The 284,812-nt window shown below is 40.4% G+C and overlaps 12 protein-coding genes and 1 long non-coding RNA gene across 20 annotated transcripts; 2 read left to right on the forward strand and 11 right to left on the reverse strand.

Annotated features, from left to right (window-relative positions):
• Positions 1–460: 460 nt before the first annotated feature.
• Positions 461–6,097, reverse strand: LOC117807089 (E3 ubiquitin-protein ligase TRIM21-like). Its single transcript, XM_034676145.1, has 7 exons — positions 5,974–6,097; positions 2,760–3,340; positions 2,568–2,663; positions 2,061–2,294; positions 1,733–1,880; positions 1,627–1,653; positions 461–1,545 (listed from the first exon to the last, which is right to left on the reverse strand). The coding sequence occupies exons 2-7, from the start codon at positions 3,336–3,338 to the stop codon at positions 962–964; spliced, it is 1,668 nt and encodes a 555-aa protein (XP_034532036.1). The 5' UTR covers positions 3,339–3,340; positions 5,974–6,097; the 3' UTR covers positions 461–961.
• A 1,142-nt stretch (positions 6,098–7,239) lies between these two features.
• On the reverse strand, positions 7,240–8,253 carry LOC117807091 (E3 ubiquitin-protein ligase TRIM47-like). Its single transcript, XM_034676146.1, has 3 exons — positions 7,726–8,253; positions 7,398–7,628; positions 7,240–7,304 (listed from the first exon to the last, which is right to left on the reverse strand). The coding sequence occupies exons 1-3, from the start codon at positions 8,251–8,253 to the stop codon at positions 7,281–7,283; spliced, it is 783 nt and encodes a 260-aa protein (XP_034532037.1). The 3' UTR covers positions 7,240–7,280.
• A 2,777-nt stretch (positions 8,254–11,030) lies between these two features.
• LOC117807088 (E3 ubiquitin-protein ligase TRIM38-like) lies at positions 11,031–17,078 on the reverse strand. Its single transcript, XM_034676144.1, has 7 exons — positions 16,966–17,078; positions 16,100–16,686; positions 15,901–15,996; positions 15,585–15,818; positions 13,500–13,647; positions 13,388–13,414; positions 11,031–13,307 (listed from the first exon to the last, which is right to left on the reverse strand). The coding sequence occupies exons 2-7, from the start codon at positions 16,676–16,678 to the stop codon at positions 12,718–12,720; spliced, it is 1,674 nt and encodes a 557-aa protein (XP_034532035.1). The 5' UTR covers positions 16,679–16,686; positions 16,966–17,078; the 3' UTR covers positions 11,031–12,717.
• A 2,289-nt stretch (positions 17,079–19,367) lies between these two features.
• Positions 19,368–25,609, reverse strand: si:dkey-46i9.6 (E3 ubiquitin-protein ligase TRIM58). Of its 2 annotated transcripts, XM_034676103.1 has the most exons (6): positions 24,578–25,609; positions 22,880–22,975; positions 22,533–22,763; positions 22,074–22,221; positions 21,913–21,939; positions 19,368–20,197 (listed from the first exon to the last, which is right to left on the reverse strand). In XM_034676103.1, exons 1-6 carry the CDS (start codon positions 25,535–25,537, stop codon positions 19,644–19,646), a joined length of 2,016 nt encoding a protein of 671 aa, XP_034531994.1. In that variant the 5' UTR covers positions 25,538–25,609; the 3' UTR covers positions 19,368–19,643. The 2 variants fall into 2 exon arrangements, 1 of the variants encoding a protein (XP_034531994.1); XR_004629900.1 differs by lacking the exons at positions 21,913–21,939; positions 22,074–22,221; positions 22,533–22,763; positions 22,880–22,975; positions 24,578–25,609 and adding an exon at positions 21,714–21,807 and having other exon boundaries at positions 20,086–20,197.
• Positions 25,610–32,626: 7,017 nt separating this feature from the next.
• LOC117807486 (nuclear factor 7, ovary-like) lies at positions 32,627–48,387 on the reverse strand. Its single transcript, XM_034676799.1, has 8 exons — positions 48,332–48,387; positions 44,836–45,344; positions 43,227–43,418; positions 42,952–43,047; positions 37,813–38,046; positions 35,843–35,990; positions 33,605–33,631; positions 32,627–33,323 (listed from the first exon to the last, which is right to left on the reverse strand). Exons 1-8 carry the CDS (start codon positions 48,336–48,338, stop codon positions 32,785–32,787), a joined length of 1,752 nt encoding a protein of 583 aa, XP_034532690.1. The 5' UTR covers positions 48,339–48,387; the 3' UTR covers positions 32,627–32,784.
• A 4,282-nt stretch (positions 48,388–52,669) lies between these two features.
• LOC117807341 lies at positions 52,670–170,539 on the forward strand. Of its 3 annotated transcripts, none has more exons than XR_004629951.1 (4): positions 52,670–53,197; positions 63,091–63,204; positions 139,156–139,208; positions 170,171–170,539. It is a non-coding gene; the product is annotated as an uncharacterized LOC117807341 (long non-coding RNA). The 3 variants fall into 3 exon arrangements; XR_004629952.1 differs by lacking the exon at positions 170,171–170,539 and adding an exon at positions 164,290–164,527; XR_004629953.1 differs by lacking the exons at positions 139,156–139,208; positions 170,171–170,539 and adding an exon at positions 65,364–72,193.
• Positions 117,420–138,511, reverse strand: znf219 (zinc finger protein 219). 2 transcript variants are annotated; one of them, XM_034676592.1, is made up of 5 exons: positions 138,210–138,511; positions 127,106–127,190; positions 124,527–126,843; positions 124,213–124,359; positions 117,420–122,168 (listed from the first exon to the last, which is right to left on the reverse strand). In XM_034676592.1, exons 3-5 carry the CDS (start codon positions 126,838–126,840, stop codon positions 120,994–120,996), a joined length of 3,636 nt encoding a protein of 1,211 aa, XP_034532483.1. In that variant the 5' UTR covers positions 126,841–126,843; positions 127,106–127,190; positions 138,210–138,511; the 3' UTR covers positions 117,420–120,993. The 2 variants fall into 2 exon arrangements, with proteins under 2 accessions (XP_034532483.1, XP_034532484.1); XM_034676593.1 differs by having other exon boundaries at positions 124,267–124,359; positions 138,210–138,272.
• On the reverse strand, positions 149,243–202,369 carry arhgef40 (Rho guanine nucleotide exchange factor (GEF) 40). The gene is made up of 27 exons (XM_034676591.1): positions 202,179–202,369; positions 190,070–190,159; positions 189,141–189,248; positions 185,642–185,927; positions 183,448–184,543; positions 182,968–183,206; positions 182,685–182,870; positions 181,450–181,564; positions 179,346–179,439; positions 179,134–179,223; positions 178,230–178,346; positions 175,077–175,175; positions 174,800–174,951; positions 173,718–173,856; positions 173,065–173,184; positions 170,791–170,982; positions 170,157–170,672; positions 169,554–169,957; positions 168,918–169,167; positions 166,825–166,914; positions 164,344–164,550; positions 160,889–161,068; positions 160,548–160,728; positions 158,447–158,557; positions 154,199–154,308; positions 153,459–153,502; positions 149,243–153,322 (listed from the first exon to the last, which is right to left on the reverse strand). The coding sequence occupies exons 1-26, from the start codon at positions 202,179–202,181 to the stop codon at positions 153,476–153,478; spliced, it is 5,202 nt and encodes a 1,733-aa protein (XP_034532482.1). The 5' UTR covers positions 202,182–202,369; the 3' UTR covers positions 149,243–153,322; positions 153,459–153,475.
• Positions 202,370–212,799: 10,430 nt separating this feature from the next.
• Positions 212,800–219,198, reverse strand: LOC117807778 (pentraxin fusion protein-like). Its single transcript, XM_034677183.1, has 7 exons — positions 218,842–219,198; positions 217,380–217,525; positions 216,994–217,291; positions 216,678–216,814; positions 215,556–215,823; positions 213,318–213,496; positions 212,800–213,234 (listed from the first exon to the last, which is right to left on the reverse strand). Exons 2-7 carry the CDS (start codon positions 217,459–217,461, stop codon positions 213,173–213,175), a joined length of 1,026 nt encoding a protein of 341 aa, XP_034533074.1. The 5' UTR covers positions 217,462–217,525; positions 218,842–219,198; the 3' UTR covers positions 212,800–213,172.
• A 2,722-nt stretch (positions 219,199–221,920) lies between these two features.
• LOC117807779 (fucolectin-like) lies at positions 221,921–224,619 on the reverse strand. The gene is made up of 4 exons (XM_034677184.1): positions 224,586–224,619; positions 222,567–222,602; positions 222,193–222,481; positions 221,921–222,101 (listed from the first exon to the last, which is right to left on the reverse strand). The coding sequence occupies exons 1-4, from the start codon at positions 224,617–224,619 to the stop codon at positions 221,921–221,923; spliced, it is 540 nt and encodes a 179-aa protein (XP_034533075.1).
• Positions 224,620–227,385: 2,766 nt separating this feature from the next.
• Positions 227,386–231,774, reverse strand: si:cabz01007794.1 (salivary glue protein Sgs-3). The gene is made up of 7 exons (XM_034676786.1): positions 231,633–231,774; positions 229,559–230,448; positions 229,257–229,445; positions 229,038–229,133; positions 228,773–228,905; positions 228,484–228,636; positions 227,386–228,364 (listed from the first exon to the last, which is right to left on the reverse strand). Exons 2-7 carry the CDS (start codon positions 230,444–230,446, stop codon positions 228,321–228,323), a joined length of 1,503 nt encoding a protein of 500 aa, XP_034532677.1. The 5' UTR covers positions 230,447–230,448; positions 231,633–231,774; the 3' UTR covers positions 227,386–228,320.
• Positions 231,775–251,834: 20,060 nt separating this feature from the next.
• On the forward strand, positions 251,835–253,702 carry LOC117807541 (zinc finger BED domain-containing protein 4-like). The gene is made up of 2 exons (XM_034676863.1): positions 251,835–252,459; positions 252,779–253,702. Exons 1-2 carry the CDS (start codon positions 251,872–251,874, stop codon positions 253,040–253,042), a joined length of 852 nt encoding a protein of 283 aa, XP_034532754.1. The 5' UTR covers positions 251,835–251,871; the 3' UTR covers positions 253,043–253,702.
• A 6,330-nt stretch (positions 253,703–260,032) lies between these two features.
• Positions 260,033–283,767, reverse strand: si:cabz01007802.1. 4 transcript variants are annotated; one of them, XM_034676707.1, is made up of 25 exons: positions 283,431–283,766; positions 280,439–280,511; positions 280,301–280,366; positions 280,182–280,226; positions 280,034–280,090; positions 279,837–279,896; positions 278,824–278,883; positions 278,658–278,732; positions 278,513–278,575; positions 277,595–277,672; positions 277,049–277,108; positions 276,882–276,959; positions 276,725–276,787; positions 276,507–276,584; positions 274,686–274,745; positions 274,450–274,515; positions 273,101–273,172; positions 272,453–272,551; positions 272,240–272,293; positions 270,975–271,007; positions 263,042–263,119; positions 262,907–262,946; positions 262,774–262,819; positions 262,193–262,607; positions 260,033–260,743 (listed from the first exon to the last, which is right to left on the reverse strand). In XM_034676707.1, exons 2-25 carry the CDS (start codon positions 280,508–280,510, stop codon positions 260,261–260,263), a joined length of 2,301 nt encoding a protein of 766 aa, XP_034532598.1. In that variant the 5' UTR covers position 280,511; positions 283,431–283,766; the 3' UTR covers positions 260,033–260,260. The 4 variants fall into 4 exon arrangements, with proteins under 4 accessions (XP_034532598.1, XP_034532599.1, XP_034532597.1 ...); XM_034676708.1 differs by having other exon boundaries at positions 276,882–276,956; positions 278,658–278,735; XM_034676706.1 differs by having other exon boundaries at positions 278,658–278,735.
• Positions 283,768–284,812: the final 1,045 nt, after the last annotated feature.

Here is a 284,812-nt window from a genome sequence, read left to right on the forward strand (position 1 = left end):
GGGAGTCAAGTCAGTCATGTCCTTATTTGGGCAAAAACTCGTAATCTTAATATCTTCTGAACTGTTGCGTGAGAAAAAAATTCACCCCCTGTACAGTGTGTGCCGATAGAAAAATTAGCTACGTAGAGCCAAGCTGTTTTTTGAACCAGGCTGTAAACATGTTTATTAATGCTGCAAAGATCGTCTTTCTTGAATTGTTGTGTATGTGGTTTCCGGTATTTCTGCAGCCAGCCTCAAGAGGATTCTCGATGAATTGCAGTTTATAACACTTCCGCATGGGCTTCATAGTTTGAGACCGGAGGTTGTCGCTTGGTCGTGAGATGTCTTCTTCTGTTGCTTTTTTTAAGTTATCTAAAAAAAATACTACATTTGACCCTTTATAGTAAAAAAAAATGACAAAAATAGTAGCTAAACTTGAAATAAAACCTTGAAAATAGAAAATGTAAAGAGTTTTCTGCCTTCCTTTGTTGTCAGATGACTCCTAAGTTTAGGGTCAGTGAACAGGTAATTATCAAAAGCATCAGTAGCAGCAGGTTAATTCATAACAGCATAGGAAACACAGATACATGCTCATATATGTCGGCTAATTTTCTCCAGACCTGCTAAATGAAGACACATTAAATCACTTTGAGGGACAGTGGGGGTCGCAAGTCTTTGGCACCTATATTTTGGGGGTTGCGGGCTGAAAAGTTTGGGAACCCCTGGTCTGTATGATAAACCATTTAACTGCATCAACATGCTAGTGCTGCTGGGTTCTTAAAACAGAATGAGATCAAGATGATATAGTTTGGATTATAAACCTAGTTTTGGTCGACCCAAGTATTTCCAGTGTTTACCATTAAGGACACATTTATAATTTGCGTACGTTTTTGACATACTTCTGTGCTTCATGTGGTCAGAAACTTCACACAAGACATGAACGTGTCTTTACAAAAAACGTTACCATATTTTTCATATTATCTTAGACTGCTCTGGGAGTCCACGACACATCCATCTCCTGCTCACATTTACTAAAAGAAGAAATAATCAAGGGATCCACATTTTTCTCATCTTTTTGTAAATGTGGGCTGAAATACGGGAAGATCTCGTCTTTGAATGAACACCCACTGAATGAGTAGATGTGGGTTTTGGTTGTCACATTGTAAAATGACACAAGACCTTCCTCGTAGTCCACAAACACTCCCACCTTCTGAGGTTTCTCCTTCAGGGAAAGAGCGACCGGTGGAACTGTCAGGGCTGCATACTTGTTATTATCATAATGAACAGCAACCCAGAACCCGTTATTAGGGGTCAACGAGAGTTTACCTCTACGGTTCGCCTTGCCTCTCACTACCCCCAGATCCCACCCGGACTTGTTCCTGACCTCCACCTCCCAGTAGGACCTCCCAGAGGTCAACTTGTTGATTCCGAGGACACTGCCAAACTTGTCAAACCTCTCTGGGGAATCGGGAACATCTTGGTTCTCTCCACTGTCTATGACTTCTTTACCATCGTCAGAGAGAAGGAGGCGTTGGTGCGCGGTGTTTGGATCCAGTGTTACATCCACTGTTAATTAGAAGTAGAGAATTATTTCATCTGAACCAAAAGTTGATGTTTTGAAGGCCAATATCAAAAAGGAACACACACCTGTATACTTTGGAATTCTTTGTAGTTCTGTAAAGGAAAGAAAAAATGTTAGATCAGTGAAGTCAACATTCAGGGTTCATATTTACCACCTTGATTTGACTCTCACCAATGGGGGTCAGCTTCTTCAGTTCCTGTTGAATCGATTCCAACATGGTGGTTGTGTTTTTTCTCAGGCTGCCAAATAACAGTGATGTGTCCAGCATGACCTCCAGGTAGTCTTTAATGTTGTCCAGGTCTGGCAGAGATGGGTAACTCTGAGACAAAGGAAGTGGGAAAGAAATTACAATGAAACCAACAAGTATTCAAATTGGAGAGAAAGATTGAGGGTCCCAAACTCGCCCAACCACTTGGGTCTACCCAAGCCTTCTTGATACCAATATTGATATCGGTCTTTGGTACAGGTAAGGATGAGTTCTCTAAAAGTGTCCTCTCACCTGTAGGAAAAGGATGTGATCCTCAAGTGCTGACATGTCCTCCAGCTCAGAGATGGTTTTCTGAAGCCCCTGGATCTCCGCTTCCAACTTCTCTTCGATGTCCTTGGCCTCTTTTACCACGACCTGCCTTCTGTCTTCAAGAGGCTGAACAGCTGTGGCATGGGCTTCCTTCACGATGGCAATCACAGTTGTGAACACAGTATCAATATCCCACTGCTCATCAATCAGCTGGTCCTGAAAATAGAAGCAACAAAATGCACATCACTTGAAAACCTCAAAAGCAATTCTTGGACAGGTGGTTTGGAAGGGTCACCTTATCCAGATCAATAAGCAAGTACTAGTCTGAGACTTTGGTCCAAGAGGAAGCTTTATCACTTTGACACGCCAAATGTACTGCCATGCTGTTTGGTCACTCGCTCAGCAAGTTTTAGTCGTAACATTCTGGTCTGATCAGCTTTTAACACAGACTGATCAAGGACCAGGAAGTTTTTGTTTATTGCACCTTACCTCACAGTCCTTTAAAGATGCATCGACCTCATCCAGCTGAGTTTTTCTCATCTCAATTTTCTCTCGTAACTCCATCTTGGTCTTTTCAAGCTTAGCCTGTAGAATACAAAAATACAGATCAGGATACAGATCACATGAAACAAGCCAAAGCTTTGATCATTAAATTACACGGCCATTCGAGTGGGGATTCACCTTCTTCCTGTTCCATTCGTCTTCAGTAGGAACCACCTCTTCCTGATGCTCCTCCATGCACAGCACACAGATGCATCTCCCCGCCTTCCTGCTGAACAGCTCCAGGGGGCGTCCATGCTGGAGACAGGCCCTCTCATCCAAGTTCTCCACAGGTTGCACCAACTTGTGGCCCTTCAGCCTTTTAGTCGAAAAATGATTCTCCAGGTGGGTTGAACAATACGAGGCGAGACACACAAGGCAGGACTTCTTAGCCTTCAGCTTCGGCTCCGTGCAAATGTCACAGGCCACTTCGCCGGGCGCCCCAGTGTACTCGTCATCTTCTTTTGTTGCGGTCTTCTTTTTCATATCTTCAATAATGTTTTTCAGGACAATGTTGACATTTTGGGTTCCTCTAAGAGGTTCCTTGCAAAGGGGGCACATCATGTCATTGTACCTGAAGTTGCGGCGCAGACATAGCTCACAAAAGGAGTGGCCACAAGTTGTCGTGACAGGATCCACAAATTGATCCATGCAGATGGTGCACATGAGGTGCTTCTCTAGTGATGTGGTCACACAGGGCGATGCCTGAGCGGAAGCCATATCTGTTGGAAAAGAGCACCATGAGGTTACTAAAGTTGAAAAGTTATACACCTAACATAACTATTTCCTTAATAGTTTTTATTGTACTCTGAAACACGGCTAAATAATAAAGTGTTCTGTTTTTAATGCCACTGCCACAAGGTAGGTGTCATACAAAGTATTTTTGGTTGCGTTTTCCACAGAACAAGTTCATAGAGAGCTGTGGGTTTCAGAGGAAGTATAGTACGTCATTTTTTTCTACCACAAAAAGGAAGCAGGGTGTGATTTCTCAACATAAAACAACACTGACATATAAGTACAGGATGAGCCAAGAGAGAAGAGGAATTGCTTTGGCGACAGGGCACCCCAAAGTCAACATAAACTGAAAGTTCCTCACAGGGGTTGTAACAGTCAGCAACTTTTTAATGTTCAGCTTTTGATTTGGATTTTGCTTTCTTCACATACCTTTAAAATATCATTACCCATGTGTGTTCAATACTTGACTCTGATTGGTTGAAACCCCTCACAAGCCCCTTAATTGCAGCAGTGCTGCCAGGGACAACCTGATCACACACGTCACATCAAAGCAATCCGTAGAAAGGAGTACGGCATCTTTATAAAGTTCATGATTTCACCACTTACTGTTGACACTGTTGCAAAAAAGGGGGGCCTAGTGGTCTAAGCACGCTCCATATACAGAGGCTACAGTCCTTGTCGCAGAGGTTGCTGGTTCAACTACCGGCCTTGACCATTTGCCATTTCCCTCACTCTGTACTCCCCACATTTCCTGTCTCTCTTCAGCTGTTTTATCAATAAAGGAGAAAATGTCAAAAAAACATAACTTAAGAGACTAAAAAGTTAGTTGCTATCAATTTATTTGAAGGGACCAAAACTTAAGATTGGTGGTTAATGGCTGACCAGTGAAAGAGCTGAGTGCTGAGTAAAAGAGACCTCGACCAAATTGAAGAAAACAGACACAGAGCGAACACAGTGGTGTAGTTTTCAGCAGTGTGACAGAAGTGGTTGAGTAAAAGTAATGTCAACCGAAAAACTGGGGCGCTGGTGGCCTTGTGGTCTCAGCGCCCCACATATCGAGGCTATAGTCCTCGTTGCAGAGGTCGCCGGCTCAACTCCTGGGCGGTCGACCATTTGCTGCATGTCCTCCCCCACTCTCTACTCCCCACAATTCCTGTTTCTCTTCTGCTGTCCTGTCAATAAAGGTGAAAAAGCCCCAAAAATAACATACAAAAAAAATAAAAATAAGCTATCCATAATCACATTATAAAAGTTATTGTGACCCAAGACAATGAAGTCAGATCCTACCTTAGTAAATATGTTGAAACAACCTTTACAAATTAAGTTGGACCCATGCATTGCAAACAAGTAATGGTAATGTCAATACTTTACGTTCATTTAACATATTTACAATTGGTGGGTTCAACAAATCCTGGACTCTGTTGCTCTGTTCTGTCCTGTAATGTTTAACTTGTCTTTGAAGTTTTTACCCTTGTGTTTGTTTTTATCATTACTGTTATCCCTGACCCTTTACCCCTCAAAAGACTGTGCCTTTGGAAATAAGAATTTGTTCTTAATCAGTGTGTGCATATGTGTCTGGTGTGTATATTTGTGGGATGCGGGGCACCATGCTGTGAGGCTGGGTGGATGGTTATGGTTATTGTGTTCATACATGTATTCCTGTACAGACGGTGGCAACAAATCTCCTTATTAAGGACAAATAAAGATCTATCTATCTATCTATCTATCTATCTATCTATCTATCTATCTATCTATCTATCTATCTATCTATCTATCTAATCACTTACCTGGTTAAATAAAGGTCAAATAAAATAAAAAAAATCATGTCTTGCTAAATGGAAGCATTTTAATCAGGTGGAAATTCTTTCCATAATTTTATTACGTTCACCCAGCAAATTATTTCTTGGAATGTAGGTCGGAGGAGTGTTTCTCAGGAATGCTGTAAACAGCAAGAACAGGTGCCGGGCAACTGGCTTGAAAAAAGGTACACCCTCTGCACTACACTAGTTTTTAATTCAATGAGTTCTTCACCAATTGCTGAGATTTTTAAGAAACAGAAGTTTTTTCAACCAGAAGTGTGGTCTGCAAGTGAGGAAAAACAATGAAACATCTAAAACAGCTACTTGTAAACGATAAGAAGTATCTGTGCATTCAAATCAGCACCTTTGCATCTCTTCAGGTGAATCCATATTGTAACACTGCTTAACTAGCTACTTATTTCTACGATGAATAAAGAATGATTGGACAGCAAGATGAAGCTTGTACAGTAATTAAAATATATATACTTTGTAGGTTTTTTTTTACCAGACAGTTGCCAACAACAAGGAAACATGAAGCCACTCTCTGATGTTACAGGTGTCACGCCTGCAGGATAACTCAGCCCTGAGTGTGTTATAGTGTGTGTTAAATCACATAAGCAGAAAGTTAACAACAGTAACATACAGGGGTTTGGCGTACTGTATTCACACTGTAAGGCCATCAGAGAGGATCCTCTGGTATCATGTGGTCACGAGGTAAATTGGTTTAAACTTTATGACCAAAAATCATCTCTTATTGGAAGTCAAAAGAAGCACATTTATCATTTGATACAGGAAAATCATAATTTGGAGTATATTATTACCTTTCAGCTACTTAGATGCTCCGTCTCTAAAAGCCTTCCTTCTATATCTCTGCCAGCCTCCAAAGAGAGTGTGTGTGTTAGTTTGTGTGTGTGTGCGCATCCTCTGGGCCTGCCCCTCTGTTAAGTTTCATTTCTGTTCAAATGCTCTGCCAAGTCTTCATGCAAACAAGCAACCAAATCCTTTTTTTTTTCTCCACCTCTTGCCTCAGGGTGTGTTACTTGTTAAGCTAGTTCTCACAGATCAAACATTGTCGATGCCAAAAGTCGCTGCCAGGATACTCCCAATAATTGTACTGTGTTGCTCAATGTTGATATCAAGTGGTAGAAAGTTATTCATAGTGTTCATTTTCAGTATTTGAAAGAAAGGTTAAAGTCCAAAATGACAATGCTACTTTTATTGGATTTGATCTTTACTGTTTTCCATAAACACAGTGGTTAGAGTTCACCAGTTCAGTCATTTTCAAAAAAAAAACTGAAAAAAACTGAATAAATAACTCAAAACATCTCAACAGTGAAATACTGAACAACATTTAAATACACCAAATCATCCACACAAGCATAAATTACATTCATACAATATATTCTCATTCTGCCATTTACAGCATCCTGGATCAAGTGGAGCTTTGTGTTTTTTAACAGACTGAGTCAATGCTGTTACAATCTCTAAAATATCACTTTTACATTTTTTGGAAAATAATTTTTCTTGTATATATCTTACTTGTGATAGTTTACTCTAATATATAAAACCTGCACATTAATTTGAAAAGGAGAAAGCTTTCTTATTGTGAGTTCGGATCAATATCTGGGGGGAGGAGGGTCTCCAGTTCGGGGAGCTCGGAATTTCATCTCTGCTTTTTGCAGGTGATGTGGTTCTGTTGGCTTCTTTGAGCGGGGACCTCCAGCGGGCATTGGGTTGGTTTGCAAGTGAGTGCGAGAGTCAGTACCTCCAAGTCTGAGGCCATGGTTCTCTGCTGGAAAACCGTGGATTGCTCTCTCTCGGAGGGGAGCGAGACTTTGCTCCAAGTGGGGGAGTTTAAGTATCTCGGGGTCTTGTTCGCGAGTGGGGGTAAAATGGAGCGTGAGATCCACAGGCGGATTGGTGCTGCGCCAGCAGTGATGCGGACATTGTATCGGACCATTGTGGTGAAGAGGGAGCTGAGCCGGAAGGTAGGGGAGAGGGATGTCTGGGTCAATTTGCTTGGACTGCTACCCCTACGACCCGACCCCGGAAAAGCAGAAGAAAATGGATGGATGGATGGATGGATGGATCAATATCTTGACAAGTCCTTGACACGTTTGCCCATTGATTATGTTGACGTGTGTAGAAATCTCTAGAAAGATAAAAGAGAGGTTTAGAGTTGAATGAAAACTATACATTCAGAGAAAACAGGTGCCATCTTTGGACTTTGGACCATGAAGCAGACCTGTAGGAAATGAAGATTGTCTTCAATCAATAAGAGCGACTCCAGTTCAGAGTTTCTCCTCTCCAGCTCTGAGATTTCTTCCTCCAGTTGTTTGATGAGCTCTGTGTTTTCTGCCCATGCTTCTCTCAGTTTCTCCTCACAGAGATCTGCAGAGGGCTTGGTGTTTTCAATTGTGCTTAGTCTATCTTGTATCCCTTGCTGAAGTTTGAGCTTTCTCCATTTTAGTTTGACCTGTAGGAACGTAGATAAATCAGGTTAGAAATATATTGTAGTCAATCAACACAAGATGACTGAATGCTAAAAAAGGGTGTCTCTTGTAAGCCTTTACCTTCTTGATTGCCGCTTCCTTGTTGATTGAAATAATGTGATGTCCCCTGTGATCTGTCTGGGCACACATGGCACAAATGCATGTTCGATCACTCCGACAGAACCTGTTCAACCGCTTCCCATGCATTTTACAAACAGAGTCCTCCATGTTCTTCACCACACTGAGCAGAAGATGGCGCCCAAGATCTTCGTCCTGGTAATGTGGCTCCAGATGAGTGGCACAATATGACGCCATGCACTCCAAGCATGATTTGACTGCTCTGTGCTTTGCTGGGCAGAAATCACACAGGACCTCTCCAGATTTTAAAGGCACAGTTTCTTCCTCAGTTTGGGAAACAAAATGTAGAGTGTGGTTTGTTTCAAGCTGTGGCCTGGTGGGGTAAAAGGCCTTGCAGAGGGGGCACTGACAGGACCCATGGACCCTCCAGAAGTCACCTATACAGCCAAGGCAGAAGCGGTGTCCACAGGGGAGGGATGCAGGTCTGGTGAAGTCATCCAGACAGATGCAGCACTGAGAAGGCTCTGACATTGGGTCCAACTTATCGTGCCGTCTTTGCATGTGGATGGTCTGGTTTGGTGTGGTATTCCTGTGGTTGTTGATTACAGTATATCTGCAAAGAAAACAAAGATGTGTGTTAGCAGTACTGCTGTAATTTGGATCGGATGTCAGGGTCCCAAAATAGCTGATCTAGGATGAACTCAACCTTATTTAGTCATTCTTTGTATTGCTAAATGACATCATCCACATTTACAGGAAAGTGTCCTGATAGGGGCCAAGCAGCCCTGTGGTGTGGTGGTTATAGGACCTCTGGCTTTAGTCAAAGAATTCTAAGTTCAAATCCCAAACGTGAGCTTGACAGTTAAGGCAGGGAGAGTGGAAAGGGAAGGATGGGAGGAAGGGAGGAGAGGGATAAAAAAACACAACCTTAAAAATCATTTAAAACCCTACACTGTAGAGTATGTCTAAGTACTGCTGAGGTTTTCCCGCGGTATCACTGCATTAATGAAAATCCGACTCCTCTACACATCCATGTTGTCTTTATCGTCCTCTGAAAAACTTTGTCCTGTTGACTCCAGGCCTGGCTCCGCTCACCAGATCCGGGTCCGGTCTGTCTCAAATTCATCACGGCACCGGATCTGATAAGTTTCTATTCTAGTCAATGTGTTAACTTCCACTGGATCTGCTCCATTGCGTTCCGGCTGCGTCTCTGATCCGGCAGGTCGGAGCCCGCTGGATCAGAGACGCAAGACTTCTATTTTTGCCAGATGCCGGAGCATGTTGCATCAATCTCAACAGAGCAGATTGAGCGGGACAGGAAGTCAGGCACCAACACAAAATGAAAACATCTGGATAATTTTCAGAATAAAACACTCTGTGTTATCACCAGATCATATTTCACTTAACTACAACAACAAACCATCATGATGAGCGGAGCCAGGCCTGGAGTCAACAGGTCAGATGTTTTCAGAGGACCGGAAAGACGACATGGATGAGGAGAGGAGGAGGAGAATCCTTGATTCAGTGATATCTGCAAGAAAACCTCGGTCAAGTGACTCTAGCTGTCCGGTGGTCCTGCTCTGTGCTGCGTTTCGAAAACGCAACCAGTGGGTGTTTACCATAGACTGTATAAATAATGGACATAGTATCTGTGGCGTCACCCATCTGTTTGAGCGGGGTTTGAGCCTCCTAGCCAATAGTTATGTGTTCCCGCCTGTCAATCAAGTCAGTCATGTCCTTATTTGTGCAAAATTGGTAATCTTAATATCTTCTGAGCCGTGGCATTAGAAAAAAATTCACCCCCCTGTACAGTGTGTGTCGATAGAGAAATTAGCGACGTCAACCGAAGCCGTTTTTGGAACCAGGCTGTAAACATGTTTATTTCTGCTGCAAAGATCGTCTTTTTTGAATTGGTGTGTATGTTGTTTCCCGTGTTTCTGCAGCCAGCCTCAAGTGGACACTCGAGAAACTGCAGTTTTTAACACTTCTGCATTGGCTTCAACTCTTGCGGCCAAAGGTTGCTGCTTGGACACTACAAGAAGCTACGGCATACAGTGGATGCAGAACCACGCTTTAGACCCACATCTTCCACAATGTTTACAGGCCTATAGTCAGTTGCCACCCATTTTTCCAAGCACTGTTGATAACTTCTTCAATTTAGTTTCAATCAGTTAAGTATGGTGATTTGCACACTTTTCAGTAATGCTGGTTATTGTGATGCAGTTTTTTGCTGAAATTAGCTGCACCTGTATGCTTAGCTCATAACTAAGCGGTACCTCAAACTCAAAGAATGTCGGTAATATTTTAATTCTGTTTGACACAAAGTGCATATCACTTTTGACTTGTCGAATGAGCTTTGTGAGAGTTTTTTAAAGTGACATGTACCGCTCAAAAGTGCTGTGATGACGTTATTTTCCATCAAGGGGGCAGCAGGGAGCAGGAAGACACTGCAGTGGCTCAACTACCATGTGGCAAATGCTAATTTTGGACCTCAATCGCATCGCAATGAACATGTCCACCTACTGTAGACATAATAACTCTTGTTGCTGATAATCTGGTTTACTTTTGAGAAACATCAGTAATCATTTCAGTCTGTTTAATGACCTGCAAAAACTCCTTACTGGAGCTTTAACAAGCAGAAGCCTCTGTATACTCTAACATGCATAACCCTACAGTCGTACTTGTCTGTCATAGATGAAGAGTGGTGAAGAAATTAGGTCAGAGCTATGTTGTTATTACAAAATATTGCCCAATCAGAGTCAAGTACTCTGTGATAGTGGTAAAAGATTGATAGAAGCTAGATTTTTTTATTGCTACGATATCCAGAAGCACATTCAGTAGAAGTCTGTAAAGTAAAAACACATTTCAGGTTGGGTGTTCATGTTCTGACATGTCACTCACAGCTAATATGAACTGTAAACAATGCACCAAAGTGTTTGTTTAGTGATCAGCAACAGCTTGTCATGTACGTTTACTCTGAAGGGTTTACTTTCAATTCACAAACACTAAATTTATCAAAGTTTAAAGATTTAAAAAAGCATACCTCTCATGTTCCCTCTGTACCCGCTCATCTTTCCTGAGGATCTATGAAGTTATGCTGTCATCAGCCGCTTACAGTACAGTGCAGGTAAGGACACACCTTAGACTCCTGGGAAAGAGGGCGGCCCTGTTGGACTCTGTCATTTCCTGGATCCTCATAAACCTACAAACACCTGATAGAGCAAGTGATAAAGTTTTCAGTACACAAAAACACCACACATAGATTCATTTATTTTTCTATTTTTTATTAACAAAGATTCAACCTCTGTTCTAGTAAGGGAAAGTCAATGAAAGCACATAAAATTACATTCAAATCAAAGCAAAACAACTTGCCATGACATCATTGTAAAGTCAATCACCTTATATGGAGTCATTTGCATTCATTTACTGTAAGCTGAATGAGAGATAAACTCCTCCTTCAACTTCTACAGTCCAAGTATGGACAGAGGTTTGTGTCTGTTCAACATTTTCTGACCCTCAGAAGTCCTGTAGTGCTTCTCCCCTTCTAAGTCAAAGCTCAGAAACAAAGGAGACTTCTGATTGGTTGTAGAAAGAAAGAAACACACGTGCGATAACTAGGATCACGGGGAAGTGCAATGCTAATTTACAAAGGATGAAACAATTTTACAGAGTTGGAAACAAATGTACATTTTGGGGAACATTTCATAAGACAAAGTGAAATTAGCAAAACACTTTCACAATGGCCAAAACAAATTTACATTTAAGAAAACAAATGTACAAAATCACAAACACTTTTGCCAGCAACGGAACAATTTTACCAGTCCTGAAACAAATTTACAAACAGTAGAATCTGACAGAAAAAGGAATGTACCATAGGCAGGAAGTGAATGAGTGAGCGGTTTGTTTTGGCAGAGAGAAACAGACTGCCCTGTCAATCACAGGTCATTCTGATGTTGTTGTGAATTGTTTGTTAATTGAGGTAACAAATACTGTGTTGACTTGTTACTTTGTTTAATGATTTATGAAAAAAAAACCTTAACATTGTTTACACCATTACATGTGGAAAAACCTGCACATTTATTAATGATTTCAGTTATATTGCCGCTGTTGACAGGAAGTGCTTTTATTTTGAAGGACAAAAGTAACACATCACTTTGCTAACTTGATTGATGTTTTAGACGTTACGGGGCAGAAGTCCGGGATGTACCTTCTTTGTTCTGTAAACTAGAATATATGAACAGTAAATGGTTCAGTTTGAAGCTTCCACTTCACAACACTTTGGTGCCGAAACCCTGGAAGTCAGGATTTATTGGACTTTAAAGCTGGGGAAGCGAACGTTAGCTTCAGAGATGATGGAGACTTTTGGAAAGAATGAGAACAATTCGTGCCTCAACAACAAGGCTGTTAACTAGGATAGAAGAGGAGGTGAGCCAAGACACACCCGACTGTGAGAAACTCTGTGAAATGATGTCAGTATTGTCAGTGAAAAAAGAAAGTTTAACGGACTTAGACAAAGGCATTGAGGATAAAAAGCTGTTGGATGATTTGGAGGAGGAGATTGAACTCAATCAGGTCTACCAGGGCCGCATTTTTACCAGTCCCGAAACAAATTTACAAACCGCAGATTCTGACGGAAAAAGGAATGTACCAAAGACAGGAAGTGCTCCGGAAGTGGATGAGTGAGCGGTTTGTTTTGGCGGTGAGAAACGAACCCTCCTGCCAATCACAGGTCATGCTGATGTGTCCTTTCAAAATAAAAGCCAAAGAAAATTTGAAAAAGGAGCAATAATTCTGGATATTTTCAACCAGAGGTTACGAACCAATCAGTGGACAACTTCAAAATATAATCCAGCCAATCACAGCTTGATTTGTTGTTCATATAAAATATAAGCCATTTGAAATCAGAGTTATGAACAAAATCCCAGTTTTCACTGAATAGTGTTACACTATTAGTCTGAATTAAAATGACTCCATACACCTTTGAACAACTTCATACTATTCCATTTTTGTCTCAGCCTGTTGGAGGGAAAGAATGCGAGCAAAGAGTGATGCTCGATCTTCCATAGAGGTAATAACCAACGGCTCTGATTTTTTGCCCTTGCCGTGCAGGTAGAAGAACGGGAAGAGTTTCTCTTTGAAAGATAGCTGTTTAAAAGAGTGGATTTGCATCTGTCTTTCCACGTCATAAAAAGAGACTCTGCCCTCATTGTAGTCCAGATACACACCTATGTTTCGTGGCCTGGGACTCAGGTAAAGTTCCCAGTTGCGAGCCTGATGAATTTCATAATCGAAACCCCGCTTTCCTATGGCGAAGAAGCCATTTTCCTCGCTAACCGCCGTCTTCCCTGTTCTGTCTGCTAATTCTGTGACAACACCGACGTCCCAGTTGTTTCTCAGTCCCACTCTGACTTCCCAGTAGTGACGCCCAGACGTGAAGCCCTTCTTCCCCAAAATCATGGGGCACTTGGACTTCTCTGAGTCCTCAGACGATGAGACTCTTGCATTGACAGAGTATTTCAAACGTTTTCCAAATTCAGACACGACAAGGCCGGATCCAGCAGTGTCAGGGTCAAAGGTCACCGACTCTGAGTAAATACAGTTCAGTTTAATTTTCACTCATACTCCAAATCGGACAGAAATGATGTTGAATGTATTCATACCGTACCTTTGTACTGCTTCATCCTGGTTAGTTCTGTAAGAATAAAAACACATCACAGTCATGAGAGACTCTTCAATGGATTTACTCACAGATAATAAAACATGTTAGAGAGTCGTACCTGTTTCCGTCAGAGTTTTCAGTTCTAATTGAAATTTGTGGACAAGATGGCTCATGGCTCTCCTCACCGTCTGCACACACAGATCTGAGTAAACACTGATCTGGGACCAGTTCTTGGTGACTGATGTGGTGCTCAGGGTCTGCAACGTCTGAAATGATTCACAGACGCATGATCATGAGTGGCACAGTGCTGGATTAAATCTGTTCACAGTCAACCGTCTGCTCTGTTCTTGTGGCCTGTGTTATGACACTCTCTGTCTCTTGAATGAGTCACAGTTTGAGGATATTTTGGGACATCAGGTGGCACAGAATACAGAATGTAAAGTTGTTGAGTCAAAGAAAACTGGATACACCCCCATTCTAAAAAGATTCTCAGAATAACTCATTTCTCTATCCCCAGAGACACAAGGTGTTAATTTTTCCATTAGTTTGATTTTAAGGTTAAAGCTTTGCATAATTAGGGGCGTGGCTAACATGACTGACAGGCAGGCACTCTGTAGTGTTGTAGAGTTGTGCTGTAACTCGGTGACTCACATGATTTACCTCTTATGTAGCTGCGTTAAGTACTAATTGGTATATTTGTTAGCCCACCCACCCAATATGACGACCAGCCAACAATGAATACTCTTAATAATAACTGGTATTTATATAGCGCCTTTCAAGAAACCCCAGGTCGCTTCACAGGGTCAGGTAGGGGGTCTGGGGGGTAGGTGGGGACAACAGTATCTAATGGGGAAAGGCCTTGAGGAAAAGGTGCGTTTTGACTGCTTTTTTAAAACTGTCCAGGGTTGGGGCGCTGCGGATGTCGGAAGGGAGAGAGATCCACAGAGTAGGGGCTGCCACACTGAAGGCTCTGTCTCCAAAAGTCCGTAGCTTAGTCTAGGGGATGGAGAGGAGACCCAGGTCTGAAGACCGTAAGGTTCCGGGATGGAGTGTGTTGGTGGAGGAGGTCAGCCAGGTATTGGGGGGCAAGGGCATGCAGGGAATTGTAAGCGAGGAGGAGGAGTTTATAGGAGATACAGTAGTTAACAGGGAGCCAGTGGAGGTGCATGAGAGTGGGGGTGATGTGCCGCCAGGGCTTGGTGTGCGTGAGAACCCCTCTTGAAAAAAAGTGCACGTTAGGTTGAGTCATCGCATCCCATGAAACACTTGGCACTGGCATGGAACCTCAATTTCTAAACAAATTACACTAGTATGATAAAATATGAGCCTTTAAATGATGGCAAGCTGATTCTAGACAGTGTCAGGTGTGATTCCAGTTTTATGCTAAGCTAGGCTAACCAGACCATAATCTTTACAATTACCAAACAAGCTCAAGTTTGGTGTCAATCTGCTCGTCTTACTCCTGGCAGACAAGATAATACGTGTATTTCACAAAATATTAAACAAATCATTCCATAAAAAAGAAAAACGTAATTTCTGGCTTTTTGGTTGACTTACACTACCAGTCAAAAGTTTGGACACACCTTCTCATTCAATGTTTTTTTAATTATTATTATTATTTTCAACATTGTAGATTCATACTGAAGACATCAAAACTATGAAATAATCTGGTTTTGCCATAATCTGGATTACAACAGTAGTCAAACAGGGCTATCCATTGTGTGCTAACCCTACCTCTGAACATCACAACTGATGGTCTCAAACACATTAAGAAGGCAAGTCATTCTACAAATGAACTCTTGACAAGGCTCATGTTAATTAGAAACCATTCCAGGAGACCACTTCATGAAGCAGACTGAGAGAAAACCAAGAGTGTGCAAAGCTGTCATGAAGGAAAAAGGGGGCTACTTTACAGAATCTAAAATATAAAACATATTCTGCTTTGTTTAACACTTTGTTGTGAATTAAATAATTCCATATATGTTCTTTCATAGTTTGATGTCTTTGGTATTAAACTACAGTGTTTCAAATAATTAAAATAAATACAAACCCTTGAATGAGAAGGTGTTTCCAAACTTTTGACTGGTAGTGTATATTTATGTACCATAACACGTGTCAACAACTTGTGACTGCATCCACCTGTTTTGTGCTTATGTATGATTACTGAGAAGGAAATTAAACAGGAAATTCAATTGCTTCCAACCTGTAGCAGTTGAAGGTGGTCCTCAGTTTGTGAAAGCTCCTCCAGCTCTGAGTGCTTCCTCTGCAGTTTGGCGATTTCCTCCTGAAGCTCTCTGATCACGGCGATATCTTTCTCTTGTGATTTTAGGAGCTTCTTTTGGATATTCAATGTTAATTTTGTTTTTGTTTCATGCACACACTCCATCAGCGTGTCGAAGAGTGTTTCGCTGGCAGCAATCTCACTGTTTGCTTTTTCCTAACAGAGATAAATACATTGTGTCATCAGGATAGTGATACTGAGGTGTGGTAGATGTGTAACTCCTCTCCAGAGTACTTACTCTGCTCACTTCAGACGCCTCTGCAAACTCTCTTATTTTTTCCATTCTGTCTTCAATCATAAGTTTGATCTTTGTCATTTGGAGGCCAAGCTTTTCCTGAAATATACAAATTCAAACAAATGAAAACAACCTTGTGGTGAAGCCTTCGTGTAAGTTTCGTGTTATGCTCTGAGTCATTTAACCAACTAGCTTCTCTCACTTTCTGCTGAGGCCCTGCTTCCTCAACTGGCACGGTCTTGTGGTCTTTGTGGTCGGTCTCACTGCACAGCAGACAGATGCAAACTTGCTCCTCTGTGCAGAAGAGCTCCAGAATCCTCTCATGCTTCTCGCACATCCTCTCCTCCAGGTTCTTCACCGGGTCGATCAGCTTGTGTCTCATCAGGGAGGGGACTCTCTGGTGAGGCTCCAGGTGGGCTTCGCAGTACGACGTCCAACAAACAAGGCAGGACTTGGAGGCCTTGAATTTTAAATCTGTGCACACGTCACATGTCACCTGCCATGGTGTATTAGCACTCTCAGGTGCCTCAACTCTCCTCCTCTTTATTTGGGCTGAAATCTCCTCGATGACCTGGTTCGTGGAGATCTCAGGTCGCCCATAGAATCTTTTGTTACACGTTGGGCAGTGGCATATTTCATTCTGGTCCCACTGGTCGCTGAGGCAGGCTTTGCAGAAGTTGTGACCACATGGGGTGGTGACCGGGTCGCTGAAGACGTCGTGACATATTGAACATTGGAAATGATCGCCTGCTAATGAATCAAGGACACTGAAGGATGACATTATGGAAGCTGTGGGGGGAAAAAATGTTTGTTTTTTCAATCTTTTTGCATCATGTGAAAACATCATCTGCATTTTACTGAATAAAGTACAAAAATTGGGAAAAGGAAAACAGTATTTCAAATCAAGTCTATTTAAGGCCACAAACAAAGCAACCCTGACCCGCCCTGTGACTCATGTTCACATGAATCAGCTTGCATGTTTCTTGCAGTTTGTACATGTTGTTTTCTTGCATAAAAGCAGAAAAAAAAACTATAAATGGTCAAAAGTATTTTCGAAAAAAGACTCACCTGAGTTTTCGAAGTTATTGCCACAAGTTCAAAAACTTAAACCGTTTCTTACACATGCAAAAATCGCATTTAAGTCTCTCAAATGATTCAGCACTCATCTCAAGAGGAGAGCTCTGAGCAGCTGAGACGGGTCCCTGCCTTTTGTGGGCGGAGTCACGTTACATCACTTCACTGAAATGAAACTTAAAAATGAAGTTTCAGAGGAGGCAGAAGTAGTGATATTCTGGAGAGCGTTTATTGTCATAAATCATAAACACACTCCTGTTTCCTTTTCACCATCAACCACATCTTTATAAACAAGCATGCAACCATGAAACCAGAGACCTAAAACTACGCTTCAGTTTGATTTTCTGTCATGTCATGCACACAAAGGAACACATTCTTCTTGTTGGTGAGACTTTCATAAGACAGTCACCACTGTCTTATATGCGTAATATGATGGGGCTGTTTTTTTTTTTTAACATTGCATTGTATAACATCTGGGAAAGAGGAAACAGCTAGACTGGCTCTGTACAGTGGTGAATCTGCCAGTTAGCATCTCTACAATTCACAAGATTACAAGTCATATTATGTTTGTTTAATTCAACATTCTTGAGCATAAATGAGTGACTGACTGAATTTTATAGGTTAGGTTGGTGGGTATTGTTTCTTCTCTTACATTTTTTAAGCTAATCTTAGCTAACTAATGCTGGCTTTTGCTATTTATTTACATTAACAATCAAAAGGTAGAATCAACCTTCATATCCTTTAGCAAGAGGAACAGAAGAAGTCAAAACACCTACAATATTTTCAAAAATGTCAAATCATTATTTTAATGAATGAACTCTTAATGTGCTGGCAGATAGCTGCAACAAAGCTAGGCTAACTCACAGTCTTTATGCTAAGCTAGGATAACTGTCTGACAGCAATAGCTTTATATGGAGTCTACACAAATGAGAGTGGTTTGGATCTTTTACGCTTATCTCCAAAAATACTTAAATATTAAATTAAAGCTCCTGTGAGGAACTTCCTGTTTGTGTTGATTTTGGCGCCCCCTGTGGACAAAGCAGTCTTTGCCAATTCTTTCTTGTTCATGTGAAAGTATTGTCATTTTTATGACAGAGAATTAGAGCTGAATGAAGGATGAAAACTTTTTTGAGTTTTCAAGAATACAGTTGCAATATTACGAGAATTAAGTCGTAATTTATGGGAATTACCTTGTAATTTTAAGACTTTTGTCTGACCTATTTCTTAAAATTAATCACAAAAAGCTGTATCACGATTTTTATTTTATTTTTTAGATTTAATTTATGAGAACTAATTCATAAATTGATGAGATTAAAGTCATAAATGTATGAGATTAAAGTCATTTTACCAGAATAAAGATCTAAAAAAAATTGTAATTACAGGCTTTGGCTAGTTTATATGCAAAATATCATGTAAGGGGATTGTCTTGTAGAGTTATATTCAACAGCTGAAGACATACAGTAATTGCAGAAGTGCCGGCTGCCTATTAGCCTTCCTTTCTTCAGAAAAACTCTGTTTATTGATTCTGTTTATAATCCTAATACTTAAAATATTGAATATTCAGTTATTTATTAAAGCTATTCTGAAGTTTAAATTCAGAAATCTTCCATGCTCCTCATGAAAGTGCAGGAGGCTGGGTGTCCTTTTTATCTTGCCATCAAATTAACCTGTAGGCTAAGTGTTGATGAAAATTATATCAACTCTTGTAACATTTTGCTTTTTGTGTCGTAAATTTACGATTTAACTGTCGCACATTTTCTACTTTATTCTCAAAATTTAAAAAAATTTCCCTTCTAAACATTGCCCTAACACTGGATCATAAATTTTTGACATTTTTTGAAAAGTATTTATTCAGTCTGGCATTTATGTAGGGTTTAACAATTGTATTGCATAATTTTTACTACTATATTTATTTTCAATGTTGTTTTTTATTTTATTAATTTTAACTGTTTGTTTTATTTTTATTTATTCATTTATTTTTTTGATATTTTTAGCCTTAATTTTTATTTTCAGCTCTTATCCTTACCCTTTTTAATGTACTTATTTTAACTATCTATATTCCTAGTATTAATGAGAATCTTTGACTTATTTTAATTATACATATTTTATTGTTGTTGGTGTGCATTAGTCTCTATTTTAAAATCCATTTTTGTTTCTTAATATGTCTTGCCATTATTTTATTCCTGCTTCTTTCTTGTGTTCGATCGCAGTAAAGCACTTTGGGTTGCATTTGGTGCTATATAAATAAAGCTTGATTGATTGATTGATTGAAGAATCCATGCCATGGAAAATGTGAAAAAAGAAGCTAGTAGCATGCAGCTATTCATATTGATTGACACCGACCCCACAGCAGAGGTTTCAAGCACTGATAGCAACAATATAGACACAGTCAGTGGTGTCGCTGAAGGTCACTTTGCTTTGTAGATCAAACAGAGATGTCCGTATGAGTTTCAGGCTGATTCACAACAAGATAAAAATCCCTTACTGCAGCTTTAAGGTTGGAGTTTCCGTGAGCTGATTACTTGTATAATGAATGCATTTGTAGATACATGAAGGTTAATAACAATACATGAAACATAACACTTGTAATAATATCCTGAAAGGCACATTCATCTCAATAACAGTCTCTCTTCACGTTGTGTTTTAGTGTTGTTTTTAACGTCAGTGTGTCATTAGCTTTGCTTGATCAGGCTTTTCTCATTCACAGGACAGATCACCATGGTGTCTGAGGCTTTGTCGCAGCAGTACAGGTAGAAGAAAGGTAAGATCTTCTCTCCGAACGTGTCTTTGAAAGTATAAATATGAGTCCGAGCCTTCACATCGTAAAAAGACACTTGCCCCTCCTCGTAGTCCACGTACACGCCCACTCGCTTTGGTTTGGGGTTGAGGGGGAGCAGGATTTGCGGGGTCGTCGACACGCGGTACCCCTGGCCTTTCTTCATGGCGAGAGCCCAGTAGCCCTGCGTGGTGCTCACAGAGATCCTGCCCTTCCTGTTGACTGTAGACCTAGCTACGCCAAGGTACCAGTCGTCTTTGTCCCCCACCTGGACCTCCCAGTAGTGCCTCCCTGAGGTGAAGCCCTCGCGGCCCAGGACGATGACCACAGTGTCGAAGCGCTCTGGGTGGTCTGGGAGGTCCTGCCATGCGCCCAGGTGTCTCACCTGATGTCTGTCCTGAGAGAGCTGTAACCAGGGGTTGGCTGAGTCCGGATCTAATGTGATGTCCACTGCAGAAACACAAGATGTGATGTAAAGCTATATTCTAGGCCAAGGTGTTCCAAAGTAATCTGATCTATCGGATTAAATCATGAAATCAGGTTGTTCATAGGAGATTACAAAACTGGATTATGATCAAACTTCCAGTTTGTGTTGTTCAAGACTTTTGAGGAGGATTGGATTAACTATTTTAGAAAAATTAGGATGATCCTGATCCCAGCAGAGGGTTTTATTCCGGCTGGATTACAAGAACAGATGTTACAATTTACAAAGTCCTATCAGTTATCATTATTATTATTAACAATCAGACTTTCATTTGGTAACCATGATTTTTTTCTAGTGTGTTATGTTAAATAAAAGTGTTTGGTGTTTGTTTGCAAGGAGATCCGAATCATGTCCACAGGTTGCCTCCCTCATCAGGCAGTATTGGGAGCACCTGTGATCTCCCTCAGCTGAGGGAGGCTATTTAAGGAGGGGGAGGTCTCTTTGTTCAGTTGAATTCTGCTCACGAGAGGGTCAACACCTTCAGTTGGCTTTCTTTGAACATGTTTAAATGACAGTGGATCAAATTTCTTACAGCATATTTCAGAAAACAGAAGGTTTCACTTTCATTGACTTTACTATGTTTTTAGTTAGTTACCGACACGGCGGCCCCTGTCCTTCAGGTTCTGTTTTAGGGGAAACGTATACAGACATGATCTAATTTTGTGATTTTTGGATTGTTCCTCCTCGTTGTATCCTTATTTATTAAATGTGTTTGTTTCTCCTTCTTAAATATAATAAGATTGGACCACTCCCCTCTCATGACCTCCCTTCTCCTTCCTCTTAATGTGGGGATGTATAAGTATCTAGGTAGGTAGGTAGGTGAGTGGGTAGGTTTTTTTTCTTTTTTAATTAATTAATTAATTAATTAATTAATCCTTTTTAATGTTTTATTTGTCTGTTTGTTTCCTACTGAAGAGGATTAGGGCCACCAGAGAAATTGTAATAAATTTGAATTTTTGAGAAAGAAAACTCAACATTTTCAAGTTTCTAAAGTTGTAAAATAGAGTTTTTAAAGACATAAATCTGTGAGAAATCAAACTTGAAATTTTCCCTTTGCCCATTTCACTGCATCGTGGTCCCACTTGACAGCCTTATCAAATTGTACTTCCTACTTGGACTCACTAATAAGGAGATTCTGCTGATTTTAGCCGAGAATGATCACATTATTATAAGCATCCGGACTTTGAAAAGACATTGCTGTATATTGGGGCTGTTCAGAAGAAAGCAGCGCACTGATCTGGAGGAGGTGATTGCAGTTATCCAACAACAAATTCACCTTAGTGGGCAGATGCAAGGATATACAGTAGATTCTATATCTGTTCTGTCTACTATCACTTGGTCACCCTTTTCTTGTAAAGCACATTTCTTGCACAATTAAAATAAAAATAAGAAGGTAGGTAGGAAGGTCTTTAAATTACTCCCTAGGGACCAATACAGTTTTTGTATTGACAACTAGTATATCTAATATGTAACATTTTTTACCTTGCTGTTTTGTGAGGAGTGAAGATTTAAAGGTTATCAAACATGAAGACTACTCGGATCCATTGATTGGATTCAGCTGCAGTCTCATTTAAAACACCTGCTGCATGATTGCTACGATCATCTGCACCATGTCATAAAGACTGACAGTTTCCTGCACAAGGCATCTATTTTTGTATGAATGAAAAGTATATATATTTACCTGTGTATTTAAGGATCTTTTTTATCTCTGTAGAAATAGAAGAGAAAAGTCAACTTAAGTACAGCGTCATGTTTCTTCTCTTCAGGCTCTCATTTTGTAATCAAAGTGAACAACAACACACAGAGATATAACTGTGGTGATAATGTTAAAGGACGTCCTACCATTGTCAGCCAGTTTGTCGATCATCTCATTTAACATCGCCTCCAGTTTGGACACGGATCTCCGGATCATCCCTACACAGGTGTCAGTGGGAACACTGGTCTCGGACCAGTCTTTGACAGCAGGAGGAGTGCAAAGAGCTGGGAAATTCTACAATGAGATTCAATTCAAGAGAAAAGTCAGCTATAGATTAAAGATTTTTTTAAAATGATAGACAGCGTCTGTTTTGCAGTGTGTTTTAGATTTAGTGCATTGGTGTTGCAGTACACTTCAGCACAGGTAGAGGGCAGTGTTGTAACAGAAGAATGAAAGTGAAAGAAGTCTGATTGTTTTTTTTTTTGTGAAAGCAGATGGAGGAAGAAAGCCAATGAAAATGTTTATTTGACCACATGTATTAGTTCTACAGTGGAAAGAAAAAATAAAAGTAAACATGTGCCTTATTTTTGCTCAATTTTCCTCACCTTTAAGAAGTGAATGTGGTCGGTCCGAGCCATGTTTTCCAGCTCTGTGTTCCTCTTCTTTAACTCAAAGATCTCCTGCTCCAGCTCAATCATGAGGCTCTCAGCCCACCTCTCCGCCTGCCTCTGCTTCTCCTCGATGGACAGAACCAGCTCAGCCTGAGCCTTCTGGATGGAGCGCACCAGCTCTGAGAAGACCTGCACACTTTCCTGAATCTCTCTCTGAGCACTGACCTAGAGCACCGACAAAAATACAAACATTTATTATTGAATATTAATCTTTGGTTTGGTGTATTGTGCTCGTACCAGTAAGCTCTGTGATAGTCTAAATTTCAGATCTGGTGACTCACTTTGTTATGCTCTACAGCGTGTTTGATGTCGTCCACCTTTTTCACTCTGTCCTGGATCATCTGCTGGACGTCTATTTCTGTCCTCTTCAACTGAGCCTGCACAACAACATAACACAAACAAAGATGAGGACAGATACAGAAAGAGAAACTCAAAGTTGTAGTTGCTTTCTCGATTTAAGGGGGAAAAAACGTGGCTGTACTCATGAACCATTTCCAGATCAGCAGGTTTTTTTAGGTTTGGCTACACCAATAAAGAAACTCTCAAAGAGGCACATTGCCACATCCTTAAGGTCAAACTAAATAATAACTTTATAGATATTTACAGCTAAGTCATAAAAGCAAATTGAGCATTTAGCTGATTCCTTGCTACCCATGGAGTTTTTTTTATGTATATCGCCTATCCTTTAGTAAGTTGTAACACCATTCAATGTTGATGATAGCCAAGAAGTGGATACAACAATAAAGACAATCTGAAGGGACACAGTGTCTAATTTTAACCCTCCTATTATCCTTGGGGTCAATGTTTGACATCTCTAAATTAATGACTGACATAATTTTTTTGGCTTTATATTTCATGACTTTTCCTAATTGAATGGGGACAACTGGGAAAACGTAAAATTAAAATGTTGATATGTTCCAATTTCTTGTAAAAAAAAATTACACATCGGTGTTCCATGGGGTCAATTTGACCCCAGGCTGTTTTAGCTGTATATACCATCAGAAAAATCAACATTTTACAAACATTTGTTTGGTTGTTTTGGATGATATTGAGGTCACTATAACCAAGGACACTTCTGCATGTGACTGCAGGAGCTGGGATCGAACCGCCAACCTTTAGATTGAGATATAATATTTCCAGCTACCATGTCTCTAAAGACATTCAATGATGAGTCCTGTGTCATACGTTTTGATAACATAGAAACAAGGCAGGGCCGACAAGAGCATGATAAACTCACAGCAGTTTGATGTTCTGTTTTACAAATAAAGTCCTTCTGAATGCTTTAAATTGTGTTTATGCTTAAAATATATTTTATTTAAAGGGCTATTTAGATAGTCAACAAAGAAACATAAAGTACCTGAAACATAATCCTGGGTAACAATCAGTTTCTGGAGGTTTAAATTGCTGGGGTCAAACTGACCCCAATGATAAAAGATGATAGCAAATGTGATGGTAACAGGAGGGTTAAGATAATAAATAACTGTGTAGAGGCAGCCAAGTGACAGAAACTAACTTCAGTATTTCGCCAATTTCTAGCTGGGTGCATTTAATGAAAATTACCATTTTCTCAGAGTTCATACCTATCCTTTATGTCTTGTAACTAAAAGTTAATGACAGCTAAGTACAGGATACTCCAATGATGATGATCTGGAGGGACCTAATGTTGTATTTCAAGACACTAAAACAACATTTTCAAAAGTAGTGGAAAGTTAAATTACAAAAGCTAACTATCGTGTTGAGCCAATTCCTAGCTTTAATTTTGGGGCCTACCCTTTAGTATTTTGTAACAATATTAGATGGTAATGTTAGCTAGTAAATGGCTAAATGTTTGTAGAGCTGCTGTATCTAATGTGTTATTCTTTTAAATAAGACCCTGTGCTTCCGTGTACTTTGACCGCTGACACATTAGGAACAGCAGTAAGATAGAATGTTAGCTTAACTCCGCTAATGAGTATTTTCAACCATGAAAGCGGCTTCACCTTCTTCTCTGTCCACTCCCTCTCCACAGGTACAGTGTAGTGAGCCCTGTGGTCCGTCTCAGTACACAGCACGCACACACACGTCTGATCCTTCTTGCAGAACAGCTCCAGGAGCCTCTCGTGCTTCGGACACATCCTGTCCTCCATGTTCGCAACCGGCTCTATCAGCTTGTGCTTGGTGAACCTGGTGGAGTGTGACTTCAGGTGCTCCTCGCAGTAAGACGTCAGACACACGAGGCAGGATTTGACCGCTTTGGGCCTTCCTTCCCCCAGACATACATCACAGAGGACCTCCTCCCAGGAAGAAGGTAGAGGTGAAGAGGAAGGAGGTGTAGGTACCTGTTGAGGAGCTGGTGGAGCAGAGATTAGAGGTGAGGGAGGAGGTGAGGTCTGGGGCAGCGGAGGAGGTGGCGGCCTTCGAGCTGCAGCTTGAGGTGTAGATGGAGGAGAGGTTGCGGGCGCTGCCACTGGCGGGATCAGCGGTGGTAACTCCTCATGTTGCTTCTCCTTCTTCTTCCTGTCCTCCTCTTGCTTCTGCTTGAGCTCCTCCAGCAACTCCTGCTTCTGATCCTTCTCTAAAAGCCTCTCCTCATCCTCCTTTTTCTTCCTCTCCATCACCCACTTCTTTCCTTTCCCCTCTTCTTCTTCTTCTTCCTCCTCCTCTTCGTTCAACTTCCCTTCAACAGTCCTCACCCTGATCTCCTTGAACTGCTCTGCGATCTCCCTCAGGACCGTGTTAATGCTAATATCAGGCCTCTTGTAGAAGGACTTCTTACACATAGGACACTGGTACAAAGGACTGGTCTTCCAGTATCCCAGGATGCAGCCCTGGCAGAAGTTGTGTCCGCAGGGGATGGATACGGGGTTAGTGAAGACGTCAAGACAGATGGAGCAGTGCACCTGCTCTTCTGAAAGGTTCCCAGTGGTGGCCATTCCTGCACGGCGGAGAGGCAGGGTCATTTTGAGCGCAAGCAACCAGGCTCTGAACGGGGCATCAAACCTGCTGTGATATTGAGGTTGCTGGGGTTAGGTGGCGGGACTTTATTTGGGGTTTCTTCCATGCAAATCAACAGAGCAAAGCATGATGGGACTCATTTATTAATAAATACAACCTGGAAAATTCAAAATATGGTTCAGTCAATGGTATTTATGGTCCTTTTTTTGTAATAAATGAGTCCATGTTCGTCTCTTGGGGAAGTGTTGTCTTGTCAAAAGCAGAATCTTTCTTTCTTTCTTTATTTAATCAGGTAAGAGACTCATTGATATTTAAAATATCTTTTCAAGAGAGACCTGGCCAAGACGGCAGCACAAAATAGGTTACAACACACAAAACAACACAAATAGAATATTGGACTACCTCATATATATGACCTATATTGAATCTCAATGTAAACCCATGGCACAAGTGAGCAAAATTAACACCAGATATTTACTAGGGTTGATATTCTAGAGCATAGGTCACTAACTGGCAGACCGGGGTCCGGGTCTGGACTGAGAAGCCGTCCCATATGGACCCGGACCTACCTACCTACCTAAATCTGACGGGCGCTTCTATTTTAACCGGCGCAGCTTTTTTACCCAACTCAGATCTGAAGTGAGTCCTGAATGATTGGGACCCCTGACTGCCACCGGTTTGTGATTTTAGTTTAACACCTCAGGGAGTGTTTATTGATTTAAGTGTGTCATCAGTTATTATGGCTATTTTTTTTTTTTTACCTCTGATTTAAATTGAGCTCCTTAGTTTTAAAGAGATCTCATGAAAAATAACTTCAAATTTTACTGGAATGTAAGCTTCTTTTAGGGATTTCAATTCATTTTTTTTGTTATTTATAGGCTATATCAATAATTTTGTGTTTCCTTTTTCATAATTTAATTTCCGGCACAAATGGCTAACATAATATTCACTAGAATGCAGGAATTCCTCAAAATGTCCTGGGGGAGGACCCTCAGACCCCCCTCTGCCTTAATATGTTTAAATGAATCCTTAATTTTGGGTATAAGGTCTGAAAGTGTGTGCTGTTCTATTTACCTCGTCCCTGCCCCTTGAGGCAGCCAGAGTACACCACTGATCATTTATTATGTTCAATACTGTGTGATCAAAATAAGTGCATGTGATTAAATGCAATTGTACTGAATTCATTGAAGTTGACAGTCAGGTATTGATTACATGCAGATACAGTATATCACACTAAATAGTTAGACATTATGATCTTTCAGACCTTTGCTTCAAGAATGTTTTCCTAACTGGACCTCTTGCAATTTTAGTTGTTTTAGAGTCATAATTCAGATCTAATAATGCCTGTTTTGTTCCAAAGTGATTACCACCGCGTCATTGTACTGTTGGATTGGCCTACATTGCGACCTCTTTAAACCTAGGGATGAAAATCTCCAACCAGAAATATCTGCCAAGATCTTCGGCTAATGCTTGCTCCCAAAAGTGATTCTGCACCTTGACATTTCAACACCAGACTTGAAATTCAAGCTAAATATATCACGCTTGATTGTATTAGCAAGCAAGGAATAGCTTGTAACTTGTAACACAAGAGCGTTCAGCTTGAGGCCTTGTTATTCAGACTAGAGGAGCAATTTTGCAGCACTACCTGTGACCCACAAGACCTGCCTTTAAGGGAGTCTCTGTAGCCTTGACATGGATTAAGATTGCTCCTGCAGGATACTTTTTTTGACTCTTAGTTTGAATGAAATGAAAGCTCAGGTCACAGCTCTTAAAAAGCCAAAATGTGCTCTACAAAATTAACAAAATACAAGCCAACACTGCCCCAAGAGAGTTCAAGAGAAGCAGATGTGATATTAAAAATGAAAATGCGTGAGAGAATGAGGAGCGACAGGAAAGGCAGAGATATAGGGGGGACTCACCAGAGAGCAGCTGCCTGAAGGCTCTGTGGTACACTGACACATGAGACAGGCTGTAACTACTGCCATCTCCAACTCCCCCCAGACCCAAAATACACCCCCCTCCCTCCCCTTTTACCCTAGATACAAATTTATACTCGCCGGTCGTGGCCCTTAGAGCGCCAGGAGGAAGGGATTTAACCCTTTAAATACAAGTGGAAACAACAGAACGCATTATTTCAGCAACCTTGCAGAAGAGTCCTCTTTGTAAAGCTTATTCTGTTGTTTCTTATTGGAGAGTTTGAGGTGAAATGTTAATATAGTTTGATTTCAGGCTTTATATACAGCTTTTATCATTTGATAATTAAATGTTAAAATAGTTTTAACTTATTTGTATCACTGAGTTAAAAAAGTTTTTTTAAAATATGTTAAAAGCTGTATAAAAATCTTTAGTATAATAATAACAGTATGTGTAAAAATAGAATAAATACATATTTAAAAAATGTTTAAAACAGTTTAAAAATATTTGGTATAGAATAACAGTATGTTTAGAAACAGTAAAAATACATCTTTAAAAAATGTTAAAAAACATTTTGAAATATTTGGTATAGAATAACAGTATGTGTAAAAACAGTATAAATACATCTTAAACATTTTTTTAAAAAGTTTAAAAATATTTGTTTGTAATATATGTTAAATTATTCCGCCAATGTTAAAATGTAAGTTTATATGGGTATACAATTGGTTTGACTGAACTTTGTTGGACAATTCTGGTTTTAGCCACTAGGGGGAGCATGTTGCTTGGGTCTACTCTGCACTGTGGAATGAAAGCCAGCAACATCATATCAATTTCCTTCTTTCCTTCCTTTTTTTTTGTGCATTATTTCAGCAACCTCGCATTACCACAGAGGAGTCCACTTTGTAAAGCTCATTCTGCTGTTTCTCATCGGACAGTCTGAAGTGAAATGTTAATATAGTTTGATTTCGGACATTATCATTTGCTAATTAAATGTTAAAGGCCCTGTGAGGAGTTTTGAACTGGATGAGAAACAGACTGAAAATGATACTGATGCCTCTTTATGACCTTCAATAGCAAACAAGACCATCAGCAGCAACACTGACACCTTCTCTGTTGTCAGTTTTAATGCCTGAAACCGCCCTGAGGGGGTAGGTGTCAGACCAGATGATGGACATCTCGCTTCAGAAACAGCCTTTATTTGACTGTTTTCATGGAAAATAATCACATTGCCTGATAAAGTTGACTGTTAAAAGACAACAGGATGAGGTTTTTGTTGAAAACACTAGTTTTGCATGTAAAGGACAAGAGATAAGAGGTATCACTTTGTCCACAAGGGGTCGCCAGAACCGATACAAAACAGAAGTTCCTCACAGCAGCTTTAAAATAGTTTTAACTTATTTGTATCACTGAGTTAAACGTTTTCAAAAAACATGTTAAAAACAGTATAAAAATATTTGGTATAGATTAACAGTTTGTGTAAAAACAGTATAAATACATCTTTAAAAAATGATAAATGTTAAATTGTTAAATTATTCCGCTAATGTTAAAATGTAAGTTGATAATGGTTATCAATTGGTTTGGTTGAACTTTGTTTATTATTGGACACTTCTGGTTTTAGCCACTAGGGGGAGCATGTTGCTTGCGTGTACTCTTTACACTGTGGAATGAAAGTTCTGATTAGACTCAGTTGAGTAAGTTTATTCAGTGTTTGTAATACAGAGGTGACTGAAGATGCGGAGTAGTTGCTGGCTTAAATCATACAGTCAGAGCGTGGCGTGAGAGACATACATCGTCGACTGCTGTTTATTTTGTATTGGTCAGTAAGGGAGGACTGGTGTCATGTATTTACACCTGTATGCTGTGCAGGGGTGTAACAGCTGCTTTTATGTACTGTATGGTTTTTGTGCTATTTTGTTCTCCTCCAGCAGGATGTGCAAATTATTCAGAATTCTGTCTTTTTGTTATTATTATAGAGTGTTGTACAAGTTACAAATGTGTGAAATAAAAATCATTACTACTCACAGACACTTGTACTGTGTGTAATGGATCACCTATGGGAACTTAGCACTCTCTATTCACCTGTTTTAGTTGTGATGGCAGCAAGCTAAACAAATCAACCCAGATGTCCCTCTCCCAGCAGCAATGTCTCCCAGCTCCTCCTGAGGGAGTTTCCACTTCCCAAGCCAGATGGTATATATAATCTCCCCAGCATGCTCAAGGTCTACCCCCGTTTCCCCTCGCAGTTGAGCGTGCCCTCAAAGGTGGGGGTCCAGGAGGCATCCTAATCAGATGCCCGAACCATCTTAATTGGCTCCTTTTGATGTGAAAGAGAAACGGCTCTACTTGGAGCTCGAAGCTTCTGGCTACATCGACAAATATAGAACATTGTCATAATGCTGTTAGCTTAGCGTAGCTTTACAAGAAGACAGAAACATGCTTAAGCTAAAAATTATGATTTCCACAAATACATTTTGTATTCATTCTACCAAAATAACTCATTTTAACTGGTAAGCTTTGGGTAGAATTAAGCTAGGCTACCTGTTTCTCCTAGCTTACTGGTGTTTCGCTCGGCTTAGCTAGCTGCTCACTAGCTGTACTAGCTGAGACAAAGACACGAAAGCAAAATTAAAGTTTAAAACTGCTTCCCCCAAATCATTGACTGCTCTGACTGTTAGAAAGAGCTGTTAGCAAACCTAGCATGTACATCCAACAGACACCAAGCAACATTAGCATTCATTTACTGTTGTTTTAAGGCTACCTGACAAACATCAGACCTTAACTCTGTCTTTAGGGCTTTTTTACCCTTAATCAATGGTCAAAAGGAGATCTACGTGTCTTAGCTGTGACATGATCCATTATGTTTCTTAGCTTGTTGCTTCAATTTCTGCAAGACAGGCAGCAAGTGCAGCTAGCTAGCTAGCTTTTGGTGGAAAACAGCCTCCTTGAAACAATATTGTTGAGTGTGAATAAAAACAGCACAGCAGTGGGGCCATAAAGCCAAAATACTAAGTTTACAAAATGCTTTAAAAAAGTTTACAAATTTGGTTTTATCACTTGAATTTTACATTAAGTCTTTAAAGCGAGTATATAAATATGATACATGTCTGTTTGTGAGGAACTATTTGAGTCAGAACCCCAACAGGACCATCTAAGACACAAAGTATCACATCTGTATCCAGAAACTGACATTATTTACTTACCTTGAAGACCAGCTGGAGACGGATAGTCATATGTTTGCCACAGTGTCAACAGGCAGAGCAAATGGAGTGGGCTGAAAGTCATGATTAGTTCAAATGAAAATAAAATGTAAAAAATAATACAAACATTTCTTCATTTTTTAATGACGTATTGCCTTTAATTAAAATGAAAAAAAGGTACAAAAGCAAACTTTTTATGCAAAAATACAGAATATACCTTGACAGTCCACAAGAATTCCAGCGCCCATATAAAGATATTAAAAGAATACCCATTGCATACGATGTCATAGTCTTTCAGTTTATATACAAAATGTCTAATTTCTCCTCATAAGCAAGCCCAACCCTTTAAACTGTGAATTGAACATGATTGGTTGAATCAGTTTAGTGTCCAAAGCCTTTTTAGCTACAGGTAAACAAAGACTTACACAGTAAGGAAAGTGCCAGAGATATAAAATATTTTAAACTCAACTTTATCCTGAACACATCTGACTGAACCACAGGCTACATTAGGCCTTTGGTATATTTCTCTTTCTATATATACACATATATATATTTACATAAGTCTAAACAATATACAAAAAACAACTTTTCCAACAACTTTTTTTTAGTTCAAAATTGCCACTGAGAAAATTTGCAGTTAAAATATATTTTTTTAAATGTTGAATATTGGTTTAAAAATGTTAACTTTTGGAATGTTAATGTTAGTTTAATTTTATTTTTCATTGATCCTTTGATTGTAAGAAACAGTTACAGTGTGATATTTTAGTAAACATTAGTTAACATGCTCATATTCTTACAGGTCTTTTAATGTTTATTTATTTTGCAAGAATTGAATTTGTGTGAGTTAAAGTGCTCCAAAAACAAGAAAACTGTTTTTCATTTGGCTTATTGAGTGATAAAAAAATATGTATTTTAAGACCAAATTGCTATGGAAGCCCGTTTCCGCCAGTTTAAAAAAAATTTAAAAATTAAAAGACTTTTTTTTTTTTTTAGGAAAAGTAAAAAAAAGAAATGTTTTAAGAAAAGTAAAAAAAAAAAAAAAAAAAGGGTTTTCTTTAAGAAAAGTAAAAAAAAAAATTTTTTTAGGAATAGTAAAAAACCTTTTTTTTAAGAAAAGTAAAACAAAAAAAATAAGTTTTTTTTTTTTTTTTAAGAAAAGTTAAAAAAAAAAAAAAAAGTTTTTTTTAGGAAAAGTAAAAAACAAAAAAAAAAAATTAGGCTTGTATGCTTCTAGCCATATAATTTTTCTTGAGAAACCATCAATGCAACCACTGATGCATATTCCATAGGGCTTCCATTTGTCATAGCCATCTATATGCCATACATAGTTTGGCCCATGACTGATATACACACGCTTGCTGTTGTGCGCACACAGTTCTATCCCCGCTACCATCCATCAGTCGCATCAATTGACACACAGTTTCTCTGTCTGTAATTATTCTGGCCCTCCAACATATTTGGTGCATCCAACTGTAGCTGTGTAGCTTGCCAAACGTTTGCAACTGATGGTCTAATAAGGCATTAAGGTCTGCAAAGCTTTGTCTCAGCCCCTTCAAACTGTAGCTGCGGCACAACACACATTGAAGCCCATTTAGACCTATCTCATAATTATGACTTAGTATCTCATAATTATGACTTAGTATCTCATAATTATGACTTAGTATCTCATTATTATGACTAAGTATGTCATAATGTCACAGCTTTTTTTTTTTTACTTTTACAACTGATGGTTTTAACAACTGATGGTTAAAAAACTGATGGTTTTTGTATCTTGCAGTGCAATGCATGATGCTAGGAAGAGCTTTGTTTGTAATTTTTTTTTTTTTTTACTTTTTAAAAAAAAATAATTTTTTTTACTTTTCCTAAAAATAATTTTTTCTTTTACTTTTCTTGAAAAAAAAAAAACTTTTTTTTTTTTTACTTTTCTTGAAAACAGTTTTTTTTTTACTTTTCCTTAAAAAAAAAATGTTTCTTTTAATTTTTAATTTTTTTTTTTAAACTGGCGGAAACGGGCTTCCATAAATAACAGACTAAACCACTTGATAATTTTTTTTTTTTTTTAACAGGGTCGTCACATCTTCATTTGTTCTAAACATTTTTTTAAATGGTTTTATGAGAAAGTTGAGGGAACACTGGCTAGCTCAGGTGTGTTTAACAGGTGTGATTACAAGTGGAGAAGAATTCTTCCCATCATGGATGAGGCAAGGGCTGAAGATGGGATACATGCTCTCGTTAAAGGTGTGGGTGAAGGTGTGAAGATGCAGACGTGCCTTCACATCATAGAAAGAAATATGGCCTCCTTCGTGATCCAGGAAGATTCCCACTTTACCGGGTTGGGACGGCAGCTGCAGAGGCAGGCGGGACGATTCCAGCGCCTTCACCTCCCCGTTTTTCAGCCACAGGCACCAGTACCCCCCCTCGGGATTCAGCTTGATCTCACCCTTGCGACGGGCCGAGGCGCTGACTACCCCGAGCGTCCAGGCGGTCTTGCGCGCCACGTCCACCTCCCAGTAGTGCCGACCGGAGCTGAGGCCTTCTCTGCCCAGGGCGAAGAGGGCGGGGCTGAAGCGCTTCGGGCCCTCCGAGTGGGAGATTTTGCGCTCTTCATACCTCACCTGGCGACCGTCTTCGGAAACAACAAGGTTCCTCTGAGCCGTGGCAGGATCCAGTATCACCTCACCTGGACGGGACAGAGCAGAGGAAGAGGCTTCATTGCTATCTATTAACATGTCGGATAAACTAAACTCCATCATCAAATAGTAATGTATCTCTTTGGTTTAGATCAAACTTGTACTTAATGATAGAGCTTGTCTCTGCTGTGGAGAAGTGGCCCCATCTTGTGGACAATTTGGAGAACTTCACTTCTTTCAGCTTTGTTTACAAATGTTCAAAAACCTTGCTCTCTTTTTAAAAGTAGTCACAACTAATGACTGCATATTAAAATCCAAGGGTCACACTCACTTGAATAGTTCTGCACCTTCCGGAGCTCTGCAAAAGAGAGAGCAATAGACAGATAGAGAGAAAGAGAGAGGGAGAGAGAACGTGTCAGCGAGTCATTCCGCTCAACAGTCAAAGTCAAAGCAGATGGCACGTGTGGGCGGTAAACAAGTAGATCTAAACTGGAGCTGTAAATGCTCCAGACATGTGCTGCTGTCACTCAGCTCTCCTCTGCTGCCTCTCTGTTGATTCCAAAAGCAAGAACTGCGGCATCAACACCATCTCCATCTGTCCCACCATCTTGTATGTGTGAATGTGTGAGAGGGGGGTTGCTTGGTGCATTGATGAGTCACATTTCTATTTCAAAGTGCTCATACAGTGGCCTACATATCCTTGTTTTGAACAGACAGTGTGGTTGCTATTTAACAAGGAAGAAAGGATTTAACTGTAACTTGACTCACACAGTTCACACAGGCAGCCCTTTGTTTTACACTGACAGAGAGGCAGCATACGCTGTTGGAACAAGTGTCCAGTCATTCCCCTGTTTACTACTCCTGACTTTAATTATGATACAACATGATATGCTGTGATAAGATACAATGCGATACCACATGATACGCTCCAATATGACACAAGACGTTACGTTCTGTATACGTCCCGCCACATAACGATGTGGTGCGATATGATAAGACATGATATGATGCACTGGACAAAAAAAAGATCTGATATGACACAAGTAGTTACGCTACAATACGTCAGGTCACGATAAGATGGGATTTGCTACAATACCTTAAGGCATGATATGATATGATACAACAGGACACACTCTGATTTTATACATTAAGTGACATTATGTCACGATAAATTACATAACGATAAGTTGCGTCACAATAATTTATGTCACTAATAGTTACGTCATGTTAAGTCACTTTAAGCTAAGTCACAATAAGTTATGTTACGCTATATTACGTCACTTTAAGTTATGTCATGATATATTGCGTTACGATAAATTACGTCACGATACGTTGCATCACCATACATTGTGTCACTATATGTTGCGTCACGACAAGTTACCTCACGATACGTTACGTCACAATATGTTTCGTCACGATACAGTAGGTTATGTCACAACAAGTTAGGTCACTTTAAGTTATGTCATGATATATTGCGTTATGATAGATTACGTCATGATTTGTTGCTTCACAATATATTGCGTCACGATATGTTGCGTCCTGACACATTACCTCGCGATATGTTACGTCTCGAAATGTTACCTCACAATACGTTAAGTCACTATATGTTACGTGACAATATGTTGCGTCACTATATAGCACGTTATGTCACGACAAGTTACGTCACGACAAGTTACGTCACGACAAGTTACGTCACGACAAGTTACGTCACAACAAGTTACGTCACGACAAGTTACGTCACGACAAGTTACGTCACGACAAGTTACGTCACGATAAATTGCGTCACAATATGTTGCGTCATGACACGTTACCTCACGATATGTTACGTCTTGAAATGTTAAGTCACTATATGTTACGTGACAATATGTTGCGTCACTATATAGCACGTTATGTCACGACAAATTACGTCACGATAAGTTACGTCACGATAAGTTACGTCACGATAAGTTACATCACGATAAGTTACATCACGATAAGTTGTCACAATATTTTACGTCACAATACGTTACATCACAATATGTTACGTCCCAATACATAACGATAAGTCACGATACGTTACTTCACGATATGTCACGTCATGATAAGATACTATGCTATGCGATATAATACATAAAAACAGGATACGATATGATACAACAGGATACACCCTGATTTGATACGTTACGTTACATTACGTTAAGTTGTTATGTCACGATACGTTACATTACGACTATTAATGGAACGACACAATGCAACGCGATACAATCCCACACAATATGATACAATACTACATGATAAAACTGGATACAATACTGAATGCTACTGTCTAGTATGATGCAGTACAACTAGATCAATATGAGAGAATACAACACGATGAGTTACAATAAAAAAGGAAACTATAAAGAGCGATGACATTACACTTTCATACATCGCTCTTGGCCTTTTTCTCGATTGCGCTTCATTGCATCATTGCGTTTCTTGTCTCTTACAGTGCAATGCATGATGCTAGGAAGAGCTTTGTTTCTTAACCATCAGTGGTTCAGTAATATCACACGAGAAAGAGAAGTTAGCTTCTTCCAGCTGCTCTCACCTTTTCCATACAGCCTCTTCAGCTCCTCCTGGAACTTTTCAACGAGGCTGGTGACAGAGGCACGGATGGTTCCCAAGTACAGGTCAGTGTTGATGCTCACCGCCGACCAATCAGCAGGCTCAGGAGAGGCTGACAGGGCCACTATGTTCTGCAGGAAATGAAAGCGTAGGGTTATACAGGGTGAGATTAAATTAAATTATAATGACGGCTCAGGGGAGATTAAGTCCTTAGAGGGAAACAAGAAAATATGTGGAGTCATATTTTATTGCTTCATACAGCTTTCGCCAATTATCTCTTAAAAAGGAAGCTGAGAAGTTATCATCGATGCACATTGTCCTGATGAGCAGATTAATCAGATTCAGAAGAGTGAGAGCTTTCGCCTGTTTGCTCTCGGTGCATTTGCATACATGCGCCTTCATTTCACACTAACTGGAGAAATCCTAAACTTCAAAGACCTCTTTCATGAGAACATCAACACTTTATCTACATAAACAGTCCGGGGTGAATACACAAGGGGGGGGAACTTCCGTGACAGCTGGCTCTGTTCAGAGACTCTTTTGATGTTGTGTCACAAATCTCACCGCAGCTACTGCTGCAACAACCACGAAGGTGCGCTGCAAAACTGGCAATTTAGACATTATTTTACTATGAAATAAAAAGATAGATATCTTTCAGAGTTACAGATGGTCCAAGCAGAGTGGGTAACTTTATTAATGGCTGCTTTTTAAAGGTAGATTTTGGTGTGTAAAACAGCAGCTAACACTGTGGTTTCTGTTAACTAATTAGCTCTCTTGCTGTGTCCTAAATGCATATCAAGTGTGTGTAGTGTTTGTAGGCTACATGCTGCAAAAATGACTAATTAAGTCTTGGTTCAAATGCCAGCATGCATTTTTAAAATGCACAGTTGGTGTGTGTCTTTTAATTAGAAATATAGCATTGGTAGTGATAAGAAAAAAAGGGAATGGAATGGGAAAATGGAAGAGTGTGAAGACAAAATGCATATTGAGGACTTAAAGCTTATTGCATCATGTCTTTGTGTAACAAAATGACAGCTGAGGACACAATAACAGTCACTGCTGAGAAAAATGACAACAACCCATAAGGACCCACGGTGACATGGGTGTCACATACACTTTAAATACCCTGAAATCTTCCTCATACAAATGTATGCTTCACTTTAACTCATTAAGTCCCTAAGTGACATATACTAAACATACTGGTGTGGTTGTCATGTGACAGTCCTGTCACTGGGACAGGGGATGTGACTTCCCAAAAATGGTGGTGTGACTTGTAAACAAAAGAGAAGGAACATTAAAATTTCATGAAAAATCTGATGTGACCTCTGTGTCATAATAACAAAACAAAGTAATAACCCACTTAATTAATTTAGCTGTTTTCATTATTTTTAATTTAAATATGTTCTGTCAAAATTGTATATATGTTATGGAAATTCAAATAAAGAGGCAAATTTGTGTAATTAAGCAAAAATATATAAAATTTTTACTTATTTTCAAATGCAGAATAAATATATAGTAAACGCCCAATTTGACATATATGTCACATTTCAGATCTTGGACATTAAAATGTAGTTTTTTTTAAAACCCATCAGAAATTTAATATATGTGGTCTTCGGTATATTTCCTATAATTTTCCTTTGAGAGGAAATGGGTCCGGGACTTTATGGGTTAAATAACAGCTGAATATGTAAAAAAAATTTGAAGGGCTGATGAGCAAAAAAAAAAAAAATTTTATTCTGAAAATAAAGTCGGAATTCTGAGGAAAAAAAGTCAAAATTCTGACTTTGGTATCAGAATTTGAAAAAAAATACACCTTTTAAAATGTTCTTTGCCCTCCAAACTATCATAACTAAAAAAATCTACTAATTGTATTTTGACACGTAAATATTTAGTTTCTCAGGAGCTTCACTTCAAACATGGCCGCCACAGGGTGTCACATAAAGCCTGTACTACCTGCAGGAAGACGACTCTGTCCTGCGTCTGTGCGAACGCGTCGAGCTCGCTGCTCCTCCTCCTCAGCTGGCTCAGCTCGTTCTCCAGACCCCGGGCCAATTCCTGAGCGTGCCGCTCGGCCTCCCGTTGCCTCGTGGCGATCTGCTCCACCAGCTCCGCCTGACTCTGCTCCACTATCCGCTGCAGCTCTGCGTACACCTGCCAGCTCTCCTCCAACTCTCTCTGAGAGCTGGCCTGCAAAAGAGGAGATTTTTATAGTGTGAGAAAAATCTGAAGGTGCTTTTAAAAGTCTGAGAAAATAGTCCTCATGATGGCGGAGTGATGTGTCCTCTTAAACTTGAATCTCAAGATGTGAAGTTTAACATTGTTATATGTGCTGTAGCTTTCTGGGTTAGCTAACTGTTAGCAGATACGACAAATTATTTATGTCACAATTGGTTAGCAAGAAACTGCTAATCATATTTAGTATTTAGCACCAATTAGTCTCTCATTAGCTCCTGATAGCTAAGTCATAGAAGCTAAAGTTAGCATTCAACAAATTCCTAACTAGCATTACTATTGGCTGGCTAACATGTTCGCAAGGATTTTCCTTTTTCCTGTTTTACCATTCAATGCCCAACGTAAGTAAAGTGAATTGTATTTAGTATGTAGTACATACTGTATGTTGTCACTAAATACTAACAGACAGCTAAGTCACTAATGCTAAGGTTAGCATTCAACCAATCCCTAGCTGGCACTACTATTAGCTAGCTAACATCTTAACTAGAAATTTCCCATTTTGTTATGTACTGTGCTAATGCTACAACACGTTTTAGCTAGGAAGCTCTTGAATAGAAATGTTAAACGTTTTTTAATGGAGACTAATGAGATAACTTAAGTGTTATATTTTGAAAATTGTCTGTATAACATTTGTTTTTTCACTATTAAAGGATTATCTTAGTGATTTCTTTTTGACTCAGAGACATTGAAATGATTTTTGTGTAACATGTTAGCTAGCTAACTAAGAATTGGTTGAATTAGCTTTTGTGACTTTGCTATCAGCAGCTAATGAGTGACTATAAATTATTAATCTACCTTCAGATTTTCAGAATACACTCCCAGTTTATAGAGTGACATGAGAATAACTTGTCTGACTCATAATGATTATTTGACTTGCTAACCTGAGGTCCAAAAATAACAGAATAGCGCAATTGGAAAATGGCCAACATGTGAATTTGGTGAATTAAATGTAAACTACTGTTTGCTTTCATTTAACTACATATAGTAGTGTTCTAATATAGCTTAAAATTGATGTCCAGACAACAGATTAAAGACTGTTTTGTTTGCACTTTGAAATATATTTGAAGGAAAACTACAATTAAAAAAAAAAGTTGTGGTCTTTTCCAACTCTGAATCCAAGCAGTGATGCTGCTGTGAGTCCCTCCTAGCTGCATTCAGAGCAGGAGGCGTTCATACCTCAGCATCAAGACTGCAAATGTATCACACGTGTACGAAGACACCGCTGGCTGATCCCGCCTGCTGTCTCTTTTTGGTCCATTTAGATCGTTAATGTAGATTTTATACAATAAAAATGTAGAAAATGTTATGGTTGAAAAATGTAATGTTTTACTTTAATTTGTTGTAGGCTCCTAAGTGTAGTTATAAACATATTTAGGGTGTTTTTTAACCTCTTTTTGTCTCTCCTTTAACTTTACACGTCTCTCTTATAGCGTCCATCACAATTTCTAGTATGCAAATTAAGTGATGATGTCATTTAGCGACTTCAAGGACAGCCAATAGCTACTTTCCTCACTGAGGAGTTAGCAACACTGCTCAGTGTGACGGTCATTAACCTGCCTCACCATTATTTTAACCATCTGTTGTCGGCATCGTTCCAAATCTGTCTCTCTTAATTGCTCTTGGTTACAGGCTTAGGTCTAAATAATAACAATAATAGTTCCTTATTAAACTCTGTTGTTTCAGTCATCACAGCTCTGTTTGTTTTGCTCTCTGAGGGTCTAACAGGTTGTCCTACTGGCTGCCACTTGTCCAACCAGACAAACAGGTTCCCCTACAGTACAGTGAATGAAACTAACACATAATTACCCTTACATAGACCCTGCATGGGTTTTAGGGTTTCTATACTCTTGCTGTTTTCTTCTGTCACTCCAGTTCTTAGATCCCTACACTGGCTTCCTGTCTGTCAGAGAATAGACTTTAAAATCCTGCTGATGGTTTATAAAGCACTGAATGGTTTAGGCCCAAAATACATTGCTGATCTGCTGCTACTTTATGAACCACCTCGACCTCTGAGGTCATCAGGTACTGGTCTGCTTTCAGTCCCAAGAGTCAGAACGAAACATGGTGAAGCAGCATTTAGTCATGCACCACATATCTGGAACACACCCCCTGAAAGCTGTAGGTCTGCTCCAACTTTCACCTCTTTCTTATTTGCCACTGCCTTCCTATCTTAGATTATTTTAACCCACTTTAAATTAAAATTTTAATGTAATTTTTAATATATTTCTAATTTTCCTTTTCCTTTCTGTTTTATCACATTTGTCATTTTAATTGTATTCTTTTATGCTTGTCTGAATGTCTCCAATGCTTTTAATGTTTTAATGTAAAGCACATTGAGTTGCCCTCGTGTATGAAATGCGCTATACAAATAAAGCTGCCTTGCCTTTAAAAAAAAAAAAAAAAAAAAAAATTCCAGAAAAAAAAAATCATCATTTGAAAAAGAGGTTGATTTTGTTCATTTATGCGTGATTCTTCAACAGCATCCAGTCAGTCACTGTCTTTATATGGAGTCGTGTGTTTGTACAGTACACACACACACACACACACACACACACACACACTGACATCCTGATATTCAACCCTGTGGTAACTGGATCTGTGTTGTTTTTAGAATAGTAGATAAAAATGTCAGCGAGCAGGAAACCAGATGCGGCTCTGAATCCTGGGAAAGTAAGAAATGTATTCAGTGTCTTCGGTTAAAAATGATCATTCAACGTTCAAAACCTCCTCTACATTTCAGTCATTGTTTCATTTCATCCTTGAGTGTTTTGTACTGTAAAAACAAAACAGGGTGTGGGACTGTAGAGGTAAATGTTTTAACACTGGTCCCACTGGTTTGACAGCCTCAGACAAGCTTTTATGTCTGTATGTATACGTAAGAGACAAACAAACCAGCCGCCCTCTGCACTTACACCGAGCATGCAAGGTATGAGAACATTGTAGGTAATGTTCTGTCTACACCCTGTCTCTAAAGGTGTCCAAAGTTTTCAAGCAGTAGTAAATCTTTATATGGTACTCTAACAACAAAGATCTAATCCCTGTGTCTCCCGCCATAGTGCCATCAAGCAAAGGTCTGCTTGCCTGGATCAGTGTTGCTGCTCGGAGTGCAAATAAAGCTTCAGAGCTTCAGCACATAAAGAGAGCGACGTCAGAGGAAACTTTGCAAATATTTAACTTGCAGATCGTGAGCAGAAGATCAACACACTGCTGGAGCAGCACTGACTTTTAAACTTGTGACTTACCTTACAGGTTTAAAAATCAGTTTTAACATTTAACACTCAGGATTTTAACATTTTTCAAGTGTAACTTACCCTAACCCATCCCATTGGATATCATAATCAGGGTTGATTTTAGCAGCTATTTTAGATTTAGTCTTTAGATGAAAATGGCTGTTAGTTTTAGTCACATTTGAGTCTTTGATTTTCAATAAGATATTTGTATCAGGGTCATACCAAGTGTTAAAATCATCAATATTTCACTCTTTGAAAACTTTTGCTTGTGTAACATCTTAAGTTAAATAATTGAGCATGCCCCTGCTAAAAAGTCAAAAGACAACATTCTTGCTAGAGGTGTGAAAAAATATTGATACAGCAATATATCGCAATACTTTGATCTCAGATATAATATCAATATTTCAACTCTTAATATATATTTTTTTGTAAAAATTTAAATTCATATTTTAGCCGAGTTAGAACTAAAATACGACTTCAGTATTTCAAAAACAATAAAGAGGAAAAGTTGTTTTCAATCAAATAGTTTTGACTTAATTTGTCCTTTCAATTTTGAGTGATATTGTGTGATTCACATTTACACCAGCTTTATTTTTGTCTTAGTTAACTGTGTAGAATATCCCAATATATCCCAATATATCCCAATATTGTGATATCGTGATATATCGTGATACTATCATATGGTGACCCAAGTATCATGAGGTTCTTGCCAATACTCACCCCTAATTCTTGCTGTGACCACTATGATAGTATTTTAATTATCTTCATTCAAATAAAAATGCCATGAACACAAAATACAGGGAAACCAAGCGGCAACTTCCGGTCTCAAAATATGAAGCCTATGCTGAAGTGCTAAAAACTGCAGTTCATCGAGCGACCACTAGAGGCTGGCTGCAGAAACACTGGAAACCACATACACACCCATTCTAAAAAGACGATCTATACAGCAATAATAAACACGTTTACAGCCTGGTTCAAAAAACGGTTTATGTCTGCATAGCTATTTTTTCTTTTGGCACACACTGAACAGGGGGTGAATATTTTTATTACGTTATTTTTTAAGACATTGAACTTATGAGTTTTGCTCAAATAAGGACATGGCTGACTTGATTGACAGGTGGGCACCCTGTAGCTGTTAGCAAAAAGGCTAAAGGCCCGCCTCTTTACCTCACACTAGTTTGACCAAAGTTTGGTTGAGTTCAACATTTCCAATATGGCTGCCGCCAACAATTGGCTTCGAAACAGATGGGTGACATCACGGATACTACGTCCATTTATTATACAGTCTATGATGGAGACATGAGGAGAAGGGACGAAAAAGACCATATGGAACTGCTTCTTTCAGGTTGTCCCACAGCTTTGTTAAAGCCTTGATTTTGATTGGTTGATTATACATAGCAAAAGTCTGCTATTTCTCAATAACAGACCTTTGCTTGGGATGCAGCTCTAATCTAATTTTCTGGAGTGTATTTATGTCAGGTTGTAATCGCATTAATCACTGTTACTTCCAGTAGACTTGTCTTCGTCATGAAAAAATTGGTCGTGAACGAACATTTATCGTCATATCACGTTAACGAAATTACCACTGATCATAATAATTTATATCATGTTTCATCTTTGGTTGACTCACCTTGATCACCTTGATGGATTGTTTGATTTCCTCCAGCTTCTTGGCTCTCTCCTTGATCAAATGTTTGACCTCTGACCTCTTCTTTCCAAGATTACTCTGCAACAAGAAAAGCACGAATCTGGCTTTCTTCAATCTGCATTGGTATACGTTATAAATTCAAAGCTAGCATGAAAGTCCTAGCTGCTGTCAGTGAGGCCTTCATGAGAGTGCAATGCCGTCTTGTAAGGCCGATCATTAAATATGTTGTAATGACTGCGTTTGTTTTTCCTCCTCACCATTTTCTTCTTCCACTCGTGCTCGGCCGGTACGATCTCGTGGGATTTGTGCGTGGCTTCAGCGCAGGCCGTGCAGATGCAGACGTGGTCCGTGCGGCAGTACACCTCCAGGAGACGCTCGTGTTTTTTGCAGATCTTGTCCTCCAGGTGGAAAGTTGGTTCGATGAGACGATGAGAAATCAGAGACTTCGACTGGAAACAAAAAGGGAGGGATGAGGAGAGGGGGCAAACGTAAGAATAACAACCACAGGGCTGTGAGTCAGTGGCTGTGGGTGAATTTACGAAGCAGCAGGCAGTTTGAAGTGGAGAGCTTTGAGGCTGTAAACTGCATCAGTGTTCAAGAAATGTTGCATGTTCAGCATCGCTTTGATAAAAATGATGAAAGGAAGAAATGCATGATGGAGTCGGTGATGAGAGTGACGAGTCAGCAGGAATTCAGACCTGCCCAAAGGTATATATATATTTGATGTTGCAATCATGCATACATCAGTCTCAGCAGATGTGTGTCTAACATGAGTCTGGTCCTGCTGGAGGTTTCTGCCTGTTAAAGGAAGTTTGTCCTTGCCACTGTAACTTGCTAAATGCTGCAAAGTGCTCTGCTCATGGTGGATTAAGATGAGATCAGACTGAGTCTTATCCTGTCTTGATGTTGGGTCTTTGTTAATAATAGAACATAGAGTATGGTCTAGACCTGCTCTGTTTGTAAAAGCGTCTTGAGGTAACATTTGTTGTGATTTGGCACTATACAAATAAAGATTGATTGATTGGCACAGTCAATCATGCAGGATATGATATCTGAAGTCATGTTGGGGATTGGAATCCTATCTCGCCCTTCTTTCTGCCTATCACTTTAACTCTTCCTGTCCCCTTCTGGAGTCCCTGAGCTCCCTTGTCTCGTAGGTTTCCTCTGGATCTCTGCCGTAGACTTCCTGCTGCTACAACTACTACTATCTGTCTCACCACTGTCATCTCTCTCTCTCTTTTCATCTCCTCTATCCCTCTCTCCAACCCCAACACGGTCTCAGCAGATGTGTGTCTAACATGAGTCTGGTCCTTCTGGAGGTTTCTGCCTGTTAAAGGAAGTTTGTCCTTGCCACTGTAACTTGCTAAATTCTGCAAAGTGCTCTGCTCATGGTGGATTAAGATGATATCAGACTGAATCCTGTCTGTAATAGGGGACTGGATCTTATCCTGTCTTGATGTTGGGTCTTTGTTAATAATATATTGTTATATATCATATAATTTGGCGCTATATAAATAAAAATTGTTTGATTGATATTCTGCAATAAGTCAGATGCTTTTAAAGCCTTTTGATTCTGCTCTGAATGACTGGTTCTCCAATTTATTTTCTGTTTCTGTTCATGTGAAATCAATCAAGAATCATGTTGATGTTGCAGAAATGATCAAATCTTGACTTGTTAAAGCTTTGTAAGAGGATATGCAGAGTATAAACTGTATTTGATGTTGCCATTGTGTGCTAAAAAAGAGGTTTAACTTACATTGAAGCTCAAAATAATGATACAAAAATAATTGGAGGCAAAATAAAATGCCTAAAAACACATGAGAAAGTCTCTTCACCTCATAATAACCTTTATAAATGTGAGCTGACCTTCTTGTGATGTCTGAGATGAGCCTCACAGAAAGAACCCGGGCAGTTCACGCAGGACTTGTGCGCCTTCAACTTCCTCCCAATGCAGGCGTCACAGGGGACCTCCCCAGCCTGGGCAAACTCCCCAGTGTCAATCCCATGGGAGCCTGCATGGCCTGAATTTGAGCTCAAACTCAATGTGGATCCTTTTAAGGCAGCCCCAGTTCCTCCAACTCCCCCAGCTCCCCCAGCTCCTCCAACTCCTCCAGCTCCCCCGGCCGTCATCAGCCCCTGGAACTGGGTGGAGATTTCCGCCAGGACCCTGTTGACGCTCATCTCGGGCCTCTTGCTGTAGCTCTTCTTGCACATGGGGCACAGGAACTTCTTGCTGTGGTTCCAGTAGCCCTGCAGGCAGGCCTTGCAGAAGCTGTGGCCGCAGGGGGTGGAGACTGGCTCCACGAACACTTCCAGACAGATGGAGCAGCTGAACTGGTCCTCGGAGAGGAGGCGGCCTCCTGGAGAGCTGAAGCCTGGAAGAAAAAGAGACGTGATATAGTTAGAGTGATACATTTTTAGAATCTTTCCTGATGAGCAAAGTGCTCCACATGTACGAAAACTTAGATATAGATGTCTGCTGGATTTATTTGGCCTCAAAGAAGTCTCACCGACCTTTAGAGGGAGTCTTTTTCCAGCTGAGGTCATGAATAAGTCTTTTACTAAAGTGTGAATTGATGTGAAACTACCCGAGAACAGGGGTCTGTCCAGAATTTTCCAACTGGGGTTGCCTAACTGTGCTACTTACTCATTTTTCTTTTTAATTTGGAAAGAAACAACAAAGTCTACATGTAAGATTTCATCCTTTATTCTCCAATGACTCAAAAATAAGATCTTTAAAGTCACATTAAAAATCAAACGAGGGGCGCTGGTGGCCTAGCGGTCGAAGCGCCCCACATAGAGAGGCTTTAGTCCTTGTTGCAGATGTTGCCGGTTCCAGTCCCGGCAGCAACCATATACTGCATGTCTACCCCCATTCTCTACTCCCCATGTTTCCTGTCTCTCTTCAGCTGTCCTATCATAAATGCAAAAAGTCCAAAAACATAAATACAAAAATAAAAAATAAAAAAACGAAACAAACAAAAAGAAATTGGACTACATTTAAATAATAATAATAATAATAATAATAATAATAATAATAATAATAATGGTTATTTTTATATCACTTTTCAAAACAGGGTTAAAAATGCTTTAAAAATAAGAAAGAAACTAAAAGACAATAAAAGAGAAATAAAAGGAAATAAAACCATTTTTGACAAATAAAAACAACAAAAGATAAAAGATTAAAACAATCAAAAATCTGAAATATAAAATACAAAATTCTAAAATTATAAAGACATAAATCACAATGATAAATGCTTTAATATTGTCCAATAAGTTGTTTTGAGCAGTCTGAACTAAGTAGCCTATCATAGATTAAGTGGTAGCAATAAAATCCAGGCTGGCCAAGAAGATATTCTGGGTTTGTGCCACCTGAGGCAAATCTTAGAGACACCCCTGCCTGTGTGTGTTTTATCAACTGATATATGTTTGTAGTTTGTTGAGTAACAGTCGCACATTATGTCAGACTCTCTGTGCTGTTTTTGGACGAACACCAACCCCTCAAGCTGAACTAAAAACGGTGTCATTGTGTCACTTAAAAATCAACACACCCTCAAAATAACATTCCATTTCAAGATTATCTAATGACGTACTTGATAACTCAAAGAAAGCCTACTTTGGTGATCCTTAAAGGGACAGAGCAGAATTTAGCAGAGCAGACGTGGTAGAAATGGAATGTAATATATGTTTAAATGAGTGTTAAATCACCTGATTATGACAATCTGTTTGTTTTTGTTAACTTAGAATGAGACTAAGAGAGGGTCTCCTTCCATAGAGGCTGCCATCATGCGCCGCCATGTTTCTACAGCAGCACAGGATGGACAAACTTAGTAACATGCATGTTTTTGAGTTATTGAGTGGCCTTGCAAAATGCATGATTTGGAAGTCAAAGAAGAAGTATTAAAAGATGTTTCTGAAAAAATGTGACAAGTTTTTTGTCCTCAAAGGCCACCGTCGCTCCTCCCACATGAGGGGTGAGCAAGGGAGCGTTTCAATATTACTCAAAAACATGTATGTTACTACGTTATTGAATGAGCGTGCAAAATGTATCGTTTTGAAGTCAAAGAAGAAGTGTTTAAAGACGTTTTTGATCGTAAAAATGTGACAAGCTTTTTGTCCTCAAAGGCCACCGTCCCTTCTCTCACATCAGGGGTGAACAAGGGAGCATTTCAATATCTGATGGCAAGAAATGGCTAAAGATTCCCCTCTCTGGGCACTGTACCTTTAAGTAGAATATAAATGTTTTCTCTCTCTCTCTTATTGAACATGCTACACACACACATACACAATGAGGCCAGAAATACACACACAATGAGGCCAGAAATACACACACATGCACAAACAGGACCCTGTGAGCATGCATTAATGCAGCGATATCAACATGATGAGGAGGAGGAGGAGGAGGAGGAGGAGGAGGCTGTTCAAGAATAAGCGCTGAGTGAGTTCACAGGGGGACAAACTCTTTTACACATGATATCATGTAGAGATCATTAACAGTGAGAAATTGACTAAGGTTGAGTTGACTTATGTACTGCATGCCCTTAGTCTTGACTGCAGGGTCAAAGGTCAGTGTGTGCACTCTTACATTAGATCATAAAGAGAGAGAAAACTGTAAAATCTACATGTTTGTCTTGAATATAAAAGACAGTTTTTCTTTATTTTGATGTCCTCTCTTTGGGAAAACATTAAAAATATGTCTTCAAAAATGACACACTGACAGAGCCGCTGTTTCCACGTCTTTGTGTTCTGATTTTCAGCACCAGAGAACACAAAGCCTCTCTTCACACAACCAGGAAGTGTGTGAGAGATCATCTGAGGAATGCAGAAACTCCAGACCGTCCACCTCGCAGCTCCTGCTTCAGGTTTTAAAGCAAACAATAACTCCCTCTGAGGTAACACTTTCCTATTTATGACGGATGGTATTTTTTAATCACAGGCTGCAGCAGCTTGTTGTAAGTTTGACGCCAATGAACCAGATTTTTTTAAACCATTATTTGTACTTTTTATGGTTTAGCGTCACATGATCTCACTGTATTGTGTATTTTAAGGGATTTGTTCATGTAACATGCAAAACAAGATTTGAATGTTTGAACCAGAGGTGTGTTAATTCAGCTCCATGAATCAGCAAAGTTAGCATGAGCAGATTTAAAAGTATCCACTTTTTTGTTGTTTTTTTAAGCTGTCTGAGAAAACATGTGCTCAAGTGTAAGATTTAAAAAATACATGACAAGGAAAAAGTTTTCTACACATCCAAAACTTCAATTTGTAGCTCCTGTTTTTAAAGAACCAAACTAAAGACTCACTAAACTTCCAAAGAGAGGATAGTTAAAGAAAGAAAAGTGTGAAATAAAGCTAAACTTACTCTGCATGTTTCCTCTGACGTGGAGTGGTGCAGTCCTTCACTTTGTGTACTTTGTTATGAACCACACACCGACAGGTGTTCAACTCTTCCTGAAACCTGAAGAGGCTCCTCCCACTCTGAGTGTGACACACCCAGAGCTCTGCACACACCCTCCTCCTGGTTTCACATTCAGACCTCTGTGTGAAACTCTTCACTTAAAGACATGTTGTGTTTACACGTTTGAAAAGGACTGTGATATCAGTGAGATTGAATAGGTGTTTGAGATCATCTTCCCATGATACTGATGATTCTGCATTGTGTGCTCGGGTCTTAATTAACCCCTGTAAAGTTTCTACGGACAAAGAAATGGGCGTTTCTTGTACCAGGCTGTAAAATAATTTAATCCTGTGAAAATTAACATTTTATAATGGACATCATTTAGAGCCAGCGTCAAGTGGACACTCCGCCATTTCTGTATATGACCCGAAACTGTGGAAATCTCTGACCCTGGTCATCAGAGTGGCGAGTTCTCCAGGAGTGAACTTAAGACTTACCTTTTTAATCTGGCTTTTGATTTGGAGTAATTCATTTTTTGCCCTCAATTGCATTATTATAATTTTTTCTTTTCTTTTCTTTTTATTATTATTTTTTAATTTTGTATCATTATTTGTATTATTGTTTTAACAGCATTCATGTATCATATTTATTTATTCATCTATTTATTTCTTGTATATATCTGATCTTTTTATTTTGCTGATTTTATTTTATTTAATTTTAAGTATTTTTTATGATATGTTGTTTTCTGTCAAAAATAATTAAATAATAAATAAATAAATGAAGGAATAAAAATTGTTAAATAATAAACAAATGAATGGAGGAATAAAAAATGATTAAAAATAAACAAATAAATGAAGGAATACAAAATAATTAAATAATAAATACACAAATGAAGGAATAAAAAATATTAAAAAAATAAAAAAATAAATGAAGGGTTGGAGGAATAGAAAATAATTAAATAATAAATAAATAAATAAATGGAGGAATAAAAAATAACTGGATAGGAATTAATAAGAAACGTTTAGAAAATAAAAAATAATGAATGAATAAAACATAAAACATAAAAAAAATAATGAATAAGCAGAAATAAAATAATTGTAAAACATACCACATATTTAAAAAAATAGAGTTAGAAAATAGTTAGCACCCAGCATGACTTATTTTCATCAAATTCACCCTCTTTTTTTATAAAGTCATCAGGCATAAGCTGAAGAAGATGCAAAAAATGATGTCCTGCATCACATTTGTACAGGCAAAACTGTACTTCTGCTCACAATGTGCAGTGTTATAAAGCTGAATGCACTTCTCTGGTATATGCATCAATGCAGGAAGCAGCATTACACATGCTGCAAGCCCTTATGTCCTCCACCAGTGGGCACCCTTGCACTAAAACTGCAGCAGCACCATCTCCTGCCAACAGGCTCTTTACATTCATGTTGCATCGTTATGCTATACTGTAGCTGACTATGTAATCCAGTGAAATGAGCACAATCAAAGCACAGGGGGGGGGACAGAAACGTGTGATTGTTTCTGCTACAAGCCTTCAAGGAAATGCAGCTGCTGCATCCCTGCAAACCCTGCAGTCAGTGTTAATCGACTCTAAGGAATCAGAGTCAAACGTAACTTCATGTAAATGTGACAAACTGGTCCTCAGCTTTGAGTTATGACTCTTTAAGTCGCATCCAAACAGGATCTGTGGAGATTGATTCCTTTGCACTGCAGCGTATTGACAGCACTGGTGTCGATAAAGCAGTCAAGAGGGGGATCCGTTCCAGAACTGAGCGCATATGCAGGTCTCTGAGATGCTATTGATCCCTCTCACTTCCTGCAATCGTCTCTCCATCCCTGATTATTTGTTGCATACTATTGATTATGTTATGTCTTCATTTCCCTTCCCTCTCCCCCCCGAGTGACTGTATCCGCTGGTGTTGTCATACTCTCATTTCTCCAGCTGCAGCTCAACATTTTGACTTCTTCTCACTATTTGAATGAGTCTGATCACTTTCATATATTTGGTCGCAGCTGTGTGAGCATGTGCGTCTCAGCGTAGCCCCCACAGCACTGCAGAGATTGTGTCGCATGATGTTATAGAGCTACAATTTCTTGGAGTGGGGGATTCTGCTTTCTCTCCCTGTCGCAGTGTCAGTCAAGGTAAATGTATTCCTCCTCCCCCCTTTTTCTCCCCCCTGTCTCTTCCTCTTTTTTTTTTCTTCCCTCTCTGGCAGCTACACTTATCATCTGCTTGTCTGTTCTTCTTTCTTCCCCCCTTTTTGTTCTGGCTTTATTTTCCACAACTAAATCCAAAGATTCTCCTTCTCCGGGTTTATAAATAGCAGCTTTACTCTCCTCCTTTACTGTCTCTTTTATTCTCTCAGTTACTTGCTGTTTTTCCCTTCCCTGCAAATCCCAGTCCCTGTGTTTTTTTCCTTTTTTCTCTCCACACATCTTGCTCCTCACACATCATTCCTCTCTCTTGCATATCAAAATTAAAAGAACCACGGAAAAACCCCTGCCTGCAAATAAACACAGGTCTTCCCACTCGTCTTTTCCCTCCCCTGCCTCTGCATCTTTGGCTCTCCCTTCTTTTAGGTTTCTCTCAGCTCAGCATGTTGCTTCCTGCAGCTCACGCTTCCTCTGCGCTATCTTTCGCCTTCCTCCTGATGCTCTTTGGTTTCTCAGAGTGGGTATCAGCGGATACGGTAGCGCTCGTGAGTCAGTGCGGATAGTGTCACACTCTCTATGTTACTGATAACCTGAATGTGCCCCCGCAACCTGAGCATAAACACCATAGCTGAAATGATTCCTCCTGGGTCTGCTCATGTGGCGTTCTTTAATGGAATAATAGTGATGTGCTGGGGAAAAAAATGCATCTTTTTTTTTGTTGTTGCAGCAGGAAATGCAGGGGAATGCAGAAAGCTGCAATGCAAAACTATTAAAGCAGCTGAGATGTTTTAAAGTTAAGTCATATCTGTGCGTTAAAGCATGAAAAATAGCAATTTTTGAAGGAGGAGCAGATTGAAGATGTAAGAGGCAGACAAATAAGGAAACATACTAAAGGTATATTTTTGTATAAGCACAAATGTTGCATTTTTGATATAAACCGAGTTGGATGTTTAGTAACAGTTCAATTATTAGTTCTAAAAGCAGTTTTTGGTCAGTCTAAGGTTTTGTTCTGCTATCAGGTAGTTCTGCCCACCTACCTAGGCTGTGCCCAGCCTCTCAACCAATGGCAGCCAGGATCACTTCCAGCATCCAAAGACCCCACATTAGATAAGCGGTCAACATAATGAATGGATAAATGCATATCTTACAGTATTTCAATTGTTTTACACATATCAGTTAAAATTAAATCTAACATATTAATCAAGTTTTATTTATATAGCACCTATGAACAAATCCAATGTAATTCAATGTGCTTTACAACTATTCAAAACAATAAATAAAGAAATGAAGAAATAAATAAGTAAATGAATGAATGAATAAAAAATATATATATATTAAATGAAAAATAAAACATGAAAATTAAAAGTTTAAAAATAAAAAAAATCAATGATTAATAAATAAATACATAAATAAGAAAATGAATGAATGTATTAAAAAATAATACTTAAATGAAAAAAATATATATTATGAATGAATAAAAAATAATAATTACGAATTAAAAACATTACAAAATGAATGAATGAATAAATAAAAAAATACACATTACTTACTTAATTAATGAATAAATGAATAAAATATTAGAGAAAATAATGGTAAAACACACTACATATTAAAAAGCAAAAAAAACTTTTGAAGTAAGGATTATTGTTCACCAACGATAACAAAATATATGAAAAAATAAGTTAAAAAAAACAAAATAACAATAAGAATATTAATAGTTAAAATACATACATTTAAAAAAGGGGTAAGGATAAAAGTTGAAGATAAGATAAATGGTCACTATGGTGGACATTGAGTAGCAGGTCAGTAAAGTGTAACCAGGTTAAAAATCACCATACTGTGTTTAACTTGGTGGTACGGTGACATTAGGTGGTTTGGTTAAAACAGACAGAAATAATATAAAGTTATGTTGAGTTCAAAATGGTTCAAAATTTGTTATAATACAGTTTAAAAAGCTGTTTTGTGTTTTGACTTAATAGAGTAAATTATAACATAAGTTTTAAAAGATCCAGACATTGTTGTAAATATTGTGGTTTATTTTGAAAAGCTCACGGTCATAAAAGGAAGTGATATGTGCGAATACGAGAGATGCTGCTCTTTGATTAGTTGAGGTGATGACTTGACAGGTGTGCACAAACAGGAAGTGGTAACCTCAGCTGTGCATTTGCTTGATGTTAAAAAAAGTCTGTGAAAGTTTGTGCAAACAAGTGTGAAGCTGATGTTGTGGACTTCCTACTCACAAGTCGGTAACAAGAAAGTCATACTTCTCATTTCTGAGCAGCTGCAGACATCTCTACATGATTTATGTCTCACATTTGTTCATGTGTGTGCCTTTCCTGTACCTGTTCATGCACACCAAGCATGTCTGTAGCATTCATTAGCCAAGTGAATGGAGATTAGCCAGCAAGCTAGTGGCTTTAGTTCATTGCTGCTGATGTGGAAACCATGAAGATTTAACAGACACTACAGTGAGCTAACAATACATTCAATCATGACTGTGAGTTCACTGCAGCAAGCTGGAGACTTGGCCTGTCAGCCATGTGCCTCACCTGCACCTCAGACTGTTTAAAGCTGCAGACACCATTGAAGCTGGAACACCTACCTGCCACCTTCTTTTTCTCCTGAGGCCTAGAGACCCTGCAGATTGGATTCAAACTCTGGAATAAGGTACCACTGTTTCATTTTCTGCTCACCTGAGTGAAGCGGCCTTAAGGTCTGAGTGTCCCCACTCACAAACCTGGCATTGGGGCCTGCAGCAGAGGCTTTTAATGTGGTTTAAAGCTGCTGTGTGTGTTAACAGAGTGAGCACAATAAGGTTAAGTTTGATTTGGGGTTGATATGTGTCTATTGTGTGATTAAATTGTGAGAAAAAGGCTAAAGGGGAAAAAAAACAACAATTATTTTATATACTTTTAAAAAAGTAAATAAGAAGTTCTTCATTTTTGAAAACAAATTCCAGTCTGGTATGTTGTTATTGATTATTAAAAGTGACCCAAGACATTAAAAGTGTGTATTTACGCAGAAGAAATACAACTTTTGAACAATCCTTTTATCAGTTGTTGTTTAAAAGTTAAGAGATTTAGAGAACCCGTGGTCCTTCCCTGAATAAAATGGGGTTAATGGGCTACAAAGGTGTTTCCAGTGAGTCAATGAAATAACCCTGTGTGATCAAGAGAGTATAATTTGATACATGTTGAACTAATGATTATAATATTAATAACTATATTTGTATAGCACCTTTAAAAACAAGCAGCTATAGTCCTCATCGCAGAGGTCCCAGGTTCGACTCCCGGCCGAGACCATTTGCTGCATGCAGTCCCATAGACTGTATAAATAATGGACCAATCGGTGGCTGAATTTTCGGTGAATCCCTATTGGAAATGCTGAACTCAACCAAACTGCTGTCGATCAAGTGAGGTAAAGAGGCGGGCTTTGAGCCTCCTCGCCAACAGCTACAGTGTTCCCGCCTGTCAATCAAGTCAGCTGTGCCTCTCATTGGAAAACTAATAATCTCAATATCTTTGAAATTGCTGCGTCATGAAAAAATTCACCCCTGCACAGTGTGTGCTGATCGAGAAATGAGCTATCCAGACTACACTTGTTTTTTCTACCAGGATGTAAACATGTTTATTTCTGCTGTAAAGATCGGCTTTTTTGAATTGGTGTGTATGTGGTTTTTGGTACTTCCAGAGCCAGCCTCAAGCGGACACTCGAGAAACTGCAGTTTTTAACACTTCCACATTGGCTTCATATTTTGAGACTGGAGGTTGCCTCTTGGTCTTCCCCCTCTCTCTACTCCCCACATTTCCTGTCCCTCTACAGCTGCCCTATCAATAAAGGTAGAAATGCCCCGAAAATATAAAAACACTAACAACGAAAAAAACAACAATAAATGTTTGCAAAGTGCAAGCATGGCAGGATTTGGAAGACAAAATCAACCTTTGAAAGACAGAGAGGAGTGTAGGAATTCTAACAATGCAAAAAAAAACACAACGTAAAAATTAACATGAATAAATGTAAATTAATCAGAATAATGTGAGTTTTTAAATGAATAAACAAAAATAAATAATTAAATAAATTAGAAAAAAGATAAATAAATAAAAATAAGTAAATAAAAGCATTAAGGGACAATAAAACGATTTTAAAAATGGGTAGAATTAAGTCCTCAAAGTACAGATAAATGTCTGTGTGGATCAATATTGAGAAGACTGTTATTGATGCTTGTACATTAAAGAAGAATCAATGATTGAATAGCATGAAGCAAGCTTACTGAGTGATCAATAGTGTTACAAAAGGAGGAACTGTTAATGTTAAATTAAGAATATGTTTAAAAAAGTTAGTATTTTTTTATTATTTAGACTTTTCCTCTTCATTCTAACGCATGTTATCTGAACATGGATTGTGATTTGTTGAATCTGTTGAAATCAGAGGGTTGAGTGGCGCCTGTATCATCTTAGATCACAGATTGAGTTAAAATAAGTAAGTTATTCAAGCAGATAAAATTGTACTGTGAAGGCCACAAATCACCATAAAATGTTAAAACCAGTGTGTTGAGTTTCTTTATCAGCAGCTCTGATAGCTTTGTTGTATTCTCCCTTTGTGTCTGAGTTACCTGTCTGCTCTGCTCTGCCTCCTGCTTTGGCAAAAGATGGCGCTGAAGGCGAGGCAGAGCCTTGATTTATTGAGGAGACTAAGCAAAGAACTATACGAGTCCTCGTTGACCTCGGTGTGCTTCCCTGTTTGCTCAGCTGTTCTGAAAAAAATTCTCCAAGGTCTCATTGTTTTTGGTTTGTTGAGTTTATGTCTTTTTCTGATGGTTTCACATTTCACTGATTTACTTGCTATATATGTCAAACCTTTTTTTTTAACCCTAAAAATCCCTCAGCTTAGAAGTCCTTAAATAATAAATGACATGTGCCACAGCTGAATAGTTATGTAAGAGTGTTGTTACAGATAGGTCAATTGATTTTTCCAAAGGACTGTAGCAGCACAGCTGATTTGTTGATCAGTGACATAATATGTCCATTACAGCTGCACCATTACCATTAAGCAGTGATCCACAAGTAAATGATGGTGGATGGAAAGCAGTTAAGTCTGCTGACTGAGGAGTCTATAATGATATTAATAAACATATGAATGTAGTTTTAATATGTCAAGGAAACTGTGCAGGTGACATTTTAATATGTTTTCTTCATCGATGAAGTGATAAAAGATGGATAATTATCTTTATACATAGTCAAGGCATCACATCCAACAATGAACATAAAAACATTTAAGCACATAGAGAGAAGATAAAGAAATACTAAGGTGCATACAAATAATAAATCAAAGATGTGGCTCTAAGGCTGAAAATGTATGCCCCTCATCGTGATCAAAACTGTGTCTGAAATTGACCGCTTTATTTTGAAATGCACTTTATTTTGAAGTGCACTTTATTTTAAAATGTACTTTATTTTCGTGCCGGCTCACCCACTCGCTCAGCAAGCTGCGCAAGTGGGAGGTATTTTCTGATTCAGTGCTCGTCTCCCTGTAGGTCGCCGGTGGGTGGGTAATCGCCGCACCTGGGAGTACTCCGCCATTCTCCCAGGTGTATATATGATCTGTCAGTCAACTCGCTCTCCCTCTCTCTCATCCTCTCTAGGGCTGTTTTTGAAACGGCCTGCTTCATACTTCCTACAAATGTAGTAATCAGTACGACATCCGGGTAGTTTAGGCATACTGCAGATTTTGCTCTTTTTCACATACTGCATAATGCTGAACTTTGGCCAAATCAGTAGGCACTGCTAGTATAGTAGGTGGTTTCAAAACACATAAAAACTCTGTATTTTCAAAGGTATTAAACTTAAGTTGTTTTGCCCAAATAAGGACATGGCTGACTTGATAGACAACAGGCACCCCGTAGCTGTTAGCGTAAAGGCCCGCCTCTTTACCTCATACTAGCTTGGAAGAAGTTAGGTTGTGTTCAGCAATTCCAATATGGCACCCGCTGACGATTGGCTTCAAAACAGCGCTTCAGAAACAGATGGGTGGCGTCACGGATACTACGTCCATTTTTTATACAGTCTGTGGTTCTCACCCCAAACCAAGGAGGGTTACCTCCAATAATTATATCTACTTTAACTTGTATAACATATATGTAAAAAATGTTGTATTGTTGTAGATTGCCAATGCTAAAAGGGAACTCAAAGGAGTGGCAACATTTAAATCCGCTGAGCTCTTTAAGGACTCAAAATGAAGACGATTGTCCAAAGTCACCATTTAAAGCTTCAACAAAAGAAATATTAAAATGCAAAGGAGCTACTGTCTCTGCAGCTTGTTGAAACACAACCCAAAAACGCTGATTTCAATATGAGGAATGCATCTGACAAGGCAAATAGTCAATCATGGTTAAGAATTTCAGGAGGGGGGCACCGTTGGCCTAGTGGTATAAGCATGCGCCCCATATACAGAGGCTATAGATACGACTCCCAGGCCTTGACCATTTGCTGCCTGTCATCCCCCACTCTCTACTCTCCACATTTCCCGTCTCTCTTCAGCTGGCATATCCATTAAAGGTGAAAATACCTAAAAATATAACTTATTAAAAAAAAAGTTAGGGTTGCCATTGGGGTGGCCATTCAGATTTCAGGGGTTCAATCTATCAATCAATCAATCTTTATTTGTATAGCGCCAAATCACAACAAACGTTATCTCAGGACGCTTTTACAAACATAGGAGGTCTAGACCACTCTATGTCAAATTATGAACAGAGACCCAACTTCAAGACAGGGTAAGACTCAGTCTGACCCCACCTTAATCCATCATGAGCATTGCACATCGCAGTATTTAGCTAGTTACAGTGGTGAGGAAAAACTTCCTTTTAACAGGCAGAAACCTCCAGCAGGACCAGACTCATGTTAGACAGCCATCATGCCTCGACTGAGTTGGGTCTAGAAAGACAGATAGAGGGGAGTAAGAGAGAGAGGTGATAGTGATGAGAATGGGAATGGCCACCCCCTGGCTCCGCCTCTGCTACAAACGCCAAAGAATTCCCATTAGAACTGATTTACTTCTACATTAAGAAATTTCAAAACCATCTTTGGACTCTATAGCTCATTGTGGTAATGGCAGTAATTGTCCTTTGGTTACATTAAGGCTGAGAGTGATGCGCAGTTACTCATGTGGAGCTGTGTGGCTGATTTGGCAGACGTGGGCAGGTCGTACGTGTTAGCAAGGCAGCTACGGCCTCTTGCTAGTTTCTATATACATGAACTTACTTGGAGTCAGCATTTCCAATATGGGGACTACCATTTGGGCTTCATAACACCCCTTCAGATATCAGTGAGTGACATCACTACGTCTGTGTTTTATACATCTATTTTTCTGCCTCCTTTATTTAAACATATATCTCAATACTTGTTACTTTAATAGAAGTTTATGGTACAGTCACTGTAATATAGCTCAGCTTTTCTTCAACACTTCAGCACAGGAAAAGGTTCTGCCTGTGTTATTTGGTCTTCGTCATCACTGTGTTGTTTTGTAAGCATTGAAATTGCTCCATAAAAGTAATAAATAAGACTCTATGCAAAGTGCACAGTCTTAAATTCCCTCCTCAATTTGAGTTCGTCCTCACACCGCCTCTCTCTTTGCAATGCATCATCTCTTGTGCATGGGAGGATTTTCCAGACGGCAAAGACAAACATCCATACAGTACACATCGGCAGAGTCTGCCTCGCAAGGATTGTTGCATCACGCAGGAGTGCTTCTCTGCAGCTGTGTGGATGTGAAACAAAAACCACCATTTCTACACTGCTCCAGAAGGTGTTTTATTTCAGGCTTTAGAATCTGAAAGACGTAATACTTTTCTTTTTTTTTCTGTCTCCTCTGTCTCTCATATCTTCACCGCACAGACTGGAGCAGCTGAAGGAAAGCTACGACACTGCAGAGCATCATTCATATGCAGCACTCAGTTTAAGGACTGCTCTGTTCTCCCTGCTCGCGCCTATTGCCGGGTGTATTGTGTGTTTATGTATCTATCAGGCCAGGGCTACAGCATAACATTTGAATTGCAGTATGTGGCTCCTGGTGGTCTTAAAGATCAAGGTTTAAGTCAGGGATTTATTTATGCTCTGGCATGCCAGATTCTCTGCTAAAAAACCCAAAGAGATCTTAAAACTCTGTTTCGTGCTAGAAGTGGCCGAAGGGAAATTTGACAAGCTAATAACACAGATTTGACATATGTAGCTTATTAACTTGAGAACAGTAGCAGTTAGCTCTTTCCTTTAGGTGTTAAAAAATCCTGATCTGTAAAATTTGACAAAGCTAATGAAAAAATATCAAATTTGATGAAGGCAATTAAGCTAGCTTTAAATATGACCCTTTATAACTTTAACACCACCAGACATCAAGGAATCTCTTGAAATTTAGTTCTACATTCATTTTCAAACTGACAAATTTTACAAAGCTATAAGCTTGAAAAAAAAAAACTACATTTGTTTTTCAACAGTATTGAATCCAAGACTTGATCCATAAGGCAACTGGACTGGTAGAAATTCTTGAAGACGTTTCACCTCTCCTCTGAAAGGCTTCTTCAGTTCTGACAAAACTGGGTCCAAAGTTTTTAAGGCAATTCAGCTAGCTTTAAATATGACCCTTTATAACCTTAACACCACCAGGTATCAAGGAATCCCTTGAAATTTTGTTGTACATTCATTTTCAAACTGACAAATTTTACAAAGCTTTAAGTATTGAATCCAAAGCTTGATCCATAAGGCAACTGGACTAGTAGAAATTCTTGAAGATGTTTCACCTCTCCTCCGAAAGGCTTCTTCAGTTCTGACAAAACTGGGTCCAAAGTTTTGGTCAGAACTGAAGACGCCTTTCGGAGGAGAGGTGAAACGTCTTCAAGAATTTCTACCAGTCCAGTTGCCTTACGGATCAAGCTTTGGATTACCATGACCTGGATGACTGAGAACCTTCAAAAACAACAGTATTGAATAGGGATGTGCGTGTTTAGTCATCCAAACGATTCCACGTTGTCACCCCCGTCAGTTGGTACCAGAATTACCAGTCGAAAAATAATTGGAATTTTTCTTTCAAATGCCGGTCATAAGCATAGACTGTATAAAAAATGGACGCAGTATCTGCAAAGTCACCCATCTGTTCCTGAAGCACTGCTTTGAAGCCAGTCGTTGGTGGGTGCCATATTGGAAATGCTGAACTCAACTTAATTTTGTCCGAGCTAGCGTGAGGTAACAGGTAACTTTTCGCTAACAGCTACAGGGTGCCCGCATGTCCTTATTTGGGCAAAACTCGTAAGTTTATTATCTTCAAAAATAACGAGTCATAAAAAAATTCTCCCCCTGTACAGTGTGTGCTGATAGAGAAATTAGCTACTCAGACTGCAAAGATTGTCTCTTTTGAATTGGTGTGTATGTGGTTTCCTGTATTCCTGCAGCCAGTCTCAAGTGGTCGGGTGATGAACTGCAGTTTTTAGCACTTCTGCATGGGCTTTGTACTTTCAGACCTGAGGTTGCCGCTTGGTCATATGTTGTGTCTAAGCTGTAGAGCAGCCACCTGTTACAAGTCAGGGTTGAAGCTCCATTAATGGCCACCGCCAAATACTTTAATGCTTCCTGGATGTAAACAAGCACAGACTACAGGTAGCATTTGTAGCACTATTTTTGTCTAGAGACTGGAGATATAGTTGTATGTTGGTCATATCTGGTTAAACTGGCCTATAACCACTTGACTGGAAAAATGTGTAGCCAGCACAGGCATGTGGACATCAGCCTAACAAGGTAGACCAGAGGCTGGTGGTGCTAGCTCTGCTAGTGTTAGTCACACTCAGCAGACCAAATTGACACCGGTTATCTCCAGACTCTGTGATCTTACATTTTTGGGGAGATTGGTCCCTTGGGAACATCTTTTTTTAAGTGGGGGAGGGAATTTTTGCCTTTAATGGACAGGACAGCTGAACAGAGACAGGAAATGCGGGGAGCAGAGAGTGGGGGAAGGCATGCACCACATCTTCAAGGCCGGGAGCCAAACCAACAACCACAGTGACGAGGACCTCTGCCTCCATACATGGGGCAAGTGCATAGACTGCTAGGCCAGTTGCACCCCTCCCTCGGAACATCATTAATATCAAACTCACCAAGGATCACAAATCGTCCCTCCTGTTGGAGGTTGAAATATCCTAAACCTTAGATAAAGCTAATTAAGCTTGCTAAAAATATTAAGCTTTTTATTGTAGATTGAGTTCTGTCTCTGTAATCTTTGTATCACCTTTTCATGCATCACATGGTTTTCGTGCTTCTTTGTGACTTGAGTGTGTTTTGAGTATAACTGAGACAATGGAGGCTTTTTCTAAAACACAATAAAAGAAACATACCCAGCTTAAACAGCCATGCACAGTGCTGCAGTTGACATCCTCTTGTGTTTCCTCTCCCTTTTAGATGTGATGTGATTTAATCTGATTCCATCTGATCTGATCTTGTCGCTCCTCATCAACAGTAATCTGGAATATTGTCTGCATACGTCTTAATAAAGACACTGAAAGATGCGGAAGACAAAAGGCACACAGCCGTGGTCTTATCGTGTGATCACAAGAGACATTTTGAGGCTAAAGCTCATGTGGTTCAGTAAACATATGAAAACCCAGCTCTGAATTATGGACGCACCAAAACAAGACCTTTAAACAATGATTCATTTTAGCTGCAGGATTCTCCTCATGAATACCAGATCAAACTGTTTGCATCATCCCTGAATAAGATATTGAAAACGAAGGTGAGGCAGACTTTGTGAAATGATCTATCGTGACTCCTTGAACAATGCATGATGACCTTCGGCTTTTATGTTTGGTTAAGCACACAACGGACGCTTTGAGCTGACACAGACATTTTGAGAATCCTTTAACCCCTCTCTTCTTTCACGCAAGTCGAGTTTCTCTCTGCTTTCAGATCAATATTATAAACCTCAGCTTTGAGAGCTTTGCTTAACTTATTGATCCCTGATTGGAAAATTGACAAAGGAATTGATCCTGAAGGATAAAAAAAAGAACATCCCCCAAGGGAAAAAAACAAAACCTCAGAGTGAAAATTTCAATACAAAATGTATGTTGAACAGGAAACCACCAATACACGTGGAAATCAGTATTACGTGACTGACTTTGTTTTACAGCTTTTGGAGTACTGATCACCCCACTGTCTTTTCCCATTCACCTTTCCCATTATCCATTTGACACCAATCAAGAAGGCAAGTCTAGATGGACCTCATCCACTCCTCAACCTGGTTATGTTTGGATGAAGTTAATTGCACAAAAACTTAAATACATGCTTATTTCAACCAGGGGCGGAGCCAGGCTTTTCTGACTTGGGGGGCCAAACTGGGGCACTGACACTGTAAGGGTGGCCAGGCCAGGTAAATAATAGAGGCTTACTCCCAACCTAGGGGTAATCTTATCTACTTTAACTTCTAATGTAAAATTACTGAAGCGTATTGCGTTCACATGAGAAAAAAAAAATTCTACTCTGTTTTTCTGAATTAATGATTACTTATCTTGGAATTTCTGAATTAAGGAGTTACTTATCTCAGAATTATGAAAAAAAGGTTTTGTAAAAAAATAAAATCTGCTCTGTTAATCTGAATTAACGACATACCTCTATCGTAAAAAATCCTGACAGCACGTCAAAGCCACACAAGGAAGTAAACATGCCCCGGTTGTTCAGTTTAATCCAGTTTTATTTTGCTCTGGGTTTAATACATTGGGAGATACTAGTGCCTCTAAGTAACATAGATGGTATTGTGATTAGCTTGTCAACTTTGCGCAGGCACCTCAGGACTTTGCAGCTGTTTAGACGTAAGGCCTGTGCTGAGAAAAATCGAGCAACTTTTTTTTATTCAGAAAAACAGAACACTTTTCTCATAATTCTGAGATAATTAACTCATTAATACAGAAAAACAGAGCAGATTTTTTTTTCTCATGTGAACGCAATATGCTTCAGTATAAAATAATCAAAAAATCTTAAATTCTTTTGTATAATTTCGAAATTAGAACTGTTAGTTGACAGAGTTGCAACATTTAAGTCTGCCAAACTTTAAGATTCTTTAAGGACTCAAAAAGATGTTTCTTCAAAGTCACCATTTATAGTACCAACGAAAAAAACACTAAGAAGCTACTAGCAGCCTTTTGTAACATGACCCAAGTGGTTCAATTCAATATAAGTGTTGCCTCTGACAAAGTGAAAGACAACCATGGTTTTAGCCCTTGGGATTGATTAACTGATATAATTACCTGTCTTATATTGATGAAAAATCTACTGTAATCATATTCTGTTTGTGTAATGAGGTTCCAGTGATTGGAGCGATGATGACCTTTGGCTTTTGCCTTTTCAGTGCAATTTTATTGATAGTTTCATTTTGCATGAGTCTGATTGAATTAATGGGACAGCATACAGTATATTTACATTACTCTCACAGTTGCTAATGTAGGAATTAAAGTGTTCAATTGATTCAATTATATGCGTTACGTTTTATGCTAATTAGCTGATTATGGACTATGTTACTTTTGTTTTTAAAAGGAACAAGGAAAGTGGATGAAGTTGGACGCTAGGATAACAGTCTACCAATTCCACCACTGAGTTTACCCGTCGTTGACGTGATGGAGGGTGACAAGGGCGACCATAAGGACTACAGTAAGTTAGCACTGTGAGCTAAAAAAAAGAGCTAACTGTTTTATGTGCTGTGTGCTTTGGGCTAATGTTGCTGGCAGATGCTAGCCAGCTAGCGTGATTTGTGCTGTACCATTCTGTTTCCATTGCAGTCTAAGAGGAATTTGCTTTAGCTTGAGTACGGTAAGGTACACAGTCATGCCTACTCATGGCTGAAGTGTTTTGTGATGCCTTTATGTGGTGTACTTGATTTGGACGCTTGTGGATGTTTACTTTCTGTTGTTGTGCGTCAAGCGACGTAATTTCACTTCTACACCTGCCATAACTCGATCACATTGCCTGTAGCAATTCGCTGGTATCAATCATGGGGCTTTATTTTGTTGCCGCCACCTTTAGGACCGTCGTAGTGCCTTCAGCTGGTTCCAGTGAAAGGTCGCAAGACAGTCAAAAAAACGCGCTATTCAATCAAAAAAGACATCTAGATTTGGATCTTTATCTAACCTCAAAGTGAACCGCAGACTCCACTGAAGTTGACTGGAATTTCAGAAGTGTCCTTGCTATACTTTATACCTACCTTGTCCACTGTCATGACATTTGAGAGCACTGAAGCTTACCGCTACTTATTTCAGGATAGGTTCATGATCCTGAAGTTTATCATGTGAAGCTGAAAAAACTTGTCTTGATTACAGGGAAGGTAAGTTACCGAGCATGTACTCCCTAAGTCGCTCCGTTTGGACTTATGGAGCCAGGGGGTGGCCACCTCTAAAATCTGATTGGCCACCCTGAAAATTCTTTACCATGATTGGCTAGTTGCCGTGTCAGAGGCATTTCTTATATTGAAATCACCTTTTTTGGTTGTGTTTCAACAAGCTGCATCATCTTCATTTTGAGCTGCACGGTGGTGCAGTGGGTAGTTCTGTTGCCTCACAGCTAGAAGGTTCCTGGTTCAAATCCCCGGCCGGGCGGGTGCCTTTCTGTGTGGAGTTTGCATGTTCTCCCTGTGCATTCGTGGGTTCTCTCTCCGGGTTCTCCGGCTTCCTCCCACAATCCAAAATCATGCTCAGGTTGATTGATCACTCTAAATTGCCCGTAGGTGTGAGTGTGTGCATGAATGATTGTCTGTATCTCTGTGTTAGCCCTGTGATAGGTTGGCGACCTGTCCAGGGTGTACCCTGCCTTCCGCCCGAAGCCAGCTGGGATAGGCTCCAGCTCCCCGTGACCCCTAACGGGATAAGCGGTCAAGATAATGGATGGATGGATCTTCATTTTGAGACATCAAAGGGTTCAGCAGATTTAAATGTTGCTTCCCGGTTGAGTTACCTTTTAACGTTCAAAATCTACATCAATATAACATTTTAAAAAGTATTTCATACAATAAGTTGAAGTAGATGTGATTATTGGAAGTAACCCTCCTTGGTTTGGGGTCAGCCCGTAATGTTTACTACTTCTGGCCAACCATAAAAAAGTCAGTGCCCCAGTTTGGCCACCTCTATCAAAAGTCTTGCTCAGCCCCTGGCTGTAAGGCCGACGTAGTGAAGTCTGCTAACAAAGGTAAATATGAATAAGTTTAAAAGGTCAGTCTGGTGTTTTTTTCTTTACTGTTAATACAGCTCCCAGCACAGCAGACCGGAAGTCTTGGTTCCCATAGATTGCGCCATGAATTCTATCAGACGTCATGTGATACCGACCAATCCTTGTTTGTTTTGTTAAAAATCATCAACACCATTGCTGCTGAGACGAGCTAAATCAGGCTGTGTTTGCTAACACTGGGACACAAAATCTGTTTGTAGGGGCTCTTGACTCTCCTGTCAGCTACATGTGTCCAGATAGGAAGCTGTTGCATTTGCATGAAGAGAAACACAAAAATAGAAGCCCAAATTTACCCCCAAAGTGATTTACTACTGCGCCAAAATATAGAGGAAGACTGGCCAAATGAAGATGGCATATTATATGAGACTGTTTATGAATGTGTTTCTATTCTATTCAACTTTAAACACATATAATGCTTCTCCTTGAGATGTGCAATAAAAAAAAGCACCCATTCTTTCTCTTTTATTTCCATATATGTACACCCCTGTGGTCTTACACATGTACATGCGTTCATGTGTGTCATGGGACTATGCAAAGACGAGGCGTCCTATTTACCCTGGGTATAATTGAGTGCTCCAAATTCTTAATTCCAGCCTGGTAATGAAGGAGTCGTGCTCTGTAAAGTCATGCATGAGCCTGTCTGAACTGGAACAGCACCCAGAGGGGACGAGAATGAAACCAGCTCCTGAGGGGCTCCTGATAGATACTAGCATCCCTAGAAGGGTCTGAGGCGGGAGGATATTGATTCATCACACAAAAACTGAACATGTGTTAGTCTCTCTTCTACTGTGGTGTTGGAATTCAATAAAAAGGAGCCTTTCATTATAACGTTTTTTGATGTTTAATGCATGTAATTGACAAAATGGACAAAAGCAAAGTGTATAGAGTTCAAAGCAATATGCAGCAAATTTTATTTAGTGCAGAAAACACAGTACAGGGAGTGTTCTTGTGCATTCTCACCTTAGCCACCTTGCTCTGAAAGTCCAACAACACATCATAGATTGAAATGTCAAAAATACACTGAATAGAGGGAATTTATAGCCTAAAACATACAAATATGGATTTCACATGCCGTCACGTCAGGAACACAACAAAACGAACCACAAGAACGCAGGTATCCACATAAATAGTAGGAACGGAATCAAATAAAAACAGCAATAAAAGAAGCTTCAATCGTCATGGTGGAAGAAGTAGAAGAAGTAGAAGAAGAAGAAGAAGAAGTGATGGTTGGTGTCGGGTTGTGGGATGGGGCCCTGTTGAGCTTCCTGATTGGCAGATGCCTCCCTGAATGAACGGTGGTCAGTGATTGGCCACGTTATGAAGGGGAAACCCACACCTTAAACGCCACATTGTGAGCGTACAATCATTCCCCGCATCTTGAACCCCACTTTGCATGCTTTTTTTTTTTGTTTGTTTTTATTTTTAACAGCATGTTCAATACAGCAGGATGCTCTGGATTTATTCTCCTTCTGGGCTGCTTCACTGTTGTTTCACGGCACTACAGACGACGTAACAGAAGGGATGCACAAGAATAGATTATCTAAATATACATGTTTTTTGTTCTCTAAAGTATGGCTTTGATGTCATTTCTAGGCTGTAAAGCTGTGCCCAAATATCCGCTGTTGGCATACCGCACCAATTACTTTTCGCTACCAAGTACGTTGTATTCTCGTCAAGCATAATAAGAAGTGGATGGAGATAAACATATACAGGCAGGGGGGGATATTAAGTTAGCAAGCATGGATTTAGAGGAACATTGTACAGACGATCTGGTATGTACAAAGGAAACCCTGGCCGCTGTTGTCTGCCTTGACGTCAGGGCGGTTTTAAGGAAGGATGTGGGGACTTCACTTAAGCCATATTGGACAAAACTATACGCAGATTTTCTCCATTCATGATCACAGCAGTGAGACCGGCTTTTTATCCCATTCATACCACGCTGTGTTCGCCGAAAACCATCTTTTGTTTGCCTTCAGGGGGAATGAAACGAGGTCAGGCTAACAAAGCAAAGCGGGAAACACACTATCAACGAAGAAAGAAACAGAAACTGAGTCTACTGTCCTTGTTCGCTGTGATGTGGTGATGTTTACTACAATGAGAGGCCTGGAATGAGCTCAAACTATGTCACTTATTGGGGGAAGAAAGAAAAAAAACCCTGTAGTAATGATGTGATATGATGATTCGCACAACATGCTGAGACGCCTTTCAGATCTTGAACATGCTGATGTAGCAGCAGCTAACAACTGTGACTGTTAGCAAAGTGCATCCACATAAATGGCTTATTGACCGTTAAGTAGCTGCTGAAGAGAAGGAAGAGGTGGGCCATTGGATCAGTACTTTAAAGATGTTGTGATATAGCAAAGAAAAAGTTAAATCCCTGCTGAGCAGAAGTAAAAAAGTGGCACACAGAGATCCAAACTTTATAAAAGAATCGACAACATGCTAGTTTATTCTTGGGAATTCAATCAGTTTATCTTTATTGGTTGAATTTGTATCAAACTCCTCTCTCCCCTTTAACTGAAGTAGGTCAGAGTGGCATTGAGGAATAAGGCGTTTCATCTTTTGCCCTCTAAACAAGATGAAAAAAGAAACATGTTGTTGGATGTCATCGGAAACATCACAGCGGTCTGTCAGAATCAAAGCTTTCAGGTTCAGGGTCACCTTTATCTAACAGGCCTCAAATCCACAAGGCTTATCGCAAGTCACATTTCACATTGAAACGACCGGCTTGCCATTATGTTCTTTGAGTTGTGTCTGTTGCCAGGCAACATTAACCTTCTTTAGATTCTGACAGGTAGCTATTTCCAGCCTCCAGACACAAGACTCTGTTTTCAATTACATGGATCTGAACAGGTCCAAACAGCAATCTTAGATCTTCCCTCATAATATGAAGAGCAGTTTATCCTCATTGATGTTACACAATGGAGCAACTGCTTTCTTTAATGTTTTCACAGTGTCTGATTGTGATACTGTTACAGATTAACCAGGGGCCTCATGTACAAAGACTTGAGTGGATTTCCTACTGAAACATGAAGTACGCTCAAATCCAGAACATACCATACGCACAAAAATATCCAGATGTATGAATCTGTGCGCAAAGATCAACAGCTGGAGAAACGTGCGTATGCCAGCCATGAAGTTGGCGTTAGGCACCGCACATTTCCACGGTCATTTCACTCTTGATACATCTGAACTTTGCCGTGAAAAAGAGCGTACGCCTCGTTTTTGTGTGTACATGAGGCCCCTGGTCTTGGTTGGTCCATCCATTTTTAAAAGTCCTGAAAACTTTGAATCTAATGCTTAAAAAACTCAATACTTCTTTGTGAAATCATGTGTTTATGATTAAATGAAGCAAACAACCAAAAACAGGTATTTTTCACAGAGAATAGAAACCTCAAAAACCCGGCTAACCAGCTTTCTCAGGACTGTTTGTTTGCTGTCGGATTAGCTTTGACTCGTAACGACCAAAAAACCACCAGATGTCATCAAATCCATGGTCAAATATTCCTAAATACTTAAAGGTGTAGTGCACTGAGCTCTACAAAGTTCACAACAATCAATGAGATGAAAAAAATGTCTCCCTTTTGGACTTGCTAGCTAGAACTATGACTAGCTAGTTACGCTGCTAGCATGTTTTATGCTGGTTGGCTGCCTTCGGTGGTGGATTCTTCTATCTGTGTTCTGTCCAAATTTCAGCAAGCCTTTTGAAAGCTTACGTACACAGAGCAAATTATACTATCCAAAATTGTGGAAGCAGTGTCTAGCAGTGTAGCTAACAGTTCAAGCCAGACTAGCACAACACAACAAAGAAGAAAACTTCGGAAAATGTTGTAACTTTTCGAGGACAGATTGCTCCAGTTTGTTAGAAACTATAAATAAATAAAGTTACAATGCTAGCTCTGATTTCACCTCTTCTTAACGCGTACACAACCAACCTCCTCCACTGTTGCCACAATTGTTGTCAGAAACTTTTGTTCATCTGATGTAACTTTTGACACTAAGTGGCGCCCTCTGGTGGATGAATTGTGTAACGTCCATCCCGAGCCTTAGGTGACTGAATATCCAGGTATGAAAGAGGGAGGTACATAGAGTAAGTCGAACCCACACCTATCTACACTGGATACACCCACGCACATTAGAGGTGAATACTAGCTCTGCCTTTACTTGAGGTGTCAAGTGAAAACGCCTGCAGAGTCAAATCCAGATCACTTTGTATCACCACATGTCTGTCTGGTTAATTGAAACACATGTCAAATTCAGCTACAGGAGAGAAAGGCAGTTTGATATCAAACTCAGGTGATGTCATCAACAGATCACCTCCACACTGTGAAGGAAGGAGGAAACAGTCGGACTGAGACAGAAAAGAGCGAGCAGGCAGGATGGTGGGTGGCAAGGCGGCTGGCTTGTGCTGGTTGCGCTTTTTTGCAGCAGCTTTCTGTCCTCGAAATAGAAAAGAGGTTACATTCCAATAATAATTCTAGTAATTAGTGAGAGTATTATTAAAGCAATGGAGAGTACGTCTGGCTTTATAGAAGCAGTTCAGTGTGCTACATACATCGAGTAGGGAGGGGGGGGAGAGGGGAATGGATGAAGCAGAAGTGTGTGTGCATTTTTGTGTGTCAATTGTCCCAAAATATGTACAATTTGAGTATATTGTAGGCATTCATTTGTTCAGTGTGCATCTTCTGTGGTATCTTTTTCTCCTCTCTTTCTTTCCGTCTCCATCCAACAGCTGCAGTGTCTCTCTGTCTATCCGTCCGTCTGATCTAAAGGTGACAGGGCTCAGGTTCACGGCTGGCATCTGCTCAGAATCATTATCAAGTGTTTATTTAAGGCTGCGGAGGTTTGAGTTACCTACTGGGGCACCGCGCAACCCAACACCAAGCGCAATTGAGAGCTCTCAGCCACGGTCAGACGCTGTGTAAATGTCGTAAATGCGACTCAAGGCGGAGAAGGAATATGATGCCGGTTGTATTGACAAGCATATACGTCAGTCTCTGAAGTGACTTTAAAGTCCGGGGTTTGACTGCCGGAGTTCAAACTATTTTTAGGCGTGTAAAGATAGTAGAAAGGTGCTGAGGCCATGAGATGAGGCGTGACAACAATGTGCAGTGTTCAGTTTCAGTTTTGTTCTGTTGTCTGTTCATATGCTTTTGTGTTATTCAAGAGCGACTCCTCGTGCTAGTTTTTATGAAGCCTTTGCCTGATTCAAAGAAAGGAATAACACTATTCAAGCTGTCATTAATAGTTTTAATTCCCTTAAGAATGAAACAATCATTACTCTCAGTTATACATGTCTTTGTTGTGATGGAGAAAGCTCAATTATGTCATATAACGCAACTGAGCAAACTCAAATCGAAGACAATTACTTGGATTTTCCCCCAAAATGCATCACATTAGCTTACTAGTTGAAAATATGATCAAAAGTAGAGGAGTAAGTAACAGCAAATCACATTGGAACACATTTACAGGCTTTTCATAAGCTAGAGACGACCAAGAGTCACCCAGAGCTAACCCATACGGTAGCCAAGTTGTTTAGCTAGCTAGCTAACGCCAAAAAAAACAAGTGACGACCATTTCAATAGCAAAAATGTAGGGTTAAAAACTTGGAATGAGAAGCCTGAATAAGTCTGGAGCTAGCTAAGAAAAGAAATACCACTTATCTACCCATAAAATGGTGTAGCATTAGCCTAATGGTTGAAAATCTCATCAACATAGAGGCCAACAAGGTTATGTAACAATGAAATACATACTACATGAATTTCTTCAGATTACTTTAATGCTAAATGGTGTATTTGTGGCCTGTAGGTGAATATTTAACATCTTAACACCTTAGCTTTCATTAGCTAGGAAGGACAAAGGACCAGCCAGAGGTAACTTGCAAGCTAGCAAGTGATTTAGCTAGCTAGCTAACACTGAACAATTAAAGCGTCCTTTTTTGAGTGAGAGCTGAGCTAGAGTTTAAACCTAGCATACAACAAACATTTGAATGTGGGAGAAATTTTGTTCTTAAAAAAATGGTGTCTGCACACATTAGCCTTGACAATTTAATGAAGAATAGGACCAAATGTAGTTATGTCACATCAAAATAGAAAAACACATCCGTATACTTGCTAAACAAATTACCATCTAGAGGTGATTGTAAGCTAGCAATGTTATTAAGCTAGTAAGCTAACGTTAAAATCAAGTGACAGCCAATCTAAAGGTGGAGGGTCACTTGCTTGGAATGAGAAGCCTGCCTTAGTCTAAATTTAGACAACACTAGTGACCCTTCCCCCCCCAAATATTTAGAGTATGTCAAAGGGAGCTAGCATAGCAACATCCGCCTAACAAGGGGTCAGTACTTAACGAGCAGTCGACACTCAGGGGCCCCAGATGACTCCACCAAGGTCACACTGGCACACAAAAGAGTCAGTTTACAATCAAGATGTGAGAAAGACAATGTTATCTGGCTTTACCTGGCTTGTCCTCCCCGCTGTGGTTATCTTAATCAAATTAAAAGAACCAGTAAGAATTATTTATCACCACGCTTTGTCATTGGACTATCAGTGACAGAGGCTGCGCGGTGTTTTATGTAGGTATGAATGTTTGAATGATTTTCCACCAGGCTGTCCAGCCCTCATTGATATTAAACAGCATCAGATATCACAGAGTGACCGCGAGGAGATGCAGACGCTGTAGACACATAAACACCTGATGATCGCTAATGTGTCAATCACTGGCTGTAATGGTTCGGAGCAGTGTTAACGGCTCATGCGAGCATGCAGTGTGTCTGCTTTCCATCACATATTGATCCCGCCTGCAGCAAATTGCCTCTGACCGTTGCGAGTTAGCAGCCAGTTTCCATGACCACCACCTCCGTCACCTGTGAGATCAGGCTGGCAGAGGCGATCCAATATCTGGCCTACATGGGAGGCAATACGGAGGTGATTTTACACCTGAGACTGTTACTTGGTGTTATATTCAACCTTGCAGAGAGACAGAGAGACAGAATGAAAGAAATCTTGTGATGCTGAAGGAGGCGGAAAGAAAAGAACCCAGAAACTAGAGAGTGTGCTTCTCTTCTTTTTTTTGTGCGTTCTTGTTTCATCTGCGTTGAAGGACGTGTGCTTGTTCTGTCAGTCAGCAGAGAGAAGCTGTGTTTTAAGCACAACTTCTGTCTGCGTGTGTGCTGGGCTTTGTGTTGCATCTGCGGGAGTAGCAAGGACATAGGATGGGATGCATGTTCCGAGGGGATCGAGGGACACACGGGTGATATGACGGGATATTTGCGAAGGTTAATTTTGGTAACGGGAGGTTACAGTATTTCGTCATGCTAGAATATAAATTCCAAATCTCCACCTTTGTCTTTCTTTTTCCTCTTTCTTGCCCCTTCCAACTTCCTCATCCTTGATATCAGTCGATCTTTCATGCAAAAAGGCGTTTCAAGACACATTGCATAATAAAGTCCTGAACCATTTGAATCCCAGCTCCGCCCCCCAAAAACCTCTTATCTTGATCATTAACCGTATATCTGTACAACTGCGGATTTTTTTTCTTTTTTTTTTTCTTTTTTTTTTACCCTTATAATTTCTTATATAATCACAGTCATTCTACTTCTTCTTCTTCTGGAAACGTCTGAACTGGTTCTGGATGGCGAGCGCTGCCTTCTCCGTCTCCGGCGCCTCCAGGTCAATGTCAATCTCCTCCTCCTGCTCCTGAGGCTTCACTGCTGCCTTCTCTGTAGGGGGGGGGGAGAGAGGAAAGGGTTGGAGGTTAATACGCAGCAGATTGGACAGGAAGCTGATCAATCAAACCTCGGATTGATCCAATTAGTGTGAAAATGCAACAGGGGTTCAAGGAGTGGATCTTGTTCATGACCCTGAAAGCCCTCCGCAGCATCCCGACTCCAATATGAGAGGAATAGATAACAGCAAAGACAAGGAAAAAGAAAAGCTACAGACTATAAATGTACCCAGTTGACAGTAACAAGTCAGTGCTTGATGGTGCTTTAAAAACTACACTGCATGTCGGTCTAATCTCCAGTGACTCCCGCAAAGAGTTGTGTGGCTGAACACACAGCACTTCCTTTAAATGAGTGCAGTCGTGCAGAATGATCTGTTAAAATCTTGTGTTTATTAAAGACAAAAGAACATTTGTGGCTGCTCTGAAACCAAACATGTCACTTGAGCTGTATTTAGTTATGAGGAGCGGCTCATTCCCCGCTAAAATGTCCGTAGCAAATGTTCAGTCGACTTAAAATGAATGACCCATCAGTCAACATTGAAACTAATGGACTAAGAGTCTGTTTGGAGTAGTGAAGGGGAAGCTTTTTACATATTGATTCAAATAACTGCAGTTAAACAAACAGCAGGGCACCACAACAAGACTGTATATAAGAAGTGGACGTAGCCGAAACTCAGGAACTATCCAAAAAGGCACCTGACTCTACATCATATATCATGAAACTGAAATATTAAAAACACATTTTGTTAAATTGCGTTCTTACTAAAGACTGGAAAGTAGAAAGGGACCACCTCCATATTTCAAAAGTGAAGCCAATGCAGAAGTGCAAAAAAGCTGCAGTTCCTTGAGCGTCCACTTGAGGCTGGCTACAAAAGCCAAGGAATCCCCATTAGGTCCAATGTTAAAATAGCAATTTTTACGCCTAAATTTATCATTTTTAAAAAAACCCAAAAAGTAATTTTAGTATTTGTAGCTAATTGAGATATTCTTAGACACTGTAGGGAGGTGATTTTTTTATACAATGTAGCTATTAAGATAATTTATTACCCGGCTGTGTAAGATGCTTGATTCTGATTGGTCAAAACTCCTTGATAACCCCTTGACAATGGTTATTAACTTTCACTAACATGAACAACGCCAGAGGCAAACTGATGACATGTCATGTCAAATCATTCCAAGGAAAAGAGTTCAGGCACATTCTGCTTCTGCTTGTTGACACCATCAACCGTACAGTGAGGTAAAACCAATCGTTTCCCTTTGCATCAAATCAATGTGGTTAAAATGCTAGTTTCGGTTAGCATGCTACATCGGCAGGCTATGGACATTTTCGTATTGGATCCAGTCCAGCAATATTAGCAACGACAGGAAAGAATCCATCACCATGGAACGCTAACTGACGAGGAATCACTGGGACTATTTTCGCTAACCATACATCATCCCTTACATAAAAGCTCGGACCAACGCAAGTGCACACGTCTGCATAATTTGGGTTGACAGTACGTTGCATTTTAGCTGTTTGGCAGGAGGCTAACCAAGCCGTAGCTTCCCCTCTTCTTGTGTCTAGCTTGACTGAAAGTTTGAGCTAGCTAGCTAGACTGATTTTAGCAGCAGCTCAGCTCTCAGCCCCTTCAAATATTCTGTTTTTGCCAAAATGTGTGAGATAGGGATGACCACAATTAATCGATTATCGATTAATTGATTGTTAAGAACTTACTCGAAACACACAATTTTGTTATCAATTTTCTGTCACGTGGAACAAACATCATGTGGTCTCATATTACACTCATCTATCAGGGAGGTGTTTTAAGTTTAAAGCATGTTTCGATGTGAATCAGCTGTTAAAGGTGTTGCGCACAGCGCAGACGCTCAGCTGGCGGCTGCGCGTCAGGTCTCCATGTACGTTTTTTTTAAAGAGGATCAATACAAAACTGCTGCCAACAACGACACAAAGGTTGACAACTTTAAACAGGACATTTCCCACAAGGCAACAGACAGGTGGGAAATTCAGGTACGCTATGTTTGCAGAGCAGCAACATCAGAGCTGTCTGGGCTTTTCTGCAGCTGGATAGTGACACGGTTGCGCTCTGAATCTTGAATACATGTTTATTTTTCTCAATAAGAACGAGTAGGCAGCAAACTGGACACTGCGAGTCTGAAGTAAGCCTCTGTTAGTAGTCTCAGGCTTCACTTTATAAGATTATGCCCGTGTAGAATATTTTAATGAGCCTGATCGTTGATATTCTGCGTGTCAAACATGTGCCCGTATTCAATACAGTCAGTTATTTGCATTTTGTTGCTGTAGAAAATACAATTTAGGGGGAAAACAACGTATTTGGCATTGTTTTTGACGTAAGAATAATAATGTTTTTTTTTTTATCAATTAATCGATAATTGATCGTTAACATTTCCAAAAATCGATCATGGAAAATACTTAAAATGTACATCCCTAGTTTGATATAATGATTTCAACAACCAGCTTTTCTTATCAGTGCAGTGTTACTCCTTATAACACACTGTTGATGCTAAATTAGCCAAATTCATTGCTCTCAAAAGAAGGTGGTTGGTGGTAGACCTGATACACTACAGCAGCCAAAGATCTGGACTGCCTCCATAGTGGCACCATAGTACATCTCTCTGTAGAGACTACTGTTTCAAGGCATTGGAAAACAATTTACTGCATATATATTTTGTTCTGAACAAGGTGGACTTCATTCGGCATGCTTCAGTTGTTTGCCAAGAGGTGGAAAAGCCAGCCTCAGCTCAACCTCTCAGCCTGTGTTTAGGTTGACTGAAGGTTGGCTTGAGTCAGCATTCCCAATGCCACTGTGTAGAAAATGAATCTACCTTTTAATTGCTCAGTGAACACTTTTCTGATTACTTTTTGGTCTCAGTCGGTAGTGTCAACTCCCACAATTCAACATAATATTCATAGTATTTGTAAATTACTGTCATCCTTGTAATTGCTTAGTTGGTGTGTTGGTGACCTGTCAGTTAGAATAAGAGTGTAGCAGTAAGTGTCCCATCCAAGCCTAACCCTACAATCCAGCTAAGACATACACCAAGGTGGCAAATCAAAGAGCATCGTCCGCGGACCAATGGGTGACAGGTACGTCCACTTCTTTACATTTCATGGTAAGAGCACGATGATTGGCGAGTACATATATGCAGGGTGAACACGGCTGATATGGGAAACCTTTGTGCACAATATATTTGAGGCATGTTAAAGCACAGAGAAGGAAAAGTGACAGGATAAAAGGTAGAGATAAGAGGGATGAAGAGAACAAACATTCAGCGTGGTTGGGTTTGAAAGAGAAGAGTAGTGACTGATGTTTTCTCATGAAATACTTCACAAAACACAAGAAATAAATATTAATAATAAAGAACTCCCATGGGGTAGGAGAGACGCATGTATGTCTAAAAGGAAATATGCAAGCGCTGTTTCCTGACAAGCAACCTCATCAAACTGGCTGACCCAGACTGGTGGTGCATTGATAGATGGTAAACTCTGCAGTGCTGAAATACGTTATTGATGAGCAACGTTGCACAAAAGTTAAGCCGCAGCCAACTTTTTTTTTTCTGGCTGACAGATCGGTGATTCCTGCCAAAAAAGCCTTGCCTTGCCTTGGTTGCTTTGCTCATGGAAAATCGGAGGTCTGACCTCCATAAAAACAGAATGTCAAGTTTCTTGTGTTGTGGAGGCTGCGAGAGTGAGAGCAGGACAAAGAAAGAAAGAGTGAGAGATAAACAGGGGAAACAAGGTTGAGGAAGTGAGACGTTTACACACATGCCGCCAACACTGTCGCCAATTGATGACTTTTTGTTGGTGGTGAGACTTATTGTTGCTGCTGATTCCTCTGACACGTTTCTATCCCCTGGAGTGATTAGTAACAAACAAAAATACCCAGAGCTTTCTGGAGCATTGACTTACATAACTTACTATCAAAAGTAAGACCTCTTGTTTTTGTCTGGGAATAAGAGTCATGCTTTATTTGCTTTGGCAAGTATGATTGGCTCCACCAGATTCAGGTCAGACCAATTACAACCATTCATCTAATAATGGGCAGACTTCAGAGCCATGGAGACATTTTCATGCACAAACCAAGGTTCCTGATCTGGTTTTGTATTGACTTGATTTGATAGAAGTTCATGTCCATAGACTGCATATTAAAATTGACTCCATTTAACCATCTTGCTGTAGTATAGGTCATGAACCCCGCCTCCGTAATGCTAACAGATGGAAAAGAGCCAAACTACATCATTAAAATACACATTCAATATTTTTTTTCTGTCATGTTCTTGGACCAGTTCAGTTTTGGTTTAAATTTTGAAATGTGAAAAATTGAAGGGGGCGCTATTGAGCCATTTTTGGGACTTTTTGCATGGGACCAAAAGAATATCAAAATTTTCACCAGGCGTGATGAGTGTGTCAATTTTGGAGAGTTTCCATTTACCTATTTATTTCTTGTGTTCATCTGATCTTGTTAACACTACCTTATTTTTAACTTTTCGTTCCACTCTTACTTTTTTTATTAATTTTACTGTGTTGATTTTCTTTTATTTTTAAGTGTTTTATTTATAATCATGCCTTTTATAATTTTACCATTGCTGTTGTTTTCTGTCTCTCTGTTACTCTGTGAAGCACTTTTGGCTGCATGTTTTTATGTATGAAAGGTGCTATATAAATAAAGTTGAGTTGAGTTTTTGGGCTTGTCGAAGGCTCCAAAAAGGCAATTTATTGTGGAGAAAGAAAGAAAGAAAGAAAGAAAGAAAGAAAGAAAGAAAGAAAAAGGAAAGAAAAAAGAAAGAAAGAAAGAAAGAAAGAAAGATCCTTAGGGTTCCAATAGGGCCTTCGCCAACCTTTTCGGTGCTCCGCCCCTAAAAAAGTGGACGTGGGATCATGATTGACAGCTCTGTTGACCAATGCCGGCTCTTGCAGCGATCTGATTAGAGGACGACTGGCGACTGGTGAGAGGAAATGTAACAAAACTAACACTAGAGTCATGTAACTTTCCAAAGCCATGAGTGTCTTCTTCAAATTAACACAATAACCTATTCTGCTGATGTTTTATCAGTAAGTTAAAATGCATGTTTTGGTTAGCGCTGTGAATGTGACGTCAATTCCAAGACGCTCACGTCCAGGTAGTGTTTTGGTTGCACCAGCACAATTTGTCATCGCCCCTTGAAGCCATTTTTTGGCTTCAAAGCTCACAATGGGCAGAGATGAAGCAACATTGTCCATTCTATATTCAGTCAATGTTCATGTTATGTTAAGAGAGGGCTGGCTACCAAATCATGTCATGCCAAATGTCTATGATTGATGGTTGTAGTTCCAAGCCACTACTCAACGCTTAAAGTTGCCAAGTGTAATGCTCATGGAGTTCTGTTGAGTCACTGTGAATAAGATAAAGAGTACACTCTAGAGTAGGGATCATTTATTTTGTATTTAATTAACCTTTAGTTAGCAAGGTTAGTCCCACTGAGATCGGAGATGTCTTTCTCAAGGGATCACTGGATGGGGATTGTACTTTTCTGTTACTTGGTGCAAAGAGCTTGTGTTGCCTTTCTTTACTGTATGATGTTTTATCTGCCTTTGCCTAATTGTATTTTCCTGCTTTGGCAATGATAAGCTTTTCTACTTTTGCATGATTCAATAACAGCCAAATTTCTCTTTACTCTTGATGAACCGAACTGTCAAGGGTTTCCTGAAAAGTTGCCAAATTTGGCATCAATGTTGCTTTGGCATGACGTTTGTTTTTTTTAAACCTTTGCTAACTTTGCAGCACTTTTACTTTGTTGAGAGTAAGCAAAGGGAGCAAATGGTCACCTGACAAATGATTTTCAGTGACTCATGCAAAAGAAATATGGACATCATTATGGAACAAGTTCACAAAACTCAGACGTACCTTTGTTGTCGGCTGCAGTCGTCTGGCTGCTGTTAGCAGAGTTAGTCGATGCGAGCTGTGAAGGAGAAAGAACAACACTTTGAGTAACATGGATCATAACTGCTCAAATTGTACAGTCACATCTCTGCATGGTCTTTTGTTACTCAGATCGGTGTAAACCTGTGTGAATAAGAGATGATTTTCTGTACAAGCACAGACTTACATAAAGCATGTTGTATAATCAGGTATATGCATAACCCCTCCATCAAGCTACTTCCTGATTGCTAAATGAAAGTGTTTTGGGTCATAATTGTGAAGTTCAAGCGTCAGGTTTTTTTTATTAATAAATACGACTGCTCCCACACTCGCTGTGGATACATTTGTACCAAACAGTGCAGTATTGAGCCAAAGGGCAGAGCCCAATTGAAATAAACACTCCCTGGCAGACTGAATCTAAGCTGAAAACTGTACGGTGTCTTTTTGCAACCGTTGGAAACACTGCGAGGGATTCAACATGACACATTCCCTGTGCGGAGAGAGCTGAATCAGAGGAAGCTAAATGTGTGTAAGCCAGGTTCTTCTACGTCTTGTCATATGCCAAATTTGCCACGAGTTTACTGTCAGCAAAGAAAAACACAACAAGGCAGGGGTGAACTATGGCTAACAGCTCTAGCCTCTCCGGATGACAAGTGATCTAATTTTAGGATCCTTCATCTCTCCTCTCTTTCTGTTTTTCTGTCTCAATAAAATCCAGTTTTCTCTCTGTGGCCATCTGTCTCACTTCCTTTTTGGGACCTCTCTGTTTTCCCCCTCCTTTGGCGATGTATCCCTCCATCCATTAGATACACCATTTACCCTCACCGGGAGCTGGAGCACATCCCGGCTAGCTTTGGCCAGGAGACATGGTGCTCACTGGACAGGTCCCCAGTCAATAACAGGGCGGACATGATCACAGCTACGGGCATTTTAAGCTCAACAACTACTACTGTTAGTTTCCTGTTTTTGAAGCACCTGAAGGAAAGTCATGGAAAGAGTGAAATCTCAGAGGAAGGCTCCAGTCAGTGGAACAATTGGGGTAACTACAGATAAACCACAGATATGTCCTGCTATGGCTGACAGATCTTACTACCATATACAATATGTCTTTGGCTACAGCAGTACAAGGGCCTGTCTCCATCAACAGCTGTCTTTTTGCACTTGCAGCGCCCAAGACCTTAATATCACTGCACTTATTTCTATAGTCTAATTCCCTCCTTTTTTGTTTTGGTTTAACTAGTCGGTGGTTACATTATACAGTATTTCAAATTGGTCTCACATATCTCTTTAAACTTGTTTCCAGATACATTTTTAGCGACACCAAAAAAAGGAGTGATATTTCCCACATTAGGTGTGTAGAGACCAAAACTAGAGCTTGAAGTAGAGTGTAAGATTTACTGAAATTCATTGGGCAGCCAAAAGAAGTGACTCGAGAATTTGTCTTTCTGTTGGCTAGATGAAAAATTAGGCAACTGTTTGTTTCCAATTTTGCCCGCCAATTTTGTATAAGATGAAAAGATGTTGTTGGCAGTTGATTTTGCTGCCACCAAATTGCCAAAAAATAAAATTGCACTTCTTAAATCCAACAAAAGTAAATATTTCTGTACCTTTCTACTCAATAGGTGATGCTTTTTCTCTGTATTGATGCCCTTTATATTGTATTTGAGGCTTTAGATGACATGAGTTATTTCACTTGAAGTGTTCATTATTTTATTATTTTATTAGTATTAGTTATGAACCCAAATAACACTCTCCAGTGCCCTCTTTTAAATCTCAAACCCCTTTTCCTCATATCTTCACTTCTTTACGTTGTTAAAATGATAACATAGTTAAACGCCATCAGCTGGAGGATAAACCCGACCATAAAGCAGCTTCTAAATAGATGTTTCTCTCAATAGGTGGTGGAGACCAAAACTGGTGCTAAAAGTAGAGTGCATAATTGACTGAATTTCAATGGGCATCTAAAAGATGTGGCTCTGTGTCAGCTGGATGTAAAATTATATAACTTATTGTTAAATAATGCAGGTTAGTTCTATAGGATGATAATGTGTATTGCCTGTAGTTTGTTGTGATGTTCCCAAATTGCCTAAAAAATAAAATTACACTTCTTAAATCTGATACAAATCATTTTTTCTGTACATTCCTACTCAATAGATGTTGTTTTTTCTCTGTATTAATTCCTTTTATATTATATTTGTTGTTTTAGATGCCATGAAGACTGACTTGCAGTTATTTCACTTCAAGTGATTATTCAATTACCTAATCAGTATTAGATGTGAACACAGATTACACGATCTGTCGTATTGCGTATAAAATGATTCCCACAGACGGTTCATAGAGCATTTGTGTGTGCCGTTCATTGACATTTTCCCCTACATGACAATCCCTGTCTCCATCCTCGTTAACCCAACACTTCCTGTTACAAACGTGTGTGTCCTTCAAAATAAGAGCACTGGTAATACTAACAGATTACACCACACTATCCTTTGCCCTATTTTCAATCTCAAACCCCTTTTCCTCTTATTTTCACTTCTTTACCTTGTTTAAATGATAATTTAGTTAAGCTGCCATCAGCTGGAAGACATACTGGACCATAAAGCAGCTTCTAAATAACTGTTTCTCTTAATTGGTGGTGAAGACCAAAAACAGAGCTAAAAGTAGAGAGCATAATTGACTGAAATTAATTGGAAAAAGCTGTAAGACATGACTCCAAATATTGCCTTTTGTCAACTAGATGTGAAGTTAGGCCATTTGTTTTATTATGATCACTAAGTTTTATAAGATGAACATGTTGCCCAAAATGCCAAATGTGAAATGATGCTTCTGATAATCCAACACAAATCTTTTTTTCTAAACATTTCTGACGTGCTGTTTTATCTTTTATTTGTGGTGTTGGGTACATAGAGGAATGTCTTCCAGTTACTTAAAGTGTACATTATGTTATTAGTGTTATATGTGAAGCACAGATAACACTCTTCTTTACACTGCCCTCTTTTATTACTCAAACACTTTTTATTCTTCACTTCACTTCTTTCGCTTGTTAAAAAGTTATTTTTAGTCGGACCTCCATTAGTTGTCTACTCTTAACAGCTTCTCTGCTCCCTCTTGCTTGTCTTTCCTTTTGCTCCTTCCGCCCTGAAAGCTTTCGTTGCCTTTCTGCCACCACACTATTAGTGTAACTCTCACGGACATGTGAGTCAGTGATACAGGGGGGAGAGTGAAGTGACAGAGAGGGTGAGAGAGATTCAGACAGATTCTGGGATTATGCAATATCATGTCAAATGGAGAAAAAAGGTCTGTGCGCGTCCAAGTGTGTGTTCACATGTGTGTGTGTATGAGCATCTATCCCTGCTTAACTCTGTCCTTATTGCACTTTATGATCCATGTAGCAAATGGCCCATGCATAACCCGATCTCAAACAGAGCGTGGTTGGGTTGTTGAGGAGAGGCTTGCCACTCCGGGCCTGCCAATAACTCGGCAAGTGTCTGTGTGTGTGTGAGTGTGTGTGTACCTAAGTCTACGAGCATGCATGAGTGCATGCCTGTGCTGATGTGTTGGTTTGCGTGGGTGTTTTTTTACCACGATCATACAGTCTGTGAGCATGATGTGTGTGATTTATGTGTGTGTGTGCACACGTGCAAAAGGAAACCATGGGGTCAAGAGCCAATTCGGGGCCCACGCTCAAACCCAGACACGGAAGGAGACAAATGCTCAGTGACTGCGAGTGTATACAGTTCGAGTCTGGAAGGAGAAGGAAAGAAAACCGGAGGTGTACAACGCTTATAGAGAGAAAAAAGAGATGGTAAAGCAAAGAAGACGAGGTGGAGAGCTTGAAGGGAAGAAGATAACATGACAATAATGTTAATAACGATACAATAGTAAAGAAACGGCACTATACTAAGGTTTGATGTGTCTGCAGCTTCATGCTTTGGTAACAAATCTTCAATTTTAGAAGAGGAATGGTTACCTTTTATGAGTAACAATATAAATAGAAGCTGAATACAAAAACTCAAAATCTTACCAAGTTTTCATTTTTAGTCAAAATGTCTTATCCCACTTGATTTAAGATAAATTTACTTAACAAGTAACATTTGAGCAAGATAGAGGGACTTGTTTTAAGACAATGCATCTTAAATATCTTGTTAAGTCAAACAATCTTGAAATGATCTTGTTTTGAGTTGTAATTTAGAAGAAACAAGGTTTATTTTACATTTCAGACATTTTTCAAGCCGAGATCTTATTTGTAGAAGACAGATAATCTTGATTTAAGACAAACCCTTAACTTGATTTAAGTAAATGCATTTTATTGGAGAATATGTCAGAAAACAGCTCCATTGATAAAAGAAAGAAAGAAAAAAAGGAAGAAAGAAAAAAGAAAGAATGAAAGAAAGAAAGAAAAAAAGAAGAAAGAACGAAAGAAAGAAAAAAGTTGTATTTTTTAAGGGTGGGTTACAGTTTTCATTATATTTTAATATAGTGCCGCTATAATACAACTCAAATTAAGGTAAATATATCTCAAATAAAGAAGTTGACATGAAATTTATATGTGGAAAAAAATTTTTTTTTTTTTGAGTGACAAAATACAAATTGTTGGCATTCCTGGCTTATCCTGAGACGCTAAGGTTTAAAATACTGGTAAAATATTATTTATTTTAAGATCACAGTTTTCTAATTATTCCGTCTTATTTTGAGAAATCTTACTAAGCAAATTTTCACTTGTTCTATTGGCATTTTTTTTTGCTTATTTCAAGGCAAAAGTACCTTGAAACACGGTTTTTTCCTTTTTTTTGGAGGGGCATTTTTTCCAGTGTAAGAGGAGAGTTTGTTTTAAATAGTATTTTTAACAGCAGCTGTTTAGCTTGTAATGTCAAGAACTCATGTTGCTAATAGCATCAGCAATGGCTCTGTTGTAAGTGTTGGAAAGTAAGCTAACTGTGTCAATTCCGGGATTTAGAAACCAAAGAAGCGCGTGAAATTCAGCCATCAATAATTAAATTTGTTAAACTAATGCTTGTGAAAAAGAGGCCTGTTGCTATTTAGCCCAAATGGTATGAGTTGCAATGTGCTTGGTTATAAATATCTCTAATATTTACCTCCCATCTGTATAAATCTGAAGCTTTTAAAAAAGAAGAAGAATTGTGACAACAGAGTAGTAAGTCCTCTCTAAGTGTCCTTGGTGAGTTTCACACAGCTAGCGAGCAGTTAGCTAAGTATCACATGAGTGTAAATGACTCACAGCTTGTGATAGTTGTTAGAATCTCCTCTTAAACTTTAAAGCACATTATATCATCATTTTTTAAGCCAACATTAAGCTCTGAATCAGGACCTCCAGGATTTGGGAATGTAAAGCAGCTCTTCCTGTCCGACTGTGACGCTAATACGTTAGCTTAAGCAGCTAAAGTGTGGGGTTGTGAGCATCAGCGTTTAGTGCCCACAGTCTGGCAATGATTCAAACATTACAGAAATGACTTAGCACAACTTTTTGTCCTTGTTGCTGCCGTTGAATAAATTGCTGATTTATGAAGGGACATGGTGTGAAATGGAGGATTTGCTGGTGAATTTTTCAGCAGAGCATACAGAAGCAGGACATAACCACAGCTTAGATCAAAGTGTTGAGGGTGGAAGTGACTTCAATACCTTGTAAAAGGCTGATGTAATGTTTGTTAGCAAGCGGAAAAATAAAATCTTCTTTCATGCAACATGGTAAAAGCAGTTTTTGAAGAGATATTCTCATACTGTTTCCCTCTAATCCCAGTTTTTCAATTCAGCCAATAGAGAGTGCTGCAAAAACAAGCCATATGTGTTATCAACAAGGCTGATTATTACATTCATTCTGACCTACTACTTCTAAACTCCCATGTTATGAAATACAATGACTTATTCTTTTACAAAATAATCAAATAATGTTCAGATCAAATATGATTTGAGAGGTGTCTGTAAATTTACTGTAGAAAAAGCTACAAAAGTTATTAAAGAAGATTTGTTTGTTGTTAGGGTTAAATTGTGAAATGATGCCAGTATGAATTTAAAAACGAGTGATTCACTATTGGTTTTACAAAAACTGTTCCCAAGCAATTTTTAAAGGTTTTAAGTGTTCATGATTTCCCTGTTTTTGTTTTGTTTTTCTTTACACTTTGGAAGCATAGACGGTATAAAATATGGATGTTTTGAGGCCAATCATCGGCGGGAGCCATATTGCTGCTGTCGAGCGATTGTGAGGTAAAGAGGCGGGCTTTGAGCCTCCGAGCCAACAGCTACAGTGTTCCCGCCTGTCAATCAAGTCAGCTGTGCCTCTCATTGGAAGACTTGTAATCTTAATATCTTAAAAATTGCCGCGTTAGAAAAATTTTCACCCCCCGTACAGTGTGTGCCAATCGAGAAATGAGCTATCCAGACTCGTCTTTTGTACCAGGCTGTAAACATGTTTAATTCTGCTGTAAAGATCGGCTTTTTTGAATTGGTGTGTATGTGGTTTCCAGTACTTCCAGAGCCAACCTCAAGCGGATCCTAGATGAACTGCAGTTTTTAACACTTCTGCATTGGACTCATACTTTTAGACTGGAGGTTGCTGCTTGTTTGGAAGTTGGTAGCTTAATTAGATAAAACATGTAGGCTTGGCTTAAATAAGCGTTTTGCTTCCACCTTTGCCTCTCCAGTCATTACTTAGTACATTACCGTTGCTTTGCTGAAAGTGTCTGAAAGTGTCTGAACCTCATCAAACTTTATAAATTAAATCTAATTGGTATCAATGATGTATGGTCTGGCATTCAAATATTTTGTAATTCCATATAGAGTAAATTATTTGACATATCGCTCTTTCTCAAGTCTCACAAGTGAGAGGAACACTTATTTTTTTATTTGTCTGTTTTTTTATGTCATGTTTTATCTGTTTTATTTAACAGAAATAAACTCTTTCCAACTCCAACATGGTCTCAGCAGATGTGTGTCTAACATGAGTCTGGTCCTGCTGGAGGTTTCTGCCTGTTAAAGGAAGTTTGTCCTTGCCGCTGTAACTTGCTAAATGCTGCAAAGTGCTCTGCTCATGGTGGATTAAGATGAGATCAGACTGAGTCTTATCCTGTCTTGATGTTGGGTCTTTGTTAATAATTGAACATAGAGTACGGTCTAGACCTGCTCTGTTTGGAATGCATCTTGAGATAATGTTTGTTGTGATTTGGCGCTATATAAATAAAGATTGATTGATTGACTGAAAAGTAAAGCCAATGTGGAAATGCAAAAAACTGCAGTTCTTTGGGAATCCCCATTAAGTCCCATTTTAAAAAGCCAATTGTAACAGAATAATTTCAACACCTACTGTATATAGGCTGTATAGTCATTGGTACACTCTGTACGCTGTGAATGCATTCATCAAGATATACTACAGAGGCTAAGAGTTATATCTAAGGTTGTAAAATCAGGGGCACTGATAATCAGCTGTTTGCCAGGAGGCTTAAAGCCCGCCTCTTTGCCTGAGACAAGGATGACTGAATTTTAGGCTGAGTCAGCATTTCCAATATGGCGACCAACATCTTGCGGCTCCAAAATGTCTCTTCAGAAACCAATGGGTGACATCACTGCGTAATGTATCACTAATGTGAGTGGCTGCTCAGCTTGCAGCCCCTCCAGATATTCTATATTCCATGTAATGTTACTTTATTGCTTTTAATGCTCCATCATTTCGTGTTATTATCATTTTGATTACTTAGCTTGATTGGTTTCTTATGTGGCTTAATTAAAGGTAGTTGATGGCACATCTTAGACTTCATTAGTGGTTACAAAAGATCAGAACAGTCTCTGGTGGCGCCACAGGACTGCTTTCTGCATAGACTGCTGTTTGATTCGTCATTTTCAGTATTGTGTCTTTCATTTGTGGGCGGGGCTAAGACATAATGCTGCTTAATCAGAGTCCAGCGTTCTTGCCAATACCTGAACAAGCACTTAGGTTGTATTATAATCAGTTTGGATACTGGTTTTTGTATCTGAACATCTCTACATGTTCCCAGTTAGGTTACCCAAATGGTTTTGATGGTTATGCTAAGTGTATCCGCTGAAAACCAGAAGTCTTCCTGCTACGGCTCAGAGCAGGTGATTCTGCAATCTGATTCTTTTTTTGAACATTTGACTGGAGCAAAAATGCTATCAGATTTTTTTCATCAAATTATTCAGCCCCGTTCAAAAGAGAGCAAGAGAAATAGGACTGTAATGCACCACTGCAGTCATCCTGAACCATCAAGGCAACAGTCTGTGGTGAAAATACGGAGCAGAGGTGCTGCAAAAAGAGAGGCAGCAGGAACAAGGAGTGCACAAAAAAGAGAAGTGGAGAGAGGTGGAAAGAGCGAAAGACTGCAGAGATATGAGTGAGTGTCTGCAGCAAGAGGGTAAAAAACACTGCAGAGAGGAAGAGGGAGGCTGTATGTTCAGCATTAGTACACATCACACAGTGAGAAGTGCAGCAGCTCTCAGTGAAAGAGGCATTAAACCGGGCTTTTGCTCAGAAAGGATTCACTCTCGACAGTGAGTCTGGTAAGCCGGGAGAGAGAGAGGGGGAGATTGGACAGAATTTGGCCTTGACAAACACAGGGATGAAAAAACAAGAATCAAAGGTGAAGGTGTGGGAGAAAACAAACAGAAGCATGAAAAGACATTCACGAATACAGACGCGTGACAAATCGAGTATGCCTCCATTCAGTGTACAAATTGTCCCTGAACTGTTTGTGTGTGGATTTTTTAATTTAATTAAAGTGATTGAGATTTTTCTTTTGTGTTGTTTCACCCTCAATGTCGTGTTTTTGGCAGCAGATGACAAACAATGTCATTTGAAGAGAACCAGGAAATAAATTTAAATTGTTAAAACCTGATTATGTGGCTCAGAATGAAAGCTTGACATAATGCACCTATCAGGGCTGTCAGAAAACGTTTTCATCATCGTCTGCTTTTCCTCTCCTCAAATGCTCTCCTTGAGTTTTTCTTACTTTCAGTGTGTGTCAGGGGATTTGTTTTCATTTAGGACAGTGGAAAAATATCTGCAATCATGCCGGTGGTGACTGGCAGAAGACCATTGAACATTAATGACTGGTGATTAAAGGAGTAAGCAGGCATCTTGTTGCAGTGATTTGGGATTGGGTGGTGGATGAGTCAAAAATAGACTCATAATATCAGAGAGTGCACGACAATGAAAGCAAAATGGGAGGTTGAGACAAACAGATGCAAAAGAGAACTTAAAAAACGCTGAAGAGTACCAGTAAACAAACGCTAAGGAGTACTTTTAAAAGTAATGTTAAAACAGACAATGAAGGTTTCCTAAGAGCACAAAGGGGTACCTTAAAACAGATGCTCAACAGCACATTAAAAAGTACCCTAAGGAGAACTTAAAGTAGATGCCCAGGAGTATCATATAGAACACCTATTGCTTTGGGGTACCTAAAACCCATGCCAAAGAGTATTTGAAAGCTAATGCTAAAGGGTACCTGAGAACTAATTCTCAGAACAAATGCTTAAAGAGAAGCCAAAGACCCCCTCAATCAAAGCAGATGCAAAAAAATAATTGGATGGGTACTTTGAAACAGAGCCCATGGGGTACCTTAAAACAGATGCTCAACAGCACATTAAAACAGACACTAAAGGTTACATTAAAAGAAAAGTTGACTAAGAGCTTATACTAGATGCCTAGGAGTGTTATATCTGACAACAGTTGCTTAAGGGTACCTTAAACCCATAAGGAAAGGTAACTGAAAACGTATGCTAAAGGGTACCACAAAACAGAAGGGCACCTGAGAACTAATTCTCAGAACAAAGGCTCAATTGAACCTTAAAGAGAAGCCAAAGACCTCTTCAATCAAAGCTAATGCTAAAAATTGATTTAATGGGTACTGTGAGACAGACCCCAAGGGGTACTTTAAAAAAGGATGCTCAACAGCACATTAAAAAAAGACTCTAAAGGCCACATTAAAAGATAAGTTGACTAAGAGCTTATACTAGATCCCTAGGAGTGTTATATCTGACAAGAGTCTCTCGAGGGTACTTGAAACTCATGCTAAAATGTTACTGAAAACTAATGCTAAAGGGTACCACAAAACAGAAGGGTACCTGAAAACCAATTATCAAAACCCCATGCTAAAGAGAACTTTAAAGAGGAACCAAAGACCTACTCACTCAAAAAATTGTTCAACGGGTAATGCAGAACAGATCCCAATGGGTACCTTAAAACAGATGCTCAACAGCACATTAAGACAGACACTCCAGTCTACATTCAAAGAGATGTAGCTAATACTAGATGCCTAGGAGTGTCTTATCTGACAACAATCATTTCAGGGTACCTAAAACCCATGCGAACAAGTAATAATAATGTATGCTAAAGGGTACCAGAAAACGCAAGGGTACCTGAAAACCAGTTCTCACAACAGATGCTCAAGAGAACTTTAAATAGAAGCAAAACAGATGCTTAAAATGCCATTTTAATGGGTACTGCAAAACAGACCACAAGGGGTACCTCAAAACAGATGCTATGGGTTTATTCAATACAGTACCAAAGAGTTCCTCAAGAAGTCTCTACATTAGAGAACAATAAAATAAACCAAGAGAGCAGCTTAAAACAGATGATATAGTGTAAATAAAACAAACACCTTAGGGGAGCTTTGGGGTTACTGTAAAACAAATACTACAGGGTACCTTAGACAGTTCCCAAAGAGCACCTTACAATAAATACAAAAGAGACATGAACGTCTTTAAAGGGTACTTTTAAACAGGGAAAATGTACTGAGAGACAGATATAAGAGTCTACTTTGAAATAGATGCTGGAAGTTATTTTAAGGTAGCATATATAGGTACCTTAAAACAGATACTCTGCAGCCCATTTAGACAGATAGTTAAAGCATAATTACAAAAGATGTTAAAAGGGCCCTTACAACGCATGCCTAAGAGTACCAATCTGTACACCAAAACATATCTAAACGTATCAAAAGTAGATGCTTAGGGTACCTGAAAACTGATGCTACAGGCTGCCTTAATATAGACATTCAGAAATAAATGAAAGAGATGCAAAGGACTAAAGTAAGCACTGTCAGGACTACTAAACAAACACCAAGGAGTACTAGAATACAGATGCTATAGGTACTGTAAAACGGGCACTCATTTAAGTACCTTACAAAACACTTAAAATAACCTTAAAAGAAACTTACAGAGCAGCTTAAATAGACGTCAAGTGTTCCTTATAACAAACAGCTCAGGGGAGCCTTGAAACCGATACTAAAGGGTACCTTAAAACAAGCACGACAAGACAAAAGGGCTCAAGAAAGTTAATCGAAGGGTTGGAATTTCATTGTGTTTACTCTTGATTATGTTTATCCTTCCTCCCTACTAAAGGAACATTTGACACTAAAAGAAAAGTTACCACATCTCCTTAGATATCTGCAACATGTGAACCAAAGCATTAAACTAGGTCAGCTGGAAATAAGGTGCTCATGGCCTTTCAAACATTTTACATTTTGACCTTTAGTTGTTGCCTAACCATGATGGTACCAATAAACAGACCTTCACGGTGAACAGCATAAGGTTAGAGTATTTGCCGGCATCACATAAGCCAGTCATGTTATTTTTGTGCTTCACAGCAATGGACACGGTCAACATAAACAACAGTGTAATAACTATAAAGTTAAAATATCAATGGAAATGTCACTGCATTCAAGGTTGAGTTTATCCACCTAGTGCTTATACGTGAGGTTATAAAACTGTACACATACCTAACATTGCCCTATTACATCATTACTATATAGCTCCATCATATATGAAATATATTCTACTCACTAATTTGCATTTTTCCACCAAAACTAGACACAGCCAATAACAGAAACTGCTGCTTTTGATCACCAATTTTAAAACCCATCTATTTATGAAGTCGGTTTATTTTATTTTCAAAAAAAAATCTTTCTTTATTGACTCTAGAAAACTTTAATCTGCTCAATGAACTACATCCCAAATTTCAAAGGAATTAAAATGTTGATAAAACAGATTTCAATGGTTTGAAAATAATTCAAACCCTATATTTCTTTGAAAATAGTGAAAAAACAACATATCAAATGTTGCAACTAAAAAATGTTTTTTCCTTTACAAAAGATAGTTTCTTTTTTTAAACTTGATGCCTGTATGTTTCAAAATATTTCGGACAAGGACAACAAAACTTAAAAAGTTGTGTCATGCTAAAAATAAAACACCTGGAGGAACATTTCACAACTAATTAGGTTAATTTGCAGCCGGCTAGTAACAAGACTGGGTATAGAAATGCACTCCAGAGAGGCCGAGTCTCTCAGAAGTAAAGATGGGAGGAGAATAACCGTTCTGTGAGAAACTGGGGGGAGGTGATAGTTCAGGGGCTCCAGGATAATTTCCCTGACATCATTTAAAGATTGAGAATATCTGGAGAAATCTCTGAACAAAAGGGACAAGGACTAAAGTCAATACTGGATGGTTGTGATACCCTCAGGCCTTCAGGCAGCACTGTATTAAAAAGATAAACGACTCTGTAGTGGAAATCACCACACAGGCTCATAATCTCATCCGAAAACCATTGTGTGTGAACACATTTTCTCAAATGACATATGTAAGTTAAAATGTATGTTGCGAAGATGAAACCAAATATAAACGTGACTTCTTATGGCATAGGTAGCTTGCATTAATGCAGCACTGTTATTGCTAAAAAAATATACAGGTTTTATGGGGCGTTCACACCAAATGTAGATAAAATCATTTGCATGAATGAATTAAATGTAAAGTCAATGTAAAGATTGATTGTAAAGAGTTCTGGTCTGGTGGTGCAAATGACGTAAGAGTTGAAAATTTGAACTCCAGCAAATCTATTGCGCCGCGATAGCCAATCAGCGTGCAGATACTCTGGTGACATATAGTGGGACGTATGGACCAGCGGAGGTTCATTCATCTGGAATATATCGGACAAATTGATTATATCTCTGTGCAGCTTCCCCGAACTCTGTGACACTACCTACTTTTCATGGGATTAGGAATAAACAGGAGCTCACTGTGAGGAAAGTGAGTAAGGACACCGGATTATCTGCAAAATTGTGACAAACTTTGTCCATCACTTGATTCCAGCTATCAGTTGTGGTAGGAAGTTAGCTCTTCCCCCTTAGCATAACTAGCTTCCCCATTCAATGAATTGGAGCTCTACCTTGTTTGATAACAACAAACTAATGTGCCGTGGGAACCCCGCCCCTCTCGCGAAAATTTGCGTCCTGGGCATGCGTGTACACCATAGACTGTAAAAATAATGGACGTAGTATCCATGACGTCACCCATCTGTTCCTGAGCGCTGTTTTGAAGCCAATCGGCGGTGGGAGCCATACTGGAAATGTTGAACTCAACCAAAAGAGTGTGACGTAAAGAGGCGGGGTTTGAGCCTCCTCTCCAACAGCTATGTGTTTCCGCCTGTCAATAAAGTCAGTCATGTCCTTATTTGGGCAAAACTTGTAATCTTAATATCTTCTGAGCCATCGTGTTAGAAAAAAAATCACCCCCATACAGTGTGTGCTAATAGGGAAGTTAGCTGGGGTTTTTTAACTAGGCTGTAAACATGTTTATTTTTGCTGCAAAGATCATCTTTTTTTAATTGGTGTGTACGTGGTTTCCGATGTTTCTGCAGCCAGCCTCAAGTGGATGCTCGATGAGTTGCAGTTTATAACATTTCCGCATGGGCTTCATATTTTGAGACCAGAGGTTGCCGCTTGGTGTACACACGATTTTGACACGCGAATTGAGCGTGTCACAAAATATTCTTGCATTTGTATTTGTTCGAGAAGTGCAATCATTCGCGTCTGGTCTGAACGTGACATTAGAGCAACATCCAGACAATGACAATACCTTTTTCAGGGAAGACCATTCTGCACTTTCTGCACCACAACAGCATGGCTCAGTAGTAGAAGAGTCCAGGTGCTAAGCTGGCCTGAAAGCAGTGCAGACTCATCACCCATTAAAAAAAAAAATGTGGTTCATCATGGTACAAAAATTACAACAAAGGAAAACCCTGAAGTGTTTAGTAGCTGGAATCCAATGTCAGGCAAGGATAGGACATTTCACTTTGAAACTCCAGACGTCCCAACTCGTATGAATCAAAGTTGTATATGTGCTTTTTGTCCCCAAAGTGTGAATATCTTTATTTTTATCCATGATAAAGGATCTTACAATGATCGCCATCCCTATCTCCCCTCCAATTATAGTCTCCCTGGCAGCTGCGCCCACACTTGTCTTTTCAGTTAGCGTTCAACTCACGGTGGCTGTCTGTTCAATTCCCCTTCAAAACAAAACACAAACTAAAATCTCCGAGGGTTAAAGAAACCGGCATGTGTCTGCGGGGAAGGTCGTCAGTCTGTGTCTCGGACCCTTCTGGGATATTCGGCTTGAACATAGCGTGTGAGAACCACTTCCCCCCTTCTCGCCACCATTAGTTTCGAAGGGCACTTAACCCCCTTTTGCTCCAGTGAAGCTGCTCTGTGATCGACAGAAGATTAATGTTACTGTCCGGGCCAGCTTCCTGTGTATTAATGTCAGCCTCATTTGCCCCTAATTCAGCACTTTTGTACTTGCAAGAAGTTTCTGCTCCTAATGGAGTCAAATACTTGCTTCAAATGTGTCTGGAATGATGTAAAAATGTATATTCTGACCCGGTTATCCTAATAAATAAATCCTCATATCATCCATCCATCCTTTGTCCCATCCTTTCTTGTCCTCTTTGCCTCCGCCCTTTTAATCACAATTGACTCGCAGGCTTTAACCCCTCCCTGGAGATATGTTCTTATCACCCCCCTCCTCTGCTTTTAGTCAGGGATTTCCCTCTTTTACATGTAGTAGTTAGCGCTGTGATTCATGAGCAGCGAGCCTCGGAGAAAGGCTGAGAGAAAGAGAGAGGAAGGGAAGAAGAGGGATGCAGGGAGGGAGAGAGGGAGGGTGGGTATAAGGATGGGAGACAGAGACAGATTGCAGCATTTAACAGCCTGCCCTGGGGAGCCGCTGAAGGTGATAGAGAGGGAGAGAGACACATATGGAGGGAGAGGGAGGGAAGATAGAGAGAAAGAGACATGCATTTTAGCAAGAGGGTGTAAAAAAAAAAAAAAAAAAGAAGCTTGGTGACTGGCTCAGTGAGAAAGATTGGAACATACACGGCCTATTCAGAAAAACACTCGGCTGGCATAAATGGGGTCCAGATGGACGCACGCGCACATGCTCATACTGTACACACATATACACAAGCAAAAAAACACATGCTGCCCCCCTCCCCCCTCTTCCTCTCCTCCTCCCGACACTTTCTTCCTCTCACACAATGCGATGCACTTCATTTACAACAAGGTTTCCCTCAGGGGTATACACCTCTCCGAGCTGTTTTCCTCACACTTCTGTCACATTTCTTTATCCGTTCTTTTTCCTAGCCTCCCCCTCGATATCAAAGCCAAGTCTTCATGGAGTAAACGTAATAAATATTTGATTAGTTATATAAGGTCCTAGAGAGCTGCCTGCAATCGTCAGAGATGATCAAAATCAAAACCAACCCACTGTTCCTGTTTGTTGTAGAGTGCAAAAATAACCTGAGAGGAGTGCTGTTATTTTAGAGGCGCTATGGGGTCATCAATTTGACCCTGTATTCCTTCTGAACGATAAATCATCTCAGTTTCATCTTCTTTTGGCTGCTACTACAATTATTTTTATCACTTCTTAGATTTAATGGCATTTTCCTGATAAACTTGCTTATATCAGCGATTTTTTGGACTTGCCCTCCAAAACTTCCAAATTTTAAAATGTATTCACAAGTGAGGGACTGAAACTGAAAAGAATTGTTGGTAAATGTTGTGTCCATCAGTTAATCATACATTTCTTGTGTCCTCAAGTTCCACCTTTAACCTTTAAACTACTGAAACTTTTTTAATACTGCCTGTAATACCACTTTTTAATTCACATGTAACATTTGTATATATCTTAATTTTTTATTCTCTTTATTTATCTATTTTTATCTCTATTATTTTAAACGTATTCTTGATTGTACTTATGCCTGGGTCGCTGCAACAACCGAATTTCCTCCTGGGATCAATAAAGTAATATCTTATCTTATCTTAACCAAACTCAGTAACGATACGAAAATAGCTGTAGTTCCACAGATGAATTAGTTGTTAGCTTAGCATTAAACATTGCATTGAATTGCCCAAAGCTACATGGCTAACGGTCAATGTGACTACTGTGGCAACTTGTTTTCATCATTGCTAAGAGATGGTTTTTTTATGCTAACGAAAAAAATTTAAGTGTGTTCAGTACTTCATCGAAACTTATACTTTGTAAGTGCTTCTACTTCAGCTGCTAACATCCTTGTATTGTTGCGAAGATTAGCATACCAAAAAACAGAAAACTTATATTGTTGAATAACTATTCATGCTAACCAAATAACTTCAAGTGCTAACCGCTCCAGTTCTTAGCTAATAATTTTAAAATCTTTATTAGTAGCTAAAAGCTCATGCTAATCTTTTGCTATTTTGAAGCCATCATATTTGTCCACTCAACAACTTTCACCTTATATAATGCTACTACTAAAATTGTAACAGCCTTACATTTTGCAAAGATAAGCATACTTAATAATAGAAAATCCCTAAGTGCTAAGGATGCATATGAGCCTAGCTTAAACCCCTTCCTTTTTATTTCTTCTTGAAACACGCTGTAGGAACGGGATCTCTACATCGTGGACGAGGATTTTTTTTTAATGCTAGCTAGAGTTTAATGCTCCTGTTCTTCACTGATCATTTTAAAGTCTTTGTTATTAGCTAAAAGCTAATGTTGATTTTTTGCTATTTTAAAATGATCTATTTTGTCAACTCAACAACTTTCACCTTCTATAATGCTATTGCTAAGATTGTTAATAGTCTTACATTTTGGCAGAAATAAGCACCCAAAATAACAGAAAATTAATATGTACTAATGTTGCATATGAGCCTAGCTTAAATCCCTCTTTTATATATGATCTTGAAACACGCTGTAGGAACCGGATCACTTCATCATGAAAACGTCATGTTCTTTTTTATGCTAACCATAACACTTGAAGTGTTTAATGCTCCAGTTCGTCACTGATAATTTTAAGGTGTTAAAAGTTAAAAGCTAATGTTAAAATATGTTGCCCAGCTATTTTGAGGGCATCTATTTTGTCATCTCTTCAACATTAGCCTTAAATAAGATACTATCGCTAGGATTTTAACACTTGTATTTTAGATAAGATTACCAAACTATATATTTGAGAGTAACTAATAAGACTTGTACAATTAGACTTAAAAGCTACGTCATCGCACAAACCATGTTAGCAAGCTAAAGCAAGCTAAGACTCTACCCTAACAAATTTGGTCCAAATGCTAGCTGCAAACCAACATTGCTAAACTTTCTAATTGGTGATAGCCCAAACTTTTCTGGCTGGTTATAAACATTCGCACAGGAACATATTGTTTTAGTCCACACGGTCTGACACACTGTAAATAATGTCTGAATACATTCTCTATAAAACAAATATGACACTAAAAGGTAGTCTACTATAATATCTCACAGTGTGACCTGATACCAACAGCTGCTGTCCCGTCCAGTGCAGAAGCCACACTGGACCAGAGAGAGAACAGACGTCATCTTCAGCCTCCTACTTCCTGTGCTGATGGTTATATAGACAGAAAATAGTCTGAATCAGTGTCTCAGAATATACAGTCGTTATTTACTCTTGACAGACCCACACTGAGGAAGTTGACAGCACATCCCCGAGCCGACACAGGTGTCAGTCAAACACTGACACAATAAAAAACAACCATCCAGAGGCTGGAAGCATCAATGCTACAGTCATGTCCAATAGTGGTTTTTATTCTTAAATAGTAACATCATCATTATAGCTGACGTCTGAACAGGAATCATATGAAAGGGACTGAATCTCACTGAGATTTTAAACCTTTTCAAGATGAGTCCTATGTATGAAAAATCTATATTTTCTCACCATAATAATACATTAAAACGTCTTTCCTTAAAGAGAAATGGGCACCAGAAAAGTGCTAATTAGGGAATTGATGGTGCAATAATTACCTCTCCCAGCAAGATGACGCTCTGAGTTCATTTCTAATTGGCTCAGAGGGAGGTTGCATCAATTCAGGGACTTTCTTTAAGCAAAGAAGAAGAGAAGGAGGCTTTTGCTTTGTATGTCTTTGCTAGAAAGTATCCAATTCTTGCATCCCTGTACTTCCCTTACATAACATATGCCATTCAGGGGGTGTTTTCATCCACCTAATAGTTTCCACGAGTGCTTTCATTTTTAGCCTGGGTCGACTCGTGCTCTTCTCTCTCTTTTTTCCTCTCCTCTTCTGCACTCTACCCTCCAATTTTTACACCCACCCAGTAGTTGTTTTCATCTCATCTATCCCCAATCGCTCTCCTCCTCTCCGCCCTCTTCTTTCTCTTCAATCGTTTCCCTCGGGACGCTCGCCTAACGGTCTGCGTTCGACCGGGACCCGCCAGATGTGCGTTGGTGCTGAGTGTGTGCTACTGTATGAGGTGAACATCTGTTCTAAGCTACTCTTACTGTACATTGAGTGGACCAAGCTGTTCGGCTCTGGGCAGAGAGGAGCTCTGTTCATGTACACGGCTGATTTTAAAGCTTTGATACAGATTCAGCTGGACTGGGATTGGATCTAGGGCCTCTTGATGAATTATGGCTTTGCTGTAGCCTGACTTGATCTGAAAAGAATCCGTCACGTAAGATGCAAGGTTCAGACTCCTACCATTAATACAAATAGCCCAATACCATTTAGTTTTTCATCTTGATACTGGTTCTGATACCTCGTCTTTAAACTCTATTTATAGAACCTGTTGGCAGGGGACACGATTTTTGGTGTTTGAAGTGTTCTAGTCTTTTTTAGTCATATCCATTAACATTTTGGCTGTACATAGAAAAAAATCGCCCGTATAGAAAGCCAAGGAAGTCTGCCATAATGCAGTACCAGAATCCACCAGCAGTCGTCCAACAACATCTCTGCTTTTATTAATCTCTTTAAGCTAAGGTTACAATGATAGCTTGCGAAACAGTTAAAAACCAGTACATCTAATGGACGAGTTTTCAATTTACGAGATCAAAAATGAACCGCATATCCCTTTTTTAACAGCAGAGGGCGCTATCTGCTTTTGACTTATAATGTATCACAAAATTATGTCTGTAGCTGGATAGAGGTGTACATACATGGGGGTAGCATGAGAAGAATTAGCAGTTTACGAGGGACCATCACACTCTCCTGGGGTGCTCGCCAAAAAACTTATACCAACTGTTTTGCTGTCTTTTTAAGCCATATAGGTTACCATCTACTAGTGGGCTATCTTTATTTCTACTCCTTGAGTCATGAGTAATGTAGAGAGAGAAAGATGTCACAGAGAATGTTTTTCATTTACTACTGTAACATAAAATTTGTTGTCAAAGCAGGAAATGAGGTAAGGTAAGAAAACACCACAGACTGTATAATTAATGGACGTAGTATTCGTGACATCACCCATCTGTTTCTATAGGGCTGTTTTGAAGCCAATCGTTAGCGGAGGCCATATTGGAAATGCCGAACACAACCTAACTCGAGCTACTGTGAGGTAAAGAGGCGGGCTTTAAGCCTCTTTACCTCTTTTCTACCAACGTGAAGTGGGTTGTATTTCCAGGATGGTGCTCGCGCTGGTTCGAAGCTGGTTGAACCAACACAGTACCCGTTTGTTTATCCATTAGTCTCTTTTATTTTTTTCACTGCAGGACAATGGCAGAAACACGTTTGGTTTGTGTTTTTGATCACGGCAACCCCGCTCCTCGCCCCTGACATAAGCGGTTTGCGCTTGTAGACTAGAAAAGAGTTGGAGCCGCTCTGGAACCGGTTTTCCCAGCGGGAGCCGGTTTACTCGCAGTCGGACACGAAAGAACAGTTCTCAATTGAGTGCCGGCCCTGAACCGGCCCTGAAACTGCCTAGGTTTAAAAGTGGTATTAGCCAACAGCTACAGTGTTCCCACCTGTCAATCAAGTCAGCTGTTCCTCTCTCAATCTTAACATCTTCAAAATAGCTGCCTTATGAACAAATTTGAGAAATAAGCTATTCAGACTAAACTAATTTTTCGTACCAGGCTGTAAACATGTTTATTTCTGCTGTAAAGTTCGGCTTTTTTAAATTGGTGTGTATGTGGTTCCTGGCACATCCAGAGCCAGCCTCAAGCGGACACTCTTGAAACTACAGTTTGTAACACTTCCACATTGGCTTCAAGTCTTTGGCCGGAGGTTGCTGCTTGGAAAATACAAAATGACTGTATGAAAGAAATCTCCTCTTGAAAACTTTAACAAAAACTGGCTTATTTACACCCTTAAAAAATTGCACCCAGTACCCACTTAACATGTATGGTAAGTCATAACATAACATGACTTGAGTGTAGGGTCATATCACTACTTTAAAGTGATACCAGCTTGCAAGCACAGCTAACTCCCAACCTCAATCTTGCTAGTCGGACTGGAAACAAAGGTGACACTCAGAAGTCCTTTGCCATGAACTGCTGGCTACACCAGAGGTCCTAAAAGTTGGTCTTTGGAGGATATATGTCGTCCAACTGGTTACCAGATTGTCTTGTCCATGTATCACCTGATAATGATAATTCTCCAGTCTCTGATCCCAGCTAGCAGAATACTTTGCATTTGCTAGTTCTGATGTAATCTCAACTCTCAATGCCTTGTTGCTGTTCATTATCATCACATGCATTCATTGGTTTATTCACCAATACTGAAACTGATACCAACATAGATAATCACGTTTAGAGAACAATATAGATACAGATATAGATTTATCCACAAATGTATGTTGCTATTAAATAGGCTGTTTTCTCCAAAGCCTCCTGACCCAGGGCTTAGGAGCTTAACCCGTGTGCAGCAATGCTTTAGGTCACTTTACATATACATAATCTGTCCCTTCAATCCAAGCATATACTGATCAGATCAACATCATTGGAGGCTTACAAGGACTTACAATAATGTAAGTAGTTAATCCCTAAACAATGAAGTAAAGGAGTAAAGTCTGCTGGAGCGTTTATCAATCTCGTACACCCACCCATGTGCTTCCTTTGACTCTTTGACCGCTCTTATTTCTAAAACTGGAGCCAATTTTCTCCCATCTGTGAAAGTCCGCCGCTCAGCTCCGTCCTCGAGCCGTAACCATCTCTTCACGCTGAAACATGCTGTACCTGCCCGCTAAAAATAGCACAATGCCAGTTAATGGCTTTATATAAGTCAGTGGGTGTGGGTCCGTGCGGTGGGAGAGAGAGGTTCAGGAATAGTTATGATTCCTGGGGGGTACGTGGGGATAATGGATGATGCCGTGGGGAAGAATTTCTATAGAATTGGACACAATGAAAGAGTGCTTCAGAATCTATAGAGCTTGCAGTATGTAATAGGATTTCTCTTTAAAATGTTCAAGTGTCTTTTTTCTAATTTAGATATTTAGACACTTTAATAGTGTGTTATTTGATTTAGCTTCATCTAAAAAACATTTTGTTTCAATAGGAATTATTATAACGTGGACATAAAAATAATAAATGGAACAAAGCATGTAAGGAGGCTTGAACAAAAACAGCCAATATGAGGCTCAAAGGACATTCACACATTGGGGATGATATGATTATAACCACTCTGTCTATAAATACTCAGCTAGACTCCAAAATGGTATTGTTACATCTGTATCCAACAAATCTCACCTCAAGAACCAAAGAATGTAAGTTTACTATCTCTGCCTTTACATGGAGCATACTATTCTGATTATAAATGGTAATAAATTTGCTCCATATAAACACCCCAATCAAAATAAACAAGCTCAAACTGAATGAAATGTCATACTGTTGCAGAGGGGTACTTTAAACCTTTTCATAAACAGATCCAAATAAAAGTTGGAGTGGGACAAACTATTGATAAGACGACATATTTGTGTTCTGACTTGCGGGAGACAGTTGCCATATAAGTGTTAAATACTGATAATTTAAACTAAAAGTAATATGTCACTCTGGGCATATTTACCCTTTAATTTGACTCCCCACGTTACAACTTCATGACTCCATGTGGTAACGCCATTAACATTAAACCTTTGCTTTACCTTCAGGTGCATTTTGTGTTCTTCAGTTAATGAGATATTGTGATGCATCAATAAAAGCTAGCTGTATCGTGATTTTATGATTAGTACGGGTCATGGGTATCATATTGTAATGTGACATATCCTAATATATTGTATTTTATTGAATCATTTAGTAACAGAACATATTGTAATAATTTTAATTATCTTATGACATCACATTATAAGTTAACATAATGTAAGTTAACGTAATGTAATGTAAGTTAATAAGTCAAGGTAACATAAGTTGACGTAACATAAGTTGAAGTAACGTAATTTGACGTAACGTAAGTTGAGGTAACGTAAGTTGACGTAACGTAAGTTGAGGTAATGTAAGTTACCGTAACACAAGTTACCGTAATGTAAGATAACAAAACCTTAAGGTAGCTGTATCGTGATATTATCATTAATGCAGGTCGTGGGTATAGTATTGTATTGTGACATATCCTATAATATTGTATTTTAATGAATCATCGTGTAAGAGAATATATTGTAATGATTTTAATTATATCCCATCATAATTTAACTTATTGTAAGTTACTGTAACGTAAGTCAACGTAACGTAAGTTAACGTAATGTAAGTTTATGCAACATAAGTTGATGTAACGTAGGTTATTCTAACATAAGTTAACGTAACAGTAAGTAAGTTAACGTAACAGTAAGTAAGTTAACGTAACAGTATGTAAGTTAACATAACAGTAAGTAAGTTAACGTAATGTAAGTTAACGTAATGTAAGTTAACGTAATGTAAGTTAACGTAACAGTATGTAAGTTAACGTAACAGTAAGTAAGTTAACGTAATGTAAGTTAACGTAACAGTATGTAAGTTAACGTAACAGTAAGTCAGTTAACGTAACAGTATGTAAGTTAACTTAACAGTAAGTAAGTTAACGTATCAGTATGTAAGTTAACGTAACAGTAAGTAAGTTAATGTAATGTAAGTTAACGTAACAGTAAGTAAGTTAACATAACGTAAGTTAACGTAATGTAAGTTAACGTAACAGTATATAAGTTAACGTAACAGTATATAAGTTAACGTAACAGTAATTAAGTTAACGTAATGTAAGTTAACGTAACAGTACGTAAGTTAACGTAACAGTAAGTAAGTTAACGTAACAGTAAGTAAGTTAACGTAACAGTATGTAAGTTAACGTAATGTAAGTTAACGTAACAGTAAGTAAGTTAACGTAATGTAAGTTAACGTAACAGTAAGTAAGTTAACGTAACAGTCAGTAAGTTAATGTAACAGTATGTAAGTTAACGTAACAGTAAGTAAGTTAACGTAACGTAAGTTAACGTAACAGTAAGTAAGTTAAAGTAACAGTATGTAAGTTAACGTAACAGTAAGTCAGTTAACGTAACAGTAAGTAAGTTAATGTAATGTAAGTTAACGTAACAGTAAGTAAGTTAAAGTAACAGTAAGTAAGTTAATGTAATGTAAGTTAACGTAACAGTAAGTAAGTTAACGTAACAGTATGTAAGTTAACTTAACAGTAAGTTAACGTAACAGTATGTAAGTTAACGTAACAGTAAGTTAACGTAACAGTAAGTTAACGTAACAGTATGTAAGTTAATGTAATGTAAGTTAACGTAACAGTATGTAAGTTAACGTAACAGTAAGTTAACGTAACAGTATGTAAGTTAACGTAACAGTAAGTAAGTTAAAGTAACAGTACGTAAGTTAACCTTAAGTTAACGTAAAGAAACTGAACGGAGTGTTGCACGTGCCGATTGTTTTGACGTGTGTATGTAATGACATATGGTTCTTCTGTTGCAGCTTTGAAGTCAAACTGAACAACAGCAGAGTATGTTTTTACTAAAATCACTCAAAGGACTTAGCATAATAGAACGCTTAGACGGTATGAAGTTACACAATACTACAAGACTTGTCCACTTAAATCTACGACAAACAGGTAGCAGTACCACCAATACTTTTGTGGGCGTATCCTCTCCTCCTCATGCACTCAGTACGAGTAAAGCTCGGTTGACATCAAGCTGTTGTCTGGATAAGAACAGCAAAATAACAGCAACTACTCTGCTGAACAGACGGTAGATATCCATCATCAGGACCCGATTGGGTGATCATATGAAAAAGATTATTTGTGCTAGGACCGTAAGAGGAGCAAGTCAAACAGCTGTTTATTAAATTCGTAGGTTGGCGTGAATCACAGGCCATGCAGACACTCTAACAGATATCTTCACTCAGAATAATTCCTATTGGAATGAAGACATATTGTGGCAAGGTGCTTGGATTATAAATATGACACACTGTATGTAAATGGAGAGAATAAAACATACCGTGAAGAGCAAGTTGAAGGAATCTGGAAACCATTTGAAGACTATAAACTGAGGAGTAAATTATTCTATTAAAGAGGAGGGAGAATGAATCATTCAGTGAGTGCAATGATCATAAATAAGATCAAGTTTACAGAGAATAGGACAAGGTTTGTGCTTGTGTCTTATTTTAAATACTACTACACATCTGTACACTGTTAAAAATTAGTGCTGCTCATAAGGGGAAATTCAGAGGCTGCTTCAACATCTTCAAAGTAAGTTGCAATTGATATTCAAAGCACGCATCCCCGTCATCAAACATTCACTTATTCACATTTCAGTGTTTGATATCGGATAAACACTCACAGCTTCACGCCTGTGGGGAGTGGAAGCAGGTGATTGGGTGGGAGACCAAAGGCGGGGGCAAGCATGGTGTTGATGGGAAAGAGGAAGAGAGCAGCTAATAAGCAGAAGCTGAAGCAGCAACGCAGAGGCCGGCAGCGACACACATTTAAAGTTCCTATAACAGAAAAAAAAACACCTCCTTCACGGGTCCCTTTTCTTAGCTTGTGCTCGTCTCCGCTCAACTCTTTGACAAACGTACGTACTGTACATTTCTTAAGCCGCACACACATAGGGCTTAGTGCTGTCACAGAGATGGGGGAAGGAGAAAGAAGCAGAAAGCCTCCAAAAGCTCAGCAGAAATATATTTATAGACAGAAATAAAAGGATTATACCTCCATGAAGGAGTACGGGGAAAGCCAGTGATTTCCAGACATGCTCCATGTTGTAGTTGGAGGGGGGAGGTGGGTGGGTGGGGAAGGAAGGAAGAGGAAGAGGAGGGAGAAAGTAGAAGGGACTGACAGATGGAGGGAGTCAGATTGACTGAGAGAAACAAGGATTGGCGCTTTCTCGGTTTTACTTCGCTGGCTTCAGATTGGCCTCGGAGCCACATCAGACCCGGGTAATTATCCCCTGCCAGCTTGCGAGGGAAGAGGGTGGCTTTTTTGTGAGGGGTAAGCCTGCTAAGTGATAATTACCAGCATAATGAGAAAGCTACCTTTCTCTTACTTTCTTTGTGTGAGTGTGTGTGTGTGTGTGTGTGTGTGTGTGTGTGTGTGTGTGTGTGTGTGTGTGTGTGTGTGTGTGTGTGTGTGTGTGTGTGTGTGTGTGTGAGTGTGTGTGTACATTCTGCAGTAAATGAAGGCACTTTTGGATAACCGGCCTTATTTTGAAAGTATTAAAAAAATCGTTATTTTTTCGCTTCCTGTTTTTGAGCGCAAGCAGGGATAAGAGAAAAATCCACCAAACAGCTGTCAAAAGTGGAACCACTGCCAAACACGAATTACATAACAGCCTAGTTTAATTCCCTGCATATTCCATTCATATTCCTACAAATTAAAAGTCCTCCCCCTTCACCCTACCCCTCCCCCCTCCTCTCTTTCTTGACTTCTTCCACGCCTCACGCTGTGCAGATGTTAGCTCCCGGATGTGCGCATGCAAGTGTTAATACCCTCTCTCTCTCTCTCTCTATGCTGTTGCTAAGGAGAATACAGTCGAGTCTTTAGAGGGAAAAAAAAAGCAAACAGAAAGAGGGGAGAGCGACTGAGCGGGGAGGAGGGGGATGAATAGAAGCTCGTGAAAAGAAAGAGGAGGAAATGAGGCAGTGGGTGACAAGATTTCAGCTGGAGGAGACAGTCTGTCAAAGCAGGGGGAAGGTGCAGAGCGATAGCTCATCGCTGTGACTTCACTGTGAGTGTTTGTGGCTGGCAGAGAGGCTGTGTTCACTGTACAGTTATGACACACAAATACACACACACACACTCATCTACGAATATAAAGAAGGGGAAGTGCTTATCAAGATCATCTATTGTGGGTTGTTCTTGTAGTGATGTATCCATGATAGCATGTTGTTATTGATTGTCAGACACTTAAGGGTAAAGCTACAGGCAGTGATTTTGACTGTTTATGATTTTGCGATGTATTCTGTTAAATAAAGGGAGGACAAAACATCTGTACGGCAATATATCATGATCCTGAACAATAAAGGAGCCCACAAAGTACCATTATTATGTGTCAGAATAACACATCTGTACATGGGGTGCATGCTTAAACCTAGCCTAACTAGCATCCCATCTTATGTTAAATATAGCTGTGTCAATATTTGATTACTGCTTGTTAAAATCATAGACTGTATGAAATATGGACGTAGTATCTGTAATGTCACCCATCTGTTTCTGAAGTGCTGTCGAGCGATTGTGACGTAAAGAGGCGGGCTTTGAGCCTCCTCGCCAACAGCTACAGTGTTCCTGCCTGTCAATCAAGTCAGCTGTGCCTTGAAGTATCTGATAGTTAATAAGTAACTGACGTAAAACAAGTCAAGGAGAAACCTATGTTCTCCCAGACTTTCAAGGAAATTAGATTGAGACCCCCTTCCAATTTAGCGACATGCATGGATAAGTTTTGTAACCCTTAGGCCAGCAGAGCCCAGGAGGGTAAAATAGATAACTAGAGATCAAGATAAGTTTGGGCTTTGCAGTAGGCTATGTCATTGGTTGGCAGACCTATAAAAGGTGCTGGTCAACAGCATTCTGGGAGTCAGCAGATTTGCAGAGCTGTTCTCCCAAGCATTCCGGGTGCTTGTTCAATACTGGTATTGTTTTTCTTGTAATAAATGTATTACTATGCAAGCAAAGCAGTGTTCCGAAGATTCCTTCTGCATCTACACATCACGGGCGGTCAAGATACAACAGCCTCTCATTGGAAGACTCGTAATCTACATATCTTTGAAATTTCCGCATTTGAAAAAATTCACCCAACTGTACAGTGTGTGCCGATCGAGAAATTAGCTATCCAGACTACACTTGTCTTTTGTACCAGGCTGTAAACATGTTTATTTCTGCTGCAAATATCGTCTTTTTTGAATTGGTGTCTATGTGGTACACACCCATAATATGTGTAACATACACATCTAAAAAGGATTTCAATTCATGGAAGTGATATTTTTTTTAGTATTGTATTCTTTGATCCAAATAGAAAATAAGTCCACAGATAATAAGAGCTGTGGTCTAAATTGAACTCCAAATCTGCAGATCCTTTTTGCTGACGATTCACGGATTTATTTTCACATTTCAAATATATATTCTTTGTCTCCTTTTCTCTTAACTCTCCTTCTCTGATGCTTTTGAACCACCTCTTCTTACAGAGCCAGGGACATATAGATATCTATCTTGTTATTGAAATTATATTCAAATGATGTATGAACAGTCAGAAGACTGTCTGTTCTTGTAATCGTAGAACTCTGCTCAGATAATTGCTGAACTGAACAAATTGTCTCCACAGTGAACATTTGTGTCTCTGTAAGTACTCTGTGTCCATATCCTATAGCTTTGTGAATGCACATGTGTGTTAGTATGATCTAATGTTGGATTAAATTGGGTTTAGACTTGAAATGAAAGTAAGAAATGCTTTTAGTGCCCTATCCATTGGGATGGGCCGCGGTCTAATGCACGAGGTCACGGGTTCAGCTTGTATCCGTCCAAATGGCGTGCGCTAGGAGTAGGATGGCACGGACAGTCGTTGGGGATTATGGGGCTGGTGAGAATGGCCGCAGTGTACACTCGGTGTCTCCCGTTTCAGGAGCTATACGGCTAAGAGATGCATTCAGATGGTATTAAATATTTAACATGAAGGGCCAAACATAGATGGAGAGGATGGCGTATGGACGTCATGGTTCTTGCTTCACAGATGGGGGCTTGTATTTGAGGGGGCCTCAGCTGAATGAGGGACATAAATAATCAATACACAAGAATCAGGTCTCGGGTTTTATGAATGTATGAGTCAAACCAACACTGAGCTGGATTTGAATAATTTAAAGCAACAGAATAACATAAAGCTTGATTTGTTTTAGGGACAAAAAATATGAAACGAGTACATTGAGCCAAATTTTGACATCTTTAAGGACAGTCATGTTGAGCCTGGATCTTTGGCCGTCGATAACCAACAAACTACCATTAAGCCTGATTTCTCACCAAACCTGCAACATTTTTTGACATTCATAAGCAAAAAAACATGATTTTTCCCATAAAAAAAACAACAAACTAACATAAAAAATGTTTTTGGCCACAAATAAGCAACTGAGGAACACTAAGCCTGATGTTTTTGGCCCATAAACTAGCAGCAAACTGAAATCGAGCCTGACGTTTTGGCCATAAATAAACAACAAACCATCATTACGCCTCATTTTTGTCATTCACGAGCAACAATTTAATATTGAATCTGATGTTTTTGGGTCATAAATTAGCAACAAACTCCAGTGGAGTCCAACTTTAGGGCCATAAATAAGCAACAAGGTATCATAAAGCTTGTTTTTTTGGATGTTATGAAGCAGCTTCTCTGACAGATACGAGGAGCAAACTCACAATAGGGTGGATTTTATTTGGCATTAATGAGGAATATGCTAAGAATATACTGTCTTTTTGAACAATATAAGGAAGAAATAACATTTTGTTGACTTTTTGGCGTTAAATAAGCAATGAAGCAGTCGTACACATGACTACTCAACCATTAATAAGTCATAAACTGACCTGAAACCTGTTTCTTGAGTTTCTCTAGCACAGAACTAACGCTATTATTTGCTACTATTTGTATTATTTGCTATATTATTCCCTATTATTTGCTGCTAATATGAAACAAACTAACATGAAGCCGGATTTTCTGAGTCTTAAATACGTTGCAATAACCATGGGCGATATATAACAATAGGCCTGCCTTCTTTCTGCCATTTCCAAAGTCTTACTCCTGTATTATTGGCTACATTTACATGAGACCTTTAATTCCTCTTTAAAGCTGCTGTGAGGAACTTCTGGTTTGTATCGATTCTGGCGCCCCCTTGTGAACAAAGTGATACCTCTTATCTCTTGTCCTATACATGCAAAAGTAGTGTTTTCAACATAAACCTCATCCTGTTGTCTTTTAACAGTCAACTTTATCAGGCAATGTGATTATTTTCCATGAAAACAGTGAAATAAAGGCTGTTTCTGAAGCAAGATGTCCATCATCTGGTCTGACACCTACCCCCCCAGGATGGTTTCAGGCATTAAAAATGACAACAGAGAAGGTGTCAGTGTTGCTGCTGATGGTCTTGTTTGCTATTGAAGGTCATAAAGAGGCATCAGTATCATTTTCAGTCTGTTTCTCAGCCAGTTCAAAACTCCTCACAGGGCCTTTAATAAAAATTAAATCCTCTTTTAAAAGATTAAAAATTATCTTGTAAACACCTAATTCAGAATGAAAATTACTTTTGAATGAAAATTAAATCCGAAGTAAGTGTCTGGTTTATTCTGATATTAAATCCGAATTGAATAATTCCTCGATCATGTATACATATTCCAAGATGGACGCCCAAAAGCAAGCGTTGGACTCGATCTGAGACTATTATATTTAATAGGAGCCTTTAGAAGAAATGGATATCATGAAAAGAGTTGATGGACAGAAGCATAAAAAGTGGACCTTCTTAAAGCTGTAGCAAGTTAATCAAGGGACTTGTCACTTGTGTGGTCTTCCATGTTGTAACCGATAATAAAAGAAGCAGGAACATGAGTTTTCTTCCAGTAGACGTAAATACGTCACGCCCGCCCCCGTCCAATCAGAACCCTTCCCAACCCCCAGACCTTAAGCCGAATTGAATAAAGACGATTAAACGTGTCTTCCATGTAAACCTCAATTCTGAATGACTATTTCCATGTAAACACAAAGGAGAATATTTTAATTCCGAATTATTTAATTCTGAATAATTAATTCCAATTAAAAAACATCATGTAACCGTGGTCATTGTCTCCAAATGATCTGCTTATTCATATTTAGACGAACTCAACAATTGTTTGGTCTCTAAAATGTTCAAAAATCATGAAAAATAACTGCTACAGCTTCTTAAAGTTTGAGTTTATGCCTTCAGATATCTTATTTATCAGTTTGTTTCAGTAAAATGAGGAATTAAAGTCTTTTTAAAGGATCAATCCGCTGATTTTACCTCCTTGAATGTCGGTTTTAAAAGACTGGAAAAGGTTGGAAACTAATACAGTGGGGTCTAATCCGACGCTCTGAGCTCAGCTTAAGATTCTATAGATTCCTAATACAAAGGACTTTACAGATTGTAACAGACCCTCTTTATAGTAAAGGTAAACTGAGATGATGGCCTCAAGTTTCAGCTGAGCCCTCGAGTCCATTTACAGAGGCCTTCCGAAACGCAGTGATTTCTTGTTTTCACAGAACTGCAGAGCATTTGTTCTCCCATCATTCACTCTGTGTTTACACTTCCAGTCTCCCATGTGCAGCAGTGGCATCATCTGCTACGTATCACAAGACTCTGACACTTCCCATCTGCCCAGGGCCGAGGAGGAGCGAGCAGCAGCGTAGACCGTAGAAGCACAGCACACACGCCGTGCGAACGGTCCCAGCGGAGCAATGCTCTACTTCTGTGAGAGAGAACTGAAAATAATCACTCCTCCGGGACCGCCGCGACTGTATTCTTATCGATGCAGGATTGATCGATCGAACCGCAATCCCCGCTCCCCTGGACAAGATGCAGTGATTTACTGAATGAGTTGCACAACATGATTACTGTACGTCTTTATCTACCTATCCTCCAATGTACAGGACAACTCACAGCCATGATTACCACACAAGCAAGTCTGCATTACTCCTCTGAAGTCTATTGTTAAAGCTGATTCAGGGTCAGCTCTGAGGTTAAACCTACAGGATTAGGACCCAGAGGTAATAAAGCTCAGACAGAGAGCTTAAGCAGACACTGATCTACATTAGTCCTGTGAGTCAGATTAGATTCAGATGTGTAGTTTAGCACAATTCAGAAGAGGGACTGAATCCTGCAAATGCAAGAATTGAGTAAAAGAGTAAAAACCTCCTCTACAATGTTAAATCAATAACATCAATGTCCAGTTATGTGTCTATAATTATTTTTACAACCTACTGTACTCATACCAGAAACACACTCCCCATAGAGTCTTCCCCCATTAGCGCTGACGCTTGCAGCATCAAGACGTGTATCCTTTAAAAAAAAAACTACTTTATTATGCAGGTGCAAAAAAATCTGCATATGCAGCCGGTTTGATGAGGATCCATGCAGAGCGCTTCTCCAGGCTCCATACCCTGCATGATTCATGTACTGTAACCTTTCCCTCACACTGCAGGGAGAACAAGCATCACTCCATGTACTCAGTGGCATCCTTCTATCTTATGCAAAAGGAACCGAATGACTGATGAATCATCCTGTAATGTCTGTAAATGCAATATATCTAAGTATTGTGGACCCTTAATGGCTCCAGAAAAGGCCCCCCTGGAGGTCCCCGAACCATACTTTGGGGAAACCCTCATTGCTCCACTCCACCAGATGTTCACAGTGCCTTCTGGCGATGTGAGCTGGTGTCACTGCTGCTGCTGCTGCTGCTGCTGCTGCTGCTCGCCTCACATTGCGGTGCTTCTGTCAGACTTGGGAGCAAAGCCAAAAAAAAAGAGTGGAGAGTGGAGAGAGCACTGCGCTAAAACATTTTGTTCTGGATTTTAACTGCACCTTGGTTGCGTTTTTTTTTAAGGGGGAGACTGAGAAACAATGTCTGATTCCCCCTGCGCATGCTTAGTGAGGAGATATGACACGCGCAATTACATACAGGTGCATGAAATCGACTCAAGGGTTTAATTTACACTAGAAGAAGCAGGCGCGTAATAACTGACCACACTGCGCCTAATATTGTTTCCTGGACTGCTTTGACGCACGGGCGCGCACTCACTCACTCACCTCGCTCATGTTGAAAACGCGCGTTGAGGGAGTTCTGCAGCAGAAAGTGGACTTCACAGTCTTCTCCTCGTGCCCCTTGTCTCTTGTCAGAACCGAAGCCAAGCTGTGGAGGAGGAAGGAGGAAGGCGAAGGAAGAGTGTGTTGCTTGCTGCAGTGTTTGTCTGTCTCGCAGGGGTGAGAGATGTGGTGTGCGTGTGCCGGTGTCGGTGGAGCTCCGGGGCTGGCTGAGTGTAGAGATGCTCGGTTCTCCTCCGGTACAGATGATGGAAGGAAGCTTTAGTGCCTGTAACGGTGCGGTTTATGGGCAACTCTCTCTCTCTCTCTCTCTCTCTCTCTCTCTCTCTCTCTCTCTCTCTCTCTCTCTCTCTCTCTCTCGCCCACTCATTCTCAACCAGTCACCAGGGAGCAGACTATTGCCCTGGTACAGAGATGTAGGCTAATAGGAACATAATAAGAAAGCCAACCCTGGAGCGTTTAACTCTGCCTGTCACGGACTGCTGTTAATTGATGTTCTGTTTTATATTATATATTTATTTCCTCTGAAAATGTCCTGATATAAGGAAATAACTGGATGTATTTAGCCTACAAGCTAACATATACATGGGGTTTTATAATGAAATGTCAATGCTGTGTTTCCTCTTAGTCTTATTTTTTATAGCTTTTTCAAACGTTTGTGCAACAGGGCTGATGTTTGTGTCATTTGGCACAGACAGTTTCATAAAGCACACAGCAAGAAAATAGCACATCCTCTCGTTTCTTTCAAAATAAATCACCTTATTTACATAGATGACACACGTTTGTGTTATTTTGAGGATGAAATGTGTTGTACATGGAGTTAAGCCTCCTATTATCCTTGGGGTCAGATGGATCCCATTCAATGTTTAACCCTCCTGTTATGTTGCGGGTCAAATTGACCCTTTATGAAGTTAATAAATCTAAAGACATTTTTTTTTGGCTTAATATTTCATGACTTTTCCTCATTTAATGGGGACAACTGGGAAAACGTAAAATCAAAATGTTGATATGTTCCAATTTCTTGTGAAAAAAAATTACGCAACAGTGTTCCTTGGGGTCAATTTGACCCCAGGCTATTTTAGCTGTTAAATAACATAAGAAATATCAACATTTTACACACATTTGTTTTGGTTGTTCTACATGGAGTTAACCCTCCTATTATCCTTGGGGTCAGTTGGATCCCATTCAATTTTTAACCCTCCTGTTATGTTGTGGGTCAAATTGACCCTTTAGAAAGTTAAAAAATCAAAAGAAAATTGTTAAAAGTATTTTTTTTTTGTATGGAACTTCTTCTACTTGGCTTAATAAGTGAAATGAACATATAACATGAAAATGGTTGATTTCACATATTTGCAACCCCCCCCCCCCCCCCCCCCCCCCTGCATGTTTGTATTATATAGATAGGTCAGAAGTGTCAAATAAGAATTGTCTTTGCTACTGTGTGACATATTTCACCCTAATCACACACACATGCACACACACACACACTTTTAACATGAATTTTCATTCAAAACAAGTGAGTAACCTTCATTGAACCATGATCTGTGAGGATTAAAGAACATTATTGCACTAAATATTGATTTAAATGATTAGTAATGGAGTTAATAATGAGATTTAGAAAATGTTTATTGGGATTTTTTGGGGTTCTGACCAGTGGCAGTTCTGGGGAGGGGCCAACAGGGGCCAGTGCCCCTGTAAAATTGAACCTGGGCCCCCCTGTGGCCCCCCCTCCACACCAAAATAATGTTATACAATAAAAAAAAGCTTCGGTATCACGCCTATGTTACAGGCGGAACACATGCGTGTGGCACTTGGTTCATGTTGATTGTAAACAGCCAAACAGCTGCTGTCAGTCTGCATTTTGATATAGTGCACAGTAGTATATATGTCCAGTATATAGGGATGCACTGATGTTTTGCCAGTTTGTTCTCAGCCGGTCCTCGCCCTTCTCAGTCTCTTTTGTCAGGGTTGAATGTGTCTCTCTGACAACACCCTTGGCCCCAGCCTGGCCCCCCCAGTAAAATTGGTCTGGAACCACCATTGGTTCTGACACTTTTGGATAACTAAATACGCCCCAGGTCAAATTGACCCAGGCACATTATTACTGTTCCTGAGAAACGGACATAACAGGAGGGTTAACATCTCTAAATTAATGACTAACATTTTTTTTTTTTTTGGCTACATATTTCATGAATTTTCCTAATTGAATGGGGACAACTGGGAAAACATAAAATTAAAATGTTGATATGTTCCAATTTCCTGTGAAAAAAAATTACGCATCGGTGTTCCTTGGGGTCAATTTGACCCCAAGGCTGTTTTAGCTGTATATAACCTAAGAAATATCAACATTTTACACACATTTGTTTTGGTTGTTTTGGATGATATTGAGGTCACTATAACCAAGGACACTTGCACATGTGACTGCAGGAGCTGGGATCGAACCACCAACCTTTATATTGAGATATTATATTTCCAGTCACCATGTCTCTAAAGACATTCAATGATGAGTCCTGTGTCAGACGTATTGATAACATAGAAACAAGGCAGGGCCGACGAGAGCATGATAAACTTGCAGCAGTTTGATGTTCTGTTTTACAAATGAAGTCCTTCTAAATGCTTTAAATTGTGTTCATGCTTGAAATATATTTTATTTAAAGGGCTATTTCGGTAGTCAACAAAGAAACAAGTACCTGACACAAACCTGGGTATAACAATCAGTTTCTGGAGGTTTAAATTGCTGGGGTCAAACTGACCCCAAGGATAAAGGATGTTAGTAAATTTGAGGGTAAAAGGAGGGTTAAAAACAGCATTTTTGTGTTCATAATTGCATATTCACAACCCTTTCCTTGTAAATAAAAAAAAAGTGATTGAGTTGTCAATTTTATTTTGAAAAGGCAAATCCAGTTATGTCATCTCTTTGCTGCCTCAAGTTAGCATCAGCTGCATTAAAGCCCTATTTTTTAATTAGTGTGATCATATCTCATCAGCCGCTTGTAGTTTTTATCCATTCAGGACTTATAGTGATGTCCACCGTATGTCCACTAGAGGGCGCCCCAGCCACAAATCTAATGACATACATTCATCACCATGCTCCTCGTTTTGGGATCTCCAGGCTGCTGTAAACTCTCTCCAGGTACGCATAATCAGGGAAGAATTAATTAGCTGATGCCCGAGGACACTCTAACCACTGCAGTGGTCTTTGCAGCTGGCAGCATTTCTGTTGCAGCTAGGAAGTTGAAACTGATGTATACATGTAGAGGGAAGTCCAAACTCGGGGTAGGAAGCACCTGAGGGCTCTTAAGCTAGGTTGTCTTTCTGTTAGCAGGCAGACACTGAGCGTTTGCACTCGTTTGTAGTTTGGCTAAGAGTTTCGTTTCAGCTGGACCAACAAGAAACAAAGACAGAATTTAACCCACATTTAACTTTGATATGCCAAGTACTTATGGGAGCCTCGTAGCATATACATCATCACAAATGGCAGGATGCAACAGATCTTTTGGGTCAAGCCAACTTTACTTAGTTTCTCTGCAATACCTATGAACTGGATGACCACATGGTCTCAAGGAGAGCAATAACTATCCTTCATGTAGCTACAAGAATAAACTTTCCAAGTCACTCCCTCAGCTATTGTACGTAACCCAAATTTTGGGGTCCAGCTCACCGTGTCAGGGTTACTCCACTATTACAACCCATTCTTTACATTAACCTGCTTGTTTTATGGCCTCTTACTTAATAAATCAATACTTTTATTCCAAATATTGCTTAAGATGTCATTTTATTTATACTATTTAAACCATTTGTAACATTTGTATATATCTACATTTGTATTCTATCTTTATATATCTGTTTTATTTTACTTATTGAAACTTATTCTTGATTGTACTTATGTCTGGGTTGCTGCAACAACCAAATTTCCCCCCAGGGAGCAATAAAGTAATATCTTCTCTTATCTTATTGATTTAAAATGATTATATTTCTACCATTGCTACATTTGCAACTTGAGCTGTCAACAGTATACAGTTATCCAATTAACACTTGACTCAGTAGCCTTGTAAAAATAAGCTAACTTAGCTATTATCACTCACATTAAATTGAACATTTCCACTGATGATGAAGTCAAACAAGGTACACTGGACTGGACTGGACTGAATTGATCTGCCTTGTTGCTGTCAATCTGGGACTTTCTATTTTCCATTCATGAGCCCTTAAACGTATGTGTTCTGTTAAGTTCATGCGCCATCTTTAAATTCTGAGTTTTCTCCATCATAGCGGACAGTTTTTGTCTTTCACTTCCCCTGTCTGATACCAAATTTACCAGATTTCTTTCTTTGGTCTGCCAGAGTCTGAGATTAGACCATCAGTTGGAATGTTGTGCTATCAAGAAATAACAGACCATTGTTATAGAATATTGCTATGTAACGACCAATACGAATCAAGTATTAATACAGCTGTGTAATACTGTATTTCATTACCCAGCTGTGTGAAATACTTGATTCTGATTGGTCGTTACATAGCAATATTTTATAGCACTGGTCTGTTATTTCTTGATAGCAAACCATCAAAGACAGTTTCTTTCCGAGAGCCATCACAACACTAAACACCCACAAACAGCTGACATAAACAAACCCCTCATGTGCAATATTTATATTTATAATAATATTCAAGTCAAGTGCAATACCAGGAACTGTGAAAACTTTTCATATAATGTGCAATATCTTAAATCCAAATACCTCTTCTCCCGACCTGACTGTATATATTCGACATTTGTTTAATATTATTACTATTGTCTTTTACACGTACCTGTTTTATTGTATTTGTATTTATCACATGCACCTTCAGGGGCAGCGCTTCTAATTTCATTGTACACCTGACAATGACAAATAAAGGCTATTCTATTCTATTCTATTCTATTCTATTCTATTACGACAGATTGGCTCTAATCTCTCTGATTGGTCAAAACCCTGTAACAGTGGTTATGAATCTGAATAACAAAAGTGACACAAGGGACAACCTGATCACACACGTCATGTTAAACAGTACATGTAAGAGATTCTGGCACATGGCAACTTAGCCTTTTGACACTGTGGCTTTCAGTCTCAGTCTATTAACCTAAACAAGTCAGAGATGTTCCCCTTGTTATTTTTTTAAGCCACTTATTGTTGGCAACAAATTTAAATGAGCATGTTTTTCATAAAACAGGAACTTTTTTTGAGGTTCCACATTTGAAACATTGTCTTTGCTGTTTTCAATACATGGTGCCCCAACTTTTTTAGAGCCAGTGTTGTATATACGGCGGCTTCCCAAATCTTTCCTTTTTTCCTTTTGGATGGTTTTGAATGCTCAGAGCTTGGCAACCTTTCAAATATATAATTTATTTTGGAAAATCACTTTTACCATCCATATTAAATGGTCAAAACTGGTTGACTCACTGCAAGCAGCTTATTTTACAATATATCAAATGAGGTTAAAAATCTTGTGTTGTCCTGATTAAAATGCTTACACCTTTTTTAAACTTACATGCCAACACAGTGTCTGAACAATATCTGTCCATCCACATAAACTACATCCAAGGGTCCCAAACTATGATGAACAGAAGGACCATTCTGTAAAATGTTCTGTAGTTGCTGCACTTTTACTCAAAGCCACAAGAGGGCCCCCTTTTCTCAAATTTGTATAGCACTCAGGGCAACAAGTGCTGCAATTTGAAGCCGTTTGATTCAGCCCAAATACTGAAACGAAACATCCAACACTGCTTTTCATATTAAGGATACGTCCGTTTGATAGCTGGTGGAAGGCTACGTTAATCATCACAAATACATAAAACCTTGAGAGAACAAAACCACAACAAAGTGCAGAAAGACACAAAGAATAAATAACAAACGGTTCATTTGTTTGTGTTTATTTATTTCTAATGCGTTTTATTTTTATTTTTTTATCTGTCCACAAAGTCATATTAGTCACTACTATGTTAGATCAGTTTTTCCCTCACTGCAATGGCAGTAAACTACACAAGAGCCCAAACCCAGCATGGCCCCCTTCGCCTCGAGGAGATTTGTCCTTTCAGAATAAACAACACCTTCACAACAGTCACACCTTTTTCACGTGACGATAAGAATGTAGGGGTCAAGCCTGTATGATGTTCACTTTTTGAAGTGCTATCTTTTAGTTTGATGATCTGATTTAGCATCAGAGGATAAGGTGCAGTTTTCACATTAGTTTCTAGAATCACAGTGGAGGCGTAGTGTTTTCCTTTGTGCAAATGTTAAGACTTAGCTTTTTTATTTGTACGTAGAGCCTTAACTTAAGAGTCAGACAAATAGAAGTTGATGCATTCTTGTTCATTTTTAGAATAGCTTTTCTCAATGAGTGAATGTCAACTGATGTCTAAGTTGGAAGCCACTAAAATTGAGAAATGTCCCTTTAAAGCTGCTGTTGGTAGGAATGGTGTAAAATTTTTTACTTTTTTTCTGCTGGGTTTGGAGAAAAAGTCATAATACCCATCGGTAAGTGGAGTAATTTGAGACTATTGTGAAATCTCTGTGTTTTCCAATGCCTTTGTATCAAGCAATGTTATTATTCCACTCGTTCCCGTTATGACGGACCAATCATAGCTAATCTCCAATCCTCTGTCCTGATTGGTTAAGGGGCTGCCCCTACTACGTCCTCTGATTGGTTATGAGTCCAGCACTATCATGAGTCCACACGCCAATCTGTGTTGGGGGCCAAGAGGAAATCTGGTCGGGAGGGATAGTGTTGACATTCGAAGTCCCTCTCTCTGAACAGATGTTTACTCTGTGACTACCAACAGCAGCTTTAACACAGAGGAGTTTGAGACTATTTTATCCCATTTAATAGCTTTAATTCCTCCACTGTTGTTAGTAGCACAATCAGAAAACAGACTTCTGGTGAAATCTTGCTTCTTAAAGGGATAGCAGCATCTCTTCAACTTCATGCGAATGCAACAGAAAGTTTAAATAAGACTATATTTGGAATAGCTGCTGCCTATGTTTGAGATATACTTGCGCTAAACTCAGCTTAAACAAACGTTCTCACAGTACGGACAGATTAAAAGTGGCCCATGTATTTGTCTGACTCTCACTCAAATAGTCATACTTTACCCTTCAAAGGGTAAAAATATTGTCTCCAGTGTTGCTTTAATCTCTTAAAGAGGATTCTTCTGTGCAAGAATTTTGGGAAAAAAAGTCGAAGGCTTCCTTTTTACATTCAAATCTCCAGAGAAAACATCCAAATCTTTGTTGGAAATCTGTCATCGCCGAGGAAATTTGTGTCATCAGACATTTCGATTGATTGGCAGGCTGTTTTATTCCCGTCTGCCTGTGGGAGGAGTCGAAGGGACCATCGCTCAGGTTTGTGCTCTCTTTAAAAAACACAACATCTCTAGTGCTATCTGTACAACATTCAACAACACAGTTCTCTTGTTTTTTTTTCTTCTTTTTTTTTTTTGTCATTTTAACCATAATGCCAAAAACAATAATTATCATCATCATAAGAAGAGCATTTTTCCATCTCAACGGCATTGAACAAACACCACACGAACTGAAATAAAAATCTAATAAAGGCCTCGATACCAGATAGTACACGTCACCTTCAAGTGGTGCTAGAGATTGACTGCTGACGGACGAGAGAGGGGCGTGGAGGAAGAGCAAGCATGACGGAGGGATAAAGGAGGGAAAAGGGGTTGAAGAAAAGGAGAAAAGAGAGGTGAATTATCAAGTTTTAGTGTCACATTGGACATGTTTTGGCACCTTAAAGATTAAATACAATACTCATTGGAGCTTAACTTGGGCTTTGGTTTAACAAGGGTTAGTATTAAGACCAAAAAGTAGTCTAACCCTACATATATATATCATTCTTAACTCATCTAAAGGTTAGGTAGTCTATTCTTTCAAGAGTCTAGCCATGCTAGATTGTAATAAGGCCTAGTGACCTTGTTTAAGGCCCAACTGGCCTGAATTGTAACAGAGAAATCTGGTTTGAACGGCCTCCCCAAGGAGAGAGAGAGAGAGAGAGAGAGAGAGAGAGAGAGAGAGAGGGGTCAGGAGGTAAAGACACGAGAAAAAGATTAGGAAAATGGGCTGAGGTGATGATGGAAAAGAGAGAAGAGGGAAGAAAAAGGTCAGAGACAGAGGAAAGAAGAGTGTGTGTGTGTAGATATAGGCTAAGTGCTTTTGGTGAGTTTTACAAAATACACCAGGAAGTGCTTGAAACAGAAGGCACGATGGCGTTGACAGTAGTTGTTAAGGAGACACCACTAAGGGACTTTCACTACTAAACTCATAAGGTGCTCTAAAAAAGAACTGAAACACATTAATGCACATTAAGGTATGGTCGCAATCATAGAATACCCCATCAAGAAGAAGTCCAAGTACATAAATAGTGGTTGTTAGCTTGTCTAAGGGGACATTACTGCCTCACATTTGCACTTTTTTTGACCTTCAAAATCAAAGAATCTCATGTAGGTTTGATTGTTTTCAACTTATTCTGTGTTGTTGTGGGCACAGAAATGATCTGAACTTTCTTTAACAACCAGTTCAACGGTTGGACACTTGAGACTCTGGTCAACGGATCGACCGATACAGCTAATCGATGGAGTAGATCTATTGAAACCACAGCTTCACACATTTAAAACGACAACAGAAAGTGATAACTTCCATTGAAAAAACGTTTGGTCTATCCATAAAGTCAAAATAAAAACAACTACTTTGGGAACTCAAACCTTGCACAGTGCTCTGTATAGACATTCCAACTAGTCTTAGCTCACAAACATTATAATCAATATTACCTATATTGATAACCTTTTTCTGTAAGCATCTTGAAATGAAAATAAACAAAAGTCTGCTTTTTTTTTCTTGTCTTTACAAAAGCTACACATATTCTACTGGGATGTCTATGCATTTGTTAGTGTTTTAATAATAACTCCTACCATTGTCTTTTCTTTTCTTATAAAAGAAGAAGAAGAGAGGGGATCTAGTCATCTAAAAGACACCGTACCCCGAGAGTACTGTTTGTTTTTCAGATTTAGGCAGGGTACTGCTCTCTTTTCCGTTCTCTACCGTATCTCCTCTCCCGTGGAGACGAAGAGAACTTGTTCCTCGTTTGACACAGTTACTAAGTCTCTGTCTCTTTAAAAAGGTGTGTCAGGCGATTGTGTTCAGGGGCTCGAGCCGTGTCCCTACAGCCAGACTCCCACATTGTGTTTTGTTCTTTTCCACCATTGTAAACGCTGAATTTTGACCCCCTCTAGCTGCTCAGCCTTTGACCTCTTTATCACATTATACATTATTTATATCAACTGCTTTTTTTCTTCTTCTCAAGCTGAACCAAAAGTGGCTACCGTCACGCTGCGAAGTAGCTTTTCTTTTACAACTTAACTATTCACAACACCCTAGAACCACTTTGAACAAATATACTGTTACTTAAACTGTTTTTAAACTGTATATTCAGATAAAATAAATGACCTATCAGAGCCTCGGTGCGAGGGACAACCAGAGACTCTCTTAACAACATACATGAACAGGCACTAACCGAAAAAAGAAAGAAATGTTACAAACTCTTATCTCAGTTTTTCTTAAGGACAATCGTCTAGAGACTTTTCAGACAAACAAGGCAGTGATAATAAGTTGAGGGAGAGCATACTGTCTGCATCTGTTACCTCATACCTTAAATTAATACCAAATAGCTTAGCCAAGGTCCACAGCCTGAAACTTATAGGAACCAAACTTTCCTTGTTACTATGTGGGCTGTGGAGGAACTTGAAGGTTGAGGTTTCAAACTGTCAGCAGTCATATAGGAGAGCGTCTCTTTTACAGCTGGCATTACATTGGTCAGTTAGGTAGTCTTGGATATACAGCCCATTAGTAGTGTGGAATAAATGCATGTGGAATGATGCAGGATCTGCCGTAGATCTCAGTTATCTCCTTCTTCCATTCATCAAAGAGGTGGTCCTCATCCAGATTACCTATCTTGAAGTGGACTTGGAATAAAAAAATCCCAAAAGTGGCCTCCGAAATCCCAAAAGATTTGGATTAACTTTGTGGTTGACCATGGTCAGAACTAAGGTAGAGGAATAATATCACAGAGAGCACAACAGCACTGATTTATCTCTCCATCCTCTTTGTAATCTCAGGGGACAAGAATCCTCCAGACATTTAAGTGTAAAGGTGCAAATATGTATTTGACCGTAAATCCCTTTTCTCACTGCAAAGCCCCCTTCTTGAATTCTGTGTTGAATGTAGTTGAAATCACCAAACCAATCTCTCCGATGAAGACGGTTTCATCACAGTCGTTTTAATCTGTTAAGACTTGTTCCTCTTCCTCCATCATGTGGTTGGAGCTCAGAGCTGGTGAAAGAGCAAGGGACATCCTCAGATCATGGTCCTGTGAATCCTCCAAACTGCTGTTCTCCAAATTCTCTTCCAATTCTTCGTCTTGCTCCTCGTCATTGCCCTCCATCTTCTCCATGAGACTATCGCTGGCCATGTTGGAGTCTGAGTGGTTGAGGATATCGTCCAGATGTTCTCCTCTTACTTCGGAGAGCCCATTCAGGGTCTTGGCCTGAGGTGAGGACCATTCCCCCAAGGGTGCCTTGGACTCAACTTCGCTCGCATGCCTCCATACTGTCAGAGAGTCCAGGTCAGAGTGCTCCCTCTGTGGCTTGGGGGCTTTTGGGACTCCCTCGTCATCCAAGGTAGTAGAAGGGGCTCTTTTGCGCCTGGATTTACTGGTGTGGTTGACCTGGAGATGCATGGCCATGAGCTCTGCTGAGGATGTGCGGAAGGGGCAGAACAAACACTGGCTCAGTTTGACCCCTGTTGAACTATCCCCTCCGCTATCCCCACCAGCAACAACTCCTCCTTCCAAAATACTCATGCCCCCATCCTCCTCCATCCCTCCAAGGCCTGGAGAGGTGCGACGGGACAGATCCAGCGGTTCAAACCCAACCGCTTGAGTTGACGATGATGTTCCTTCTTTGTTACTTGATGGCTGTACCATCCGGCTAGTAGTAAGGGGCTTACGGCGGGACACTTTTGGGGCCTTGGGTGCAGGAGACTCCCTGATCCAGCCCCCTTCTATTCCACCCTGATAAAGGGCCCCCATCACCCCAGACAGATACCTGTACTGGGTCTCCAGGTCGACGTCCCTTAGAGCTGCAAGGGCCTTCCGATGCTCCCGCTGGTCCGGAAGCCCCAGGAGCCAGGACTGCTGGCCCGGCCGAGGGGTGGGGGAGTCAGTTTGGCCTCGGTTGACTGGGCAGTGGTTGAGCTGGGATCTGCGCTGCTTGGCCAGTCCAGAGGTTCCAGAGGTCAGACTGTTTAAACCAGAGGTGAGGCCGGAGGAGGAGGAGTTGGAGGAGGCTGCCAAGGCATTGCGTTGCTCCCTGTGGTGGCGCTGGAGGTGGTACTTCAGCGAGCCTGATTGGGTGCCAGCATAGTCACAGTGGGGACATTTGTAGGGTCTCTCACCTAAAGGACATTAGATTACAATATAAGGAAGGGGAAAGGTGCAAAAAGTAGCATGACACAAGTAGCAATAACCTAGGTTAGGGCAACTATTATTGTGTATTTAAGCTAATTTACGTGTTGGCCCGAATATAGTCTTGCAAACTTCAGACATTACACTCTCTAATGCCACATTTCTTGGCAAGTGTTTAATGTCTGCCTCAGTTGTTGGTCAATTTGTACAACTATTCTGCAATTTTGTCTACCATATCACTCAATCTGGAAATGATACGGTAGCAGTGGTGAGTGACAGCTGGCCTCAGTCATGAGGGGTTCACTCGCTTTACAGAGAAGTGGTGCTGCTGACCGTCACACTCTTTCCAGATGTATTTCGTGGGGGGAAAAAGAGGTCTTATATTCGGGTCAACTGAGTTCAACAAATCAGTCAAAGTTGGTGCTAACCATTAGTTACAAAAAATGGTATAACATGTAATGAACCCTGCCTGTGATGGATTGCACAAGGAACGCAAGAGTCAATAGCCTTGTAATTAATTTGCGTACCAAATTAAGATGAATTGAAGATATTGGTTGCACGGCCTGTCCAAAAATAATTTTGAACCCCTCATTTGAAGAAAAGGGTTTATAAAAACTCCACCAATACAGTCTTTTAAACATTGGCATTGGTTGGAGATGTAGTTACATGTTTTGAAGGGAGATGGCAGCATTCCATCACTGGTTAAAAGTACACTGCCGTGAAAGATGAAGCAAAGGGGGCATCATGCTGGAGGCATATCAAAAGCAGAAAATGTATTACATATTGAAAGCGTAAATGATCTTTGTCACAAGAACAAAAATCTGATGAATGCACCAGAACAATCTGATCTGTTGCCGGAGCGAAAATGTGTAAAGGGGCTAAAGTCTCAAGGGATGATAATCTCATGAAGACAGCAACATCAGAAGAGTGTTATTATAATTTGATGCCTTCACTTAAATTACTGACCATGTGGTAATCACTTGATGGTACAGAGAGGCAATAGTGCATGAGACAAAGAGCTGTACGCTATCATGAATAATATAACTGTGATTTGATAGGTCCTGTCAGCTGTGGATGAGTATTCATAATGGCAAAGAGATTTAATTCAATGCATTTTGGGCACTGTCTCGCTGAAAAGACTTGGATGTGGTCCAGTTACCAGTTGCTGGGGATTGGCGGCGTCTCTAAAATGGTGAATTGGGCTCTGAATTGTGATCAAATACATGAAATGGAGGCAAATAATAAGACATGCTAATGACTCATTCCAATAAAGTGGTATGAATATGAAGCGATATTGAGTGCTATGAGAGTTCCCAGTTTTCATTTTCATTATCAAATGTTTGTTTTGTTTCTTTGAGTGTTGAGAAAGCCTGCTAGGGACTGCTACATATGGTCTGTTTGAGTGCTTTATAATCAGAATAATTTAGATATCATTAGAGTTAAATCTAAGGAAAACAAATAGGAGATTTTCTTACTTTAAAGACAAAGTCAGCCTTCAAATTCTCAGATGGATTAAAGTCATGTTATTGAGAAATATGTGAGCATTTAATTTGTTGTTTGCTCAAGAATCTTAATGCTAAACAAAACTGAAAAATGCCTGAGCCAAAACATTTTAATTTAGAGTGAGTGAGGCAATTCAAGCCAGAGAAAAAAACTACTACTTTTTAATTATGTAGAATAAACTGGATTTTTAGTGTCTTTCTTACAGATGAGGTTACAGGCTAGTGAGAGTGAGTGAGCTTTAACAGTTTTAGCTATTTGAATCCCTGGAGTGGCTTGATTTTCCTGAAAAAAAAAACCTACTCTTAATATACCCTCCAGCTAGGCGTTTAAACAGAAGTTGCTCTAGTGGAGCTGCTCAGTTGCCTGCAGAACACGGCTATGATTAGCTCCAGCCAACTCTCTGGGGCGAGCGTTAGAAAAAAAGGGAAAAAGTAATGCTTCTAAAGCATGGATGCTCAATGAAACCTTTCCAGGGATTTATAAAGGTTAAAAAAAGAAGAGGTGGTTTGTTAAACTCGTAGCAGCTCTCACCTGTGTGAACTCTCAGGTGCACTTTAAGATGGTGTGAAGAGCGGAAGGCTTTACCACAGTAGGGGCAGTCTTTAATCCCTCTACCGCGCACTCGCTCCCTGGTGGGAACTGAAGGTATGGAGGAGACTGTAGTCAGGCCATTTTCTCCTGCAAGAGAATAAGGGTGAGAAAATGTTAAGATAACAGCTGGTGTAAAGGGGCCCCTGAGAGCTTCTATTTGCAACAGAAGAGCAGTAAAAAAATAATAGTATACCATTATATGTGAGCAAACACAACCCTTAAGACTAAACAGAAAAGCACAAGTGTGATAGTACCTTTGAAGCTTGAGATGACAGAGTGAAACCCTGTGGCTGCTCCTGCTTGTTGTGATCCACCACTGTGCAGTTTTGATTCCTGCCTCACTTCTCCTGTTTGTTGGGATCCACTACTGTGCAGCTGAGAATCAAGTCTTAACTCACTGCCCCCGCCTCTTCCGAGCCCCGCTCCTCTACGACCACCGCTCCCCTCTTCCTCGCTGCTGCCTCGTTTCGGAGGCCTCTGAGTGTGGACCCGAGCATGGACCACCACCTGTTGCAGGCTGCGGAATAACTTTCCACAATCTGGGCATTCCCATGGTCCTCCTGTTCCTCCGGACTCGTCTCTTGGATCCAAGCCTCCGAGGTATGCTCTGACTTGTTCAGCCTCTGTAATCACTGAGCTCCGACCTTGGCCTCGTTGATCTTGCTGTTGACCTCGCTGATGGGGCCTCTGCTGCTGCTGCTGCTGCTGCTGAGCTACTGCCAAGCTGCGAGCCACCAACTGCCACCAAGTTGCCTGGTCCCCTCCCTCTGAAACTGATACTGTAGCTTCGCCTGCACCCCCTCCTCTGATTGCTCCTCCTCCTCCTGATCCACCACCACCGTTGCCCATCTCTGCCACCTGAGCCACTGCTTGAAGTCTCTCCATGCAGCTAGCCCCGCTACCATCACTGGGCAACCCCAGATAGCCCAGGATGGCTGATTTGCTTGAGCCCAATCCCATTCTGCCTCCAGTGTCCGATCGTCCTTGTCCACCTCTGCCACCTCCTCGTTGTGCCAGAAGAAGGCTTGAGTAGAGGGCGTTGAGAGACTGATTACTAGCGGAGCTTTTGGCCTGGTGATCAGCACCAACCTGGCCCCCAAGGCTTCCCAACCCTGCCTTCAGCCCAAGTTTGTTAAGATGTACTTTCATGTGGTTTTTGAGGAACCAAGGCTCTTTGAAGCCACGGCCACATACCTGGCACTTATGGTCCAACGAGTCCTTGTGCTTACGCATGTGTCCCTTCAGGAACCACGACTGGGTAAACCGCTGTCCACAAGTTTCACAGCGAAATGCTGGCAGTGCGGGGGTAGCAGCTACCGTGGCTGCTGGTGTCTGCTGTGGGGTACTTGGGGTTGGGGCTGGGGTATGGGTTGGGGTGGGAACTGGAGTGTCAGGGGTTGCAATGACCGGCCTTGAATTGAAGGCTGTTGGCAGAGAAGGTATGTCAGGGGAAGGGTGGCACTCCTGCAAGTGGGATGCCAGGCTCTCTTCTTGGCTGGCAGAGAAAGGACAAAGAGTGCATTTATAGGGGTTGTGGAGAATGCGGACGTGGCGCGCCAACTCTGAAGCCGTGCGGAATTTTCCTTTGCAAGCATGGCATCGAAACGTAGGTGCTATGGGAGTAGACGCACCCTCCAAAATAGTAGAAGAATAGGGAGAGGTAACAGAAATGGGGTCTTCTGTGAGTGGAGGGGTCAATGGTGTGCTGTCATCCAGTAAAAAGTTTGGGTTCTGCTCTGTCTGTAGGCCACCATCAAGACCTTTGACCTCACCATCCAGATCCTCCTCTTCTGTGAGATGCTGGATTAGAGTCTCTGGCAGTAAGCGCTGGTTTGGGTGGCTTCTGTGATTCTTGATTATGTCTTTGTGGTTCTGTTGGATTTTGAGATGCTGCTTGAGGGGTGCTGAGGGGGGTCCAGTCCGGTATAGGGCTGAAGCTCGGCGGTCTCTGTCCAGACTGTGAGCTCGGGCGTGAAGAGACAAAATACTTTGGAATCGGAATCTCTTCCCGCAAACATGACAAGGAAACCTGAGCGCAGGCCCTGATGAGGCCCCTCCCACTCCAGGTATCGCCCTGGTAACAGTATCTTTCTGGAACAGCTGGAGGTCTAGCTCATCATTGCAGTTTCCACTCTGCCCTGATGAGAGTGCGAGCTCCAGGGCTCCAAACCCAAGGACTGGTGCTGATGGTGTGGCAGGGGGAGAGGAGTCCAAACAAGGGCTGCAAGCAGCGTCTTGTCCCCCTCCTCCTGGGAACAAAGCAACTGCTGGGGTCGGGGAAGGAGGAACTCCATCCAGCCCTTCCTCTTCATCTTCATCATCAACGTCATGGTGATTGTTGTTGTCCTCGTGAATAGGGAAAGGAGAGAGGGGAAAGATAGGTGTGGTGTCAAGGCTTTGAGGGGAAGGTTCAGGGCTCTGGATGGGCAAGACAATAGGGCTGTCGGGTAAAGAGTGCAGGGTGTGAGGAGAGGAGGCCTGGGGGCTGTGGTCCAAGGATGGCAGTGTTGGGGGGGACTGGGGCTGCTCACAAGAAAGAGACAGCACACATTCTGGCGGAGAATCCATCCTCTATCAGTACAAAACACAAGGAGAAGAAGAGAGGCGGATAGTGAGTGGGAGAGTTCTAACTTCAAAAACCCAAGAGGAAAGGTTGAATTTACATGTTGTGCATAATTATCTTAAACTGTAACATGACCTTGAACAATATTGGAAAACATCCAAAAAGTAGAGATATAGTCAGATGGTGTTGGTTTGTAGAGATGGCTCCAATGCCAGCATGTGTAAGCGCATGTGTGTATATGTAAGTGTGAATAAGAAGGGTGAGGATTACCAGCAGTGCGTGTGATGTTATGCCATTCTTTAGTGTCTCGGCTGATTGGGGACACACTTCTGTGGCAGCCTCCTCCTTTAATTTTCTGGGGACAAAAATAAACAAAACAAAAAACCCTGATGACAACATGACAAATGAGACACTTTAATTTGAAGTATGTCTTATCAAATAACCCAATAATATTGCACTTCAATTGAAGTTGTAGCCACTTAAAAAAAAAAGAAAAAAAACCCCACTTTAGCACATGGTGATGCTATTATGTATTAAAAGGAAATTATCATTATCCGCGCAGGTGTAAATGAATTTAAAAGACTGTGCAATGAACTGCAGGTAGCAGACTTCCCTCAAAATCGGATGAAAAACCGGCTCACGCGGAGACTCTTTGAATGTATTTCATGATAAATGCAAATATCAAAGAATCAAATGCATACTCATTATGTCGCCTTTTTTGAATGTCTTTTAGTGCGTGTTAATGTTAAGTACAAAGTAAATCTTTATTTGATCTTCCTCTCCTCTCCAGTCTGTGTGGGTGTGTGCGCTCTCTTGAATGTGTAACAGGTGTGCACCTGTTCTTCCTCCTGCATGTGTTCACAAAGCACTCCAGCATACTGTAAGCAACATATGGGATGATTAGTCAGAGTGTGAATTTGCAACCGGTGTGTATCTGTCTTATGTGTGAGTGTGTGTTTTAGGAGTTAAGGGCACCACCACAGGACATGGACTGTCCCAAACAGGATGGGCGCGCGATGTTTTGACTTCCCCACACACCCTTCCTGTACACCCCTACAGTAGCTGCTTTTCACTTAAATTTGGACTGTATACACACACACACACACACACACACACACTTAACACTCACGTATGGTGTGTTTGCACTTATGCACAGCAGTATTTGTTAAATCTACTGCCTGGGTGTGGTGGATTTGACCCGTAGACTGCTTAGTCATGGTTAATCTTAGAGTACAAATGTAAGCTTATTCTTATGTTGTGTTGCCTGTGCTGCAACCGTCACCCCCCAGATAACAGAGTCAGCTAAAATGTAAAGTGTGATATACAGCATATTGAACACACACAGGCATTTGGCAGGCACGCTCACACACCCAAATATTTTCAGTGCACAGCAGTTTGCACGAGTTAGAGTGGATTTATGCACATGGGCTGTTTTCGTCCATCATTTGGCGGAGTTGAGAAGCAGCAGAGGCGCCCACAACAAAACAAAAGGTCATCAATCATTGTGGCAAAACAATGGAACATCTGTGTTCGCAGGTGTGACGCCCATATTTGTGTTCACGAGGCGGTATGGTCACATATGTGTTTATATGATCTGTTGGATTAGTGTTTATGCGTGTGTGTGAGTGTGTCACTGAGCCTGGATGACAAAGAGATTCTCATGTAGCCAGTTGACATTTTAGCTCAGCTATGACTCACAGGGATATCACACCATATCAATCACATAAACACACACAACCACAGACACACTCTCACACACTGAGTCCTTTCTTAATCCACCATTATTGTTCTTTCTCTCCCTGTCTTCCTTTCCCTTCTGTCTTTCTTTCTCTCCCTGATTCATACTCCTCCCATCCCCCTCTCATTCTCTCGCTCCCTCCCTCCGTCTATTATTCACTAATTTTCTTTCATTCTCTCCCTCTCTTTCTTTCTCTCCTGCAGTGTTGCCAGTTGGCAGCGTGCCAGGGAATGCTGATATCAGCTGGTAGATTGGGCCCTGCCAACATGGCGAAGAGCAAAAAAATGAGAAAGGAGGCAGACAGAGGGAAAGAAAGAGAGAGACAGAGGGGAAACACACAGTGCTGTTAAAAACTGGGCAGCATAAAAAAAAAAAAACATTGTCAGAAGCCATGTGAATGAAAATTATTTTATGTGATTGCCAGCGTGGTGTTGAGGGGAAAAGGGGGGGAATAAAGGTAAAGAGGCAGACATGCTGGAACAGAGAATGGGAGAGAAATCAGAGTGGTGGAGTGGCAGGCTGGGGCATAACATAAAGAGAGAACAACAGATTTGAAAATCATTTGAAAAGTCAACACAAAGACGTATAGAGAGAGAGGGAGGGAGAGAGAAACAGAAAGGGAAAAGGAAGAAAGAGGCAGACTGGGTACAAAATGTATCTGCAGCGGTGTTCGGTCTGATGGAATTATCATATGAATATCACCATCACAATGCATTGTTCTACCGTGACGGTGGCTGTCGCCAACCACCGGCCCTGTCATGCCAATAAAGACAATTTGGATAGATGGAGAGAGGGAGATAAGGTGCAGCAAAGGATGCAGGGAAAAAGGGGTTGGGGCGAGTGAGGGACACAAATCAGATTGGAATCAGGTGGAGCAGAAGCGCATTAAAATCTGGTGTAAATGAAGCAAGAAAAACAGTAAAGAAGCAGCGGTGTCCTGTACACCACCTCTGGACATGGTCCTGGATACATCTGTCCACATTATCCACAAATGCATGCATTCCAAGCCTGCAAATTGAGCTACTTTTGCAGGCACTCAGAAATCACACATAAATGGCTTGTGCAGGTACTCAACAAGGTGTTAACTGTCAGCCTCCAAAGATTTAAATGCTGTGTGTGTAAGAGATGCATGCTGCAGTTTTGCAAGGCAAGTAGAAACCAGATCTGTAAAGCACATCAAGGAAATGCATTTTTAATGTCAGGTGCAAATGAGAGCCGCCTAAATCATACAAGCAAGTCTTGAAGAGAGGGAAGGACTGCGCGCTGCATTTCCCTGCTTTCTCACTCTGAATTTGTTTTTGTGCTCTACATTTTCCCCCGACCCCTTAAATATGCATGGAATATGATGCAGTGCAACAACATAACAATCCGTACTGTAATGACAGCTTAAAAGCATACCGTTGTTGTGTTAAGCATTGCCGTGATGCTGTCATTACTATAATTGCAGCGTAACTTCACGAGCACTGAAATAACTAAATCAAAGACCTGAAACACCTTCACTGGAAATTAGTTTTATGACAGGGGTCAATATGCCATCTTCCTTTTTTTAGCCACTCCCTCAAAGTATTAGCGCTGTTAAAAAAATTGACAGCTACTTCTGCCATTGTGCCGCAAGGTGTGTGTAGAAGAAGAGGTGGGGGGGTTGCTGAGTCATACATCACATCCCTTGCAAATAGTTGCCAAGGAAGTCGGAGCACAATATGTTCAGACAAGTTTATTTTTGGGGGGGGTTTTGATGTCATTGTGTAAATATCCACTGAGTGATACGCTTTTATTGTGAAGGCAGTTAGTGCAGGTTTGTACATGCCAGCACTCAACACATCATAATTGTAAATGTGAGGGTGTGAACACCTTTCACTTTGTGCCTCCAACGGTGACTGCGTGTGGGCAGGAAGCACTTTATCTGCTTGGCTTTACATTAATGATACGAGTGTCAGTGTCTATTGTGGGCTGTGTTTGTAATCAGTCGTTTTTAGCCAAATATTACCGTTCTGCACTTGTCACAAGTCCCAAAATTAAGTCTGTGAGCTTCATATAGCTGAAAACAGTTACTTCATATGAATACTAAAACTGTAGTTGATGGATTTTTGGTTTTAAAAGTGGTTTCTATTTGTAGTCAGAGTCACATTGTCCAATAAAGTGCTGCTGGGCCTTGGCTTTAAAAAAGTAAGCTGTCCCAGTGGAGTGCAAAGACATGTGCCACATCCGCTTTAAGTCCATCCAAGACCCAATCCTCTGTCATCTCACTGAGACTTGACTTCTTACTAGGGATGCACCGATGCTAATTTTTAGGTCCAGATACAGATATCGATACCTGGGCTTTGGTATCTGCCTATACCGATACTAGCCGATCCGATCCGATCCTGGCATTGATTTAACAATCTCTATTCCTTAATGTGAGGATAGAATCATGTTTTGGCAACTTCATGCTTTTCTGACTTTGTAAACCAAAATAAAGTAAATATTTTTAAACTGACAGTATCATTATTCAAGAGATTATAAATGTGTACCAGCAGTCTGGTGAGTTAATCTTCATAACCAATAGATATTGTAAACACAGAAAAGCATAGAACTGAGATGTATAGATCTGCCATATGGATCGGCACCATATATCGGCCCCTTGTCACCGATATCCGATCTAGCTTTTTGAGTCCGATCTAGCCGATATCCGATACCAGGATCGGATCTGTGCATCCCTACTTCTTATTAATCTCTAAGAACAAAGTTTAGCTATCTGTCCTTCCATCTGAACTCTCACTCAAATTTCGTGTCAAATTCGTGTTCGACAAGTTTGTGGACAAAGGAATCTTGACACAGAAATCCTGTAACATTTACCCAAACAACTTCTGGCAGATTTGGGAGCCCGCAAAAATGGGCGGTTGCTGCCAGAGGTTAATGTCTTTGTAAGTTTGTATCTCGTTGTTTTGTAGATTCGTGAAACTATACGAATTTAAATGTTCTTGGAAAAATGGATTGCAGACAGGATGGATTCACACGCATCTATTTCTGGAGAAAACCTTTTCCCTTCTTTCAAAACTACTGCACTTGGTCTTATTTTATGACCCTTTGTAAAGTCTGAAGTCCAGGTTCAGATCCCTTAAACAACTTAGAGTCAAAAGAGTGTACATAAACAAGTTTCGTGCTGCTTTTATTTTATATTTGTATATTCCTGCCAGAGGTTAATATATTTGCGAGTTCTTATCTGGTTGTTATCGTGGATTTGTGATATCTATACCAATTTAAATTTTCTTTGAAAAAGGGATTGCTGACAGAATGGATTCACACACAGAAATCCTGTAACATTTACCCAAATAACTTCAGGCAGATTTGGGAGCCCCCAAAAATGAGCGGTTCCTGCCAGTGGTAATTTTCTTTGTCAGTTCATCTGGTTGTTTCGTAGATTCATGAAATCTATATGAATTTAAATGTTCTTCGAAAACAGGATTGCTGACAGGATGGATTCACACGCATCTATTACTGGAGAAAACATTTTTCCCTTCTTTCAAAACTACTGCACTTGGTCTTATTTTATGACCCTTTGTAGAGTCTGAAGTCCAGGTTCAGAAACCTTAGACAATTTAGAGTCAAAAGAGTGTGCATAAGGAAGTTTCGTGCTGCTTTTATTTTCTGTTTGTATATTCCTGCCAGAGGTTAATGCCTTTGTAAGTTCTTATCTGGTTGTTTCGTAGATTCATGAAATCTATACAAATTTAAATGATCTTGGAAAAAAGGATTGCTGACAGGATGGATTCACACACAGAAATCCTGTAACATTTACCCAAATAACTTCTGGCAGATTTGGGAGCCCCCAAAAATTGGCGGTTCCTGCCAGTGGTCATTTTCTTTGTTAGTTTATCTCGTTGTTTCGTAGATTCATGAAATCTATACGAATTTAAATGATCTTGGAAAAAGGGATTGCAAACGGGATCGATTCACACGCATCTATTTCTGGAGAAAACATTTTTCCCTTCTTTCAAAGGTTCTAGACTTGGTGTTATTTTTTGACCCTTTGTAGAGTCTGAAGTCCAGGTTCAGATCCCTTGGACAATTTAGAGTCAAAAGAGTGTGCATAAGGAAGTTCCGTGCTGCAATTCTCTTCTGTATGTATATTCCTGCCAGAGGTGAATGCCTTTGTAAGTTCTTATCCGGTTGTTTTGTGGATTCGTGAAATCTGTACGAATTTAAAAGTTCTTCCAAAAAACGGATCGCACACGCATCTATTTCTGGAGAAAACATGTTTCCTTCTTTCAAAGCTTCTGCACTTGGTCTTATTTTTTGACCCCTTGTAAAGTCTGAAGTCCAGGTTCAGATCCCTTGGACAACTTGAAGTCAAAAGAGTGTACATAAGTAAGTTTCGTGCTGCTTTTATCTTCTTTTTGTATACATTGTTTCGAATGCCTTTCTTCGTGACCCTTAAAATAAGCATCTCTAAAGTCTCCGGCCTGGCCTGAGGCTGTGTATGTCTTTGTGTTTGAGTCCTTACAAGTATATCTTTCTTCCAACTATATGACTTGAAGTCTCATGTGATGGAGTCGGTGCGAGGTGAGGTGTCCTTTGGGGATGATTGTATGTGAGACTGACCGCAAAGAATGCGTATGAAAGCGAGGATGAGCGGCTTGAGGGAAGAGGAGAGGGGGAGTCGGCTCTCTGTGCGGTACAGTATAATTTGGCCCTGTGGTTTTTATCGCGTGGTCACGTGGCGAACTTCCCCACAGACGGTATTCATTTCCTTTACTTCACCTTTCCCTGAACCCCCCTTGCTTTACTCCCTGCTTCGCACCAACTTTGTCTGGCTCGCGCTCTCTCCTCCCCCCCCTCCCCTCATCTTCTGCTCTTAGCAGTGATAAGGGGAAAAGTCTCCCACAGTGCCTCCTCCACTTACTGTAGAGATGTGACGGGTGGTGGGTTCCTTGCACAGAAGTGCTACTTTTTATGAATGAATTAAAGCTGAAGAATTTGAGTTGCGCCGCCAGAGAAAGGCTTGGAGTTACCTTGAAAAAAGGTTACAGGCACTCATGGCGCCGCTGAAAAAAAATGTCCTTCAAATGGCAACAGAATGAAATGTGGTTGACCTTTTTGAACCATATTTTGTATGCTAGATGAAGACAGAGTTGAGTGAAAATGATACATTCAGCCTCTGCTTCTGGATCTTTTATCTTTTGCTTGATCTAGGAGGCCACCAACACCTTGCCTTCGCCACTCTCACCCCTTTCGCCAAACACTTCACTGCTTTTTCCCCATTTCTTCTTCTCTACATCTCCCTCCACTTCCCATCTCCTCCTGCTCTTTCTGAATGAATTTCTCTATCAGCGGAGAACACGAGCAGACACTTCCCTGCAGTTGCAAAAGCGCCAAAAACCGAGGAGATCTGAGCGAGCGAGTCTGAAACATCACAGCAACTCAGCAGAGAAACAGGGCTCTCGCTCCGAGTCATACAGGCCCGTGCTGTGTCTAAACCAATGAGTGGAGGCGCTGACTGACTCGTCTGATTCAGGATTTCAAGACTCAGGCCTTAAAAGAAGAGTTGGTTTGGAGCATGCAAATGTCAGAGGAAAATCACTTTATGTATTTATCTTTGAGCGCTGAAGTTCACCTGCTGGGGTTAAGAGAAATAAAAGGAAGCAAAGGAAGAAGTGAAATGAACGCCTGCATGATGTTTTTAGTCTGTAATCAAATATCCGAGTGCGTGCTGAAATCTGTCAATCAAACTCTGAATGTTCCACCGTCGATGTAAATTCCCCCCAAACATTTTTCCAACTTGCTTCACGTGTCCTTGAGGAAGATGCCATCTACCCACAAACCCCCCTGGGAGGCTGACCCGACACTGTGACCTCCTTGTGGAATATGTGTATCGCGTATATATCAGACATGTGAGCACCTATAGAAGAAAATAGAAACTGTTAACATGGGATGATTCTTAACTCACCCTGGGGAAATTTGCAAGAGCATGTGCTCTCTTTCTTAGCAACACCTTTCTTAATGCACCCTCAATTACACTTTTATATAAACGTTCACTTCATGGAGGTGTCAATACTGATATCACCGCTTATTTTAGCACCTTGCAGAAGGGCACCTTGATGGAACATGAACTTGGGGAGTAACTTCTGAGTAAGAGTGAGGGTATGATCGAAAAGAAAGCTTGTGTTGTTGAATAAAAACTTTGGAGATGTTGTGAACAGTAGGACGAGCTGGACCTTATGCAGATTGGGCCGGCGCGATATTCATTTAATGGCTCATAAATTTGATTCACTTGAAAATAAGGCATTTGTAGTGATGTAGATGTAATTGCATGTTTAATAAAAGAGATAGTGCTTTACTTTTAAACTTCTGCCAACTGGTGCAACAGCAGCGCCAGATGGGTGCACGTCTGATTTTCAGTTTTGGAACATTTCTGAGGAAGTCTGTCACTCTAACATCTCCCACTTCTCTAAGACATCATTTAGAAATCATATCTTCAGGGGCGCTGGTGGCCTAGCGGTCTAGAGACTACAGTCCTTGTCACAGGGGTCGCCGGTTTGATTCCCGACTGCAACCGTTTCCTGCATGTCTTCCCCCGCTCTCCACTCCCCACATTTCCTGTCTCTCTTCAGCTGTCCTATCAAATAAAGGCAAAAAGCCCAGAAATCATATCTTCATGATCAGACTGAACCAGGTTCCTCTTTTTCTTGACCTGCTGTTTTTAAATCCCAGCAGGCCACCTCTTTAGGTCGCACTTTAGCCAGCTTCAGCTTGATTTGCTACCAAAAATTCTGCTTTGATTTGAGTCGAAATCAACCACCAGTACCTGTCCACCTCTGTTGTAAAAATGAGTTTGAAACTGGTCTGCCAACTCAACACAAGTGGCACAAGTGGCGTACTATTTAAGTAAGACCCTAATGCTCTAAATACACACTAATCCCGAGCAGCCAGCAGAACTCTCAACAGTCTCAAAATGTCACAATGCAGTAGATTCTCCCTAACTGAGGGCAAGCAGGTGCCTCTCCCGCAGCGCACTAATGACCCAATTATATCAATCAGAAGCCTTGATTGGTGCTACACTCCTCTCCCTTTTACTCTCTCTCCCTCTGTCTCTCTTTCTCCCTCGCATACAATCTCTTCCCCAAGAGCCACCTGGATGGGGTGTATGTGCCCCCTCAAGTACAGTACAGTGTGTACAAAGATGGGGAGGAGGCGGAGGTGATGGTGGCGGCGGAGGAGGAGGAGGACACTACTTGAGAACAAATAGCAGAAAGGTCTGAATGAAGCAAAACCATTAGACCCTTTTTAACATGGAGACACTGTGCGGTGCATTAGTACAGTAGGATTTGTTGAGTACTTGCAGCATGAAAGCAGCATCTTGTATCAAAAAGGAGACAACCTGTAGGGGTGTTTGGGAGGGGGGTGGACTTTTTCTATAGGGAGGTATTTTTTTCCTTTTTAAATTTCAGCATGATGTTGAGATGCTTTTCTTAAAGTAAGTTTTTAGGAAATAACTGATAAGGACAAGATTTAAAGTGATAGAAGTGACTTTAAGGGGTCAAATGTAAACCGTCAACTACATTTTTTTAGAGTATTAAATATAATTAACTCTAATTTTCACGGTTTGTAACCTCCTTTCATTCCACAAGAATTTCTCAGAGTAATTTATAGTGTTGGATTTCTTTAAATCAGCGCTTATGTGCTTGAAAAATTAATTCCACATCATAAAAAAAGGAAGCACACAGAGTTTCAGGACCCCTCCAACAACATGCCTGCATGTTTATAGGACAAGCCAGCAATGTCAACCTACTTCCACTGTGCACACGCTCTCAAAAGTGTGACATTTCTGCTGGATTTCAAAAATAGGGCATTTCAGGATCCCTAAACATATTCCTCTGGATATAGAAAAGGCGTCATGAGTGTCTTTGGTCAACCCAGATGACACGTCTGCGCCTTATCTCATGAGGAATTTCCTCCTCGCCCCTGTGATGTGCGTCAATAACGTGCAACCATTTTCAGTCGCTCTTTCCCCTCTTCTCTCTCGCGGCCATCTCAATTAGAGGCACATTAATGAAATAAATAACCATCAACAAACAATGCACTTATAAAACATCCCCACTGAAATGAGATTAACCCTGCTCGCGGATAGTGTCCGCGCACAATCCGAAAAAAAAGAAAGCGATTATAAATCATAACAGTGGGACGTAGTTTTTTGGGAAGTCGGGGGTGGCGTGTGTGTGTCATGTCAGCCTATCTATCGCTCTCTCCCCTGCTCCATTTTGTTCTTAAATTTTCTATACAAAAGATTAAGGGAGGGGAAAAAGACGAGTGAGCGAGCAAAGGGAGAGGACGGGAGGGGAAAAAGTGCCATCATGGATTTCATCTTGAATCCTCTGCCAATCTCCCTGACCGACATCAGTCCTCCAAAAAAAGCGACATCTTGTCCAAAAAACGCACATTTTGTGAGCAGAGACGAAATCTCCGGCAACTTCTCTTTGCTGAATCCACGCGTATTGCACACACACACACTACACTACACTACACGACTACAACGTTGCATGCCACACTTGCTATGCTACTTTCTGAGCTTGAGGTGATGTTAGGACAACTACTAAACGGGTTGTAGTAAACATTGTAGTAAAAGGTAGGGGGAAAGTAGACGGTTTTTTGAGCACTATATCCAGCCTGTGGATGCGTTTTAGTGCGCACATCCCACATGAAAGTGACGGTGCTTATGTCGGAAAACAATGCACTACACAATGCCTAATGTGAGTCCAACAAAAGAATTAGTCAAGCTAATGGCATCTACACACAAATTACGCTTTGTGAATTAACTTGCGAACATGCAAGAATCCACTTTTACGCCCGGACAATATGTCTGCGGCTTATATCGAAATCCTCCGTTACGCACCGAGAACTTGTGCCCTCTTTTCTTTTCCAGTGAAAGCTACTTTTGTCGTTTTCACAGAGGTTAAAAAAAAAAGAGATGGTGAAAGATAAAAAAGAGGAGGTCAAAACGCTACCTCGTTTCCAAACTGCGCGGATAGAAATAACATCTAGCTGAGTAGAACTTGGTTAAAGTTACTCGAATTAAAAAGAAATACATCTTTTAACCACTCCGAGTGACTTTCCGTGCACTTGCAAGCAATCCAAAAGTCTCCTTTTAGTCCTTTTTTTGGACTTACCCAATGGACTTATTTCAAACGTGTAAGCGAGCCTCATGTGAAAAAATGAGAGAAAACAGCGCATTTCTCCTTCTTTTTTTGTCATGTCACGGGCTATAAGAGGGCTCGTGGGGGCTACATGAATGTCGGCCACGCGCGCACATACACCGGCTTACATACATGACACACACGTAAAGTGCTCCGGAGCGCGCGGTTTACATACATACATATATGCTTCATGGTATGCCATCCGGAGCGCGCACACACATCCACAAACTGGCTGAGACATAAAAGACAACAACAACTCAAATTGGCCATTATCCCGAGTGTTGCTCGTGAGCGACAAAAAAAAAGGGCAACAACAGTCGACTGTAAATTTAACAATTTTGGAAATGTTTCATCCCCGGTGCCACCATGCATAAAAGTGTATATGTAAACAGAGTGGTGGATCAAATGAAAGTAGATAAATGGAGATATAGGATATATGTTGAAAGTAAAGACTCAGTGTACTTACGGGAGAGGCGGCGAGGAGATTAATGACACGACACGTCATGATTACGTTTCACTTGAATTAAATACATTACGAGTTGGGAAAAAAATGGAAATCAGGGTTGTATACAAGCATACGCCGTTTCCCCCTCCCTCCTCCCTCCCTCCGTTTGGTCACCCTCTTCTCTCCCTCTCTCTCTCTCTCACTCTCTCCTCCTCCTTGTCCTCCTCCATCTCCCTTTTCTTTTCCTTCTCCCCTTTTCTCTCCTTTTCTTCTTGCATTTTTTCCCCCCCTCTCCATTTATTGTACAGGAGGAGTTGGTGAATAGAGAGAAGCAAAAAAAAAAAAGGGGAGAAGTGGGAGGGAGAGTGATGTAGGTTGGAAATGTTAATTATAATCTCAGCACGGGCACCATTTTACAACGCTGTCATCTCTTCACATTTGTATCCTAAATATGGCATCAGGGGTGGCGGGTAGCTGACAGTTAGAAGACACTTCTTTTTTTTCTTTCGGGAGAAGAAGGAGAAGAAGAAGAGGGGGGAGAAGAAAAAAAAGTTTCACACTGATTGAAGTGTGTTTAAAGTGATGACAGGGACAAGAGGCAGCCCTAAATGCTGTGGTGAACCACCCCGGAAGCACATGGCCACTTTCAGGATGGGAAGTAACAAAGTGCACATATTTTGGATGTAGGGTTTCCAACATATGGCCTGGGGACCTCCATGAGTGTCTCAGGAGGTTCCCCAGGGGGTCCCCAACAAAAATAGAAGTACAGTGAAAGTCAGAGTAATGGTATCAGTTTAAAAAAGCACTCTTAAAATCATCACTGTAAAGCGTAGAAGCATCATAAAGCACTTATATCAATGTGTACTAAAGTAGTGAAAGGAAAGGGAACTCTTTTCATCACAGTGTCTCATTCAGTGTTTAAAAAAGTGATATCCACTGTAACGCTTCATATCTTTTGCTGTTGCAGATGCTGCTCCTGTTCCTCCTGTATAGCCTACTGCTATCAACATTTGCATACACGTGAGTCCTCTTTGACCTTTTATTAATAGAATGCAGATGATGCACCATGCTGTGCCAAAACTTAAGATGCATTTCAAAGTACAAAGCTATATTTGTAGATTCATTTGGAGGCAGAAGAACTTAAAAACCTGCTACCCAATGCCTTGACTTTAAAAAGTTTTCAAGGCACGTGTGTGGGTCGGACTCAGTGTAGCACTAAGGCACAGACCCGGTGGTGTACTGAGCACTTGTCACGTTTATCTAAAGTGAAACATTGCAGTTTTATTGTGTAAGAAATACAGAATGTCTGATGAAACTTTCAAAATAAGGCGTACTGGAATATTTCACATTGTCGGAACAGATTGGGGAGGTCAAGGCGCCAAAGCCACTCAGTAAAGTTTTCAGTAAAGGTCAAGTTTTGGGTTGAGACTCTTATTCTTGATTCTTAGTTTCTCTTTAGTGAAAAAAACCCACCTGGTCTTGTATGTGGAAGTTTTTCATGCCACCGTTAAAGTCCTCTGTTAGTCAATGAAATTAAAGTGAAAGCTCTAACGAGGTAGCTCTTTTAAGAGGCTTTGATTAAATACTAAATAAAGTAACTTTTTCCAATCCAACCATCAAGCAGAAATTGAGCAACATCATATATTATATTAGCAATCTTAACCAGATGTGTTAAATACTTGATTCTGATTGGTCAAATCCCCAAAACAACAGTAAATCATTCTCAACAGCAAAAAAGGTCGTACAACTTTATCACACATGATATATCAAATCAATCTTAAAGGAACAGTCCTGAAAATTTCACCTCTGCCTGTTGACACTGTGGCAAAAATAACAGTTGTGTGTCAGGATGAATTTCTTCCTGTAAAGTTATATTAGTATATATCTGTTCATTTCTAGCTCTGTCGATCTGCTATTGAGTGCTTGGCAATGATTTAAACAGATTTTGAGTTGTACAAAAAATGCTCCTTTAAGTGGTGAAATTAGCTCTCAAAGCGAATGTAAAACTCTCTTTAAGACACAGTCTAAGACTTACAAATACTCTACTCTGGAAAAATTATTTCTGATTGTAGTTTCTTAAATCTATGGCAATCTAGAATTTTGTAATATGCAAATAAAGTTAACTTCAAAGTCTCATATCACAATATCCTGCCTGTATGTTCAGGTCTTCAATTTAGGTCTAAGGAGGGCAGAGTGAAAAGTTCCCTTTTTTCACGTGAATATGTAAAAAAAGGCTTTCAGTGTCATGATTTGTGAATACATTGTTCTGCAAAGTGAAGGCCAGGCTGTATAAGTGCATTTTTCACCCTGAAAAACTGATGTCAGCACCACAGTACCTGCAGTCTTTGTAATGAACAGCAGGAGGCAACTCCGCTAGTAGTAACAGAAAGGCAGAGTTATTGATGTTTCTGAGAAACTGACTCGACCTCAGGAAACTTTTCCTGGTCGTACTCCCAAGTCACACGATTTCTTCAGTACAGCATGACGTTCGTTCTGCAAACTAAGTTTTCGTTTAGAGTGAAAAAGATGGACGCAGTCTCCATGATGTTACCCAGTGGCTTCTGAACATAGTTTTGAAGCTAAACGATGGCGTCGCCATATTGGAAACTGACTTTACTTTTGGTTAAGGAGACGGCAGAGTGGGGCAGGCTTTATAGCCATCTAGCTAACAGCTAAAATGTGCTCACCTGTTGTGACTAATTATGCAAAATGTGTAACCTTTACCATCTCCAGAACTGAGTTTTAAACCGTTCTCAAGCCTCACTTGGACACTTGAAGAATTGCAGTTTTTAGCATGTCTGCGTTAGCTTAGTTTTTTTACATCAGGGGTTCCCGCTTGGCTTCACGGCGTGGTTTCCCTTCAGGAAGTGAAGATAACTTTTCCTGCGCCTGGTTGAACTGAAAGACAGTTTCAAACAGTCTGGTTTTCTACGTTTTCTGTTTGTAGATTTCCTCCAAAATCTGTTTGAGTGCTAGCCAAAATTAGCATCCCAGATATTTGCCCTGTTACTGAAAGTTATAAAAGTGACCAGCTAATCAAGCTAGCAGTGGTTCAGCTGGTGACAAAGCATTTTCTAGCGCTGTCACCATATTGGAAACACCACGGAATAGACAAAGAAGAGTGGGGTAGGCTTTTAGCCTCCTTGCTAACAGATACAATGTGCTCACCTGTTGTGCTTAACTATGCAAATTTGTATCCTTAACATCTCCAAAACTGAGTTGTACACCGTTCTCAAGCCTCACTTAGATACTTGAGGAGCTGCAGCTTTTAGCACTTCTGTGTTAGCTTCGTTTTTTTGCATAAGGGGTTTCCTCTTGGCTTCAAAGCGTGGTTGTTATTCAGAAAGTGAAGATTACTCTAGCTGCGCCTGGTTGACCTGAAAGACAGTTTCAGACAGTCTGCTTTTCTATGTGGATTTTCTTTTAAACCTGCTCTTTTTACTAGCCAAAATTAGCATCCCAGATAAAATCACTGTTCCTAAAAGTTATAAAAGTGACTGGCTAATCAAGCTAGCAGCAGTTGAGAAGCTGCAGCTTTTAGAACTTTTGCATTAGCTTCATTTTTGAAGACTACTTATCTTGTCTGGTTTTCTATGTAGATTTGCTTTTTAAACTGATCTTTTTGCTAGCCAAAATTAGCATCCCAGATAATATTCCTGTTACTGAAAGTTACAAAAGTGACTGGCTAATCAAACTAGCAGTCGTTTAGCTGATGCCATATTGGAAACAGTGACTTAATCTATGGATAAGGCAAAGAAGCAGAGTGGGGTAGGCATATAGCATCCTAGCTAACAGCTACAATGTGCTCACCTGTTTTGCTTAAATATGCAAATTTGTAACTTTAACATCTCCTAAACTAAGTTGTAAACCGTTCTTAAGCCTCATGTGGACACTTAAAGAAATGCAGTTTTTAGCACCTCTACATTAGCTTAATTTTTTTATCATCAGGGGTTGCAGCTTTGCTCCAAGACATGGTTTCCCTTTATAAGTGAAGACTACTTTTCCAGCACCTGGGTGAATTAAAAGAGATTTTCAATCAGTCTGGTTTTCTAAGTAGGTTTTCTGTAAAATCTGCACTTTTGCTCGCCGAAATTAGCATCTTAGATAATATCACTGTTACTAAAAGTTCTTAAAGTGACATGCTAATCAAGCTATCAGTAGTTTAGCTGGTGAGTAAGCATTTTCTATCGTTGTCACCATATTGGAAACACTGACTTAATCTATGGAGCTACAATGTGCTCACCTGTTGTGCTTAACTATGCAAATTTGTAAGCTTGACGTCTCCAAAACCAATTTGTAAAACTTTCCAAGATTTCCTGTAAAGCTTGCTCTTTTGCTAGCAAAAATTAGTATCCTAGATAATATCCCCGTTACTAAAAGTTATAAAAGTGACTGGCTAATTAAGCTAGCACAAGCTTATCTGGTGACTAAGCACTTTTAACTCTTAAACCTTATTCCAGCTTCATCGTCCTGCCAAATACGGTCACTTCTGGACCCTTAAACTGAAATGGCGATGGCCACGTGGGCTTTAAATCAGCAGACCAGAACTCATGGATGATGTCACGGTGGCTATGTACACTTTTCTTCATGGCCTTTCGCTGTTCAGTAAAATGGGTGTTGAGTAAAATGTGTTTGGCTAGTTCGGTTACATCATGCTGGATTTTAAAAGCTTTTGTCCTATCCATCAGCATACTACAGATCAGATGTTGTTGATCTGGATTTGTGCTTTCATTTAAATTTGTAGAAACCTAACAGCATTAACTTTGCTCTTGATTCAACTCCAACAACTCCATAGACCTTTCGCCACCGTCTACATCAGCATGTTAAACTCTCTCCGCTCGATTCAAACACAGACGTTTTATTTCCTCCATCTCGCTCTCGTGTGAGTGGACTGCGTGAGCGAGCGCGAGGGCAAAAGACAACAACAGAAAGCAAGAGAGTCATATCTACAGTTTACGTGGGCCAGGATGCGTGTAGAGTGGCGAAGCCCACGCTCCTCTTCTACACCCTCTCAGCCTTTCTCAAAGAGAGTCACGGGGAGAGAGAAAGAGAGAGAGATAGAGTACAGATTGAACAACAAAAGGACGGATGAAAAGTCTGCTGAGGTTACAGAAACGTTCACCTTTAGGTTTAGTTTCCCAATTCCTCTTTTTACGGTTTTAATCCGAGCTGTTTTTAGACGTTACACAAGACCTTTGTTTTTACACCTCTTTCTCCCAACTTCAAAAGAAATATCACTTTATTGTGAGTCTGAATGTTTCCCAGCTAAAGGCCTCGGTTTTAACATTTAAATGTGATGTGCTCTGTGTGAAGGTAAATGTTGGCTGGGAAATTCAAATGTCTTTGCTGACGCAGAACATATCTCCTGGATCAGCCATTGTAAGCCTGCCATTGTGTATCTGACTAAGTCTGTGGCATATGTGCGGTGCATGCTTGTCTCAGTGTGTGTGCATAGTAAATCACTGTGTGTGTGTGTGTGTGTGTGTGTGTGTGTGTGTGTGTGTGTGTGTGTGTGTGTGAGAGAGAGAGAAAGAGACAGAGAGAGCGCGTTCTGCATGTCAGCAGCAGATATATGTATAAAAAAAGTGCATTCATGTATAGATGCATTCTCTGTCTGCTGATGCGTTCCTGCAACTGTACCATGTGTGTGTCGGCCTTGTGTGTGTGTTTGCGTGTGTGTGTGTGTGTGTCTGTCTGTTTGTGTTTGTGTGTGTGCGCTCACGGTACATATGTGTACGTGTTTGCGGCTGCCACAATGGCATCATCACCCGCCCCTGACGCTTTGATTGTTTTCTCCGCCGCAGCAGAAATGCACCAATTAATATTCAGAGAGTGAGTGAGACAGACACACACACACACACACACACACACACACACACACACACACACACACACACACACACAAACACACAAAACAACAACAACCGAGAAAAAAAAAAAAAAGAAACAGCCGTGAGGGAGGGAGTTGGAGAGAGAGGAGTGAGGGGGGCACAGAAAAGAGAGAGAACGGAGAGAAAGAATTGGGGGAGATGAAATAAAAGATGAGGAAAGTGTGTGTGTGTGTGTGTGTGTGTGTGTGTGTGTGTATAAGATGGAGTGAGATAAGGGGTGAGGGTGGAGGGGAGAGGGGCGTGAAGGCAGAGGGAGGGAGGGAGGGAGTGAAATCTGATAGATGTTTGAGTAAAAACTAGGGAGGGAGAGGAAGAAAAGAGTGAGGGATGAGGCCGAGGAGGTGGAGGAGGAGAGGATCAATATGCACATATTCAGTGAGATATGGTGGGAAATCAATTGGAGGGGGAGGAAGAATTGATTTGGAGGGATGTGGGGGGGAGGAAGGAGGGAGGGAGGGAGGGAGGGAAGGAGACAAGAGAGGAGGAGGAGGAGGAGTGCAGAGGTGGAGTGATATGTGGCTACGGCTGCTGTCCTTTTTGTCGCAGTGTCAGGGTATTGATACTGTAATACACTCCCCCCCCTCCTCCTCCTTCCTCACCCCCTCCACCCTCCACCCTCCACCCCACACAGACACCACCACCACCACCACTCCACCCTCCACCCCCCCTCTCCATCACAATGCTGCCGTGACAACGTCTGTCGCGGCGACGCCTACTGGCACAATGCAGCCACAATACAGAGGGCACTGAAGCATCACACACTCAGAGAGACAGAGAGAGAGAGAGAGGGGTGGAGAAATGTAAGGAGGGAGAGGTGGAGATTAAGAGAGAAGGAGGGAGGAAAGATGGATGGATAGAAGAAAGGGGGAGAAAGGGATGGAGATGGAGATGGAGAGGAGAAAGAAGGAGGGGACGTGGATTGATGGAGAGACAGGAGAGGGAGAAGAAGGAGGAGAGATATGGCGGGATAATATTACATGTGTAAAATGCCTGAGGGTGTGTGCCCATAGAAACATGTTTAATGGCTTTTATGATTGCAGGGAAGGTTGTGTGAGGTGTGTTTTTTTTTTTTTTTTTATACGACACAGTGATGTATGCACTGCATGTGTAGTAGTGTGGCTCCATGTTGGATGTGTTGATATTTATACCTACCTGTGTCTAGACAATGTGTGTGAACACAGACACATAAATCCCCATCGTGTGTATACGCCAACATCAGTCTGGCCTCTGAGAATTTGAAGATTTTTTTCTAATAAGCGTCAATTTTGATAACATTATTTTTTACATTTATTGCATATAATTTATCTTATAATAAAACCACATATCTCTGAAATATCCTTCTCTTAGCAATGTAATGATGGAATTTTACAATCATCTTTAAGCTTTCAAATGTATTTTATAAGTTGGAGAAATATTTAACATAAAAAAGAAACACTTAGCTCAGTTTGTCTGGAAAAAATGGAGATACATGGTTTCCACAGGACAGTAGTGACACTCCGCCATAATAACATTCTCACAACTAATCCTTGTTACGCTCATTTTTTGGGTCTTTTTTTGCAGCGGATTACTCCTTTTTTTGCTCTAAAACAATGGTGTAAAATAATAAATATACAAATATTAAAGCTCCTGTGACGATCTTTTCATATTGATTTTGGCGCCACCCTGTCTTACCTCTTATCACTTCACTAATTGTGTCCTGTGCATTAATGGGATGTTTTTTGTAACACAAACTTGAACCCTGTTTTGCTCAAGCATTCAAATGCACTACTCATCTGACACCTACCCCCCAACAGCGGTTTCAAACATTAAAAGAAACTGAAACTGTCAATCCTTATGTTGATGGTCTTGTTTGGTTTTCTAGGTCACTATGAGGCGTCTATATCAATATTTCATTGTGTTTCACATCCAACCAAAAACTCCTCACAGGAGCTTTAAAACTCCTGAGGACTTAGTATTTTGAATTTCGGCGTCCTCTGCATGTGCAAGTTGTGTCAAAACTAATTCTGCTCAACAAATACTCACTCCAAGTATTTGTGGAAACACTCTTTTTAAAAAAAAGACTGATTCGTTAGCATGCTGTGAATTATCCCATCATGCATCGGGAACCTACAAAAACTCCACACAGGAGCTTTAATATACCCTCATACAAAAATACTGGAGATACATAGTTTCTTTCAGACAGTGCTATGCTTTTATTATACAAATAATAATGGTATTTTTTAAATCTAACACGACATTTGCTTGGTGAGAAATTGCCCATTATATATTTTTATTATTTAAAGGTACATTTTTGAAGTCGGGAAAGTTTTCATGTCAAATAAATGAAAAAAAAGTTATTGTGGAGCCTTTCACAATAAGATTCCCACAAATGTTGCTTTACACCTGAGATAAGGTTTGATGAGGTCATTTTGGTGTCAAGTTTTTCAGCTAATCGTTTTATATAAAAGAGTTCCACTTCAACTTCTGTAAAGAATTGGAGATACATGGTTTTCCTTTGACCGCGACAATAAGGTTTTGCATGCAGCACAATGGGATTTTGTTGATTATACATCTGTTAGGTAATTTCTTAATTGCGCTCTGAACAGTGTTATTAATATTACAGTATATTTGCTGTATTTTTGGTGCTGAGACATATTCATAGTCAAATTACGCTTAAAACAAAAGTAGTTAAAGCTGAATCCCGTCAAAATAAAATACCCTAAAATAATGATAAAAGTTTGAACTAAGGTTTGTTCAAGAAGTCGTTCCTTGTTGGTACAGATTACTTGGGCCCTGAAGTCATTGGTGACAGCTGAAGCTGAATATGTATTTAAATAAAACATATAACCTTAAGCTTGTGTGAAGAAAAATGGAGGTACATGGTTTTCTTATGACAGCACTGACATGCTTTTAAATGACTTTTAATGGTGTTGTATCAATCGTACCAAAAATCTGTTTGATAAGACTTTTATTGCTGTCATTATATCTTATATGGCCATAATCTTTGCTGCTCTTTGACCCCAAAGAATGTTAAAAAATTAATTAAATAGAATCCTTTCACATTAAAAGCCCACAATTGAGCTGTAACCTTACATCAGGTAACCTTACATCACTCCTCATCTGAATCCTGTTTGTTGAAGAAGTCATCATTGTGTCAGATTCTTCTGTTGTGCTTTAAAAAAATATTTCAAAGTATGTTAATGTTAAAAAATAATTAAAAGACTTCTGGTAATGTTACATTTTGGAGATGCTTGGTTTCCTTTTGACAGCAGCAGTGTAATTTTTACTTCATTATAGGTGTTTTATTACTTCAAATGTGTCTGTCTTAGTCAGCTCATGATGTTTATCCATTACTTTATTATCTGTCTTGGTAACTAGATATACTTCCTGGTAAATAAAGTCAAAAATGGAGTTAAATGGAGTCCTTTTACAATAAAAATGCTCACAAAGAACACTCCTCATCTGAATCCTGTTTGTTTATAGGACTTTTAATGGAGTTGTATCAATTGTGCCAAAAATCAGTTTGTTAAATAATTTATTGCCGTCATTTTTATATTATTTGACGATAATATTTGCTGCTCTTTGACCCCCAAAAATGTTAAAAAATTAATTAAATAGAATCCTTTCACAATAAAAGCCCACAATTGAGCTGTAACCTTACATCAGGTAACCTTACATCACTCCTCATCTGAATTCTGTTTGTTGGAGAGGTCATCATTGTGTCAGATTCTTCTGTGGTGCTTTAAAAAATTGTTTCAAAGCATGGTAATGTTTAAGAATAATTAAAAGACTGGGGGTAATGTTAAATTTTGGAGATGCTTGGTTTCCTTTGAGGGCAGCAGTAGGATTTTTACTTTATTATAGGTGTTTTATTACTTCAAATGTGTCCTTCTTAGTCAGCTCATGATGTTTATCCATTACTTTATTATCTGTCTTGGTAGCTAGATATACTTCCTGGTAAATAAAGTCAAAAATTGAGTTAAATGGAGTCCTTTCACAATAAAATGCTCACAAATAACACTCCACATCTGAATCCTGTTTGTTGTGGAGGTCACCGTCGTGGCAGACTGTTTCTCCGAGCGTTAAAAAAAGGTGTCAAACTCGCTTTGAAAGCTGAAAAAAATGAAATTTAAGAAAGTAAGACACACACACTGGATGCTCTGACCTCCCTTTGCCAAAATGTCTGCACCGGCATATTACTGTATCTCCCCCCAACATGCTCTCTCATTTACAAAAGAAACGCTTGGCTGGCTGCCTATAAGTCAGTTTATCCGCGTGAGATGACCAACGTCCCTCTTTTTCTTTCTCTTTTTTTCCCCGTCTCACTATCTCATACAGTGTGTGTGTGTGTATGATCTATAGCTCCCTGCCTCCCTCCCTCCTTCCCTCCTCCCTCCCTCACCCTAACCCTTCTTAATATGATGTAAAAAGCTAATCGCATGCAAATGTCTGTTGTCCCGGTAACCGGGCCTGAAAAATCCCTTTGATGTTTCCCCCGACTCATTCTCTTCACGTTCTCTTTGTTCGCCACAGTCTCGCTGCTTTGTCAACATCCCCCCTTTTTACCCCGCTCGCTCTCTCTCCTTCATCCATTCTGCAGCTCTCTCGGCCCTCTCTTAGCTCTCTCCATTAGAAAAAAAAAAAGTTCTAACTCTACTTTGTGTCTCCCTCTTTCTATAAGCCCCCCTTTTCTATTCTTCCTCTCCTTTTTTTCCTCTCCCCCCTTGACTGTGCCTCTCTGTCTGTCTGCCCCTTCGCCCTCGCTCATTTCCCATCATTCCCACCTACTGTCTCCTGTCCTTCTCCTCTGTCGCTCCCTTTCTCCCTCTCCCCTCAGTTCTGCCCCTTCCTGTCCTCCCCCCCCTCCCTCCCTCCCTCTTTGCCCGGCCTTTATCTCTCATTCCTCTCTCTCTCTCTATGTCCCTCACATGCACAGATGGACACACACTCTCGAACTGCCCTCCCCTGCTTTGCAGAATTTGATCCCTGGAACTATTTGATATGGCGCTGCACTGTAGTTATCTAATCATTCGGCTTTTTGTGAGGCCTGCTGGAAGCAGAAGCACAGCTGGCCCTCAGAGGAGAGACCCGACTCATTACAGGCAGTTTGAGGTTAGGAGGTTAGAGGTTTCAACACGCAGCTTTTAACCCCACACTTTAAAATCTCACACGGAGAGACTCTCGCCACTTTGCATCCAGTTTTAATTCAACAAAGAAAAGTATAAAACAGTTTTAAAAAAGTACAATATCAAGTAAGCTTAACATGCGTTTCAAACATTCCTTCAGAGAAAATGTAAACATCAGGCAGATGTGTCATAGCAAAAAAACAAAGCCAGAGTTTCTTTACATAATACTGCCTCGCCGCGGCCCACGAAAAAGTGAGGATTTCTGTGTCTGACAATCTATACTGCGGTAAGAATGAAAGATGATGTTCATTACATTGCTTCCAATACGCCGCAATGTACCAAACAGCTAAAGGCTATGAAGTGTACGAGGCTTCTCCGAGCCAACAAATTACATATTGATTCAGAGACGGCTCAATAGCCATTTGCAATTTTTGAATTTGAATGCAGATATGAAACGTGCTAAATCTGATAACGGCGACAAAGTGCTGCTGCCGTCTGCAGACACGAGCTTAACCTCCTGCCGCCGACGCCGCCGCTGCTGCTGCTGCTGGCTCTCGCTACCTGATGGTTTCATTTTGTACCTTAAGTGTGATGTTGTTTGATAGGGATACACATGTCATCCAATCAAACCAGGTGAGTGGATGATTACAGGCTTTACTGTGTGTCATAAAATATCAACTGTATCAATAAATGAAACGATGAAACCTTTCTTCTGCAGCAACATAAAAGTTTGCATCACTCCGTTCGATTCTCTACAAACACAACTCCCTCACAGAGTTTATCGTTCTGAGACTTTGGAGGAAAAGTGTTTAATGTCTCTTTTAAAGGAGAACACACTTGAGTTTGAGATTTTTATACAAGTGGATGTTGGTTAAGTAATTGTCTTTTGTTAAATGAGGTACCATAATGGTGGGAAAAGCTTATTCTCCTTTGATTAAAGCTCATGTGTTTGCAGAAAACTTCGGAGGGTAATGGTAGAAACAATCATCAAAAATGGTGCAACACGCCTCGGAGAGCAGCTAAAGCAACATAACTGCTCTCAATTTAATTTGGAGGAACATCATTTTTTTCCCCATTTTTGCTAGCATCGTAAGTGAGGTTCAAAAACACACCTGCAGTTACATCTATTTGCCACAGGGGTCGCCAAAGGGAACACATTTGAGATCTTCTACATCACTACTTTCAAGGGAAACATCTTACGCCTATTTATTTTTGCGCCAAGAGTTGATTGATTGAGTTGATACCACTCATGTCTAAGGTCCTTTTAGTGTTACCGAAAGCAGTTTGTTAGCCTAGCTTAGCACAAAGAATAGAGGCAGAGAGGGGGAGTTAGCCCAGCTCTCTGAAGAGGTAACAAAGCGAGTTTACAAGCACCTATTATGCTTATTCAGTCGTGTTGCATCTTGTTTTTTAATTCCGAACTTGAGAAGTGTCAGAGCATTTCAAAATGTTAAAACGAGCATCTGACTGGACTTTTCTGGCAACCTGACGTTGATGAAAATTTGCGTAGAACATAGAACAAAAGTCCAAGGACAGTGTGTTCATTAGAAAGCTTTTAAGAATGCTCGTGAATGGCTTTCATCACCTGTGAGGGAGCCAGGCTAGCTATCCAATGCTTCAATATTTAGGCTAGGCTAGGCTACTCACAACAGCTTAATATTTAGCCAACTGACACAAGAGTGGTGCCGATATTTGAGTTGGTATAAGGCAACTGCAAGCCTCAAGAAAATAGGCATATTGATAAAAATAATTCAAAGTATTCAAACAAGTCCAAGCTATTCTGAAGAATTATAACAATAAGCTCTGAAAATAGCACCAACACTTCCTGAAACTGTGATCCTGAAGCTGAAAATCTAATCTAAATTTTTTACTTCCAATGACTTTCAAAAACATGCCTGCAATTACAGCTTATTGCCACAGGGGGCGCCAATGTGACCATAAGTTAGAGCTCTCAAGATTGGTCCTTTTAAGGAATCAATATAGTGCTTCTGATATTGATACCAAAGCTGGTATAAGGCAACATGAGGCCATAAAGACAAGATCTATCTAGAAAATCATCGAAGCATTTTTTTCAAAGTTCCAACTTTTCTTGGCTTCAAAAACACGCCTGCAGTTACAGATTATCACCAGAGGGGCCGCCACAGGAACCACAAATTAAGAGTTCAAGATCGTTCCTGTGAAGGAAAAACGTTGCACTTCTTCATTTAGCTTAGTAGCTGCAGAATCAGGCAACTTCAGGTCATAAATAAAAAAGCAAGTTTCCAAAATCGTCAAAGCATTCTCAAAGTGTTCCAGCATTCCTGAAAACCTTTGGGTAATTAGCTCTTAAAATATCACCAACACTTGTTTGAAGCAGAAAATTCAGTTATTTCCAATCTCTACTATAATTGTAAATGAATAGCTGTTACAGATGAGGTTCAAAAACGCACCTGCAGTTACAGCTTTTGGCCACAGGGGGCGCCAAAGTGACCAAAAATTAAGACCTTCAATATTGTTAGCTGAAGGGTGATGTATCTTCACGTAACTGAGAAGTACCTTCATTACCAAAGTTGGTATGAGGCAACATGAGCCCGTAAAGAAATCAGCCGAATTTATAAAAATGTCAAAATATTTGTCAAAAGTTCCTGAAATACAAATTTGAACGTAAGCCCTGAAAATATTGCATACACTTCTTTGAAATGTGAAATTTCACAAATCTAACTATTATTTTCAAACTCTGATAGTATTGTAAGTGAATCCCTATTATGGATGATGTTCAAAAAAGCACTTGCAATTACATCGTATCACCACAGGGGGCGCCAAAACACTGTGATCCCAAATCCCAAATTTAAAGCAGAACACATCGAAGTCATTCGGAAACCATTTTTCTAAGAAGTCACATCAAAGTGAAAAATGTCATAAAACAGTCGGGTGTGATTCACGTCATCGAGCGGATCTCCAAAGCACGGAAAATGTGAAATTAGAGTTTGGAGCGTCAAACAGATCTACCTTTCTCCATTTGATGGAGCGAAAATTCCAATCAGTAAAGACTAAATTTAACAACACCTCTCTGTACACAAAGCAACATTGCACATACACCCATTTTTGGCGTATAGAATATGGCATCATCTGTCAAAAGGTATGAAACTTGATTCATTATAACTGCCTTTCAGTACACTTTAGACACTTTAAAGCTCATGTAACATAAGTTATATGTAAAACAAGACAATACATTTTGCCCTTGAATAGTTTCCAATGTAAATACATTTTTAGCTTAAACACACACATTGTATAAAACATCTTTAGCTAGCAGATATAATACTGTAAAACTTTCTTATCATCAAGGCAATGCTCACTTGTGTGTCCAGATGTTGATTTAGTCACTGTACCAGGCTGTAAACCTGCCTCAGTGAGTGTGTGAGCATGTGAATAGTGCTCTACTGTCTTGTAACAATAAGAATGACTGCATGCGTAGAGGGAAAGTGTGTGTGTGTGATTGTGTGCCTCATTTACATAGATGCAATCACACCTTGCCTAGGCCACGTTCTTCTGCACACAGAGCGTACGGTTCTGCACTCTGGCTTCATGAAAATGATAAAGTACACCATACATTCCAACTCTGCAAACCTACGGGTGGATTAACGCCCTGCATATGTATCACTTCCTGTTTATTATCAGATGCTGGAGCATGTGATGCGTACAGTCAGCCAGCCAGCCAGTCAGTGGTTCAGACCGAGTGGTTTGGCCTAGTGGGGAGCCGCGGGGCAGACAATGGCTGCACTGTGTGGCTGAAGTGCCTTTGGTGTCAATGACTCTGCCAGCAACTGAGACTGGCAGATCCAAAATGGCGGAAATGCGCAGCAGAGCCCCGCTGGTGCTTGTCATGGCCTGAACAGGGCAGTTTTTGATCCTTTTTGGAGGCAGCGTTTTCTTTTCTTCTCTGTCAGAGCTGGGAGGGGGAAAGCAGTGCAGCTCTGCTCCGGCTAATCTGCTGGCATTTTATTTGTTTTAAGGAGGTGAAGGGGAGAAGTTCAAACAGAGTCAGAGGGTCTCTTTTTTTTTTTTTTTGTCTGTCTTCTTGCTCCTTGAGGTCCAGTTTGACTCGCCCAGTGGTGGGACAGAGATGTTTAAATCTTCAAAATAGTCCAGGATCCAGTTTCTGTTTGGGAAAAAGTCACAAAAAGAGAAGAAATTAAAGCACTTTCAAGACATGCATTTGATGCATCTTAGTAACGAGGAGCAATAAAACCATGAGAAGTGTAAATAAAACCAAAGTAACAACCACAGTAACTCACTCTTTCTGAGATGACAGTTACACCGCCGTAGACGGGGACTGATTCTAAAAAAGGGGGGGGAAGAAAAAGAAAACAGAAACAGTCATTTTTTTCTGAACGTGCCAAAGCGTGTGTGTCCGTGGGCACCGGCGTCAATCCTCCCTCTGTTGTCGAATATGTGCGTATCGCTGTCTGTGTGTTTGCCCTATCTGTTTATGCTGCGTGTGTCCGTCTGTCTGTCAATCTGTTCCCGGCGCAGTCTGTTTGCCAATCTGTCATATTCTGTTTGCTGGATAAGGAGATTGAGAGAGAGTGTGTGTATGTGTGTGTGTTTACATAGCAAATTCATTTAAACCTGTGAGATGGCAGGCATGGCATGGCAGGGAGGTATTGCAGTTGTCTTATGGCGGAGGAGGAGATGCATTGTCTGCTTAAACTCTACTCAGACGTACATGTGTTACTTATAAACTCGTCTTTTAGCGTTTGGAGCGTTGCAAACTCCACCTTGATGAATCTGAGGAACTTTTTTTTGGGAGCTGTGGGATAAGAGTTCCTTAAAAGTATTCCTGGAAAGCCTCCTGCTACTGGAAAATAACAGTCCCAGAGGGGAAAAAAAACACCCTTCACATTCCTCACATTTCAGCATCTATTTTTAAACGTGGTCAAGTGTCGAGTCATTTCAGTGAATATTAACGTGGGTTTTTTTTTGGAATCACTGGATCCTGTGTGGTGTGGTGTGGTGTGGACCAAACCCCCCCCACCTGTGAGTAACTTGTTGATCCAGAGCTTCTCCGGGGGTCTCTTCCAGACGCAGGGGATCCCCCCTCCTTCTGGCTACCGACAGAGGAGGAGTCTGAGCAGCTACTGTGGACTGAGGGAGAGAGAGAGAGAGAGGGAGAGAGGGAGAGAGGGAGGTGGTTAAAGGTTAACAGCAAGCATACAAAATCAAAAAATCAAACCTTGCTTGCAGGGCCCACATAAATATTTTTCTCTGTTTGGGAGCAGAGGTAAAATAATGAGGCCCCCCTTGCAGAGTGTTTGCATTAACATCTGCATCATGTGTCTGCTCTGTTATAATGTAAAAGCAGATTATCATAATGTTGTCTTGGAGTGGAATAAGGGAGAATCTGTATACAGGGGAGACAAAGAGAGAGGAGTCAGAGAGAGAGAGAGAGAGAGAGAGGGCGTCTTTTTTTCTTTTCTTCTTCTTCTCATCCCGTTCAATGAATTTCTAACACTGCACTCTGTCCCAGAGGACAATTCATGCATTGAAATCCTGAGCCGCCGCGCTCAATGAGACACCTGGTGAGCAGTGCGTGCATTACACCCCGGCTATGAATGGGAAATGACTTTGGCTCGAGGGCAGCGGTGGCCTTTGGAGACTGGATGGTGGGTCTGGAGTCTGAGGTTTATATTTATGATTTTGTGTTTCTTATTTGATTTTTTGTTTTTTTTGTGTGGGGGGGTGGGTTTCACTTCCTTGTTTCTTAAAGGGGACACACCACCCTCAGAGGTTGTGTGTCACAGATTTTGAGGTGTGGTTGTTCTGTGCTTTTCACGCTTCTATTTCGGTTTGCTAATTGCCAAAATTTTTAACAGGTTGAATTCTGACTAACACTCGATGTATTCAGCTGGGGAATGTTGTGAACCTGTTTCCGATTATGTGTGTAGGAGGAGGAATGTTGCTGATGGCATTTACAGTAAGAGAAAGACAATCCATTTATCTGGATTGTAGACTTTAGAGATTTGGCAGACAGTCTGTGGATTTCCTTTCTCCTTGCTGAGCATTGCACAGACATGTCATGTTTCAGATTAGCGAAAGTATTTCTGGAATAAAAACTGTGTTGCAATAACTGACCAGTCATATGCAGTAACGAGGGATAGAGTGTGGTCAAAACCACTAAAACATGATTATCTAAGTAGCTCTATTTTTTCAGAGACCACAGGCTGTTGAGATAGAAGTGGATGAATGTGGGATGCTGTTTTGAAGCCTCAGATTTAGCAACATCTTAGTTCTCTGGGGCCTTAAGTGACCATATTTGAACAATGGGTTGTGTACAAAGTGCATCTCTTGTCCAGTTCTGGTCCCGATGGTAGCTTCTTGCCAAACAAAAGGCAGTGACTATAAACACTCTAATTTATACTGCTTTGTATTAACGATGGGACCATCATTTATAATAATAACAACAAACTGTGAAGGGTAGAGTTGAATTTATTTGTTGTCCTTAAACTCGTTAGAGAAATGTTTCCTGTTGTGTTATACACAGTAAGAAATTGGCCCTTTCTGCTTTTTTCTCAAGAGCCGTTTTGCCCCCTGCTGGCCATTAGGGAGAATGCAGGTTTAAGACACTTCTTATTTTCTTCACTTTCAAAGACCAATGGTTTGAATGTGATGACTTAAAAAGAAGAACTCTGCAGTTTACGTCACTATTTTGAGTATTTTAGCCTCTTAAAACCTGTTGTTTCGGCACAACTTTACTGTTTAAGGACATGTGTTAGCCACGTTATCACCACAATCGGGAACTATTTTTTAAAGAACAAAATGTTTGCTATTTAAAATGTAATAATAATCAAGTTATGGCTGATTTCACTCTCCTTTACAGCAATTAAAAGAACAAATTGGGTTTTTTTTTTAAGGGGAGGGGCTTTTAGAGAGCATAATACTCTAGATCATAGGGATGTGCATGTTAAGTCGAATGCATGATTAAATGTCGGAACCAGAAAAAAAACTATCATATATCTAAGCTGTAGTGGAGCCACCCGCAGCTAGCTGGGGCTGTAGCTCAAGTAGTCATAATGTCACAACACTCTACTACCCAGATGAAAACAAACACAGCTGACAGATGGCATCTCATAGCACGGCATGGGTTGTCACTATTTTGAATGCATTAGAAAATGGAGATAAAGTTGTGTGTAGGCTGTGTCTGGTTAAACTGGTGCATGACTACTTGACCAGAGTTCCTGGTGGTGCTAGCTCTGCTAGTGTTAGGCACACTTTGACACTGTTAACCGCTGACTGTGTGATCCTTTGTTGATTTTGACAGTTTTCTGAGTGTTTTCTTGCCTTTAGATTAGTCGTTAAGTCAGAACTTAAACTTTAATATACGTGACTTGGAAATTTGGCGCTTTTTAGGGATGTCAACAATTAATCGAGTATTGATAAATTAATTGTTAAGAACTTAGTTCTTCTTCGTTCAGCTACCAGGAAGGTGTTTTAAGTTTAAAGCATGTTTCGATGAGAATCAGCTGACTAAAGGTGGGGGCTGCGGCTGAGTGACAACTCTCCATGAGTGCTTTTTTTCTCTACCGCCGGACTGTTTATGACCCGGTTGCGCTCCCGACTGACACCTGACCCCGTACACAAGAACGAGTAGACAGAAAACTGGACTCTGGGAGTCTAAAATATGTTTCTGTTCAGTTCTCTTGTTGCAGTAAATCCTCATGTTGTAGCCTCAGCCCTCCCTTTATATGACTATGCATCCACGGAGATTGTTATTATGAGCCTTCTCCACATTTTGATATTAAGCATGTTTAACATTTTGTACCCCTCAATACGATCCATAGCTATTCAATACTATCAGTTATATGCATTGTGTTGCAAAGGGAAATTTTATATAGGCGAAAAAATGCCTTTGTCATTGTTTTTGACATGGAAACATACATTTTTTTGTTTTTTAATGATTCATTAATAATTGATCGTTAACATTTCCAAAGATCGATCACGGAAATGACTTAAAATTGACATCCCTGAGCGTGGACTTAGCCTAATGGTTAAGTTGCACGCCCATGTAGCTGGTGGCCTGGGCTCGAATCCAGTCTGCGGCCTCTTTCCCGCATGTCATTCCCTCACTCTCTCCCAGTTTCCTACACTATCCACTGTCCTCTCCTCTATAAAATAAATGTGTAAAAGCCCAAAAATATTTGAATTTAAAAAATAAAGATAAAAATTGACATCCCTTGTTGCTTTGCGAATATTTCTAGTAGAAAGAGAAGTTAGAGAGAGTGGGGAAGACGTGCTGCAAAGACCTGCAACTCAGTACAGAACCTGTGCTGTCTGACTTGAGGACTTTAATTTCAGTATATGGGACGTGTCTTTGAACTGCTGAGCTAACCTAGCACCCCAGCTTTTTAGATATTCAGTATTATTGCAACATGTGACCACAGGGTAACTACAGGCAAAGCAACATTTTAAAAAATCCACAGTTAAAGCAAAGAACCACGATCATGTTTCATATTTTACAAAATAAAACTCACTGTAGATCAGTTTCCCTGTATTAAAGTCAATACTGAATAACAAAGTGATTTGTGGATGACAGTTCAGTGCTGTTACCAAATCATAAAACGGAAATTTTCTCTTTTTACAGTGCACCAGCATTTTCGGCTGCACATTTCCTCTAATATTCCTCGTGTCTGGTTACTGTAAAGGATGACAAAGCCCCGGTTTAACAGAGACTGAAGCCTGTCATGGGATTTGATCAGAGCAGCACTGAAATGTGTTTCCATAATGGAGCTTACATATTCTCTGCTGGCAGCTCCTCCAAATTTCTCAGTGTGAGACAAATATCAAAAATTCATAGAGTAGCCCGGGGGCATGAGATTGAAACAAAAAAAAAACATGTAGCACGTTATTACCTTGTCACATGGGGAGATACACCCAGGACCCTTTTTGTTCCCTGTCTGTAATCTCAGGAACACATCGCTTCAGCTCAGGAAGCGAAAACCCGTAATTGAGTAATCTAATCTGGTTAATTTAAACCAAGCGACTTCCTGAAGCCACAGATTTACCTGATGACAATTTAGACTTCCTGTATTTTGAAAGGTGAGATTAGGAAGTGCAGGGCTTCAAATTGAAACACTGAATCAACGTCATATCTGGTGTTGGTTTTCACCTTCTCGCTTTCACATTCAAGCGTGAAAGCTTTGACACTTTGCTTTACTTGCAGTAGAATTTAATGCACCTGCATCATCCTACATAATTAGTATCAGTGCTGTGCTCCCGCTGAGCTTACCTCTGTCATTGAGGCTGTAGATGGAGTCCAGCTCTGAGCCTGGGGTTCCTGTTGCGTCCAGCAGGAGCTTACTGGAAATTCCCATACACAGTGACTCCTTCAGACACAACTCTGGAAAAAGAGAACACATCAAAAAATTAAAAAATATCAAAAAGTAATTGATGCACTTTGCTTTAGTCAAATATGATTTAAAAACTGGACTACTCTGTTGTTTTAAAAGATTAAAACAGGTTTAGGGGGGTAAGATTAGAGCTTTAAGTCCACCTTGAGGATCTTGTTTAACATTCAGTTTAATAATATATTTGAAGGAACAATAAATCATTTTATTTCTCAGTTTGTTTTTGGTTTTATTATTCTTATTGTTTTTTAATTGTTATTGCTTTTTTACCTTTTGCACTTTTTTTTTTTTTACAATATTTTTATTGAGTTTTTTTAGTAATTTCCAAAGACACACAATTACAGTTAAATAAATTCTAAGGAACAAATAAATAAAATATATATACATACACATGCACATATATACACATATAAAATAAACGGAAAACACAAACAAACAAACAAAACGTCTTTTGCACTTATTTATTTTTTAATTGTTAGCCTATTTATTTTATTGTATATTCACTATTATTTATTTTCTTATTCATTTATCAACTCAACTCAACTTTATTTATAAAGCACTTTAAAACGACCACAGCCGGAACAAAGTGCTGTACATAAACAGACAAGCAACGCAGGCATAAAAACAATTAAAACACAGGATAATAAAACAATTAAAACAATAAAACAACAAATAAAAACAAACCATAAAACACTAAAACAGGAGCAGAGTCTCATGCGGGGTTGAAAGCCAAGGAATAAAAATGGGTTTTAAGATGAGTTTTAAAATCTATCTTTTATTTCAAATTATTATCATTTATTATTATTATTGGTTGTTTTTTCATTCATTCACTCATTTTGTTTCTTATACAAAAAACATCACTTGCTTTCATTGTTTACATTGATCTTCTGTATGTAATGTGTAAAACTCAAATAAACAGATCTTTGAAAAAATAAATAAAAGGAGCAATCATCAACTTCGTAACAACGTCTAAAAATGTCTAAGTCCTTCATTCGACGCCCACCCCGGTGCATCTTATCCTGTGTGATACTGTAATCAGAGCCAGCGACAGGAAGAGATCCCGAGACGCGATGAGGTGGGATATGACATGTGATAGCCAGCTGTGGCGGTGCTTGGAAAGCAGACGGGACTGATGATGATGTTTTTAATGTGTTCTGTATTAATAGAACACGTAAGGTAATAATATATGCAGGATCAGGTTACAGAGGGAAATCTGATTTGTCTTAAATCCAGCGAGGCGAGGGAATTGGAGTCTGTGGGATTTTTTTTAGACTTCCTTCTTCCTCTTGATTAAAAAAAAAAAACTGAAACCAAACTTCCTGCATTGGCTGCGATCGCAGTGTTTGGATAGAGGATTTTGGAAAATGGGCATTTCTCTCTCTCTGCATCAAACATGGGAGACGTCAGATATTGGTTTCTGTTGAGGTCCTATGACGCCCAAAGATGGAGGTCGCCATATTTGAAGTAGTGACTAAAGAACAAGCGGCAACCTCTGGTCTTAAAATATGAAGCATATGTGGAAATGCTAAAAAATGCAGTTCATTGAGTGTCCACTAGAGGCTCTCTGCAGAAACACCAGAAACCACATGCACACCCATTCAACAAAGACGATCTTTGCAGCAGAAATAAACATGTTTACAGCTTGGTTCAAAGAATGGCTTCAGTCTGAGAGCTAATTTCTCCATCGGCACACACTGTACAGGGTGAATTTTTCTGTAACACGTTATTTTTTAAGATATTAAACTTACGAAATTTGCCCAAATAAGGTCATTGCTGACTTGATTGATAGGCGGGCACTCTGTAGCTGTTAGCGAAAAGGCTAAAGGCCCGCCTCTTTAAGTTAGGTTGTGTTCAGCATTTCCAATATGGCACCCGTTAACACTCGGCTTCAGGAACAGACAGGTGACGTCACGGATACTGCGTCCATTTTTTGTACAGTCTATGCTAAAGAAGGCTGAGAAGAGGTCAAAGGTCAGTCCGCACCTGTGTTGTTGATGGCGTGTGTCCACAGCAGGTGGGCGATGTCGTGAGTCCAGGCCACTTTCCCGTCCTGGTCTTTGGCCTGCAGCGTGATGCAGTCTTTGGTTCGCGGAGCCTGTCGGACCCAAATCTCAAACTTGGTCCCCTCCTCCCCGACGCTCTGGGTCAGACCCATCTCACCCATCTGCAGAGAGGGGAGGACAAGAACGTCAAAATCAAGAGAAAGAATGGACAGAACTCAACAGTGTTGGAGGAAGAGGAGATAAACTTGAGATGATGTGTGTGAAACAGAGACAGACTGTGTGTGTGTGTGTGTGTGTGTGTGTGTGTGTGTGTGTGTGTACCTTGATGCTGTGTTTGTAGCTGTAGGTGGTGCGTCCCGGACTGGGGCTCTTGTGTTTGGTGAAGATGACAAAGTGCTGGTAGAGGAAAACACTCCTGATGCCCGCGCGCTTCCTCCGAGCGCCCCCGCACACCGTCAGCTCGCCCTGGCGCACTAGCTCGCCTCGCTCTGCCACGGGGATCTAAAACACACACACACACACACACACACACACACACACACACACACACACACACACACACACACAGTCAGGATTCCCTTAAAGTGGCCTCTGGCACAGGCTCAGGGCCTTCATGTACAACAGATAGCATCTTCATTTTCATACTGAGAGGGTGTTTAGCTCTGGGTTGAGCTTTTTAATAACAGTGTGTTTGCTTGTGGGTTGAATTGTTTCACCTTTTCTTACCTAGTTGTGTTTGATTAACAAATTCTGATTACTTTAAAAGACAATTTAAAGGGCCAGTACACTTAATCTGAAACTTAAAGGTAAAAGTACTTTATCAGGGGCACTGTTGGGCTAGCAGTCTAAGTGCCCCACGTATAAAGGCTATAGTCCTCGGCGCAGAGGTCGCTGGTTCAACTTCCGGCGGGTCAACCATTCACTGCATGTCTTCCCCCCACTCTCTACTCCCCACATTTCCTGTCTCTCTTCAGCTGTCCTGTCAATAAAGGCAGAAAAGCCCAAAAATATAACTTATAAAAAAATAAAGTACTTTATTAAACCCCCATGGGCGAAATTCAATTTTTATGATCATGCTATACACACACATAGTTTGATATACATACAATCATGCACAAACATGCTATGGACATGAACTTAGGAGTGATGTCAGAGTGTGGAGGCTGCCATCAACCAGTGCCACCAAGGAGTTGGGGGTTCAGTGCCTTGCTCAAGGGCACCTCGGCAGAGCCACGGTAAAATGGACCAGCACCTCTCCAGCCACCGGTCCATATGCCAAACTTTTTCCACTCTGGGACTTGACCCTGTGACCCTCCGATTCCCAAGCCAAGTCCCTGTGGACTTAGCTACCGCCGCCCCAAAGTCCCAAGTCTTCAAAAAAGTTGTGGGTAACTTTTTTTGTAAGTTATATTTTTGGGCTTTTTCGCCTCTATTGACAGGACAGCTGAAGAGAGACAGGAAACAGGGGGAGTAGAGAGTGGGGGAAGACATGCAGGCCGGGAGCGACCTCTGCGACGATGGCTATAGCTCCGATACCTGGGGCGCTTAGACCGCTAGGCCACCAGCGCCCCTGTGGATAACTTTATAACCAAGCTAAAGCTTCTTTGGACTCTGAATATTTACCTTAATTTTAAGGAAAAAAAAAGAACTTTTAATTTGAAAAACAGCCAAAAAGACTGTAGAGATTCTGACTTCACCAGGATGCTCGCTTTGTGTCGGATCTCGGCTGTTTTAAGACATTCCCATTACTAAACAAGACGATTTAAAGGGCCGGTACACTTAATTTGAAGCTGAAAGTCTTCATAAAAGTTGTTGTTTACTTTTTAACCAATCTTTTTAACTAATATTTGTATATTTACTTTCAGTCCTGTTTTCATTTGGAAAAAATAACAGACTTTTAATTTGAAAAACAGCCACAAAGACTGAAGAACTGAAGGGATTGATTGTGAAGTCTTTAGAAAAGGACAAACTAGTTAGTAGTAATTATCAATGTGCATGCATGGTGACATTCTGACTTCACCAGGATGCTCGCTTTGTGTCTGATCTCTACAGTTTTTTTTGTTTTAAGTTGTATTTTGGGGCGTTTCTGACTTTATTGATAGGACAGCTGGAGATGGACAGGAAATGTGGCGAGTAGAGAGAGGGGGAGGACATGCAGGAAATGGTCAAGGCTGGGAATCGAACCGGGGAACTCTGTGACAAGGACTATAGCCTCTGTATGTGGGGCGCTTGGACCGTTAGGCCACCAGCGCCCCAGGATCTCGGCTGTTTAAGAAATTCCGATGACTATACAAGCCGATTTAAAGAGCCGGTACACTTAATTTGAAACCGAAAGTCTTCATAAAAGTTGTTGTTTACTTTTTAACCAAACAAAAGCTTCTTTGGTCTTTGAATATTTACTTTCTTTCCTGTTTTCATTTGAGAGAGAAAAAAAGGACTTTTAATTTGAAAATCAGCCACAAAGACTGAAGAACTGAAGAGATTGATTGTGAAGTCTTTAGAAAAGGACAAAGCAGTTTTATTATTATCAATGTGCATGCATGGTGACATTCTGACTTCACCAGGATGCTCGCTTTGTGTCGGATCTCGCCTGTAATTGGCTGGCTGAGTCACGTCTTTTGTAAAAATGTGACTCCTTTGTTCATGTCAATTACAGAGTGAGGAGACTTGTCACAACTCTCATCAGAGGGGCCAGAGAAGTCACATTTTACTTAAAGCTCCTCGATGAGGACTCGAAAACAAACAGGGACGCTGATATTGAGCGAAACTGCTCTGCTATAAAAATAAAATCACAAATAATTTACCTGCAATCAGTCACACAGGACTTTTTATTTTTAAACCTGGAGAGATGTGAGGGTCATGATGTAAGTGAAGCTTCACACATATTATGAACACCTACATCCACACTCACACGCACACACACACACACATACCTGCACTAATAGGGTGTTTTTTTTTCGAGGAGAGGTTTTTCAGAGCAATTTGGAGGAGCACAATGGGAGTGTTTGTGCTGCTGTAATCTGTGTGTGTGTGTGTGTGTGTGTGTGTGTGTGTGTGTGTGTGTGTGTGTGGGAGTTGATCATTTGTCACGACTAGCTCTGAATGATAGCGCTGTGTCAGAGAAGCACAATGTGGAGTAAGAGGATGAGGTGTTTTCTGGGGTTTTTGGAAACAGGTTAAAGCTTTATTTTGAAATTTGTGTTACAGTAAGAGAAAAGGAGAGGAAGACAGTCTCTTAGGTGTGTGTTTGAGGAAAATAACAACATCTTTTCTCCTGATTTAATTTGAAATCTTTGTTTCTTTTGTTTATGTTTGCTAAAGAATATTTTATCATTGGAAGAAATCTGGATTCTAGGAGCACGAAAGATTCAGGCGATCATGTTTTCACGTGGATTTCTTGTTTGCACACACTCTAAAACAGAGTTGTTGTGTCTTCTAATTTAAGGAGATGTTGATTAATGTAATTCATTATAAAGGTGTGAGCAGGAGACCTCTTTCTGAAGCTGAAACTTCACTGAGCTTCTGTATATGCACTCCAAAGGATTCCTCTGAAGCACCCTTTCAACTTTTAGCTTTTTATATTCAAATTAAACTCTTAAAAATTCTCTAACAAACTGTAAATAAAGAGCTCAACATAAAAGTTATAAAAGTGATCAAACAGTTCCATCTCTCTCGGCTGCCTGACCTCATCATCGCGACTTACTTTCTTCCCCCCCTCTAAGAAAAGAAACTTCAGTCAAACTTGCAGAGTCACAAACTGGGACAGGCGCTCTCACCGGACATCCCGCGATGAGGTCACTGGCCCGGAGGTCCTCGCCGTGTCGCTGGGCGTGTCTCAGGATGGAGAGGGCGGAGTCAGAAGCCGGGTTTATGCCTCCCAGCTCCTCCAGGGCCTCGCAGTACTGCTCCAGTCTCTGAGTGGGAGCCTGGAGGCAGTGAGGGAAGGAGAGAGGGGAGAGGGGGGAGGCTGCGGGGAGTTTGGACTGAGAGAGGAGGAGGGAGAGAGAGAAGAGGTGAAATGTCAGACTTTGTTTACTTTTAAGGTGGCTCAGTTTTTAGAGTTGAAACTAAAGTCACACCTACAATGAGTGGTGTACAAGTTATGGTTCCTCTGCATATGAGGAAATGTGTTTTTTAAAATGTATATATTACACTACTTTTAGTGCTCTATATTATGACATGTCATAAACGAACACCTTCAAAATAAAAGCCTCTCTGTGTGAAAATGTAAGTTTTCTTATAAGTAACTCCGAAAGTGAAGGACTATTTTATTTTAATTTTAGATTTAATTATTATTATTCTCATTTATAATTTTTCGATTTATTAATATTGATTCAATAATCACAGTTCATTTTCTTAATTTGATTAACTATTCATTTATTTCTTAATTTATTTGATTATTTGTATTATTCAACATGTTTGATGTCTACATATTTTTCATTTAAACTTAAAAACAAATGTAAAATATTCAATTTTTACTAATAAAAACAAACATTTGGACAAATGACAAAAACAAACTTCATGAGAATATTACAGATTATTGAGGATAGTGAACAAAAGCTGTTTAATAGCTGTTCCTCACTCTGACATCCCTCCCTAAGTGCATGTCCACTGCATGTCCCCCCTTGGGGACTAATAAAGTACGTTTCTTAAAATGAAATTTAAACAAGTATTTGCAAGGATAAAAATACTTAAACACATTACTTGCTCAAACTGTTGTCTTTCGTTGACAGGTGTCTTTAAACGTGCATGTTTACGTCTTTTAAGAGCTTTTAATGTGTGATAAAGATTAACTTTTGGCGTATATCAATCCCATAACGATCATCTATTGCCTGAGGAAAATAAAGCCTCTAGGATGATGGCAAAAATCTCTGTATTTCCAATGAAACAAGCCGTCTACGATCAACCTCTTACAGCCAAGACTTCCTTTTGCATGCACAGGACCTTAGCATGCAAACAGGACGTTAGCGACTTGAGAAGCAACCGCGTGTTGAAATCAAAAGCTGAATGACCCCTCCAAATGTGTCTGCAAAATTAACATAACCATTAGTTGGTCTGTTACATCCCCTAGAGTAGTCAGCAGGGGTCTCAGCTTCACTGCAAACAGTAAGTTACACCGAGGCTTCACTCTGGCTTGTTTCAGGACATATCTATTTGCACTGAGATTAATATATGGTTGTCAGATTACAGCTGATGGGAGACGACATGCCATAACTATTGACTGTGTTCTGCCTGCTTTTAATGTCAATAGTGATTGGTCAGTGATACTCAATTAGAAAACAGAGCACTTCATTTTTAATGTAGAATCTGAAAATAGAGATTGCATTTTTGTATTCATGAAAACATGGTTGAAGTCATTTAAGCCTGGAGTTGTCAATCTAGAGATAAAAAGCATTTTACCGCATGAATATATCTATTTCAGCTACTTTCTCAGTAAAATCTTATCCTCCTCTTTTGTTCTACTGGTGTCAGTAACTGTGAGAGGAACCACATGTTCTTTCCTCTCTCTTCAAATAAAAATCATCACTCCCATTTCTCAAATGGTCCCCATCATCATTCAGCCTGAACACCAGCGTCACGTCCATCAACGCCGTAATAACCATAAACCCTCCTGCAGCAGCAGCAGCAGCAGCAATAATCCACAGTGTGTTCATCTGTTTTACAGCTGCTGCAGGATGTGACTTTATCCCACGCCGCCCCCTGGTGGCGTTCTCTCAGAAATGCTGCTTTTGGAAGCACTTGAATGCAGCTTCATACATCTTCAGTGCTCTGATCTGTGCTTGTAAAGTCCTCTCTGTGATCTCTTGATGCTGTCGATGTATTAGTTTGAGATAATTGTAGCCCACGAGCTCAAATTACTTTCCCTATAATCCGCCTTTAATTGGCTTTTCTGGTGTACATTAAATATGTAATTAGCTTTACTGTATACAGCTCATTTTTTAATTGCAGCAACCGCTGAATAAAGCTACTGTAATTGGTTTGTGCTTGAGATGAGCTTCAGAATAACTCGTGATGATGTTTTAACATTGTGATTTAAGAGATTTCAGAAGAGAAAAATAACCAAATAAAAAAAATGCAACCCTGGCACCCTTATGATGTGTATAGATTTAAGAATGTTGGATAATAAGTGAGGAAATTGAGAGCCTTAATTGAATTTGTTACAAACACGAGCGGGAAAAACACTTGAAAACTCCTTGAATTTAAACTCCCATACTGTGGGAGTTTTTCAAATACAGCAGCAACATTATAAACCTCACCTTAAAGAAGTCAGCAGCCTGAGTGATGAGCGGAGAGTCCAGTTCCTGTTTGGTCCTGATGTAGTGGGAATATTGTAGAAACTGCTCCCTCTGTGAGAGAAGAGAAAAAGGGTTTTAGCAATGAAATAAATGAGACAATCATGTAAAAAAGTCTTGTTCTGAAACATGAAGTTAAACTCTTTTTACTGCTTTTAATTTGATCGATCACAGGATGAGTGACTTAGAGAAACAACAGGTCATAAGCCTTGTTTGGAAAACTTCTTCATGAAATAATTGACATAGTTTCACTTTAAAATATCAGCTTTTTAAAGTAGTTTCAGTTAATTTCTAAAACACTTTCACAGAAATGTTCAAAACTCACTATCACAGATTAAAATTAGTTTGTAGAAGTAGTTAAAAAGTTATCAATGTAGTTTCTTTTATAGACAGATGTAGGACATTGTCACCCCCTGGTGTCTGGCTACTGTATAGAGTAAACTGTCGTTCTGGTTAGTTGTAATAATGCTCTTTTATTTCCAAGTGTTCATTTTTCCATGAAGTTTTTTTAGTGGCGGTGTTCCGTAGAAAGAAGCAGTAAATTATTGCTACGTTACGGTCATTCTTTTACACGGAAGCATCATTGTGGACGGGTGAAAACGAACATTTTGAAACTAGGTCCAGAGCGTTACAATGCCATCCTTTGGGGCACCGTTGGCCTAGCAGTCTAAGCGTGTGCCCCATATACAGAGGCTATAGCCCTTGTCGCAGAGGTCACCAATTTGATTCCAGCCTCGACCATTTACTGCATGTCCTCCCCCAACTCTCTACTCCCCACATTTCCTGTCTCTCTTCAACTTTCCTGTCCATTAAAGGCAAAAATGCCCCAAAATATAAATATGAATGCAATCCTTTCTGTTGCCAAGTAAAGTTAAATAGTCATGCGCGAGTTACAGGATAATAATAATCAACATTTCTTCAAATTTAGATGCCCTATTCCAGGGTAACTCAGCGTGACAACCACACTTCATCATCCTGCCAGAAGAAGTTAGCAGTTTTCGGAAATGCTGAACTCAACCTAACTTCTGTCAAGCTAGTGTGAGGTAAAGAGGCAGGCTTTGAGCCTCCTCGCCAACAGCTACAGTGTTCCCACCTGTCAATCAAGTCAGCTGTGCCTCTCTTAATGGAAGACTCTTAATCTTAATGTCTTCGGAATTGCCGAATTTCTGCTGTAAAGATCGGCTTTTTTGAATTGGTGTGTATGTGATTTCTGATACTTCCGGAGCCAGCCTCAAGCGGACACTCAAGGAACTGCAGTTTTTAACACCTCCCTATTGGCTTCAATTCTTGCGGCAGGAGGTTACTGCTTGATCTAAACTCATAATAAAGGTAACTAATTTTCAACAGCAAAATCGACACCAAGGCTGGTCTTGAGAGACAGTAGATAACAACAGTTAGCGAACACAGCAGTGAGAGCAGAGCATTATAACCACCTGTTCACTATACATTATCCTTTACTTAGTTATATAATGCCATCTAAAAGCGGTGTGACAGTCAGTGGCTCCCTCCAACATAACATGGACTTCCTTGCTTGTTCAGTTCTTAATATTTCTCGGGGAGTTTCACAAAACATGTCTCTGTCTCTCTCTTCCCAAAGAAATATGACCCAAACTGTCTAGATTTCAATGAAGCATGAAATCTCTTATTCCCTGTCTCTAAATGTCAGACAATTCGATTTCTTCTTCAAAGCAAACTGCATTAAGATTAATCAGGCCTTTATGTAAGTTATTACATGAGGGATTTCCAGTGAAAATACCAAAAACAAAATTCTTTTAAAAGATGAGTATCATTTTTGAACTTTTTTTTAAATGAATTTGTAGTTTTTCTGATTCTGTTTAAAAGTTGCACGTTAAAAAAAGTAAAGAAGATAATCTAATTATCAGTTTTTTGTATGCAGATCCAAGCTCCTTAATTGTTGTACTTAGTACGAAAATATACATTGAATTACAGAAAATAACATGTTTTATATTTCTTTGATTTCTTCTATATAAAATACTCTTAAAACGTCATTTACTGTAGTCCCTTAGTCCTTTTATCTTCCACCCTGCAGGACTTACATATTTACTGAAGCAGTCCTGTTGCAACAAGCTCTGCACGAGAGCGCCCTCCATTGCTGGGAGCAGGTTCTGCGAGTGGAAGGAGCTCAGACTTGACCAGTTGGGGAAAAGTGTGTCCGCTTTCCCTCTGATGGAGGCCGGGGTGTCTGAGAGCTCCAGTAAGGGGAGGTATGTCTCCTCTACACCCTTCAGGACGGTTACATACTGCCTCTCTGAACTCAGCATCCGGCACCAGAGCAGGTACAGCTTACTGCAGGATGGAAGGGAGGACAGGGAAGGAAAATTGGGGAAATAGTTGAGTGAATTGGGAAAAGAGAAACAAAGATGGGAGAAAGAAGAGAGGAGGAAGTAGGGGGTAATATATCAGTACAAAGTGGACAGAGATCAAAGTGTTCCTATTGATTCAATTATCTCAGATTGCATGCCGACTGATTGAATTATGCTGAAAGAGACTCTTGAAGTACAAAGTAATCCTAAAATTGATGAATGACTTCTCCTTTTCATCTAAGCCCGGCCTCTCCGATGTAATTTAACATATCGGTCTTGTTTTGAAGCTTTCGAGAAACTTCTACGGCTCATTTTCCCAAAACAGGAAAGAAGATCAGGGATGCAAAAAAGTCACCATCACAAACTCACCTCTGTGAGCCTGAACCAGTTCGATCTGTCCCTGTCTCTCTGTCAGTCCTCCCTAGCAGCACATGCTGCCTTGGCGAACCCGTGTGATCTACCACCTCCTTGCTGCTGACTTCCACGCCTCGAATCAACACCCCACCACCAACACTTCCTCCTCCGCCGCCTCCTCCTCCTCCACCTCCACCACCGCCCCATCCAGGTATCGCTGCAGCCATGCTTGTGGCAATAACCGGATCAGCTATCGCCCGTCTACCAAGCCAGGACATGGGGGAGTTACGGCTGGGCCCTCCTACAGGGGAATCCGGTTTTGGGGTGGCTGCGCCTCTGCGGGGAGCTAGAAGAGCCTGAAGGTCAAAGCTGGGGTGGCGTTTCCTGGGGGGCTTTGGGGGTAGTGGGGTATCGGTGGGCTGTAAGAGAAAGAGAAAGCAAAATTTTTGGGGGTTAATTGCCAGTTTAACAAGACACAACCTGCGTACAACTTTATCTTCAGTTTCCACAGAAAACACTAGATACCAATCTGTTGTCTGCGCTTGTTTACATCGGTGTAGTAGGGTATCATACACGCCATATGGCCACATTTCAAGAAATAATGAAGCAACAACTTACACTTTTCTTTGCAGGATTTAGAAGATTCTGCAAAAATTTCCCTCCTCCTGTCCCGCCTGATCCTCCTCCGACTCCTCCCCCTGATCCCTCCTTCTTATTCCCTTTATCCTCTCCGATCTTCAGCGTGGAGCACGTCTGTGGCCTGAACAGCGAAGCCAAAGATCCCCAAGACTGAAGCCCCCCATCTCCTCCTCCAGCTCCCAATCCCCAGTCCCCCTCCCCTTCAGGTCCCATCAGATCCCACAGGCTGCTTGCGGACGGTGTCTTCGGCTTCCCCTGGCCCTGATTCTGGTTCCTGTCTGGCTGGAGGAACCGGGGTTTAACTTGCGCTACAGTCCGCTGGTAACGCTCAACAGTGTGAGTCCAGAGATCCAGGAGCTGCCCGCCACCCAGCTCTATGGCTAAGGAGCGGGCATCCTGGAAACGGGACGGAGGGATCGGAGGGAGGGAGGCGAGAGGGCAGGTGGTAGAAGAAGAGACGGGGGAGGTGGAGACTGCATCACACCACTGGGTGGCCTGAGCAGAAGACAGGAAAGAAGACATGACTCGTATTTGCCTTCAGGAAGATCTGAAACCATTAGTGTGTTCATAATTTCCTGTGTGCATAACAAGACGCCTTCCTGTGCCGGATTACCTCAGTCAGCGTGGACAGCAGCCTCTGTGTGTTGTCCAGGGTGGTCCAGCAGTCAGACAGACAGTGGGACATGTCTCTCAGTTTCTCCCTGACTGGAGGAAGTCGGATCTGGACGTCGCTCAGGCCTGCCCAGTCCAGCTCGCACCAGCCCTCCAAATCACTGAGCACGGACAGAGTCTCACTGTGAAGATCCTAAAGAGTTCAAGAAGATCAACTGTCAGGTCCTGAATACACTTGGGAATCTGTCCTACATGAGTTTAAAGAACAATATGCCACCATGTAAAACACATCTGTTTGCATTTTAAAGATCTTCTGATTGACTCAGGGTAACACACTTAAGGGTTTTGCCTGGCTAATGGGTAATCCTTAAAACATGACAGTCATGGTTTGTAACACACATGTCAAATGACATATGGAAAGCCAAAGTGAAACATGATCTACTGGGTTCAGTGCAAGAAAAGAGGAAACCTAGTTTAAATCAATTATAAAGAACTAACAGTCTAGCTAGCTAACTCTGTTACATAACCTCGTCAATCAGTGTGCGCTGCAAATTGTTCCATTTCTCTGGATAGGGATAAAAACAAGACAAAACAATATGCTAGTGTTGCTTGTTTCAACTTTCAAACTTTATCGCACAGTTCTCTTGGGCAAAAGACCATTGTGGGATTAGCAAGCTAACATGGCCAAATTTTGCTAGCTAAGCAGCAAAAGTGTTGTGAGTCACGATTTGGATGTGCTTGAGGTTGGAGAGATGAAATACTTTAGAGGAAGAAAACTGGTGAACAGAGTATAGAATAAAACAACTTGAATATTTTTGAGACTCAACAAATCCTGGTCTTCATTGAGACCCGGAAGCTAGCATATGAGAGGAACTCTGTTCAATAGACTGCAGAGGCTAGTTTAGAGCAGCTAGCATGAAACATGTTTGACAGCATTAAATCATAGAAGCTAGCTTAGAGCCAATAGCATAAATTACATTTGACTACACTGAGTAACAGAAGCTAGTTTAGAGCAGCTAGCATAAAAGACGTTTGACTGCACTGAGTGAAAAAAGCTATTTAAAGCAGGTAGCATGAAAGTTGTTTGACAACACCAAGTAACAGAGGCTAGTTTGGAGCAGCTAGCATACATGAAATTTGACTACAGAGTAACAGAAGCTAGTTACAGAAGCTAGCATGAAATACATTTGACTACACTGTGTAATATAAGCTAGTTAGAGCAGCTAGCATGAAAGAGGTAGCTGGACTTTGTGTCTCTAACTCTCAAAGAGAGCTAAATGTAAGCAAAAACAATAACATATCTTTAAAAATATTTTTTTCATCCACCTTGCGTATCATTAGCTAAACAACTGGGGACTGTGAACTCTAGGCATTTACAACATAAAGGTAAAAGTTAAAATGTGTAACATTAAGCTAGCTTATGCAGAGAAGAGCCATCTAGTCAGCAATGGTACTCAGAAATCCATCCATCCATCCATTATCTTGACCGCTTATCCCGTTAGGGGTCATGGGGGGCTGGAGCCTATCCCAGCTGGCTTCGGGCGGAAGGCAGGGTACACCCTGGACAGGTCGCCAACCTATCACAGGGCTAACACAGAGAGACAGACAACCATTCATGCACACACTCACACCTACGGGCAATTTAGAGTGACCAATCAACCTGAGCATGTTTTTGGATTGTGGGAGGAAGCCGGTGTACCCGGAGAGAAGCCACGCATGCACAGGGAGAACATGCAAACTCCACACAGAAAGGCACCCGCCCGGCCGGGGATTCGTCCCAGGAACCTTCTAGCTGTGAGGCAACAGCGCTACCCACTGCACCACTGTGCAGCCTTACTCACAAATATTAAATACAATTTGAACTTTTTTATACACCTAAAATTTGTTTAGCTAACATTAGCTTAGTAAGCTAGTGGCCATGCCAGACTAAGTATGGCTGTTGCAGAAAAAGTGCATATAGTTGTGTAGCTACTGATTAAAGTGCATTCAAAGTCTTGAAGTCAACTTTTTTAGGTAGAATTTTTGTTAATAGTTTAAAGGTTAGCTTCAGAGTTTTATGTGAATGTATATTTGTTATCTATTACTATAATGGTGTTATGCAAATGGTGGTTGTGAGCCAAATACATTAAAATGCATATTCTAACAAGAAATTGCACAAATTGGCAAAAATGATACAACTCTTGAACGTATATCAGTATGAATACATTTGAAGGTAACATCAGTGTCGTTATAGCAAATACTTCACTAAACACATTAATTAGAACCAAATGCTCACGTTGGCAGTTTCTCTGAACGTCTTGAATTTCTGCTGTTTGAGTGAGAGCCTGCTGAGGGACAGAGGAGGGTCCTTGTAGTTTTCCAGCTGGGACTGGACTTGCTCAATCTCCTTATCACACTGTGGGAAGAGACAGAGAGGACAGAGGGGGTGAGAGGAGGACATAGACATTTACTCAACGTCAAAAAATGGTGAGGAAATTGAAATTTAGAGAGGAGTTGAGTCATTTAGATGGAGCAGAGAAAAAGGGGTGAGGAGTCACTTAGAAAAACCTAGTTCACATGAAAAACATTAGCTAATTCCAGATTTGGGTCCAGAGGAAAGGACAAAGCAAGTCATTTTTTGGAAATTGAGCAAGTTGACAAACACAGGGTAGCCAAGCCATAATGTATAACCTCAAACAAGCAATCAAAACCTTGAAAACCTTAAGAAAATGTTTACTATATGACCAAATCAGAGGTTGGAGAAGTATGGTTGTTTTTCATTGACTTCTATGATCGTTTTTTTTAAAGTGAAGTTGCCCCCTACTGGTCAGACGACAGAATACAGGCTCACAAGGGCTCCACTTTTCAGTCCTGCACTTCTTTGATGCCACCTATCTGAGAGGCAAGCTAACAGGAGAATAAAACCACACTCCCTCCTCCCTCCCACACCTTTTCCAGTTTGTCCACCAGTCCTGCCAGTCTTCCCAGAGCCTCCAGGTCGCGCCCCCTTTGGTTGGACACTCGAACCAACCGATGGAGGTTATCATCCACGCTGTCGTAGAGTTTGGAGGTCGAGGCGAGAGCGGCCCTGATGGGGGGGAAAGTGAGAAAAGAGTGCGAGTGATAATGACTTTTTTTTTTCTTTCCGTCTTTTATTCAAGTTCTAATTAAAGTGAGGACTTGTCGTTGCCATGAATCACAGATGGTAGAAATGTTGTTATTATGGAGAACAAAAAAAAAAGCCCTGCAGACCAACTGTCAGACAGAAAAGGGAATCAAATCAGCAATCAGCTCGCACTTGTATTTGGCCTATTTTCTCGCACAGACGGAGCCAGAACTCATTACTGGATGAGAAGAGGAGCTACAAATACAGCAGTTTTTAGATCATCTTAAAGCTGTAGTCACACAAACAAACAAGCTGCAGGGCTCTGTCGTCCTTTTTCTGCATTTTTTCATGTGTTTGCTTGGAAAAAACAACAAGTCTGTGTTCATGATGAGGAGTATTTTTAACCCCTGAGTAATCTTGACACAAAAAACTGAGAAGGCAAAGGACACACTGATTCCTTTTCCTGCCCCTTGGGACCACACGTTGCTTTGTGTGTGTGTGTTTCTACTGAGAGTTTACTCAATTAGAAATGTTGGGTTTGTCATGAAGTTTTTACTTCAATAGCTTGTGCCTTATTTACTGTACAAGCAAGAAAACGGGTCCAAATATACCGTTATTATCTGTGTATGTGCAGAGACAAACTCAGGTACTGTAGAAAAAACACATACACCTCTAAATCTGTCCTTTATTGTAACATATTCATAAATAATCAACATTTTTTTAGGCTTTCTGTAACCTCTTTTCATAGTTTTATCTGTCACTTGTTTCGCGATGCATTCACTGACTGTAGTAATATTCAGTTTTACAGCAACAGTGGGAAATAGATGATTATGTTTTCATTCTTTGGTCCATAACTCCAACTATAAGCTGCATGTTTGTATTAAAAGGTGGGATAAATATATTATGCATAATGGCTTTCTGGTACCTGCAGTCAGGTGACTTCTGTGCCAGCCCAGTCGCGCTATTGGTGAGCCCTGCAAGCCAAGCCCCGCCCCTTTGCTGCAGTTCGGTGACACGCTGGTCGGCCAGCACACTCGCCATGAGCTGTCGGTGTTTATCGATGCTCTGAGGAACAGCCTGAGGAAGACAAAGATGCTTGTTATTGTTTTTCTTTCCTCATTATTTTCGCAAATCCATCTCAGAAATGTCAAAATACAAAAAAAAAATCAAAGGAAAAAGCTCTTCATCCCAAACTTCAGTACCTTGATGTTGTCTGGCATCGGCTCAGTGTCCAGAGACTGCAGTGCTTCTGCCAGCAGTGAGAGGGCGCTCTCACAGCGCTCTGTCAGACTCTCCAGGCTCTGCAGGAGAGAAAAGACAAAACAAATGATTTTAAAACCTGAGAGTTTGTGTTGGTATTCAATCATTAAGAGTGAAACAGACACAGGTTAATCCATGAAATCTTCTTCAATCCCTTCAAATCATCCTCTCTCTTTAAGTCCATGAGAGAGGTCAGGGAGAGAGCAGAGGACAGGGGGATGTTTTTATCTGTTTGGATAAAGTAACGTAAACCGTCTGCTACAAAGCCATTAAGAGTCCTTCAGATGCTTCTCAGACTTTCTCTCTTGATTTGTCCTCCACACCCAGTCCATCACAAATGTTTGACATCATAGACCACCACCAGATGACTGCTCTCTCAGCCAACATGCTGTTATCTGAGCCTCCTCCTTCTCCTCTGTAAACTGTGCCTCCTCCTGATATCCCCCCTTCATTTTTCCTGGTTGAACTCAAACACAAGACAGGCAGAAAACAGACTTTTGTTTGTGTTAACTTAAAGGAGACCTCTGACGCTGATGTGTAATTTAATTCATACTGTAAATACAATGTTTAATGTCAATATTAAACCTGAAAGCTACACGGATGATGGCGTAATCCCTGAACATGTTTTTCTGGCATCTCTGAACGCCAGTCTCTGCCATCCTGTTATGACCATGTTGAAGGACACGGAAGCTGGACAGTCCGTTTCCACTCACTCTTTTTCTCCACTCTGCACTTTGTTGACTCAGTAAGTCTCGGAAAGTTCCTCGAAAGTGTTGCCACGTCTTCGCTGTTTGTGCTCAGTTCTTCACCGACAACTCCTTTTTTAACAAAGACCAATACGAGCCGGATTTGTGTCTCAACTGTGTTTCAACGTCCTTTACAACCATGCTTTATTACTAACAACCCTCCTGTGGGAAATACTTCGTCTTGATTGGACAAAACTCCATAAAAAATTGAGCATAGCTTTAGTTTAGGTACAGAACATCAGCTGTGGGCTCCTATCAGCTGATAGCTCAGCTGGTTACATGTGACTGGCAAATAGCAAATCGCCTATATTGCCTCAGCCTGCCTTGTCTTGCTGCTCCCCCTGCAAACCGCTTTACAACCCACCTCCACCCCAGCTCCTCCTTTCTGCTGTGTCTGATTGTACCAGTGTCATACGTATTGTCACTGATGCCCGCTCTGATCTGTACCCCGGGGGTCTTTGCTGCTGCTCTCCCTGCCTTGACTTTTCCTGTATGCACATGAAAGAGAAAGGGAGGTGTGCTCTCCCTGCCTCAGGCATTGCCCAAGTACGTAGGCCACAAGCTTTAAGCAACATAAAAGCAGGTAATGTAAGAATAGTTACTGTATTCGGAGGTAGCGTTGTCACTAACGGATAGCCTCAGTTGTTTTTTGTAAAGGCATAACTTTAGGGTTGTTTCGTGAACAATAAGTATGGGTGGGCGATATGGCCTCAAAACTATGTCACGATATTTCAAGAAAATTTGTGAGAACGATATATATGACGATATTTTACTTTATTTTAACCGTCTAAAAAAATCTTTATTTTAAAAATAATTTTAATTAATTTTAAGGTCAATTTTTATGTCTTTTAAAATATGTTTTATTTTTCTGCCCATGTAAAGCACTTTGTAATCTGGCTTTTGAAAAGTCCTCTGTAAATAAAACTACTATAATTATTATAATCATTATTATTTTCCATCAAAGCATTAACTTTTTTTGTCCACCTGTCACTGTGACTTGGGGGTTCCAAAACCTACCAGCTACTCATTATTTTTATAGGTCAAATTGTTCAACCAATAACATTGTGTGATGGCGTGTAATATAATAAACAAGGCTTTTAATATGCAAGTAATATGTTGAAATTTAAAGCTAAAGCTATTTTATCCCATGTACACTACCACTCAAAAGTTTGGACACACCTTCTCATTCAAGGGTTTGCATTTATTTTAATTATTTGAAACACTGTAGATTAATACCGAAGACATCAAAACTATGAAAGAACATATATGGAATTATTTACTGAACAAAAAAGTGTTAAACAAAGCAGAACATATTTTATATTTTATATTCTGTAAAGTAGCCCCCTTTTTCCTTCACGACAGCTTTGCACACTCGTGGTATTCTCTCAGTCTGCTTCATGAAGTGGTCTCCTGGAATGGTTTCTAATTAACATGAGCCTTGTCAAGAGTTCATTTGTAGAATGACTTGCCTTCTTAATGTGTTTGAGACCATCAGTTGTGTTGTTCAGAGGTAGGGTTAGCACACAATGGATAGCCCTATTTGACTACTGTTGTAATCCAGATTATTTCATAGTTTTGATGTCTTCAGTATTTAATAAATTAAAATATATAAAAACCATTGAACGAGAAGGTGTCCAAACTTTTGACTGGTAGTGTATATCGTGGATGGTCTGATATGGCGCAGTCCTACTACAAAAAGCTGTGAGAAACGTAAGCAGTGTCTAACTTTATACCACTTTAAAGCAGCCAAAATGAAGTGTTTCAGGCAGAGACTGAAGACCGCTGAGGTGAGGGTTGTAAAATAAATAAGGAGTGTTTTGAGCTGCAAAGCTGCTCTTTAGGTGTCCCAGACTGACTTAATTAAAGGTGAAAATGAGTATAATAAGGAGCACTAAGGATGAGATTATAGGTGTCCTTTGATTACCAAAACAAAAAAGTCATCACTTTGGGATGGATGTTGAGTTTCCTCCAAGATGCTCTGAACCTTTGCCCAAGATTTCTAAGTTAGGCATTGGGAGATTTTAACACTCAAACTGACACTTCAATCTTTATATAATACTATAGATTTAAACTGGATATATATGTGTATATTAGACCCAAACTGCCAGGTTGGCGATCTTGTCTTATCTAATTGAATCATACTCCTCTTTTCCCGCCTTATCTCTCGTATCTCATGTTATCACACTAATCCATCATAAACGTCTGCAGTGATCCTCTCCTCCTCAGTCTCCTCTTTAGCACTCTCAGATCAGTAGATCCTTTTGCTCGGCTGCCAAAGAAAAGGCAGGAGCACTACAAAACCTGGAGATGACATTTGAGAGAAAGCAGACTTGGATGAAACGAACTCACCAGTCTGAAGACCAGCCAGTCTGCATGACAGTGTGTGAAGTCCCCGTCCATCTCTGAGGGCAGCTGCTGCTTGTCCACGTGCTGCTGAAGGACTCCTGTTCCTCGGACTGTGTGGACCTGGGGATTAAGAGGCAGGATTATGAAAGTGTAAGAAAACAGACAAATCTTTAATGTGGATTTGAGCATAAAAACAGAGCGCTTTAATGTTTCCAAACATTCCTGTGTTTAACACAGAATGGAGAGCTGACAATATTTTGCAGACTTGGCATCAGATTAAGACCCTTTGACATTTTCACGTCTTATAAAAAAGAAAGGAAGAAGAGAAACATATGTTCTTCTTCTACACTTGCGTAATGTCAGCTATTAATTCACCCACAGGGATAAAAATAATTACCATCAAATATCAAACGGGCCCAGAAATGCACGGCGCAGCTTCAACAGCTGTGTTTCTCCAGCTCTGCTTTTGGGTGAGATTTTCCTTTTGATTTGAAATGTTTGAGAACAAAGTAACATCATGTGGCTGCGTAACAAAAAGCAAAAGAAACCTGCTAATTAATGAGCTGCATTAGCATCAAAACAGGAGTTTTGTGCGACTCTCTGTGTGCCACACGTCTGGAAATGAGGTTTGTTAGATTCATGCATGATGTGAATGTTGGTTGCGGCTAAAAGCATCCAAATTTCACACGACTTTTCTCAAACTGTTTGCATTTCACATCTGAGTAATTATCCCCTGTTTTCATGACGACAATGCTAATGGAGGTTGGGGAACTTTCATTCTGCTAATGCTCCAACGTGGGTGTTCAATCTGCTTCAACATTCAGATGTGCAAACACCAGAATGTAAACTAACCGAACGCCACTCACCTGGATCGTAAACTGCAAACATGCAATTCGTATGAGCTCACCTCTGCTCCTTCAAGATCAAGAGACGGGGACTCCTGCTGCTCCTCATCCACCAGCACCAGAACAGATCCCAGACCGCCAGGAACCAACACCTGGAACATGCAAAACACACACACACACACACATGCTTCACATCTGCAGGGAAATGAGAGCACACAAGCAAACATTTAGCACATTTTGGCTGAACAACATTGTGGTTTTTTTTTTGACTCACCTGGAACGTTTTAAGCGCAGAGAGGCAGAGAGTGGAGGGTGGAGCACGTCTGCTGTCCATTAACACCGTGAGACCTTTTTCTTTGGCTGCAGGACTGATGAAGGGTGAATTTAGAGTTAAAAGAAGGAAGATAGTCAGAGGCAGAGGCATATCTTCCAGTTTGAACCCATTATAGTCATTTTAGAGGACATTAAGGGACTGATCAAACTTTTCCAACATTCAACTTCACTTACAAACCGCCTTTATTACTAACACCCCACCTGTGGTGACTACTTGATCTGGATTGGACAAAACCCCATAACAAATTGAGCACAGCGTTAGTTCAGGCTGGCCACAGAGTCAAGCTCAGCCCACAGAACATCAGCTGCTCTTAGAGCCAGCCCCTATCAGCTGACAGCAAAATTCCTAGATTGCCTTAACCTGCCTCGTCTTGCTGCTCCCCCTGCAAACTGATTTGTAACCCACCTCCACCCCAGCTCCTCCTTTGCTGCGGTGTCTGAGTTTACCAGTGTCATTTATATTGTCACTGGTGGCAGCTCTGCTCTGTTCTGTTCTGTTCTGTACCCTGGAGGTCTTTGCTGCCGCTCTCCTGCCTTGGCTTTTCATGTAAGCACATGAAAGACAGGGAAGTGTGCTCTCTCCACCTTGGCTTTTAATTTATGCAAATGAAAAAGCATCATATGTGTTTCTTGATGTATGGGGATACGTTTGTTTTTTTGCTGCTGCTCTCCCTGCCTTGGATTTTCATGTAAGCACATGAAAGAGAGGGGAAGTGTGCTCTCCCTGCCTTAACTTTTCATTTATGCACATGAAAGCATCGTTGGTGTTTCCCAATATGTGGGGATACGTTTCTTTTGCTGCTGCTCTACCTGCCTTGGCTTTTCATGTATGCACATGAAAGAGAGGGGAGGTGTGCTCTCCCTGCCTTAACTTTTCATTTTTGCACATGAATGCCTCGTATGCATTTTCAGATATAGTGGGATATGTTTTTTTTGCTGTTGCTGATCTCCCTGCCTTGGGCGTTTCATGTATGCCCATGAAAGAGAGGGGAAATGTGCTCTCCCCATCTCAGGCTTTCCACGTTGGCATTTAGAAAGGCCAGGAGCTCCCAGATCAGAGCCATACTGCCAAATACAATTTATTGCATGAAAATAATTATATCTTTTGATGAGAGTGGTCCTGACTGAAATGTAATTAATTCTCAAGAGCAATCCCAGGGATGACCTGATCACACATTCAACATGTCAAATCAATCCAGGGAAAAGAGTCCAGCACATCTCCCCTCTGCCTGTTTACACAGGTGCAACAATGACAGCCTCTGTCTTAGACTGGCCTGGAGAGTCAGGAAATAATGACACAGATGTGAGAGCAGCCTGAGGAGCTACTGGGCCCCAAAAGTCTCTGATAGGGAGCAAGTGGAGCAACATCCTGTCCTGCAATCAAGGCAACAGCAGTGCGAGCATCTCTAAGCTGCTGATAGCCACCAAGTTCAGGGTCCGCTTCACATTGGGGTCTTGCTCACCCAGTCAGGATTCTCATTTGCATCACCACTTCTTTATTTCACATTTTCCCTTGCAGAACTTTGGTTTTGAACTTTTGTTTGAGTCTGTTGAGAGCCACAGTTGAGTGTTTCTTGTGACAGGTTTACTGCCAAGTTCATGGATGCTCTTTAAAATCAAGTTTGAATCAGCTTGCTGGCACATGCTATGTTTTCTTACCCCCCCACCTTCAGATGTGTTTGGCAATGTCAGCAAAAAGCAAGTCAAGCCAAACATATTTATGAAACACTTCTGGCTGAACAGGTTTATATGTGAGTAGTGTGATGGAAAGCAAATCAACTACTCTAGGTTATATGAGTTCATACAGATTCAAGGTACAGATAAAGGATTTGAGGGTTAAAGCAGGGCGTGAGGGTAAGGAGTAATCAGAAACAACAGGGCGTCATTTCATGGTATGAACTCTGATAATTGCACGGAGGCGTTGACTAAATCTACAATTTTTCTGTGCCTGCTGATATCCAGAAACTTAAACTTCAGCAATGTCTGAAACAATCCAAGAAAACCCATGATCTGTGTCTACGAATTGGCAGGAGAAGCAGCCTTACCGTGTGATTCTGTGGTAGCAGGCCAGGACCCGGGACATCTCCTCCTCAGAGACGCTCTCCTCTGATGCATCTGTCGCAGTGAGGATGAGGGCACGCCCCAACCTGTCCACTGTACCTGCGGTTGGCAAGCATCATGTTAAGCATTTAGAGAAAGTTTGAACATGCAGAGACCACAATCAGTGGCTACATCGGTTGCCACTTCTTGAGTGATAATACTTTAAAGCAGGGGTGTCAAAGTAATTTCAATTCAGGGGCCACATACAGCCCAAGTTGATCTGAAGAGGGCAGGGCCAGTTAAATCATAGCATAATAAACCTATAAATAACGACAACTCCAAATTGTTCCCTTTGTTTTAGCGCAAGAAAAGTACAAGTACATCTTAAAAATGTTCACCATTTTTACCGAGCACACAGGTTTCCCAGTCACCGGACACAGTAGTGCTAGTGTTAGTAGGGAAGGAGCGCACCTATGTATACCCACATGTATGGTAAGCACATACAAGATTTGAGTCTCCTTTCGAAAATAGTGGATCCACCGCTGCTACATATACGTAAAAATCAAAAGTGTTGATTGGATCTTGAAGTGCTCTAAAAAGTCTATGAAATTCTACAAGATTATGCAAACTGCAAATATTATTTTTTCCCCCTCATAGAATAAAAGTCCTGGAGCGCCGTCAGCTGTTTGATTGTATGCACCCCCTAGAGGACAAATTTGAAATAGCAGTTACTTTTATTAAAAAGTTGCAGTAAATGTCTGTCATTTTGAAAAGCCATCCCGCGGGCCTGATTGGAACCTCTGGCGGGCCGGTTTTGGCCTGCGGGCCATATGTTTGACACCCCTGCTTTAAAGCAACACTTCTAATAAGGGTTTGTGGGATGCTTGCCAATAGTAAAAGTTTCCATAACATAAAGCTAACTTCAGCACCGGTCATTTTTGTCAAATCTGAAAACTAGAACATGACTGATATTTAATTTGGTCGATGTTATCAGGCCAATATCTCCCTATCTTGATATATTGACGTCGGTGTATGTATGTTGATATATGTTTCCATATATTTGGGGATATGGGAGTTTTTCTACAGAACATGTAACGCAGAAAACAATGCTAAGGAGGATTTAGAAATCGCATCATGACGAGGTTTCATATACAAAAGAAGTTACAGAGGTTTCCTGGTAGGATTTTGATCAAGGTGCTTATTAGCAGGATTAAAACAGCGGGCTTTAACAACAACTTACCCGTCATCTTAAGCTTCCCTGACTGGAGAAGCTCTGTGTCCAGTTCTCTCAGAAGAGGAGGAGTTTTAGATGCGACACCATTAAGTTGGTCAGGACTCGTCTCTCCTGAACCTGACTCACTTGAGTGGTTAAATAAGGATGTGCCTGATTGGCCATTGCAGACAGGCAAAGACTCTGCCTCCGTCTCTGTGGAGAGACCCAAAACAAGTTATAGAAAATATGGTGGTGTTTCAAGATTGTTACCCTCCATTGATCATGCATCAACATACAGATATCTTCAGACCTGCACTGCTTTTTCTTGTGTCTTCTGTCCTGTCATTAGTTGAAGTTGGCACTCCATCAGGTTCATCTGCCTGTTCCCTCGGTTCCAACTGGTTCTCCTCTTTGATTGGCAGGTTTGCCACAGCAGAGGAAGTGGTGGGACTTGGTTGCAAAGCTTTACCCTGCTGTTTTGAGCCTCTCTGGTTTGCACGACCACCGGACCTTGCCCTACCTTTAGCTCCCTTTCCCTTCCTCTTCCTCCTAAAAACAAAGCACAGGAAGTTTTAATGATGTGCAGAAGAAGGTTAATAACTTATACCACTTTGGAAAATGTGTTTGACATGTTGTCCTCAAGAGGAAAATAGTTTCAAGCCTATATGTGCTGAAGTTCAAGCATAGAGTTCACGCCAAAGTGTGACAGAGCTGAGCTTTCATATGGAAGTGTGAAGATGAAAACAAATAAGAAGACAGGGTGTGGTATCCCTTAAAAGTGGATCCATACCTTGGTGCTCTGAATCCTGCTGTTTTCACTTCCTTTCCTCTTGGACACACTCTGTCCTCCGTCTTTCCGTCGTCCCCGTCTTGTGTAACCTTTGCGTTTGATGTGCTCTTCATTTTAGATCCACTGTTGGTAGTCTCTCCACTTTCTAAAACTCCAGTGAAAGGTCTCTCGGGTGCATCTGATCTTGGGGTGGTGGCATCACTGTCTCCACTCAGTGGTTTATCAGTATCCTCGAAAACAGAGTCTGAATGCGATCCGTGATCTGACTGGCCCTCTATAACATGTCCACTTTTGTTGTTCGTCCTGTCATGGATCTCATTTGTGACCAGGCTGTTGCTGGTTTCTGAGTCCTTTGTGAGACTGTCTCTATCCTTGCCCACACCAGGTCTCCTTTCTTTGAACGGGCCATCAAAATAAAGCCGCTCAGAGTCTCTGCTGGTTTTATCTCCTTCGTCAGAGTCATGGACAGAAGAGGAGTAACACCGCCTCCCGCCTCTGGGCTCAGTTGCTCCCATTGGAGGCCGAGGTGGTGCAACGTCACCTTTGGGGGTCGCTGCCTCTCTTTTAGCACCAAGGAGGGATCGAAAGCTTCCTGACCCTTCCAGTCTTCCATATCCCCAAGCCCTCCCCTTCCTGAGTTTAATGGCTTTACCCCTCCTGACCAGAGGCAAAGTCTTGGTCTTACATATTCCATGCATCTCCAGGTACCTCTGCCTTGTGTCAACCCCTCCATCAGGACCCAATCTAGGCTCCAACAGCTCCACATAGTCCCCATCCAGCTGAGGAAGCCTCGCTGTCCGCCCCAAACCGTCTTCGCTGCGCCTTCGTCTGGGAAGGGCAGGCCCATGGCCTAAGCAATTTGGTGGTGAAGCCTCATCCTCCTCCTCATCCCAGGACCAGGAGTCAGGTTCCCCAGAGGATGAGCCTCCCCAGCCTCCGAGGCTGCTGCCCCCCTCACTGGGAAGGCGTTTCTCGTGGTTGGACATCAGCTCCTCTGAAGGGTCGTGGATGAATTTTGGGTAGACGACCTCCTTCCAGGGAAGTCGGACCACACCGTCACAGGTACTGACCAGGCAGGTGTCAAGTCCTCCTCCGACTAGGCAAAGATAAAAGAAACCAATTAAGCAAAGTTTGAACTCATTCTTTAGCTTTGATGTAAGGCTATTGTCGCCACCAACCACCATCTGTCGTCGTTCATAGACTTCTCCATTCTCTTGCTGCTCTTCCACAAGCCATCCCTTGGTCATAAACTTTCCTCTTCAGACGATTATCCCTAAGCTTACTGAAGTCTTCTTCAAGGTCCTACTAATTGGCAAAGCGCCTATATTTGAACATTTCTGTCATGAAAATTGGGGAGTAGAGGGAGGTAGAGAGTACAGCCTAACCGGGACAGGGTGAGTCCTAGCCAAAACAGGCTTCTTATCCTAGCTCTTGCTTCCCTGTCCTCTTTCTAACACCTCCATACATACTATTCCCTCTGTTTTATCTCTCTTTTCAAGTCTTCTCCCTCATTAAAGTGGCAAAGTAGGGGAAGGTACAAGGTACAGCCAAGCCTGGCAAGAGTGAGCCCTATCCCCCAAAAAAGGCTTCTTGTTCTACCCCTGCCCTATCTATTTTTCTCAGCATCTCTGTACAGACTCTTGTCTTTGTTGTCTCTCGTTTCTCTCTTCTTCTGTATTATTTAATGCAAATGGAGTTACTGTAAGAGGAAGATAGAGCATACAGCCTTAACTGACGAGGGTGAGTCCTAGCCCAAAAAGGCAACCAGCCTCCGCCTTACCTGTCCTCTTTCTTACATCTCTCTACATTTTTTCTCTCTGTCTTTTATCTTTTCTTTGCATTTTGGCTTGTAGGCATGATGCAAGGTGAGAGCTAGTATGGAGGAGGGTGGTTCTGGCACGCCAGGGCCAATTGTTACGCCTAGCTGAGGTGTCGTGGGTCTAATTTAACACCAGTGAAGGGAAGTGCCCACTAAATAACCTGATAATGCACTGGCTCTCCCATCAATCGGCACCTTTCTTCAAGATTGGGTATTGGGGGACATTAAGGGGTCATCTAGTAGTTGATGTACCTTATGGTTAAAGCATCAATATTGGGACAAGGACGTAATGGGATGGGTTTCTTCACTGAATACTTGATTTTTTTTATTTGGAATTGACAAATCAACAATAGTTTGGGAATCCTTCCCTCTTACCTTCTCTCTTGTAGCCTCGTTCTTTGTTGATGCTGTGCAGCCACTCTGTGGTGAACACAAGGGGGTGCTGTGACTCGGGTACCAAGACTTCCTGAACAGTGCGCCCCCCAGGTGCCAGGCATTTCAGGGCAAGGCGGGGGCAACGGGTAGAGAAGGGCACCACCTGCAGATAGAAGTCATTACTGCGCAGGAGCCTCCAGTCCAAGGTGGAGAGCTGGACGACCACTTTCTCACCAAGACACAGAGGCCAGCCGGAGTGGAGGAACAAGCAGCCCAGGTACTGAGACTGCGATGACAGGAGGGAAAGGAAAGGCAGAGTAAGAGGGTGAAAAAAACAAAAAACATCTGCATCAAATTGAGCCTTGTGTGCCAAGTCTTTTCTCTATACCTCTTTAGGTAGCGTAGTACTCTTGCTTTTAGAGTCCCCTTTCACCAAAAATGATCCAATTTAATGCTCATGCACAATCTTGCGCTCCCATTCACAAATCACAGCCCACATGAGCCAAGCGGAGCCTGCCTGCATGTCAGCGCTCGGCTTAGCTGTTCAGTGAGTCGAATTTCGAGAACTGATACCACACCAGTCGACAGAATTCCCTACATCAACTGGCCAAACGCCAGCGTCATACACAAACACCAGACATGTGACTCACGCGGCGTTTTTCTAAAGTGTGAAAGTGCTTAGCTGGCGTGGCACTGGCAGAAGACTCTGGAGAGCCACAGAGAGTCAGGGTGAGTCAGAAAGACAAACAAGCAACACGTCACTACAGCCGGCCACTGTTACAACAGTCCACTGTGTCATGAGGCACATCCAGAGACTCCTTCAGACTGAGGAAATCGATCTAAATCAAGCACGCTGAGCAACGAGAGTCTAAATATAGAACACCTCACAACTAATCTTGAGTTCTGTGAATCAAGGTGGAAAGAATGAAACAGCACCTCAGTCCAATTGCGTCCCGGCGTTAATCAATGCTGTCAGATCTATATCCTCTCTTTTGCAGTCTGAGGTAGGAGAACCTGTCTGTGCTTCTCCTGGTCACGTCTAATCGACTGACACAGGGCTGCTCCCTCTCCCCTCAGTGCCCTCCAGACTCACGAGTCGTGATCAAATTATAATCCTTACTCACTCTCTCTAACTACATCCCTATTCCACCTCTCTGTTCCTTTTCGTTAAGCTTCTCCTTTCTCTGCAAAGTTGTGTGGCAGGAGAAGCTGGTATCTGTCAGGGTTTTGAGAAGCATGTGCAACTTTTTCTTCTCTGTTTTGAGTCAGCCCGCATTCTGTAACCCCCTCTACGGCCCTCCTCCCCCTCCTCCCCACTACCTCACCCTCAATGTCCCCCACTGTTCACTCCATCTACCACACCTACCATTTCACAAAAATCCCTCAATCAGTCTACTATAATCCGCAAAGGCCTGCATCTTCTTTTTTTTAGTGCACCCAAGCACGCACACATGTGAGCGAGAGGACTGTGAATGAAAGCCATGTTCATTTTCCCACCGCTACTCTCTCTCTCTCTCTCATAGCTAACACACTCACATATGGAAGGAATTATTGTCATGACTCACAGTCTAACTCCCGTCCCAGGCTGCTCCACTCAGCGACAATGAAAACATAGTTTGCTCACAATGCCAGTTCATACGTGTGTGTGTGTGTGTGTGTGTGTGTGTGTGTGTGTGTGTGTGTGTGTGTGTGTGTGTAAGTCTAGGAAAACTGTAGAAAGGAAATATGAGACACTTCTTCGCCTCCAAGCTTCTCCTAAACAGTGTGTGTTGTTTATCCTTGTGTGTGTGTGTGTGTGTGTGTGTGTGTGTGTGTGTGTATGTGTGTGTGTGTGTGTGTGTGTGTGTGTGTGTGTGTGTGTGTGTGTGTGTGTGTGTGTGTGTGTGTGTGCTGGAAAGCTGAACTAAAGGAATGCTGTTGGTTATAAACATAAATCAGAAATGCAGGCGAGGGATACGAGGACACAAAGTCAAAGTTGCAAATTCGCCCAGTGTTTGCAATATGTATCTTATATCATACTGTTTCCATGAAAACTGCAGCCAGAACTCCTTTTATTTACGCTTCACTTCACTGTGTTTCATTCATCTCCGTCCATTCAGTGCAGCTTCCAAGACAGGAAACCACCTCTTTTGTCTGCGGGTCACAGCGGCTGGTAAATCTCGGATTTCACCAAGCCACTTTCACTAATTTCAACGGCCGTGTACAGCTTTGGAGCAGACTCGACCCTCCACAGCGTAGTCAGGTCACACATGTGTCAAATTAGAAATGCCTTGAACTTCTCTTTGCACTGGTTCCTCCCTGTTATCTGGGGCTGTGTGAGACTAGACTGGGAACTTGTCGAGAAGAATCAAGGGCGCAAAAACCGAGGGGTTGAGATTGACTTTGACGTGACTACTGCAGGTCTTGAGTTACTTGAGATTTGATCACCAAAATACCCTGGCGGGGAGTAGGTGTTAGTTGAAGTTGCTGCCAAACAACCTTTGATTACTTTTCTTCAGCAAAGAGTTTCAATGAGTGATGCATTGAAGTGTTAAAAGAAATCAGGATGAGAGTTTTTTCAAAAAATATGATTGACACATGTACAGGAGAAAGCCAGTTTACAAATAAAGGTACTGGTTCGTCCACAAGGGGGCGCAAGAATCAACACAACCTGAAAGTTCCTCACAGGACCTTTATTGATATTGCTTAAAAGCTATGCCTGGGGGGTAGGTGTCATTCCACATTGATGAAACTTCCTTTTTTAATTGTAAGTTGCATGTTAAACATTAAAAATTAACAACAAAAGGCAGATGTTTTAATTCACATTACTCCACAGGGGGGGGCGCAAGAATCGACACAAACTGAAAGTTCCTCACAGGACCTTTAAAGCTCTTGTGAGGAACTTTCCGATTGTGTTGATTTTGGCGCCCCCTGTGGACAAATGTGAAGTGTTTTTTTAAAGCAGAAAAATCTGCCTTTTGTTGTTAATTTTTAATGTTTAACATGCAACTTATAATTAAAAAAGGAAGTTTCATCAATGTGGAATGACACCTACCCCCCAGGCAGAGCTTTTAAGCAATATTAATAACAAAATAGTAATACTCAATCGTGTCACTAATGATCTAATTTGCCTTCATAGCTCCAAAAGGGGCATCCGTATAAATTTGACACGGTTTCATCATGGTCTAAAAACTCCCTACAGGAGCTTTAATGTCAAACAGCCAACATTTGCACTGTTATTCAGAACTCTACCTCTCGAGAAACTCTATGTAAAGGTCTAACTTGGATTAGTCTAACCCCCTCCACCTAAATAATGACTCAGACTTGATCTGACTGAGTCTTAGCTATGACTTTAACTTGTGTTTGGTTGCCCCCAAAGACTTAAACAACACCATTAAAGCAAACAAATCAGCTGACAGATCTCTCATATATTTTCTGAACATCTGACACTTGATTCTGCATTTCATTAAACATCTATGTGTGTGTTCCCAAGCCATACTGTTTGCATTTTGGAACTCACACAGGCGTGCTGCTGGAGTTTGTGCAGGAGGTGCTTGGCGGGAACGAAGTAGTCCAAGAGGTATCGAAGACTGTCGTGTTGATAGGTCGACTCCAGGACTGAAAAGACCTGGAAGGATGCGCAAAAAACATAAAAACAGAAAGAGCATAAAAATCAACACATTGAGGCTAAAAATCAACACATTGAGGCTGTGCATGTCTTATGATTTGAATGAACTCAGAAGGGTTTGCAGGTCATGGCTGTTTGTGGGAAACCTTCCATGTTGAAATCTTAGTTTCTCATCAACTTTGACCACTTTCAGCGAGGCTTCCATGCATTCTTGCGTGTGTCCAATGGATTTTTGGAAGGGGGTTTTAATTTCTCAAGGGTGGAAAAATATCCTGAACTCAGACAGCATGTAATCCGAAATCAAAACAAGGAAATCACACAGACTGTTTGAGTCTATGAAGGATTTTACCCTATGGCTTTTTGCATAGCGTCTAAGAAATTTGATTGGAAGCAAATTAATTTCCATACATTGTATAGATAGTCCAAAAATTTGTAGCTAGGATTCCCAGTGGTGCATACATAGTATTTCAGTGAATAATGTGACTTTTGGGCTTCTAATGTTAGACAGCTTTCCCCAGCCGACTGCTCTTTCTTAAAATAAATGTTATGACGTAAAAGCAGAAGTTGAATTTCGGTAAAACAACTCATAAAAAGCTTCTTGTTAGAGGAAGAGGGTTTGACTGTAATGACCAGCTGGCTGGGTTTGTTTGTGTTGGCTCCTGGCAGCAGTTTACATCTGGGGGAAATCCACATTATCTGCACTGCATCGCCTTTCCCGCATACTCCCAACATCACCTTATCATTTAATTAAATCTGCATTATTTATATCCTCTATTTATTTGTACCGGAGTGGATAGAGAAGGTGTGTGTGTGGGTGCTACCTGGGAGAGGAGGGGTGGTGCCGTGCTCTCAAAGGGAGGGTAAAGTGACGAGAGCGCCCCCTGCACGCAATCCTCCATGGCCTCCGAACCCTGAGAGAGACACACACAGAAAGGGTTAACGCTGAACCGGACACTGAATCGACTCTAATGTCTCTGTTTGTGTTCGACAGCCGTGTTGTCTCAGTTTTTTTGCTGACGGGCAAATATACACACATATTCTGCTCTGGACTTCCTGTTGTATGGTCAGGGGAGTGTCAAACATTTCCTCCAAGGGGCAGTAAATGTAACAACCCTCAGAACAAAAGAGTCCAACCACGTCAACACGTTAACTCCCCTAAAACACACACACCATTCAAGCATGCCCGTTCACACACACATCATAAGAGTGGGCCGGCCCGTGAGGCGGAGGGTGACAGAACAGTGCACGCAACACATTTACTGTTTATTTTTCTACATAGACTGTTAGCATGGCAACCAGCTACTTTTTTTTCCTCTCTTTTCCAACTTCTCCCACATCACCCCTCCAAACCTCCCCCCTATCTCCATTCCCAAACTTTCACCCCCTTTGCTGCTACTTTTTCCATCTTTTTATAACCCAACGTTCTTTCTTTCACCTCCATCTGACACTCTGAATGTCATCTGACAACAATTACACCGGGATTCTCTTCAACAGACGGCGGATTGTGCTCCATGACTACAACAGCCGAGGGATAGAGAAACCCAGAAGGGGAGAACATGGTGTTCGGAAAAAAAAAGAAGCGAGTTGCTATAGAGGAGTAGAAGCCAGGAGGGAATGAGTTGTTGGTGGTGTTGCTGGGGAGGTTTATTATGGAAGATGAAGTCCCCAGGTTCAACAGAATTTGGGAATTATTTTCTGGCTTTGTTTTTGTGTACAGAGAGGGGGGGGGGGGGGGGGGGTTGTGGTTCGCCACAGCGGAGGACAGAATGAGTATTACAACCACAAACATCTTCAAGACCAGATTTTTTTCTTTTTCAAACTTATGCAACTTCAAGCTGTGCCCAAATAATTCAACAAATCTGGTGCTCAAACTGAAGTTGAAACAAATGTCAGGACTCGTTTGAAAATGTTGTTGACCAAAGTCTGAAAGAGGAGGGGAGAAAAGTTGAAATTTAGCCGCAGAAAAGATCAAGCGGTTACAAAGAGCGACAGAAAAAGAAAAGAAAGACAGATATGATCAATGTGAGTTAAAAAACTGAGGAGGAAAATCTGTAAATACATTTGTACTAATATCAAAACCAGTATTGGAAAACCCTCAGATACAGCCGAGGATCAGAGTGGGGTATTTGTGAGTTTGCAAGTAAATGCACCAATCCAATAGCGCAGCATTAGCGAAGGTAACACTACTGTATGTCGACACAGTGTTTTCAGCTATCTGTTTTCTTTTAATTATGATCATTTAACCTTGTAACACTACATGATAAACAAGTTTCACATTAAAAATCACAGTATTTCTGACTCTCTTCTTAGCTGCTGCTAACATTAGCCTAGCTTGTTACTAAGTGCTAAACTTGTTTTTGGGTTAGATTGCCTGCACTGCACTAAGCCAGGCTGTACAATGACTATACAACAATATATACTATAAAATTATGACCACTATCAACATGACTATTTGAAACAACCACAGTGCACTGCTAGCAGAATGTTGCATTGATCAAGGCTACTATTATACGATACCAGTGTTTTTTGTCTTTACAGGTTAAGGCTGTTTTCTTGTTATAGAAAAATTAGAGCAATCAAAATGTGTTAAAAAGTTTGTAACCGACAAAACTGCTAGCTAGCTGGTCGTCCTGGCTTACACGTGTCTTCCTGATGTATCTGATGCAATCATCCACTCCAAAGCTGTTGTTAAGTGTAAAAACAAAAAACTTTATTCAAAGTGTTTCACAAACCAAATGCTTATACATAGTTAAGTTATCAACCTGGTGACTTATTTAGTGACAAAGTGTTGTCCTTGTTAGCTTAAAGCATTGTTGAATAATCATGCTGGCTTATTAAGTGACAGGCATTGTACTTATTAGCTTGTGGGGTTGTTCTTCTTATATACTATAAAATTATGACCACTATCTACGTGACCATTGCAAACAACAACAACAACAGTGCACTGCTAGCAGAGTGTTGCATTGATCAAGGCTAGCATTATATCATAACAAGTGTTTTTTGTCTTTACAGTTTAAGGCTGTTTTCATGTTAGAAAGAAGCTAGATGGTCAAAACGTGTAAATACAGCAGAATATATGAGCGGTATATATGAACAGTATATATGAGTGGTTTCATCTGTCATGAGGTTTGTAACTAATAAAACTGCTAGCTAGCTGGTATATCCTGGCTTACACGTGTCTTCCTTATGTAGCTGATGCAATCATCTACTCCAAAGCTGTTGTTAGGTGTAAAAAACAAAAAACTTTATTCAAAGTGTGTCACAAACCAAATATTTGCAAGATTATGTTGGAATCCAAACTAAAAAGATGACATACACAACACTACACTGTAAGAAAACTGTGTCACTCCACAGCTAGCTAAGCCTCCACTGACTCCTCACATTGTCTGTGAACAACACACAACTCTATCTTAAAGTGACAGTGCCTCAAAACCTCTTTATCAAAACAGGAACAAAAAAAGCCAATAAAAAACTCAAAGCCCCAAATCCATTAACAATTTTCCTATGTTTTAAAATCAGCATTTCTTTAATAACGTTTAATAAATCAATAAACAGTCATTAATAAACTGGTGCAAACAAGATATCAGAATAGGCTGCTAGCCAAGGCCACTAAGCTAGTTTTTAAGCTAGGATTCCTTCAGTACCCTTAGCCAGGTTATGCACTAATGACAGCTGATGTCTCACAATCATAGGGTGAGTAGTTCTAGCTGTAAAAAAGAGTTCTGTTTATAAGACAAAGTTTTATGAAAACATTACAAACTATAAACAGAGCAGAACCTTTGAAAAGTCACATCAGCTCTACAAGTATAACTGTGCTTGGAAACCTCCTCTGCCGAGGTAGCTCAAGGTAACTCAAAGGGGATGTTTGTTTCTGTTTCCTATCCGTCCTCTTGGCTGCAGAGCTAATTTTTCATTCGTGATTTCAGCCCTTGTGGCACCAGCAGCATGAGAGTGGCACGGCTGTGCTCAACTTCAGGGCTTTATTTTGTTCCATAGTTACAGAAGAGTTTGGATTGGAGCTAAAAAAAAAAAAAGGCAATTTGTGAGGGGATAAAGAGAAAATGTAGAGAAATGTTCTGTAATACAGCTTTAGAATCATGTGAGTCTGTTGGCTCTTTAGTGATTAAAACCACAAAATCACCAAGAGAGAGATTTTAGTGGAAACCAGATATGCAATGTTCTTTGCTAAAGGACATACGGTTAGGAGTTACAAATCATTCCCCTTTACCTTAAGACAAGTTAAAACTTTGGCATGTAGAACAAGTTTCCATGCCGTTAACTGCTTTTAGGAGTCATTATTTTGATTAAGGGAAGAAAAAGCAAACATGCAGCTCTGTGCAGTCCCTGATTGAAAGTTATGTTTCTGATTAAAACAGTAAAAGATACTTTCTTCTCTTTTTTTTAATTTTAGCAAGAAATTCAACACCACCCGCAGATTTAAGGGCCATTTTTTTGTGCTCTCAGGTATGTCTAGATGGGCCTTCATGCATTCACATACAGTAGGAGGTGTCTCAGTGGGCGTACTACAGTAAACACCAGTCTAGCTTGAGAGCATGTTGTAATAGGTATGGTGGTTGTAAAACAGCCTCCTGGCTCACTGACAGAACATATTGAGTCTTGTAAAAGCACAGCAGGGGGGCCCGGGGATTGGGAGGCGAGCCAGCAGGAACTTCCTCTTTCTCCAAAGTACCATTAAAGCATCCCACAAGACTTGAGCTAATTCTACAGAACACTAAATTACCTTAAAGACTGAAACATAACAATGTGCAGCCTCTGATGGCATTTACGGTCAGTTTTCTCATAGACACAAGTCTTTATGTAACATTAGACTGACTTTAAATGCAATTAAACAGTTTCAACAAAATGTTTGTTCATGTTCTGACTGGCAGATAGCTAGCTTACACTTACAAACATGCTTGCATTGTTTATTTCAGTATTAAGACTAGTATACCTAGTTTAAGGACAATGTATTATCTATATTATCTTACAATCTATTTTGGGCTTATTTGAAAATTTTACCAACATTTTTGTGCACAATGTGACTATCAGATAGCTGTCTATTAATTAAAATTGCATTCCACTTGCTTATACATAGTTAAGCTATTAACTTTGTAACTTACACTGTCCTTGCTAGGTTACAGCTTTCTTGAATAATCAAGCCGAAACAATATTTTTGCTTATTTTGAAAGTGTTGGCTTATTAAGTGACAGGTATTGTACTTATTAGCTTGCAGGACCCTTGTTTTAACTATACGAATTATATTTTTCTTTTTCCTCTGTACTATAGAAATGATTATTTCAACAGTTGTTAAACATTTTTACCATCATGACAGGCAGAGCTAGCTTGTTCAGTGACAAGATACTGAGCTTGTTAGCTTACTAGTATAGCTCAGCTAAACCATTTTACCAAATTTTTTGTGCATATTGGGAGTGGTAAATACGTAGCTAGCTTATTTAGTGACACATTTTCATACTTAGTAGCTCAATAGAATTATATAAACAGTTTTAACAACATGCACCTGTATATAATACCTCATTCCCAGCTCTTTTGTACATAGCTAACTCTAACTATTCTGTGCTCTGTATACACTTTATTATATATATATATTATTTTATTTTATTCATGTTTATATCTTATTTTATTCCTTCTTTCTATTAATATTTTGACTTTTTCACAAGTATTTCTGATATTATACTTGTTAGCTTTTTGTATTTGTTAGTTGTTAGCATAGCTGATTTAAACTAATTTACCCACATTTTTGCTTTTATTGTGACTGGTAGAAAGTTAGCTCATTTGGCATAACGATGTTGTGCTTATAGCAATGCTATTTGCTAATGCTATTTAAAAAATGTTAACTTATGTTTGATAATACTGGCACAGCTAGCTTCTTAAGTAAAAAGTTAAATTTTTCAATCACATTAAAACTGGACGATTGCAAGCTCTTTTACGGCAATGTAGTGTATTTGTTAGCCTGTTTGCATAGCTAGCTTGACTTGTGACAAGCTAGCCAGAGGCTGATTATAATGTTATTTGGTTTGGAAGTGTGATCTAGAATACACCAGCAGCACTTTTGCTCCTATTTCCCCCTCAGCACTGTCTTTGTGTTTGCAGGCCTGTAACACAACTTTCAACAGGATACACCACTGCCAAAATCCAGAGAATGGACCCAGACAATGACTCAGTGCACTGAAAACCACGGCTGATAGTGGTGCTGTTTGAAAACGGGGGTAATGTTTTAAAAATAAATCTATCCAATCGTGTGTTTTATCTGGGTAAAGGGTCAAGACTATTTATATGCTTAACTCCTCTCTTACCTATACCTTGAAGAGCATCTAATGCAATCAGCCACTGCTCTGTTTGATCACAGACCTGTACGAGCGCCTGAAACAAAGCAGTCTTTATAAAATGTCTAAATTAGATTTCCTTTCAGACTCAGACAGAAGGAGACTCTCATGTTAAACCTGGAGCCGCTGCTTTAAAAGACTGTTCAGTTACTCCTCAATCAAATACTTGGTGCTAATGCATCCAGGTGTCTTACTTTCACAAGTCACTTTGGGAAAATCTATTGGAATGTAATACGATTAAACGCAAATAGAACTGAGATTGAGGCTTTGGCTTTTTTCTTCTAATGCACAGGTTCCAGCAATTTCTCCAGGCATATTCTCCAATAAGATTTGGTAGACAAACCTTAAATCTTGGTGTTTAAAAACTGTAAAAGTCCAAAAATGATTAATGTGTCTTGGCTTTTTTATAACGCATGCCTAAATACAGACGCAGAGGCCGTGTTCCTGTCTTCTGTAAATGCATAAAAGTGTGCTCCAGCATCCGGTGCAGGCCTCAGTAGTGTTCGCAGTTCCCCAGCAGGGAGAACACAGCACTCATGCCAAGAAGCATTTTGGTGTTGCCGTGTTGTCCCTAATCTGAACTAGAAGCTAGCCGTTGCTGTTTCGGAGATCAAGCACCACTGGCATCTGTCTCCTCCTCAATGGGCCTCGCCACTATGGAGCTATGTTGAGCTTGCAGGTGCTTCTTCAAATTCAAGGTCCAGTTTTTTGCGGATGACACGCTCTTGTCCTCCAGGCACAGTTAACTTTACACTGTGGTGTTGTTCTTGTCCTTTTCACCCAACAAGTCAAACTAATGGGAGTATTTCCACGAAGTAAATGCTGTCCGCTTTGTCATCTCACTTAAACACTAGTTGAATTAGCTAGCTATGTATGCACACTGACGCGACTGCAGGTTTGTTTTCCACTGGTATGCAGCTATCTGACATGAAGTCAGAGGGAAACAGAAACAGTGCAATACAATAAGGGTGGGCGGATCAATTCTAAAATATCGATACTACAGATGCTACACCTCGTTTTTGAAGATCGATTCCAGCGTCAATAGGATCGATACCAGTTTCAGTTTCTCTCTTCTAGGTTTTATCCATTTCATCAAAGAGTAGGGCTGTCTGCAAACAACATTCGGTTCATTTGAGCACACTTAGTGCATGCACTCCTTGCTTCTCCACTGCTGCTGTCCCGTGTGCTCAAACAACGAACAAACGCATCACAGCCACAGCGCGCACCCTGACCAACGGTGCCAATCCGACATGCAATGCATGCCGTGATGGCTGAAAGTGAGAGGAGCATCTTGTGGAGCTATTTTACAGCTGTCACTGAAAATGTAGCAAACTGCGACGTGTGTAGGACGGCTGTTCGCTACTGTGGTAACACCACCAATTTGTTAAAACATATAAAAATCCACGTCAAAGAGAACTCTGAGTTTCAAGAGAAAAGAAGGGAGGAGGAGTAAAATGCTTCAGGCGGAGTATTTGTTGTTTGCCTTTAAAAACTGTCCTGTGTTTTACCACGCATGTAATACATCAAAGAACATCAATCAGTATCAATATTGGCGATTCTGGCTCTGTATTACTTGGTATCGGATCAAAAACAAAATTTGTGGTATCACACACCCCTGCAATACAACTTTGCAAACCCCATCCACTCAGGAATACAGTGACATCGCAGCCACAGCCTGAGTTAACACTTGTTGTTTTACTGAATGATTAGAGATGCAGAGCAAAAAGTATCCCAAGTGTTGTATGATGGTGCAACTTGTAAGAATATGTGGTTAAGTGTCATTAAGTTGGGTTTTAGGGACGACTGCATGGTGACGTTTTTGTGCCTGTGGCCCTGCCAGACGCACCAAAGCTTGCCAGCGAGACCCGCTATCACCTGTTCTGTGGCTCCGCCTTTCTTGTGTTGACATTGTGGCTTTGTTTAACAACAGCATGGGTAGCATGCACATATTTCTCATATTCAGAACCACCAACTACAAACCCGCGGTGGCATGATCTTACTCATTTGGTCCACTGTTATTTAGAGCTGTGGTTTCAAAGCCACCGGAAAATGTGTTCATACAGCACGTGGAGAGTTGGTGGGGACATTCAGAGCATGAGTTTGCATCCTCCTGTTTGTGTCAAATATGGAGACACACTTGGGAATCAGGGTATGTCACCATTTCTTGCGTCAGATTTCCTGTCTTTCTCTCCTGTACGCAGACTGAAACGGAAGAGGCGGCGGTTGTCTCTCAAACAGATGCTTGGCAAAGAGGCAAAAGTGGAGAGGGAAGCAAAGATATCAGGGAGAAGGTAGAGAAAAGTGGTTGTTAGATTATGAAAACAAAAGATCTAGTTGGAGTTCAAGTGTTTTCAGAAGACATAAAGAAGTTGAACTTTCCAAAGAGTGAGGGAATTCAATGATTTGAGATTTGGGATGTGGAAACATTGAGAGAACCACAGCCCAACAGAGACCAGAAGTTTGAACAAAAAGAGAGGAAAGAGGAAAGAAAAGAGGAGGAGGCTGACCGGTGGGAGAGATCGATGGGAAACAAGAGCAGCAGCAGCCATGATAGAAACCAGATGTAGACCCCTACAGTACACGAAGGACGGATAGAGAGAGAGAGAGGGGAAGAGAGTGAGAGGAGAAAGCTCCAGGAGGGTTGGGGGGTGACAGAAGATGACATGATTAGGGGAAAATATGAAAAGGATGCAGACAGGGTGAGAGGGAACAGAGAAGACGGCAGGGAGGTGAAGAGAGGAGACGGGGGGAAATAGAGACACAGACAGACAAAGAGAAGGGAGGATGGAGGGGAAGAAAGAAGGGAGGCCTGAGACTGATTTCCTCTCCTAAATCTTCATGTGTAATCTCACCTGACCTACAGTAGGGCAGACAGCTCGGCCTGGGTTTTTACTGATCGTTTTAGACTACTTAAGTGCTCCAGGCTGTTGCTGAATAGCGTGAGAAGGCTAGTTTTACAGCAGACCGGATTTCACATCACAGTTTTTGAACATATTTATTGTCTGATATTAGAACAGCGTGTGAATAAGTGAGGCATTTTGTCACTTTTATTGGTGGTTGTCATCCAAGAGTGGGATATTTCCAAGTGCTGTTGAAACATGAAGCCAGGGTGGAAGTGCAAAAAAACTGCAGTTCATTGAGTGTCCACTTGAGGCTGGCTCCAAAGCACAGGAAGCCCCATTGACACCCTTGTTAAAACACCCAATTTAACAGCAATATTATTCATATGTTTGCAGCCTTGCACTAAAGTCAGTTACAGTCTGACCCAGTCCTCCACCCAGTACAGAGTTAGCATTTCCAATATGGCGACCACTATCGTTGGACTTCAGAAAGCCTCTTCAAAAACCAATAGGAGACTACATCCATGTTTTTTACAGTCTATGGATATTTCCTGGGGTAACCAAGCTTAGCCTTTGGTAGGCTTACCATAATGTTAGCTTGCTAGCTCAGTTGTCCAACCGCATCAATCAATGCAATGTAGAATCATTGCAGAGAAACAGTAGAAACAGTAGCCTAGCTTAAACTCAAAGAGGAATTTTTACATTTGAGCTAGCATGTTGTTTTTATTGTTTTCAGCATAGCTTGTTAAATGAAATTGCACTCATTTAATTAATACAAAACTATGATAACAAATCATATTAAAGGGTCAGCAAGAACAACAAGAGAACAAACAATTAAAGTAGTAGCCTAGTAAACACGCTAACAGTTTCTGCAGCAACTTAGCGTTAGCACACCCGCTTTGTGAGATATTTTTACAACAAACTATTTCAAGCTGTCCTTGTCAGCTATGAGGGCCATTGTCCCTACAATAGCATAACACCATCACCTCGAGAAATGACTAATGTGAACACACTAGCAGAAAAGTTGCTTGTGATCAAGTAAACATGTGATGTAGCAACATCAGTGTCAATTTGTCATTCTATTTATCACCATAGGGTAACATTTTATGTCCCTCCAGCTGTGTTTTTGACAAAATTTTTGAGAAGCTATATGTTCCACTTCCGGGAGCAAACTTTAGCTAGCTCATTTTCGACTCATTGGTTAGAGCAAAATGCTAAAAACATCTTTCTGCAGACCCGAACAAAGTAGCAAAGTCATGGTATTGAAAACTGAAACCATATGCTCAAAGACGCTAAAATAATGTCAAACTTAAGCACCAGGACATCACAAGCAACACCTGTCATTTCACATTTGATCTATTAGTAATATGACAACACGGATTAGAACAGCTTTGACTGAAAATTGCATGATTTCAAAACTAAAGTGGTGTCAACAACCACATGCTAACGTACTACATGCCCAAACAGTGTGCACTGTATAGGGCCCAATAACTTGATTAATAGCTTATGCAAGTCCTCTCCAGACCATATGACTTCATTGATCAGATATTTCTGGTCCATTTTGGCTAAGCTAGCACACCTGTTGAACTTGTATAAAATTCAAAAGCAATATAGAAAAGTTTGTAACTTCTACAACTACATGGATATTTACATATCGTTTTAAACATGTGAATGATGGATACTAAAATTTGTATGTCGCTTGTTGTTAGATAGATAGATAGATAGATAGATAGATAGATAGATAGATAGATAGATAGATAGATAGATAGATAGATAGATAGATAGATAGATAGATAGATAGATAGATAGATAGATATCTTTATTGTCATTGTATGGTGTAACAATAAGAAACAAGAAATAAGACTAAAGTAGAATAAAGTATTAACTATAAGAAATTAAATAATAGAATAAGCATATAACTATATATATATATATATATATATATATATATATATATATATATATATATATATATATAAAGAATAGATGCAATTGTTACTTTGAATTTAGATTGTACTTCATACTTGATTTGGGGCCATTCTTAGTATGAATGGTATGATGTTATGCAGTTTCAGACAGTCTATGTTTGCTTTAATCTGGATTAGGGCCAAAATAAGATGAAGACTATTATGCAATTTTAATAAAACAATAACATGAATGGTGTTGGGGTCCAATGATTACGACTATGAGATGTTTAAATTTGCATTAGAGAGCAGTGTTGGTCTAGTGTGCAGTGTATGTGTCATAAAATCACAGGAAAACACAGCTACAGATTCCTGTGATTGACGGCATCACTTAACTTGTCTGGATTGTTACAGTGCTGTTGTCTCCACCCGCCTGGTGCTCCAAACATGAGCAAGAGTCATTAGCAGTAACTTTTGCAAGTTTCAGTCTGTGTTTCCCGGCCAGACTCAAGGCTGGTACCTCCTGAATGATTCACCAGACAGAGGGAATGGAAATACCATCCACTGCATGTGCTTGGCATTTTACAGGAGCACTGATTTGTGTTTGCTGCATAACTGGATGTGCATAATTGACTGTGTGCTGATTTTCACACCTATGTGCGTGTGTTAGCAGCCGTGTTTGTCCCTGAGTGATGCATGCATTCATTCCTGCACTTGTTGTTTGCTTGATCACAGCTTCACTGTGATTTGAAAACCACTCTTTACAGCATTAAAAACTGTCATTTCTACCCACTTTGATATGTGCACACGAGTGGACATCTGTTGCTGTTTTCCTCCCTAAACTTTCTCAACTTGTTATTGGGGAAGACAAAACTGTACTGCACATGTTCTTCCTCCCCTCAAGCCCGTGCCATCCCTTGTTCCCCCTCTCTTTCTCTTTTTTTCCTCTCTTCTTTTCTCCCAGGTCCAATGTGGAAAATGCGGCATCACCGAAACCGCTGCTGCTGCCGTCCAAGTCTCTTAAAATAAAAAGTAACCCTACCGCCTCTTTTATTCCGCTCTTTCCCACTCCATCTCTCTCTCTCTGTTTTTTTCTCTTCCTCTCTCTGCCAAACTGCTCCACCCATACCAAACTTACAGGAGCGAGAGTATAATCTCTTTAATTTCTATCTGGCTTGGATTAGTTCGTCTTCTCGTGCGTGTACATGTGTCTTCCTCGCCGACTCTCCTCTCTGTCTCTCTGTCTCTCTGCCTCCCTGCCTCCGCGTGTCACTGATCACACCATGTGTGGGTGGGGATGGTAAACAAAATCCCCAGAGATGCAACAGAGGGCTCTTTTTTCTCTTGTGATTCCCCCCGTGGAAGTCAACCACAAAACTCAGCGGAGTCACACAACTTAAATCATGTCAGAGTGATTTGTTGCCTCTGGGGGTTTTTTTTGACTGATGTGCAAGTGCTGACTTAACATCTTCCAAAATCAAGTGCATGTCTTTTGTGGGAAGTGGATTGCAGTCAAAGAGGCCTATGCATAAAAATGATGCTGTTTTGGGGAAGTCTGGCTGTTGGTGAAATGTTAAAAACAGAGCTTAAATGTCATGTTGTCATTTGTTTTACATACAAACTCCACAAAGTCACATCTGAAGTTAACTAAATTCTAAAGAAACAAGCATTTTGAGCTCTTGAAGGAGTTTCAAAGCTGTTTTTTTTATAGCCTTGGAATAATGATGCTGATTGGATCTGTAATAGATCATGATTTAGATGTATATAGTTTTGTATCGTCTGCATAAAGCTGAAGACAGCACACACAAACATGTTTCTGTAGCGTCAGAAAAAGGGACTTACCATGACTTCAGTCAGGAATTCCTACATCGTCCTCAGCTCCTTTCCTGCATGTGCTTCCTCTCTGCATTCTCCACAAAAAACAACAACTTTCCCCCTCTCACTTTTTCTCAAACACCCTCCATTAGTACCCCGACTTAGAGCCCCGTCTTTCCGCTTTCACTGCTGTCTTTCAGAAAGGACTCCGGCGTGTAAAAACAACCTCTCTTCTCCTCTAACTCTCCTCTGTACTCTGCAGCCTGGGAATGTCCAAGCTACATTTTTTTTTTTTCCTCCCCTCTTCGTCTGCCCGGCAGTCCCACGCACTCCCACCTCCCCCTCCCCTCCTCTCTCCTCTCCTCCCCTCCCCTCCCTTCCCCTCCCCTCTCCTCCTCTCACCTAACAAGAGCACCACAGTCCCGCTCCTCACTCAAACTTTCCATTCCCCCTTCAGAGTGACTTCAATGAATAGACAATGAAAAAGCCGTTACCCCACCCAAGATAATGTCGAAAATAACTCTCTAATATTTTATTGTTGTTGTGGTGTAATTGCTCCTTCTTTACTCTTAGTGGGAGATACTTAAGTCTCAACGCAATTTAGCTTAATTTGATGGAAAGCGTTGGGGCAATTATTGACATTTCTCGAGAAATAACTGCTCAAGTGCGTCTGTTTCGTATAATTACACTCCAAAATATCCCATATTAAAAGAGAATCATAAACATTTTACACAGTAGAACACAAACACACCCAAAGAGTTTTTACCACCAGTTAGCTTGCAGAATGAATCCACCAGAACATTGTAGTCATTGCTGAATAGCCAGGGGCTTATCCAGAGTGTTGGCAAAGGGTGGCCTGGGCCCCCCGCGAAATCAGCCACCCCACAATCCTCAACTGTAATTCGCTTTTTGCAAAATCAGAGGTGGGACTTCAGTCAAATATCATCTGCGAGCTGTTTTGCAATATGATAGTGATCTTAATGATTTTATTTGTAGAGGACTTTGTAGAGGAAACCAAGTTACAAAGTGCTTCACATGGGCAGCAAAATAAAACAGGCAGTTCATAAAATCACATAAGTCAAGATAAAGAAATAAAACATATTTTAGAAGACATGAAATTCCCCTAAAAGAACTCTACAGGGGGCGCTGGTGGCCTGGCGGTCTGGGCGCCCCACGTACAGGGGCTGTAGTCCTCGTTGCAGGGGTCGCTGGTTCAATTCCCGGCCGGTCGACCATTTCCTGCATGTCTTCCCCAACTCTCTACTCCCCGCATTTACTGTCTCCCTTCAGCTGTCCTATGAAAATAAAGGCAAAAAGGCCAAAAATATGACTTAAAAAAAAAAAAAAAGAACTCTACAGGAATAAAATTATTTTAAAATATATTTCTTAAGACGGTTAAAATAAGATAAAATTCAGATTAGCTCTGGGAAGGCTCTGCAATAAAAGTATGTTTTAAGAAGGGGTTTAAAAGAGCTCACTGACTCAGCAGACCTCATCTCCTCGTGCAGATGGTTCCAGTGTGTCGGACCCCTCACTGCGAACGCCCTGTCCCCTTTCGGTTTAATTGTTGTAATTGGAATGCACAATAAACCTCTGCCTGAATAAGCTACTAGTAGCTTTCTTTGTATTTCAATGTAGCACCAAGTGGTAACCTCCGGCCACGAGAATTGAAGCCAATAGTGCAATTCCTCTAGTGTCCACTTGAGGCTGGCGCTGGAAGCACATACACACCAATTCAAAAATGCCGATCTTTACAGCAGAAATACATGCATTTACAGCCTGGTTCAAAAAATGAGTGTAGTCTGGATGGCTCATTTCTTGATCGGCACACACTGTACGGGGGGGTGAATTTTTTCGTAACGCGGCAAAACAGAAGATATTAAGATCACGAGTTTTCCTTTTTAAGAGACACAGCCGACTTGATTGACAGGCGGGAACACCGTAGCTGTTGGCGAGGAGGCTCAAAGCCCGCCTCTTTACCTCACACTAGCTCGACAGCAGTTAGGTTGAGTTCAGCATTTCCAATATGGCTGCCGCCGCCGCCAATTGGCTTCAAAACAGCGCTTCAGAATTGGATGGGTGACGTCACTGATACTACGTCCATTATTTATTCAGTCTATGTGTAGCACACAAACTTTTAACGTTATTTAAATTGTGACTTTGGACAAATATATATTTTGAATACTTGTTCAGTTGTGTACATTTCTAAAGCTAGAATAATATACACAGGATTAGGCTGACACTTTACTGTCAATTGTCAAAGTAGATATGATTAGTGGAGATATATTTTAGGTTAGATAAAAGCTTCTTGTGTGTGTGTGTGTGTGTGTGTGTGTGTGTGTGTGTGTGTGTGTGTGTGTGTGTGTGTGTGTGCGTGTGTGTGTGTTGCGTGCCATCCCCTCATGAGTCAGTGCCCCAGTTGGGCCACCTAAATCAAAAAGGCTGTATCCACTCCTACTTCTGGCACCCGTTTCATATTAAAGAAGGGTACATTTTGCTGTTTTGCACCATTTTTGGAGAATGCATCTGACACATTGTAAAAAGAATTGCCCTTATGAGCACAACAGAGGTAAAAAAATCTTGACTTTTTGTTCCTGCTACCAATGAAACTCCAAGAAACACCAGAGCCTACATGGCCCACATGGAGAGGCGGTAACTCACCCCAAATTTATATAGGATGCGCCGCTTTACGCTACATCTGTGCTGCCGAGATTGACCTGGACAGGAAGTCAGACATGAGGATCGCATGCAACATCCGTTCAATTTCAAAATAAATCACCATATACGGACTCCCGATGGTCTCCCTTGGCTTTTTTTTACTTTTTTTACTCTTTTTATTTCCTAAATTGAGCTCTTACTATTCTTTTATTGTTTTTATTTATTATTATATTTGTGTATGATTATATTGTATCTTAATAACTGTGCAGCACTTTGGTCAACTGAGGTTGTTTTTAAATGTGCTTTATAAATAAAGCTTGACTTGACTTAAAAGATCGTATAGATTAGAAATACTCATCGATTATGGAAGTAATTGTTATCTGCTACAAATCATCCACATATCTGTGATCCATGTTGACCACAAGACTTTAAGATGATTTCTGATTTGTCAGAAACTAACAGGACAACAAAGTAGAGCAAAATTATTAATATTAACCTCATCTAAACCTGCAAAAACGAACTTTGTTACTTTGTATACTCAGTGATGAGAAGCACAAAAGAAATAGACCAAATTAGACCTTGCTTGGGAACCAGAGAGTTACTGGCATGACTTGATGGCCTCAAAAATAAAGATGCTCAGTATCTTTGAGTTGACCTCTTAAAGTCTGGTTTAAGACAGAAGTTACAATGAGTGTGTTTACATGAACTTAAGTCTCCTTGTTATGAGCCTTATCCTGGTTTTGATCTTATTTTGGATATTGTGTTTACATGCACGCAGAGGAACCTGGTTATTTATATCCTTGTATACATAATAAATACATGTATCCCAGTTTCTAATTGCTGCATCTTATTTGCGCTGGCATCTGTGATGTCTATTTTTAACAACCCAAGACGCATAAATCTCGAAATCTGAGAAAAACAACACCACTGAAACTTATTGTGGGCTTAGCGCTAATTCATGCCAACATTGTGTTGCAGATTTTGTGTATTCTCCTCATTTCTAGGAGTAAGTGAAAGCAAAGCGTCACATACAGGGGGCAAGGTGTATACATGCAAAACCAGGAAATCGGAATATGATGTTTACGTGCACAAACACAAAAACAGCTTACTTAAAAAAACTGATCTTAATCTGGATACTCAAGTCCAAGTAAACAAACTCAATATACAGTACAAACTTTTGTGATTTATAGACTCCATACAAGAATGTTCCTGTTGTTTCTTGAGGTCTCACTGTAATTATCTCTTTATTTCAGGATAACAAAGCTGGCTTCGCTGAGATGACATTTGGTGGCTAGGAAACAAAACAGGAGATGGGACTCTGATATGCAAGACCACCACATGCCATGCTGCCATTACCAACACTGATGAGGTAAGTCAAGACCACCTCCATGTTTGTTTTGTGCTTTTGCATGTCTGGGGATGCACGTTATGATCATGGGACGTTGACCTGAGATCTTGAGAAAACAACTGAAATAAAGTCGGGACAGCAGACTGATGCATGTCCACTGACGGCTTCCTTAGATTTCAAGTGTTCAAGGTTACAACATGAGGAGTGTATTACAAATAACTTGATGTAAACTGTGTGATTCTGCCATCCAGTAGAGCTGCAGTGGCGTCATGTTTCTTATGTGACTTATTTTCCCCTTAATATAAAAATAAAGTCACGTTTTCTGGCTTCAGTTGCCTCTGAAGTCTTTTACGGCCTCATAACGATGCCACACGGGTTGCTTTACCACTCCTAAATATAAACTCTGGTTTGTTTACAGACTGCTGGAGTGGAGTCAGTTTTCCATTATGATAGTCAACAGCTCCCCCTTGTGTTGATTGTGCGGTAGTGCAATAATGGAGAACAGAAGAAAACAGAGGCAGTGTTTAATTTTCAGGAAGTTTCATGTTGTTCTTTTTGTTAGCTGTGTGACAGTACTGGGAATATTCCATTACAGTAAAAGGACAGAGCAGTATTAGTCAAGTTCCACTTTAAGCTTTTAGGTCAGCTGTGTACGTACATATGGATCACTCTCAGGATTAGAATCATCTTGCATTGCTTAACTCACCTAACAGAAGGTGCATGGTTTGTTTCTTGAGTGAGTTGAACTGAGAAAAAGTTGTGGATGAAGTTAGTTCACTGACCTTGTTTGGAAAAGATGGATGAAAGCTTACTGGGAGTAAGTTGTGAATATGTTGAAAGGCAAAAATCTGAATTTGTAAACAGTTAAAGTCATACATGGGGAGGATTTGTAATGACTGTAATAGGGGAGTAGATCTACTGAACCAATGTGAGAATGTGATGATTTTAATGAAACATTCATGCAGAGACAAAATATCATTAATGTTACTTTTAAAGGTGCAAGCCCAAAAAATGTTGCAGTAAGAGACAGAGAATAATGTAATACAGATTTAGGAGGATTTTCCCTGGTAGCAAATGTCTCATTCTTCTGATGACTCCAATAATTCTTGCAATTTTACTGTTAGTATGACTTACTTTTTATTGTATTTATTATTATTATTATTATTATTATTATTATTATTATTATTATTATTATTACTATGATTACTTTTATTGTATTTATTGTTATAATCATTATTATTTAAAGTTACTATTATTATTAATAATATTATTATCATCACTAACATCATCATCGTTATTATGATTATCATCATTATTATAATTACTATAATTATTATTATTTGCATTATTTTTTTATTATGATTATTTTTTCAATTAATCAAGTGCTATTTAAGTCTTATAACGTATTGTTAATATTATGATTATTATTAGAATTATCATCATCATCATTATTACAATGACTATTATTTTATTATTTTTATAATTTGTCACTATATGAAAAGCACTATATAAGTCTCATCATTTATTATTATTATTTTCATTATAATCATCATTAATAGTTAAATAATAATAATAATAATAATAAAATAATTTTTTTATTATCATTATCATTATTAGTTTATATTATGTGATTCTTCCAGGTGAGCTTGTCATCACAGAGAGCTCTGGGAAATGTTGTAACTTTAACCCTCTCTAATAAATTATTGCCGATAGGTATACAAAAGAAATTTGTTATTTGCTTAAAGCTTTCTGGGTGTAAACGTCATGGATACACTTGTATTGATATTAAGTGATAAGTTGTGTTCTTTAAAGAAACAGCACTTTGATTTCAGGGGGACAGACTTGGTAGAAATTGAATGTAATATTTGTAAGTATGTTATAATTAATGTACAATCAACTGGAAACAAAAATAATGTTGTTTTTGTTAACTTAGAATGAGCCTTTAAATCTACAAAGGAGCGGGTCCCCTTCTATGGAGGCCGCCATGTTGCACCGCCATATTTCTACAGTAGCACAGATTGGACAAACTAGTTACATTTGCATTTTTAGGGAGTGGTTGGTGTTGTGAGCTAAATCATTTGTATTGATAGAAGTTTTTGATGGTAAAACTTGACCAATGGAGGATCATCCTTATCGTGCATCACAGCAGCATCTCGTCCTCAAAGGCCACCATCCCTTCATCAGTGGGAGGGATGAGAAAGGGAGCGTTTCAATGCAGAATCTGATCGCTACTTATTGCTGAATATTCTCATTTCTACAAACTGTACCTTTAAACCAGGTACTTCATTCTGTGTTCATTTCAGATACCAGTTTATGTCCTATCTTTACCAGAGAGAGTAGCAAACAAGATGAGAAATGCTTTAGATGAAGTCATGTGTCTCTCTAAAGAGTAAAATAGAATACAGTGTACAATGTGGTAAAGGCGTATGGGATCAGCACACACACAATAAAGACACCGTGCAAGAAGGACAAGAAAAACAAGGTAAATCCCCATCCAGTCCTGCCTCAGGGTGTGTCCATCCCTCCTGTGTCTCTATCTCTTCTTTCACCAGACAGACTTTTATTAACGCCGTTGTGTTCATCCGTCAACTTGGCACCAGCTCAAATCCTCTAAACCTGCATGATTGTGCCGCACCTACATCATATCACGGAGAGACACGTCTCCTCCCTGTGTTTGTAGAGTTTCTGTTCTTTTGGCTCGGGCTGAACGAGTGAGGGAAAGTTGGGCGGTTAGAGCAGTAAGTGGAGAAAGTGACGATCGTAAACACACACAGTTTATTATTAATGAGACTGAACAACAATACAGTGGATGTGCTCTACTTGCACTGCTTACAGAGAGACTTATTTATAGCACATTATGATGCACTTAAACAAAAAAGGCTTTATTCTTAGTATTAATGATGGAATAAATTTGCAACAGTGTCAGATTTCAACTGTTCAACTGTCCTGCGCCTCCCACCTACGGCCCGGGGGCCAATCGCAGCCCAAGGTCCATTTATTTATGGCCCCAAGCTTCCATCTTAAATTGTGTCATTTATAGCAAAGAAATGAATCACCTTCTGAATCATCTGTACATTTGCAGTTTCATTCAAGTGCACAAACAAAACTAAAGTCAATCCAGAAATGTCTCAAAAAGCTTCATATGGACTACCTGTCTAAAGCCAAAGCTCTGGGAATTCTGCAAGACGGCATTAAAGAAGAAACACAAGAACTCTTAAAGTTGACAGGTTTTCAAATTAATGTTTTCATCATGATGTGAAAATGTTCTTGATGAACACTAAAAGTTCAGAAGACACAAGACAAGATCAAAATTATGAAATTGTACAGAAAAGGCAAAATTTGGTGCAGGAAAATGTTCAGAACTCAGGAAAATTATTATTCTGTTCTTAAAATGTTGTCTGCTGGGCAGAAAAGTCTTAAAAACAACATGAAAAAGAAGTGTGATGAAATCCAGATCGTGATCCTGCCATAGGAAAATAATGATACAATATTTTTCCCACATTGCCCGACTCGAATGAAAAACATTTTCCCTCAGAAGAAGATAACATCTGCTAATGTTTACATGGCTTGTGGAGAACTGAGGACTTCCTAGTTACTGTTTTATTGAGAACATCTTTTAAATAATTGTCATTAAAGCTGGGGTTGGTAATCAGATTTAGATACACTTTTTGTTATACTAGTTAAAATGATCATTATGTCCCGATGGCAATCAATACATAATATGTTCTTAAAAAAGAGGTAAAAAGAGCTGCCATCTACAACCGGAGTAAACCTGGGAAAATACTAACCAATCACCGTTTTTGGGTCCCAAAATTTTAAACCAATCAAATCCCGTCCTGCCGTTCTGCCCGCCTCCTGCTCGTACATTTCCCGGCGTGCACTCCGTCTCCTGCCTCTGCTTCCCCTGACTCTATTGACTGCCCCTCTCGCTCGACCTCGGGCCTGTCCCCTCTGACCTGATGAGGTGCTTTGCTCAGGACTGTAGTCCGGATCAGAGTCTAAAAAGCTCTCACCACGGGGGCTCTGACAAGCAGAAGAATTAATGACATTTACTAAGTCCTACAGAAATTTATATTGTGACGCTGTAGGAATGACGAGCCGATTCGTGAACACGTTGATCTGTAATAACCGGTCACTGTCGGCTGTGATCACGCCAACCAACAAAACAACAACCAATGTTTGAATGAATGAAAAACTTCTCCTCATGTCTCTCCTCTCTCCTGCTCGCACACTCTACACCTCTCCTGATGCCTTCACTGACTGTCAACACTGTAGGAATTAAGAACATCTACTCTGAACACGTTTAACAAACAGTAGAGCTGTTACAGTATTATATATGTGTTATAACTTTTCTCCTGATATCGTGTCACCAGTACAACTGGATAATGCTAGCATGACAGCTGTGAGTACTAACAGCAGCCATGTTTGTTTGTGTTTTTAACTTTCACTATGATAATGTTTTGGTGAGGACCGGATTTGAATCAGTCATGATCATACGGTCGCAAGGGCGTCGTTTTGGAGGAGTTCCGGGGGGAGGAGGGGAGGGGTTAGACGGAGTCCTGAGGAAATGCTACATTCAAATTCATGCTAGTTTTCCGTGACTACCAACCCTAGCTTTAAATCGACATTTCATATTATAACTTTTATGATTCCTAAGTCTCAGAAGGAGCCACTGGCTCTGATGTATTCTGACAACATCATACGTGGCCCTCTTTAAAAAAGGTTCAGACACCCTCTTCTAGCCTATCACACCTTCTCAAACAGCGTAAGTTATATAATAATTCAGTAGCTTATTAAGTGTTTTTACAGCTAGGTGTGTTGTTTAGCTAGCAAAGCAATAAAACAAACATTCAACCTATTAAAAGTAATGCTTTGTAGGTTTGCAATTCACACCCTTGTTAAGTCTACTGCTGGCGTCTAGAGGCTAGTAAGTATAAATAATGTCTCAGTAATGTCTTTAAGTGTAAGTCAGTGGTTTAACTGATTTAATATGGAGTTATCTATAACAGAAAAGGCATTTAGTTCATTAGTGAAGAAGAACAGATGACCTTATGAGATCAGGGTAACCCACACCCGCTTGTGAAGAGTACATCCTACGCCTTTGTCAAACCAAGAGGGTTGAGGCTGAATCGGAGGCAAACACAACAACTTGACAAGCCAGAAAAACACCCAGTGATGATATGATACAAGACATGGAGAGAGTGAAGAAAGATCTCTCTTACTTATAAAGAGAGGTTGCTACAGAAGAGAATAAGGGTCAGGCGTAAGGAAAAAGGGAGAGGGTGGATTCTGTTTTTATGGATTTTACAAAATAAAGCTGTTATGAAGTTAAATCTGAAGTATTGTTATATATGTATAAGGTAAAAACATGAGGGGAGGGATGGTTTTCTTTTACATTACAGGAAAATATCTTCTTATTTTTCAACATATGGTCTTTACTGAAAGAAAAAAATCTCCTGAGGTTTGATGTGATGCCATGTGCAGAGTTGTTAAATTCCAGGAATTTTCAAAGTTGGAAACTTTTCATGGGAATTAACAGGATTTACTAAATTGAAGGTTGGCTCTTAATAGAGAACTTAAATATAGTTGGGGAAAATAAATTTTAGTAGAATCCAGACTAAAACAACCAGATTTCATGCAAGTACAGTTGAATATCTATGCTATTCCTCAATCACATGCACATAGCACACTGCTTACTGCAGGGCTATTGAGACCACGCCTCCTACATGTACTTTTTATTTCCATGTTGAATGGGACTTTGTTGGGATTGCATTTTTGTTATTTTTTGAATGGGCTGGGTCTGAGGGATGAGTCATTTTTAACTCGACATTCATGTTTTTGTTCTTCAGTGAAATAATTAATTGTTCAATAAAACATTTAACACTTGATAAAGTTCTACTTTCAAATAAATCTGTTTTAATTGTATTATTTTAGATGGATGTCTACTTATAACATAATTTATGCTTGGATATGATACCTTTCCATTAAATTACCCTCAATTCCCAGTTGATTCCCATAAATTCCAATTTGGAATATTTCCAAAATTCCCCAGCTTAACTTCCAATGTAAATTTACTGGAAACTTTCCACCCCTTTGCAACCCTAGCCATGTAGCAAAGCTTCAGGAGCAGGACCGCACCTCAACCGCACCTCTTGTAGCACGCTTATAAATTCAAACCTATCCCTCTTTCATGGGACTTCCACCAGATCTGGGGTCCAGTCTGTCTCCGATTCGCTTCTGTCCAGGAGCTGGACCGCCGGACAGCTGGAGTCATGTGACTGAGGTTTTCCCACGGTAATCACTGAATCAAGAATTCTCCTCCTCCTCTCCTCATCCATGTTGTCTTTCTGGTCCTCTGAAAACCTCTGACCTGTTGACTCCAGGCCTGGCTCCGCTCATCATGACGGTTTGTTGTTGTAGTTAAATGAAATACGATCTGGTGATAACACAGAGTGTTTTATTCTGAAAATTAACAGGATGTTTTAATTTTGTTTTGGTGCCTGACTTCCTGTCCCGCTCCATCTGCTTTTGAGATGGATGTGTCGTGCTCCAGCATCAGAAAAAAATACGTATGCGTATCTGATCCGGAGGACTCCAACCTGCCGGATCAGAGACGCAGCCGGAACGCAACAAAGCGGATCCAGTGGAAGTTAACGCATTGACTAGAATAGAAACTTAGCAGATCCGGGGCCATGACAGATCGGAGCAAACTGGACACAGATCTGGTGGAATTTGGCCGTTCTTTCCTTTCGTTCTCACATTCTGCACTCCTCTCCCACCCCCAAATAAGCTTCCCCGAACTAACAACAGCGAGTCAAATTCAGAATCACGATACCAAATTGCACCTCGTTGATGGTGTCGCCCTTGCTTGTGAAATTTCTTATACCATGCCCATCAAATTGGAAGCTAACCTTGTTCAAACTTTGTTCTCAAAATCCCCAATAAAGTAGTTCCTCCTCTCATTTTCCTGACGCCTGGCCTGAATACTCTTCCATAGGTTCAAACATGACCCTGATTAAGTAAATGTGTATTTGCGGCTGCTGTAGAAGTACACATTACGAACTCCGTCCTCGTCACCTGAGGGGGGAAAAAAGAAAGGTTGGAGGTATTCAACAAATGGGCACACAAGCAGCGATAGAGGTGTTACTGTTACCGCTCACTTGATTGGCAGAGGAAGTTGAGGAGCTTCTCACAAGGCTGGTCATCCCACAGGAAGTGCTCTTCTCTGGCCATCGCTCCACAAGCGTTGTCGATATAATCAGGGGCGTTATTACTCTTCCATTTGGTGAAGTGCATTGGCTTTCCAGACATCCAGAACCACTCGTCTCCCATTACCATTCTGCCAAAGATATAATAAAACAGGGGGAAAGTGTAAGGGAAATTATTGTGTTGTTTAATACATGTAAATTGATTCATATGGTACCGTTCATCCCTGTGTGCTGACTATGTGTGTTTTATTTGACGGGGATTTTCACAGGACAATTAAAGCCAAATCTTAGCTCCACACAAGCCTCAATGATGCTAATGTTAGCTTGGAAGGTGTTGTTTGCTAACATCAACTAAGAACCGTAGCTATCTCAAAACAGTTGGTGGCGGGCGGCTATCCTCACGGTCATAATTCTTCTTTTTACAGATGTATGCGTGTGTGTTGTTTGGTAAAAATCTATCTAGTGTAAATATCATCAGCTCATTCAACTGAGGGCTAGCTAACATTATCGCTTACATCGTGGGTTGCCACCTTGGATTTGAGGAAAAAAGGGACACTCGACCAATTGTTTGGGGTGGAGGGCTCGGCCACTATTACCAGTTCAGACTGACCAAATGAACATAAAAATTCGGAGATAGGACACTGGTAAGCTCTGCCGCTGCAATCTTGTCTTCTTCTGGTGAACCTTTTTTGGTCATAAAAGTTGCGATGGCTGCCTGTTTTTGTTTGTTTCATACCACAGCTTGATGCTTTTTTGTTTTTGCATGGATTTCCAATGCGTTTCTCCCTTCATATTTTACAGAGATTTTCACCGGAAACAAAACGCATGTGGCATAAAATTGTCTCCCTGGGTCAGCCGTACCCATTCAAACCAGTGTTGCCAACTTAGCGACTTTTCAGACCCCTCTAGCGAATCTTTTTCCAAAAAGCGACTAGTGACTAATCTAACGACTCTTTCTGGTGTTAAATGGAGACTTTTTGAGACTGACGTGAAAGCATGTATCGCTCTTACTCTACTCAACGAGCAGTGGATGCTGCTGTGAGTCCCTCCTAGCTGCATTTTGAACAGGAGGCGTTCACCCCTCAGCATCCAGACTGCAAATGTATCACGCATGTACCAAGATATACATGGCAGCCGATATACTCTACGGAGGACTTAACACCTTCTAAGTGTAAAAATGACACTGTAAGTTAGGCTTACGTTGTAACTATCTCAGCTGGTGCAACGCCCAAAAAGTTAGTAGAGTGTAAACTTCATCCTAAATGAGAAATTACGTTCAAAGTAGGCTACGTTTGAGTTTACGCACAGCTGGTGCAACAGGCTGCTGGTGTTTTTGTTTATCATCTTTCAAAAAATGCACATGCAATTTTTAACATCATTTATGTTTGTAGCTCAAATCTCAGTTGTTCTTTGATAACACAGTAACAGCCATCAAGTTGAGAAATATTTTGTCATTTACTGATTATTTTAAAACCTTATACATTTTTTTGCTTTTTGTATGTGAGCCCTGTAAAGACAAATTGTAGATATGAAGAGTTTTTGTTCATCAAAAAAAACAAAGCTGTTCTGGAGTTCAGGTAGCTAAAGCTCCAGCTCCTGATGCTTTTATGTGTTTTGAGCAAATCCTAAAACTTAACAGGGTATTTCTATAAATGTTGAAAAATTACTAATTAAAGCTGTTGCTTGTATTTTTCTGTCAATTTCCAAATCAGTTTTAGTTTGTTGCAGCTCCCAAGCTACAGCCTGATTGTTATTCGGGTGTAGCTTCAACAGGTAAGCTGTTTACAAAGCATTCAAGCACGTCTGTCTTGGGATTGCAGCGATGCAAATGGGCAAATAAAAGGACACACAACATTTGACTTTAAGACCTGTGTCTTTTTGGGTATATACAAAGTTCATTTGAGAAATTCAAATCCTTAAGCTTTTGGACTTAGTTGAAGGAGAACCAGGACAGACATCTGCTTTTTTGGAGTAAACAAAGAAGCTGGACTTCACCCCTCCTTAGAAAGTATACAAAAAGAACAACAATGATCTCTCTAAAGCTCCAGAGCACTTGTTCTGCCTTTCAGTGCAATGTAATGAAATGATGTGACCTTAAAGATGAAAACCAGATTGGCCGTATGAGTTGTGTTTGAGTGCTTATTTATACAGATGACTCAATCTCTTAAATGTAACAATAGATTGGAGCACCTGCGCAATCCCATCCAGACATAATCTGTGGTGGGGAAAGGACTTCGGCTCAGCAGCTCCTCCACCTGGCTCTGCTCCTCCTGGCTGTGAAGGCTCAGCAGGTCCAAGTGGTGATGTCTACAGTAGAAGAGAGCGTCGGACCAGCAAAGCCTTTCTCCCACCAGCGTCACATTCCTGCCGTCCAGCAGCGTGCTCATAGTCGGGGGAGGTGGGGGGGCAGTGGGAGGAACAGTGGGAGGAACAGTGGGAGGAGGAGGAGTGGTAACATCTGGGACAGCAGAGAAACAGTGTTGTTTGGGGTCAGTTTACAAAATTCATGTTTGATATTGTATTTTTAAACAGGCTTGTCTTTGAGGGGAAGTAGCCATGGGACTCTTTGTTCCTTAATGAAAGGTGAAAAATTAAAAGCCAGGGAACTGAAGCCAAAAAAAGTCTCGGGAGTCTGTCCATATCTTATCAAGCTGTTATATTAACATCCCATTTACTGCAAGGACAATCTCATAACCCAAGTGCAATTGTCTATCACTCTCTAATGACGACATAAGCCTCTGGGAAAGGTAGCTAACTACTCTCTGGCCACCGTCTAGTGCTAAATGATTTCCATTCAAGACTTCTTTTTCAGTAAACCACATTGTTTACAGTCCAATAAGCAACTTTAGGAGTGCCTCCAGATATGTCAGCAATGAAGAGTTGCCAATTTGCGGCCTAGTGGTCTAAGCGCCCTATGTACAGAGGCTACAGTCCTCGTCACAGGGGTCGCCGGTTCGATTCCCAGCCGGTCGACCATTTCATGCATGTCTGCCCCCGCTCTCTACTCCCCACATTTCCTGTCTTTCTTCAGCTGTCCTATCAAATAAAGGCAAAAAGGCCCCAAAAAAAAAAAGAAATTCCACACCCCCTGAGTAAAGATTCTACTTCCTGATGGTTTTGTTGGATCAGTATTAATATTAGTCTGTTTCAGAACCAGATAATTCATCACAGAAGCTTTAAGCACAAGTAAAAAAGTAACATAAATGGTCAGAGTTAAAAAGTTGTCACTAATTTGAAACAGTAAAGAACCAGACATGAGTCAGAATTGGCTACTTCTCTATGATATTACTGGACATAATAATTGGACTTTACCTTCCAAAGAAGCATACACCTCCACTTCAGCCAGTTGTAAATGCTCAACTTTTGGAAGGTGCACGAACACATAGCGGCCAACCATGTCTCCACAGTGAAAGGTGTATGATGCTTTCACCTCTGAGATAGTACCACATCTAAAGGAGAACATCATGGAAGTATGTGTCAGTTATCATAAGAAAAATAGAGTTATTGAAGTTTTAATTATCGCTATCCTGAGCATTACGCTAGATGAATTTAAAGGAGTAAAATTCTATTGCATCAGGATTAATGCTGAATGATTAATTTGTTGATAAAAAACAACATGTTACCATACATGGGGTTAGCGGGGCTGTTTGTGTTCCCAATCTTGATCTGTGCCTGAGTGAGTCTTTCAGGACAACAGTCTTGTCTGTTGAAGATAGTTACAGCACGGATCCTGTGCACAGCTTTCAAGTCCACTTTCCACCAGGGAGAGCTGGTTTTGTTAGTGATGGAACAGCATTCTGAATGTACTGATCCGATTATGACAATTCCTTTTGTTATCCCGTTTATAGCTTTAGAAGCAGAAAGATTTCCATATATGGACGACTGCTGTGCTTCTCCATTTAAGGCCACATTTGCGAGAGGTTCCGCTAAAAGTGAAAAAACAACAACACAATATCAGACAATATCAGAACTCTTGAGTTGCAGAAAAACGAAGCCTATCAGTTACAGCTGTACCTGTTGGGGCGGCGTACACCTCCACTTCACACAGGTTGAGAGCAAGCCTTCCAGGGCCAATGTTCACATAGCGACCCTCCATGCTGCCTTTCTCACAGTGGAATGTTTGGGTTTGACCTGCTCGGATGTGGGAGATGGTGGCACACCTGACAGTGGAGGGAGTTTGAACTATAGTCGGGGTTACTTCTTGTTGTTGAAACAGAACATGGTCTTCAAACACAGAAAAAAGTCCCCAAAAATTTCCCCTTTATAGACTTTGATAATAAAAATTATAAACCTAGTAAATTTGGTTTTCATCCTCATGCTAAAAGAAAGCTAATTGTTAACAAATTGCTTTCCAAAATTTGCAAAAAATATTGCAATATTTGTGCTATACCAAGCCAGTATAGAACCTGCTGTTGGTGCAGTTCAATGATTCTTGAGATGCCCAATTAAATAGGTATCAATGGAGTCCTGTTATTCTCCTCTTCCCATCACCTGTTTTTCATATGCATATTTTCCCGTCCGCCAATCCCCAATCCAATACTTCCATACAGCTGGCATGTTGAAGCTTGTTCTTGGCGCACACAGACTGTCATTGTGTGCACATAGTAAATGCATGTACATATAAGTATAGTATCTCCTAACACTGATATTATGCTGATGATATTGTGCATCCCTATTTAAAGCTAGGGTTGGTAGTCAAGGAAAACTAGCATGAATTTGAATGTAGCATTTCCTCAGGACTCCGTCCGTCCCATCCCCTCGGAGTTCCTCTAAAACGGCGCCCCCGCTCACATGCACGAGCGCCGCTGATTCGCGACCATATGATCGTGACCGATTCAAAACCGGTCCTCAGCGCATCGTTTGTGTTTTGCACTACGTCAACTCATGTCTCACTCAGCGGTAAGAAAACACCAAAACATTATCATAGTGAAAGTTAAAAACACAAACAAACATGAAATGTACGCGCAGGAGGCGGGCAGAATGCCAGGACAGGATTTGATTGGTTTCATAATTCGGCTCCTGTTGGCAGGGATTGGTTGGTGTTTTCCCAGGTTTACTCCGGCTGTAGATTGTGTCTGTTTTTCGCTCTTTTTTAAGAACACATCATTTTAACCAGTATAACAAAAAGTGTATCTAAATCTGACTACCAACCCCAGCTTTAAAAGCATCAATAGATTAAAAAGTTCATTATCAGATTCTGCATGTCAGCTCCTTTAAACTCTCCTGTTCAGCCTTGTCCTCTTATAGCCAATGCATGTTTCTGAACAAATGTTTATGTACTTTTACAGAGCTTCCTCTATAAGTCCAGCTAACTGTCTGGTTGATATTCCCACCAATGGGCTGGTGATATATTATTCTGCTGCACACAAAGGAAGTGAGTCTCTGTAAGGACACACTTAAAGACTTGTATATTGATATTTCAATCACTACTAAATAAAACCGACATTGAATGCCTCATCCTCTGCATTCTTATTACCTGGGGTTGTTGTTTCCATTGTTCTCCAGCGAGTTCCCAATTCGGATCTGAGCTCCATCCAATCTCTCAGCACAGCAGTCTCCTCTATTGGTGACCCTGACAGATGTGACTGCATAAGTTTTATGCAGGTCCACCCTCCACCAGCTGTTGGAATCTGCCAATGTGTGGCTACAGAACCCATCTCTGAAGAAAGAATTGCGCCTTCCATCAATGGCCTTGGAGGCAGCAGCAGAGTTAGCTGTTGAGGACTGTACTGCGTTTCCTCTCCGTGCCAGATTGGATAAAGGATTTACTTGAAACAAAAACAGACATTGATCATGACTAGGGGTGGGAATCGAAAACCGGATCCGACTTAGAACCGGTTCCAATTGATCAATTCCATTGGAATTGTACACCTCAAATGTTATAGATTCTTCTTAACAATTAATTTCCCAGAATGACGTCATCTCACCTCACGTCACATCGCGGCACGTCGCGGTACATTGCATTATGTCACACACTCTGCGAAGCAGAACTCCTAGGTGCAAATACCTCAAATATGCTGAAGCATTTGTCAACTCGACCTTGAAGCTTGGTGTTCACGTCAGGCCAAAGTGGAGAAGGGTTCATGTGAACATGTTTGTGTCGGGGAGGCAAACCCCCGCATACCTCTCCCCGTTCGGAGTCAGGACGCTTTCCCTCAGGCTCCAGGGGCCACGTCCGGACTCACAAGGCCGAAAATGAGGCACAGAGAGCGGGTAAAATACCTCCGCGATGACCCCGGGAGGGAAAAGCGTTTTTCTTATCCAAATTCAAAGTCTTTTCCCCCAGGCTCCAGGGGCCAAGTCCGGACTCACGCAGCCGAGAATGAGGTCAACCTATTGTTCGATATGTTCAAGTTGAATATGTTCATGTTCAGTCTTGTGCAGACATAATTTTGGAAAAAGTAAAATGGTTCCTTTTGGTGCAGAAGACTGTGTGGAACTACTTTTTCCCCCTTAAAAAAATACTCAGGAATCGAAAATGGCATTGACATTGATAAAATCTTATCAATTCCCACCCCTAATCATGACAATGATGCACCAAGCTGCCCCACTCACATTGGTTTTTAACATTTTGGGCCTCAGTTTGAAGAGTCCTTGAACTTCAAGGCTTATCTTCAGTGAGTGACATGTAGGGATAGTGTATGGTTAGCAGGTAGTTACGGGGAATATAATCCAGTAGGGATAGAACCATGAAGGGGTTCTATTTCCCATAACTACCAGCTAATCATACATTATCCAGCCAATTACCCAAACTTAAGATACAAAGTATTTGGCTAAAACAAATTATGAAAAGATTATTCAAATAAATGGTGGCAAATATCACAGCTTTTAACACTGCTGCTGTCATCAAACCGTTCATGGTTTAGGTTTCTTTTTACCGACCAGTAACCTAAAGTTTGACTCGTTTGCTCCGCTTGTTGCTTGGATTGCTGGACAGGATCCGATACGAAAACGTCCCTAGCCTGTCGATTTAGCATGCTAACTGAAACGTTTAAGCCACATTGTTTCAATTTCCCCTGACCTTACGGTCTGTGGTGTCAACAAGCAGTAGCAAAATGTGCCAGGACTTTTTCCCGCGGATTGATTTGACATTTCGTGTGATCAGTTTGTCTCTTTAGAGAAAGTTAACAACCGCTGTCAAGGGGTTTTGACCAATCAGAATCAAGCATCTTACACAACCGGAAGATCAGTAAGAAAGCCGGGTAATAACCTCCATCAGGTGCCATGTCCACTGCAGCCGTTTTTACGCTGGCAGCGCCTGTTTTCTGTTCAAACCCAATGTGATTCAACCAAGGGCGTAGGTTTGATTTTTACATTGGTCGGGACGGGAATATGTTAACTTACTGTGAGCCCCATCAAACAAGTCTGCAATGCAACACTCAACTCATGTCTGAGCCTTAGACCACAGAAGTATTATTTTGTAATCCTCTTTTTGTAGCATCTTACTAAATCTGTATTATCTGAATTTCCTTTCCTCTCCTCCTCCCCTGTTCTTATAATTTAGACACTGACAGGTACTTCATTCAAAGTGTCAAGTCACTGCACCTGACAACTTGCTGCTTCCTGTTATAGCCATTTCAAAGTAAAGTTTTTTGGACTACGTAACATGAGGGGACCGTTTATTGTGAAAGATTTTTCGGAAATGAAATGTTAATCATTGAATTAGCTTAACTTCGATTAGCAGTGGCCTTCGGGTGTTATATTATTTACATTTCTTCATCTTGCCTCAAGTCAGAGCTACAGCCATCAATCCTACACGTTTTGGACTTTAGAAAACCGAGTGTTAACACACTTTGAAGAAGGTAGAGCCGTAGTTACAGATGAAAATCCTTGCAGTGCAAGCTGCAGAGCTCTGCTTCTGTTTGATGAGCGTGGCTCTGTTCTCCTGAAGTGTTGTACCTTTGCGCCGCCCCACAGTTTGGGAAGCACTGGCCTAGGGGGCTAAACCAGCCAAAAGGATTTAACCCTTTATGTGTCGCATGAAGCGCATTTTTTTGCCCTTCAACCTTATTATTGGTGGGGACATTTCAGCCATCGCTTGAGATTGGTAGGGACACGTTCCCACGGTCCATACGCAATTCTACGCCACTGGATTCAGCATTTCCAGCGCTGATTTCTAGTGTCTGCTGGTTTTGTTGCAGCACTCACAGTTGAAAGAAGTTAATCTTTTGGAACACCACTACGCTCATCAATGTCACCTCCTGACCCCCGGCCAATCAGAATCAAGTAGGGGTCTGAAAGGCTAGGAGTGGAATGTCAACAACAATGGCTGAGGTCCGTGCGGAGGAGAAAAGTTATGACACTCTTTTTTTCGAGGTACAGTTTCAGAGTTTAGAGCTGCTGCTGCTGCTCTGACGCGATTCCTATCGATAGTTTTTACATTTTCTTGTTGAAATGCCATTGAATGAAAGCAGGTATGAAGCATACAGAGCATTTTAAAACAGAGCGGAAGTCATGACTTAGGGAAGCAGAAGTGCCGCAGGACTTTCGTAACCTAGCGGCAGTAAACGCTGGTGAGAAGCGCTCTGACATTGAAGTTGTGGCTGCTCCTAGTGCTAAAACAATGGCGGCAGTGGACACGGCACCTTACCATCCTCCGAATGGAACACTTCGACTTCACAGAGAGTAAGAGTCCTCTCTGCTCCTCGCAGTAACACAGTGACATAGCGTCCCTCCAGTCCGCTACATGAGATGTAGACTGTGTGTCCTTCGGGAATGTGAGGGATGACTCCACATCTGTGAGTGAAAAAAGGGAGTGTGAGGAGAGCAATATTTTTTACTTGTCCCAATGGGGGAGGTTTTGTCATGTTATGTCAAGCTTTCGCACCTGAAATTTTTAGCGTCATTGATCTTCAACGAGAGTCCAATCCAGATTTCAGCATTGTCGAGCCTCTCTGCGACTTTATCTCTGTTTGTTACCATTACAGCAGTGACTTTGTACACATCCTGCAGTTCTACCCTCCACCAGGGGTTTGACTCTTTTTTAGTGTGGGCGCAGAATCCATTTTCATATCTCGGGTCACGGTTTCCATCAACCGCCTTTTCAGCAGTACCAGTGTAGATTGATGAGGACTGCTCTGCTTTTCGACCCAGGGCCACATTTTCCAGAAGAACACCTTATTCGCAAAAAACTATCCATTAGACAAAAAATATATAAAACACACATACAACAAAGGGCATTGAGGGAAAAAAACAGTTTACCTTCCAGTGTTCCCCATGTCAGCATGAGGGAGAGGCCTGTTGAGCGATTCAACAACACAGAAGTTTAAATGAAAGTGCTTGATTTTCACTCAGTCATAAATGATACAGGCAATCATTATGTGTTATTTTTTTATACACAGAATATGTAATATATGATTTAACAGAAACATCAGCATGAAGGCGGACATGAATTGAAATCCGGGTAACCAAATTGTTACAAACAAAAAAAGGCAAAACAATATAAAACAAAAGAATGCAGACCAGGAATAAGTTGTGTCTCTAACCTGTTTTTTTATTATGATATTAGATCACTAGGGAATTACATCTTTATCAGATAACTACTTCATGAAGTCCAGGCCAGGTGGAAAAATGTAACCTGTATAATGCAGTTTTCTGGAGGCTTCAATTTTAAGTTGTAGGGCCAGGGCGTAAAATGAACACCCGCCAAGTATGTAAAGCAAAAACACACACCCGCCAGTGGCCGATGGAAAATTTTGTATTGCATGTGAGGTTTTGTTTTCTTACTTTCACCCATTTCTGCCGACTGTCAGGCTATTTTGACCCTCGCGGCGCGCTGAACTTGTGTTGTGATTTGGTACGTTTGGTACAACATTTTCTGCATATGTTAAGAATGCAAACAGAAGTATAATGCTGATACAATTAAATCATTCAACGATCCAAAACAACAATATGATTTACCCCAAACGCAATTCTGGAGATATCTCCAACTACCACATTTGTTGCAAAAGCTCTTTGGGTCAAGTATACAATCTCCAAAGTCAGCGGATAAGTTAAATAAAATTATAAAGGTATTGGGGGAAGGTCATGAAGCCGCTAAATATTATAGGATGCTCATGGATTATGGAGGAGTTAACATTGTCACAGCCCTTAAAATTTCCTGGGAAAGAGATTTAGGGGTAACATATGATGAGCAAGAGTGGCATAAGATTGTCGGTCATTTTCGAATAATGTCAAGGGATCTGAGGGTGAGGCTGATCCAATTTAAAATTCTACACCCCAAGTAGGCTCTTTGGACTTGGCTTAAAGGATTCGCCTACTTGCTGGAAGTGTGGCGTAGGTGAAGGAACCCTGGTACATGTACTTTGGTCGTGCCCCATGATTAATCAGTATTGTTAATGTTGTAAAAAGGCAATTTGTACTGTGTCCTAAGCTCTACATTTTAGGAGATGCTACAGTTTCATCTGCTTTCTCAAAACCACTTTTGTTTTTGTAAAATAAAAATTGAAAGTCCTAAAAAAAATAATAATAATGCAAAGAGAAAAAAACATTAATGTTTGGACTTAACTGTCAGGGAAAATGTTATTTCATGTGATTAATGACAACATAGCTGGCTAGGGTTCAGATGTTAATGTGAAGTAAAATGTTAAGTGCAATGTTAATTTGACCTTCACATATAGGCTGATAAGAACACCATTGCAATGAATGTGCAACCTATTGTCAAATCTGAGGAGCATTTTGTGTTCAGCTGTTTGATAAATTAGTTTTTAATTCAATAAAATAATCATTAATTTTTACACTTTGTGTCCACATGTAATAACAGGGTAATAAGCAGGGGTAATAAGCAGGATAATGTATAGTGAGCTGGTCATTATGGCAAGTAGAATCGGGGGTTCTATTTTGCAGAACAGCCTGCTCACTTTGCATCACCCCTTACTTGTATTTGTAGTAGTAGACAGATTCACTAAAAAAATTAGATGGTGATGATGTTAAAGTTCTTTCCAAGATGGCAGTAAACACAATTTCAAAGCCTAAATATTGGAGCTAGCTGTTTATCATCACCTTGTTTGTACATTTTCCTGCTCATCTTTGGCAGAAAAACAATAAATAAAAACACAATGAAGCTTTACATCATCAGATTTTGGTTCCATATATTTCCTTGGTAATTTCATGGATTGAACATAAAGGATCTTAACATGAAAGAATATAATCGAAACAAACCGATCTATTTAATTAATTATAAACTAATAAATAGTGGATGTAGTAAGACTCTGGACTCACCCCTTAGGATCCAGATGTACTGACTCCCATTCATCGCTTTGGAATCAAGCAGAGTCAGGGTTAAAACGATCTTTAAAAAAAAAGACAATCAAGACAGATTCATGCTCGCGACTTTGCAGACAGACTGTCTTTGTTGTTGTCCTTTGAGCGTTACCAATTAAATAGTGTATTGGTTAGTTTGCCTTGATACATGAGATCATGTAAATTTAGGGTCTTAAATGTTTGCATGCAGACCAAAACACCGAAAAGGACGATGTAAACAACTCTTTTGTTTAACCAACAAGGGAGAAAAAATACTATTTGCATTTAGGAACAATTATTTATTTACGTATACATTATTTTGACATTTAAATTTACAATTTATGTCACACTGGTGTAACACACATGAAAAATAAAGTTTAAAAATTTTTTTTTTTTACAATTTCTAGTAGCTTATAGTAGATTACTTGCGCACCATAATGATGTTGATTATTCAGTGTCTTATAATGGGAATTGAAAGATTGAATTAAAAAAAAGACAAGAGCTGCAATAAACACGTTGCAAAAATCGTAATTTATTGCAATATATTCTAGAATTTTTAATGTACTTCTTACCTGTACTAGACTTTTAGACTTTAACGAAATGTATGTGTTTGAAAAAAAAAGTGATGAATACATGTTGACAGGAAGAGCGAGACAATGCCATTTCCGGCGGCCACTTTGGTTTAACATATATTTTAAATATAGATTTTTTTAATTAAGATACTTTTAATTTGTAATGGCACATTTATTTAGTCAAAGCCACTCAACTTCAGTTGGTTGAGAATACCTAAAGCGAGTGCTAGAAAAATGTTTTTTGAAACATTTTTTTAACTTTTTAAAAACTGAGTTTTTGCAAATGAACGCTTAATTTGTATTTTTTTTAATATACAACAAGATGAAAGAAGTGATTGTTACCCTAGCTACATCTGATTTAAGAGTGGGTAGTGGGACTGATTTAGTTTACTGTCTCCTCCAACAGATGTTCTACTTTTGGAAATCTTATGTAAGTAAGTAAGTAAGTAAGTAAGTAAATTGTATTTAGTATAGCATCTTTCACAGAATAAAATCACAAAGTGCTTCACAGGACAATATCCAACACATTAAAAGAAACAGACCATAGCATAAATAAAACATTAGTCTGAACACAGTGAGTCGAAGGCCTGTTTAAATAAATGTTTCTTCACAAGTTTTTTAAAGGCGACAACAGAGACAGCTGAACGAACATTTACAGGAAGAGCGTTCCACAATGTCGGTGCCACTACTTCAAAAGCACGGTCACCTTTTGTTCTTAGACGAGCTCGAGGGACAACCAGCAAGCCCTGGTCAGAAGACCTGAGTGACCTACTGGTGAGGTAGGGGTGGAGCAGGTCGGCGATGTATTCAGGAGCCTGACCAAGCAGAGCTCTGTACACAAAAACGAGAACTTTAAAATGAATCCTAAATTTAACTGGAAGCCAATGCAGGGAAGATAGAATCGGAGTGATGTGGGTTGTCCGGCTGGACTTGGTCAACAGCCTTGTATGTATGTAAGTCAAAGGATTTTAGATTCTAAAAGTATTTATAGAAGTATTTTATATATTAAAAAAAAACTTTGTGGAATCACAAATCTTTACATTTTGTTACACATTTCAGTCATGTGTATCTTCCTTTGATGTTTTAATACTTTCCTGTTCAGTTAAGGAAAGTTATCGTTGTCAGATCATATCCATTCCTTTCATTTTCCCAGGGCGCTTCAGCAAAGGCTGTGTGCAGAAGTGCTTCTGGAAGCCGACCAACAAGCTATTAGGTAAATCAAACTTTTACCAAATCCTGTCAGCAGTACAGCAAACATTTTGTTTTACCAATGAAAGCTGTAAGTGAAGTTGTTTGTTCTTGTTTTAATAAAAATATATTTAGTTTGTATAGAACAGCCGCAAAAATTGACTCATTGGACCCCCCTGCAGCGGAAGTTGTCATCTTGGTTGTTTACAAAAAGGCTTGAGTGATGCTCTTGTGTCGTCATCTAATAGAGCCCACCCCATTTCTAAGTAAAGGGCTATGATTGGTCCGTTAAATTTGAGATTGGTGGGAAACTGTTTTGGTTTGGTTGACAGCGGTTCCAGACCAAGTGGCAACCTCCGGTCTCAAACTATGAAGCCCATGCAGAAGTGTTATAAACTGCAATTCATGGAGAATCCACTTGAGGCTGGCTGCAGGAACACAAGAAACCACATACACACCAATTCAAAAAAGACGATTTTTACAGCATTAATAAACATGTTTACAGCCTGGTTCAAAAAACGGCTTGGCTACAGTAGCTAATCTTTGTATCGGCACACACTGTGCGGGGGGTGAATTTTTTTCTAACGCGACGGTTCAGAAGATATTAAAGTTACAAGTTTTTGCCCAAATAAGGACATGACTGACTTGACTCCCGGATAGGAACACATAGCTGTTGGCTAGGAGGCTCAAACCCCGCCCCTCTACGTCACACTCTGCATGGTTGATTTCCGCATTTCCAATATGGCTGCCGCCGTCGATTGGCTTCAAAGCAGCGCTCAGGAACAGATGGGTGACGTCAAGGATACTACATCCATATTTTATAGTCTATGTTCCAGACCCACCTGAGAGCAAAAATGAATATGAGCTGGCTGATGGGTCTGGCGACACCAGGCTAACTGAACTGTGCTGTTGCTTAAAACTATCTCCATGAGTTTCAAATTGAAAAAGTTAAGGGAAACCATAAAGATAGATTCTGCCAAAAAAAAAACCGACCAGATTCCACAAAATATCATCTAGACTTGTTGGCATTAAATATTTATTTCAAAAATACAAAAAAAAAAACTTCAATATAATTCAACGTGCAAAAGTTTCATCTACATTTGGTATCATGTCAGGCATTCCTAACAAGTGAAACCTCAAAAGCATTTGTACGTACACATAAACATCTGCACACATGAAATATCAGCCAATGAAGGCTTCATTAAAACTATTGTCCAGGTATCAACAACATACATTCTCATACAAACAACCAATGTTATATTATTAACATAATTCAAAAACCCATATCTGCCATGTATCTATCATGGTCCTTCATAAGGGTACTTCTACATATTCAAACGGCGTACTTAATAAGAGTTATAGCAACATTTTCTTCATTAGTTCCAAAGCCATTGAAAAAAAAAGGTTGGGACAGACATGTGTTGAATTTTGTGACTTGATGGCACCGGAAGTCACAGCAAAGTAACCAACTTTAGGGCTTGAAGGTAACCAGACCCCAAACTTAACATTTGCATTTGCTGACATCTCCTGGTGAGGACAAGGCACTGTTTCATTTGGTTCAATTTTGATGGATTGGTAGGTCTTAATTGTTGTTGGGTTTTTTTTGCATTTAACTGGTTTTAGCAATTTAAAGATTAACTCATGTCTGGAACAGACAGTCATTTACTATAGCACAGAATAACTCGGGGCATAAATGTAAGAGTTCCATGGTAAATAAAAAACATGTCAATAAATCAAAAAGTCTTAGAATGTGTTTGTTAGAACCCTTAAGAGATGTGTAAGCAGTCAGATGATTAAAAGTGACAACCCGCCACCTTTTCTTCTTTCAACTGCAGTGAGCTGACACAGAACAAAGCATGATGCAAAAAAAAATCTGGGATTCATTGCGTGTATGCAGTAGCACATGCATATGTATAGGGAGGTCTTATCCAGACTAATGAAGTCTTTAGTTTCCTCATAGCATGGCCAGACAGAGCACTCCCAGAGTGATCAGCAGAGCTGTAGAGGACGAGAATGGCAAAGGAGAAAATATGATTAGGCATACAACCAAATTTTATTCCTGGGATTTTTCTGGATGCATCGTCAACTAAGGGAATTACCATATCTCTTATGCTCACCTTGTACGAATGACTGCTGGAGTACAATGGCATGGCTAGTAGTAGCCGGAGTGGAGGTGGTGTTAACCTGGTTGGTGACTGTGGCGTTAGGATTTCCCAGGTCAACAGGAGCGCTGCTTAATCTGGTGTTTGGGGTTCCAAGAGCACCAGTACCTGAAAGCGCAGGGAAAATAATTTTATTATCATGTTATAAACATTGTACTCTCTTTGATAGCGATTGTGACAGTAGACTTCGTTGACTATCAAAAAGTTCACATTAAATGTCTGTAATTCTTATTTTTCAGCTTACTGCTGTTAAAAGCTCCAGTGCTGATTCCAAGTGCGAAAGTTGGAGCTCTTGTTGTTACGGTTGGTAGGGTGGCAGCAAAGGTACACTGGATTTTATTTCCATTCACACTGCCTTTCACATTGTTTACGTTCAGCTAAAGAAGAAAGACAGATGCCATTAATAACAATGATTATTGCAAGAGAAGTCAAGAAGAAAAGAAAAAAACAGGAGAGATGACTCTGCCCATTATTTTCATTTGAAACAGTCCAAGTAAAGTAGAACTGACGTTTTGTTTTGTCAGCTGTCCATTGTTGAGGAAGGCACCAAAGAATTGTACAACGCCATTGTTGTTTGCACAGACGTAGGTTTGGTCGTTCCCTCCCTGTAGACACAACCAGAAATTGTCAATACAATGTGTTTGCAAAGATGTCTCTAAACAAACTGTAGCTGTAGGTTAGACTGGAAGGTACTTTCATGTGTAGGTGAGTGACAAAACCTGACTTACCAGTGTGGAGTCAGGTGATACGGTGCTAGCGATGTAGCCGTTTGAATCTCCTGAGAGCTCGAAATCAAAGTTTTGACCACTCTGCCTCCTGGCAGACAGAAAGAAACAAGATCCTGTCGCTGGGTTGCACTCAGAAGGCTCGGCTGCACAGAGCTTGTTAGTTCCACAATCTGTTCTACTAAGAGGAGTCTGCAAAGGAGAAGGAGAAGTAGGTTTGGAATTTGCACTCTATACGGTTCAACATCATCAATAAAAGTCATCTTACTCGATTCTACTGAGTTCCATTAAACTTCATCACTCACCGTAAGTGTTGTCACTGTGGTGTTGGCCTGAAGTGGGGCTGCTGTAGTGGCTGCGACCGTAGTTGCTGCTTTCGTTGTGGCTGCGACCGTAGTTGCTGCTTTCGTTGTGGCTGCGACCGTAGTTGCTGCTTTCGTTGTGGCAATGACCGTAGTTGCTGCTTTCGTTGTGGCTGCGACCGTAGTTGCTGCTTTCGTTGTGGCTGCGACCGTAGTTGCTGCTTTCGTTGTGGCTGCGACCGTAGTTGCTGCTTTTGTTGTGGCCATGACCGTAGTTGCTGCTTTCGTTGTGGCAATGACCGTAGTTGCTGCTTTTGTTGTGGCCATGACCGTAGTTGCTGCTTTCGTTGTGGCTGGGACCGTAGTTGCTGCTTTCGTTGTGGCTGCGGCCGTAGTTGCTGCTTTCGTTGTGGCTGCGGCCGTAGTTGCTGCTTTCGTTGTGGCTGCGGCCATAGTTGTTGCTTTCGTTGTGGCTGCGGCCATAGTTGTTGCTTTCGTTGTGGCTGCGGCCATAGTTGTTGCTTTAGTTGTGGCTGCGGCCATAGTTGTTGCTTTAGTTGTGGCTGCGGCCATAGTTGTTGCTTTCGTTGTGGCTGCGGCCATAGTTGTTGCTTTCGTTGTGGCTGCGGCCATAGTTGTTGCTTTTGTTGTGGGTGCGACCGTAGTTGCTGCTTTTGTTGTAGTTGCGACTGTAGTTGCTGCTTTTGTTGTGGGTGCGACCGTAGTTGCTGCTTTTGTTGTAGTTGCGACTGTAGTTGCTGCTTTCGTTGTGGGTGCGACTGTAGTTGCTGCTTTCGTTGTGGGTGCGACCGTTGTGGTTTGAGCATCAGTGTGTGTAGATATTGAGACAAGTGCCACAAACAGGACGGTGAAGACAAGTTTTGCGTCCATACCTAGGGTTGGTAGGGGGAATATGTTAAAAAATACATTCTTGAAACTAATCAGTTTTTATACTTTTTGTATTAGGAGAGACTGTGGTAGGAACGATCAAAGATTGTTAGCAAAATACTAATGGATTTCAACAACCAAACTCAGTTCACAAAGTTTTGCAAACATAGTGTTAATCAACATTTTTAGTGGTGATGTTCAGTCGATGTTTGATGCTGGGTTGGTGAGATCCTGGGATACTTTAATTGGCTTTCAATTAATGTGTCTGAATAACTCCATCAGGGATGGGTGATGTTTATGACCAGACTAGAAAGTAAAATAAAATACTCATTCATTCTCATTAATTTGTTCATTACCAAGAGGACCCATATTTTGTGTTACACCTTTGATAAACTTTGAAGGTGAAACGTCATCTATATTTTTCAAACCAAGCCAAGCCATAGTTCACATAATCAGGAAACTTTGAAATATGGAGCCTCAGCATGTAGTTCATCATTGAGCATTCAATATAGAGCAAATTCACAACAAGCATTATTTTTAATTGAGCAAAATTGTAAATAATTGCTGGTTCAGTTGACATTCTTGTATTTGTTTCTAGGTTATTTTAGGTGTCTGGGTTTTTGACTGTCGGTTGGGATTGAAGAGTTAATTTGAAGATTGCAAATATTGTTACTTTTTAACCACAATCAGTGGTTCAAAGATTTTTCACTTTGTACAAACTAAATAAAAATTTTGGTGACAGTACCACACTGAGAGGTCATCTGTTGTCGTGAAACAGTTAATCAATACCTATAATTTAACAAAACACACACTCCTCGAAGACAAATGGTTGAATTTGTGCATAATATTAATTTGAAATGTTTCTGGTTATAATTATGAATGTGAAAATATTAATCTAAAATGACATTGTTCCTAAGATGCATAACTTGGTCTTGAATTTTTTTCCTGTTTGAAAATTATTTATTAACCTTGTTTCTATTTAATATAAGAATTGATTTACATATCATAAAGTCATTTCACATTTTTATAAAATGTTATGAAACAATTGGCAAAAATTGCAAAATCTAGCCTTCAAGACAAAATGTTCACAAAAGAATGAACCTGTACAAGATTACTATTGAAACTTGGAAACTTCTCCAAAAGTAACATATGAACAAATATGAATATCTTATACACTTTTTGAACCTACCTGCAGATGATCTTGTCTGTAGTACCAGTGATGGGTGAAAATTGCCAAGAAGCAACGTTGCTGATCCTTGATATGAAGGTCCGGTTCAGTTCCTAATCAGGTGTGACACTGCTGATGCTCCTAACAGAATTCCAGGTGAGGATGTGACACCTGTTTGCTCAGTGTCACTATTTAAACTAAGAGGCAGGGTAGAGTCAGGATATGAGATGCAAAAAAAAACCCAAAAAAACTCTGACATCATCAGCAATGTTTCTAGAGGGAGGGGCCAGGTGGAAAATCAGGGTTTAAGGGCGTGTGATGAGAACGTAATGGGAATTTTGCCATGTCACTGTACATTGAAGCCTCTTTGTTTCTACTGAAGTTAGGTTTCAAACTCTCTCTTTTCCTGCAAAGCCCACAATGCCTGTAACTCACCTGACTCACTTGATGATGACAAGGAAAGAAACTTTAAAGGAAAAAGAATGACGCGCTATACTAAGCTTAAGATATGTTAAGTATGTACACAGATACCGTATATGTCTGAAAAACACTTTACATTAGGCAGTAATATGTGTCTTTAATTAAAAATTAAACTCTTCTCTTAAGGCCATTTCCAAGAATAGTTCAAGTACCTTCTAGTCATGAAATATTCAACACGTTCCATCGAAGTATCACCCGTTTCATGAGGGGGGGTGCAACTTAAACAAACTTTGTCCAGCTTGTGAATTGTTTTATGGTCCAGACCTTTGATGGTTTTTACCAAAAACTCAGTGTTATTGTATTATCAGTACATTTTCATCTAATAATAATAATAACTGATATTTATATAGCGCCTTTTAAGAAACCCAAGGTCACACAGGGTCAGGTAGGGGGGTCTGGGGGGTAGTTGGGGATATCTAATGGGGAAAGGCCTTGAGGAAAAGGTTCATTTTGACTGCTTTCTTCAAACTGTCCAGGGTTGGGGGCGCTGCACATGTTGGGAGGGAGAGAGTTCCACAGAGTGGGGGGCTGCCACACTGAATGCTCTGTCCCCGAAGGTCCGCAGCTTAGTCCGGGGGGGATGGAGAGGAGACCCAGGTCCAAAGACCTTAGGTTCCAGGATGGAGTGTGTTGGTTAGAGGAGGTCAGCCAGGTATTGGGGGAGTGAGGGCATCCAGGGATTTGTAAGTGAGGAGGAGGAGCTTATAGGTGATGCAGTACTTTAAGATAAGATACTCCTTTATTCGTCCCACAACGGGGAAATTCTTGGAGTTACAGCAGTGAACAAAAAGGTGTACAGTAAAAGAATTTCAACAAGAATATATATATTAAAAAAAAGTCCATCAGAGACGACGGCTTGGCCATAATTCTCCTGTCAGCCACCACCTCCACAGGGTCCAGGACTGAGCTGGCCTTCTTCACCAGTGTGTTCAGTCTTGCTCTCCTGTATCCTGTCCACCCACAGCAGGTGAAATCCTTCCAATGTGGCGTTCGTGCACGGTGTTAGCTCTGTTAGCATGATGCTACTCTGCCAGTATTCCCTCTGGTGCTGGGTTAGCTCGTCCACCTTATCGTAGATAGATCTTACATTCCTCATCACGGTAAGTGGAAGGACAGGTCCATGTCGTCTTTTCTTAGCTTGCACCTCAGTACCAGCACGTCGTCCTTACTTCCTTCTCCTCAGCTCGCAGGGAACATCGGGCCTAGCATCATTTAGCAACGACATGCCACGGGCTGCTAACAGCTGATCCTGTATGTAAACAATGCAACCATAGTTGCACAGGATCTCCGGACACACACAGGAACAAAAATAGTAAAAACACCACTGCAAACGTAGCCAGTTTTGGTGTCCATGGCCAACAAATGAGTCATTAAAAGTCACGACAGGCTCCAAATACAAAGATATCTAAACAGATATGAAAAAAGAACAACAAAGAGAGAGCAAAGCAACAGGAAGCCAGTGGAGGTGAATGAGAGAGGGGGTGATATGCTAATTAGAAACGACCTTGACCAGCAGCTCTCTCTTCACTTGTTCACTGTGCCCACAGGCAAGTGCAAATAGAGTCGTGTCAATTCTCTGTATTTGACATTAACACTTTTCTTCTTTACACTTCTATTAATGTAATATCACCAAATCCCTGTATCATGATATTGGTATTTGTAAAAAGTGTCTTGTGAACACACATTTCTGGTCATTTTCTATGTAAACTCTTATACTTCTTTTATACTGAAAATACTATACAGGGTAAGAGGTGATATCTTATCAGTGATGTATAAAGTTATGTTTTCTTTCCCTACTTTTCCAGACAACATCTTATTTGATTGTGTTTTTAAAAGTATACTTCAAAAGAAATAAGCTTGACTCACTGGCGATGAATTGCACTCTGACTAACTGTGGTCATGTATTTTTGCTGTATGATGTCCGATCTATTGATGTTAAGTTAAAATTAGTGCACAGTTAATCAACAATTTTTATCACACCCAGAAAAGAGAAAATAATGTTCGACAGCTCTCCCCACCAAACCCCCCCAAAAATGGGTCTCAGGTACCCCAAATTCCATCTCATACTTCCAATGAGAGGCACCTTGAATGTAGCATATGAAACCAGTCATGAGACGAGTGACACCCTGCCAAAAACTGGTTCGTCTGCGGTGGCGCAAGCTCCTGTGTGTGTTTTCAGTATGCTCATTGTGTTCTTTGGTTTCTTATCAAGATTAACCCTTTCCAATTATAAAACAAACAAAACTCCAGAGATGGAACCATGGATAGCAGTCAACCTCAACTTACAGAAACAAAATCTGAAATTATTGTGATCACTTATTTTTTGAGTGGGCAGTGATAGGTGGCCTTATAACCTAAGCTTTTATCCCCTAAGAGCCAGGATGCATTCTGAAATCCTCTGGTAGTGCTTCACTTCACACGCCGTTTTAAAGTCTAGGCTGAACAACCTGTTGGAGGAGATCAGACTTGCAGAGTCAGTGCCTTGTTTTATTTCACAACCAAGACACACCTTACAAAACACTTTTATTCTGTGATTTTATTTTTATTTTCAAAGTTTTATCTTTATTTCTATTTGTGCTTTTATTGCCTGCTTGATTTACAGTCTGTTGTAGAGCACTTGGTTCCTGTATTACAAAGCGCTGTACAAATTTAGTGTAATTAGGGCCCGAGCACCGCTGGTGGCGAAGGCCCTATTGTAACCCTAAAGGCTGATTTATACTTCTGCGTCTCCCCTACGCAGCAGGGGCTGACGCGGACATGAGCCCCACATACTTGTGCGTCGGTGTGTCCGTGTCGCGCAGCAATTCTCCGCCGAAACACCTAAGGGCAGTGCGGTCTCTCTGATAGCCGGTCGCCTGCTTCCGGTCCTGCTACGATCTCTGTTTACTTTTCCACATCGATTCAGAGCGTGTTATGTTAATCTACAGCTGATACATGTTGCTGTTTATCATACAGACATGATTACATGAAGAATAGAGAGGAGGAGATGAAATACTCGGCTGATGTGTGGCCGATGTCCGGGATCCCGGAAGTGCTGTGAATGCGGGAAAGACAAAGCCGCCGAGCGGACCAACCACAGAGCTTGCGGTCCGCGTCGGCTCTACGCGTAGTTACATTTTGGAGGAGGTGCACGTCAGCTACGTGCGTAGGCCTCTGCGTAGGTACGGGAGCTACGCGGACCTACGGCGTAGGCTATGCCGTCGAGTCGACGCAGAAGTATAAATCAGCCTTAAGGGTTATTATTATAGGAGATTGTAGTTTTGGACCCCTGAACGTTAATGAAAGCGCGGATATTTTTGCACACTCATCGGGCCTGGTGAAAATTGCAAGTTATTATAGGTCTCGCAAAAAAAAAAATCTGTAGTGCCCCCTAGAGGTAAAAATAACACCCTACGCACCAAGTTTTTTGAGCTACATGCATGAAAAATCGTACACATATTTATGGCATCAGGACGCACAAAAAAGTCAGTGGCACCCATAGTCCAAAACTCAACAGGAAGAGCGCCACCTAGCTTTGAACATGAAAAAATGGGCCAAAATGGGTCCGTGCAAGGGTGCATACTTTTGCTAATTTCTCCTAGAGCTTTTCTCCGATTCAGTCCAAACTAGGCACATTCTATAGTAAACCCATTGACGATTAATACAAAGTAAAGGCATTCCGTTCAGACGAAAGTTGTGGGCGTGTCAAAGTTTGGGGCGGGGCATAAAAAAGAAACGTCGGAAAATTGATTTTTGTGACTTTAAAATGCATGTAATCTCACCTCATCCAACACACTCATCAGTCCTGGGGAAAGTTGCAACAGTTTATGGGTTTCGCAAAAAAAAGGTCGAAAAAATGTGCTCACTAGCGCCCCCTACAGTTTTCAAAAACCCCTCCCCATAGAGGTTATTTTGAGCTACATGCTTGAAAAATTTTACACATATTCATGGCATCAGGACGCACAAAAAAAGCCTCTTGCACCCATATCCCAAACTCAACAGGAAGAGCGCCACCTAGCTTTGAACATGAAAAACGGGGCCAAAATAAGGGTGCATACTTTCGTTATCTTCTCCGAAGCCACTTCTCCGATTCAATCCAAACCAAAGGCAACCTATAGTAGACACATTGACGATTAAAAATTATAAAAGGAATTCCGTTCAGACTAAAATTGTGGGCGTGGCAGGCGTTGAGGCGGGGCATCAAACGCACATACAGCTTTGAATTTGAAGAATGACGCCCAAATAAGGGTGCATACTTTTGAGAGCTCCTCCTAGAGTTTTTCTCCGATTCAGTCCAAACAAGGCACATTCTATAGCAGACATATTGACGATTAAATTGTTGTTAAAGGATTTCTGTTCAGACAAAAATTGTGGGCGTGGCACACTGTCAAGTTAGGAGGTTTTCTTGGCAATCTGACAAAAACATTTGCACCACCTAAGCCAGTATATGCTCTCAGATCTTGCTTTCGCATCGCGTGGTGGCAAATATCAGGCGGCGGTTTACATGTGGCGGCGGCTCGCGTAGGTGGCGGCCGCAGGTGTGCGAGGGCCCGTTCATCGCCGCTTGTGGCTTTAATTATTATTATTACTGTTGCAGCCTAACAGGACAGGGGAATGAAAGAAATGTTAACTATTCTGTGCTACTGTATATATTTTATTATTATTTCATTTTATTTTATTCTACTTTATTTCTAGTTATATCTTAATTTATTCCTTCTTCTATTAATATTTTGGCTTTCTGACATACTGTTTTTAACCCTCCTGTTATGTTTGTTTCTTAGGGACAGCAATAATGTTCCTGGGTCAACTTGACCCGGGGAATGTTTAATGATCCAAAAGTGTCAGAACCCAAAAAAATCCAAATTAACATTTTTTAATCTCATTATTAACTCCATTATTAACCATGTAAATCAATATTTAGTGCAATGGGGTTCTTTAATTCTCACAGATCATGGTTCAATGAGGATAACTCACTTTTTTTCATAAAAAATCATGTTAAAACTTTTTTTAATGTACATTTGAAAGACCTAAATATAAATAAATAGTTTTACATGACAGATTTTTGTTTATTTTATTTTACATTTTGATTTTTTTTTTAATTTAAATGTAGTGATGTTGATAAATTAACACGAGACACCTCTTCTATCACATGCTGCCCAGGTTTTTATGCTGTACTTAGCTGGTTTGGGACGCATATATTACCTAAGAAGGAAGGAACCTCTGAATGCCACTCGCCTTTCATCCACTGTGACATTAGAAATGCGAAATAATACTATAAACATTTTTTATAAATATATTTTTGAACTTTAAAATGGGTCAATTTGACCCGCAACATAACAGGAGGGTTGAGAGCTCTGAAATGACAGAATTTCCCTCCCTGGGATAAATCAAGTATTTCTGATTCTGATTCTGATTCTGATTCTGAGACTATTCCACAGTCCCCCTTTTATTAAAACGAGCAGCTAAATCCTCCTGGTTTCCTCCTATACCCAAGTCTAGCAACAAAAACCTTCATCTGGTTCAAAGATTTGGTTTTGGAACGACCCAAACGTAATGGTGAGGGCTTGAAAGAAGTATGAAAGCCGTCAGCTGTAAATGTGTTGATGTGAGCCTTTGCTTTAAACGGATACACAATGTTAATTATTTTGGAGCCAAATAAAAAGATTCTAAATTTAATTTTCATTAGAGATTTTATCATTTTTTCTCCATTATTGGTTTTCGAATGAACTTGATTAAACAGAGAGAAAGGATCACCGTAAATACCGTTAACTTTAACAAGGGAAGTAAATTATCTTCTGTACTCATCAATTATTCAATTAGGCAATCAAAGTTAAAAAGGGATGTGAACTTCAAAGTGTTTTCATTTCCTCCTGTAAGCTACCAATTCCAGTATTCATCCTTATTTGCACACACTGTTCTCTACAGCCTTCAGGTGTAAGTTCCTTGGTGACATGTTAAACTCACAGCAAACACCATAAACCTTTTTGTTGTCTCTTTGGGAATTGTTCACTCACACTTTAACATACAGTGCTAATGATAATGACCTCATAAGAGCTATTGACTATTTATGTTGTTTTCATGAGTGAGCTGTGGTTCATACAAAGTTTAAGCAGTGTTTATACCTTGGTAAGAACTAGGGTGACATTTCGTTGGAAGTGCAAAACAGGATAAAATAATCCGCGTCACACGACCACACAATGGACTGAGTCATACAGTGCAAAGACAGATTCTTACATGACCTCTTTGTCAAACCAGTTTAGTTGCCAAAGTACGTTGGGATTGTTTTTTCAATATGAATCTTATCTGAGTTTTTACAGCACATGTCCTTCAGGTGAATCAGACATGAGCTCATTAACCAACAGCAGAACATATTCAGCTAAGAATAGAGCACCCTACAACTGTAACCTCGTGGTATTTGGTGTGTCATAAAAGTACTTATTAATGCTACAAAGATACCGAATAAGTCATTGAAAGATTATGGGGAGCCTGAAGCGTCTGAAGTACATTGTAAAATAAATTCCTCTGTGCAACAGCGTGTTAAGACTTCTTTTACCCATGCAGATTAAACAATGAAAACAATTCATCTTTCGACAATTCATCCATTCTCTTCCACTTATCTGCGATCAGGTTACAATGCTTTTTGAGCAGGCAAACTAAAGTGACCCAGACTTCTCTCTTGCTACACTGCAAAAACTCAAAATCTTACCAAGTGAAATTGTCTCATTTTTAGTCAAAATGTCTTATCCCACTTGACTTAAGATAAATTTAAGTAAAATTTGAGAAAGATGGAGGGACTTGTTTTAAGTCAGTGCATCTTAAATATCTTGTTAAGTCAAACAATCTTGAAATGATCTTGTTTTGAGTTGTAATTTAGAAGAAACAAGGTTTATTTTACATTTCATACATTTTTTCCAGCTGAGATCTTATTTGTAGAAGACGGATAATCTTGATTTAAGACAAACACTTTACTTGATTTAGGTAAATGCATTTTATTGGAGAATCTATCAGAAAACAGCTCCATTGATAAAAGAAAGAAAGAAAGAAAAGTTGTTTTTTAAGGGTGGGTTACAGTTTTCAGGCTCTGTTTCTTCTAAATCAGATAAAAATATACATCCTCAAACTACATGCACACAGTGAAACACCTACTTTTGAGCACAGCTGTCTTATCCTAAAATACAACATGACTGAATATTAGTATATCCAGCTCACTATGAGAAGACATTATATCTCATCCATCCATCCATCCATTATCTTGAAAGCTTATCCTGTTAGGGGTCACGGTGGGCTGGAGCCTATCCCAGCTGGCTTCGGGCGGAAGGCAGGGTACACCCTGGACAGGTTGCCATTCCATCACAGGGCACATTATATCTCAAAATGCTCAAATTAAACGTTGTGATCTTATTTCAAGTACAAGATGGTCTTAAACCTAGAGAAGTGCCACTTTAATACAACACAAATTAAGGTGGATACATCTCAAATGAAGAAGTTGACATGAAATGACATGGACACTAAGCTTTAAAACACTAGTCAAATATTGATTAAAATACGTTTTCCCTGCTAATTATAAGGTTCACAGTTTTCTAAATATCACGTCATATTTTAAAAAATCTTACCAAGCAAATTTTCACTTGTTCTATTGGCAGATTTTTTTGCTTATTTCATGGTAAAAGTACCTTGAAATAAGTGTTTTTGGAGGGGCATTTTTTCCAGTGTAGCTATGTGTTCCAGCTCCTCCCAGGAGGTTTTGTTGGTGTTCCCAGGCCTGATGGGGTATACAATCCCTCCAAGAAGCCCTGGGTCTAACCCATAGATTGTATGAAATATGGACGTAGTATCCGTGACGTCACCCATCTGTTTCTGAAGCGCTGTTTTGAGGCCAATCGTCAGTGGGAGCCATATTGCTGCTGTCAAGCGATTGTGAGGTAAAGAGGCGGGCTTTGAGCCTCCCAGCCAACAGCTGCAGTGTTCCCGCCTGTCAATCAAGTCAGCTGTGCCTCTCATTGGAAGACTCGTAATCTAAATATCTTCGGAATTACTACGTTATGAGAAAATTCACCCCCCCGTACAGTGTGTGCCGATCGAGTAATGAGCTATCCAGACTGCACTCGTCTTTTGTACCAGGCTGTAAACATGTTTATTTCTGCTGTAAAGATCAACTTTTTTTGAATTGGTGTGTATTAGGGGTGTGCAATACCACAAATTTTGGTTTCAATCCAATACCAAGTAATACAAAGCCAGAATCGCCAATATCAATACTGATACTTTCTATTATTAAAAGTATCTCAAGTACTTTGATGTGGCCCTACTTAAGAAACGAGGCGTAGTATCTGCAGTATCGATATTTTGGGATTGATCCGCCCACCCTTAGTGTGTATGTGGTTTCCAGTACAAGCGGATCCTCCATGAACTGCAGTTTTTAGCACTTCTGCATTGGACATTGTCGCTTGGTCTACCCAGAGGCCCCCCCCCCCCCAGTTGGACATGCCCAGAATAAACCTGCAAAGTGAGATGCTAATGAGTCATCCTTTATCAGATGGCCCAGCCACCTCAACTGACTCCTTTTGATGCAAAGGAGCAGTTACTCTACTCCAAGCTCCCTTCAGATATCTGAGCAGCTCAGTCTGTCTCTTCAGATGGACTCAGACACCCTTTGTAGGATGATTGACTGGTCAATTGAAGGCTTTGCTGTCAGGCTCAGCTCCCTCTACACCAGAATGGTCTGGTACAACATCCCCATCTGTCAACGCTGCATTAACCCGTCTGTCAATCTCAGGTTCCATTTTACTCCCATTCCTGAACAAGACCTCAAGTTACTTGAACTCTTTCATTCTGTGAGACACATCCTGACCGCTTAGCACTTGGGTGTAAACTGCCCCAGCCTAAAGAAGCTAACAGAACAACATCATGTGCAGAAAGCAAAAGCCTTAAGATCCTGTGCATGAAAATCACACAGGCCATGCACTGGGAACGTGTTTGACTTTGTGCCAACGATGCAGGAACAACTCAGTAAACATACTTATGGCCCACTATGTAGATACGTTTCAACATGTAGTGTCTAATAAACATTTATGATCTTATCTTCCAAGCAATTAATGGAAGTGGTTGAGTTGTTATAATCATTGGTTGTATTACCTGATTGCCTGGTTAGTCAGTTTGAAGTATCTCTACCTTGTGACAGACAAGACTTCAAGCTGATCAAACTGGTTGTTGACACGAGGAAATAGAATCTTTTTCTCTTAAGTTCCAGTAAGGCCCTGAAAATGCTGTTGCATAACTTCAAAAGTATTTCTTTTTACCAGCATTGATAGTTGTTTTTCCGAACCCTGCAGGTTAGATAACACTTCAATGTTAAGGTTTGCTACATGCAAGTTTTGCTGTAGGGCGCAAATACAGGAATTCCTGTATAGATCATGATTGAATTCCTTCATGTATAGCATAATGCTTTTTGATGCCTAGAGTGTGTTTTAGATCCCAATGCCTTCTCAGAATTCCTTTGCCTCTGAACATTGTCAGTAATAGAGATAATAGTAACACAGGCACATTGGGCTGGGGGGCCGGGGTTCTCCAAATCCATGATTTGAGTTTCCTATAATGTTAAGTTAAGCCCTGTTCTCCCACCTAGCGGTTCAGTTCGGTTCGTCTCAGTACTGCATTCATTTTGTAGCGTTTCCATTGACTAAAACCGGGACAGGTCCCCAAATCACCGAGCCATACCGTCCCACTTTTTGGTACCCTTCTGTTGGGGTGCCAGACATACCGATTCGACCCCAGAAGGTGCAGCTAGAAACACTGCAGTCCACATAACCACGCCATGTTTAATTCTCCAGTGGACTGCGGGAAGATAACTTTCTTTGTTTGGAAAATTGCATCAAGAAACAGCGTTCCATGGTCGACCATGGAGGTGCAGACTGTCCTTGTTTTTTTTCTTCTTTGTTGCATTTATTAGCGGAGTACACTGTGTCGCGCTGCCATGACGTCATGCTATTATGTAGCAGACGTGGCCATCGGCATCCGGCTTACACACCCGCCCACCAAGTAGGGCACGGTTGGCTGTGGAAACGCAAACAGGATCAGGAGTTACCGATCCAACCCTTAACAAACTGTACTGATCCATACCAGACCGCTTGGTGTAAACGAGCCATTAGAGTCATGTCATCTTTCTATTTCTAACACATTTCTTTATGATGCAATTTCCTTTTCTTTCTTTCTTTGTAAATTTATTTTATAATTTCTTTTTTATTGAAATTTTGCATTAAACACTTCCATGGTATATACATCATCTCTACATTCTCCACATAAGCTTTGAAATCATAATTTCAAAATCACATATATACCAACAGAATTAAAATAACATAAGAGAAACTAAAAGCAAATTATGCACAACAAGGGAGTAGTCTTTTCTTTACTTAAAATATACAATAAAACTGATAAGCAGTGAAAATAAAATCCAGTCAATGGGGGGTTACAAAATTAACCCATTGCCTTCAGTTAGCAGTGGATTGCTCTGACCTGTGATTAACAAGTGCTGTAACCTTTTTCGGTAACACTTTATATTAACTACACACTTTTAAGCATTAGTTAAGCATTAATTAAGCATTAATTAATACTTAACTCATCATCTGTAAAGCATTGCTCATACATTAATACTCATTTATATATCATGTACAAACACAGTTATAAATGTTTTATTATTCATGAATATGACTCTCTATAATGTGTTAACTAACTCTTTGTTCATACTTGATAAATTATGGATTCACCAATTACAAATGAGCTATTATGGTCATTATAAACCAGTTATAAACACATTTACAGGTTATGATTCTAACATTTAGTAAGGGTTAGTGAACACTTTATTACATAGCACATTATGATTCATTAAGGTAGTCACAAAGGACTTATAAGCTGCTTGTTCATGGTTTTGTGAGCTGATCTAAAGTGAGGACTTTTTATACTTTACAAAGCATTCATTAATGAGATTTAAGACCAGCAGCACCTCCATTGTAATGTCCATCCATCCATTTAGAGTTGGGCTCTTTTCCTGGTTAACGCCTTTTTAGCCGCAACCAGCAAAATGTTCATTAGATACTTTTTCGAACAATCTTGAGGTAAAATCCCAAAATACAACATTTTGACCTCAAGAGGCAGCACATCTTCAAAAATATCTTGTATTTCTCCAATAGTCATTGATAATAGGGCAGTCCCACATAACGTGGTAGTGGTTTGCACATTGGCTACCGCAGTTCCTCCAACATGTGGGGGGATTTCCATCGTAGTGGGATTTCTGTGAGGGTGTTATAAAATATCTTATCAGGTTTTTCCAGCTGTATTCCCTCCATATTCGCAAACTACTTTTCTTTCTTTTTTAAAGTCAGATTGTGACTTTAAGGAAACAAGTTCTCGAGGGTTTTCTGCTTGTGGCTCCAGAGTTACACCATATGTCTTTAGCATATTCAAACTAGGATGTGTTGAAAATTACAGTCAATATTCAGGTTTAAGGAGCATTCAGGTGGCGTGTGTACACAGCATACAGAAAATGGATCACATTTTACAACTGCAGACTAATCAGCCACAACTCAAAATGGCTGTGGTTAATCACCTGTTGATGTTTCACTTTATTTTGGCAAAAAGGGCCACTACTGAAATATTTTGCGTCCAGAAAAAAAGAAGTAAAACAAAGCTGTTAGACTTTCAGGTCCTGTGGTGAATGCATAGTGTCACCACAAAGGTAACTTAAGGGAAGTAAGAGGAGTTTCCAGTTCTGTTGAACTTGTTTCTGTTGTTTTTGACTGCAGCCCTGTACGTCATGTCACCTAAGGTGCAGCTGCAGGCTACTGCTAAACTGTGATGTGTTGTCTTTTAAGTGTGTTTCTGATGTTTGTTTGTTTTCTGCCTTTGGATATGTGCATGGTATGGTTAAAAAGAAAAATAAACAGAGAATCGCTAATCCTGATACTACTTTTGACTGTATATTATATAAGTCATGACCCCCCTGGTACAGGAACTTATATCCTTTGCTATTGTTGTTACAGTTGTAGTATGCATACAATCTATTGGATCGCCTATAAAACCTCTGAGAGAGTTGATAGACACGTAAAGGCTGTTGTTTGTTTACTGTGTGTTTACTTTCGTCCAAAAGTCAAAGACTTTATGCAAATATCATAAATCAAATATTTATCTGCGTCTCCCTTATCCAATTGTGTGTCCAAGCATTATTTCTACAGTGTGTGAAATGGAGGGAAGCGATGGTTGAATCCAACTTTTTTCTAGGGACTGACAAAGAGAGAGTAAATTATGAGCATAGATAAGTCAGCTGCCAGTCAATGTTTGAGGCTCTCAGAAGTATTTGCCACTTGTTTGTTTTCCAACCACCTAAATGGTTCTAACTCCTTTCAAGTTGTTCCTCATGTCTTATTCAGTCAGACTCACACCCTTTAAAATACATTCTTTATCCTGTTTTTTTCTACTAAGGGAACCAGCTCAATTCATGCTCCTGAATTTGCTTGGAAAACTGCCAGTGCACAGAAAAAGTGCCCAAAAATCCTAAATCAATTGCTCCTCAGGAAGTCCCAAAAAAGTGTCTGTTCTTCGAGAGGAAATTCAATTGGTGGGGCTGATTTTTGTCCCAATCTCCCCCTTACGATCAAAGCCAGCAAAGGCCCGATTGTCTGATGTTTGTAAACGACATGGTGTGTGATTGTCCGGTGGTGTGGGGTGTGTTAAGAGTGATTTTGTCCGGTCGGAGCCGCTCGTAAGGCCTCAGAAGGAGAGATCGTGAAGAATGAACATGTTTAATATTTGCGACTAGAAATCCTGTAGTGTGTGGGGACCTGAGCATGCACAGTGTGTAATGCCACGTGTACCGGAGCAAACTCCAATCAAGACGCGAGCTGACTCAGCTGACTGATGTAAGAGGAAGTAAAAACAAACAAAAACATGACGCCGGCAAAAACTCGCCACTGTAATGAATACAACTCACGCTGTAATGTATACAGCCCACATTCCCGCCATCTCCATGACTGTTTCCATAATCGTTTTTCTTTTTTGTGTGTGTTTTCCTAAAGTAAGTGGCCAAAAACGATCATCATTGCCTCTTCCTGTTGGTCCGCCATGTTTGTGTACACCGAAGTCCCGTTTTACTACGCGTGATTTTGGAATATTGAGCGTGAAGAACCTGATACTCTGCTGAAGAATCGGTTAGTGTGTGGCGTGCTCCGTAGTGCACACCCATAGACTGTATAAATAATGGACGTAGTATCCGTGACGTCACCCATCTGTTCCTGAGAGCTGTTTTGAAGCCAATCGACGGCGGCAGCCATATTGGAAATGCGGAACTCAACCAGGCAGAGTGTGACGTAAAGGGGAGGAGTTTGAGCCTCCTAGCCAACAGCTATGTGTTCCCGTCCGGGTGTCAAGTCAGTCATGTCCTTATTTGGGCAAAAACTTGTAATCTTAATATCTTCTGAACCGTCACGTTAGAAAAACATTCATCCCTCGTACAGTGTGTGCCATTAGAGAGATTAGCTACTGTAGCCAAGCTGTTTTTTTAACCCGGCTGTAAACATGTTTATTAATGCTGCAAAGATCTTCTTTTTCCCATTCATGTCTATGTGGTTTCCAGTGTTTCTACAGCCAGCCTCAAGCGGACTCTCGATGAATTGCATTTTATAACACTTCCGCATGGGCTTCATACTTTGATACCGGAGGTTGCCGCTTGTGCACACCACACACTATAAGATCAGAAGAGAGAGATCTTGTGCAGTCTGTCTTTTGTCATCATCAAGTGTGTGGTCTCTAAATGTGTGAAGGTTTGACGAATCCTGTAATGTGTGCCAGCCATTAATTGTTTGCGAGACTGCAATTTGACTTGCAAATGTGGACTACAGGACTGATTGGCGGCTGTATAGGTCATAAACCTAGCCACCCCCATGTTAACGGATGGCACATGGGTCAAACTTTAAAATCGAAACAAACATCAAATACAATTTTCTCAAACTCAGTTTCTGTTGTTATAGCTAGTTCTTATAATTCTGAGTAATGTCCTAAAATTCATATTTCTGCAAAGTTTTCATTAGGTAATTAAAATTGCATTAAAATTGCATACAGCATCATGATTGACAGCTGTTTACTAATGTGACTGGGCAGCGCTGTATGCATGGAATTTGCAGAGTAACAAATGGAACAAACACTAACCTGAGAGTCCTTAAAATATTTTTTGTTGTTCCGTTTTTTCCTCCCTAAGCTTTAATCCTTCACGGACATGCTACCGCCTAACAAAACACACATGTACATGTTAGAACATGACCTTTATACATTGACTGACATGTAGCCAGAAGTACAAATAAAGCTTATACCTGTGCAGCCTGCTTTTTTTTTTTTTTTTGTCCCTTCAGCAACAAACACGTTGTACAAGGGCGTCAATTTAACAACCAACCACAGTTTCACCTTGACTTCTCCACCTTCCATTTCTGAATACATTCTTACCCTACATGAACTGCTGCTTTGTCAGTGCAAGGAGGTATGTATGGGAGACAGAACTCATGACCAGGAAGTATTGATCATGTCTGATGGTATTCTGGGCTGGTCTCAATTGTAAAATACGCTTCCTTTATATTTCCAGGAGTGTAAATTCTGAGAAAAGATGTGCATTAAAAGGAACCCATACACAGTGTTATGATAATAAGTTATTTAGCGGCTTATTAGGTTACAAGTTACACTTTATTTACAAAAAGAGAAAATGCATGTTTTCCACTTTAGGTGTACCTGCAGTTTAAACTACAAGTATATAAATCTCTCTCTTTCTTTATTGTGTTACAGCCATACCACACAAGGGTTGGGCATTAAGTATTGGATGAGATTCAACTGATACGTGCATTCTGCCAAATTTATAAAAACAAACTCTTTGGTTTGACTCATGCTTCGGATTAAACTCATGCACCTGTGAAAACACACACAAGTTTTCATTTAAAGAGGCCATCTATTTAGGTCAACCAAAGTGGTGAGGTAAAAGATCTTTTATTTTTTTTAAAGATTCTTCATATTTTTGAATGTTTTTTCCAAGTGTGCCCATCTGCGTCATTTCTACTACTGCACAGGTACCTGTAGATATTGTTTTGACAATTGTTCATAGAAAAAGGGTGAACATCAAACTTACTGATCAGTTTTAGGACTATCAGGGTGCATTATTATTAAAATTAAATGTTTTGGTATTTTGTTCTAAGATATGATTGAAAACAACTTGAATTTGCACTGTTTTATAATAACTTTTTTTTTGGAAGTTATATTGTTGAGCATTTTTGCTTATTGGATAGGACAGCTGATGAGAGACAGGACATGCAGGGATTAGAGAGTGGGGGTAGACATGCAGCATACGGTCGAGGCCAGGAGTCGAACCTGCAATTGCTGCAACGAGGACTATACCCTCTGTACATGGGGCGCACTTAGGCTATGTTCACACTGCAGGCAAAAGTGGCCCAAATCTGATTTTTTTGGGGTCAAGTGACCAGGTCAGATTTTTTTAGAGGCAGTGTGAACACTCAAATCTTGCCCAAATCCAATTTTTTCAAATCAGATTTAGACCACTTCCACATGTGGTCCTCAATCAGATACAGATCAGATTTTTTCAATGCGACCTCAGTGTGAACGGCCAAGGCGGATTTGATGCGCATTTGATACTTTCATGTCACTTTATAGCGACACGTCACAATTGAATTGAATAAACTCTGTCTCTGAAACTATTAACGTCCCAGACTCACCACTCCTGACTCTGCGTCGGCATCCACAAAGACCTTTCAATCGTATTTGTGGCCACAGCTCCGAAAAAAGCAGAAACAAGCAATATGGCTTTCTTTTCTTTTATACTTGACCTCCTCCGCACCTGGTCATTCATTCTCTGGCTCCCACTGCACAAAAACTTTGGAACAAAGGTGAAAATGCTGACTTCCTCCATGTTTACTTTTGTGAAACAGCTGCATGTGACGTCATTTTTACTTATTTTCCACATGCAGGGTAGTTCGGAGCCGCAAACAGTTCACACTGGAATCGGATACAGGTCACATTATAGATGGTAATGTGAACAGGCAAAAAATCAGAATTGAGCATTAAGCCTTGCAGTGTGCACTTAGCCTTAGACCACTAGGCCAACGGAGCCCAAGGTAAAGGGAAAAATACTGCAAAATAAAAACCTGCTCTTCAATTTTTCTGTCATGTTAGGTCACATCATTTGATGCAGGGTTGAAGCGCATCACCACAAGATGTGCTTTTAATGTTACTTTTTAAAATCACAGTCATGGGCGCGGACTTGGCCTCCTGGTTATGTTGCACGCCCATGTAGCGGGCAGCCCGGGTTTTGAATCCAGCCCGCAACTCCCTTCCTGCATGTCATTCCCCTGCTTTCCTGCACTATCCACTGTCCTCTTCCCCTATCAATAAAGGTGTAAAAGCCCAAAAATATAACTTTCAAAAAAAAAAATCTCCGTCACTAAACCACAGACACTAAATACTGCCAGCTTAAGGTGAAATAAATCCCTACACTGTCTTGCAGACTCCCAAATAAGGGCCTGTCAATCACGTCAGGTCTTTATTTAACCCATTAAGACCTAAAACGCCTGCTAAAAACACCTTTAAAAACGTAAGCATAAATTGTACACAACCTCTGAAAACCTGAAGATTTTCTGGAAAAAAATCTGAGTTGTCAAATTTCACTAAAACCTTTATATCTCAGCCTCTGGAGCAGATAGAAACATGAAATGAAAACCATTTGCTAGTTTAGAAATTGGGCTTTAATTGGAACATCATTATTTTGCTCTTATGTGCATTAAAACATTTCAAAAAATCATCAAACAACAAAAATATTAAAAATATAAATTCAAATGATTACAAAATATTTTTTCCTGCAAGCGCATTTCATTGGTCACGTCTTTGAAAAAAACTCCCAAAACATGCACGTCATTCCACCATGTGTATTTCAGCGAATCACAGCGCATTTCATTAGTCACATGTCTTGAAAATGATCTGAAATGACCTACACGTTGCATCCGGTCTTAAAGGGATAACCGCGTATTTGTCGCAACCAGCCTTAAAGGTAAATACGCGTATACGTTGCATCCGGTCTAAATGGATTAAGCAAAACCTGTAAGTTTAATATCTTTAAAGATATTATAGAGTTAAAAAAATGTCACCCCCGTACAGTGCGTGCAGAAAGAGAAATGAGCTAATCGGCAGTATTAGCACTTCAACATGGGCTTCATATTTTAAGACTGGAGGTTGCTGCTTGCATACAACTGATTGTCTGATAGTCATGCAAGCATTCAAACGTCAATAACATTGTGTTGAAACCTGTTGATTTCCTGCCTTACCAGTCGCTGTGCACAAACAGTGAGTTAGTTCGTAGACAGATACTTCAGCACTCAGCCAAGGAATTGTGTTCTGCAATGACGCACTTGTCAACAGAATACTTTTGGGCCCCACAAGTATGTCAGATATGTTTGCTTATATTGACTCAGTGCTGGTTTCAAGAAAAATGAAACCACAAAAATCTAGCTCTGCTTGTTCTTCGTCATCATTGCGATATTGAGTGTGCTTATGAAAGTTACAGGAACGGTTATAAACTGCTGGCTTCGCCAAGTTTATAGTTTCACTCCCTCCCCTGTTGAATAAGCTACTTCTTTTGGCTTCCTTTCCACATCAATCAGTAAGACGGACTAATCTAATCAAAGTGTTCACAAAACCAGTCGGACATGGTGGAAATGAATCCCAGCAGTGACGCAAATTGAGCCACAAAACAGTCAGTGTTAGTTTTGGTAGTATGGAAGTTTATCCTTCTGAAACACAAAACAAATACAACAACAAATGCGGCACACATCTTAGACAGATGGCACATCAATATTCAATTCTTTAGTATGCGTCATGTGAGCCTTGTTGACCTTTGTGAAAAGTAAACTAATTATTTCACATCCTTGTTTTATGAAGCTACAGCTGAGTTAGCTTATGATTTGCAATGCCAGTCTTAAGTGTCGTCAGCAAGTTTGGACCGCTTGTCCATGGATTTAAAGAATCACGTCTTTTAACATTTGCTATAAAATGAAAATATGTTCATTCCCTCAAAACTCACCACTGAAACAACAAGACTTCCTTTGCATCAGTCCTGTTGACTCACTTCAATGCTATATTGCTTCTTTGAAGGACAGTTGAAGCGAAGTCACAACATCTCAACATACAAACAGACGACACAGCATTCAAAAACGAATTCAGTGAATGAGGCAAAAAGTTATTTGGCTGAACAAATTGAAACATATTTTGGAAATAAATGGGTAAATGGAAACATATCAAGATGCTTTCTCAAGCACTATTCACACATGATTAGTAATACCTGGCAACTTGTGAATTACCACCTGATGTCAGTGTTTGGTGTGGGTTGTTCGAGCTAGCTTGAATTTACAGACATTTCTGCTGCACGATGTCCACCTTGTCTTTGGGGGGCAGCATCACGCTCCACAGTGTACAGCCTGCCGGATATTCATGAAGAGAAGAAGACATTCACATCTGTCTTTAATTTAATTTTAGGGATGCACGATATATCGGCATTAATATCGGTATCGGCCGATGTTTGTCATTTTTTAACATATCGGCATCGGTCTGATGAGTAAAATTGGGACGATATTAACAACCGATGTTTATTTCCGTCTAGTTGCTGTTTGTGTAGTGTGCCGGGAGGGGGAGGGGGATTTGGCCATGTGGTATCTGTTTGGGCATGTGACAGTGACACTGCAACACGGAATTGTGGGGGGTGAAACTAAAACGAAGAAAAAATGTCAGCGGTGTGGTCGTTTTTTACGGTGTCGATTGAAGATACTCGAAAAGCAGTATGCAACACTTGCAAAGTCGAGGTAATGCGAGGGGGATGCTGCGTCAAGTCATTCAACACAACAAATTTAATATGTCACTTGAAAAACCGCCATCCAGAAGTTCACAAACAATGGCAGGAAGCTAACGCTGCCAACGTTAGCCAGAAGGCAAAAACAACAGCAGCAGCCGCAGTTGGGAGCCCTATACAGCAAGTACTCGACCAAACCAAGAAATTTGCCAAGGACAGCGCAAAAGCCAGGTCAATAACGAATAAGGTAATGGAAATGATTGCTCTTGACGACCAGCCATTTTCCATAGTGGAGGACAGAGGATTTCGGCGGTTGATGGAGCATATTGAACCCCGCTACAGCCTTCCAAGTCGGCGCTACTTTTCCGACGTTTCCCTCCCTGCTTTGCACGAAGTCGTGGCCACGCATATCCACAAATTGTTGGACAATGTGACTGACATTAGTTTCACTACGGATATATGGAGTTCGGACGTAAGTCAGATGAGTATGTTGAGCCTTACTGCTCAGTGGATTGATGAAAACTTTGAAATGAAGAGAGCTGTTTTGCATGCACAAGAGTTCGCAGGATCGCATACTGGGGCTGCCATCGCTAGCGCATTTGACTCCATGTTTGCTCAGTGGAAAATTAAAAAAGACAATGTGCATGTTGTGCTTCGCGACAATGCTCGGAATATGCAGAAGGCAATGGACGAGTGCGGCGTTAAAAGCCTGGGCTGCATGGCTCATACGCTGCAGCTAGCAGTGCATAACGGAGTGTTAAGCCAGAGGAGCATCTCTGACTGTGTGGCTATTGGAAGGAAAATAGTCGGACATTTTCGCCACTCTCAACTCGCCACCTCTCGACTGAGAATCATACAGCAAGAGTTAGGCATGACCCCAAGATGCTACAACAAGATGTCACAACCAGGTGGAATAGTACTTTTTATATGATGAAAAGTTTACTGGATCAGAAGCGCGCACTTGGTGTGTATGGAGCAGATCATGAGCTGCCTGCTTGTTTCAGCGCATATCAGTGGGGCCTCGTTGAAAACATGACCACGCTTCTCACTCCATTTGAACAATTAACGAGGGAGATCAGCTCACACTTGGCTACTGCTGCGGACGTGATTCCCTCTGTTGTGGCGCTGAAACGTTTGCTGAGCAAGACGGCTGACACAGACAGTGGCGTCGGCACAGCAAAGAGCACTCTACTGGAAGCTGTGAACGAGCGATTTGGAAGCGCTTTCTCCGAGCCGCTTTACTACTTGGCAACGATCCTTGACCCTAGGTACAAAGACCGTTATTTTGACACGGTCACCAAGCAAGCGGCTGTAAATATGCTCCAGAAGCAAGTGGACAAAATGACGCACAGCGACAGAACTACGGAGACACCGGACACAGAAGAACCTCAAGAGAAGAAGATAAGAACAAGCGACGAGGGTGGAAAGTCGCTGCTGGACATGTATGATGAAATTCTGGAGGAAAACTTGATCATGGAACAGCACGCAGGCCTGACGAGCCGCACAAGTGTGCAGGTATAGTATTATCAGATCCTGTCTCTTATTCAAATAATGAAGCCTGTTAGAATCCTTTGTGTAATGATTTTGTATTTTTTATTAATGTGCTGTACATTCTATAGAGTTACTAGTCAATTTAATTAAATAAAAAAAAACTAATTGTTAAGAAATACCGTATTTAGTAATGCTTCTCTGCCCTCTTGTGGTCGACCTTTAGCACTGGTCATCTGCTCAGAGCAAAGTTCAACAAAGCTCTTAAGAGGAAAATGTTGTAATGTCCAGATTGCTGGTAATTTATCAGACATACATAGTAATACACTTGTCTACATTTCTGTAGGTGCATGGCTATTTGAGTGAGGCCCCCATCCCCAGAAATGAGAGCCCACTGAAGTATTGGAAAAGCAACTTGTCTCGCTTTCCTGCCCTGGCCAAAGCAGCATGCAAGTACCTTTCAGCTCCATGTACAAGTGTGGACAGCGAACGTCTCTTCTCTGCTGCATCACACATTGTTGATGAAAAAAGAAACAGGATCCAGTGTGAGAAAGCAGAAATGCTTCTCTTTGTCAAAAAAAACCTGCCTTTGCTGATGAAGGAGGCCTAGACTTTAACCTACAGTGTCATGTGGAAACCCTGTTTCAGTGTTTGGGACATTAATTTGAGTACATTGTGGCTGCTTTAAGTTGGTAAATGTACACAGACTACCATGTCTTTTGAGTTAGTTATGTCACAGTTCTAATATTTTGATTTAGCATTTTTATAGATAGGACTTGAAATTGACTTGCACTGATTTGCACCTGTATAGTGTTTTTTATGTTTGCTTGGTGGAAACATTGTTTCAGTGTTGGGACATTTACTTGAAAATTACAGTGCAAGTTGGAACTGACAGTCAGGACATGTTTTTGATATTTTTGATTTAGCCTTTTCACAGATTTGAGTTGAAATGCAGTGGAGCTTAAAACTTGTTTTGCAATTTAATAAATGCCTGGTTGCCATGAATACTGGTAAGTTTGTTAAGGTAACTTTTTCAGGATTTTATTTTGATTTATGATCATTTTTGTAATTTATGATCCAGACATTCTCACAGGAGTTTTGTGAGTTGAGGGGTTTAATTACACACTTGCTACAAGTTGTGAGGGTTGCTAAAAAGTAACACTGTTGGTTACTTGTGTTTTATGGTAGCCCTGTAACCTTCTTATTTAGAAGTGAAACACCTTTTGAAAATAAAGGAAGACATTCAAGAATTCTGTTTGCATGATTTTAAGTCTGTACAAAATTTTGTCATCTCAGAAACTTTATTTTTTTTTAACATATATCGATATCGGTAAATATCGGTTATCGGACATAACAGAAATATTAATATCGGATATCGGTATCGGCCAACATTTTCATATCGGTGCATCCCTATTTAATTTAATTTAATTTGAGTGTATTTGATTAGGACAATGCACATTAATCAACATTTCAACAGTATGCCTCAATGTACATATGCTGGAATTAGCACAACAGCTACATTTCCTCCGTAGTCCTAAGGCAGGTACTCACATAAAACATAAAGATTTAAAACGTTTAGTGGTTGGAAACATAGACCGTATAAATAATGGACGTAGTATCCGTAACATCACCCATCTGTTTCTGAAGCGCTGTTTTGAAGCCAATCGTCAGAGGGTGCCATATTGGAAATGCTGACTCAACATAACTGCTTTCAAGCTAGAGTGAGGTAAAGAGGCGGGCTTTGAGCCTCCTCGCCAACAGCTACAGTGTTCCCGCCTGTCAATCAAGTCAGCCATGCCTCTCGTAATGGAAAACTCGTAATCACAATACCTTCGAAATTGCGGTGTTATAAATAAATCCATCCCCCGTACAGTGTGTGCCGATCGAGAAATGAACTATCCAGACTACACTCGTTTTTTTGAACCAGGCTGTAAACATGTTTATTTCTGCTGTAAAGATCGGCTTTTTTGAATTGGTGTGTATGTGGTTTCCGGTACTTCCAGAGCCAGCCTCAGGTGGACACTCGATGAACTGCAGTTTTTAACACTTCCGCATTGGCTTCAATTCTTGCAGCCAGATGTTGCCGCTTGGTTTATAAGCAATAACAATAAGACAATGTAGCACGCTTCACGCAAAATGTATTGCAAAATTTTCCTTACCACATACTGTGACGTATATCATCTATCTTATTACTCTTCCACATCTGAATTTTAGTTTGCTCTTGCTGCAAACTAGTAGCCATATGAAATGATCTAGTTAAATTTGCACACAAAATGTTGTCTTCATACTCAATGTCGAACACAGTCTCCTTCATTTTTGATTAAGAAGGGGTAGAAAAAGCTGCGAAGGCTCACTCATAAAAATGCTAATAAATAAATACCGCCCCAAATTAAAACAGTACCAATTCAGACTGGATTGATATCATGAGTGTCCAAAATATGGTCGGTGATTTACCCTGGAATTTTTTCTTGACAAATCACAAACGTGGTCGATAGGCTCGATTTAACGCAGATGTCAGGACGCAAGTTTGGCCTTGTGGTTAAGTCCCAAGCCCCTTGTTCAGAGGCATAGGGCCCTCAAGACAGATGGGACAGACTCCTGTTAGACAGATGGCTGTCTAACATGAGTCTGGTTCTGCTCGAGGTTTCTGCCTGGTAGCCCTCAAAGACCTAAACAGCCACCTGCGGCTTCTCTGATAACTTTTGAACTGCTAATCCTATCAACAAGCTTTGAACTCAGTTACAGCAGACATTCTCAGCTTTCCATTGATACCTCATTTGTCTCATTCAGCATATTCAAAATCAATTCAGGAGAGTCTGGCGCCCCCACAAATTGGTCTTTAAGGGTTAAAAGGAAGTTATTCCTCACCTCTGTAACTTGCTAAATACTGCAAGGTGCAATGCTCATGGTGGATTAAGATGAGATAAGACTGAGTCTTATCCTGTCTTGATGTTGGGTCTTTGTTAATAATAGAACACAGAGAACAGTCTAGACCTGCTCTGTTTGTAGTGTCTTCAGATAGCGTTTCTTGGGATTTGGTGCTTTATAAATAAAGATTGATTGATTGATCAAGAGGTGGGGCCACTTTCCTGCATGTCACTCCCCACTCTCCCCATAAAGACATGAAAGCCCAAAAATATAACCACTGTATAAGAACACATACGTCTTTCACAATTAGTACAAATTATCAGAGGTCCCCAGGGATTACTTTCTCCCCTGTGATTGGACTTTACTCTGCAATTTTGAAAGACACTTTATCTTAATCAACAAAAGTATTTGGAGGAGAAGTCACTTGTCAGGATAATAAAACAAATGGCTGTTGACGGCAGCATAAACAAGCTGGACCGGATTCTTACATGTTGCACAAAGAATGATAAAAGTCCTTTAATGATTGGCAAAGGCGAATCTAACCCATGATCTTAAGTTCACTCATGGTACCAATCCATTCCCATGTTTACTGCAGCTACACAGAGTACACTCAGTGACGACTTATCCTTCAAAAAAGGAGCTTTTAGATTATCACCACAGATGAGATGTGTCAGAGGTTTCTCAATGAAACCAAAGCAAGGAGAGTCAGAAACAAGGAATCATGGTAGTGCGTAACTTACGGGGAAAAGTGCAGTTATATCCTGAATGCTGATCTACTGAGAAGATATGCTTGGAACTCAAAGTGCTGTGGGGCATCGAACCCGATTGCCCTCCTGTTATTTAAGTTATGCTTTCTGACAAGTTTACCGTCAAGCTCACAGCAGAAGTCTAATATGTGAATAACAAAGACAGAACTCTATGGTCAGAGATATGTCCCCTTTCTTTGTGTCACAACTGAACATATTTTAGATGCAAATTAATATAATTTAGAGCTAATATGCAAACATAAAAAAGAAAAAACACATTTATCTCGGTCTTAACATAATTGATCTCATATTCATGGTCTGCAAACCAGCTTCAGTACCCAAACTGGAATAATAATTAATAGAAGAAAGGTACTTTATTGATCCCCAGGGGGGAAATTCAATTTTTTCACTCATGCTGTTTTTGGACATGCTACACATACAGTTTTTTTGGTATATACATACAAATGCACACACATGCAGTGAACATGCTTAGGGAGAGATGTCAGAGTGAGGATACTGCCGTCAACCAGCGCACCCAGAGCAGTTGGGGGTTCGGTGCCTTGCTCAAGGGCACCTCGGCAGTGCCCAGGCAGGTGAACCAGCACCTCTCCAGCCCCCAGTCCACTTGCCAAACTTCGTCCATACTGGGACTCGAACTGGCGACCCTTTGGTTCCCAAGCCAAGTCCCTATGGACTGAGCTACTGCCAAATGTTTAATGTTTCACAGCATGATTAAAAGGGATAAGAAAGTGGACTAAAAATACTACGAAAACTTTGAATTATTTTTAACATTATTTTCCTTCACTGGGAAATTTTTTTGTATTTTTCAAAGTCCCAGAAATCCTTTTAATGATTTTTGAGAAAAAATAACACTCACAAGCAGTAATTGTTCTGTTTAAAGAGCTCACAGGGTCTCTTGCTTCTGCATTGAGATTCTCAGTTAACGAGACCCAGCTGTTACAACCGTCTGATGCCACAACGCTTAATGTCTTTGTCCTGTATGAATGTCCAGCCATTAACAATGAAAACTAATGGTGAAAAATAATTGATTAGCGGTATGCATGAGCCAGGTTAACGCCCCAACAAAGCATTACACAGTCCCTCCAGGAAGTTGCGATTTCGCGATCGCAACTATCAACGCAAATTCAACCAATCAGCGTGATTTTTTCGTGGCCTTGCAATTTTATACAATCAGCGCAACTTTCCCGCAAATTTGACCAATTACATCAATCTCAGCCCCTGCACGTCATTGGTTTCGTCATCAATTTGGCTTCCTTGGAACATAAACGTAAGTCCTCACTTGATCGGCACTTTTCAGCAACAAAACACGCACAGAGAACGGGTGAAAAGAGGGGACAGCAGGCAGGACAAGTGACGACGACAACGTTGTTATTTATAGATTGAGGGGCTCAGTGTTAGCTTGGTCTCTACCTGCAGCAGGTGTGCTTTATGAACCAGCTCTCCTCACCTCCATGCATCTGTCTCATCTTCATTGAGGATTTTCACCCCCGGTGTGCGTTAGAGACAAAGACACAACCGGGGGACGTCTGTTTACTATTTGATGTTTGACGTTGTTGCCGTGGTTACCGTAAAAAGCTCTTCATCTACAGCTTGATTTATTCCAGTTTGGTGAAACATCAGACACATTCAGTAAGTTTTGATCAACTCCTAGTCATCAAAGATGCAGATTAATTTCTGAGTGCCGTGAACTAACTGCATCAGTCTGCGAGGTGCATTCAGGGACCGTCGTAAATGTGCAATACAGTCCATGTCAGTTCATGGCATTTTTCTGTGAATCAAGAATGTTTTCTAAAAACAACTGTAATTTAGCATATTTACTTGCCCCTGAGATGTTATTGGGGGAAAAAAGCAAAAAAAAAAAATCGCAACTTTCACCGCAATTTTTCAAAAAGCTGTCGCAAATTCAGGCTTTTTGGGCCGCAACAATCAAAAAAAATCCAGCGAAATCATGGAGGGACTGATTACATTTAATGGAGGTAGACTCCACCATTACAGTTGCTAACAGCATGATTACCACACCTGTTAGGCTGTTTAAAGGACGGCAGACATCGTGCTTATGCCTTACCAAATATGCTGCCTTCATGTTGCTTATTTTATTTTTTAGGTCTTCTACTGTGCGCTCAGAAACACCAGATGAATTTACCCGGTTAAAGATCTGAAGCCAAACTTTCCCTTTCTCCTTGTTTGTTATCTTTGACGATTGACTTGCTGATAACAGCTGTTTGTTCATTCTATATTCTTGTAATAAAATGTCCATTTCTTCTTCTGCTGAAACATTAATTTATTCTTGATCTCCTCTCAGTCACACAGGTACCACTCGCCATGTTTATTGTTGTTTATGCGTAGAAGGCATGTTCAGTTTGAATTTGTTGGATAGGGGTTTTCCAGGAGGTTCCCTGGACATATGACGTTTTGCATCAGCCGCGCTTTCACAGCGCAATTAGTTAACTGGCCAATTATTTGCAGTCGTGCATGCGGCTAACGCTACGGCCAAATGGGCCGTTCCAAAACAGTATGTTAAGACTAATGGTCCCATTTGTGTAATGAATGGACGTGCATACAGACCCAGGGGTTCCCAAATGGGGGGTCGCAATACATCTTCCAGAATTGTTATTATCTAAAAATAGCATATTTTACCTATTACTGTAAAAATGATTGAAAAAAATAGTAGCTAAATGTGAAATAAAACCTTGCAAATAGAAAATTTTATTCAGTTTTTGCCTTTCTTTGTTGCCAAATGACTCCTAAGTTTTGGGTTAGTTAATAGGTAATTAACAAAAGCCTCAGTAGCAGCAGGTTAAGTCATAATAGCACAGGAAACAGCCACATGTGCATGTAGGTAGGCTCATTTTCTGCAGACCAGCTAAATGAAGTATAAAGCACCATTAAATCACTTTGAGGGACAGTGGAGGTCACAAGTTTTTGGCACCTATATTTTGGGGGTCGAGGGCTGAAAAGTTTGGGAACCCCTGTTATATACAACCCTAAACCACATTGTATCAATTTCTGAGTTTTCCATACGCTTATTCGCCAAATTTAGCTGTTAAATGGTGAAAAAGTTGTTGTTATACACTCAGTTTCTCCCATTAAGCCTGCTTAAAATTGCTAAACAAATTGCTCATCAAGTAGGCGTAAAGCAAGGGCATATTAATAGAAGGTCAGTTATCTGTAAATATTCTCCAAGACATATCAACAGCATCTGTGAATGATTTATCCAACCTGCTGAAGGATTATGCATTCAAGATGGCCAGAGATAAAACTTAAATTGGGTCACGATGTAAGCGTAGTTCTGATGGCTCTTAGTGGAACTACAAGGTAGAAAGATTTTTGCAGCCGGCATCAATCACCCATCATCACAAATCATGTCTACACCCTGACCCTTCCTCCATCATTATTCCTTTGCTCTGTGGACAGAGACCGTACCAGCTGACGTCGGGTTGAGGATGTGACAAAACAATGAGCCCCATGACGCAATGGTCACAAGCCTGATTAGTCAGACCCATCTTTTGTTCGAGTTACTCAACCTTTTTTTTTTCTTCCCTCATTGAAAGCAAAGTATGCATCCTTTCCACGTGCAACACAACGCTTCAGAGAAAATACGTCGCCTCTTTTCAAATACTTCCTCATTCAGAGGAGTCGGGTAAATACATACTCCACTAAATGTTCATACATACATTTCAGAAGTTGTAATCTCTGCAATTGTTGATGAACAAGATGGTACTGTGAAATACACAAAGAGGCTTTGGAAGCCACAAAGGCAGGATTATCAACATTTTTTTATGGCATCAGTAAAGCATTCTCTGAGCATATGGTGACCACGCCTCATGTGACCATGTTCACGTCTGACATGACCCTGATCATGCCTCACGTGAGCCTAAATAATCAATAAAAAATAAGGTTTCTTCTCGCTGCTTTGCATTGAGTTTCTATCTTTCCCAGCTGTAAATAAGTGATCGAAAAGTGACTAAAAACAAGCATAAAAGCCACTTTTATTGTCAAGAAACAGTACAATCTCAATAAGGCAACTTTTGGTTTACATAGTTAATAATACTACTTTAAACAATATAAATATTTGGATTTACAAAATATCTCTTGGAGAATTAAATTAAGGACTTCTTCCATTTCTATTAAAACTTCAAAACAGTTTATGAGATGTTAGGATTGAGACAGTGAGGCATTAAAACCAATTTCCTTCATTCTTCAAGCTCATAAAGTTTCTTCAAATCAGACTTCAACTGTTCTTCATCCACTTCCTCCTCCTCCACCTCCACCTCCACCCCATCCATGGTTTTCTGCAGCTCTTCCTTGATGCGGTTCAGCTCCAGCAGCCCGTCTTGCAGGTCTTTGCAAACTTCCCGGATCTTTGCCGCAAACTCTGTCTTTGCCCCCTTATTGAGCTCCACCGAATCTTTGGCCAGGAAGAAGACATCCAGAGCGAGGAAGAGACCTGACATAACTCCTGTTGTGACACTCATCACCTGAGCAGCTTTGGCGGCGGTCCCAGCTGTACCGAGGACCTGAACAGTGCTGATCAGGCTCTCGGTGTTGATGACTAAAGCCTTGCCGGCCCGGCCACCTTCCTTCATCACATGTTTGACGTTCTGGTTGAGGTGCTTCTTTGAGATGCTCTCGGCGTATTCTTCAAAGTTCCACTCCTCAAGCTTCTCCATTCCTTCCTGTCAGTTAATTAAAGTTAAGACAACTTTAATTTTCCAATAAACCTGTCGGCAGATAATTAAAAAGAACAACAAAAAGACTGCTGTACCACCACAAAAACTGTTATGGTTGTAAAGTTGAAGTGAGCATCTGTGTCTTTGGTTACTGAGGTTAGTTCATGCAAGTTACTCCTTTTATAGGGATATGCATGGACATAACTACCAGTACACCCCAAGGCACTCTCCTATTAAAGCTGGGGTTGGTAGTCAGATTCAGATACACTTTTTGTTATACTGGTTAAAATGATTTTTATGTCCCCGATGGCAATCAATACATAATTTGTTCTTAAAAAAGAGTGAAAAAAGCCGCCATCTACAGCCGGAGTAAACCTGGGAAAACACCAACCAATCCCTGCTAACAGGAGCCAAATTATGAAACCAATCAAATCCCGTCCTGCCGTTCTGCCCGCCTCCTGCTCGTACATTTCATGTTTGTTTGTGTTTTTAACTTTCACTATGAGAATGTTTTGGTGTTTTCTTACTGCTGAGTGAGGCATGAGTTGACGTGGTGCAAAACACAAACCATGCGCTGAGGACCGGTTTTAAATCAGCCACGATCATATGGTCACGAAGCAGTGGCACTCGTGCATTTGGGTGGGGGCGTCGTTTTTGGAGGAGCTCCGAGGGGAGTGGTTAGACCAGGGGTGCATCTCGCTCGGCTGGAAGTGAAGCTTCGCTGTAGGGCGGAGCTCGTTACCGTGCTGACACAGAAATGACCGTGGCAACCACAGAAATTCTGTGGCTTCGCAGACTCTGGCTGCCCACAATGGCTGTGCCCTGTGCGGGGTTTTTTGGCTTCAAAACCGTACAACGGGAAAAGGCGGAGCAACGCTGTCCATTCTTATTTACAGTCTATGGGTTAGACGGAGTCCTAAGGAAATGCTACATTCAAATTCATGCTAGCTTTCCGTGACTACCAACCCTAGCTTTAATCTACAGTGCCGTTCAGGTGCGCTCCATCAGCACTATGACTGTATGCGCCCCCCAGAGGACAAATCTGAAATAGCAGTTACTTTTATTGAAAAATTGCAGTTAGTGTATTCTCTTATTTTTTTTTTACTTTGGGAAGTCATCCGTGGGCCAGATTGGAACCTCTGGCAGGACGGTTTTGGATCTCAGCCATATGTTAGACACCCCTGATCTATAGAGGCAGTGCTTGATTCTTCCAGTGTACAATTTAGATGATTGCATGGCTTTCATTCACAGTACACATTTTAGACTGCTCCTGATGTTAGGTAGAAATACTGCAGATCCCCATAAAGCAGTTTTTAGCAATACACAATATTGAAATCTCAATGTGAACATGAGTTCTCATGCTCAAAGCTAAAAACCATGAGTAAATGGACCAGCTGTATGTTTTAAAGTTTTCCAAAGACAAACTAGCAAAAAAACACCCTCTTGTTTTCTTACCTGCACAAACTCAAGGCAGTCCTTAATGTCCTTCATCTCCGCCTCGTAGTCCTGGATCATCTTCTCCACCTTCTTGCGGTCCGTCTTCGAATGCACCGTGTCTGTGATGTTGGCTGAAGCAGAAGTCAACCCACCCGCTGTAGCCACACCGATGCCGACGGCCGTGACGATGAGCGACGTTCCCATTGTGAAGGGTGCCAGAATGAGGCCGGTGATGGTGGTGATGGACCCCGCCACACTGGCCACCCCGCCGCCGATACTGGCCGAGACGGTTTTCTTGTGGAAAAGGTCTGCGTCGTCGGCCAAAGACAGAAGTTCGAGAATGCGCTGCTGGAGAGAGCCGCCGCGCTGGTTGAAGAATCGGACGAAAAGACGAGCCGCCATGAAGACACGATCGGCGGCTTGTTCTACGACTCTGAGATGAGGAAACAAAGAAAATGTTCCGTTGGACTGTAATGAAGCTTTAACAAGTCAACTTTAAATAATACAAATAGCACATTTTAACCGATGAGCCATAAAAGGGTAAGCTATCAAACTAGATCACGAATTTCAACCCTAATTTAAGTAAATCTCCTACTTACTCTTCAGCATCATCATCCTGGCTTGCTTCATTCCACTCGTCCCATCCTAACAGACAGAAAGAGACAATGTTAACCACAACTTTCAACTACAATAAACAATCTCACCAATGTAAAACTATCACATCAAACATACCCTCTACAGTCCTCCACCACTCTACAAGGCCGTCTTCATCCTGGGAGTGAACAATATTCACATACATTAAAAGGCAGGGATGTAAAATGACACAAAGATGTGGGGATTTTCTTGTTATCACTAAAATGAGCTTACGTCAAGAGGGTCCAGGGCTGTCCCCTCACTGGGTACTGGTATCTCGGCTAACTCTAGCGTCTGAACTTCCACTGCCTCCTATAACAGGGAAAGAAAAACATACACTTCACAATCTTTGGACATCAGTTCATCTTGAGCTATTTGAACATATTACACACACACAACTGTAAATTACTATTATGCTGACACACGGTGGGGGAGCAAGATTTTGCTCCAAGTGGGGGAGTTTAAGCATCTCGCGGTCTTGTTCGCGAGTGGGGGTAAACTGGAACGTGAGATCCACAGGCAGATTGGTGCAGCGTCAGCAATTATGCAGACGTTGTATCGGACCATTGTGGTGAAGAGGGAGCTGAGCCGGAAGGTAAAGCTTTCAATTTACCAGTCGGTCTACATTCCAACCCTCACCTATGGTCATGAGCTGTGGGTCTTGACTGAAAGGATAAGATTGCGGATGCAAGCGGGTGAAATGAGTTTCCTCTGAAGGGTGTCTGGGCTCAGCCTTAGAGATAGGGTCAGGAGCTCGGACATCCAAAGGGAGCTCGGAGTAGAGCCGCTGCTCCTCCGCGTCGAAAGGAGTCAGCTGAGGTGGTTCGGGCATCTGATAAGGGCACGTCCAACTGGGAGAAGGCCCCGAGGTAGTCCCAGAACACGGTGGAGGGATTATATCTCCCGCTCGGTCTGGGATCACCTCGGGATCCCCCAGGAGGAGCTGGAAAGTGTTGCTGGGGAGAGGGATGTCTGGGTCAATTTGCTTGGACTGCTACCCCCGCGACCCAACCCCAGATAAGTGGAAGAAAATGGATGGATGGATGGATGGACAATGGGTTGGACTTCCAATTTACACAGTAAAGTTTAGAAAAGCTTTACATCAGTCCTGAATATTCACTAATGATCATCCAGCTGAAGTAAACATGGAAAGATTTTTAACCTAATATTTCTATTTTGGATTAAACAACTGTTTCTGTAACAGTCTGTCCTCTTATGTAGATTTATCTTGCTTATAATATGATTTTGGTGGCAATATGAATTACATATGTTAAGATCAATGGTTGTCGCTCTAAATATAGTTTCAGTGAAGAGGGTTTGGGCAGAATGCCAGCTGTCAGCCCCATTGTAACTTATGTAAGCGTAAACAGACAAGCCCCCATCCTCCCATGAATGACTTTGTGGCAGCTGAGTTTAAAAACATTACTGTCAAAAGGAGGAAATCCATAGTGGAGGTTATTTAAGGTGCTTATGTAATGGCCTCAAACAAACGCACCATTCAAACCTGCATGAGGAATGAGGCCTCTTCACTGTCAGACTGTAAACAGATCCTATTACTGATGATTGAAAACAAATCAGAGGTGTTGGATTTCTTCCATTTCTAGATGTAGTCCCTTTGTTTGTGTATTTACGAACTTAAACTTAAAGTGTTTCCTTTGTCGGAATAACTTCTTGTTTTGCATTTTGAGTCTTAAGTTACCTTTTAAGACATTTTAACATCTACTCTTATTAGTTTTGGACATTAATAACATTTGTTTAATCAAACGTATCTACCTCAAAGTTTCATCTTACAAGCTAAAGCTAGTTTTGTAATGATTTTAAGGCAATGTTTCTGAATAATCCAATCTCAACCATCAACTTCTTTACTTGGAGTTTGTATGCCACACATTATCAACAGATTTAGACATATTCAGAATCTCCTTCAAAATCCTCCCGTACACATTCAAGGCCATCCACAACCTCGCCCCCCTGTATCTGTCCGATCTCCTCCACGTCGCCACCCCCTCTCGCTCCCTCAGGTCTTCCTCCTCCCTCCACCTCTCTGTGCCCCCTGCCCGTCTCAGCACCATGGGGAGCAGAGCTTTCAGTCGCTCTGACCAATACTGTAGGTTAGGTTTAGGGATCAAGTCCAGTGACCGATACTGTAGGTTAGGTTAAGGGATCAGGTCCAGTGACAAATACTGTAGGTTAGGTTTAGGGATCAAGTTCACTGACAAATACTGTAGGTTAGGTTTAGGGATCAAGTCCACTGACAAATACTATAGGTTAGGTTTAGGGATCCAGTCCACTGACAAATACTGTAGGTTAGGTTTAGGGATCCAGTCCACTGACAAATACTGTGGGTTAGGTTTAGGGATCAAGTCCAGTGACCGATACTGTAGGTTAGGTTTAAGGATCAAGTCCAGTGACCGATACTGTAGGTTAGGTTTAGGGATCAGGTCCAGTGGCAAATACTGTAGGTAAGGTTTAGGAATCAAGTCCAGTGACAAATACTGTAGGTTAGATTTAGGGATCAAGTCCAGTGACAAATACTGTAGGTCGGGTCCAGGCTTCAAAGCTGATATCATTAATGTTTTCAACCAGGAAAAGCCGGGGCCCTGTGGAATTCAGGTAGCCTCCTCAATTCCTCTGTTGGCAGGAAATAGAAAAAGGGTAAATCTGCTAAGAAACAGAAGATACTCGACTAAATCTGCCAACTTATTAAATTTAGCTCCACTTCCTCGTCAGCCACAAACAGCTGTAAAAAATAACACAACTGGTTTTAACTCACTAAACTTAGCTTTATTAAATATCAGGTCTCTGGGAGGCAAATCTTTTTTAATAAATGATTTTATTATTAAACACAATCTTAATTTTATGTTTTTAACAGAGACTTGGTTAGACCAAGATAACAGTGCAGCTGTACACATTGAATCATGCCCTCCAAACTTCTCTTTTGTGAGTGAGACTAGAACGCATAAAAAAGGAGGAGGTGTTAGTATAATTTTTAATGAGTTATTCAAATGCAAGCAGGTGTTTTATGGAAATTTCACTTCTTTTGAATATGTGGCTCTTCAGTTAAATACATCCTCTCGGTCTATATTTCTTAATATTTACAGACCACCTAAATACTGTACTGATTTCTTTGATAACCTTGTTGAACTACTGTCTCTTATCTGCACTGACTTTGATTCTGTTTTAATTGTTGGTGATTTTAACATCCATGTTGACAAACCTGAGGACAGAGTGACTGAAGAACTGTGTTATGTCCTTGACAACTTTGGACTCACTCAGCATGTGACGCAGCCCACACACAACAGGGGCCACATCCTAGACTTGGTTATCTCCAAGGGTCTAAACATTTCCAAGGTTCTGGTATCTGATGTTGCTCTCTCTGATCACTGCTGTGTTTTCTTTGAAAGTGATTTATCTGTGAACACTAATGTTCAAACTGAGGTTATCTCAAAACGTTACATTACTGAAAGTACCAGTGATATATTTATTCAGGCTTTCTCTTCCATAACCCCCCTCTCTAGGTTCTCTGCAAATGAACTTGTAGAAGATTTCACTTTAAAAATTACAAACATTATTGATTCCATTGCACCAACTAAATTAAAAGTGGTCTCCAATAAGAAAAAATCGCCTTGGAGGAATACCATGCAGGTCAAACATGAAAAAAAGGAATGTCGAAAAGCTGAGCGCAGGTGGCGTAAAACAAAGCTTCAGGTTCATTATGACATTTATAAAGAAAGACTTCACATGTTTAATCTAGAACTGAAAAAGTCAAGGCAGACCTTCTCAGACATTATCTCCAAAAACAAAGATAATGCACGCGCCCTGTTTGCTACAGTCGACAGGCTAACAAACCCCCCTGTGCCAGTGGCCCAGCCCGTCTCAGCACCATGGGGAGCAGAGCTTTCAGTCGCTCTGACCAATACTGTAGGTTAGGTTTAGGGATCAAGTCCAGTGACCGATACTGTAGGTTAGGTTAAGGGATCAGGTCCAGTGACAAATACTGTAGGTTAGGTTTAGGGATCAAGTTCACTGACAAATACTGTAGGTTAGGTTTAGGGATCAAGTCCACTGACAAATACTATAGGTTAGGTTTAGGGATCCAGTCCACTGACAAATACTGTAGGTTAGGTTTAGGGATCCAGTCCACTGACAAATACTGTGGGTTAGGTTTAGGGATCAAGTCCAGTGACCGATACTGTAGGTTAGGTTTAAGGATCAAGTCCAGTGACCGATACTGTAGGTTAGGTTTAGGGATCAGGTCCAGTGGCAAATACTGTAGGTAAGGTTTAGGAATCAAGTCCAGTGACAAATACTGTAGGTTAGATTTAGGGATCAAGTCCAGTGACAAATACTGTAGGTCGGGTCCAGGCTTCAAAGCTGATATCATTAATGTTTTCAACCAGGAAAAGCCGGGGCCCTGTGGAATTCAGGTAGCCTCCTCAATTCCTCTGTTGGCAGGAAATAGAAAAAGGGTAAATCTGCTAAGAAACAGAAGATACTCGACTAAATCCGCCAACTTATTAAATTTAGCTCCACTTCCTCGTCAGCCACAAACAGCTGTAAAAAATAACACAACTGGTTTTAACTCAAATTCAGAAAATCAGACAAGCAGTCAGCACTACTGTACGAGGTACTGGGAATGTGTTATCTGTGTGTCGACCAAAAAACAACTCAATCACTATGACACAATTTAATCCAATAAATTACAAAAACCTACAAGATATAATACAGCATTTGAAATCCTCATCCTGCTGCCTTGACATTCTACCATCACCATTTTTCAAAAAGGTTTCAGACTGCATGACCTCGGATCTGCTTCAAATTGTCAACATGTCTCTTCTTACAGGTGTCTTCCCCCAGGCCATGAAAACAGCAGTAATTAAACCCCTCCTGAAGAAGAACAATTTAGATGCATCAGAAATGAACAACTATAGGCCGATATCAAACCTCCCTTTTTTAAGTAAAATTATTGAAAAAGCTGTTTTTCAACAACTGAACAATTATCTAATGATAAATGACTGTTTTGATGTCTTCCAATCAGGATTCCGATCACATCACAGCACAGAGACCGCTCTAGTCAAGGTCCTCAATGATATTCATTTAAACACAGACAACGGCAAAATCTCAGTTTTGGTATCACTTGATCTCAGTGCTGCTTTTGACACAGTTGACCACAAGATACTACTGGACAGACTTGAAAACTGGGTGGGAATCTCTGGTGCAGTACTAAATTGGCTTAAGTCCTATTTAAATGACCGGGACTATTTTGTGTCTATAGGTAAATACACATCTGAGCGGATGAAAATCGTATGTGGAGTACCTCAAGGATCCATTCTGGGGCCTCTACTATTCAACATCTACATGCTCCCCTTAGGTCAGATAATAAGAAACAACCAAATAAAATACCATAGCTATGCAGATGACACACACATTTACATCACCATATCACCAGGGGATTATAGTCCCATACAAACACTGAGTAAATGCATTGAACAAATAAATGACTGGACGAGCCAGAACTTTCTTCAGTTAAACAAAGAAAAAACTGAAATGATTGTTTTTGGAGCCAAGGAAGAAAGGTTAAAGGTTACTGCTCAGCTCCAATCTGCAATGATGAAATGTTCAAACCAAGCCAGAAACCTTGGTGTAGTCATAGACTCAGACCTTAATTTCAGCAGCCACATTAAGACAATTACAAAGTCAGCCTACTATCACCTTAAGAATATATCAAGGATTAAAGGACTTATGTCTCAGCAGGATGCAGAAAAACTCGTCCATGCATTTATCTTTAGCAGACTAGACTACTGTAACGGGGTCTTTACAGGACTCCCTAAAAAGTCCATCAGACGGCTGCAGCTCATACAGAATGCTGCTGCTCGAGTCCTAACAAGGACCAAAAAAGTAGACCACATTAGATCTTAGACAGGAAGCCAGTGTAGATCTCTACACTGGCTTCCTGTCTGTCAGAGAATAGACTTTAAAATCCTGCTGATGGTTTATAAAGCACTGAATGGTTTAGGCCCAAAATACATTGCTGATCTGCTACTACTTTATGAACCACCTCGACCTCTGAGGTCATCAGGTACTGGTCTGCTTTCAGTTCCTAGAGTCAGAACGAAACATGGTGAAGCAGCGTTTAGTCATTATGCAACACATATCTGGAACAAGCTCCCTGAAAGCTGTAGGTCTGCTCAAACTCTCACCTCTTTTAAATCAAAGATTAAGACTTTTTTATTTACCTCTGCCTTCCTATCTTAGATTATTTTAACCCACTTTAAATTAAAATTTTAATGTAATTTTTTAATATATTTCTAATTTTCCTTTTCTTTTCTGTTTTATCATATTTGTCATTTTAATTGTGTTCTTTTATGCTTGTCTGAATGTCTCCAATGCTTTTAATGTGTTAATGTAAAGCACATTGAGTTGCCCTCGTGTATGAAATGCGCTATACAAATAAAGCTGCCTTGCCTTGCCTTGCCTTGCCTAGGTTAGATTTAGGGATCAAGTCCAGTGACAAATACTGTAGGTTAGGTTTAGGGATCAAGTCCAGTGACAAATACTGTAGGTTAGATTTAGGGATCAAGTCCAGTGACAAATACTGTGGGTAAGGTTTAGGGATCAAGTCCACTGACAAATACCGTAGGTTAGGTTTAGGGATCAAGTCCAGTGGCCAATACTGTAGGTTAGGTTTAGGGATCAAGTCCAATGACAAATATTGTAGGTTAGGTTTAGGGATCAAGTCCAGTGGCCAATACTGTAGGTTAGGTTTAGGGATCAAGTCCAATGACAAATATTGTAGGTTAGGTTTAGGGATCAAGTCCAGGGGCCAATACTGTAGGTTAGGTTTAGGGATCAAGTCCAGTGACAAATACTGTAGGTTAGGTTTAGGGATCAAGTCCAGTGACAAATACTGTAGGTTAGGTTTGAGGATCAAGTCCAGTGACAAATACCGTAGGTTATGTTTAGGGATCATACCCCTCTTCAAATCAAAACTCAAAACCCATTGCCATACTCAATGTGCCTGCCAACAGGAAATGAAGAGATTGACTGCAAAAAGCACAATAGAAATTCACCTGTGAAACCAGAGTCTGCTGTATTATGGCGGGGTTAATACAAAAAGGCACTAACTTGAATAGTCATAGCACGGGCAAATACAACCTGCCCCATCTCTCCACACACACCCTTAATAAACACATTTTCCTGCCTAGGTTATTAAAGTAGCAATGAGCTATGCATGGGTTTGTTTACACTGTTTCATAATTGCATTGCAAAGTGACTTGGATGAGAGCTTGACTAGCAGTGAATGTAAACTGCTCTGTGAGAGAAGCAGCAGCACTTCAGATCAGGCGTTCTCACTTTTAGCCTTTGGTTTACTTTGATTCTCTCTGTTTATCTGCTCTTTTCATCATTGCCCTTGAGCTGTTTCTAATGTACTCTTTTCTTTTTAGTATTCAACCATAGACTGTAGAAATAATAATATAATAATATTTGATTTAATTCATGTGGATATTTTGTAAAGTTAAAAGGCAGTATGGTATTGTTGTCAGCAGTGAGTTGTGCTACTGTCCCTTTAAGAGAGAGAGAGCTCTTTCATGTGGTCGTAGGGTGAGACTGGGGCAGACAGTTGAGGATCAATTAAGGACCGAGCCACATTGTTTCTTTACCGTCGTAGTCTAGTTTTTTGTTTAGGAAAACTTAACTTTGAATCATCCAGTAAGATTGTTTAGAAACTGTGGATTAAAGGAATTTGTTTTATCAGTTTTACTTCGGAGTCCTGTGGGGATTTATCCTCTTCAAGTGAACACACACGAGTAATTCCATGGCCTTTTTGATCTTCAACCCACCACACCCCCTGTGCATTGTGTGCTGATCGAGAAATGAGCTATCTACACTACACTTGTTTTTTGTACCAGGCTGTAAACATGTTTATTTCTGCTGTAAAGATCGGCTTTTTTTAATTGGTGTGTATGTGGTTTCTGGAGCCAGCCTCAAGCGGACACTTCAGAAACTGTAGTTTTTAACACTTCCGAAATGGCTTCAATTCTCAGATGCTTGGATTCAACTCATTTTCATCCATTAAAATTATTTCATTTTCTTGGATTTCTCTTTACTCATGTAAAGCACTGAATTGTATTTTTCAGAAAGGGGATTTACGCATTACTTTCTTACACACCTGGGTCGGGGCCTGAGCGTCAGATGATGAGTCCTGTAGAGCAAGAAAATATATACATTAAATCCACATGAACAAAAATGGACATCACATGTTGACATTATGATCAAGAAAACTCCCATTTTCAAAACACAAACCATTAAAACAAAAGAAACTAATAACAATAACATTTAAGAATATTTGCATGTCACATAGTTAATAAATTAAATCATGATGTGTCTTCCTTAACATTTCTTTATTGCTGCTTACTGATTGTCTTGCTCCGTGTATTTTATGTCCATGGCCACTTTCTCAAAGACTGTCATGTCATCTCCTTATGTAGTTTTTAGTCATTTTTAATCCTGTGGTGTTATTTTTTTAAAGTCATATTTTGTGCATTTTCACCTTTAATGGATGGGCCAGGAAATTTGGGGAGTGGAGAGTGGGGGAGGACATGCAGGAGATGGTCGAGGCTGGAATCAAACCTGTGACCTCTGTGAAGATAGACTCTGTATATAGGGCGTGCGCTTAAGACTGCTAGGCTAACGCCACCAGGAACTAAGGCTCCTTTAAGTGGAACCCACAACCAGTAAAGAAGAGGAATACAACAACTAAATCCACTGATGAAGCTGCTGTCTTCACTCTTATGCAAACACAGTCAGAGGGGCTGAGAGCTGAGCTGCCACTTACACTAGCCGAGCATGTTTTCAGGATGTTAGCATGTGTTCGGCTAAGAATTTCCTAAGTTTGCAAGTTTTTAAACAGGAGTCAACTATACTCAGAGGAATTTGAGTGAAGCAGAGGGAGGGGATTTGTAGAGTGTCAAACTAAGGCTTCTTTTCTATTTTAAGTTATATTTTTGGGCTTTTTCATCTTTAATGGATAGGACAGCTGAAGAGAGACAGGAAACCGGGGGAGTAGAGAGTTGGGGAGGACATGCAGTAAATGGTCAAGGCTGGAATCGAACCTACGACCTCTGCGACTATAGCCTCTGTATATGGGGTGTTATGGTGTTATTTGAACTCTAATGTAATGTGTTTTCTTTTCTTTTCTTTTTTGTTTTGGTCTCTCCTCTCCCTTTTTATTTTTTGTTTTTGTTTTATCTTTTTCAGGAGCCTTTTTAACATCTGGCAAGGGACTACACATGTTAACTAGCCTTTTGGCAAAATCTGGCATATTTACAAAAATGTTAAATAATATGCATGGTCTTTTCAAATTAAAAAATTAAACTACATTTTTCAGTGGACCCCTTTATAAAGCATTATATGATGGGTGATGTTTACTCATACCTTTGTTCCTGACCCAAAAAACGCACCAGGCAGAATTCTCTTTAACCTAAAAGTCTAGAGTGGAAAGAAAAACACAAATTTCACTTTCACATCTTCAAGTGCCACCGCATATTAAATACATATTAAAAACTACATTAAGAGTCACATTCATAAAGAGTATGTTTGTGCTTTTACTATGTTGGATTCCATTGCTTTAACCACTGTTGAACCTACCATAGTTCTCTTCTTTGGCGCCACAGGTGGCTGGTTTGGCGCCTCAGTTGGCTGGTTTTTCACCTCACAGCTAGCGTCGCCATCAGTGTACCAGATAGTCTGTAGACATATAGACAGATTACGCCCTCTTCTACGGTTAGTCATCGTCATACATTTTACAAATGTCTACAAGAGTAATTCTTTTTTAATTCTTTGGGCACATGATTAATAGTCAGCTCTGTGTTCCCCAGTGACTCAGAGCCTACGACAGAGACTTTTGTTTTACATTTTGTTATGATAAAACTTAAATCCAGACTTAATCCAGATATTTGGGCTTGTCCTTGTCCAACAAGTCCCTCGTGAGAAAGAGCTGTCATTGTTTTCATTTGCACATCATGTGCTTCTCACTTGGCAGTTGGATTGCATTTTTCCTGCGTGGATACGTGCTTCCTGAGTTGTTTCTGTAATTAATCCGCTTCTTGTTGCAGGGACAATGAATGCAAGGTGAGCTGCTGTTTACAGGCAACATTAAAGGTGCACCAGCCATACCAGAGATCACAAGGTCTATTATATTCAATGCAAAATGACATAATTATTAAAAGACATTCAAGGAAAATGTCAAAAAAGTGCCGTTTGAAATGTAAGACAATCAGACAATGATGTATTTACGTGTCTCTCTATGGTGCTGTCATCCAAGCTTTCGGTGCTGGTGGAGAGCTCCTTCTTAATAGTTCTGTGTTCCTGAAATGAACAAAACACAGTCATCAATCTTAGATCAGGGAATTGTACTTAAAGTGTTGTATCCAGTATGTTTTATCTGTGCGGAAGAGCCCTGTGTTCCCACATCCCTGTGTTCCCAAAGCCATATGTTCCCACAACCCTGTTCCCATGGCCCTATGTTCCCAAAGCTCTATGTTCCCAAAGCCCTGTGTTCCCGCAGCCATATGTTCCCACAGCCCTATGTTCCCAAAGCCCTGTGTTCCCAAAGCCATATGTTCCCACAGCCCTATGTTCCCAAAGCCCTGTGTTCCCAAAGCCATATGTTCCCACAGCCATATGTTCCCAAAGCCCTATGTTCCCAAAGCCCTGTGTTCCCAAAGCCATATGTTCCCACAGCCATATGTTCCCACAGCCCTATGTTCCCAAAGCCCTGTGTTCCCAAAGCCCTATGTTCACACAGCCCTATGTTCCCAAAGCCCTATGTTCACACAGCCAAATGTTCCCAAAGCCATATGTTCCCAAAGCCCTATGTTCCCAAAGCCCTGTGTTCCCAAAGCCCTATGTTCCCAAAGCCCTATGTTCCCAAAGCCCTATGTTCCCAAAGCCCTATGTTCCCAAAGCCCTATGTTCCCAAAGCCCTATGGTCCCAAAGCCCTATGTTCACACAGCCATATGTTCCCAAAGCCCTATGTTCACACAGCCCTATGTTCCCAAAGCCCTATGTTCCCAAAGCCCTATGTTCCCACAGTTCCCACATTTCTTAGATTTTATTTCCAAAATTAGGCCCTATTTTCCCACATTGCCTTTGTCATAAATTTGTATCAGATTGTATCCCCCTTTTTCCCAATTTAGTAGCCAATTTCACCCAACCTATTATCCAGTAGCAATAGACTACAGATGCAATGTAGCTTTTAGCTAAAGCTGGTGCGCCCATCTCTTTGTTTATTGCAAACATTTAATGTAAGTGCACCTGGTCCTTTTAAACAAACAAACTAAGCTAAGTAGCACAGAGGCCTCGCATTGACTAGCTTCCAGTCAGATCAGTCGAGTGAAGCACAGCAACTGGAAGCAAATCATAGTTTGCAGTGGCTAAAATTTAAGGGAAATGTAGGAACACAAGACCTAATTTTGAAAATGTCCTAGAAATGTGGAAACATAGGAACTATTATTCAGTGAAAATCAAAATCTTAGAAATGTGGGAACATAGGGCTGTGGGAAAAGGGATGACCCCATCTGAAGTATTATAAAACCAATGCAAACACTTCCCCTCCCCCTTGACAAACCATCCTAACCTTTACCTGCGTCTTCAGGGAGGAATCTGTTTTTGGAACCTCAGAGTCTGTCTTGCATTCCTCCTCTGGCATCTGTATCACACCGAAACAAAATACACTCGTCTTGAGGTCGTGCGTCATGACAAAACTCCACCATAGACTACATTTTCCCAACATACTGACAAGCTCCCAAGGTCTATTTCTTCAAATCAGAACTGCAGAATGAAGAGGTTGTATATAGGGTTTTTTCTTTTGTACCGTACCTGAGTGTAAGACTTAAAGGGGTTTACTTTCTGCATCATCCCTTTGAACCCACCGGGGTTCTGTGATAAGAAACAAATACAGTTAATGCGTTCATTCGACACGTTCTTTCATCTATAACACAAGAACAGTTTCACTGTAGGCCAACATCAGGAAGTGACAAAGTCTTTTCAGATAACCTCAATATAAAACCTTTCCTTTGGCGCCATCTAGTGGCAGCTGTATGAATAGCATCAACAAACAGCTATGAATGCAGCTCCATGTGTCTTTGTAGACTGCTATAAATATACACATTTACTTCCAGAACTGTGCCGAAGCATGGAGCTAACACTCTTTATGTTAATGAGACTGATACGCATTGTAAAGTTATTACAGATCCAAACATGACTGCAACACCTTAACAGTCAGTCCGTATGTAGGTGGACACTTTTGACAGCACAGCTTGTGTGTTTTGGCTAATGTCCACACGCAAACGCAGTTTTGAGTGACCGAAAACAGAGGTTTCAAAGACGCCTCACAGGGTGGAGATGTTTGACAACTGTGTTTCGTGTGTGTTCTTGTTGACAGCAAAAACAAACATTTGATGAGGCTGTTGTGACTACCTCAACTTGCTGAAGTTTACATGTAATGGCTGTTCTTCATCATTGTATCGTGGTGCCGTGCGAAATAAATATCAAGCCTAATCCAACATGTCCATGCACAGCTTTAAGAACACTGTGCAGAATTGCAGCTCGCTCAAGAAGAGGCTCATTATGCATGTGCACAAAGGTTTTATATGGTGAGTCACATCACTGATTATACATTATTGCCACCTGCTGGCCTGATATGCTTATAGGAGTGTTTTAAACTGTTTCAACATCGTTGTGGGGAGAGGATTCTCTACCCCATTTTCAAAAATACCTGACTACATATGGACAAGGCCTTTGTTGGTTACATTTGACTCCTCTCACCATTAGAAGCCTTGCATTTGAGTAGTGTTCATGAAACAAAATGTTGATTGAAAAGGTAGCTGGCATGTCCTTTTTGACCAAAGGCTTAAGGCTGGTTTATACTTGTGCGTTGATGTGTTCGTGACGCTCAGCAATACTCCCCCGAAACACTTGAGGGCAGTGTAGTCTCTCTGATTGTCGGGTCACCTGTTTCTGGCCCCGCTTCGATCTCTGTTTACTTTTTCACAGCGATTCAGAGCGTATTTTGTTCATTTAGAGCTGATACATGTTGCTGTTTATCATACAGACATGATTACAGGGAAGAATAGAGAGGAGACGTAGAAGGAGATTAAAGACACGGCCGATCCCAGAAGTGCTGTGAATGCAGGAAATACAATAACGCCGAGCGTACCAATCACAGGGCCTGCGGTCCTCAACGATTTGACGGCGTAAGGTACGGCGTAGGCTATAGCATAGGCTATGGCGTAGGGTACGGCCTAGGGTACGGCCTAGGGTACGGCCTAGGGTACGCCGTAGGGTACGGCGTAGGGAACGGCGTAGGGTACGGCCTGGGGTATGGCGTAGGGTACGGCCTGGGGTATGGCGTAGGGTACGGCCCGAGGTACGGCGTAGGGTACGGCGTAGGGTACGGCGTAGGGTATAGCCTAATGTACTGCGTAGGATACGGCGTAGGATACGGCGTAGGGTACGGCGTAGGGTAAGGCGTAGGGTACGGCGTAGGGTACGGCGTAGGGTACGGCGTAGGGTTCGGCGTAGGGTATGGCGTAGGGTACGGCGTAGGGTATGTCGTAGGGTACGGCGTAGGGTATGGCGTAGGGTACGGCGTTGATTCGATGCAGAAGTTTAAATCAGGCTTCAGCCTCATATATCTACCTGCTTCTCCGGCAAGTTGTTACTGTCTGTTAAGCTTCTGTTGCTTGAGGAGAGCTCATTGTTGAGAGGCTTGGCGTCCTAAAAAGTCAACAAACAAGTCAGGGGAAAAACAATCTGAGTACACAAAGACTAAAAGAGGTTCAAAACAAAAACTCACAGCTGTATATAATAATTCATCGCTGCATTTTTTTTTACCAGTAATCACTGAAACCTTGTACCTTTGGCTGTGAGGATTTGAATGGGTTGGCTTTCTGCTTCATTCCTGCAAACGTCCCTGGATTCTAATTAAAAGAAAAAGACATAATTGGTCACTCAAAGCTGAACAAGTTGCTCCAAAATCCATAGCATATGTACAATAGGGCAGACACTGTTTACCTCCTTGGCTTCACTTTCTTTCGTAGTCTCCGGTGGTTCTGCAGATTCATTTTGAGGATCGCTCTTTGGCGTCTGCTGCTAAGAGAAGAAAGGGGTGAAAAAACAACTTAATACTGAGTTTTCATTAGGTTATTGGGTTTCTTTAGTTAGTTGTACACGGAGGGTACCTGTGCCCAGGGCTTGAAGGGGTTGACTTTATGCATCATTTCTTTAAACGCCCCATGGTTCTAAAATTAAAGACACATGTATAATGAAAGGTCCAAAGAGAAGACATTTGTTGATTGCATTTGTTCATATGATACAACAGGATCAGTTCTGTAGTATCTGAGTAGGTTGAACTAGATCTAAGCTCGATCACTCAAAATTCACTTTGGCACCATCTGGTTGTCGCTGCAAGAGTAACATCCACAGACAGAAATGCATGCTACTCAGTGTTTTATATGTGTTCAGTTATTTGATACTGCTGTACAACTTTAAGAACCAGGCTTTTATATATAAAGCAAACACTCTTTCCGAAATGACACTGGTTGTACAGTAATGTCATCTGGACTGGTTTATTAAGTAGGTAACACTTCCTTATTCTTCTTGTGTTGTGTTCATTTCACATTTGAAGCTAACTAGTCGGTTTACAGTTAACACGACTCCACAGTTTACTTCTACATAATCAGAATATACATAGTTTGAGATGTTAGCTAAGCTTCACAGATCTGTACCTGCTTCTCTGGCATGTTGTTATTGTCCGCTAAGCTCCCGTTGCTTGAGGACAGTTCATTGTTGAGAGGCTGAGTATCCTAGAAAGTCAAAAAGCAAGTCAGAGAGAATCCTTGGCTCAATCTCAATGTCCACACTCACACACTCGCTGACTTTGAGGCGCGTTCCCACTAAGTCAGTGAGGGATTAGGGCTGTCCCACCATCAAATCTTCAAGTGGGGGAGGGATCTCTCACAGACTTTTTGAGCCCTTAATGCCCCCTTTCTGTAAGTGGACATTTTTGCAGACTTTGATTGAAGGAATTACCCAGAGTTCATAGCATTTTGATGTGAAACACTGGATTCCCAGGGAAACAAATTACAAAAAGAGGGACAGTAAACAAGAAGCATGGAAGGTGCAACCAATCTTAGCGTTACAAAAAAGTCTGCCTGTAAGTATAAGTATAGAAAACAGCCTTACTCTATTATCTTCACATATATGTGTATATACAGAATAATTTATACATTTATAGTTACATATTTTAATGTTGTGGTTAAGCAGTCTGTAAGGTAAGAGCCTGGATCACATGGCAGTCAGTCCGTCCCTTAAGGGCCTTGAATTTGAGGACAATAAAAAATGTGCAATGAAAATTCCTAATGCCGCTGTGTGTGATGACGTCATGCAGGTTATATAAGAAGTTGCAAAGTGCCGTCCCATTCCCAGTTCTACAGTTTGAGCCCTTACAGCCTCCTGTCCTCAACCACTTTCAAGGTGACGTCAATTAAGTCCAGAAGGGCTCAGGGTTTAGGGTTTAGGGTTCAGGGAGGGCATTGAGATTGGACCAAAGAGTGCAAAAAGGTGACATAGTAACTTGTAAATACTTCCAACTTATGGGTAAGAATAAATCACTGTTTGGTAATTAGTACAGTGCAGGTCGGTACCTTTGGCTGTGACGATTTGAAAGGGTTGACCTTCTGCATCATTCCTGAAAACGTCCCTGGATTCTGAATAGAAAGACATTCATTGTTCCCATTTGAAAAGCTACTTTAAGATCCATGGATTATGCACAGAGGATAAAGAGTTTACCTCTTTGCCTTGAGGTTCTTTCTCAGGCTCAGGTGGTTCTGCAGGTTCGGTTTGAGGATCACTCTTTGGGGCCTGCTGCTAAGAGAAGATAGTTAAAGGAGCTGAAATATTAATGCTAAAGCTTTCATAGAGTTTAGGTCATCTTTGAAATGTACATAGAGGGTACCTGTGTAAAGGGCTTGAATGGGTTGACTTTATGCATCATGTCTTTAAACGTCCCTGGGTTCTGAAACACAAGCACATATGTTGACTGTGGATTTTTTTTTAATCCCAGAAAGATGCAGAAATTTTAATTCATGCTTTTATCACAAGCCACATTGATTACTGCAATTCCCTTTTTACTGGTTTGCCCAAAAAATCTGCAGCTTGTCCAAAACGCTGCTGCCAGAGTTTAAACAAGGAAAAAGAAAACTTCTTAAAACTCTGCACTTGCTCCCTGTTTCTTTTAGAATTGGTTTTAAAGTCCTTTTACTTGTTTCTAAAGCTCTTAACAGCCTTGCTCCTCCATACATCACTGATCTCCTTTCATTTTATGTTCCAACCCGATCACTGAGGTCCTTGAATGCTTCCCTTTTAAATGTTCCTTGTGTGTCTCACACAGAGAGAGAGCTTTCTGTTTTTACGCCCCTAAGCTGTGGAACTCTGTCTCTGGAAATTAAAACGGCGAGCTCTCTGGGTGTTTTTAAAAGTAAACTTAAGGCTTACCTTTTTAATCTAGCTTTAAATTTGGAGTAATTTATTTTTAGCCCTGGACTGCATTATCATTATTATTATTTGAATTATTGCTTTAACATATATTTATCTTATTTAATTATTTATTTATCTATTTATTTCTTGTATTCACCTGATCTTGTTAATGCTACCTTATTTTTAACTTTTCTTCCCACTATTACTTATTTTATTAATTTTACTGTATTGATTTGATTTTATTTATAATCATGCCTTTTATAATTTTACCATTGCTGTTGTTTTCTGTCTCTGTCGCACTTTGGGCTCCATGTTTTTATGCATGAAAGGTGATCTATAAATAAAGTTGAGTTGAGTTGAGTTGTGTGCTCCATCAAAGAGATTAAGAGTTATATAAAACAGATTGTTTCACAGGAAGGAATTCATTGATTAGTTGGTCATGAACACTGAAATGACTGGACTGGACCAATACCATCTTAATCATGGACCCACCTGTTTAGAGTCTGAGACCTGTGACTGCTCCAGAGACTCTGTAGACGGAGCTTTAGGGACCTGCATGAGAAAACTAGCTGAGTATGCGTCATCCATCAATACTGGTACTATCACAGCATAGAGGCAAATCATACCATTTAATATAGAGCAGACAAAATCATAATAAGTATGTTTCTTTAAATGTTGTAAAGTTGTACCTGTGACGTATACTTGAACGGGTTGACCTTGTTCATAACTCCCATCACACCTGTCCTCTAATGTTTAAACCAAACACAGATTACACACAACAGAACACACATCAGTCAGCTGTTGCTGAGATATTACAAATCTGTGACTTCCTCTCACCTTCGTCTTTGGGTTCAGCTCACTTGAGACCCCGCTGTCGATTTCCTACAAGACGTGATGATTTCAGTCAGAATGTGTAAGACACCTTGGATTGTGTATGTGCAGGTGTGAAGACTCACCTGCAAGGCCTCTGTCACTTCTGCATCCTGCCTGTTCCGGCTGCAGGTGACGAGGTTGTCTAGCTCCTGGTGATGGATAAGTCATGGATTAATGAAACGAACACACGGGGACAAACAGAATATTGGAGCTTTTCGTACCTCCTTGCTGGGCCTTGGTGGGACAGCAGGAGTCGTGGCGGCCGAGCTTTTGTCTCTCCTGAACATATTCATGCTGAAATATAAATGTTTGAAATATGAGGATGTGTAGGAGCCATATTTGTGTTGATTATTTATCACGATTATTTCCTTTTATAGTCATGACTTTACTTCCGGTATTGGGCTCATGGGTGTGGTTAACCTTTCGTGTACCTGTCCAGTTGCATTGCAGGACGCAGAAAAAGAGGGTACTCTGATTCCCCTTAATAACGTCATTTCATGTTGTTGTCTCAAGTTATTTAATTATTTCTCTCTATATATTTTGGGAATATAAAGCTTTTTTTCCCATATCATTTGATTAATTTTGTTATGCTAATGAAAACCTGGTTCAATTTTATCAGTGCAATAACATACCTTACTATCAGTTCATAAGATAGAAGTGTAGAAGTGTACATATCTCTTATATTTACTATACTTTATTTTATATTCACCTTATCATTTTTACCATTGTTACTATTCTATTTTATTTAATATTCATCTTAAAATGATAACTTTTATTATTTTATTTTATATTCACCTGATTAATACTATTATTATTATTATTATTATTATTATTATATTTTATTTTCCATTCACATTATTATTACTATTATTATTATTATTATTATTATTATTATTATTATTATATTTTATTTTACATTCACATTATTATTACTATTATTATTTTATTTCATATTCACCTTATCAATTGTATTATTTTATGTTCAACTTATCATTATAACTATTATTTTATATTCACCTTATCATTATTACTATGTTATTTAATTTTATATTCACCTCATCATTATTATTATTATCAATATTATTATTATTATTATTATTATATATTCACCTTATCATTATTACTATTATCATTGTTTTATTTTATTTTCTCCTTAACATCATTATTATTGTTATTATTATTATTATTATTATTATTATTATTATTATTATTATTATTATTATTATTTGTATTATTATTATTACTATTATTTGATTTTTTTTAACTATTTAAGCACATTGTTGTATTCTCCTGTCCCTTGTTGTAAGCTGCTGGAACAAACAAATTTCCCCCAATAGGGGATCAATAAAGTCTATCTATCTATCTATCTATCTATCTATCTATCTATCTATCTATCTATCTATCTTTTTATCATCAAGAGATAACAGTACTGAGCTTCGGATTGACCTACTGGTTCTGTCGCGTGCCCCATTTACAGAGCTATAGCCCTCAAGCAGGCGGCCCACGATCAATTCCAACATGTAGCCCTTTCCCCCTTATATCAGCCACCACTCTCTATTCCAGTTTCCTGCTCTATCTGCTGTCTTATTCTCTCAGAATAAACTCAAAAGTGCCTGAAAAGTATTACTAATAAAAAGAGAGAGAAACCATAGAGTGTTAAAGGTTATTTATATGTTTGTTTTTTGCTTTTGCAACAGAGAAAACTATGATCATTTTGAGTTAGGTTGAGATCTTGAGAAAACAATGGACAATAAACACACACAAGGAATTTGACGTGGTAATTGGAACACCGGTTCTTAACCCTCCTGTTATGTTCGTTTCTCTGGAACAGCAATAAAGTTCCTGGGTCAACTTGACCCGGGGCATACTCAATTATCCCAAAGTTTCAGAACCCCAAAAAATCCCAATACACATTTTTTTAAATCTCATTTTAACTCCATTACTGACCATTTAAATCAAGATTTAGTGCAATGATGTTCTTTAATTCACACAGATCATGGTTCAATGAGGATAACTCACTCGTTTGTCATTAAAATTCATGTTAAAACTTTTTTAATGTACATTGGAAAAGCCCTGAATATAAATAAAATGGTTTTACATGACATAGATTATTGTTTATTTTATTTTAATTTTTTTTATTTTTATGAAGTGATGTTGATTAATTAACATGACTCCTCTTCTGTCACATGCTGCCCAGATTTTATGCTGCATTTAGCTGGTTTGGAAGATATATATTGCCTAAAATAGACTTTAAAAAGGGTCAATTTGACCCACAACATAACAGGAGGGTTAACAACAAGACAGTAGAGACAATAAATACAGAAACCTAAATATAAAAACTCTAAGTAAAGATACTTCCTGTTTTTTAAAACTTGTGTTAAAGCCCATTTTTATTCCTTAGCTTTCAACCCTGCATGAGACTCTGCTCCTGTTTTAGTGTTTTTATGGTTTGTTTTTATTTATTGTTTTATTGTTTTAATTGTTTTATTATCCTGTGTTTTAATCCTGTGGTCATTTTAAAGTGCTTTATAAAAAAGTTGAGTTGAGTTGAGTACAAAGAAGTATAAATTCAAACTTAATGTTGTTGAAACTGTAACTAAAACGAGTATTGACGCATGTCTGCTTAGGGCTTCCATAGCGGAGGCAACACAACATGGCTCAAAACAAACAGCCTCTCACAGTCACGTGGGTTGTGTTTTTATACATGTCTAAATCTGCCATCAGGGAAGGTCGTCTCCTCCTTCAACAAGCCAAACCCCATTCACATTTATCAAGATTTACGATTCAATACATGTATCATAATTGTATCATTATTTCAACTCAAAACTAATTAAAATCAAAGTTTTACATTAATTGCTTTAGACTGTGTTTACACCACGTCACCTGATGGATGACGTCAGTAAAGCCTGAAACGTAAAGCAAGTCAGGTCATTGAATAAAGTTTAAAAGAACCGGTTCAAGTAAAGTTCTGCTGAACAGGAGTCAGCCGAATTGTAACATGTGTTCCCCTGAGCTGTCCTGACTCCTAAGTTATATTTCAACATGAAGTATTAAAGTGGAAACACAACAAATCTTCAAATTGGCAGAACTTTGAACACAGTTTGGTGAGTGTCGCTCACGCCCTGACTATAGAAACAGCATTGTTCATTGTGTCCTCCTACAGAGGAATGTGGATTACACAGACTAACATCATGAAACGAGCAGGGTGCCTACCTCAGTGCTGGGAAAACACACACGCGCTATAAGAGAGAGAACCAGCTGGGTGTGAAAGTTACAGCAGCAGCAGAGAAGCCGAGTTTATGAAGTTGTGCGACACAGTCTCTCACTTCCCCTTCATCATCACGGAGAGACCACGTCAAACTGGTTAGACCAAAACTCAGAGGACCTGAATGAATGGCGTTTGATTACCGATGATAATGGCACTGCAGGTGGAGTAGAGCCGGGGAAGTGAGGAACAAACAGGCGCTGGTGACCTGTTACTAAGTACTTCTCTCCACCCTGAAGCTATGCATACTTTGGAAAAAAGAGAGTCCTGTGTCCTCATTTGAATCACCTGAGAGACCTTTTCTGGGGCGTGGTCTCTTTCCTATGGGAATTCTGTCCCATCATGGATCAAGTTGTGTTGCCAAAGTTTACTGGACTAACTTAAATATACTTAACTTTGTAATGAGATGAGTAATTAATATATATATATATATATATATATATATATATATATATATATATATATATATATATATATATATATATATATATATACATATATATATATATATACATATATATATGGCAAGCCGTTCAGGAAATAATATATTGAATGAAAGTCTGAATATATTGAATGAAACTCGATATATATGGAATGAAGTCTGAATATATGGAATGAAAGTCTGAATACATTTAATGAAACTCGATATATATGGAATGAAACTCGATATATATGGAATGAAACTTGATATATATGGAATGAAACTCGATATATATGGAATGAAACTCGATATATATGGAATGAAACTTGATATATATGGAATGAAACTCGATATATATGGAATGAAAGTCTGAATATATTGAATGAAAGTCAATATATTCTATATTCTATATATGCTCTTGTTTACTTTATGCTGTTTTGCACTTTCTACTTTGCTGTAACACTTTAAATGTCCCTGTTGTGGGACGAATAAAGGATATCTTATCTTATATGTATATACATTTTCAAGGTAAACACCTAAATGCTCAAACTTGTCCGCTCACTTTAAAGTGAAATACAATCTTTATTCACAGATACAGATTTACATCTAATACTGTAATCATAATTTTTACATGTATATATTATTCCAGATTAAAATAATCTCAGTAAAATCTCTGATAATGTGAAGCACTGACAAAAAAAAGGCAAAAACATTCATAACATTTGTCAATCTTGATATAAAGTAATATGAGTCTTTCTATATTTACAACATATTAACAATAATAGATAGCTGTACTTGTAATATCACTCGGGCACATACAGTTAGGACTGTTCAGAGCGGTTAAACACATTTACATGGATGACAAAGGTAAGATAGAGAGTTTATGTTTCTGTATGGATAAAATCTTAG

Source organism: Notolabrus celidotus, chromosome 23, assembly GCF_009762535.1.
Source record: "Notolabrus celidotus isolate fNotCel1 chromosome 23, fNotCel1.pri, whole genome shotgun sequence".
NCBI classification, from domain to species: domain Eukaryota; kingdom Metazoa; phylum Chordata; class Actinopteri; order Labriformes; family Labridae; genus Notolabrus; species Notolabrus celidotus.

Coding starts and splice junctions, on each gene's coding strand:
- LOC117807088 (XM_034676144.1), bottom strand. CDS start 16,678: ATGTCATCCTTCAGTGTCCTTGATTCATTAGCAGGCGATCATTTCCAA. Junction 13,415..13,499: donor GAAAACTCTGACGGAAACAG/GTACGACTCTCT, acceptor TTATTCTTACAG/AACTAACCAGGATGAAGCAG. Junction 13,308..13,387: donor CAGGATGAAGCAGTACAAAG/GTACGGTATGAA, acceptor GTATTTACTCAG/AGTCGGTGACCTTTGACCCT.
- si:cabz01007794.1 (XM_034676786.1), bottom strand. CDS start 230,446: ATGGACGCAAAACTTGTCTTCACCGTCCTGTTTGTGGCACTTGTCTCA. Junction 228,906..229,037: donor GACAGCTGACAAAACAAAAC/GTCAGTTCTACT, acceptor TTTCTTCTTTAG/CTGAACGTAAACAATGTGAA. Junction 228,637..228,772: donor CACTGGAGCTTTTAACAGCA/GTAAGCTGAAAA, acceptor CTGCGCTTTCAG/GTACTGGTGCTCTTGGAACC.
- arhgef40 (XM_034676591.1), bottom strand. Junction 185,928..189,140: donor AACTCCAGCAGCACGCCTGT/GTGAGTTCCAAA, acceptor CTGTCATCGCAG/TCTCAGTACCTGGGCTGCTT. Junction 175,176..178,229: donor ACTGGCTGGTCTTCAGACTG/GTGAGTTCGTTT, acceptor TCTCTCCTGCAG/AGCCTGGAGAGTCTGACAGA.
- LOC117807486 (XM_034676799.1), bottom strand. Junction 43,048..43,226: donor ACGAGTGGAAGAAGAAAATG/GTGAGGAGGAAA, acceptor TTCTTGTTGCAG/AGTAATCTTGGAAAGAAGAG. Junction 38,047..42,951: donor AATCCATCAAGGTGATCAAG/GTGAGTCAACCA, acceptor CCTCTTTTGCAG/GCCAGCTCTCAGAGAGAGTT.
- si:dkey-46i9.6 (XM_034676103.1), bottom strand. CDS start 25,537: ATGACCCTGCCTCTCCGCCGTGCAGGAATGGCCACCACTGGGAACCTT. Junction 22,222..22,532: donor ACCACATTCACTTCTTAAAG/GTGAGGAAAATT, acceptor ATCTCATTGTAG/AATTTCCCAGCTCTTTGCAC. Junction 20,198..21,912: donor AAAGATCCTTAAATACACAG/GTAAATATATAT, acceptor GTGTTTCTGCAG/TGGACATCACATTAGATCCG.
- znf219 (XM_034676592.1), bottom strand. CDS start 126,840: ATGGATTCTCCGCCAGAATGTGTGCTGTCTCTTTCTTGTGAGCAGCCC. Junction 124,360..124,526: donor TGTCATCTCAAGCTTCAAAG/GTACTATCACAC, acceptor ATTCTCTTGCAG/GAGAAAATGGCCTGACTACA. Junction 122,169..124,212: donor GCACCTGAGAGTTCACACAG/GTGAGAGCTGCT, acceptor AATGTCCTTTAG/GTGAGAGACCCTACAAATGT.
- LOC117807089 (XM_034676145.1), bottom strand. CDS start 3,338: ATGGCTTCCGCTCAGGCATCGCCCTGTGTGACCACATCACTAGAGAAG. Junction 2,664..2,759: donor ACGAATGGAACAGGAAGAAG/GTGAATCCCCAC, acceptor TGTATTCTACAG/GCTAAGCTTGAAAAGACCAA. Junction 1,654..1,732: donor GAAGAAGCTGACCCCCATTG/GTGAGAGTCAAA, acceptor TTTCCTTTACAG/AACTACAAAGAATTCCAAAG.
- LOC117807779 (XM_034677184.1), bottom strand. CDS start 224,619: ATGAATGGGAGTCAGTACATCTGGATCCTAAGGG. Junction 222,482..222,566: donor GACATGGGGAACACTGGAAG/GTAAACTGTTTT, acceptor TTTGCGAATAAG/GTGTTCTTCTGGAAAATGTG. Junction 222,102..222,192: donor AATGACGCTAAAAATTTCAG/GTGCGAAAGCTT, acceptor TTTCACTCACAG/ATGTGGAGTCATCCCTCACA.
- si:cabz01007802.1 (XM_034676706.1), bottom strand. CDS start 280,510: ATGAATATGTTCAGGAGAGACAAAAGCTCGGCCGCCACGACTCCTGCT. Junction 280,367..280,438: donor CACCAAGGCCCAGCAAGGAG/GTACGAAAAGCT, acceptor ATCCATCACCAG/GAGCTAGACAACCTCGTCAC. Junction 278,884..279,836: donor AGGTCTCAGACTCTAAACAG/GTGGGTCCATGA, acceptor CTTGTGTTTCAG/AACCCAGGGACGTTTAAAGA.
- LOC117807091 (XM_034676146.1), bottom strand. CDS start 8,253: ATGTCAGAGCCTTCTCAGTGCTGCATCTGTCTGGATGACTTCACCAGA. Junction 7,629..7,725: donor AGGAAGCGGCAATCAAGAAG/GTAAAGGCTTAC, acceptor ACGTTCCTACAG/GTCAAACTAAAATGGAGAAA. Junction 7,305..7,397: donor ACAATCTTCATTTCCTACAG/GTCTGCTTCATG, acceptor TTATCTTTCTAG/AGATTTCTACACACGTCAAC.
- LOC117807778 (XM_034677183.1), bottom strand. CDS start 217,461: ATGGAGGGTCGCTATGTGAACATTGGCCCTGGAAGGCTTGCTCTCAAC. Junction 217,292..217,379: donor GGTGTACGCCGCCCCAACAG/GTACAGCTGTAA, acceptor TTTCACTTTTAG/CGGAACCTCTCGCAAATGTG. Junction 213,497..215,555: donor GTCTGGATGGGATTGCGCAG/GTGCTCCAATCT, acceptor TATCTTTGGCAG/AATGGTAATGGGAGACGAGT.
- LOC117807541 (XM_034676863.1), top strand. CDS start 251,872: ATGATGAAAAGTTTACTGGATCAGAAGCGCGCACTTGGTGTGTATGGA. Junction 252,460..252,778: donor CGAGCCGCACAAGTGTGCAG/GTATAGTATTAT, acceptor ACATTTCTGTAG/GTGCATGGCTATTTGAGTGA.